At 40.3% G+C, this 282,644-nt stretch overlaps 5 protein-coding genes and 2 pseudogenes across 11 annotated transcripts; 4 read left to right on the plus strand and 3 right to left on the minus strand.

The window, feature by feature from the left end:
• Window positions 1–693: 693 nt before the first annotated feature.
• On the plus strand, window positions 694–123,449 carry BLNK (B cell linker). Of its 4 annotated transcripts, none has more exons than XM_063132853.1 (25): window positions 694–786; window positions 11,817–11,879; window positions 48,303–48,349; window positions 81,234–81,299; window positions 86,737–86,793; window positions 88,392–88,441; window positions 91,045–91,082; window positions 91,655–91,811; window positions 94,306–94,463; window positions 96,650–96,737; window positions 98,130–98,225; window positions 101,575–101,600; window positions 103,283–103,308; window positions 104,472–104,582; window positions 106,427–106,469; window positions 109,461–109,494; window positions 110,581–110,653; window positions 111,792–111,822; window positions 114,626–114,668; window positions 116,034–116,112; window positions 117,853–117,884; window positions 118,535–118,611; window positions 119,639–119,722; window positions 120,785–120,940; window positions 122,493–123,449. In XM_063132853.1, exons 2-25 carry the CDS (start codon window positions 11,823–11,825, stop codon window positions 122,610–122,612), a joined length of 1,749 nt encoding a protein of 582 aa, XP_062988923.1. In that variant the 5' UTR covers window positions 694–786; window positions 11,817–11,822; the 3' UTR covers window positions 122,613–123,449. The 4 variants fall into 4 exon arrangements, with proteins under 4 accessions (XP_062988923.1, XP_062988922.1, XP_062988924.1 ...); XM_063132852.1 differs by lacking the exon at window positions 694–786 and adding an exon at window positions 2,428–2,537; XM_063132854.1 differs by lacking the exons at window positions 694–786; window positions 11,817–11,879; window positions 48,303–48,349 and adding an exon at window positions 68,103–68,318.
• On the minus strand, window positions 80,156–80,210 carry LOC134403204 (U2 spliceosomal RNA; annotated as a pseudogene).
• On the plus strand, window positions 80,224–80,328 carry LOC134403202 (U2 spliceosomal RNA; annotated as a pseudogene).
• Window positions 123,450–127,255: 3,806 nt separating the features above from the next.
• On the minus strand, window positions 127,256–139,777 carry ZNF518A (zinc finger protein 518A). 4 transcript variants are annotated; one of them, XM_063132857.1, is made up of 4 exons: window positions 139,609–139,777; window positions 134,712–134,828; window positions 134,487–134,510; window positions 127,256–132,207 (listed from the first exon to the last, which is right to left on the minus strand). In XM_063132857.1, exon 4 carries the CDS (start codon window positions 132,102–132,104, stop codon window positions 127,626–127,628), a length of 4,479 nt encoding a protein of 1,492 aa, XP_062988927.1. In that variant the 5' UTR covers window positions 132,105–132,207; window positions 134,487–134,510; window positions 134,712–134,828; window positions 139,609–139,777; the 3' UTR covers window positions 127,256–127,625. The 4 variants fall into 4 exon arrangements, with proteins under 4 accessions (XP_062988927.1, XP_062988928.1, XP_062988926.1 ...); XM_063132858.1 differs by lacking the exon at window positions 134,487–134,510 and adding an exon at window positions 138,317–138,432; XM_063132856.1 differs by lacking the exon at window positions 134,487–134,510.
• Window positions 139,778–172,571: 32,794 nt separating this feature from the next.
• On the plus strand, window positions 172,572–183,696 carry CCNJ (cyclin J). Its single transcript, XM_063131607.1, has 6 exons — window positions 172,572–172,618; window positions 173,342–173,469; window positions 177,769–177,979; window positions 179,194–179,493; window positions 179,592–179,751; window positions 181,198–183,696. The coding sequence occupies exons 2-6, from the start codon at window positions 173,401–173,403 to the stop codon at window positions 181,586–181,588; spliced, it is 1,131 nt and encodes a 376-aa protein (XP_062987677.1). The 5' UTR covers window positions 172,572–172,618; window positions 173,342–173,400; the 3' UTR covers window positions 181,589–183,696.
• A 4,699-nt stretch (window positions 183,697–188,395) lies between these two features.
• Window positions 188,396–241,795, minus strand: CC2D2B (coiled-coil and C2 domain containing 2B). Its single transcript, XM_063131608.1, is given in 34 exon segments — window positions 188,396–188,584; window positions 193,483–193,694; window positions 195,002–195,095; window positions 197,217–197,339; window positions 198,401–198,535; window positions 200,346–200,459; window positions 202,464–202,553; window positions 203,492–203,695; window positions 203,820–204,002; window positions 204,120–204,218; window positions 205,327–205,423; window positions 207,244–207,353; window positions 208,469–208,571; window positions 212,638–212,808; window positions 213,092–213,186; window positions 214,075–214,167; window positions 216,729–216,932; window positions 218,238–218,376; window positions 218,828–218,975; window positions 222,037–222,184; window positions 222,773–222,950; window positions 227,205–227,326; window positions 227,683–227,743; window positions 229,333–229,473; window positions 231,225–231,322; window positions 234,310–234,435; window positions 234,546–234,682; window positions 235,919–236,099; window positions 237,160–237,252; window positions 237,963–238,028; window positions 238,281–238,387; window positions 238,958–239,030; window positions 240,051–240,119; window positions 241,748–241,795. Coding segments are annotated over 34 exon segments (4,251 nt in total).
• A 3,237-nt stretch (window positions 241,796–245,032) lies between these two features.
• On the plus strand, window positions 245,033–282,255 carry LOC134402925 (uncharacterized). The gene is made up of 12 exons (XM_063132861.1): window positions 245,033–245,116; window positions 246,114–246,194; window positions 261,098–261,173; window positions 263,560–263,691; window positions 268,389–268,512; window positions 271,429–271,489; window positions 271,581–271,627; window positions 275,734–275,809; window positions 276,236–276,337; window positions 276,890–277,729; window positions 279,466–279,561; window positions 281,495–282,255. Exons 2-12 carry the CDS (start codon window positions 246,166–246,168, stop codon window positions 281,802–281,804), a joined length of 1,893 nt encoding a protein of 630 aa, XP_062988931.1. The 5' UTR covers window positions 245,033–245,116; window positions 246,114–246,165; the 3' UTR covers window positions 281,805–282,255.
• The last annotated feature ends 389 nt before the right edge of the window (window positions 282,256–282,644 follow it).

Here is a 282,644-nt window from a genome sequence, read left to right on the forward strand (position 1 = left end):
CTCTGAGCTCTAAGCACTGTACATTTTGCGTCTTTTTTATCTTGTACACCGCTCCGAAATTTTCAATGGGGAGCAGTATATATTGTAAATAAATAAGCACTTGGAACAGCTTTATAATGGGACATTCCATTTATCTGTATAAGTTGCCCTTTAAATACTGTGTATGCAAACCTCTACATATTGGTACTGCTATTACAGTGGTTAATAAAATGCCTCTATTGTTTGATAAAGAAAAATAACCTCAGTGCCTTGTCAGTTGCTACTTGTGTGATGTTGATATTGATTTTAAAGGCTGCTGCATATTTCGTATGTTAAATGATAATACCCATTGGACCAAGTTATTCCAATTTAGCAAGTAAGTTAACAGTAAAATTTTCAATTAACTGCTGCTTTAATGGATACAGACTGACATTGCTTTAACGACTTTAATAGTCAATCCATGTAAACAAGAGTTAGGAATTTGCTTCCTGTAAGTGGAGGAAGACTTTAAAATAGTTGGTTTTCAATAACAGACTAGCAGTGTTCACTCTGAATAAAGAAACGACTAAGTAGGAATGAAGAACAGACTTTTAAGTAATTACACTCAACTTTAGTCCTTAAAAAAAATTAGCACAGAAAAAATAAATAAACAGGAAGCAGGATGTGGAATAGAATATCCTCACTCTCCAATCTTTATGGAAACTTTTACATTCATTGTGTCACAGTGACTCAGGACTACCATACAAAACCAGCTGGCTATTGACAAAATGATTGCTAACTTCACTGCTGCAGCTTTATTTCGAAAGGGTAAGGCTCTGTTGGACCCTATTTTTTTATGTGATGTTCTTATTACTGATTGTTCTTCAAGAGGGAGGATTTAGGCAGTTTATGCAACCCCATTGCGGGGTTTGGTATTAGTTCAAAAATAAACTCACTATCCTTGTCTCTTCCTCTGTTGTTTCTAATTACAATTGTAAGCTCTTTAGTAGCAACAACAACTGCAGAACTGTGTGATCAATGCAATCTCAATGCCAGTATGTGCATTTGTCATGGGAGCAGGCATGTGAGTGCCAAGTTATTCTGTTGCCACGCGTGTGAAGGCTTTTTGGATCATGAAAAGTTCTACATAGCGGCTTTGGCTAGTGGGTAGGGTGACCATATGAAAAGGAGGACAGGGCTCATGTATCTTTAACAGTTGTAATGAAAAGAGAATTTCAGCAGGTGTCATTTGTATGCATACAGCACCTGGTGAAATCCACTCCTCATCACAACAGTTAAAGCTGCAGGAGCCCTGCCCTTTTGACCAGATACAAAAGAGGGCAGGGCTCCTGCAGCTTTAACTGCTGTGATGAAGAAGGGATTTCACCAGGTGCTGCATGCATACAAAGGACACCTGCTGAAATTCCCTTTTCTATGCAACTGTTAAAGATACAGTAGCCCTGTCCTCCTTTTCATATGGTCACCCTACTAGTGGGAAGCTAAAAACACATGGTCTAGGAGTCCAGTCTCCTCCTTGCAAGCCTCAAAAGGGTGTGTATGGGTGTGCAAGAAGAAATTGACCTCAAAGGCCACAATTCCTCTAAGGCCAAACCTGCCTCTTTATTCACTTATGACATTTTTTTTTCAGAGCCCCACCACCACCACCCAATTATGAGTGTGCATGTATGTGTGTGCATACAATGAATGTCTTTTAAAATTCAAAATGGTTGTGTGTTTCCTTACAGCATTTTTATACTGCCTTTTAACAAGAATGTTCTCAAGGTAGCTTCCATAACAAAATGGTTTAAAATATTATATATAACAGCAGCAACAGCAGTAAAAACACACATCCAGTTATTCTCCAATTGTCTGGCAGGATAAAAAGAAAAAAGAAATGAAACCAAAGAGAAACATAAATGGGCTTTTCAAGGTAGAGTGTTTCAAAGCTCCAGAGCCACAACTGAAGAGGCCCTGCTCCTAGCAGAAATAGAAGCCAATCTCAGCTCTCTAAAAGATGACACATGGATCAGAGCCGTGAAAGACAGCAAACACTCAGATGAATTTTGTGAACTGCAAAAACAAATGTTTCCCCCCCACACACACTTTTCAGGCGCATATCAGTGCATATTGACAATTATATTTAGGGAACTGTCAGCATTTACTTGCTGCTGATAGTGGACATGTATCTGCTCTTTGATATGAACTAAATGAGAAGATTCCTTTGCCTTCTTGACATGGTAACCTGACAAAAGTAAGGAATGTCTTAACCTATAAACAGAATGACTAGCATTGTATGTCATTCAAATTATGACACTGAAATACTAACACTTCAAAAGGCACTGTAAAAGGATGTGTGTCTTTAAGCAACGATGACCACAGGGGGGGGGGGAGTTGCAAAGGGAACTTCCTCTAATGATTTCCAGAATGCAGTCAGTGATGTTTAGTAAAGCAAACAATTTTAGCATTACCAGAAGCAGGCCAGTGTGTCCTTGTTGAGTCCCAGCATGGCCACAAAACTACCATTTCGAGAAGAATGCGAAAACTGGACCGCCATCCAAGTTGCAGATCTCCTGAGACAGGTACTGCACTGATATAAGATCCTAGTCAATTGACTGTCCAGAGCTCAACAGTAAATTGTTTATTTAACCTTACCCACTTCTGGTTTGATTCCAGGAAGTAATAGGAGACAGGCTGTTGGATACAATTAGATTATCAAACTGCTTTATGAGAACGAAACACCGATGCCATGAGTATTTTACTAATTAAATGTGTTGTAATGATGGATGTTTTCACAGTGTGTGTTGTAGTCAGAGGGCCTGGGACCCTCAGGAATAAGAATCTGGATGCAGAATAGCTTAACAGATGTAGGGTTTGATGTTCACGGTCCTTCCTTTCATAGCCATGAGATATTCTTTCTAGAATCCCCCTTGGCATTCTGTCTATTATACATCCTGGGATGGACTACCCAGGAGTAGGCAACTTTGTACACTCCAGATGTTTTGGACTATAGATCCCATAATCCATGATTATTAGGAATTGGTCAAGTGTGGCTTATGCAAATTGTACTCCAAAACATCTGGAGGGCACTAGGTCACCTTCCCTGGACTAGCCTATGATTACCCAGGAGAATTCTGAGATACTGGTTTGGCTCCTGTAATGGATCTGTCACAAACATCACAGTATACTAATTGGTTCCTGGGAGAAAATGGTTTCCCACAGACCACAGTGGGATTTGTATGGGCAGAATGTATGAAAATTCAACTGACATATTTTAGTCTCCATCTATAAGCATCAAGATGCTGACATTTCTATTAACAGTTCATTTGTCTAGCACTTGTACTTCTCAGTATTTACCTTAATTAAATTCATGCCTAAAACAGCTTGCTACTACAGAAACCCAATGAAATGTACTTTACACAGTGTGCATTTCAATTATTCAAGCCCCTTCTAAGCATTGTTGTTGTTGTTTTGTTTTAAAATATGCATCCCTTTGTAAAATAAACTCAGTGGCTTACTCCCCCCAAAGCAAAAAATATATAACACAAAATAAAACAGTTTACGTTACAATAAAAATAGATCAAATGACTAAAATCAATTCAATATATTAAAACCAAGAGCAGGATAAAACATTTCAGTATAAAAAGAAGGAGTTGGTACTTTAACCCACGCTAAAAATCTGGCAAAATAAAAGAATCTTAGCTGTTTGCTGGAAACTTAAAAGAGACAGAGCCAACCAAACCTCTCTAAGGAGGTCCCTCAACAAATAGAAATCTACTTCCATTTCACAATAATCCTGAATACGTAAACGTATTTTACGTATTGTTTTATTGCTGAACCTTTTTACAAATTTATATGGTCATATTCAGGCTTTGTAATTCTTAGAGAAGACCCTTTGAAATCCATGGGACTTAAGTTAGCCATGACTAACTCAAGTTCCACTGATTTTAATAGATCTACTCTAAGTGTAAGTCTGGATACAATCCATAGTATCTTATTTATTTGTATTGAGTACACATTATTGTGTGTGTTTTTCCTAGATGCTGTCATTTTACCTCCTCTTCTCCTAAATATACTTTTTCACGGATGCTAAACTTCCATCGCTTGCTTTGCTAGGAATATAGTGACTAACATTTTGATTTTAATGTTACATAACTTTATAGCATGTGATGTGCCCTTTGCAACAGACATTTATCTGCACTACTTTCACAATCTGTCCCTTACAAAGCTGCTTTATATAGAAAAGAAAAATATACTTTAAAAAACCCACCTATTTAAGCCTCATTAGTTACCACCACACATGTAGCATTAATAACATGTAGGAAAAATAAGTAGTCTTTCAGGTGTGGGTTGGGTAGTTCACTGGTGCTTTTTGTTTATAACTTATCTGGTTGAATTCACAGACACTCAACAAGAACAACTTTTAAACATTAAAACATAACCTGGATGACATGTTTAAGCACCGTACAGATTTAAGAAGGTAGAGTAAAGAAGTTATGATGCTCATCATGAGGGATGGATGAATCACTCTGCATCCAGTCATGGTCAGTTTTGCATATATTCAAGCATAACTCTGTTCTGATAAATTTCCTCATCAGTCTGTGGTTTTTTTAAAAAAAACGCACATTTTTTTAAAAAATTCCATATGCAGTTTCCCCTAATATACATATTTTATGTAACCTTCCCTGATATTTTTGTACACAGTGTACCCTAATATATGCATTTTTCTATGCATTTGCTCCAAAATATCCATTTTGAACACTTTTCAGCTGATAACAGCATCGCAAAATTTGGCGAAGTGTGCAGTGCAAAGGATAACTATATTCCAATCCACATATTAGTCCAGAGAGTGCAAATTAGGTTGGTTCACTTAAAAATGTGGAACAAATCTAATTCTCCCCCATCTCTCATCAGCACTAATTAGATTTCAGACTATATACAATAGCTTCCCATGATACTCAGCTGTACATCCCTGCCATTTGAATCATAGTTAATGTACCAGAATGCCAGAGCTGGGAGTAGACAATTTTGTATTGCTCCAGGTACAAAACAAAGGTCTCTCCCTATTTGTCCTCCCCATCACACAACTAAGTTCATCTGCTATCTGTCCTTTTTGTTTCCTTCCCCTGCAGTCTGTAATAGCTTTTCAGGTGCTGCTGCCGGTGTCTGGAACAGAGATCCCATGTTTAACACTTTCCGGTCATGAGGGTGACATCAGTTGTCTGCAAGGACCTCACATATGTACACACACACACACACACACACACACACACACACACATATTGTAATCCCCCCCCTCGCCACTGGATGTGATGGCCTCACCAAAGGAGTCTTCCTCAAAAGAAGAGCTAGAGGCCCCAGAAGCCCAATGCATCCCAGAGCAAGGAGCCTGAGCCCTTGAAGGAGATGGTTTCAGGGCCATCCCTGTCAGTAGAAAGGGACTCTGTCTCTGAGGCAGAGGCTGAGCAACCCCCTGACCCCCTTTAAGAGACAATCTAGTAAGTCTCCTGTGCAAAGGAGTGCTTGCTTCCAGAAAAGGTCTCTTCAGGAAAAAGTGGCTCAGGAGACAGGCTGTGGAAGGGAGCTTTGATTACTGCAACTGGGCAATTGCAGTCCGGATGGCTTTGGGTTTAAAAGACTTCATTGAAAACCCAGCCAACACTGAAACATTGTCCATCTAACCCTCTGTACCTTGCCTCCTGAACCATGTGCTATGGGTGAGGCTCTCTTTCCTGACCTTTTGCAATATCTAGTGACTCTGGACCATCAGGTATCCTGGCTCTTCAGTCTTCTCCCTCCTCTAATCTGCTCTCTTGCTGAGGAATCCTGACATCCTAAATTCTGTTACCTAGTTCTTTTTCAAGGGGGGGGGGGAGAGAACAGGATGAAGGAACATTCTAGGAAGAGGTTCTATGGTTCTTGCCATGTAAGCCCTGTTCCTAATAACTTCCTGGGAAACAGGCAAGAACCTTTGAGCACTGCTTCCTAGGATGCTCTAGGAATGTTTTAGGAACAAGGTGTCTATGGTAGGAACCACAGAGCCCATTCCTTGAGCCCATTCCTCATTTATCTGTTGTTGGTGTTTTTTACCCTTTTGAATGGCTGCCAGACAGCATTTCTGAGGGTTACTTTCAGATTACATATTTTATAGGGCTGTGCAGTGCCTTGGACAAATGTCCAAATCTGAGGCAAAGTAGACTGATTCAGCCCACCTTGCCTTGGTTGCAAGGCAGTTCTGGTTCAGCCTGAGGCACCCCAAAGCTGAAGCTTATTGGCTCCAAAGCTTTGGAGCACCTTGGGCTGCTTCGGAGCAGCACTGGGCCACTTACCTGCTGCCATTGCTGCTGCCAATGCCTTGCTCCTGCCAGCTGCCATTGCCACCACCACCTCCTCCTCGTTCCTGCCACCATCGATGACGCCGACGAGAAGAACCAGGCCACGATTTTAAGTTCAGTACCTCTATGGCCACCATATTTATTTATTTATTTATTTATTTTATTACATTTATATACCGCCCCCCCAGCCGAAGTTCTCTGGGCGGTTTACAACAATTAAAAATAGTAGACATTAAAAGTATACAAAAAAATTTAAAAAACATAAAAACAATATAAAAACAACAACAGTATTCATTTAAAACAACAATTCTGGGGTCCATTAAAACAAACTTAACGTTATTAAATGCTGTTAAAATGCTGTTAAAATGCCTGGGAGAAGAGAAAGGTCTTGACCTGGCGCCGGAAAGATAACAACGTTGGCGCCAGGCAAGCCTTATCGGGAAGATCATTCCACAGTCAGGGGGCAACCACTGAGAAGGCCCTCTCCCTTGTTGCCATCCTCCGAGCTTCCCTCGGAGTAGGCACTCGGAGGAGGACTTTAGATATTGAGCGCAGTGTACGGGTAGGTTCATTTCGGGAGAGGCGTTCTATCAGGTATTGTGGTCCCAAGCCATAGTTTGTGGCCAAAGAGGTACAGAACTTAAAATCGTGGCCTGGTTCTTCTCGTCGGCATCATCGATGGCGGCAAGTGTGAGGAGGTGATGGCAATGGCAGTAGGTAAGCAGGGAGAGCGGGGAAAGGGAGGCTTTTCTGGGTGCTGGGTGCATAGCCGCCCTGGATACCGGCTACGCAGCCAGCAACCAGAAAAGGCTGAGTTGACTTGGAAGGCCCGAATCTCACCTCCGCTTCAGCAACTAGGTGAGGCAGGCAATCTCCGAAGCACCCCGAGGCGAGTCGGGGCTGTTTCGGGGGCTCCGAATCGGCCTCCAAGCTGAATCGGGGGTCCCTGCACAGTCCTAATATTTTACACCCTGCTATATGAGGAGCAGTCAGGAAATAACACTGCAATGTAACACAAAGTCCAGGGACAGGGGAAAAATGAAATGACAGGCATTTTACATTGCCCAGCGTGGTTTGGCCTTTGACACTTGAAATGGGAAGTCAGAATGATGTGCACACAGACACCCATACAAATGCAGCAGAAAAGATGGCCCTGGGCTCATTTTTAATGGTCCACAGAGATGGAGGCATGCACATAGGATCACCTCTGACATCTACCTGAAGCAACTTGCTTCGTGATGCTTCCTGATAATGCTAGCCCAATTCCAGGTGAATCTAAATGCCCAGTGGCTTCATAGGCAAAAAAAGTCTTGCCAACAGTGAGATTCCTTCCAATAATACAACTTCTACAGGGTCTTGCGTCAGCACTATTTCTCCATACGCTTATATTTTTAATGAACCGTTGATCTGTGATCAAAAGTTCCAAGCGATTTGAAAGCTTTATTCCTCATTCAAATTAGGCTGCAAGCTCCCTATAAGCAAAGAAGCAAAATATATCTACAACAAAAAGCTATCTAGCTAAACAATGATAAAATAGAGGAGTGGCAATCTGCATAGCTATAAGTCACAATAAATAATGAACTGAGCAATTCCTGAATATTTTAAATGTTATTTGTCGCCATCCATCATTACAAGATGACATGGAAAATGGTATATTGTGTATTCGTCATTTTCTGTAGTGGCCTTGCATCATACAATATTAGAGTTCTGCAATCCTATGAACTTTCACCATTTTTTCTGTTTTAGAATGTGTGTGGGGGTTTTTTAACTTGTGGAAAAAGTATCTCTTCTCAATTCAACTTGTGGGAACTCCTCACTTCAAAAGTACAAAGTTCCTAGCAGATGTTGTTTCTAAAACTCATGTTCCTTCTAAAACTCTTCCTTCTACATTCTTGTCTCTAAACTAAGTTGGGGTGGGTATTAATATTACACAGAATGAAAATTTTTAACTCAACGGTTAATTTGATTGCTTTTACTGTTAAGATACCCAATAATCTCAGATTGTTCACAAATGTTTTCAATTGCCATCTGCAGATCTTCAGATGTTTCACATTACTTTATTAATTATTTCACATTGTAACTGCAGTCCACTGATCCCAGCCACAAGACAACTTCTTCTCACTTCTTTGGGCACAAGCTGGTTCATTCAAGAGGATTGATGGATTTCAAGGGACATTGGAATAACTGGAGGCTGTACATCAAGTGTGCTTACTATAGTGTATTCAGTGAGCCGGTTCGCATGGTCATGGTGGCTTGTTTTAAGCCATGGCAAATGCCAGTACACGCTGGACACCATTTGCCTAATTACATGCTCAGGCGTGGCTTGTCATGTTGCCCAAACCTGGGCAGCATGGTTCGTTTGTAGGTGGAACAATCCTCAGATAACCCATGTGCTGTTGTTGGGTTATTGTTTAAGTTGCAGCAATCATGTGAACCAGAACGGTGTCTTGTTTCCTTTCTTCATTACTCTTAAAATGGATACTGTGCCACATACAACTTTCCAGAAAACACATGTTGGGCTGAAATTCTATATCATCATTGACATCCTATTTTGCTCAAAACACATACACTATCTTACAGAGCAGTCCTAATGGAAACAAAAATATCTATGCCAGCTCAAGGCTGGCATAGGTTTTGGGCCAGATCCAGGGGTTTGCCAGTGGAACAAAGAGGCTTTGGATCCAACACACCCACAGCTATCCCCAGAATGCTCCATTTCCATTTGTGGTAATGCTATGCCTCCAGAGGTTTTGTGCCGGGGGGGCCTTCAGGGTGGACATGCTGCCCTCCTGGCAGAGGGGCACAATCATCTCATCCTACTCTCCCTTCCCGTCAGCCTCCAGCAGGGGGCTAAGATTGCTCTTCCCATAATCCCTACGACAACTTTGAACAGTTAGTCAGTAATATACACATATTGGAGGGAGAGCGGCCAAGGCAGAGAGAAAATGTCTTGCCTAAAGCAAACCATCCGATATTTCACAGGTGGAAATACAGCTTCAGATGTATATGTGCTTACAGCCCACAGCCCAGATTAGGGATGTGAGAATCAGCGAAACACAAGGTTGCCAACGTTCTCTACATCTCAGAGCTCATTCCTACTTGAATCTGTATCAGATTGCAAGCCCTGTTTTTCACATGAAAACCCCTGCATATTTTCCCAAATGTACACATCTTTGAAATATATGCATTATTCTCCCATTAATTCAAGAGTATTCGTTTGCATTTTTCCAAAGGATGCATTTTTCCAAAGGATTTATTTATTTATTACATTTTTATACCGTCCAATAGCCGAAGCTCTCTGGGCAGTTCACAAAAATTAAAAACATAATAAAACAACCAACATGTTAAAAGCACAATTACAAAATACAGTATAAAAAGCACAACCAGGATAAAACCACACAGCAAAATTGATATAAGATTAAAATACAGAGTTAGAACAGTAAAATTTAAATTTAAGTTAAAATTAAGTGTTAAAAGGATGCATTTTTATATGCATTTTTCCAATGTATGCATGCTGTCAAACACATTTTTGGGGGTCCATGAATCACATTGCAAGCTCAGAAGCGTACAGACTTACATTGCATTCGAGTCCTGTTTTCAGTCTGGAAGGTGTGGAATGAGTAATCCTAATCAAAAGTGAACTGAAAGGAATTTCTCATACACCCTTAACTCTGAACAAGGATCACTAACTGTGTACCTCTTCCTTACTCCTTTTGCATGGATGAAGATGGTTCTTTCTTTCTGCTCTATGCTGCATTCTTGTTCTCTGCAGTAGATTGTACTGCACTGGCTTCTGAAGCAAGGGTGTTCGTATTATTAGAAAATTGACCACAACTGTGTCAGATTCATGCTTTTAAGAATATGTAATCTTTGCAATAGATCTGGTTGCGCTTATTATAGAATAGCAGCAACTCCAAGACATTTAGCAATATTAACTATCTACATAAGTGGTTATTTATTTATTTATTTATTTATTTATTATTTAAGCATTTTTATCCTGCCATTCAGTCAAAAAAGGCTCTCACGGCGGCTTACAAAAATATTTCTTGACAGTCCCTGCCTACAGGCTTACAATCTAAAAAAAATGACACAAAAGGAAAGGGGATTGGGAGGGAGGAGAGGGAGGGGGGAAAGAAAAGCAAATTCAGGCATTACGTTCTTAGTTACAAAGTTCAGCAGTGACAGCAGGAGGGAGGGGGCTCTCAGCTGGAGCTGGTCCCAGGCATGATGGAGAGGTGTCTGGCTGCTGCTTCCTCCCTCACGGGTGGCCTCTGCAGAGATAGTTGGTAGCAGGAGGAAGGGGGCTCTCAGTTGGAGCTGGTCCCAGGCGTGATGGAGAGGTGTCTGGCTGCTGCTTCTTCCCTCATGGGTGGCCTCTGCAGAGACAGTTGGTAGCAGGAGGAAGGGGGCTCTCAGTTGGAGCTGGACCCAGGCACGATGGAGAGGTGCCTGGCTGCTGCTTCTTCCCTCATGGGTGGCCTCTGCAGAGGAATAGAATGTGAAGGTTATGGAATAGGGTGAGGGGTGGAAGGAAAGTGAGAATGCTCTTGTGCAATTGAACATACACAAATACATTTTTTCAAAAGGCATCTCCAAAATTGAGACATTTATTTTACTGAACTTTCTACAAGCAATCCTTGTTCTTTTCCCCTCCTTTATAATTCACTGTATCAATAACAAAAAAGTCAACATGTGAACTGCCCAGAGAGCTCCGGCTATTGGGCGGTATAGAAATGTAATAAATAAATAAATATAAATAAATAAATAAATAAATAAATAAACATTTATGATACTGTTACATTTATCTCTGAACTTGCTTTTCTCTAGTTTTCTGAATGTCTACATCTCCGACATTTCCATTATTGTTAACTTCCTCTTTAAATCATGCAAAATACCTTATCTATACATGTCATGCTAGGAAGGAAAAACAAGAAAATGCAACACTTGCAGAAATATTTGTATGAGAAATAGACCTGAAGCAAACTCCAAATCTCCCTATACCCATTTGAAGGATGGGACTCTGGAGAACTTTCTATTGCAAATTCTAGTGCAAATATATCCTTCCTTAATCCTCTATGGCTAGGTTTACAAAAAGGGTCACACACAACCCTGACCTATAGGCAGTAATCCTTCACACAATCTGCCTGTCCTTTATTTATGGGATATTCCCTATGTATGTAGGCATTATGCATGTAGTCCCAAATTAAAATAGTAGATTCTACATATGGTGGTGGAAGACATGCCCTGCCTTTTATATAATCTATATGCCAGGGCTCTATGTGAACTGCCTTGTAGGGCCTTCTCAGTGGTGGACCCCAAATTATGGAACTCTTTCACTTTCAGCTTCCCATCAGTTCTGCAGACCTAAGACTTACTTCCTAGTAGATATGTATAGGACTGTAACTGTATAGAGATTCTTAAAATGATCAATGATCAAGACAGGATATTAGCCTAAGAAAGCCTTTCATGTTTCATCTAAATATTAGCAAACCTAATATCATGTTTCCCCTTTTTCTCACTTTTCAGTCTGGGATGCATGACTGTGGCAGGATAGTGGAAAAATTAAACATAGATGGAGATCGGTTTTTGGTAAGTAATTTGAATAAATTCATCTTAGAAAATGTAACAAAAGGATTGTCTCCTTTTTGTTGAAAGTATATGATGTGTATACATACAGCACAACACTGGTGGAATATAGCACTAGCATCCAGTCTAAAATGATAAAGGCACCAGCATGACAAAAGCATGATATTGATGTGAAATGAATATAAGTAGAAATGTCTATTGCTACTGTGGTTTCCAAATATGTGATCTTTTATCTATCTGTCTTCTTGTGTTTGCCTTACCTTAAATTTATTAACTGAGTAATATGACTTTGGTTTCATTTCTGATTGTATTGCAAAGAGCACAGTGAGAGACAAAATGTATATGATGACAGATATCATGGTCTCTTAGATTTTTCATCACAATTTAATACATTCGATACCGCTGACAAGATGACATGGAGGGAGACTCATGCTGAGTCCAACTGAATGTAAATTAGAGTGCCCATTATCAAGCCTATTCTGTGGCGTGGATGGTGGTAAAGAAAGATTTCTTTCCACCACCATCAGTTCTTCTAGGTGATTCGAGGCATCTGGAGACCTGGTCAGGGGAGAGATGTAATGGGACCCTCAGTAACACGCTGTGTCTTGTCTTCAAGACATATTGAAGATAAAGTCACTTGCATCCAGCACGACTTGGTGTCCACAGTAAGAGCTTCTCTACATTTTTTTTATAAAAATGTAATAAATAAATAAATAAATAAATAAATAAATAAATTCCCTACATTTTTTAAAAAAATCCTGCTGCCTTACCTGGGCTTTCTGCTTCTACTTTCTTTCTGGGAATATGATCAGTGCAATTACATGGGTTGAAATTGCATACTTCCTCTCTGTGTACTTCATTCACTTCCATTCACTTTAATGAGACAGCGCTATCTACTGGCATAATTATAGCGCAACGCTGGGTTTACACACTGGGAGAGCCCGCTATTTCCTGGCTATTACAACATTATCTCTGGGGTTTTCCAGGGAATAGTGTGGGAGACGTCCTGGCTGTTGACAACATTGTATAATGGAGTCACAAACTTCCATGGGTGGCCAATCATGAGTGTGCAATAAATCGCTCATTTGGAGATCTCTCTTAATGCATTACTGGAGGTGTCCAGCAGTTGTTCAGGTCAGAGAATGTGTGCAAGGTGCTTAGCCAAGTTTGGCCAATCATATGTATTGCTCAATCTCTGCCTTTCTTGCTCATTACATCTAATGGGGAAAGGCTGTCTGACTAGTTTCAAGAGGTTGTAAATTCCTCCTTGAGAGATGGAGTGGTACCACCCTTGTTAGAAGTGACTGTAATTCAACAGCTCCTGAAAAAAACTTTATCTTGATCTGGAAGATGTAAACACCAAAGGCCAACATGTAAACAACTGTAGGCAAATTTCAGGGGCCCTGCTGCCTTTCCTTCTGATGGTTCTTTATCTTTCAATGGGTCTTGAGCAGGACAGCCCTTTAGCATTAGACAGGGATTGGACTGGAGGCCTAAAAGTCTACAGGGGTTGTTTGGTCAACATACAAGTTACAATATGGGAGGCATGAACATATAACACAAGACATTCAACATAGGACACACAGGTGTCTATTGAATGGACTTTACGTGTACAGTACAGTGAGAGCCTATATAGGAAAGAAAAGGAACCTCTCGTGCAAGCACTTGAGTCATTGCTGACTCCTAGAGGGATGTCTGCTTTCACCGACGTTTTCTTGGCAGACTTTGTAGCGGGGTGATTTGCCGTTGCCTTCCCCAGTCGCAATTACCTTTCCCCCAGCTAGTTGGATACTCATTTTCCTGACCTCGGAAGGATGGAAGGCTGAGTCAACCTGAGCCGGCCGCCTGAGAACCAGCTTCCGCTGGGATCGAACTCAGGCCGTGGGGAGAGTTTCGGCTGCAGTAACTGCCACTTACCACTCTGCGCCACACGAGGCTCTACCTATATAGGCACATGTAAAATGAAGGAGGAATATGTTTGAAATAGTGAGTAATCTGTGAACCTATAATTCGGGCAGGAAAACACAACATTACAGAATGACACGAAAAACAGAGATAAGGATCAAACAGGACCCAATCAAATGAACAGGTGTGAACACAAAACTTGATGGGGAAGAATGAGGCAAATATAAGGGATTGCAAAAACCACCAAGAGTCTTGTGGCACCTTAAAGACTAATACATTTATTATGGTAGGGATTTTAAAAAAACCTGCAAAGGATTCAGATGAGTTCAGATTTCTATAAATCCACCCTGTGGGTTCCATAGTTGAACCAGCCTTTTCTGAGCCACACAGATTCTGCAGACTTGCAGATTGGTGCTTGTTTTCTGTTGTTATTGTTGTTGATGATGTTTTGTGCTAATTTGCATTAGCACTAATGTGTATTAGCATAACAATGCATTGGTGCTAATATGCACTTAACTAATGCCCGTTTATGCAAGTGCACATTAGCACAAGTAGAACGAAATTCTGGTAAGAAAAAAAAACCCACTTCTGTCAATAAGTGGAGAACAGAATAAACAATGTCTGACAATCTGCAAAACACAGATAGGATAGATTTAACAAAATTTATACATCCCTAATAAATTGGGGGGGGGGAATTATATAATCTTTTTATTCCTGTTTTATTCCTATGTTCACAACACCGGAATCTATTTTAGATATGGAATGGTATATAAATATTACAAATAAATAAATAAATTATGGCATAAGCTTTTGTGAACACAAAAAGCTTAGGCCATAATAAATTTTGTTAGTATTTACGGTACGAAGTAGAACAAGTGTTTTATCACATGCTCACTATTGCCCACTCACGTTTTTTCGCACATCCTTTAGATGACATATGCCTCCCACACACCTTCCACTCCTACTTGCCTTTTTTCTATCACAAAATGGACCCCTTTTAATCCGACTTTTTGTTTTGGAAACAGGAATGTGCCGCCATTTCCTCCTGTGTGCAGTAAAAGCAGTGCAATAAAAACAGCCCCTGAATGGGCCACATGGTCTTTGTTACTTCCTCTTGCTTCTCCAGTAAGAAAGAGGAAGTAATGTGGGACAGGAACGGGAGAGAAGCAACAGTAGGGAACCATGATTTTCCACCTGTCTGATGACGCTCTTAGTTATTTTTGCTGCAACTGACTAACTTTTGCTGAAGTCCTCTGGAAATTGTTACTAAGGGTTTGCATTGCACCCACTGGAGGAAGAAAAGTTGGGAGGACACCACTGCTGTGCACTACAGTCTTATTTACTAAGTTCTTTCCTTTCCTTCCCCTTTAAAATAGTTTCGGTTGGCTCTTCACCTATTACAATTCTCTGATGGTACAATTATAATTAAATAGTGCAAACAACATTAACATCTTAGCATCTATTTCTTGTTTCATGCATGCTTCATAGTACTTATTGCTGGCACTTGGTAACAATTTTAGACCTATTAGCTTGCTCCACCCTACCGTGCAAATGATAATTATAAATAGGATGCCTTTATACTTCTATTTTCTCATGTGACCTGTTGTTTATATGTGCCAAACCAGTTACTGAAGCTTCATTGGCCTGTACTGAAACAAAATTGGAACAACTTCAGTTGCAAATGGATCTGAATCAGATCTAAGCCAAAAGCGTTTATCAGTTTGGCACCCTGGTCAGTATCCAGTACCGCCGCAGCACTCCATGGCACTCCCACATCTGCCCAACAGAATCTAGTGCTTCCTGCAGTAATTCCAGAATTGAGTTCCTTCAGAACAGGTCAGCAGAGTTCCCTTCTGAAAGCTCGGCTGACCTGCCCTGTTCTGCAAATGACCATTTCACTCATTTCCGAACACTGCAGGTTCTGTTAGATTCCAATTGCACCTGCAGCGGGCCCCGCTAACAGACAGACAGCATTGGTTACTCCTCATAGTCCCTAACCTCTACTCAGAAAGAATGGAGAGTTAAACACAAGTGGTCAACGCCATTTCAAGTCCTGATAACTGTGGTACAGCCCAGTTTATTTATTACTTTCTCCCCTGGGGACTGGTCCACATATGCCTAAGTCCAATATCAGTTTGCTTTCCTTGAAACAGCAGAAAATAGCTTGGTTCAAAGCTTCCAATTAAACAATATTCCTCATACTGATGGCGTTCTCGCAAATAATGGATGGACTCTATCACTGAACTATGGTTGTACCCCTGAATTAAAGATTTATTTTCTGCATATCTCCATGACCCATTTCTACATCACTCGGGTTCTACTAATTTTCCTCATCTATACCTTCCTTCCTCCTTTGCTCTGTGCTGTCCCTTTTCTTCCATAAATATTCAATAGGCTGCAAAATCCAAACTACTGCAATCAAATCAATTATGCAAAGTAAATGTTTGCACATGTGTGTATTTTGCTTTAATTACAGTCATGAGTGCAGAATATCTGCCAGTTTTTGTTTTTTAAATAATAATCTAGATTTAGAGTCAGTCCTGATTTGGAAGGCATTTTCCAAATTGGGAGATAGATGAACCATTCAAATGCCAAGTCAGGAAGGTACAAATGATTATTTTTCTCAGAGCACATACGTCTTTGAAATGCTGTGCTAAACATTCATTACTGAGGATAGAGCGCTTGGTAACAACACAAACATATAAACTATTGCTAAGGGGTGGTTTTGTTTCAGATCATATGTCAAACATTGCATGTTAATTGAAAATGAGTCGCTGCTTTTCAACAGTATGGAGTACTAAAACCAGGCAATAAAAGCCATGCAATCATCCAATGTGCCATAAAGCAGATCAAAGCATCTTCAGTTAATCGGGCCAGGATTCAAAAACCACAAAAATTAGTAATAAACCTGGCACTCACATTCATCTAGACGGTTTCCTTGAATATTTCTCAGCCTTTTTGGTCTTACAAAATCATTGCCCCGCTCGTGCTCTTCGCTCCTCTGATGCCATGTTTCTCACCTGCCCAAGGGTCTCTACTTCCCTTGCTCGGCTTCGTCCATTTTCTTCCACTGCCCCTTACGCCTGGAATGCTCTTCCAGAACATTTGAGAACTGCAAGTTCAATCGCAGCTTTTAAAGCTCAGCTAAAAACTTTTCTTTTTCCTAAAGCTTTTAAAGCTTGATTTTGTTCTGACTTTTATACTGCCTGCTTGGTGCATTCTCTTCCCCTCCTTATTGTTTTATTATGATTTTATTAGAATGTAAGCCTATGCGGCAGGGTCTTGCTATTTATTGTTTTACTCTGTACAGCACCATGTACATTGATGGTGCTATATAAATAAATAATTAATAATAATAATAATAATAATAATAATAATAATAATAGCAGCAGAACTGCTTTTGTAGCACTTCTGTATCCCATTGACAAACTAGTGGCATTGGACTGCTTACTGGTTGGTAGCCAAAAGGATAAAATTCATGTTGTAATGGCTGTCGCTGACACAATTCTATGAATCCATATTAAGGCAATCCAAAATCCATATTAGGGCAATACTTTTATTAGGCAAACTCAAAGATCACAAAAACTATGCAAACTTTCAGGATCTCCAGATCTCTTCATCAGACAAGATGATTCAAAAGAGGAGAGGGAAATAGGACTATCTCTGTAAATCATTTCCTAGTCTGATTTGACAAAGGAGTGATAAAGACCCAAGCTATCCAGGTGACGTGTCTCCATGGGAACTAATTGTAAGACATTTTTCTTAAGCCCTTTTGAATGGAACAAAAGCAGGAATACAAAGACAGACAGAGAGATGATGTGTTCTAGTTGTTTCCGGGTGAAAAGGAACAATAGAAATTAGAAATGACAACTTGAATATGGGAGTGGGACAAAGGAAGAGATCCATAGAGAAATTTGAGTTTTAACTCTGTAAGCTAACAGCATTTAGGGTGTTTGCTGCCTCTGTTTGAAGATCTGATGCGGTAGCAAAGGATTTTGCCTATTGAGTGTTTAAGGTGTCTTCCATATTCACTCAGCCTGTATCTAAAAATAACCCAAAAAACTGAAATAGTACAAAACTCCATAAATCTCATTTTTAATGTCTGAATTTTGGTTGTTTTAATGCTCTGCCTTCTCTTATTGGTGTGCCAAGATCAGTGTGGTGGACCTGGACTATTATAATCAAGAAAGGTTCAAAAGGAAGTAAGGGCACTGTTCAAGTGTTATGTACAAATAGGGTACAGGAACATGCATAATGGTAGAAGGGCCTGATGCGCTGACCCTGCCCAACTTCCCCTTGATAAGCTGACAGGTCTGCAGGGGGCTTCTGCTTGTATTGACTTGAATACTTGTATTGACTTCCTCCAGGATACTCCATTCCATCCTCCACCAACAGATGACTGAGCGTGATCAATTGGCATGGAATATTTATTTATTTATTTATTACATTTTTATATCGCCCAATAGCCGAAGTTCTCTGGGCGGTTCACAAAAATTAAAACCATAATAAAACAACCAACAGTCTAAAAACACAAATACAAAATACGGTATAAAAAGCTTCAAATCTTCTTGGTAGATGAGCAGCCTTATTCAGTGCCAAACAAACTTCAGAGCCCAGTCTTGAATAATGATAAGCTGTCCAGTGGGGGATGGAATGGAGTTTCCTGGAGGAATTAATGACTGGTTGGACCTCCAACCTCTCATTTTGAACCCAAACTAGAGGATGCTCGAGGTCAGACTTTCCCAACCTAGTGTCCCACAGATGTTTTGGATTTCTAATCCCATCAACCTCAGCCAGTATGTTCAGTGGTCAGGAATCTGGGAATTGTAATCCAAAACATTTGGAGGGTCGAGGAAGGCTGCTCTAAGTTAAATTGAAATGAATCCCCCATTCGTCTTGAGGGCAAATAGAATCAAGGTGGCAAAATGGAAAGATCAAGAAACAGCTTTATTTCATAGCCAGCTTTTTCAACATTCTACCTTATACTGGCTTTCGTGCGTAAAACATAAATTGAGTGAAGGTGGGTGGAGTTTTCTCTTCTAGTTTAAAAAGAGGAAATGCAACACAGAATAATATCTGCCTTGCAGTCCAGTAAGAGTCTAAAGCCTTTTTTTATAGCTGAGCTGTCAAGATGTTGCTTCAGCGTTTCTTTTTTAAAGGTATTCAGCATTGATAATTCTTTCAGCAGAGAAGAAAGTTACATTATTAATGCCTACTAGATGTTACCAATGACAACTGTGGCCTCGTTAATGTACACTAAGCATGGCAACTACTGCAGAAAAAGAAGGGGAATTCTGCCTTTTAAGATACAACAATTTACACTCCTTGGAGATCTGACCAAAGCAGTTTCAATATATACTTAGAGACAGCTGAGGATAGCGAGTGCTCATCTTAGCATTATTCTTTATTTTAAAGCTTTCCACATGACCTCAAAACTTTACAATCCTTTACAGAATGTATTTTTTCAAGGCTGTTTAGCCAAACATCACTGGTAACATGTGACACTCTCATGAGCAATTTTTTAGAGAGAGGAATAGATGAGTATAACAAAGCAACAAACGGTGACTCAGCATTTACAGCAAACAGATGTATTTTAAAGCCCATGTTAAAGGAAATTATTTTACAGTTCAGTATATTTGCATTCCTCAGCAATAGCCAGTTAAACAAATCAAACTATAAAAGAGTGAAAACCAAACAAATATTTTATCTGTCTTTGTTACTCATTGCAATGTATTATCTAGGGTTGTGCTAAGCCTTAACTATGATTAAACTGTCATCAAATTGTAGTGAACCAAGTAATAGTGGTCAGTCCCTAGAATATGGCAGGTTTCTCTACAAATCCAAAAATTATACAATTGGAGAGATAACTATGAATGTTTCCCTAAAGCATGAGTTCTGAAAGTGTTGGGGATGAAGACTCCATTCCAGTTTCTAATGTAGAGTATCAGGATGAGGAGGAGGAGGAGGAGGAGGATGTAGTACATGGAGCTTTATAGAGAAACATAAGCAGGAAAGGCAGTTCTCCTTCCTGAACAGGAGTGTTGCTAGGCATTTAACAGATTTGGGGCCAGGGCCACAAGGCAGTAATCTGCATAAAATGTAAATATGCCAATTTATACCTATGTATGCAAATTTAGAGAGAATTACTAGTATTTATTTAAATGTCACAGAAGGTAAAACTAGCTCATTAATTTCCCACTCAAATCACACCAAATAAAACATTATTTAATTATTATGCCTCCCACCCCCAGATCATCCTAAATCAATGTTTCCTCTTCAATTTGCAATGGCTGTGAACTAGTATGAGAAACTGTACACACACACACAGACACACACACAAAAGAGGCTAGTTTTTTTTTTCATAAGACCTTGCACACCCACCAACATGCAATTAAGCTTAGGAAAAAATCTTCTATTGGCACCAATGGAAGAGGGGTTTTTTCCCTATGCTTAATTGCCATGTTCAGGAGTAGATTTTCGGGGAGTGTGACAGCACATGTGGAAGGGAGGGTGAACCGTTCTCTCCACAGCTGCAAACCTTCTTGAAAATTACCCCCTGCATGGCAATTAAGCTGACTGGGGATAAACATCCATTGGCTAGATAGGCCTTTGGTCTGAAGCAAAGAAGTCTTCTTAACATCTATTACCAGGAGTATTTCTAGGTCTGGGCCCATATGGCCCTGGCCCTGAATCAATTTATCAGGGCCCTGTTACCACAGTGGACAACCAAAGGCCTCTGAGAAGTTCACAAGGAAGCCATGAGTACAATAGTCTTCTCCAGCTGTTGTTTCCCAGCAACTGGTATTCAGAGTACCTCTGACCCTGAAAGTAGGATATAGCCATCATGAAGAGTAGCCATTGATAGCCTTTCTTGATAAATTAGTCTAATCCCCTTTGAAGTGAACTAAGTTGGTAGCCATCATGACATCTTGTGCTTATTATTATTATTATTATTATTATTATTATTATTATTATTATTATTATTTCTTACCTGACTCTCCATTTTGATTGAGGCAGGGAACAACAGTAAATATAAAATACATAAAACTGAATTAAGAACATAATATACATTGTTAATACATTATTAAATTCCATCAACTATACTATACTATACTAATGCACTGCCACTGTGTGAAGAAGTACTTCCTCTTGTCTGTTCCTGAATGCCCCACCACTCATCTTTGTTGGATGACCTTTGATTCTAGTATTATAAAAGAGGAAGAACCTCTACAATACTATCTTTGAAATGCGGTAACCAGAACTGCACACAGTATTCCAAGTGTGGCTGTTTCATAGATGTTGTATAAAGCCATTATAATAATGGCAATTTTATTTTCCATCCCTTTCCTAATGACCCCTTGCATGGGATTCACCTTTTACACTGCTATTTCACATTAAGATATCCACCACAACCTCAAGATTTCATTCCTGGTTATTCACCACCACCTCAGATCCCATCTGTGTATATTTGAAGTTAAGATGTTTTCCCCCTATGGGTATCACTTTACACTTACTTACATCAACCCACATTTGCCATTCTGATGCACACATGTTTAGAGAGATTGTTTTGGAGTTCTTCACAATTCTTTTTGTTTTGTTTTGTTTATCACCCAGAAACATTTGGTGTTGTTAGCAGAGGAGGACACCTCACTACTCACTCCTAGCTCTAGGTCATTTATGAACAAGTCAAAAAGCACTGATCCCAATACAGATCCTTGGGAGACTCCACTTCTTCCATCTCTCCATTGTGACAATTGTCTATTCATTCCTACAGTCTGCTTCCTGTTCTTTAACTATTTACCAATATATAAGAGGACCTGTCATCTTTTCCCATGATTGCTACATTTTCTCAGGAGCCTTTCATGTGTCAAAAGCTTTTTGAAAGTCAAAGTAAAAAAATGTCTACCAGATCACCCCCATCACATACTTATATTGACACTCTCAAAGAACTAAAAAAGATTAGTAAGACAGAACTTAATAGGAAGAAGAAAAGAAAGGAAGGATACCAGGAAAGAAAGTTCACAACTGCATATGGGGTGGGGATAGAAACTTAAGAAGCTGCCTTATACTGAGTTAGGCCATTTGGTCCATTTAGCCCAGTACTGTTGGCACTGACTGGCAGTGGCTGTCCAGGGTTTCAGGCAAGATTCTTTACTTGCCATCCTGGACAAGCCAGGTGTCGAACCTGGGACCTTCTGCATGCAAAGTAGGTGCTCTACCACTGAGCTACAGCCCTTGAGCTATGAATATTTTATACTTGTACGGGAAAGTGTTTTGCAAATGGAGCCCCAGGCCCTAAGTCAACCCTTGAAAAAGTCACTCAAGCCCAATTCCTGCCTTCCTCTTTCCTCTTGCATGGTGCCACTTAAACAAGGTTGCTTCACTCCAATGCATGGCAGGACCACCTTGCCAATTTGACTCCCATGGGTTTCACTAAAACAATTTCTCTCCTGGAATCATAGTTTGTTGGTGAGAATTTCATTTAGAGATCCCAAGATCCCCTCATAGAACTCCAGTTCCCAGGCTTTGTCGAACATAAGCATGACCGAACGAGGGATGTTCAAGATCGCCACAATTTTCCGAACATTGTCTTGCCACTTATCTCATGCCCAGTTCTTGTTCACATTCGTGATCACTGCTCGCTCTGCGCAAATGGGAAAGTTGTGCAAATCACACACACACACACACACACACACACACACAGGTTTAGCACATACTTGCAACCCCACAAAGCTTGTCTGAACCTTTTGATGACATTTAAAAATGATTCTCAGCTAGCATAGCTATATAAGACAAAAAGGAATTTACTCAGTATGCCTCACAGAGAAATACTAACTAAAACACTCAAGATTTTCCATCACTAAAAAAAAAACATTCTGTCTTTTCCTAAATTGCACCATCTGCTATGAATAAGAATGAAGCCAAACAAACAGACACATGCATACACAGAAGCCAGAAATGTGTAAAAAAAAAAAAAATCTGCAGAAAGCCTAATCACCAATTAGTGTCAACCTGTAATTGTCCTTAACTTAAAAGGGGAAATCATCAGACCCTTTAAAGTTACTATCTACAACCTGGCGGAAAAGGGACAGCTATTGCTTTAAGAGATTAATTTGAGAGCTATTCAGGGTCTTGGTCTAGCTGTTTTCTCTCGGGAGCGTTCTTAAAGGAACAGCAGTCCCCTCCTGGGTCGGAACTGGCAACTCAAGAACTCCAGCAATCTGTCCATTGTCAGCATCGCTGCTGAGGACTGGAAGCTAGCAGGCGTTCCTCTGAATGAATCAGAGAAGGTTATTAAAATATTTATCAGCCTTTCCATATTTTAAAACCCTTGGAATTTGCCCCCATTACAAACACATTCAAACGAAACAGAAGAAAGGATGTGATGCTTTCCCACCTACCCACCCACCCAATAGCCTTGTTTGGTCACTCAGAATTTAATGCAACTCCATATAATCATGTGCCAAATTTGATTGCATTTGCTAAAAAATATACAGAATATCTCAACCAGCATGGATAGAGGTAGGCTGGAAAATACATAATTCCAAAAGTTCTTCCAGTCAGTGCCTGAGGGGGAAAGATCTAATTAATCCATTTGTTTCCTTTGGATCATCTGATCCTTTACACACTAACCTGGGAGGAAGTTCCACTGAGCTCAACTGGGCTTATTTGTTTATTTATTTATTTAAAACATTTATATCCCGCCCTATATCACTAAGATCTCAGAGCGGCGTACAGATAAAAGCATACAGTATAAAACAATAAATATGCACAGTTAAAAACAAATTAACCATGAACCAAGTTAAAACAACATATAATTTAAAAGCAGTAAAGGCAGTTAAAACAATGTGCCATCTTAGTGTATTTACTTCTGAGTAGGCACATAAAGGATTGCACTATAAAGCTGTAAAATAGGGTGACCATATGAAAAGGAGGACAGGGCTCCTGTATCTTTAACAGTTGTATAGATAAGGGAATTTCAGCAGGTGTCATTTGTATATATGGAGAACCTGGTGAAATTCCCTCTTCATCACAACAGTTAAAGCTTCAGGAGCTATACTAGAGTGACCAGATTTTAAAAGGGGCACGGCACCTGCAGCTTTAACTGTTGTGAAAAAGAGGAAATTTCACCAGGTTCTCCATATATACAAATGACACCTGCTGAAATTCCTTTTTCAATGCAACTGTTAAAGATACAGGAGTCCTGTCCTCCTTTTCATATGGTCACCCTACTGTAAAACATTTTTCTGCCTGAGATGGAACAGCAAATGCCACCCACCTTCCTAAAGTCCAGGTGTGTATTACCCAAGATAGGGCAAGTCATTTTGGCACCTATCTCTCCCTAGGAGTAAAATTCAATAAAAAATAAACTAAAAAGCAAGCAATTTGCTGCCCTTTCATGACAGCCAAAATCACCCTCACTCTACCGAATGGTAGGGCCGAACCTGGGTAGGAGCAAAGGGAAGATAGGCAAAAAGCTAAGGTCCCATCTAGGCTTTTCAGTGTTTAAGAGCAGGCCTAAGTTTTAATTTGCTTGTGCTAACCTCTACAACAAACTATTCCCAACTCAGTGGAACATGGTATAAAGAAAGTGTTGAATATGACCCAAGACATGTTTACAAGCTGCCCAATACTCATAACATTGATAGTTTTATCTGTGGGCCCTATATGAGCAGAGTTCTCAACACAGCCAAAATTGTTAGAATATACATAAGAATATTTTGATTTTGTATTATTGTTTTACATATGTAACCATCTTCTGCAGACTCCTGAAGTCCCTTGGATGCAGAGACATTACTAAGTACTTAAAAGATCTGGGGCGCATGCCCATGACATGAATGTGCATATGTGTGTGCGTCTGCAAATTTAGAATTACTAGAATTTATTTATTTTCATACATGTTAACAAAAATAATAGTGAAATAAGAAGTGCCTCTGGGCATATGCAGATGCTTTTCTCTCTCCACTGAGAAATTACAGCCTTTGCCTCACCACACGCTTAACAGTGATGGAACATATCTGACTCAGATTAAAGCCTCAGCGCTCCATTTTTAGACATTAAACACTGATCACATATGTTGAATGAAAACTACAACCGGATCATATACATTCTATTCTCCACACTATAATTTTATTTTTTTTGTCCTCCAGCAACTCTTCATAAAACAGATGTTTTGGGTTTTGCAACTCTCCTCTACCTCTTCCTTGCTATGTGCAAGCTCTTGTTGTCTCCTACTCTTCATAACTTTATTTGTTGCAAGACTTCACCAATATGCAGGGCTCATCAACACCAAGCAGGATATTCCACTATGAAAATGGTATATAAAAGGCAGGAGCCACACTACTGCTTTATAGCGGTATTGAAGTGCACTGCAGGATCTACACTACGGCTTTATAGTGGTACTGAAGTGCACTGACAACTGTTGGGGCCCATGACACATCTACACCAAGCAGGATATAGCACTGTGAAAGTGGTACTAAAGCAGTATATGGTATGTGTCAATGGGCACAACAGTTGTCAGTGCACTTCAGAACCACTATAAAGCTGTAGTGTGGTTCCTGCCAATACTGCTTTCATAGTGGAATATCCTGCATGGTGTAGATGAGCCCTCAGACAGAGAAAAGATTTGGGACGTATGCCCTAGTGGGCCTGCTTATAACAACGCCCATGCTTAAAGGTACATGGGCGGGGAGGAGAAGTCCTCAATGAGAAAAATTAGTAGTGACGGACAAGCTTCTTTGGGCCTGTTCAAACAACACCCTAAGCCATAGTTAGGCTGCTAACCTTCTTGCAGCAAATGGTTAGTGAGTGTGTTTAAGCTGTGGTTATGAAGCCACGTTGTTACGAATGGTTCACACAACATGCTAAGTCGTGGTTGACATGCCACACTAAGCCATAATGTTTAGCTCAAAATGCTTAACCACCGTGGCTTAGTGTGTTGTCTGAACAGGGTCTTTGAAAGACAGCTTGCCAACTCCTAAAACATTTCCCTTCAATATTCTGCCATAGAGGCGTGTTGGGTGCATTCTCGGGCTCACTCTCAGTTCACACTTCCCTGTGCCTGTTTGCATTCTCCTTCCCTCTTTATTGTTTACTACAACTTTATTAGATTGTAAGCCTATGCGGCAGGGTCTTGCTATTTACTGTGTTATCTGTACAGCACCATGTACATTGATGGTGCTATATAAATAAATAATAATAAATAATCATTCAGGAGACTGGGTGACATCAACCCGGCCTGGCTAGGGCACTGTGATTTTGTTTCTCCTTTTGCAGAAAAGAAAGAATGAGAAATGCTCAGTTCTGCAAATGGGCATTTTAAGTTCATTGTTAAAAGTGGCTTAATTTTAATTGTGCTTAATTGTCTTCCGGCACTTCCAGAAGGTATTGTTCCCCTTGTTAACTCTGTAAATGCTCCAGGAAAGCCAGATGGCATCCTAGCATGAAGACAGAGCCAGACGGCAGACAGTGAAATGGTCCCTATTTGGACCACGCAGCTGCCATCTGCATGGGTGAGTGAAGAGTTTGGCAGGGGGTCCTCCTATGCCACACTGTTCCAGTTCCAATCAGGAATAGAGTCCCATCTCATGCTTCTTCCTGGGAATTAAACAGTAGCTGCAGAAGGGGGTGGAAATGCATCCCTAGTGTAGTGCTTTGCAAACTGGCTACATGACATATTAAGGCAACGCAAATAAACTGTGGAGTGCCAGCCTGACAAGTCATTAAATCCTAACTATGTCATCAGGTAGAGGGACGAGATCAGTTTGTAAACTTAATAGGGCCCCAATCCTCAAACGATTTGCTCCTTTGTAATATCATAGCAGTCAATGCCACAACGTAAGAGCCACTCCTTGGAAACAGAGGCCATAGCTAGACCTAAGGTTTATCCCTGGATCATCCAGGGGTCAAACCTGTTCATCTAGGTGATACACAGGGGATCCAGTGCTCAAGCAGGGGCAAACCCTGGATGATCCCAGGATAAACCTTAGGTCTAGCTGTGGCCAGAAAGTATTATTCCATTAATTTTTCAGCAAAGTCCTTTGGATAGATTTTTGATTTCCCAAATCAGCATTTATGTGAACAAGAATTGTGCTGCTTTTTCCCCCTTTAGAAAACCAGTAAAAAATATCCCAGTAAATCTGCATTAACGTAACTTCCCTATAACTGCCCTCTGTGCTCATTTGCAACTCATTTAAGAAATTGCTTTTTCTACTTCCCGATTTGAGAAGTTGTGCCAGTACAGAAAGTATGGTTTTTATTGCTCTTCTGAGAGTTAGCAATTTAATTGCACAAGAAAAGCTGACATTTGTAGTTAAGCTCTAAGGAAATGGAACCCTATATCTGAAAGGATGAGATCACTGCTGATGGCAAGAAGCCACTAATGAAAAACAAAAGCTTATTCTGCCAAGTAGTGCTTAGTAATATTTAGTAAGCCATTAAGTAGTTTGGTAACAAAATTGCTTTAATTAAAATTGATTGAAATCCCCCAGTTAACACTATGTTTTGATTCTTGTTGCTTAAAGAAGATTGGATCCCCACTGACAAATTTCCTAATAAAACTGTTACTTAAGCTTCTTTAACACAGCCACTGAAATGGAATAGCCACAATCTATCTTGAAAATTCATGCTCCGCTTTCATCCTGTGCATAAGCAATTGTAAAATCTCAATATCGTCCACTGCTTTCAAGGGAACGAGAAAACAAGGGAATGCAGGCAAAGGAGAACACACACATTCTCCAGCAGCCTGAAATCAGCAAAAGCACAATGTACTTGGTGGCTACACGTCTTCTTTGGTAACTAATGGGTTCTTATTTGCAGGGCCAGCCCAAGACATTTTGCTGCCTGGGGCAGAGCAGCAAATGGCACCCACCCACCCTCACTTACCCGAGTCAAGGTGTATAGCACTCAAAGCCAACCATGTTATTTTGGCACCTGAGGCAGAAAATCCCATGAACACCTCTCCCCACACCTGGCAGTAAAAATACAATAACAGCAAATTAAATAACTAATGATTTTCTGCCCTTTCTTGACACCCTAAATTTGCTGCCCGAGGCAACTACTTTATTCAAGTTAATGGTAGCACCGGCCCTGGTTGTTTGGTAACTAACACAAACTGCCATTGCACTGCATTCCCAGCTTCTGCTTCTGCAAAACAAGTTGGACAAAGCCATCTACATCCTAAATCCCCCTCACTAAAAGATTTCATTAGCCTATAGCTGTATCAGTACAAAAGGGAGAAGACTACTCACATGCTCTTTTAGATTTCTTTTCCCAAATATTCACTAAACCAGTTTCCCCCAACCTGGCACCCTCTGGGGGTGGGTGGGGATGACTATATGGCACCACTTTTGCTACTGATTCCACCCAAAACAGCAACGATAGGGTTACATGGCAGAAGTGAGTGTGAGCTATCCAGCCAGGAAAATTCGCAACGCCATTGTCACATGGCGGTAAAGCGCAGCAAATACTGAGTGACTGAAAACTCCAAAAGCATTTTGTATTTTGCAAATCTGTGCGACATTTCCTTTTGAAAGCCTGCAGCTGCGCAGCTGCGCTGCTACAGTTCATTAAATTTATGCAGCATACATAATAACTGTCCTTACTTTTGTTCCAGAATGAGATTTTAATGTTGCCATAGTGGCCATTACTAAACACTCACCTGTGCTGTATTCTCGTGCCTATCCTGCACTAAGATCTGCTCCGTCACTACTACTCCTCTCTTATTCCGAACTGACACGTGCCGCACAAACCACCATGGTGACATCAGAGCAAAGTAAATACTCGCAATAGAACAAGACATCAAAAATGTGCAGCTTCGTGGTGAATAATATGATATCCCTGTGAATTGGCAGCTGCGTTATATAACAATGGAGCACAACTGCACAGCTGCGACGGAGTATAGGATATAGACAAGTCCCAGATGGGTTGGGCTATAACTTCCATGGCCATGCTGGCTGGGGATGGTGGGAGTTGTAGTCCAACTCACCTGGAGGTCACCAGTTTGGGGGAAGCTGCCATAAACCATTGCATCTCCTTCCCTCTTTACCATTCTCCCCACTTTATTGCAACATGCAGAGTGCTTATGTGGCTGCTGCTACCCTTGCACAAGAAGGAGAGGCCAGTTTACAACTGTAGAGCAAGGGGATAAGGAGTCCCCTTATGCTGGAATTAGAAGCTAGTGCCTGATCTTATGCTCTGCAACCCCTTCAGGCCTCTTGTTGAATGAATAAGGTGAGGCAGGCGTGTGCAGCATGAGGTGCTGTTGCCGCTCTCAGAATGGAGCTACTTTGTTGGGGAGGACCCTCGTTGTGCTGCTGTCTGGTACTACCTCTTCATCTTACAAGGAGACACTCCCACCACACCGGTTAAACACAAGGGCATCCCCTGCTCCCATGTTTAATTGACGGATCGCCTTGTGGCTGGAAACTGAAAGTAGAGATAGGTGGGGCAGACACAACATGAGCAGCCACTGTTGCTGCTCTCAGAATGTCATCGCTGGAATCCCAGGATGGGGGGAGCAGTTGTCCCACCTTGCCCTATGAGCGGACGCCCATGATGCTAACCACAACGTACAACCAAGCTACCACAGTTCACCTGGCTCAGGCAGAATATTCATATTGCAATACCGATAAGTGTAGTCAAGCTTATCAAGTGATAAGCCCATCATTTGTTAGCTACCACTACAAATTAGTGTATGAACTGGTGCTTTGTCATGCATTTCCCTGTAAGCTCAATATTTGCGGATTAAACTCATTTCACTTCTAAATGATATGCAATGATATCATTAGCATCAGACATTTATCTTCGTAGCATCAGAGATTGTACTTCTTTAATGAGCCATGTATTATTATGGTAAAGAAGCCATTTCAGTACAATAGTGTTGTTATTTATTTTATTTTAAAATGCAGTTAAAAACCTAAATATCAAGTTCTATTTCAGACTAAAGTACATTTGGTATATAATAAAGGCTCTTGCAGTACCTTAAATTTTATTCTGGCATAAGCCTTTGTGGCAAAGACTTTTTGTTGGTTTCGCTGCAATAGGCTAGCATGGCTACTCTCTGGAAATTAGTATATACCCACAGGATCCATATTTCAATCAAGACATTCCCCTTCTGACATTCCCTGTTTGAAGGGTAGATGGTGTGTGAGATTGTAAAACTGATGTTCATTGATAGACTTTGACCTCTTGATTGAGCTACTCTACATTAAGCAAAAAAAACCCAACGCATCCTTACCAGGGTTTTCTGCCTTCAGTTTCTTTGTGGGATTATGATGGGCTCCTTTACACATGGTTTGAATCAAGGGAAGTCCTTGCTCAGCAATTCTATATGTTTCTCTGTGTTTCAATTTACAGCCACTAGATAGCGCTGTCATTATAGTGCATTTTAGCACTTTGCCGGCATTTTACACAGCCCATAGATCGGAATAAAGTTGCTTTTCACGTAATTCCAAACCTTTCTGAAAGTGGGATAAAAGGGAGAAGTGTGGGAGACATCCTGGAGGTTGATGACAATGTGTACCGCTAACTTCCATGAGCGGCCAATTACACGCGTGCAATAAATCACTTGTGCACAAAAGCCTATGGTCTCACATGTGGTGTCATGCAAATTGATCAGTAATCAGCTAGAGTTGGTATGCCCGGATCCAGGGGTTTGTCAACACTTTGTGACTGAAATTGTTAACTTCAGTAGATTGACATATATAGCATCTCCCCCTTCAGTATGGGTTCATTCATTTTTGAATTTCATTTTATAAACCAGTTTTTCCTCTCCCCAAACCCCTGGCCCTTGTAAATATGTTTGCATACGTGTAGGCAGGACTAGGGCTGAAAGACCAAGGGAAAGTGTTGCTGCATGGAGGCTAAGGTGCAAAGACTCAGGAATACACCACACACACAAAACAAGTGCATCAAGCAAACACATTGTCACATACAAACCTGCTAAGCCACAGGCGCACAGGTACGTCAACACATCCCACACACAAATATACACAATAACACATTACAGGTAAATATGGCCAGCAAGATGCAATGGGCAAAAGCATGGAATACATAACAGCATCACACACACACACACACACAGAGAGAGAGAGAGAGAGAGAGAGAGAGAGAGAGAGAGAGAGAGAGCATAAAAACACCTAGCAACATGTCTATTTAAAATTTGCAGGAGCATGCCACCTGCCAAGACACAGGAACCTGAAGCAATACTTCTCACTCAAACACATGAGCAACACATCACATAGAAACACACACATCATGCCACATGCATACATGCAACCAGATGCCACATTCCAACACATGATACTGCAGTATGTAGCAGCACACCACATGCAAATACATGCAGCAGCATTATTAACCCTGATGTTATACAGGCCCTGTTCAGAAGACACCTTAAACCACGGCTTTAACCACGGTGAATAAGGCAAAAGCGTTATTCACTGTGGTTAAAGCCATGGTTTAAGATGTCTTCTGAACGGGGCCACACACACACTCACACACACACACACACAGAAAGCTCCCTTTCCCACTCTACAAATAGACATTGCTTCAGCATGCTCACTCCAGTGATAACCATTTTTCTTTGGGGAATCATATTCCACCAGGGAAGTTTCAATCTGCCAATCTGAGATGAGTTGCAATACTTGCTGTCAGTTAAAATGAGAACTTTGAAATCCTGTAGGTTTTGGAATACAACACATAGTAGACTCTCACTAAACCAGCTAAAAGGACAGCCTTGCAATATCCTTGCATTTTATTTTATTTTTCTTAATTTCAACTGGTAAAAGGAAGTATTTAAATTATCTGTTGAACTCATTAAGATATATTTCCGATTAAATATGCCTAGCATTGCACTACATATCATGTTATGCCAGCCTGTTGGCCTCTCTCTCTCTCTCTCTCTTAATAGTCACATATCTTCTACAAATAAATTTGTGTGACTGACTGTATCATGGCCCAGGACACACTCCCTATACAGTTTTCAAACTGTTTTCAAAATGCTATATCCTGCTTGGTGTAGATCTGGATATGTTAGGATCAAAGCTTACTTGAATCATGAGCCCAACACTGTTTTAATCTTTTTCGGATATACCCATCCATCACCTTTAGTGTCCACTCATTTGTCATTTAGGTGCCATGGGGCTTTAAATAAAGAAATTATGGTACAACAAACAGTTTCCAGAATATGTGATCTCAGCTTCTTGCCATGAAAGCGACTACATCCAAGTGGCCCCAAAGAAAACAATCACTTTATAGAAGCAAAAGTTACTATAAAAATAGAACAGTCCCATTATTCCAGACCCTTCTTCTGGAGAAGACATGTTTAAAGCTCAGTAACTGCATTAAGTGTATTCTACTGTATTTTGTATTTGTGTTTTTAACCTGTTGGTTGTTTTATTATGGTTTTAATTTTTGTGAACCGCCCGGAGAGCTTCGGCTATTGGGCGGTATAAAAATGTAATAAATAAAATAAATAAAATAATAAATAAATAAGTTCTTTGTGGAATTGAAACTACAATAGTCCACCAAGCAAATTTGGTTTGTAAAAGTTTCTTTTTGTTCAACACACTTCCCCTACATAGTCAGATACTGTGTTTGGTAGAGGAAGCAATTTTCGCTTTCATTTAGGCAGCTTCCTTTCTTGCCCCTCCATGTAGTTATTTCCCACACTGTCTTTCTTAATATTTTCATCCAGATGCAGAACAGTAAAGAAAAACAGCTGGTTTGGCAGGCTATGTCAGCAGGGAGTGCTCCTCCACAGTTCCCAGGCCCTTCGCCAGCAAGGGGCTCATTAGAATACAGAAGTGTGCTGACTCTTTCTGCCCCGCAAAGAGTGTCAGCCCTGTCCCTCCAAATGTTTGCTAATGGTCTCTGCCTGAAGAAAGATCATCCCAAGATGACAGTCCTTAAAAATGTAAACAAGGGGTGCCTCGGCTTCAGCTACCCCTGGACTGGAAAGTTAAACTTTGTTCTCACATCAGCGTTCACTTCAGTTTAGTTCTATTGCAATTAGTGATTAGGTCATGGCAAAAAGCAAAATTAGCGTAATAAAACCAAAGTCACTGCAATTCACATTTGCAAACATGTGTTGTAATTTAACAGCAAGCCATCTGTATAAGGGCCAAACTGCATGTGATATTAAATATATGTAAACATTTAACATGCAGTTAGTTTAAATAGCAGCCAGAGAGAGAATAAGGATGAAGTTTATGGGTTTATCTTTTACCCGTGTGCCACAGTCTTGCTAAAACCCTTCTCCCATCACCAAATGGGGCAATTTGCCCTGGGTAGGAAGCTTCCATTGGTGCCACTACCCATCACTTCCTGTCCTATTCTGTGATTACTCGAGGCTTAAAGGGGAAGCCAGTAACATCTTATGACAGTCAGATCAAGGCAGGTAAAGTCCCATCCAATAAGCAGTCAGAATACAATATGCAAGGTCAGGTTAAGCAAAGTACACCATTCAAAACACAATGGGAAATGTCAAGGGAGAAGAACTTTCTGACTGTTAGAGCAGTACGACAATGGAACCAATTACCTAGGGAGGTGGTGGGCTCTCCCATACTAGAAGCATTCAAGAGGCAGCTGGACAGCCATTTCTCAGGAATGCTTTGAGGTGAATTCCTGCATTAAGCGGGGGGGGGGTGTTGGACTCATTGGCCTTTTAGGGCCCTTCCAACTCTATTATAGATGATTCTATGACAGCATGACCTTGGAAAGCTCCAAGTACGGCCTGCTGGCTAGAAGGTGCTTTTCTACTAGGAGCTTTTCTTAATCCAGTGTTAAGTTGCTGTATGTATTTCGTCACAAAATTGAGATCCGAGCACTACATGAACAGTGTTTCCTTTCCTGCTTTACCACCACATAACCTCTAAGTGGCACTGTGGCACAACAGAATAGTACAAATGCGCAATTAAATACCGCACTTTCCCTGCTCTAAAAGAACCTTGTTGAAAGTATTCTATAGACACACAAAAACCTGCTTGCCTTTGAAATAGCCATCTAAAGAACCTGTAAACATTTATACATAACCAGAGCAGAAAAAGGGCTCCATCACACCAGAGTTTTATCACACTCTTGTCATGCCTGGTTTGCGGTTTTGCAGCATGGAACTGAGATGATGTTGCACCTATCTTACAGACACCCCTAAAGAGGGGAAATGGAATTAAAGTGCCCTTCAGTCCACATGCAGTGCTGTCCTGTCACTATTTTCTTTGTTGGGTGGGTGTGCTTTGAAGGGAGAGCTGGCTGATGAAAGTGGAGAACAGGGTGGTTCTCCTCCTCCAGCACCGTGTCAAACCAACAGTCTTGTGTTGAGTCAGTTAAATGGACTTTTACTGCTCCATCCCCACTCTCATTGCCTTATTATTATTATTATTATTATTATTATTATTATTATTATTATTATTATTTATTTATTTATATAGCACCATCAATGTACATGGAGCCCAGCCGATGAAACGGTAATTCGGTAAATCGCTAGACAACAAAGCCAGAGCGAGGGGTGGGGGAAGGAGCCCATGCCCATCACAATGAACTGGAGGTGGAAGGAGAAGGGCAGGGTGGAGCGGAGGAGCAAACAAGCGATACCACAAACCCACGTGAAAGGGGCCATTAGCTTGACATGCTAGTGAAACAGAGCTTGAAATTGCGGAGGCAAACCGGGGGGGGGGGAAGTAGGTAAGATGGAGCCCAAAGTTTTAAACCAGGAGTAGGCATTGTGCCCACAGGCACTAATGTGCCCCACACACACACACCTTCCTTGGTGCCCACTGAAACACTGAACTCCCAAAGTGGGAGCCTCTAGCTGCTGCCATCTTTATTTCCCATGAATGCCTCTGGGAATATTTCTTGTCCTTTGTGACTATCCATGCCCACCCATGGCAGCCATTTTAAGGTTGAGGCCCAGTTTCTCAAATTTCCAAATGCTCACTTCTTCCTGGTTTAAACAAATGTCTGCAGCCATCATATGTATGCTGCCCCTCAGTCTCCCATCAGTAAAACTGGAATGACCGTAATGTATTCAACAAGGCTATTGCAAAGGCAAACAAGTACCCTACATCACTGATCACGCTGTAAGAGGCTGTGAACAAGAGTTACTTTTTCTGTAGTTCTTCCATTCACTGTTGCTATTCACTCATTTCCTGTCTGAAATACCACAAATGCATTACATGTTCCTTATTTTAGGCTTAATTTAGTATAGCCCTACTTCCAGCATGCAGTCTGGTAAGTGCATGCAAATATAAAGGTTAGTGCGTAAATGTTTCTCTTTTAGACTCCTCCAGGGTCATTTTAGTACTTATTGGAAAGTGCAAATTTAAGGTTCTTCTCCCTATTGGTTTTACTCTGCACAGAATATGTCCCATTAAACCTCTGCCGTAGTTTTCAAGATTTTTTGTTTTGTAGCTTTTGACCCAGTTTGCAACAAGTCAGCTGTGCGTGTTTTTTTTTCATAGAACAAAATGTTGAAAATTCTTAATGCTTGGTTTTTTTAAAAGCAAATCATCTTGCCCAAAGAACACACAAAATCCAGGAATATCAAAGAGCGTTTCCAATGCTAAAGCTATTGCATAAGGAGATTGTGGCCGAACTATTTTTCACAAGAAGTAAAAAAAAAATATGGTGAGATAAATAACCAAACAACTTTGGCCTTGGACAAGAAGCAACTTCCTGACACTTAACCACTGACATATCAGCAGGATGCATTAGCAGTTCTTAACCGAAATGCAATACATTGTTTCCCACTGGGAAAAAGAAAAAAGTATGCTTTGGTTCAACAGAAAGATATGCCCATTCATAACACTAAATATGTATAATTCTGCAAATACTGCTACATTTTGCAGCGCTACTGACAATTTATTGGAGAACATTGCAATAATGGCACACAGCAATTCACTTTAATTTCACTAGTACTTTCTGTTTGAAAATTGGTAGTGGCTAAAGCATCTACATGTATTAATTGTCAGAATTCTTGTCTCTTTGGACATTTCTTGCAAGCTGTAACCTTCTCCTGTTCCTACAGAAATGTGGGTCTTGTTTTAAATCATAAGAATTTAATTCAGGTTACAGGCATTCTGAGCAGAAATTAGATCATTTCTAATGTTCCCTATTAGAGCTACAAAACATTAATGCTAAATAAATGATAATTTGGAGTTTAAACATGGGCGTGCGTATAGAGTTGTTTACAATTAAATAACGTTAATATAATAATCACCTACTTTTTATCCAATAAAGTAATTGATTACATTTAAATAAATCATATTGCCAAGAACCTCAATGTAGTTGCTGTTTGTGATATTGAAGGAAGTGTGAAATTATAACCTAATAAATAAAAATAATCTAATAAACCTTTTAATCTAATAAATAAAAGCCACTGCTGATTGTTAGAAGGAAAAGTTAGCAATAGTGGCTTGCATCCAACATTAGTCTAACTTAAGTCTCATTCATTTCAATGTGCCTACTCTAAGTAGGACTAAGATTGGATACAACCCAGGGGTGTCTTCACGACGCTGCTTTGGCTGCCCATTCCTTCAAAACCCCATGGCATCACAGCTTGGGGTGGGACCTATTTGCCTCCAGAATACCTCCAGCCTCAAGCCAAAGTGAGGTCCCCATCGAGAGATGGAGGAAAGATGGTGTTGACCTCAGAGTTAAGCAAAAAGTCAGGGTAAGTCCCTGACTATTTAAATGTGCAGCTTTGGGAAAAAGCCCCATGGTGGCTGTGAGTGGGTGGCTGCAGCATATAACCAGTGCAGCGTCACTGTGCAGCCACCACAGGGTATACAGGGTGTATAAACAGCTCCCCAGTATGCTTTCTAGTTATATTGGATTAAACAAACAGGTATGCTCTGATGAAAGTCATGGCACTAGTACAATAACATAAGATCTTTGGTGGATCAGACCGAAGGTCCATCTAGTCCAGTGTCCTAGTGGTCAGGAAACCCACATCGTAGCTCTCCTCTCCTGTTTGCCCCCTTTTAACTGATATTCAGAGGGATACTGCCACTGAACTGGTATACATCCTTCCCAAACTGACTTTCACACAGAGACATCATGGCCCAGAGAATGGCACAAAGATCCAAGTTACAGCTGTACTGCTAAAACTAAGCAGAGCAAGTCCTAAAAACTGCTTGGATAGGAGAGTACAGATCTAACGAGTCAAATGTTTTGATATTGGCAGAGATTTCAGTCAGGCCTGCCTCCAAGTTAAGTATGTTTTGGAGCACAGATTTGTCACAAACACAGGACATTAAAGCACACCATAAATTATTTTTTTTTAAAAAGGCTGCTGTATATAATGGTAATTAAGCCATTTTTCCATTTCTTTTTTTCACACTAACTTCACTTTTATTTTAAAATATCTCTGCTCGAGCTAATGCAAACAGCTAAAGCACACAAACTGCTAAAGCAAACAGTTTGTTTGACATACAGTAAATATAAAACTCAAACTGCTTCGGGAACAAGTTTTTAAATGCATTCACTATTCAGGCCACTAGGTGTCAGGCTTTTCTATACTTGACTTGCATTCAGATCAAATTATCTCCCCGCTTCAATCCATGTTTATTTTTATTTTTTGCCAGTCACATACTGTCCTCTCTGTATCAGAACTATGGACCTCTAGCAGATATTCCTCACATCCCATGTTGTGATGTGCCCAGTTGGTCATACAGTCTGAGCATTGGTCTTAAAGACTAATTCAATCAATCAAATTTATTATGGTCATAGACCAGCAGATTAAAAATAGCTAGAAATACAGTAATTATAAAAGCAAGATACAGTAATTATAAAAGCAAGCCAAATTAAGAACAGGGAGACAAGAGTCGCTAACCGACAGCTTAAAATTACTGCAATTACAACTATTACGAAAGCAATCCAGTTAAAAACAGGGGAACAAGAGTCATGTAACTGAAACACAAGATGTCATAAGCGTAATAGTAATGGTACCCCTATAAACGCTTACTATCCTCGATTTATCCTAATTTTTCTGCAGGTCATAGCAGATGCACAGAATCGTGCTACATTGTGTGTAATCAGGGGGTTCCGATCACTCACTTCAGCCACCTTAGCCAAAAGTTCTTCCTCCCACTGACATCCAAGTATTATTTTGCCTTTCATATATGACCGTCATCAAGGATAGGCATGATTGAGCATTTGCTGAGGGCCAATGCCCTAGCAGGGGCCCACTGACAACAGACCCCTGGAGTTTCTGCTAGGGGTGTGCACGGACCCCCCCCACTCCGCTTCACTTGCAGATCCACGATTTTTGGAGCGGGCCGCTTCACCCCGCCCCCGCTCCACCCACTTCCACTCCGCTCCGCTCGGAGCTCCGGATCCGGATCGGAGCTCCGTTTTTTTCCCCATAGGCTTTCATTGAAAGCTAAAAAATTATACAACTTTTTTTCTGTTCAAGTTAGAAACCTCACATTTGGCACCATGACACCTCATGGGGGTATACACATGCACGCCAAGTTTCAAAGCAATCCCATCATCCCCTGATTTTTGGGGAATTTTTGAAAATCGGGCACCCCATTCACACCCCTTTCCATAGCTCCATCAATTTGCAAGTTAGAAACCTCAAACTCGCAACCATGATAGCTTATCCATGTGTCCCCATGGACGCCAAGTTTCAAGGCAATCCCATCATCCCCTGATTTTGGGGGAATTTTTGAAAATCGGGCACCCCATTCACACCCCTTTCCATAGCTCCGTCAATTTGCACGTTAGAAACCTCAAACTCACCACCATGAAAGCTTATCCAGGGATACATACGCATGCCGAGACTCAAGCAAATCCCATCATCCCCTGATTTTTGGGGAATTTATGAAAATCCAACACCCCTTTCCATAGCTCCATCAATTTTGCACATTAAAAAAAACCCTCAAACTCACCACCATGACAGCTTATCCAGGGATACATACGCACGCTGAGACTCAAGGCAGTCCCATCATCCCCTGTTTTTTGGCGGGGCTTAAACCTGCAAAATTTGGAACTTCCAAAACTCCAAGTGAGCGCAGGAAGGACTTCTCCCCTGAGTCAAAGCCACACACACACAACATCCCTGCGAGGTGGGCAGGGGAGGAGGGAGGGAAGGCAGGCAGGCATGCAGCTGGCATTTCTGGGGGCATAAGGAAGTGAGCCAAGGATAAGCCAGTAATGCATATAAAATGGAATAAATAAATAAATAAACAAAGGAGGGGTGGAATTAAAAGCAGCAATGTTGCTGAATAAACAGCAAGAAGAACTTTTTTAAAAAGGCTATATCTGTCTTTTACCAGCAATAGGGGGACGTGCCCGGGGGAGGGGAAGCAGCTGCCAGTTCAGCTCAAGAAAGCCATTGCTTCACCAACAGCTCTGAGCTTGAGAAGTAAACGCTCACTTCAACTCATAACAGGCATCGCTCCACCACTAAGAAGTAAACACTCACTTCGACTCATGATAGGCATTGCTCCACCGTTTTACTCTCTTTGGAAGGCTCTAATGGCCTTCCAGTGCAGGAGAGAGTGGGGGCACGTCCACGATGAGATGCCCTAGGGGAGCTCATCCCCTTGCACCACATCTTTTCAGTTGTTCCCCAAAGTTACGGTGGGTAGCAGTGCTGTGTTTCTATCTCTTATTCTTGGCTTAGTATATGATTTCAGGTTGTGTTTGTGCATTTGGTGGGGCTACTGTGTTAAAAAACACTGGGAAAAGTCCGTTCAGATGAAGAAAGAGAAGTTTCCCAGAATCCCAACTTACCCGTTTTGCCTATGCCCTCCTCTAACTTTGGGATCATGTGATCATGACTGGGAGCTGACTCTGCCCTCAGCCCTTTGAAAAAGGTATTTTTCCCGCCAATTTTTCCAAAAATTCTAGCGCACGACCCGCACCACGCAGAGAGGTGAGAGTAGTCTCAAAATGACCCCCATCCACGACTCTCTGTGCACAAGAATTTTCAGAACGATAGCTTAAAAATCAACCCAGTTATCCCCGATTGTTTTCCGCAATGCAATCCTATGGGCGAAAACCTCCGTTTGACCCGCGCTGTCCCTGTTTGTAATGTTTGTTTACCCGATTTTTAAAAAAATATAGCACGCGACCCACATGACACAGAGAGGTGAGAGTAGTCTCAAAATGGCCCCCATCCACGACTCTCTGTGCACAAGAATTTCCAGAACGATAGCTTAAAAATCAACCCAGTTATCCCCAATTGTTTTCCGCAATGCAATCCTATGGGCGAAATGTTTCAAGATGGCGATCGGAGCGCTCCGCCTGAACTAGGAGCTCCGAAAAATGGCCGCTTCTCTTCGCCTTGCTTCTAGGGGTCTGCGGTCCGCTTCTACTCTGCCTCTGGGTAAGGCGGAGCAGGCCAATCCGCTACTGCTTCTCCGCTCCTAATCGGAGCGGAGCACATGCCTAGTTTCTGCTTCTCTTCACCATTATATCTGGCTTGTTCACTGCCTCTGGCCCAGACAATGGTGGTGGTGAGAAGGATGCGCTTGAACTGCCACCGCCTACTTGCTCACTGGTAGCAATGATCGGAAATAGGATGAGAAGCAATACCAGCTGGTGACAACGGTGGTGAGAAGGTAGACTTACTGAGGGCCCACCAGGGGAGTCTCAAGGGCCCTCAAAAATCTGGAGCTGGCACTGCTTCTAGAGTACATTTCAAAAAATAGAGTGTGACTCAGGGCTCTCTCATTCCCTTCTAGGACCAGGGGAACTTCAGCACACATAATAATGGGGAATAGTAAGGCAGTGCAGGGGTGCTTCCAGACAAGACTTTTATTGTACGAACTCCCAGCCTCATTCACAGAATTTTACAGGGTCCAGACAACATCATCTTCCATCTATATTTTTCCTCCACCACTACTTCCATCTTTTTTTTTCTTCCCAGAAAACAATCCACTAAGGAGGGAAAGACAGAATAGCTTGGTGGGGCTATTTTGATTGGTAGTGCTAGGCACTGTCCGTCTAGAACAGTCAAGGACAGGAACAAGCCATGCACCAGTGGGATGTCCTAGTTCCTTTAGAAGTTGCCAAAATCAGAACAAATATATACTTTATAATATGGAACTTTTCATTGCTTTCAACATCTTGGATCTTATTTTAGGAAAAGTGGGGCATTTGTTTTTTTTAATGAGGCAAGCATCATGATAGCTGTATATTTTGCCTCATAATGTATAATGCTTGTCCCTCTCAAGGACTATATTAATAAACATGATTACAGAATGTTCATATTTTAATACTGGACTATATCACTTTGAACTCAGGCCCAAAATTCGAAATTAGCTTACTCAGTTCTGAGCAGTTCAGAAACAAACATATTTCTGTATTAATTAGACCTATATTTCTCTGTTTAGTCTCTCTACTAGAGGGAATGCTGGGGAACAGCCCCATTCCCTCGTAGAAAAGCTTTGGAAAGCAGGTGATAGAAAAAGGACAGAAAAGGGAATTATCTAGGTATTAATTTACTGTCTTGGCTGACTGAGCTAATTAGGGATTACAGAAGTATCCATTGGCTTCTGAATGCTTACATGTTCACAGAGGGTGTTAACAAATACTTCCAGAGAGGATTTCAGGACTAAAGAGCGTTTTCGGACAGGGGCAGGGGAGGAATCGTGTTTCCTTACCGTTGCTTTGCTTCCTGCTTCTCTTTCACAATAGGAAAAGGCAGAATCACATGGGGAAGAAACAGAAAACAAGAAGCAACCACATGGCCCATTCAGTGGGCATATTTATAGCACAACCTCTCCTGCACATGTCAAGAAATAGTGCTAGTCATTATAGCAGAGAAGAATCGGATTTTCCGGGTTTTATTTTGTAATAAAAACAACAGAAGGAATAGAAGACGTGCAGGTGGATCGCTGCATCACAAAATGACCCACGAAGATCCAAGAGTGGCCAGTCACAAGTGTGCTATAAAATGCTTATCTAAAGAATCTCTAAGTTAAGATATTTTAGCACATAGGACTGGTCACATCACAGTAATGTGTTGCGTGGTAAAATAAAAGTCTTGGGGTTGTTTGGTTTAAAACTGCACATCTGCAAACTCTGCACTATTCTGAGTCTTTCTAAGGCTATATGGCACACTAAAAGCAGATCAAAAGCTCAGTACAAATGTACATATAGCTTAGAGTGCTCTTTTCCTAGAGGGTGGGGGCGGAGGATGGGTATTGTTCATTTCTATGTGTGAAGTTGTTAACATAGCCCACTAACTGAGCAAGGGCCTTTGTATATTTGCTGAGCTATTTTGCTTTAGGAAGTGGTTCTTCAACAGATGATAAAAGGAGGTTGTTTTTGTTTAAAAAAATGATGCACAGCCTACTTCCTTAAAGGCAAAAAAAGATAATTTGTTTATCATTTAAATTTAGTATGATCAGTCTTAAGTCCAGCAGACATGGTTGTCTGCACAACCGAATGGTGGGGAAAAGCTAGCCTAGTAAAGGATATACATTTATATCAGGAGTACACAACATTTTCAGCCTGAGGGCAGCATTTGGTGTCAGCTGGGGAACTGGCTGACACCAGATGCCTGTGTGCAGGCATTAACATGTGCATACACACACAAACACACATGACCACAAACACACATCACACACACACACACACAAATACACCATTGTTCTGAGCAAGCATTATACTCATGCAAGGAGGTGACAGGGAACTTAAAGCGCATAACTATAGTAACTCCTTTCTTTTCTAATTAAAAAATCAAGTTCCAGTAATATATCCAATAGATAGAACTATGTATTTTCATAGAATCATATCATAGAATCATAGAATAGCAGAGTTGGAAGGGGCCTATAAGGCCATTGAGTCCAACCCCTTGCTCAATGCAGGAATCCACCTTAAAGCATCCCTGACAGATGGTTGTCCAGCTGCCTCTTGAATGCCTCTATGTGGGAGAGCCCATGACCTCCCAAGGTAATTGGTTCCATTGTTGTACTGCTCTAACAGTCAGGAAGTTTTTCCTGATGTCCAACCAGAATCTGGCTTCCTTTAACTTGAGCCCGTTATTCCGTGTCCTGCACTCTGGGAGGATCGAAAAGAGATCCTGGCCCTCCTCTGTGTGACAACCTTTTAAGTATTTGAAGAGTGCTATCATATCTCCCCTCAATCTTCTCTTCTTATTTATTTATTTATTTATTTAATTACATTTATATACCGCCCCACAGCCGAAGCTCTCTGGGTGGTTTACAACAATTAAAAATAGTAAACATTAAAAGTATACAAAAAATTTAAAAAACATAAAAACAGTATAAAAACAACAGTATCCATTTAAAAACAACAATTCTGGGGTCCATTAAAAACAAACTTAACATTGTTAAATGCTGTTAAAATGCCTGGGAGAAGAGAAAAGTCTTGACCTGGCGCCGAAAAGATAACAACGTTGGTGCCAGGCGAGCCTCATCGGGAAGATCATTCCACAGTCAGGGAGCAACCACTGAGAAGGCCCTCTCCCTTGTTGCCATCCTCCGAGCTTCCCTCGGAGTAGGCACTCGGAGGAGGACCTTAGATGTTGAGCACAGTGTATGGGTAGGTTCATGTCGGGAGAGACGTTCCATCAGGTATTGTGGTCCCAAGCCATGTAGGGCTTCATAGGTTAAGACCAGCACCTTGAATTATTTATTTATTTATTTATTTTATTACATTTATATACCGCCCCCCAGCCGAAGCTCTCTGGGCAGTTTACAACAATTAAAAATAGGAAACATTAAAAGTACACACAAAAAATTAAAAAACATAAAAACAGTATAAAAACAACAACAGTATCCATTTAAAACAACAATTCTGGGGTCCATTAAAAACAAACTTAACGTTATTAAATGCTGCTTAAAATGCCTGGGAGAAGAGAATTGGGCTCGGAAACATATAGGCAGCCAATGCAAGCGGGCCAGAATCGGTGTTATATGCTCAAACCTCCCTGTTCCAGCTATCAATCTGGCCGCCGCATTTTGCACAAGCTGCAGCTTCCGGACTGTCTTCAAAGGCTGCCCCATGTAGAGGGCATTGCAGTAATCTAATTTGGAAGTTACCAAAGTATGGACAACTGAAGCTAGGTTATCCCTGTCCAGATAGGGGCGTAAGTGGGCCACCAACCGAAGTTGGTAGAAAGCACTCTGTGCCACCGAGGCCACCTGAGCCTCAAATGACAAAGATGGTTCTAGGAGAACCCCCAAGCTATGGACCTGCTCCTTCAGGGGGAGTGCAACCCCATCCAGAACCGGTTGAACACCCCCCATCCGATCAGATGAACCACCCAACAGCAGCATCTCAGTCTTGTCTGGATTGAGCTTCAGTTTATTAGCCCTCATCCAGTCCATTGTCGCAGCCAAGCACCGGTTCAGCACATCCACAGCCACACCTGATGAGGATGAAAGGGAGAAGTAGAGCTGCATGTCGTCAGCGTACTGATAACAGCGCACTCCAAAACTCTGGATGACCGCACCCAATGGTTTCATGTACATGTTAAACAGTATGGAGGACAAGATCGACCCCTGCGGAACCCCATACTGGAGAGTCCACGGGGCCGAGCAATGTCCCCCAAGTACCACCTTCTGGAGCCGTCCTGCTAAGTAGGAGCGGAACCACTGCAATGCAGTGCCCCCCACTCCCAACTCAGCCAGACGTTCCAGAAGGATACCATGGTCGATGGTATCGAAAGCTGCTGAGAGATCAAGGAGAATCAACAGAGTCACACTCCCCCTGTCTTTCTCCCGACATAGGTCATCATACAGGGCAACCAAGGCTGTTTCCGTGCCAAAGCCAGGCCTGAAACCCGACTGAAGTGGACCCAGATAATCAGTCTCATCCAAGAGTGTCTGGAGCTGGCCCGCCACCACCCGCTCAAGGACCTTGCCCAGGAATGGAACATTTGCTACCGGCCTGTAGTTACTAAGGTTTTCCGGGTCCAAGGAAGTTTTCTTCAGGAGTGGTCTCACAACCGCCTCTTTCAGATGGTCTGGGACCACTCCCTCTCGTAGAGAGGCATTAATCACTTCCTTGGCCCAGCCGGCTGTTCCATCCCTACTAGCTTTTATTAGCCAAGAGGGGCAAGGATCCAGAGCGGAGGTGGTTGCGCGGACCTGTCCAAGCACCTTGTCCACATCCTCGAGCTGTACCAACTGAAACTCATCCAAGATTACAGGACAAGACTGTACTCTGGACACCTCACTAGATTCACCTGCTATAACACTGGAGTCTAAGTCCTGGCGGATGCAAAAGATTTTATTCTGGAAGTGCCGGGCAAATTCATTACAGGCTAAACATGCCCAGGCTAAACATGCCCAGTTGTTTCAGTCTCTCTTCATAGGGCTTTGTTTCCAGACCCCTGAACATCCTTTTTGCCCTATTTTAATAGTTAATTGGGCAGAAGAGTCTTTAATAACTCACTAGAACAGGGGTGGGAAACATCCAAAGGTCCGGGGGGGGGGCATTTTCTCTCCCAGATGCTCTCCATGGGCCACATTTCATGGGATGCCATGCAGTCTGTGCTGCAAATGCAAAGAGAAAAACCTGTAATTCAGTGGCAAACTGCTCCGTTGCACTACTGAGTGTTGCAGTAGCTGAATTTAGCTTCAGAATCTCCTGAAATTTAATATTTTAAATGAGATTACATCATTTTTAAAAATCATTTTGAGAGGGAGTAAAGGAATACCTTGTCTTCAACATTTTATTCATAATTCTAAAATAAAATATTTCATAAACTGTTTTTCCAATTTTTTAAAAAAAAACAACTTGGAAAATATATAGTAATTTCTTCCTAGAATGGGTTGCTTACTTTTTTTCTGACTCCTGTGCTTTAAGAACAGCAGAACAAGCTGATACCTTTTTCTTGGCATGTAGGAGGGGGGAAAATCATGTGTGGAATTTCTCCTTCATTTCAATCTGCTAGTTTAAAAGCTGGCTGCTCCTTTCCTATCCATTTTCTAAGTAAGTTCATTTAAAATAGAAGGAAAAATATAAATATTTGGTGCTAGATACATTGTTATTCGTCACAGTGAAGGCCCAGCATACAAAAAGTGACATCAATAATAAGAAGACTGGGTTGCTTGTTTTAGATTTATATTTTCATGTTCCATAAGAATTTGCTGATTTCCAGAACTGGTGAGGCATCCCCTAATTATGGTACACAGTGTGTGAAACTAGGTTTCTGTTTTGTGTTACATTATAATTATAGGATTAGTATTAAATATAGATGGTTTTCAAATGTCTGAAACGCCTTATTTTCCTAATTCAGATAAGAATCTTAATGAGAAGCAGAGATACAGTTGAATTGGAAAATAGTCTGTAGAGGTTCAGTTTTGCTGAAATACTACATGTCTCCCACTTATTATATTTACTTTAGGGATAGTCAGATCCACTTAGTTCCACTTTGATTTTTTTTTGTTTTTGTCTTTGTTTTTGTTTTGTTTTTGCTAGGCAAGCAATAGTCCAGACTAGATTGCAGCTTCTTGGATAGATTCCGCAATGTACTCCACACATATGCTTCTAGACTAGACAGCATGACTTCCATCTCTTGAAATCTAGTGTTCTAATACCTGGGTGGAATCTAGGTGAGAGATGGATTTGTGGTGATGGCAAGAACACAGTAGTCTTGGGGTGGATCAGTGGATGGGGTCCAGCAGTTTCCAGTAGGCCTGAATGGGGAGCTTGGTACAAAAGCTGACTCTTCAGCCAAGGTGTATTGCTAAATCACTTTCTCCTTGCTTTCCTAACAACTGCCCTAAAAGGGGTAGGGGGTGGGGGAAGCAAAACAAAGGGCATGGCTAGACGAGGGGGTTGAAGGCGATGATCTCACAATTTTATGATTGCCACATTGCCCCTCTCATTTTACATGTGTGCGTGACGGTCCCAGGAGAAAGATTGCCCCCCTCAGTCTACGTCACGCCCACCATTTTGTTTTGTTTTTTTAATCAAAAATGAGCGCATGAGCACTTGTGCGCAAAAGGTAAGTTGTTTTCTTTTTTAAAAAAAGTCCCGCTCACCCCACCCCACCCCCGATGGGCTTGGAACTCCTGAAGAGCTCCATGCCCGGGTCCTCACAGTTACTCACGAGGAGCCGGGATGAAAACAGGAGGCCCGGCCACATGTCCCACAGTCTCGGGACTGCAGGAAAAAGCAGGAAAATGTGTAGGGTGATGTCCCAGGGAAAGGGGGGGATCATCCCTCCCTGCTCCCGGGATCCCCTGTGCATCATGTGGATGCACAGAGATGATCTCGGGGCAATCCCCGGGATATCACCAGGTCTAGACATGCCCCAAAACTCTAGCCAGGATATAAAACAGCAGCATTCAGAAACCAGTAGGAGAATATTTCAGTCTACCAGGAATAATGCTCTGCTGCTGAACTGGAACACAACCTATCTACAACAACAACATGCAGGGCTGACTTGACTTAAGCAAAACCCCAGGCAGGATCTACACTAATGATTTATAACGGTTTATAGCAGTTTTGACAACTGTTCAGGCCTAGGACACATTGCATATACCACTTTCACACAGTTTTCAAAGTATTATATCCTGCTTGGTGTAGATGTAGCCCCACACTCTTACTGGGCTTTCTTCTTCTGGAGTCTTTCCAGGTTTACAATGGGATCCTTTAGATGGTGAACAGGTAATTTGGAATGGAAAACATCCCTTCTCAGCAATGCACTATATGTTCAATGAAACAGTGCCATCTAGTGGATGAATTATAGCCAAATGCCAGCTTTACACACTCCCGATATGGCACCATGAACTTGAAAGCGGAATAAAGGGAGGAAATGTGGAAGACATACTGGAGGTTGACGATGTCATGTAAAGGACCCACAAACTTCTGTGTGTGGCCAATCATGAGTGTGCAATAAAAGCCTCATGTAGAAATGCTCTAAAACAACACTGCAGTCATCAAAAGATGGACATGCATGTGTGAACAGAACCTGAGGGTTATTGTTGTTGTTGTTTTCCCAGTCACAGTGCTAAATGAGATAGGCTGCTGGGAGGATCCATTCTATATGCCATCTAAGGTGCTAATTTGCTTAAAACCAGACCTGACCAGGATTCTAAACCACAGATGTTCAAGAGTAAAAGAAAGCCATTGGCTGAAGCAAACTGGTTGAATGGTTTTATTTCTGAGTTAGCAATGTTTCCTGCCCTCTTTCCTTTACCCCAGATTCTCCGGGATTACAAAATGCCCTTAGAAAGATAATCAATGGAAGCTCCCAAAAGGAGACTTGCTAAAAGAATCTTCTGTTTGTTATTTTCATAATTATTCATTAACCAGTGTTTCTCACAGAATGCATTTCTGGGAAGATTTTGCACCGTACAACGTGTGCTACTTGCCCTCCACAATAATCACCAAGTGTTAGTAATAACGCGTTAATAAGTAACTTGGACTTAATCATTCTGTGCTATGTTCTAAACTAAAAGTAATGTTAAAAGAATATGACTAACTCTACATAGTATGCAATCTGTGTGCCAGCCAAAGTGAAACTCAATTTCAATTTACTCTTCATTTGATTTATCTGTTTTCTTCAGAAATATTTTTCTCTCTCTCTTTCAGAACTTATCAGAATATGAAATGAACAGATTCTGTATAATGGACCAGCCGTAAGTTTTTCCTTTTTTCCCCTCCTCACCTCCTTCATGAAAGGAACAATTCCTGTGATACAGATGTTTCCTTTCATATTTAACTTTTTACATAGAATGGAATCAGAACAAAAACCCTGGCCCAAACACACACACACCATTTCTAGACTGGCTTGTGTTTCAACAACAAATCCAAATTTCCTTTCTAAGTAAACGCTACCTCCCACAGGCTGTTAAGACTATTTGAGCTACTTCACATATCAAATATTTTTAAACATGTTATATGTTCACATGCTGGAATACCACGCCTGACCATTTTGTAACATGTGTGCACACAGCAAAAGAGGAGCATGTGCGTTCTTATCATGTGTGTGATCATATTATTTATAAGATGTGCGTGATCATAAGATTCTGTGTCCAATAAAATTGTTGAACAATGAGCAATGGAAAGGAAGAAAAGGAATCAAAATACAGAACTGGTATATTATGTTTGGTCTCCGTGCAATTGACGATACAAGGAAGTATACCTACAGTAGAGTTTGATGCAGTGGTTTCTGTTTACAATCACAATCCTATACATTTCTTCTCAGAAGTAATCCAAACTGATTTCAATGGGACTGACTTCCAGGTAAGTGTGTATAGGATTGCAGCCTTCATATAGTTCTGAATACTGGATATGATGTCAAATAACTAATCAATTGTTCAGAATGCTCTGAACTTGGAGGCTTCCAAGATTCCTATGCCCTGCTCAGCTGAAGCTGGCAGGGCAGGAAGAGCAATGGAGACCCATCCTCCCCTTCCGGTGATTTCACTAGACTGGTTTTTCAGTCCATCTAGTGAGGGTACCTTGGGGGGTGGGGGAGGAAGTTGGAGGAGGGTTGGGATATCTCGTATCCTGGCTTCTTTAGTCTCCCTGCCTCCCCACCCAGCAGAACGCCCCTTTCCTCCTACTTCAAGGTTGCTTTTCGGACCTTAGAAGGGTTTTTCTGAGCAATCCTATGGCCTTGGGATGCTAGGGAACATAGAACTGCTCTCTCCATTAACAAATTACCACATGGGTAATAGAAAACCTTTAGCTCTTATTTTCATCTAAAGCTCCAGATGGTGTATGAGATCTATTGCCATGATGCCTACAGAGAGAGAGAGAATGTTTCTCTACACAGAGGCTTTTTATCCCACAACTTTACTGGGACTTCTGCTTCCGGATTCTTTGCAGGATTAAGATTGTCCCTTTACACGCTCTTCCACTTTTTTCCTGGGGAGTTTCTTTATCCACAAGTTCTACATATATCATTATACAGCTGCTACATGGCGCTGTGGTATAGCCACTGTTATAGCATAACTTCCTGAAAAAATTAACTTCCTGAAAAAATTCAACTTGCAATATTTAAATAGCTCATTATCCTCAATCTTTAAAAAAATGGGATAAAGGTCAGAAAACATGGGAGTGGCCCTGGAGCTGTAATGTAAAAGGACACAGAAACATCTGTGAGTAACCAATCTCAATTGCAGGATAAAAACCTCATGTAGAGAGGCTGAGATTAAGAACTTGATCAGACTAGGCTTTTACTATGTTATCGCTTTGCCCTGCTTGAGCAATTTTGCAAGCTATCCACATGAGGTCATGATGGTCCTGCAGCCGCCCCATGATTTCCCCCCACTTTGCCTGTATTTTTTCACAATCAGGAAAAATCTATTATTATTTTTTTCTGGAGCACCATGGTACTGCAAAGAAACAGTAATGTGTTCCCTGTATTCACACCTTGTGCCATTTCTATGGGGGTTTGATTGTGATGTTTCTGAATGGGTGTATCTGCATAGCACAGTTTTGCTCCCCTTTCTGTTAGTTGGTGTTGTAGAAACATGGCTGTTTTTCCCTTACTTTTTATTTTGATAGCATGTTTCTAAGTTTGATCCTTCTGGAGTTACCTCCTTTCGTTAACAACAGTTAAAGCTGCAAGAGCTATACTAGAATAACCAAATTTAAAAGAGGGCAGGGCACCTGCAACTTTAACTGTGGTGATGAAGAGGGAATTTCACCAGGTTCCCCATATATACAAATGACACCTGCTGAAATTTCCTTTCCTATGCAACTGTTAAAGATACAGGAGCCCTGTCCTCCTTTCCATATGGTCACCGTAGACAGAGGGAAATTGTGGTGGAGGGGTGGGAACAAGGTGGCAAGAGTAGGGACAAGTGGAAGGTACGCAGACAGGAAATCATGTTACATGACAAAAATGTTCACAGTGTAGTAGATACCATGAAATTCTGCATTGAAAGAAAAAAATGGAACACGAGCAAGAATGTTACCAGGTGATCAGACTGAGAGAGAAGGAAGGAAGGAAGGAAGGAAGGAAGGAAGGAAGGAAGGAAGGAAATGCTGTTCTTTTCTCTCTAAAGCAAATAAACAGGTTAATGGGCAACAGAAAGCAAAATGTCAGTGTAGCAAATATGATTATGTAAATCTCTCTATTTGAAATTGTTACTGATTTCCATTTCCCAATCACCAAGTGTCTTGTTTGCACTATGCACTGTTGCATTTAGTCTGATAAGGCTGTTTCAATAATAGAGTTGTAATTATTAACTTACTATTAACTTAAAACTTGCTATTTTATTGTTTTACTCTGTACAGCACCATGTACACTGATAATAATAATAATACTAAATGTGAAAATGTCAGGAGGGCCTTCTGGCAGACATGAAATCTAATAAGATGACATTCCAACTGAACACATTCTCAAGGGCAGCTCTTACTGATCCAACCCTTCACTACTGGCTCCCAGTTTCAAGATCATGTTGAGAGACGGAAGCTGTCCTTCTAGGCTGGCCTGGTTGATGTTCCTATCATCAATCCACATGTCTGCCATTTCCCTCGGAACCACGAATTCCTATCGTCATCTTCGCAGCATGTAAGGTTTTAGTCAACCGTAGCAGTAAAGATGGGGGTCATGGCATGAGGTGGCAAAAGTGGGTCAAAGGCCTGGAAGGAGCTGTGACTGGAGGACATAAAGCAAATGAGATGAGAGATCAGAACAAAAGAAGATGCAGGACAGGGAGGATGGATTCAGGCTTAGGCTGCAATCTTACACATGTTTAGACAGAAAAAAAGTGCTATAATTCCCAGCATCCCCCAGCCAGCCGGGAGTTATAGGACTTTTTTGCTGTCTAAACATGCGTAGCATTGCACCTTTAATCATTAATCATTAAGATATGTTGGACTGCAACTCCCATCAACCACAACCAGCATGGCTGTGTTGGCTGGGGTTGATGGGAGTTGTAGTCCAACACATCTGGAGGGCACTGGGTTGAGGGAGGCTGGATTAAAGCATGGTTAGTGTTCCATTGGCCTTTAGTAGCAAGCAATGCAACCGAGGTAGGCAGACTATGGTTAGAGAGTTATCTGGGTGTGTTTAGCAAGGAGAAGCAGCAACAATGTATACTGCAGTACCAATTCTCCTGTTACTCACCAATTGCTCTCTATGGGGGGTGGGACAGTCTATTTCACACATAGGTGTATAAAATAAACACACACACACACACACACACACACACACACACACACACACACTTTCTCTATTGAAATCTGTGAAATCTGTGCAATTCACAGGGAAGCTGCTTATATTTATATTACATTGATATTCCTAGAGCCACATTTTAGTATCTACCAAGAAACAGAATCCATGGTGGGGTTATGTAGGTTTTGTGGTGGGGCTATGCAAATAGGCGCAGGCAGAGTTGTCAGTTGTGTTCCAACTGACGACCAAAACAGACATTAGCTTAAAGGGCTGTCTTCACAGCGCCGGGTTGGTGTCGCCTCCCTCTCAAACATGTAGTATCCCTCAGGCATAGGGACCATATGGGTGAGCTTACCTGCTCAGCCTGCCACTTGCCCCTAGACTACCAGGCAATAACTTCAGAGTCTTTTCCTTGCTGGATTCCTTTATTACTAAAACCTCCTAGAACAGTGACACTCCAAAACCCTGTAGCAAGGCCCACACCACCAAGTGGCTGAAACAGAGGCCCCGCCCATGCTGTCCCTCTCCCATGGTGGTTCCAGGTAATCCCGATGCCGAGGAGGGAGCGTGGGATTTCTGGGCAGCCATTCAGGTTCCAGAGCAGCCTCCGCCCTCTTCCTGGTGGAAGGTTACCAATCACCAGTTGCCTTCCACCAGGCATTGGCCCTGGAGCAATATCAAAAGGTGGTAGCGCCATATTGACATTGCTTTGATTGAAAAATTTGGGGTAAATCCCTGGCATTTTCAAACCGCAGCATTGCGGGAAAACACAGTAGTGGCTGCAAAGCTGCACCTGCATCGTCTAACCAATGCAGCCCAGATCCTCAGCCACCGTGGGGCTTTCCCCACATATAGACAGCCCCTAAATGTGCCATTGGGGCAGGTTGTACCACAGTTGTGTTCCATTAGTTTCCAGCTGTACGTGAGTGGCTACCATTCTCATATACCAGGCAAAATAAACTGTTGCATTGGAAGACCTTGTTGCAGTGAGTGTAAAAGTTGCCCCTCATGCTTGGCAATGGGTTGTCCAGTTTCCATCAACACAGGGGTCACATAATAGGACACATGTACTTAGAACTCCTTGTCTTGCCCCGCCCCGCAGCCTCCTGTTTATCATAATGAGACAGCCATTTTGCTACTATATTATGTAAGTAAAAACAGAAGTGTGAGGATCAAATTACAAGGTACATGAAACCTCTCCCTATTTATTTATTTATTTATTTATTTATTTATGTATTTACCAAACTCAAGTCACTCCTCCTTAAAGCAGCATTTCCCAACTTAAATCCTTCTTGCCACCTGGAGCTGCTATTAGTCACAGAGGGTAACACTTCCAAAAAAAAACAATGTTTGTGCCTATAAGTTTTCCTCTGTGAGGCTAATAGCAGGTTTGGGCAGGGTTTGGATTGGGGCCACACCGTGGGGTAAAAGGTTAGACCCACGCCATACTGCCATTGCCCCAATCCAATTCCCTAAGCTGCTTTTGATGATGATGATGATGATAGTAATAATAATAATAATGATAATGATAATAATGGGGAGTTGCAATAACACAGTAGTGGGGAACCTATATCCCTCCAGCTATTCTTAAATTCTAACTCCCATCAACCCCAGCCAGCATGATCTATTGTCAGGGTTGAAGGGAGTTGGAGTCCAACAATATGGCCATGATTTCCCCAACCCTACAATAACAGAACTTCCCATGTGACATTGTTTTGGCCCTGACTGTACGGTTTTGATACACTGCTTTTGCTGCACTCAGCAAGTGAAGCAAGATCTTCTGGGGGGGGGGGTTCACTCCTTGTGAGAACACACCAACAATCAAGAGAAAATGGCCTCTTACGATCCCTACTTTGACTCTTTCCAGAGGACTAGTAGAATCCTCAGAGCAGCCTTCATGTCAGTACATCACACATGCATTTGACAAATCTGTGGCCATAGCATTATTCGGTGCTCTAGTGCTCTAGCTGACCAGAGTCCAGAAATAGACCCGTATATCGGAATGATCACAGCTGTGACTTCATATTTATTGCACCAGTGGCTTGCCCATATACTTGAATAGGTTGAGAAAATGTACACTATCAGTGAACCCCGGCACGTCTGCACTTCTGGCTCTCCTACCTCCGTCAAGCACACTGACAGTTCATATCGCCTGAAGCATGTTGTCATCAGCTTGTAGTGCTGCCTCTCTGCTGTATTGAAATATAATTGTTTGTATAAAATACCAACAATGTTTCTGTTACAAGGAAGGGCTTGCCTTGAATGTCTACAGTAAAGTAACCATATGAAAAGGAGGACAGGGCTCCTGTATCTTTAACAGTTGTATTGAAAAGGGAGTTGCAGTGGGTGTCATTTGTATGCCTGCAGCACCTGGTGAAATCCCCTCTTCATCACAACAGTTAAAGCCTCAGAAGCCCTGTCCTCTTTTGTATCTGATTACGCTAGGAAGAATTCCTGCAACTTTAACTGTTGTGATGAAGAGGGAATTTCACCAGGTGAAATTTGCATGCATACAAATGACACCTGCTGAAATTCCTTTTTCAATACAACTGTTAAAGATAAAGGAGGCCTGTCCCCCTTTTATAATCATAATCATCATAATAAATTTATTTCTCACCCGCCTCTCCCTCTGGATCGAGGCAGGGTGCAACACCAAATACAAAACATCATAAAATACATATAACTGATTAAAAACATACAAAACTAAAAGGTATCTTAAAATTCAACTTGGTAGGCCTGCCAGAAGAGATCTGTCTTTATGGCTTTCTTAAATTCCGGAAGACTAAGTTGACAAATCTCTTCCAACCGGTCATTCCACAGTCGGGAGTGGCAGAATAAAAGGTCCTCTGGGTAATAGTTGTCAGCCTAGTTTTTGACGACTGGAGTAAATTCTTCCCAGAGGACCTGAATGTGTGGGGCGGATTGTATGGGAGAAGGTGATCCCACAGGTAACTTAGACCCAAACCATGTAGGGCTTTAAAGGTAATAATCAAAACACTTTATACTTTGCCCAGATACTAATTGGCAGCCAGTGAAGTGATTTTTAAACTGGTGTAATAGGGTCACCCCGGTGACCAACTTGGCTGCCATATTGTGAACTAATTGAAGAATCCAGACTAGGCACAAAGGTAGCCCTATGTACAGCACATTGCAGAAGTTGAGCCTATGGTCACCCTAGTAGTGGGGAATGTAAAATGTTTACCTCCATTTTTAAAAGTCCCTGATAAGGAAATATTGGCAATTTGAAAGGGGGTGGGCCAAAATACAAAATAGTTCTATATCAAGCATAGAGATTGCTATATTAAACCCACCAGCAGGATATGAGGGAAAGTTTTCCCTCTTTGTTGTTCCCCAGTAAAGCTTCTAAACTTGGAAGTAACATATAGGCATTATGACTAGTAACCTTTAATAACTTGGTGGCCAGGAATTTTCCTTTTCTCAGAATGGACCTTCTTCATTTCCAAGTGCCTAGGAACATTAGTCATGAGTAAGAACACTGGAAAAATAGCATTGCTTTGTAAACATCTGATTCACAAGCCCAGAACTGTCTATATCTTCAACACAGTGACGGCATCATAATTATATCTCCTTCTTGAGATGTATTTCCAAATTACAGGCAAAACCAGTCAATTATCTACAAGATTCATGCCAGGTCTTTGCAGCTTTCACAGAACTAAACTCTGGTCTCCCTTGCAGTGCTCATTAAGTAGCAGCAGGAGAGTTATGTCTGGAAAGATCAGGATGAACGTTGATGCTTCATATCTTGTAGGCATTTTTTAAAAAATGCTGCACATACTGAGCATCAATTACAATGTAAAACTTCATAATGTTTCTTGATATGTTTTTCTATTAGCCTTCCCATCAGGCAGGTTTGACCAGCTTTAACCCCGAATTTCAACTCTATGTTTTTCCTGTTCAGGCTCTTTCCTAGAACGTTGCCATTTGGTCAACTATGTTGGTATATGTGAATTTTAAGGATTTCTCCATACTCCCTAGTTATATAGTATATTGGTTGCCAACCATTGTATCAGTAAGCAAGGGTATACCAAGTTTTGATTTAGCAATTATGATTTCACCAGAATTTAATGCAAATGTTTTGTGAATTGATGGTAGTACTTATTTATTGATCCTGAATGTTGTTTGGCTTTGGGTTGTTTTTGTAAATTGTTTTTACAATTGTACATTGTTTTTTGTAAATATATATTATACAGGACCATTGGAACAATTCAGTAGGGACTGGATTTCTATCATTTTTTAAAAAAAAAAATTGATCCAACATTTTAATGAGGATTCAAAAGCCAGGATAGAGTAAAATCATTGTATAATATGTGAGGAATTAGAATTTTCATCAGGAAAGTTGAGCTATTTTCCCTTTAGGAGCTCCAATGACTCTGGTATTAATAGAGCAGGTTGGTCTGTATTTGCCCTTAATTTTAAATTTCATTTGTATACCTGTAATGGGAATGATAGAGATGCAGAAGAGATGCCTTAAAATTTTTGCCTCCACTTGCAAAGAGAATATTTAAAAAAATCTTGACGTAATAAAGGATGAATAACTATGCCAGCTATAGATGGAAGTAGGTTGGAAAGAGATTCCACTACGTTCTGGATCCTGGGGCCGTCTTGACAAGGGGTTTGCTCCGGGGTGGATCCACAGTGGTGGCAGTTGCCATTATGGAGCCCTCCCAAGGCATTCCACCAAAGCCCTGCTTTAAAAAGGTTGAGCACTTACTCCGACTTTTTCAAGCTAGCGAGGGGCAGACCCGAATCTTGCATCTATCCCCCTCCTCCGGCTTTGTGCCAGAGGCGTGTCCCCAGACACTGGTGAACCCTGATTGGGTCACCATCAGCAGCGACAGTGGGAGGGGGTGGAGCAGCAAGTCCAATGGCTGCTGGGCCAACTACATGCCTCCGTGGAGCAGCGCAGTCAGAGAAAAAAAACTTGAGTGAAGCACGGTGGGTCCGGACAGGTGGGAGGAGATGGCCAAGCAAGTTGACTGGCCGCTGGGCTGCCTCTGCACAAGACCATAAAAAAAAGCAACGCACAGAGTGCTGGTGCCCTGGGACAGGGGGGAGGCAGTTTCCCCTCCCCTCCTGTCACAACTCCCTCACTCTCTCCTTTGGCTGCTGGGCCACCTCCCTGCCTCCTCCATCAAGATGGAGCGCCTGGTTGCAAAAGAGGTTTTATTTTGTTATTTATTAAAATAAAGTATATCCTACCTTTCCAGATACCAGAGTAGTTACCAGAGTAGTGTGCAAGGTGGCTAGCTACATTCCAATAACAAGATTTAAAGAAAGCAGTCAACAATTAAACAATTAAAACAAACAAATCCGGAAGCATCATGGCAGATAATTAAAACATCAGAGTCAGCATAAAATAAAATAAATAAAAAGAGGTTGCAAATTGTGCTGTTGATGATCAAATGTCCTCAGCCAACTGCTGGCCCATTTTTCCTTCCCTTATTAGAAACTCCCTAGGTGTGGTTGGTTTGGGTCCACTCCTAACATCACTCTCTGACACATAACATTAACCCATGTTTTGTTGCCCCACCGTGGGTTTCAGATGATCAAAGTATTTTTACCACTCTTGCCCACCACCTCTGCATCCTGATGAAACAACCCATGAATGATCCACAGTTCTGGGTTCACAACAATCCAGAGTTCACAATCTATCAACAAACCATGGATTCTCTTTCTGGGTTGTTCATGGTTAACAAACCATGGTTTGTTAGGACAGCTAACAACACAACAACCCAGAATTCAACAACTGGTTAGCATTATGTGTGAACTCAATCTGTCTGTCTTTGCATCTTGTCCTGACTGGAACCCTGTAGCTCCAAATGAATATAAAAGTCTCATTAATTCTCTGCCTTCTAGAAAAGCTCCTTGGGAGGATATGGTTCCAGGGGAACTGCTTAGAGCTAATCCTGCCTGGTGATATCCAGTTTAGGCTAGGTTATTCACCTATATCAAATCAACATGGGGAAATGCCAAAAGCTTGGGGTAGAAATATAATAATGCCTATTCATAAGAAAGGCTCCAAAGTTGACCCTAATAACTGTAGATCAATTTGTCTTCTCGGTCTTGTTTCCAAAATATTCTCAAAGTATTTATTATTTAGACTGGGAAAATGGGCTGTTAAAAGCACAGTTGTAGCTGAAGAACAGGCAGGGTTGATGAAGGGAAAAATCTGTTAGACCTGTGTTTTGCATCTAATACAAAAATAAAAAAAAATACTCCCACAGGGACAGAAATAAGTTATTTTCTTCTTTTGTGGATTTTAGTTCCACTTTTGATCTTACTGATAAACTTTGTGTTGGATCCAGACTTAGCAAGCATGTCTGTTGCATTTTTCTGCTGGCTGGTATATTAAACAGCAGAATGGATCCAGATTTCATCATACATAAAGCAGAGCCATCAAAATCAATGGGACTTAACTTAGTCATGACTAACATAAAGTCCCATTGAATTCAATGGCTCTATTGAAGTCTGGATCCAACTCGCCTGTTAAATATACCAGCCAGCAGAAAAATGCAATAGAGATTTTATTGTTGATGATTGCTAACCCCATTTTTAACTTCTGTCATAGCAATATTGTTGAAGAACTGAGTGATCCTGAGTGTTTTCCTGTTTCAGTTGTTGACCATAAAATGATAACAATGGAGCAATCTTAACCACATTAATTGGATTATGAGGTTACTGGATGAATTGGATACATTTTGTAAGGCCATGGCTAGTAGGGTGACCATATTTGGGAAACCAAAAAGGAGGACACCTAGTGTGTGTGTGGTGAAGCAGCTTTCTGAGTCCTGCAGAAAGTACGTTATTCCCCCACCACCTTAAAGAACCCGATTGGAGTGGAGGAGGGGAAAGGATTTCATTCTGTACCACCACCATCCACTCCAATTGGGGCCTTTTCTATAATGTCCACGAATGACCCACTTTCCCATTTAAGACCTCAATTGGAGCTCAGGGTGGGGGAATGATGTGCCTCAAGAAAGCATGTCATTCACTCCTGCCATTCTAATGGCAGCCTTAAAGGGGAAGGTGTGTCATTCCAGGACATTATTGAAAATGATAGAAAATCCCCCCTGACACCATGGAAAGAACAAAAACCAGGACAAATCCGGGGAAATCCTGACAGTTGGTCACCCTAATGGCTAGACCAGGCCTAAATCCCGGGATCATCCCTGTACCTCCAAATGACACTGGAGATACCGGGAGCAGACAGGGACGACCCCTCCATTTGCCTGGGATAATCCTTAGGTCTAGCTAAGGCCTAAGGGAGAACATTTCATTGTCAGTTATTCTAAGATCAAGTCGCTAGATGTGGGGAGGAAAAGGAAGACTCATATATAGAACAACACCAGCATAATTTCTGATACAAAATCTGGGGATTTTGTTTAGTGCCCAACTTTAATGGAAACCATAACCGGTGCAGTAAAGTTGAAAGTTGCCCAGTCAATACATTTCCTGCTGAGGTTTTCTGTATTTTAAGCAGGGAGACTAGTGGCTCCTGAAACTGAGATATTGTCAAACAAAGTTATCTCCGGACTGGTGTATGGTGTCATGTTTGGTGTGGGTGGGACTGATATGTCCATTTTGGAAATAGTGCAGAATTATATTTCTGAGATCGCCATTAGCTATCCCAGGTAGGCTTGCTGCTCTTCTATGTGCAAAAAACAAACTTCTGTCAGCAAGGTGTTAACTTTTTACCGATTGAAGCATCGTCATCAGCATGGGTCTATCTAAAAAACATTTTGAAAAAAACATTTTGAAAAAAACAGCTACCATCTCTTTCATAGTAATCTTGGGAGTACTCCATGAGGGTTAATTTTCACACTGTAAAAGGACCTATCCTCTCTTCCTCCTGGTAGAGTGAAACTGCTGCTAAAGAAGGGGGGAACAGATTCATTCTAGGCAATCCAGTGTGTGTCGTGTTGCAAATATACCTTATTCTCGGTGATATTCATTTCATAAGACATTATTGGAAATGGGGGAAAAATAGGTTATAGCCCTCACTATTATTCCTTTAAGGAAATGCTTTCCTGTCATGTGCCTATAGTGTATGACCACTGCAAACTTGGAAAGGAGGGGTGCTTCCAGATGCAGGGGCCCTAGAAGTATTGTACAAAAGGCATGGTGCTCCTATTCCATCTTATCCTTGACAGATTTTCTGTGGTAAGAAAAAAAGATGCAAGAAGTGGCGGGAAAACACAAGAAGGCTACAAATGGGATGAGGAAGTTGTTTGGGCCCCCAATAAAATTCTGTGACTGAGGCAGGGTGATAGCACAATAAAAGCCTCATTTGGGAGCACCAAAGGTCACTGATAAACCAATTGTTCAAAGGCTTTTAATCTTTTGGTTCCAGAGAAGTGGGTGGTGTTCCCTATTATGTTGTCTCTGTCTTGCACATTCAAGCTGGGATTAAATTTCTTGCGAGTTCCTCACGCACAGGTCTGGAGCATATGGTTCTTGTAGGTAATGATTTGTTGAGTACATAGAGTGTTGCAAAATCTGCTCTGGCACCAAAGAAAATGCAAGCCCAATATATGAAAAATAATGGAATGTACTCTGGTTTTGGACAACTTATTTGATGCATAATATTTTAGCGATATCAAGTCTTTTACAGATCTTTTGTTGTATCTCATACATAGACTGAAGAGAGCTGTATTACTTATTTATTTTTAATCTTTGTGGGATGGTTAACATATTTGTCAGCTCTCCTGTTTCCCTTTACCATGGTAGGTGGTGTCCTGTGTTGCAATGAGATTAAAATGCCAGTCTAGTTGGCCCCTGTATATGAAAGGGGGTGGGCACCATCTTGGCATTTATCTCAGGAAGCATTCTTTTTTATACTGTTCATTTGTGTGCATTCTCCATGGTTCCCGGCGAATTTATGCAAGATAAATACCAAAGAGAGGCTTCTGTAGCCCTTACACATTTAGTACTAGGGATCCATGGATTTTGTTAAATCCATTCCATTTGTGTTTCTCAAATTATCAAGCATAGTTTGTTCCATCATCCACTGATTGACAGAATCAGATTTTGTTTTTGTTTTTTTAGGGATGTATGAGAATTTAATTCCTGTTTGCAGATGTGCATTCGAACTAAAGCACATTTGCGCAAATTGCCGCCAAAAGTAAAAATCAGTCTGCAAGTCCACAGAATCCATACAAACCGGAAAAGGCCAGTCTGCTGCAGAACCCGCAGGTTGGATTCATAGAAATCCAAGCTCATTTGAATCTGTTGCAAATTTCTCTGACATCCCTATTTAATAACGCAGAATGTGGCAAGTCGGTCCTCCCTTTTTTACCATCTGCTTTGTAAACTAGAAAGTGCTGCACCTGGATCTCAAAATGAGAAGAAACTCGAATCTCACTCAGGCATGAAGAACTGTACATTTATATTGTCAAGCTCTTATAAATGTGGCTGTTCAGACACTTTAACAGGAAACTGTGAACAGATGCCTTAACTAATCTCAAGCCGTGTCCCTTTCACATTCACAACTGAAGTGATTTCTGCATATTATGTTATTACCATACACCAGGCCAATGTTCCTATCCCAGGACCAGAATACCAAAAAAAAAAAAATTCCGATGTTTGCCCCACATCACTAAAATCGTGTCACATGATCCACAGCACTTTTATACAGGAAGTGAAGTGAGAAGCAACCAAGCTGAATATGAGCCAACAGTGTGATGTGGCTGCAAAAAAAGCAAATGCTATTTTGGGCTGCATTAATTGAAGTATAGCTTCCAAATTATGTGAGGTACTGGTTCCCCTCTATTCGGCACTGGTTAGGCCTCATGTTGAGTATTGCGCCAGTTCTGGGCACCACACTTCAAGAAGGATGCAGACAAGCTGGAGGGGGCAACGAGAATGATCAGGGGTCTGAAAACAAAGCCCTAGGAGGAGAGACTGAAAGAACTGGGCATGTTTAGCCTGGAGAAGAGAAGGCTGGCTGAGGGAAGACATGATAGCACTCTTCAAGTACTTCAAAGGTTGTCACAAAGAGGAAGGCCAGGATCTCTTCTCGATCATTTCAGAGTGCAGGACACAGAATAATGGGCTCAAGTTAAAGGGTGCCAGATTTTGGCTGAACATCAGGAAAACTTCCTGATTGTTAGGGCAGTACGACAGTGAAAGCAATTACCTAGATAGATTGTGGGCTCTCCCACACTAGACGCATTCAAGAGACAGCCGGACAACCATCAGATATGCTTTAAGGTGGATTACTGCATTGAGCAGGGGATTGGATTTGATGGCCTTTTAGGCCCCTTCCAACTCTACTATTCTATAATTCTATGATTCTATGTATTTTAGTGACAAAGAAAGAGGGGCAAGAAAACATGCATGGTTAGACAATCATGGATGATTAATTTCTTGATTCAGAAGAGTTCTGGACCTTCTGCAATTTCTTTCAGTGTCAAATGATTTTGACCCAAATATTCAGCATACTAGCAGTATTTTAAAGTGGATTTAAAACCAGATGTCACATTATAATCTAAAATTATATTGGTGTTGTTTCTTCTTAAGCAAAGAGGAAAATATGCTTATATTATTATTATTATTATTATTATTATTATTATTATTATTACACTTGGCACATTTCCCCCATCTGTTTTTTCCCATTCTCTATTTAATTCCATTTTGTAAGAAATGCTCTTATTTAATTGCAACAATTATTAATGAATTAGCACACTAATAGAAAAGCCCTGTGAATATTTACTTATAACTAAAGCTGCAATCCTAGACTCACTTACCTGGGAGTAAACTCCATTGAATTCAATTGGTATTACTTCTGATTAGACTTGGTAGATACACCATATGTCTCATTGTATTCAATGAGGCTTACTGGTAAGACCTTAGAAAATAAGATGCCATTTGATGCCATTCATATATTTCTCCTTGGCAGTTGACTTCTAGAATCTAGAAAAGGCATATTTGAAACTCTGTAGCCCCATACAACCTGTATTCCCATCACCTTAAAAAAAAAAACCTGACACATCAAGTATATGTAGAAATAGAAAAGCAAAATGTTGATGTATTATGTAACAAAGTAAACCCGATTCCTTTCACAGTATCCTAATAATGAAAATTTGAAAACATTCATATTCCATGTTCTCAGAATTCCACCAATAATGAGGGGAAATTCTGTTCATCAAGCATTTTCTAAAGCCACATTTCTACTTAGTATTACTTTCCTAAGACATAAATTTGGAAGCATTTGTATCAGAGCAATCCTACAATGACTTACCTGGGTATATGCTGAATTGAACTCAGTGGGACTTATTTCTGAGTACACATATATAGAATTGCATTGTATATTTCCTTATCCATACTGCTTGATGAAAAGCATTTTAAATACTTTGTAAAGAACTCTTACTTGACTGCATAATAGCTGAATAAGCAAAATGTTAGATGTTAAAGGGCTGAGATGGAGGAACACATTGTCTGATTTTGACCTGGACCACTAAGTTCAATAAGAACAATTCCATATTGAGGTCCCAAATCTCAAGAACCACTTGTAGCCCCTCCTGTGGCCGAGCTTTTGATCTGGAGACATCTGGCAAGCTGCAGTTGGGTCTGCATGGCACCATCTAATGAACCTCCAAGTTAAGTGACAAAGTAACCACAAAACCCGTCCTTGATATGAAGAATCAAAACTTCCATGTTGACTGCGAAGAACAGATAATACGTAATAATATGGAAAAAAATTAAAATGTTAAAAGCAGAAGTGTTAACTGTACCTTCGTACAGGGCTTTGGTTCTCAAGGGAAATTAACTGTTGCTTGAACAGTTGCTAAGTGAATCATGAAGACAGATCCGGCATGAGAATGTGCCGCTTTCATCCTTGACTTTCCCTTTCTCATAACAGTAGTAAAACTGTATGTCCTAAAGCTAGTGCTGGCTCCAGGTTTTGGGCAAGAAGTCCTCAATGGACCCCCACCCTCAATGAGTGTACCTTCTCATCACCATTGTCACCAGCGGCTATGGCTCTTTCTCCTCTTTCTCATCATAGCTACCATTTGGCACACAGTGGACTAGTGGCCAAGTAGGCTGTGGCATTTACTGCCCCTCCTTCTCACCACCACCTGGAACGGAGTGAAGGGCAGGTGAACAACCTGGATGCAATGGTGAAGAGGAGGAGCAAGTCTCGTGGGCTCTTGTCAGTGGGCCCCTGCTGGGCTGTGGACCCTGGGCAGGTGGCCAACCATTTCTACCCTTGATACCAGCTTTGCCTAAAGTAAAAGGCATCTTGGCTCTGCATCAGTGTTGTTGATGCATTCCTAGTATCATGCTGGAGAGTAGGAATGCATCCTGCAAAACCATCTCAATAATAATACCATGCCTGGGTGCATGGCTTGAGGGTTGTAGAGTTTACATTCTCAGCGGAAGCCCAAATTACTCTAGAACTACTCATGGAGTTAGCAGTTGCAGGATTGCAGCTTAAAAGAAATCTCCCAGCTATCTCTAATTCTTCTCTCTCCATTGAGCAGAAATTCAGATGGCTGAAACAGTATACTAAGGGGACTTTATATGACTTTGCCTTCTTTCTCCAACATTACTCCTGTTATTAATTCCAAAAGCCAGATGACTGAGAAAGAAAAAGACATACATACAAACCACGCATATGAAGATCACAAAACACAGAATTTAATAAATTCCCGGAAGATTTGGGAATCCTGGTGGTGGACTTGATGGCCTTATAGGCCCCTTGCAACTCTACTATTCTATGATTCTATGATCACTACATGGATTTATTATCAATGATTATCTAAAATAACTTTTCTAGCTCTAACAGTGTCTCTAAGGCTGTGATCCTATACCTGATTACCTTGGAGCAAGCCCTGTTGAACTCAGTGGGGCTTACCTCTGAGTAGACATGCATAGGGTTGCACTGTAAGGCTTTCATGAAGAGAATGGAGTTCATTCTGGAATTAGGTTTCGAGTTCCCATGGTTTAAAATACACTGAGATTATTTGTAAAACCTCAGTGGACATGAAGTAATAAGAAGAGGTGTTGCAGCCATAGTTGGGGGGGGGCGTGCATGCATGAGCACATGTGCTCACGCTGTGGGCAGAATAGCTGCTATGAGGTGGATGCAGGGTCTGTTAATGACAGACATTCAACCATGGTGGGTCCACTTCCTTCCTCGGTGCATTTTTCATCTGGTGTTAGCATTGGTGTTTTGGCACGGTTGAGGGTAGGCAGGACAGTGGAAGGAGAACTGCCACATTCAGGTAGGCCTCAAGGATTTTTTAAGGAACAAGGAGCTGAATCTTATGTAAAAAAAGGATGATGGTAACATAAATGTCAAGGGAAAACACTCTTACAGATTAAAATGTTAAACACAGTGTCCAGGTTCAAAGCATCATTCAACAAAAGCCTCACTGAACTTTGCAACCTCTCAGTGTGTGTTGTCTATCTGTAACATGCTAGAGACCTGAACTTAAGGAAGTGGAGCAGACCTGTTCTTTGCTGTGCTTATGCTTGAACACTTAAGCATAAGGCTGAACATAGATGAAATGCTGATGTCTCAGACTTACTGTGCTAACAGCACTGTCTAGGTATACGGATATCACCAGTATAGCTGTTCAACCCCTTTAAAACAATGTAGGTTTCACGGATAATTGCCCATGGTTAACAACAGAGGGCCGGATCCAGCTTAGTCATACCTGGAGTAAACCCACTGAAATCAATGGGATTTAGGTTAGTCACAACTAACTTAAACCATGTTGATTCCAATGGGTCTACTCTAAGTATGACTGTGAGCTTCTCTATATTAAGCAAAAGTCCTGCAGCCCTTACTGGTATTTCGTCTTCTGGCATATATATATATATATATATATATATATATATATACTGGGCTCCTTCAGACAGTGAATACATGTTTTGGAATGGAAAACTTCCCTCCATGGCAATGCTCTGTATGTTCAATGAAACAGCACCATCTAGCGGCTAAATTAAAGTGCAGTGCTTGGCATTTCACACTGCTGATATGGCACCATTAATTGTTATTGCAGCTTATCTCTATCATTTTGAAAGCAGATACATGATGCAATTCATGCATCAGCCCACTGATGGGAGAGGTTTTGGCATTCACACACACAAGCCGCAGTTCACTTGATCCATTGTTCCTCGTGTGTAACACATGCAGCCCCCTCACTGTTCTAGTTCCTCTGCAAAATCTATTCTTGGTCATTAAAGATGAACAAAGCATTACATTTCAAAATCTAGTTGTGAATCTTGCTATACATACCATCTTCATGTTTAATTTATATTGTGGTTTGAATTTTTATGCTCACTGCCCTGGAATCATCATCATCATTTATGAACTATAGGTATTTTATTTATTTTACTTTCAAATTGCCCAATAATGTAGACTCACTTGCTGGGGTACAATACATTAAAACCTAACATGTAAACAATAAAACAATGAATAAAAGCAACATATCATAAAACCAAAATAAAATCAGCAGCAAAGAGTAAAAACACTAAAACACATAAAACGAAAGTAAAACCAATAAAAGTGCTAAGCATTTATTTATTTTTAGAATGGATAAATAAATTAATAGCCCCACTCTGTTCAGATCCAGGCATACTTGCTGAAACATGCTGCTAACACCCTTTTTCATTCCAGTTTTTCTTGTAAACAGGAAGGCGGTATCAGCATACAGTATCCCCATTTACCCTTCCAAAAACTGTTCAACAGTGTCTTTGGACAAAAGCATCATTCTCTTCAGGACCAATGACTGAGTGGCACAATTTTACTTAAGCAAAACACATCGGTGCTTTTTTTTTTTAAAAAAAAATAACATTGTTATTGTGAATTTAAAAAAACAAAACTGAAAACAAATTGTGTCAAGAAAAATGGGGGGGGGTGAGAAATCATATGCATAGAAATATCAATATTCCATCAAGTACAACATTCTTTTTTTAAAAAAAAATGAATTAAAAAGGTCTACTGGAAAGCATTAACACAGGGGAAAGTAACAAAGGAATGGATGATGCAAGAATTATAGTCAGTGGTGTAGCAAAGCTGGTGCTTGTTCTACTGGCACTTTTTCACTAGCAGGGATGCTGACATTATTTGCCACACCTGACCCACCTCACCCCACCCCATTCAAATTACCCTCCTCAGTCACAGTACCTGGGAAGGGGGGGGAGTTCTCTGTTGTAATGGAAAGTATTTTGGAGTGGCTCGATTGTCAATGGATAATTAAACTTTACAAAAGACCAGCTCCTGATGGAGAGCAAAACTGCTAGAACTTTTTTGTTGATATGGATCCGCACTGCTGCCTGCATTTTTGGACTCCCCTTGTGGGGACTGTCATGATGAGCACCTGCACTTCAAAACTGACCACAACACCACTGAGTATACCGTGGATGATGAAGGCCAGTGAGGAAATTACCTGAAACAAAAATCGAACTGAGATCAACCTGGAGAGGTGCGTGATGCACACATATATTTTCTCACCCACAATGAAACCAGTGTGCCATTCTTTCTGGCTTGAAACTAGCCCACTATTTGGAAGGAACATAAAAAGAGCCCTGTTGACACAGATCCCAAAGGCTTTCATCTAGATGCCCCTGGCCAGGTTCGTTTCTCCAACATCTGGTGCTTACCACCTCCAAACATGGAGGGCTTTCAAAGGAGAAAGCAACTTTTCCATATCCCATTGTATTTATTTATTTATTTTATTTCTATCCCACCTTTTCGTTCAAGAATGCGTACATGATCCTCTTTTCCATTTTATCCTGACCACAAGAGACTGAGAGTCAGTCACTGGCCAAAAGCCACCCAGTGAGCTTTATGGCCAAGTGGGGACTAGAACCCGGGTCTCCCCACAATCCCAGTCCAACACTCCAACCAGCACTGCCTCTCCAACTGCATCCGATCAGACCCTTCCCTATCCACAGAATACAAGCAACCTCTCCCAGACAAAAAGGTGTAGCTCAGCCTTCAGCTGCCGAGAAGGAGACAGGAAGTTGTCCCAGTCCTCATTCCATTCGGATGAAATGCCCGAGGCGTGTGAAGACACAAAAGAGGAAGACGTGATGAAGCCCCAGACGGGGGTTACTTATACGCCCAAGAGGTGTGGATCGTCTTCAAGTTTGTACAAACACCCTATTACCAGCCAAGCTGGCTGGATCACATGACAAACTCGAAACATGAAACCCGACCAGGCGCTCAGGCAAGTTTTGCTTCTCCTCGAGCGCACGCGAACTCGCCTCCCTCGCCGCGCACCGAGCCTGATCGGAAGCGGGGCGGGCTGCAAACCCTTGATCCTGAGGGAAATCCTTCCTCTCGGTCTCCCAGATCAGCCGCTCTCCTTCGCGACATCTCCCCGGGGGCCCTAGGGAGCCGCAGATGCCCCTTTGACTCGGATGCCACTTGATCCGAGGCCATCGGCGGGGAGAATGGACAAATTCAATAAAATCACGGTGCCAGCAGGACAGAAGCTCAGGTACGACCCCACCCCACACGCACACGCCGCTTTCCTTTCCTTTCTCCCACCCCCCTTTTACGCAGAGAGTAGGACTCGGGGGTTGTTTCTTTCCTGCTGTGCTGCCAGATGGAAAGCTGCTCGACAGGAGCAGAGAGGAGACACTCCCTTGAAGAAGAGAATCGAGCACTCGGGAGAGGATTCCAAATAGGTGCTTAGGGTAACAAGCTTTCGAGTTGCACAGGAGTCTACTCAAATCGGAAATGAACGTGTTCCGTCGGCTGGAAATCAGGCTGACATCCTTTTTTCTTTTCTTTTTCCGGGAAGGGTTCCTGTGCCTCGATATGGCAGGCAAACATTTCGCCCGGTGATTCCCCCCCCCCAAACCACTGGGAAACGCTTCATCTGTTGAATGTCAGCCTATCATGAAGGCACACTAGTCCATTCTAACTAGACGTTTTCACCTCTACATGCGGGGACATATTCAGAACCGATTTGGATCGTTTGTATCTTTAACTGGGATGTTCCCGTAAATTCCTGGTTCCCATTTTGTTTTAAGAAAGGGAAACTTTGCTGTGTAACACAAGGTAATGTGCAGTGCTACCTGTTTTGACCTGCTGTTCCTCTGCTCCGCCTTGGAGACTACCAGGGCATCAGTCAGGGCAGAGGAGGCTGGCGGCTCCGATTTCGTTGGGGCTGTGAATCTATTCTGGGTTTCAGTCAGAATCAGCTGGAACTCTAAAGGAGCTAGGGCCCAGTAGCTTGGATAGCATCTTTAGAGTTCTGGGTGGTCTGATTGAAACCCAAAATGGGTTCACAGCCCCACCGAAATCGGAGCTACCAGCCTCCACTGAATCAGACTATGCACAGGTGCTGCACAGCTTGCAGGAATAGGATTCGCAGAATGTGTATATTAAACTCTTCAACGTTTTTTGTAGCAGTTTCCAGATGCAAAAACAAAAGTGAAGCTTCTGGTTGCTTGGTTGGTAGCCCAAAAGACGAAATGCACAGCAAAGAGATTTAGGACAGCTGCACTGCATATCCACTGCTATTCCACTGGTGTTTCCTGCAGCAAACACATCAAGCGTTGATGTTTTTACATACCTATTCATGCATACACATCTGGAGACCTTATATCAAAAATTGGCTCTGGGAGAGAGCATTTCTGAAAGTGCTTTTCTGAAAAGGATCACACTGACAAGTGTGATCAATCCAGCAGAGTGCTACCATGGATCATAACCAAAGTGGAGCATGGGGGCAGGGAAGAAAAACAGATTAAACTAAATGTAAAAACTAAGAAAACATATTGAGAGTTGTAGGAGATCATTCAAGCAACTGCTGGGCACAATCCCGAAGAACATTCCCCTACTCAGGCCCTGTTGAAATGAATGAAAGTTGTGCTGAGGTGTGCAACTCCTGGGCAGCTCCTTTTCATTCCAATGGGACATGAACAAGAAAAGTTCCTTTTGGGATCATGCTCTCTGTGTTACTGCTTGGCCGTTTTTCCATACATTTCTGTTGATTGTTTTTATGACTTGAGGTTTTGCTTTGAAAAAAAATTCTTCCTTTGGTTATCCAAGAATTGTTTCAATAATAATAATAATAATAATAATAATAATAATAATAATAATAATAGTTTCTTACCTGCCGCTCTCTCTGGATCGAGATGGGGAACAACATTGAATACCAAAATATAAAATACATAAAACTGATTAAAAACATAAAACCACTACGTTATTAAGGTCCTAAAATCTTTTAAGACATGTTAAAATTTGACTGGGTAGGCCTGCCGGAAGTGATCCGTCTTTATAAAGACTATTAAGCTGGCAAATCTCTCCTGGCAGGCCATTCCACAGTTTGGGAGCGGCAGAAGAGAAGGTCCTCTGGGTAATGGTTGTCAGCCTAGTTTTGGCTGACTGAAGTGAATTCTTCCCAGAGGACCTGAATGTGTGGGGCGGATTGTACAGGAGAAGGCGATCCCACAGGTAACCTGGACCCAAATCATGTAGGGCTTTAAAAGTAATAACCAACACTATGCCCGGAAACTAATTGGCAGCCAGTGAAGTGATTTTAAAGTTGGTGTAATATGGTCACCCCTAGGTGTACCAGTGACTAACCTGGCTGCCAGATGTCCTACCAATAATATGTGTATCTCAGCATCCCCAATTCTGTGCTAAGTTGGAATCAGGTAAGAAGGCTTTTGCAGTTGGCAAGAAAGAGGCAGACACTATTCTTGGAGTTTAAAATTTTGCCACAGCTTCCTTGATTATTTACAGTTAGTTAATGATTCATTGATCAGCGTCTATGGAGCAGGGAGGGGGGATGACTTCTCTCTATTCAGTTTTTCCTGATAAAGGCCCAGCTATCCAGACAGCAGCCACAAATGTGCTTCAGGTACCATGCTCAATCCTAGGTTAAGAATATAAGAAGAGCTATGTTGGATCAGACCAAGGATCCATCTAGTCCAGCACTCTGTACACAGTGTCCAACCAGCTGTCGACCAGGGAACCACAAACAGAACATGGTGCAACAGCACCCTCCCACCCATGTTCCCCAGCAACTGGTGCACATAAGCTTACTGCCTCTGCTATTGGAGGTAGCACGTAGCTATCAGGAATAGAGAATTCCATAGATTAACTATGCACTGTTTCACACAGTTCTGCGTGAAGAATGTTTTCTGACTATGGCAAAGCGTTATGCCTAGCCTATGGTTAGGCTAAAAGCTGCTGGTGCCCACTTGTGAATTGCCAAAAAAGAGGACACTAATTTGTGTAAAATTTGTATATGCTAATGTATGCATATAGATGCAAATTTAGAAAGAATTATTATAATTAAAATTGAAACACAGTGCATCTCACCACAGTGTGGAAGGCTGTGATCAGGAGGCCTGTGTGCTTTGATCAGTCTGCTGTCCAGGTGCTGTTCATGGGCCACTTCAAGGCTCAGCTCTTCCTTCTGATGGTTCTTCATCTTTAAACTGGGTTTGGACTGGGCAGCTCTTCAAATAGAGGATGGCTTCAAAACAGAGGAAAGTCCTCTGGCAGCCCTTCAAATGGAGGCATGTCCTATGTAAAAGAGGACACATGGCCACTCTAGTGCCAGTTCTCCATATTGCATGGGCATGGATTACAGCCCTGGGGAGGTCCCCATATCCCTGTTCTAAGAGCATTAGGATAAGTTTGTAACTCCCAGAACTTTCAGTCCCACCTGGCAAATTGTGATGGATGTGGCCATCATTATTTATTTATTTATTTACAATATTGATATACCGCTCCCCATTCAAAATTTCAGAATGGTGAACAGATAGAATAAAACAGAATAAAAGCACATTAAAAATAGATTTTTAAAAGAAACAAAGTGCAAAATAAGCTGTGGCTGGTCATTAAGGGAAGGCTTCCTGGAACAACAACATTTTCAGGAGGTGCCGGAAGGAATACATTACAGTACTTTCACAACTTCTAGAAGAGTCACACCAAGGAATACCAAAAAACTCATTCCTGCCTCCAGCCAATCAGGATGGCATGAAAACACACACCTTCCAAGCTCCAAAAGACGAGCCTGCAAAAGCCGGAGAGGTGACCCTATCTCATTGAAGGTGGGTGGGTGCTTGCTATCTATAACTCAGGCCAGACTAGCTTGACAAAGGCCATATCTCAAGTCTCCCCCAGCCAAAATCTCACAATAGCCAAGAATTTGCAGCCCTAATGTTATATCCTTCCTCCAAACCCTGGAACTCCTCATCTCTGAGGGAGCTGGACTTTTTGTGGCCTGCCTCGGCAGGCATTCTCCACAAGCCAGAACAAGGTTGTTGTTGTTTTTCATGGCTGCAGCTAAACTTTGAAATTCCATTACCAAAGGAGGCTCATCTCATTCCCTCTTTAATGGCCTATTTTAGGGAAGTGGCTGGGTTTTCAGTGGTTCTTTTATTAAGCTGCGTTTGTCTCTAAATTGTGGGCGATTTTAATCTATACTGCATTGTATTTATTTCCTTCTGCTTTTTTAGCATGTTGGCATTTTTGTGTTTAGTTGTGACTGTTCCTCTAAATTATTTTTATGGTTGTTATTCCTGTTGTTAGACACCTTAGGCTCTTCTGAGGAAAGGTGGAATATAGATACTTTAAATGAATAAAATATTTTTGTATTAAGAACATCTTGCAAAGAATGCAGTGTGCAGAAGCTGCTGAAAATTCAGTTTGATGTTGGATTAGCAATGTAGTGAATAGGCAAGAATGGGCAGGTATGCAGTATTGGCAAAACATTTGTCCGACATTCATCATGAAGCTTAAAACATAGCTATACCATGGTGGCAGCTCCAATAAAACATGTTAATAAACTTCCCTCACTACGTATTATATAAAACAGCTTTTGCAAGCAAATAGGTTGCCATTATGAGATAATTGCTCATCTGTGACTGAATAGCATGGCCTAGGCAATGTGTTCAGAGAAGGACAATGAGGATGATGAGGGGTCTGGAAACAAAGCCCTTTGAAGAGAGACTGAAAGAACTGGGCATGTTTAGCCTGGAGAAGAGAAGATTGAGGGGAGACATGATAGCACTCTTCAAATACTTGAAAGGTTGTCAAACAGAGGAGGGCCAGAATCTCTTCTTGATCATCCCAGAGTGCAGGACACAGAATAATGGGCTGAAGTTACAGGAAGCCAGATTCCAGCTGAACATCAGGAAAAACTTCCTGACTGTTAGAGCAGTATGACAATGGAACCAGTTACCTAGGGAAGTTGTGGGTTCTCCCACACTAGAGACATTCAAGAGGCAGCTGGACAACCATCTGTCAGGTATGCTTTAAGGTAGATTCCTGCATTGAGCAGGGGATTGGACTTGATGGCCTTATAGGCCCCTTCCAATTCTAATATTCTATGATTCTATGTATTTCTCTTAATTTCTGAGGATATTCTCTTCCTGGAGTGTATGCTAGTTTAGTATTGTAAGACTTCTGGAGACTTGTGATAAGGCAGCATATAAAAATTTTAATAAATATATAACAAGAAGTTAAAGGCGGTTATATGATTTCAACACTGTTGGTCAGGCCTCCTCCATATAATATTGAAGGAAGGGAATTGGATTAACTATTGCACTTGTTTCCAGTACTTTTACATGTTGCAACATGTAGTAAATGCTAGGTGCACTACAAAACACCAAGAACACAATCTTATCCATGTCTACTCAGAACTAAGTCCCATTGAGTTCAGTGGGTCTTTTTTCCTAAGTTCATCGGATTGCAGCAAAGAGACTCAGACTACTGTCCTGTGGACGTTTACTTGGGAATACGTCAGGCTGAAGTAAATGGGACAGGAAGTGTGGGGAAATGGAGGCTCAAATGACTACATGCACATCATTTTTTTTTGTCATTCCTGAGTAACATGTAAATGGATCACTTTTGCATCTCCCCCCAATAGTACACGGATAAGTCTCTCATGGTATCCACTTTTCGGACACTTGGTGTGTCATTTAAAGCTGCCCCCAAACACACACACACTTGGCCATTGAACATTTTTTTCTGACAGGAACCCATACCTTTAATAGCTGCAGGGCTGGCAGAAATGCAACAATTGAAGCTTTCTTTCGTCAGTGCAACTTCATGTTTCTCTAGCCCAACCCCATCACTCACAGAATTGATGCCCTGGCATGAAAAATATAACAACCATAAGAGATGAGCAAAACTGTTTCTCAATATATAAAGTGTCTATGTTCCTGTGTCATTTTCTTTGTCCTCAATAGCCCTATTTGCCTTTTAGCCCTTCACATGGCTAATGCGTGAATCAGAGTAGGGGCACAATTCCTGCCCCCAATATGCCTCTCATCCCAATGCCTGCCCAGCTCAGCTCCTGACTGCCGTGCATTTGGTGAAGGACTGAAGAGGGACCCAGCTGTACTCATGTACATTCCTCCACACAATGGCACAGGACTTCCAGACGCATGGAGGAGCCCACACAAATACAGCAGGCTCCCCATTAAGGACATGTGGTAGTCACAGTGAGCGCATGCAACTCCAGGGGCAAGGCCAGCAGCACTGCCCTGCCAGCCTTTCATATAATAGCCTTTTATATGTATAGGGCTAAAAACGAGAAGAGCCCTGCCAGATCAGGCCAAAGTCCAGCATTTTATTCCCCCAGAGGCCAACTAGTTGCCTATGGTATGTCTAAAACAAGGACATGAGTGCAACAGCACCCTCCTGCTCATGTTCCCTAGCAACTGTCACTAAGAGGCCTACTTGGGAACACTTCTACACCCACGTGCTATTGTCCAGAAGCCATAACTGCACCAAATAACTCTATGGGAGCTATGAACCCAGCAAAGGACTGGAGAAGACTGAGAGCTTATATGCTGGCTGACTCTGATTCACCAGTTACACCCTTGCTCATGGCAGCTATGCAGGCACTCCGATGACAGCTCTGACTGTCCCATCTGGTGCGTTGTTGTCAGTGCTCTGGTGAAAGTCTGGAATTATGCCTGGGCTCAGGACAGGTTTGAAGGGCTTCTTGGAGACCACAGGACCCTTAAGGTATTGTGAGGAATCACACTCCTTCTCTGAAGATGTCTCCCCTGAGCTTCTGTCGACTGGGAGCCCTGATAGCTACCACTGTTACTACTGTCTAGTACTTCCTGAAGTACGTGTTGGAAATCTGACTATGTTCCCTGGTGCAGCATGAAATAATGACAGTCCTTGTTGAGAACACAACTCCTAAGTATGTTCACATTTCAGCTAAAAGAAACAAACCCAACCAAATCTCATGGATGCAATAGATATTGGGCTGTTTTCCCCTTCATCTTTGTGAGCAAGTCTAATGATAACCTACACATGTTCATTATTATAAGAAAAATCAGTAGTACAGGCCACAGTCTTCTGCCTTCTTTCTAGCTAGTTCATTATATAAACAAGCACTTGTCTACCTTAATAACAAGCTTTGCTGCTTTTACTTTAATAGAACTACTCATGCTGAAAAGAAATTATTTTGGTGACCTTTCAAGTTATGGCTTAAAGCCTAGTTATGTAGAAGGACGTCCAAATGAAATCAATGGGACTTACTTGCCAGTAAACATTATTAGGACTCAGCTGCTGGGCAACTATGTATTTTAAGCTTGGTTTCCCATTTGTGTATAACCGGTAGAAGATGAAATGGGGGAGGGGCTGCCCAGGTTAGGTGGCATGCATGCCACATGCAGGGATGATGGCAATATAGCAAGAGTTAGAGGCATGAAGGTTGGGTGCAGAAAGGTTGGGAGAGGAGAGAAACTGACAGCATGGCTAGACTGGGCGACCTCCCAGGGATTGGCTCTGTGCATCCACATGATGCACAGGGGATCCTGGGAGCAGGGAGGGATGATCCCTCCCTTTCCCCGGGATATCGCCCTACCATTCTATCCCGACTTTTCCCCGCAGTCTCGGGATGAGACCACGGGATGTGTGGCCAGCTGTACCAGTTTCATCCCGGCTCCTCATGAGTAACCATGAGGAGCCGGGAACCAGGCATGGGCCATGGAGCTCCTCAGGAGCTCCATGCCCATCAGGGGTGCGGTGGGGGGAGCGGGATGCTTTTTAAAATAATAATAATAATAATAATTAATAATAATAAATACTTTTGTGCAGGAGCGCTCTTGCACTCTTCTTTGATTTAAACCCCACCCCCAAATGGCGGGCGTGACATCCTCTTTCTCCCAGGACGTCGCATGCCACATGTAGACTGAGGTGGGGAATCTTGCGATCATCATAACACAAGATCATCCCCCTCCACCCCCCTTGTCTAGCCATGCCCCATATGACCACTTTTCCAAGTCTTTCTTTCCTCCAGTGGGAAAAAATGGAAATGGGTGTATGTGTAGAAAAAATCATAGCAACTCATTTCTCTTTCAGAATAAGAAATACAGTGTGTGTGTGTGTGTGTGTGTGTGTGTGTGTGTGTGTGTGTGATTAAACGGCTTTAAAATATTGTTTTAGACTGCAACCCTACGTACACATACCTGAGTATAAGCGCCATTGAATTCAATGGGACTTACCTCTGTAAGGACATGCATCGAATTGTGCTGCCCACCGCACTTTGCTTCCTCAAAATGCTTTCGAATAGCAGTATAATAACTATGTAAGATGATCTACACAGTTTTGTGCTCCTGCTGACATGTATAACTCAGTTGCTATTATCTTAGTCTAGAAACAGACATTACTTCTTTTTCAGAAAGTTGGAAACAGTGTGTGCTTGGTGCGTTCAGTCATCCAGCTGTTGCATCATGGTGTTAAATGGGGGTGTCTTGTTTTTTTTCTTTTCTTTTTTTCTGTTTCGAAAAAAATGTGGAGACTGTTTCTAACACCAAATAATACTAAACAAACAAAAAACACCCTTCCTTTAATTTTCTACAATGTTAATGTTTTTTGTTGGACAGAGCAATCCTAAGTAGGATGGAGGGCACTGAGGTGGATTTCCTATCTCATCCACAGCCATGGTAGCACATTCTGGCCAGGGCAGAAAGAGGGCCTTCCTTTTCCCCTAGCAGACCAGAGTTTATTCATTTAGGGTGCAGTCCTATGCATGATTAGACATTTAAAAAAAGTCCTACTACTCCCAGCATGCCCCAGGCAATAAAAACCTTTGAGGAGTGTGAGGTTTATTAAAGGGAAAGAAGGGGGCAGCACTTGTTGTATACAGCCAAATATAATCACAGAAAGAAAGAGGGAATAACAATCTGTAAAAATGTGACCGGCAGCTTCCTATGTACTAAAAATCGGATATCAAGTTTATAGAAGTTAATATATTTTATAGAAGTTAATATGTTTTAAAATAACCCTTTATTCATAGAATCAAAGAATAGTAGAGTTAGAAGGGGCCTATAAGGCCATCGAGTCCACCCCCCTGCTCAAAACAATCCTATAATCCCTGGGAGAGCATCCCAGGGGACCAGGGGTTTGGTCAGATGCCCCCTCCCGAATGCATAGACACTCCTTTTTTATTTTTTATTTTTTTATTTTAATACATAAAATACAAACCGACATAACAATTAACATACTAATACCTAACAAATTGCTTGAATATATAATTGTTAACATATAATGCTTTGTCATAACATAATCCAACATAATTCAACATAATAACAAGTGCTCCCCCTTCCCTTCAGGATCATTCCTGTTTCCAAAATCTTAACATCTCTTCTGCATATACACTCCTGGACGCTATGGGAGGGGGACTCTAACACCTCCCCTGCCCACCATCGCAGCCACTGCAGAAAGAAGCATGATGGCTGTTTCCTGAGGTTGGAAAAGTGACCTCGGATGGCCTTATAGAAGTAAAAAAGGGAAAATTCAGGTGGGTGGGGAAGAGAGGAGAAAAGAGAGGCCAGAATCCTCTATCCTGCAGCTCCTCTGGTCTCAGCCCTGTCCCTGGCAGCACAACCTCTCTAGATGGGGTCAGAGACTGGTCTGGCAGGGAGGAACTGGAGAGGCAAAAATCGCCCCTGTTGCTCCCTGTCTTGCTGGCAGCAGCCCAGGAGGGCATTGGATATTCGGAAGTCTCCGAGAATGAGTGTTCCATCTAGCAGGCGGAATTCCCATAGGACTGCGCACTTGATGTAAAATAAGCACATTATTTGATTTCGGAGAATATGCCATTTTCTTGGACAAAACGGACCAAGTTCCTAATTTATAGTTCTTGAGAGAAAAGCAATAAATCCTGGGCTTGATCCAGAGACCAGTGCAAATGGCATTTGCCAGCATACGCTACTCTTTGCCTGCCTACTCCACGGATCATCCGGTCAGTGCTGTCAGTTTGGACCCTCATGATGATCTGTGAAGAGAGAAAGGGGAGCTGGACTCCGTGCCATCTCTTCCAAACCATAAGTGACACTGACAAAGGTAGCAATGCTGACCAGCTGAGCAGCATTGCTTTTGAATGCTGGATTGGGAATGACTGTGTTGATTAGATAATTTAGAAATCAAGAAAATAATTAACAATGAATCATTGGTTTCAGAGGTTGGACAAAATGTGGAGAAATCTGCTCGAATGAACAGATTCTGGTTCAGGGTTGCTAGTTATCTTATTTCTGTCCTTGAAATAAAGGGTGATGACACAGGGAAAGGTTGTTTAGACATTTCTAATGCCCATAGTGTTTGTAGAATTCCTTTGGAACTTGCAAGCTTCATCCATTGTTGAGAATGTAATCCTTTTTCTAAAAAAATAAAACCCTCAGTGTTTCACCTGTTTATACCAAACCAAAAGACATGCTAACCAAAATAAATACCAGCTGTGTGGTAATTACTCTGTCATTTAATGGAACAGCCCAGCTGCATTAAAATATTGAATCATAGAATCATAGAATAGCAGAGTTGGAAGGGGCCTACAAGGCCATCGAGTCCAACCCCCTGCTCAATGCAGGAATCCACCCTAAAGCATCCCTGACAGATGGTTGTCCATCTGTCCATCAGATGTCCATCAGATGGTTGAGTTAGAAAGAAACAATTCTTCTCTTTTCCACAACAATGGGGGTAGAGGTGGAAATTGAGTAAAGATCTGTCCAGACCACCACCCAGTATAACCTAGGCAGGATCTACACTATTGCTTTCTAACAGTACTGAAGTGCAGTGACAACTGTTGGGGCCTGTGACACATTCCATATACAGTTTTCAACCCGCTTTCAAAGCGTTATATCCTGCTTAGTGTAGATCTGGCCCTAGAGTGGGTTAACCTTTATTTATTTATTTATTTATTTATTTATTTATTTATTACATTTTTATACCGAAGCTCTCTGGGCGGTGCACACCTTTGCCTTCCAAGACCTTAGGCGATAGTTAGGAACCAGGATTGCTAACTGCATGGGTCTTGTGCCTTTAACACCAACTTGAACTGCAGCAGTTAAGTTCTTCATGGCATGGAAACAAGCTGCATCACTTGTAATTATCTATAGATTAATATCTAGCTAAATGGCCTCGTTCAAAAATTATAGCAACACTTCTAGGAACCATACTCTTTCAGCTAAATAACCTCATCAATTCTTTTTAGTGTCAAAGATAGATCCTTCTTTTCTCTTCTCTTCTGTTCTTTCCTTCTTATCTCTGATGTTTCATAAAAGAAGAGCCAAATGTGTGAAGCTTCTGTAGGGTACAGATACATCACACCTCAAATGATCCATCTCACCCCCAATTATCACCTCTCATGGTGAGGGACCATAGAATGGGCTTGGATTGTCATTAGGGTTGGATGTTTGCCATCTGCTTACAATTCTGGAGGAAAAGAAACTGGATATTTTGGTAGAGGTGAAATTTTCAACCAAATGTCCTTGTCAGGGTGAGAATGTAATGGAGCCATAGAATGAGATACAATGTCCAGCGTTGATTTACTCAGAAGTAAGCTTGATGAGATTTACTCCCTAGTACTGGTTCTTAAGATTACGGTGTAGAAGACTCCACAACCACAAAGAGCTTCATAGCAGGCAGGGCACCCATAAAAAGTGAGGGGGGGGGAAATAACACTGGTGAAGTTTTGCCCCCAGTGATATTAAAACTTGTTTCAACCAAATATAAGAGATTTAAGACTGTTCCTAAATTGGTGAGATACACAATTCCATGGATTTTCCCCATTAATTGCATCACAGTCACATAACATACCACGGCTGTAGAGTATACAGGTGAAGGAGTGCCTGTGTATTAAAATTAAAATGTAGATTCATATGCTTCAATCCAGAGAAGCATGTTCACAACCCTGCTCAGTTGTTTGTCATAGAACACAAAAAGGTACGAGTGCAAATAATTCTATTTCCAATAATAGGAATAATGGCTGCAGTTGCAGGCCTCAGTTACCTCTCTGTGGCCATAGCCTGTTTCAGCCTTCCCTGATCTGGCACCCTGTGTTGGACTACAGTCCCCAAATAGAATACATATCAGATTTTAAACTGATAAGAACAGATACTACACTAAATCTTATCCAAAAGGCTTCTTGGCCTTTTGGCTATGATCAAGTCTGTTCTTTCAGTTTAATATCTGATACGTACTCTATTTGGGGACTATTTATTAAATGGACTATAACACCCACCATCCCCAGCCAGCATGATGGGAGCTGTAGTCCAACACATCTGGAGGGCGCAAGGTTGGAGAAGGCTGGCCTAATTCATAGGTCTGCTGGCAAAGGTGCCCAAGATTATGCTTAATTAAATGGAAGGAGCTCGTTATTATTGCATTTTCTTTTGCACGATAAATTAGGATCTGAAAAAGGTATCTGTTTCAAGCAAAGAACTTTTAGCTGAAAATCTTCCTTTTAACTAATTAATTTAAATATATTTGCATCTTCCCAAAACCTCAATATGAATGTCCTTTTGAGATATTGAACGAAACTTATTGAACTAACTTAAAATTTAATAAATAATATCTACCACCCATTGTTAGAAAGAAAAGCCATCTTTTAGTATATCCATTTATTGTGCAATAATAACATGACCAAAACAACCTCATGGGAACAAGTGTGCCTTTAAATCATGGCCCTGCAAATTAAAATGGTCAGCCACTAATCAACATACTTTAGTTGACTTATTAACATATCAGTTCAATTGTTTGTAGCTTGCATTAAATTAATTCATGTGTAAACTAGAAATTACCAAAGATTCCCATAAAAGGGAACTGCAAATTCACTTTCTAAGAAGTTTCTGTATAAATAGATTGAATCATTGTCTTCTGACCAATGACAGCTTTTGCACTGTTGCAATTTTAAATGGAACAACTAAAGAAAACGTTGGTAATGCTGGGTTCACAAGGGCATCTAAGAAGAATAACTACATCTGCAAAGAGAGAGTGAAAGCAAGATTATGTTGTTTGAGAAAAGGAACACACAATGGCAAACATAAGACTTCTGATGCATCTAGTTATGTGTGTTATAGAGTACACTGTAATTTGATTAATGATGCAGTCCATCTGATTATAGATTGTAATGTGTTCTTTCCTACAGGCAACTTCAAAAGATAGTACACGATATCAAGAAAAATGACAGTGGAATAATGAGCAAATTCAAAAAGTAAGTTATACACGTCAGCGAATTACATGACTGAACATTTTAGCCTTTTTTCCCCTTCTTTGATTCTGATGCATACTTTTGATACATGTTCAGCATAAGCCTGTACACATTTATTCAGAAGTAAGTCCCAACATGTTCAATGCACCTTACTCCTAGGTAGGTAGGCGCCGTAATGGTATATAATAGGGCCCTCAGATGCCAGAGGCCCTGTTTTTAGAGCATGTTAATCTCAGTCCAAGCAAGTGTTTTGAAAGTATTTTGTTAATAATAGTCAATAAGTATATAAGCCAGTTCCCAACATTCTGACTTATTTACTGTGAACAGAAAACAAGACCTGGGTTAGGGTTCTTCAGATGAATGGAAGCAGCTGTGCAAATAGAAGCAGACTGTATTCTCAGAGGCTGCAGTCACCAGGTGCAGGGAGCAGATCTAACTTCTACACCATGTCTCTAGGAGAACCTTCTAATTCATATAAGTGAATGCCTGCCTTTCATTCGCATGGGGGAAGTAAAGCTCTGTGCTTAAGGACGTTGCTAGATTGAGAGATGAACCTACCCCAAACCCTTGACATTGGGCAGGGCCAGCCCTACCATTAGGCATGGTGAGGCAACTGCCTCAGGCAGCAAATGTTGGGGACAGCAGCAGGAGTACTCTAGCTGTTCCTCCTACACCCTCTGGCCATACCCCACTGTTAGAAGACAGAGTTTTGTGTGCCACACAGCCTTCGCTGTGCCCCTAAACTCGTCTGCTACCTTTAGGCCCAGTAGAAGACACTGTTTCATTGCCCGTATTGAGGAAAGATTCACCTGCTAGTCCAGCTGGCTTCTGTACTTGGAAGGGGAAGGTGCCATCTTGTCCTTCACCTCAAGCAGCAAAATTACTTGGGCTAGTTTACCATCCACCAACATACAAGCCTTCTTTCCGTACGTACATCATGGTTATCATCGTAAGGAGCACTTGGCTACCGCTGATTATAGGGTGCAGAGTCAGGCTAGCTTCTCCCCTTTGGGAGTCGGTATGGTGAATGGTGTAGGGGGAAGGGGATGATAGGAGATGGGGAAGGGACAGGAATTCCTCATCCAACCCCAACCCCCTCAAAAGTCAAATGTGCTTGGCCTCTAGCTACTAAAAATATGCGGAATTCTTTATGTCACACTCAGGGTTTCAAACTAAAAACAAATGGAACCTAGTCCTAGGTGATCAACATAGATCATGGGTGGGGAATCTGCTGCCCTCCAGATGTTGAACTACAACTCCCATCTTCCCTGACCATTGACCATGCTGGCTGGATGAGAGTTGCGAGGTTCCCTGGTTGACGCAGTTCTCAGTGGTTCCCAGTGAGATCTATGGCACAAAGTAAGTGGTCTGCAAACTAAGACCCAGCTAAGAGGGGGAAACCCTGATCACCATCTCAGGCACTGAGTTAGAAGAACCAGCGCCTACAGCAATATTATCCCTGTATATTTATTCCGTGTCATATATGTGGCATATATGAGCAACTACTATTCATTCCCATGGAAAAAACTAAAGGATACATTTGTTGCAGGGTGGCTCAACTTACCCACAACTCCTTACAGTGAGTAGACGGTCCTCCACTGACAGGGACACCATGTAATCCAATACACCATGTGCCCTCCTGGTGTATTGGATTACAAATCCCATCATCCCCAGATTGGGGAAGGCCGAATGGCAATCATCCACCCCTCTTGCAAAGTTCTCCTCTGAAATTTCTGCCCCAATTGTTGCATATTGTCCTCTTAACAGACAACCATTTGCATTTAAGCTATCTTCCTATTACAATGGTGTGATAACAACTCGCCTCTCCGAACATTGCAACAGATATGATAAAACAAAACAAACATGGTTGTCCTTCCTTCTTCAGAGAGCGTGCAACAATAAAAACAAAGTTTTTCCCCCTACCACAACTGCTATGTGTGTATTTAACTCTGTATTTATCCTTGAAACAGTTGACTAAATATAGATGACTTGTAGAGAGGCACCCTGGAAACAGAAGGCTTTGATATAAGCTCATACATCACGCCTGCGATTGTTACCTTCCTTGTGAAGCCTAAACCTGCCTCTCTTCCTGTAAATGCTTTGCCTCTCCTTGGCTCTAATGCGGAGATGGGAATCTTCAAGTTTGCGATCTCGATGTAGCCCACTGCGCCTCCCCATCCACACACACAGACCTTGGTCCTGACCCTATGCAGCAATTAGACTTTTAGAAAAACTTCCAACGCTGCCAATGGAAGTTTTTTAAAAAAACACCTTATTGCCATGGGAGTGTGGAGGGGCTCAGCTTGGGAGGGAGGGTTAGTCCTCTCCGTATGTTGTAACCCCCTCCAAAAATCACCCCCATGCAATAATCAAGCACCAATGGAAGGGTTAAGCCTCGTGTGTATGTGATAGAAAGAGAAGCATGGCCCAAGGCCCACTGGCCCAGTCTGGCTTACTTTGAGGCCCAGTCTTGCCACCCACTGACCTGCACCCCCTAACAAATTTCCCCTGAAGTAATGTGGCTGTTGAGGTGGGGGGATGGTTCCCCAACCCTCCTCTAATGGCATTGATAAATAGAGGCAGGGCCGGGGGTTGGGGGGGGGGAGAAAGAGCTTTAAATAAGAACTGCCCTGCTGAGCCAGACCAAAGATCCATCTCATCCCACACCTGGATCTACACTACTGCTTTAAAGCACTTTAAAGCGCTTTATAACAGCTTTGACAACTGTTGGGGCCCAGGACACACTCCATACAGTTGACAAAACTGTTATAAAGCGCTTTAAAGCAGTAGTGTAGATCCGTACGTAAAAGCATACTGACGCCCTTTTCACAGGGAGGCTCCATTTAAGTTGCATGGGCATTACTAGACCTTTGTGCCATAAACTTGTAGTGGCCTTGATGCCCAAGGTATAAGTAGATTATTGGCTAAGCCACAGATAACTTAGAAGCAGCAAAGGACAGCATGTATTTGCTCAAACCAAGAAAATAATGGTCAGTAGTGCCAATAAGGACTTTTTTTTTTTACTATTCTTAATTGCTGCGAGCAATTAAGGAATGGGGTGGGTGGGTCATGTGCACTGTAGTCCCAGATCCCCCTTCACTTAATTTTGAGTTGAAACAAAACCATATAGATAATGCTATGGATTTAAGTAACATGTAGTCATGTTGATGAATGCGTTGAGAAGGTTTACTCAGTTTTTAAAATGGCACAAAAAGGATAATGTTAAGAGACAAAGCTTCTTCCATCAAAATGCTATACAAGTGAAGTTTCACTTGGTGTAAGTTTCCTTTCTGAGCAAAACTTAGAGCACAATGCTCTGCGTGTTCAGACAGAAAGAAAAAGTCCTGTATATCCCAGTATTCTCCGTGGGTAGCTAGGGAATGCTGGCAATTGTAGGACTTTTTTTTTTTTTTTTTTTTTTGCCTAAACCCTTTCCTGTCTAAAATTTGCCTTTAACAGTCCTACTAACAGGGCTGCCATTTCTCAAGATCTGGAACTGGCAACTTTTAGTGGGAACCGGGCATAATAGGCAGTATAATAGGCACTTACTAAAGGCTGCTTGTGTAGCCTTGGGTGGGTTGACTGAAGTTGTTTAGCAGTTGCTTAAGCAATCTGCAGACTTGGGCGGCAAAGTGAGCAGGAGATGAACCGGATCAAGCATGGCGAAACATGCAAGCATTAGCCAAATACAGGACTTTCTTTTTTAAAAAAAGAAAAAAGGAGAGGCTGTTTTCCTGCAGCAACAATGATACTGTTGAGTCCCAGAATAAGGTCACCATTTCTTGACCGCATGCACTGCTAGAAAGATCCCAGTGACACTTTGCATGCTGACAGTGCAATGATTTGGCAAACTGAGCAAGTCAAGGAAATTAAATGAAGCATATAAAGAAAAAGGAACTGACATTGAAAGGGGGTGGGTGGGTAATAAATTGTAACAGAACCAAAACCAGTCAAGCTCCTGTTAAGGCACAAGAGCAGGCTGGAGCAGTCCCCGCCCCCTGCAATTGGCCAACAACAGTATTCTTTATGACCATGCTCATAAAATGTTCTAGGGCTGTGATGCTCAAACTAGTTAAGCAAGAGTGCATGACCTGTCAAGGGCCTCATCCCATTGAAGTGCAATCTAGAAGCATGTCTGTTCAAGAAATCCACCCACACAGCGGTTTTGCCCTCACCTGCTCTGACCAAGCCTTGTGTTAGATTTTAAAAGGCAGCTGGGTGATTCTCTTAGCATAGGGTGACCAACTGTCAGGATTTCCCCGGATTTGTCCTGGTTTTTGTTCTTTCCATGGTGTCAGGGGGGATTTTCTATAATTTTCAATAATGTCCTGGAATGACACACCTTCCCCTTTAAGGCTGCCATTAGCATGACAGGAGGGAATGACATGCTTTCTTGAGGCACATCATTCCCCCACCCTGAGCTCCAATTGAGGTCTTAAAGGGGAAAGTGGGTCATTCGTGGACATTATAGAAAAGGCCCCAATTGGAGTGGATGGTGGTGGTGCAGAATGAAATCCTTTCCCTTCCTCCACTCCAATCGGGTTCTTTAAGGTGGCGGGGGAATAACGTACTTTCTGCAGGACTCAGAAAGCTGCTTCCCCACACACACACTACCCTATCTTAGCACAAGGGTATAAAACTAGGGTAACCATATGGAGAAGAGGACAGGGCTCCGGTATCTTTAGCAGTTAAATTTCAGGGAATTCAAGGGGATTTCAGCAGGTGTCATTTGTATGCATGCAGCACCTGGTGAAAGTCCCTCTTCATCACAGGAGCTATACTAGAGTGACCTGATACAAAAAAGGACAGGGCTCCTGCAGCTTTAACTGTTGTGTTGAAGAGGGAATTTCACCAGGTGCTGCATGCACACAAATGACACTTGCTGAAATTCCCTTTTCTATACAACTGTTAAGATACAGGAGCCCAGTCCTCCTTTCCATATGGTCACCCTAATAAAACCTCAGGCCAGGGGGCCAGTCTGGTTATCGGGGGTTCCCCCAAATGGCCCCACCACTTTTCCTGGCCCCACCCCTTTTTACAACCACCAATCATTTGGTAGCTTCTCAGATTTTGTGCCGTCTTTCCCCATTCTACAAGGTTAAAATGCCTCTCCTCTTTTTTAAGATAAAACTGGGTGGTATTTTGGCCCTGCCCACCACTAAAATTTGCAAAGAGGGTATCTCCAAATGGAATGCAGCCCTCTGGGTGCAGGGCACCCCTGCTTTCACAGCTCCCAGGGCAGAGCAACTAAAGACCTCCTCCAGGTGCACATGGGCTCCTTGAGCATACGCATGCGAAAATCATGCTCTCACATGCTCACTAGATGTTACCACACAAGTATTGGTGGTGTGCGTTTGTGTTTTAATTCCGTTTTGCCTGAAAGATGGTTATAGGCAACTTGAGGAACCTCTTTTTTTCCTTCTCTCCTATTAATATTTAGGTTCCATACTGAACCCGTGGCCTTTATTTGCAAAACTGGAAAAAATACATGGGATCGGTATGACAATTTAGAATTTCACAAGTTCTGGCTGTTCAGCATGGACTCCTGTTGCCTGCTTTCAATGTGATGGTGTTTGCATTTTCTGCAAGTGTTCCAGCCAGGATTTACAGAGCACCTTTTAAAAGCGAGGCCTTCTCTCTCTTGCCTTTTCCATCCAGTCCCTTCATAGGGCCTAGTCTAGCCTTCCCCAACCTGGTGCCTTCCAGGTGTGTTTGACTAAAACTCCCATCATCCCTGGGCAGGGTAGCTATGCATGCATCAACTCAAGGATGCATTAGGCCCGTTACTCAAGTACACAGAAAATGTCTTGCCTCCTTTTGCAAGACAAAATTCGAAGTACTGCTGGAATGATAAACAGAGCAGTGTATGGGCACCCCTAGACAAGCAGAAAAATATGTATAGTTTTAAATCCTAGAATAAAATAGTGCAGCTCAGAAGAGAGTGAATGGTGGCTATTCATTTTTCTATATGTCTGTCAATGATCATTTGAGCCATAGCAAGACTGAGTCATTTGCCAAGAGTCCGTAAAATTTTAAGGACCTACCATGCCGAACCCTAAATATGATACAGTTGCTCATCCACCCTTCCTACTTTTCTTCTGGCACTCAGAAGCCGAAGGGTTTGGGTTGAAGATATAAATGTACCAATTCCCAAAAGAGAAAGCAGCTTTTGGACACAGCATTCTACCACACCCAAGCAATGGGTACAACCCACAGTGACAGTCCAGCATGATCCTTTTCATATTCTTTACCTTGCTGCAATCTCAGTAATCTGAAGACCAGCAGAAAAATGGGTTTAAGAATTGTGGACGTGAGCATAGAAACAGTTCTTGTTGGCAGAACACAGCTCTCTTTCCTGTGTCATTGCCTCTGTGTGTGTGTGCGCGCGCGCACGTGCGCGCCCCAAAGAAAACCACCAAAGCATTCAGCTCAGATCCCAATGCCCGATGACTTATTCAGAACTGCCCTTAGACAAATCCCATCTACCTAGGGAGAATTATTCCAGCTGAAATAGTTTAAGAATCATGATCTGAGAATCCAGCTCTGAGGAACTTTGCATAAATCTGTTCCTTCTATGCTGATCAGATTTGGAGGTGGTCCTTAGTCCCCCTGAAGAGCGACAGAAAGAAGACAGCAGCTTCTTTTCAAGCAACGCTGTTAGAAAATCAATATTGAGAGAAGGGATCTGATTCTGTCTCAGAACAGGCAAGAAATTTTGGATGCATTCAAATCTAAAACATCAGACTAGAATTGTAAGAATGGCATGCTATTTCAAAGTCTAAATATTATGTTCTATAGCTTTCTAACTAACTCGCAAACTGCACTTCTTATATCTCTAATTGTCTATTGTTGCCTTCACCTGCAGAAATATTTGTGTGCGTGTATACCTAGTCCCTCCATAACTATCCGACAAATCGGTTTGCATTTTTATGTTCTTGTTGCTAAGTGGCTCTGAACTTCTTGTTAACACCAAGAATCTTTTGTCATGTGCTTTTTGTTTGTTTTGGGTTTTGCTAGCTGTTTGTTGCTACGCAACTATTGTTGAATGGTTCAGAAATATATGTAATTCCTGTGTTATATTTATATTGTTCACAGGCTAACAAGTAAACCACCACCAAGTGTGCCACCAGTAGATTATGTTCCAGGTATGGACATTAAACCTTTTAAAACTGTTTAGTCCCAGAGGTGATGCAGATATCCATCCACATGGCTGGCTTATTTAAAGGCTAGCTCAGCTACATGGCAGCCACTCAAAGCAAAGTGGTTCCCATATGGCTAGGGTAACATTTAAACAGCCAGCCCGTGAATGTGGAAAGTACGGTAGGAGTGCCTTCATTGCATGTTTGATCGTAAATGTCATATTGATCGTGTCTCTTCATTAGAAATGAAAAGGCAAGGCACAGAAATCTCCCTGTGCTGGAAGATCAAACCATAACCAGCACATGATTACAAGTAACCCTTGCTAGCTGACTCTTGGAAGTAAAGTTCAAAGTGGTGTTTATGAAGCCTCAGCAGAAAGGTAATACTATACCTGGGCACTGGAGGCCTGGATTGAAGATTATGTCACTTTGAATGCCTTCTATACTCAGACTTGGCCTCAGTTTTCCTAGGTAAAATTATGCAAGTTGCTGGCTCTCTGTCTGAGTCCCCATTTGTCATTTGAGACATTCGTTTTCTGCAAAAACCTGGATCCCACCCAAGACAGAGATTCCACCTGTGACTCATGCTTGTGAGAATGCTGTTTTGGCTTCCTAGTCAAAGGGGGTTTCTTGGGCAGCCAAGAGACAGGGAATCAGTGGGCATGTCTAGACCTGACAATATCCCAGGGATCGCCCCGGAATCATCCCTGTATGTCCACATGATCCCTCCCTTTCCCCTGAATATTGGCACACCCTTTAATAGTGTTTTTTCCCGTGGTCTTGGGCTCATCCTGAGACTGCAGGACGTGTGGCCAGCCGTCACGGTTTTGTCCCGGCTCCTTGTGAGTAACCACGAGTTGCTGGGAACTGGCCACGGTGCACAGAGCTCCGTGCCCATCAGGGGTGAAGTAGAGGGAACGGGAATATTTTTTTATTTTAAAAAAAGTACTTTTGTGCAGGAGCGCTTGTGTGCTTTTTTGCGATTAAAAAAATGGGGGGCACAACGCCCTCTTCCTCCCGGGATGTCGCGTGCGATGATCCCGGAAGTAGGTAAGTCTGGGATCACCCCTTTCTGGCCCTCTACACCCGTAGGTGTATTTTATTTATTTTTTTATTTATTACATTTTTATACCACCCAATAGCCGACACTCTCTGGGCAGTTCACAAAAATTAAAATCATGAAGAGCATAAAAACAACCAACAATCTAAAAACACAAATACAAAGTACAATATAAAAAGTACAACCAAGATAAAACCACACAGCAAAAATTGATATAGGTTAAAATATGGAATTAAAACAGCAAAGTTTACATTTAAGTTAATAGGTATTAAAATACTGAGAAAATAAAAAGGTCTTCAGCTGGCGATGGAAGGAATACAGTGTAGGCACCAGCCGAACCTCTCCGGGGAGCTCATTCCACAACCAGGGTGCCACAGCGGAGAAAGCCCTCTTCCTAGACATGCCCAGTGCTTCAGCCTGGGCAGCAAAAACCCATTATGATCAGGGCCAGCCCAAGACATTTTCCTGCCAGAAGTGAAAGAGAAGGTGGCGCCACCTCCCATTCCACATAGAGAAGCCAACAGGACTGGCAGCTGACTCTCACTTCAGCGCTGACAACAGGACAATTTTCTCCACTGCACCAGAGGGCAGCAAGCTGGCTTCGGAGGCTTAGGGCAGCAGACACAGCTCTGTCCTCCAACACAGGGGAATGCAGGGTGACCATATGGAAAGGAGGACTGGGCTCCTGTTGTACAGTTAGATAGAAAAGGGAATTTCAGCAGGTGTCATTGGTATGCATGCAGCACTGGGTGAAATTCCCTCTTCATCACAACAGTTCAAGCTGCAGAAGCTCTGCCCTCTTTTGTATCTGGTCACCCTAGGGGAATGGCTGCCCACCCCCAAGAGCCCATCATCTGCCACATGAGACAGCCACCTTACTCTGCCTATTAGTAGTAGTGATGGCTGGGCAGGCAGGCTGCCACTGGGAAGAAATACTCATAGTTTCTAAAGAATATTTCTAAACAGAAATACTTATCATTTCTAAAGTTGTTACAGTGGTTTTAATTGTATGCGCATTTTGCATACAATTAATTTTGTATGGGATTTAATTTTTTTGATGTTGCTCAAAAAATGAACGTCACCCAGAAGGGGACACAAATGAAATTGAATTCAGTAGAATTTACTTCCTCAAGTATGCTTCAAGAGCACAGCCCTAAGCATTCAGCTATGTACTTTAGCTCCACTGACTTTGGTGGGTTGGATCCAGACTTCGTAATACTTCAAGAAATCAATGAGATGTTAATTAGTCATAACTAACTGAATTCCCATTAATTTCAGTGGGTGTACTCTCTGGATCCAACCCATTGGATTTAGGCATATCTAGCATTCACTAGACTGCTCTTAGTTTTTGCTGGAATGGCAAAAACTAACCAGTATTTTGGTTAGTATTATACTAACCAAGGTATAACATTAGCCAACTGTATGGAAATTTCAAATGGGAGCATTTTGTAGATGGGGTTTCAAAAGGAAAGGATTCTTTGGTATCTTGCTACCATTCATTCTTCTTTAAAGTTTTTAGCTAACGAAGTAATTCTAATGTTTGCTTTAGAACATACTGAGGATGAGGATCATTGGACAGATGAGTTTGTAAGTATATTAATCACACATCTGAGTTATTACTCACACATCTGAGTTAATGTATTGTAACTATGTTAATCACATATCTAAGTTATTTATCAGGGACAGTATCCTATACTGTTGCTACGCTCCTGCTGTTTCTGTTGCGCTAGCAGGACCCACTGCTAGTGCTACAGAAACTAGCACTTCCTAAAGCAACCCTGGAAACAAGTGAAAATTGTTCAGCTCATTTCTGTCTGCTTAAAGATCTGCTAACTTCCCATTGTGCTAGTAATGTGTCCTACTAGCATGTGGGCAGTGCTGGATACTGCCTATAGCCATATGACATTTCTGTGAGTTATCTGCGATGATGCCCATTAACATTGGTATGTATCATTGCACATCAGGGTTAATGTGTGATAGATGTGCATATGTGAACTCAGAATTATGGGACTGCACGGTAACTGCTCGTACATCCCAGTGTTACTAAAAGTAAGGGGAACTGGCAGGTCATATCGAATCGCTGAGTCCCAAGTGTGTCCTATTTTTATTAAAGTTGCAAGTCACAGCCTCAAGAAAAATGAGCAATGTCCTGTTCCTAGGATAGTGATTATGAAAATCCTGATGACCACTCTGATTCTGAGATGTATGTGGTTCCCACTGAAGAGAACTGCGATGACAGCTATGAGCCCCCTCCAAGTGAGCATGAAGAAAAGAAGATTCCAGCAGCCTTCTCATATTCAGGAGAAGACTATGCGGGTAATCATTATGTCTCATTCTGTGCACCTGTTTCTCTGTAGAAGATGATAATTAATGTCACAGAATTCTGAGGAAGAAAAAGGGATTTTAACGGTGGATACACACAGTGTATTATTTATTTTATTATTTATTATTGCATTGCATGTATGGGAGAGGCGGGTAAGAAATAAATATATTATTATTTATTATTTTTCCACCAAGGAACCTAAGGTGATGTACATAATCCTCCTCCTCTCCATTTTATCATCACAACAACAACCCTGTGAGGTAGAGATTGGGCTGAGGGTCTGTGACTGGCCCAAAGTCACCCAGTGGGTTTCCATGGCCAAGTGGGGACTAGAACCTGGATCTCCTGACTCCCAGTCCAACACTTTAGCCACTACACCACACTGGCTCTTGGTCTTGTGGCAATGAATCACACATATTAATTATGCACCATGGGAAGATGAACTTTCACTTCTCTGTTCTGAATCTACAGTCAGTTGATTGCATCCCAAAGACCTTTTCCCAGTTAATCACTGTACATCTGGTGAAGATCATTTGACTCAGTGCCCCTTTGTTGCCCATTCACCACATTTGAAGAGATCCTTTGGGGTTCTTCTCAGTCCATTAGAGTTTTTACCTTCTGATGTCATCTGCAAACTTAGCCACTTCACTTCTCATCGCAACTCCAGCTCATGTACTAACAAGTGAAATAGCATCAGTTCACCTTCTTACTTCCCTTCATTGTAACAACTGTCCATTTATTCATATGCTTGATTTCATGTTGTTAACCAGGTATCAAATCATATCATATCATATCCTATGACTGCCAAGTTTATTCAGGATCCTTTGGTTAGAGACTTTGTCCAAAGTATTTTGCAAATCCCAACTATATGACGTCTACCAGCTTGCCCCTATCCACATACTTGTTGACACGCTCAACTCCTAGTTTACTCCATGACTGAAAAGATACTAGAATGATACTAGTGACAATTGGTACAAGATAGATTTTTGTGATGGATGGTAAACCAACAAGTCTATCTCAAGATGAGGCTGAATTCTGTTGGTGGCTCATTCGATCTCTGGCAGTGATTTCCAAATGAGGCATGAGTAGCCACCAAGTGATTTGTGAGATCCATGTGACTAGATTGACAGGCTACTCGCAGAAAGTTTTAACGCAAGAGAATAGAGGGTTTCTCTTCTCGGTTGGAGCTTTATACAAACCAACAGGAGGTTCTGAACCAAGATATGGTTGACTTTGTGGATCCTTTTACTAAAAACGTAATCATGATTTATGTAATTTTTTCTTAAGTGCTCAAGACAGCTTTGGATGTAACACTATGAGGAATAAACACCTTTGGTACTTTTAATGAAACAGCTTTAGTTGACATTCCTAAACACTACGATGGATGAGTGATTATTAACGACATCCAAACTCCAACATTAAAATTCTGAATTTTGGGTTATAGTTGGCTTGAGTGGCTAGTTGGCTGGGGAAATATCTGGCACAACATGAGCCAAACAGGAATGCCTTTGGCCCCTTTTCTGTTCAAGTTTTATTTGAGAAATATAATAGAATATGTGCAGAGCTCATATTTTTCAGTCTCAGTTTCTAGTTTCAAATTGTCAGTGTGGCTAAATGATGATGATGATATGGTGCCTTTTTAATGATGTGGCACAAATTGGACTACGATGGTTATGAACTGGATTTTTGGTGAAAAATTGAATTAAGTTCTAACAAAACTCAGACTGTAGTTTTGAGGAAGTGACCAAAGGTTGGGTAAGGTTTCTACTGCAAGAATAGTGACAGAGCAAAGCAAAATTAACTTTTTTAAAAAAAATCAACTACATAAACAGATTGTGAAATAGATTCAGTGATGTTTTGTTAAAACTGATTTATCTCCAAGAATCAGATTTTTATGACTTCACAGTTCATTGCTTGAAAAAGGCCTTTATAGCTCCCAGTTTTCAAATAATGCCAACAGTCTATATAGTAGTATGTGACAATTCCTGTAGATTAACACCTGCGCACCTGTTGCACAATATATATTATACTTTACACTTTATGTAGTTTTATGGGGTAGGGGGGATTTTGGCTAGAATTTCAAGGAGGGTTTCAAATGGAAGTGACTTAGATAGAATAATGTGTTACCCATTATAGAATCAAGATAAATATGTCATACTCAAAGTAGCTTTGCATGTGGCAATTGCCAAGAAGAATTACTCCTAGTCTCATTCATCTTAAATCAGATGCGAAGGAACAGGAAGCACAATATTCTGACACTTGCTGCTCCCACTACATCAGTGTCACGTTTGAAACTGATCTCACTCTGTAAAATTAAAATGCCACGCCTATACTTACTTACCTGGGAGCAAGCCCCAGTGAATTCAGTGAGACTTACTTTAAAGTAAACATGTGCAGGATTGCACACTAAGTAAATATGGCTGTATAAATATGACAGGCAATCTTTCAAAAATTAGATCATACTTGGATTTCCTCTGTCATTTTTAGACAACAAACGACTTAGCCAACAGAAGCCTTGGCCCAGTGCAAAGCCGCCGCCTACTCTGCCAAGCCAATATTCATCTAAACAAAGGAAAATGGCTACTTTGCTACCACCGTCTGCTGCTCTGAAGCCAAAACTCCCACCGAAACCAACAGATGACGAGGTAACACTTGCAAATACATCAACCTAGTCATTAGATAGAAAGCTAGACCTACCAAGCTTAGGAATGAATTCGCTGGCCCACATCCTTAGAATAATATTTCAAATGATGGTAGGTTTCTCTAATTTCCTTAGGGCCATTTACCTATTTTATAAACTCATTTTATAAACTCTTTCTCTCCGCACACAAGAATCAGAAATGGAAGAGAGAGTTGCAGAAAGCTGCTTGCCTGTTCCTGAGAATATTACATTTCGCTAACAATGTGCTTTCCATTCAGCTTATTTGTACTGCCGAGAGTAGAAAGCAAGATAATAAAACTGTAGTAAATGGATTTAAAACCAGTAGCAGAGGATGAATATAGAAACTCTCCCATTATTGTTGTTGTTGTTGTTGTTGTTGTTGTTGTTGTTGTTCTGGGATCAATTTCAGAGTGGTTGTACAAAATTAGGCATAAACCCTTGCATTTGCAAAGCTGGTGTGTATGTCTGGTCAAATTTAACAGAATAGCAGTATTTTACTTTATTGTTAGAAGTATTAATTGCAATACTTTGCCATTGCTCACAGCAGAGCACAGCACTTCACAGATCGTTAGCTTTCAGTTAGGTTCTACAAAAGCACCTAGATGCAGAAGCCATGGACCAGATTATCAACCCATACCATTCACTCCAATCCCCATATAGGAGCAGGGCTGGCTACAGGTTTTTGTGAGCTCTTGGGCAATGGTGATTCACTGGGCCCCACTTTGGCACTAGCCCTTACACATCCCTTTCTAATTTGGCCTCATCCTTTCCAATTCTCACCACCCTTCCATCCTTCAAATCAAACACCTCGGACCTATCACCTCAAATGTAACATCTTTCTATTGAGTCCATTCACACAATCATCCGGTGTAAAGTAATTAAATGTAGAGAATCCATGTGATGGACATGTATTTGTGAAATTCTGCCAAACAGCTATTTCTGCCTTTCATTAAAGTCAATGATGAATTTACATTCTCAGTCCTGCGTGGTGAATATTTATGATGAATGAAGCCCTTGGTGATGAGAGGGAACTATGTCAGGAAACTTGTTGTTCTCAAGCCTTTTTGCTTGTCATGTTACATATCAGCTCTTCCCAAGAAGGGATGCCCGTTCTAAGAAATGTTCCTTTACCCCATCAAAACAAAACGTGGGAATTGGACCACAGTTTACACATACTACATATACTACCTACCCAGTGCACTTGCAAACATGAACAGAATATATGGGCACAGTCCTGCCAAAATTAAGCGGAAACAAATCCCACTGATTTCAATGGAGGGAAAGTTAATTTCTTGTATTTTTCCATTAAATATTTTATCTTCTCCATTAAATATTTTATCATTCCAGATGAAAATGATCTAACAAAAGTTAAGAGGCTTGTTAGTTCAAGCAAAAATATTCCAGGGACCAGCTAGAGGAATTTCGCTAACACTCAGGGCTAATTTCACTAGACTTCCACCCCAAAAGTGAAAACTTTGCACGGAAATCAGTGACAGAAATCCAGGATTTTTCAGTAGCTGTGACTGGGCATCTGGTGTCTTCCTCTCACATAGTAGTAAAGACAAAAGCTTATGTCTTTTCTGATTCAGGTCTTATTTTATGTTGGGATTATTTATTTTTTAAAACCTTTGGAAGTGCAATGTGTCTGCATGTAGGTCAATGAAGCTTAAGGCTTCTGAAGGGGCAACTAAGGGGTTGGAAGGCTTTCTGAAGGGGCAAATATGCCTGCAATCCTATACACACTTACCTGGGAGAAAGCCAACTCCATGCAGTTTATTTCCAAATTGATTTTTGCTATAACCTGAGAGATTGAAGGGGAGGGAGGTTGCATTAGGGGATGTTTTTTTTAATGGAAATCCAAATCAGTTTCAGCCTCACTTCGCATGTAACAACAACCCAGAGTATGTGTTGAATATGAGTTGAATCCTGCACTATTATTGTGTTGTTGTTTCGTGTGAATCCTGCACTATTATTTAACCATGGGTTGTTAATCGTGAACAAGCCAGGGATTACAACCCAATAACAAATGGCTTCTCATTTCAAGGGAGAAATGGAAGCACGTGCTTAAAGCTCTACACTTTAGTTGAGGTGCAAAGTGCTTAATTTTGGCTGGATGATGCCCCGTATTATACAAGCGCTATATGTATTCATCTCTGCATTTTCTCTCAGGCAGATTATGTTGTACCTGTTGATGATGATGAAGAAGATGATAATTATATTAAACCCACAGGAGAAAGCACTCCACAACTTCTAAAACGTAAGTATTTGTATTATGTTACACCCAACTTCATGGAGCAAAGTGGGCAAAGCATCAATTCTGAAATATGTAGGACTGGATTACTATCCTACAGGAGAAAAAAAATAAAAATCTGTTATTTTATTTATTTATTTATTTATTTATTACATTTTATACCGCCCAATAGCCGAAGCTCTCTGGACGGTTTACAAAAATTAAAACCATGAAAAGCATTCAAAATATAAAACAAACAGTATAAAGCATAGTATAAAATAAAATATGCAAACACAACCAGGATAAAACCGAGCAGCAATGCAAAAATTAAGACAGATTTAAAATACAAATTTAAAACAGCCAAGTTAAAATAAAGTTGATAGACTGTTAAAATGCTGAGAAAATAAAAAGGTCTTCACCTGGCATCTAAAAGAGTATAGTGTTATCAGACTTATATATGCAAATTAAGTTCATATATCCATTCCTTTTGATGAGATCCAGACTTCCTACCCCTCCAAAAAGGAAAAGGAAAACATCTAGGATGGTGAAGGTGAAAAGTAAATGGGAGCAAGTAAAGCCCACTTTGGACTTTGTAAGAGACGGGGCTAAGCTACATGTTCTACTAATCCTACCAGTGTATGAGGCTGTTATTTTTCTATACTTCCTCCTCATTTTCAAACGTTCCACAAAACTAAGAGGAGCAGATTGCAAGTGGTGTAGCTAGCATGGAATAAAGACAAAAACACCAGAGGTTGGGATAAACTAGGGCCTCTTCATTTAAATAAGGGAACTTCACTTCTCCCTGGATCTGCATGAGGAAGTGTGGGGATCTATGAGATCCTTTCTTCAGGCACCTAGTCTGCCATTATGGGCGAGCCACTCTCCAAAGCCAGGAGTTGGGTAAACCTGGCCCCTCTCTTATCAGACACTTTAAAAGTGTGGGGAGACCACCCTGCGTCACCTTTGCCCAGTGCTGTACAACTCTGAATAGGTGAGGCAGGAAAGGCAAACCGTATCCTGGCACGAGAGCTGCACAGCCCCTGAGGAGCAGGTCCTCCAGCTATGCCAATCACCAAAAGGTGCTGGAGTGCTCACCATCCCTATTCTAAAAGAGGCCACGCTTCAGCGGGGCTGGCCTTTATAGGCTCTGCCATGCCCACGCCTCACACTGCCCACGTGCACCTTGCACATGCAGCCTCTTTATTCCCTTCCTTTCCAACTGTTCTGGGTGGGCAGGAAGCAGGCTTCTTGGTTTCCTCACTGCAATTCCAAGAGCAACCTTGACTTTTTAACAGCATGAGCAAGAACAATAGTGAGGGAAATTAGGTTTTGGTCTTTGAGGTTACAACTCCTTTTCTGTTGTCACACAGTACTTGTGTCTTGAGCATGACGTGCCTATGTTTCTTTTGTCATTTTAAGCCCCAGCGGTCATCAGAACTAACAAGCCGCCATCGAAACTTGATCCTCCCAGCTCATCTGCATTGCCTCCTGTTCCAATGTCACCTTCCTCATTAGGTATGAAGAATTCGCATTATCACAAATATATTGTGGAAACACACCACATTGACCAATGGCTTGAGACACTAATTTGAATTCAGTTCAAAAAATGTGGAATTAAATCAACATCTTGGCTTTAAAAGAAAGGGGAATAGGAAGGAAAATGGGGTGTGCATTTGAGGCACAATCTTTTGCGGGTTTAGACAGAAAAGAGTCCTACAACTCCCAGCAGTCCCCAGCCAACCATGCTGGCTAGGGAATGCTGGGAATTATATGACTCCATTCTGTCTAAACCTGCATAGAATTGTACCTTTAGAGCACTTTGACACAAATGCTCTGGATAGTCATTTTATGTATATAAATATTATTCTGTACTTCGTTCATCTTTAAACAGCCACCATAAAAATATTTAGCTTGACAGTTATTTCTGAGATCTAGGTCTGTACGAAAAAGGAGGAGTGCTATTAAATCATACACATATGCCTTGTTCAGATGCTGTTTTCTTCACCCTCACTGCCTTTCTTGAAATACATGAGGAGCAGGCCCTGGTCTCTGGAGATTTTAGCACCTTGTCAAAAAGAAAAAGAAAAAAAGCACAATTGCTTCAAAATCTACCACATTTTTGATCCCTTCCGAGAGATAACCTCCTTGCATGTGGATCCTACAGCCCGGCGATCGCCATGGCCATTGTGCAATGTTTATTTTAATTTTAAATGTGGCCTCCTGATTCACAAGGCCCAAAGACAGCCTTCATTGCACTGCAGATCCAATACATCTTGCAGGTGGCCGGGCAGCAAAGTAATTCCCTGATCAGCCAGGTCAATTTTCAGCGCATGATTTGTCAAATTGCTTACTGAAAAATGATCAGGCTGCTTGGTGGAGCATTCACATAACCGCTTTGCTTCCTGTCAGGCTGTAACGTGTCACTGAATACCCAGAGCTGGTTTGGGATCATACATTTGCCCTGAATCTACCCTCTTGCCAACTAGAGGAAATAGGCCACTGTTTTATCTGATACGATCAACAGGCTTCATTAAAGCTCTGCAGTGTAAAAACGAGTAACATCAAGGAGTTACGTTGCAGTGCACTTCCATGAACCCATTCTGATTTCTTGGAAGTCAGTATTAATCGTTTGGTTTCCCAATATTGCTTTCAAATTAAACAGTGCCCCCTAGTGGTATGAATAATTCTGTGCCCATCCATAACTTTAAAAGCAACGGATTATCACTATATGTGGTGGGAGTGAATTCCATGAACTAATCATGCATTGTGCATATAAGTTTATTTCCTTTAATTTAGGGGTGGTCAACCTATAACCCTCCAGATGTTGTTGGATTCCCAACTCCCATCAGCCACAGCCATCGTTACCAAATGGCCTGGGATGATCCGAGCTGTAGTGTTAACAACTTCTGAAAAGCCCCAAGCTTGGCTTGCCTTGCTTTAATCCATCATGAACCTACTTTGCAAGCAACCACTTCAGGGTGGCCAAGTTTCTGAACTTGGACTATATTTTGTGGAAAGAATGAAAAAACAAGGATTCCTATTCCAAAGTATTCTGTATGATTTGGGGAGAATGGCCAAGTGGCTAAGTAAGTCACATAAACGACAATATTATAATGTAGAGGTGTTTACTATATTCATTAACATTTAACAACACACATACAATAAATATCAATAAAACCCAATACCTGTTAAGGACTTTTCAATCATATTATGCCAGTGCTCCAGGCTCAATTCTGAGTGCTCACTTTAACCTTTAATGCCCTAAATAGCTTAGGGGTGAAGTACCTGAAGGCGCACCACTAATCATCAGGATTCTTCACGCGAGCAAAATAAGGCATGCTCATGACTGGCCACTGCCAGATGTTTGTGGGTTCTTTTGACAATGTCGACAAACATCTACACATCTCCCGTGTCTTCCCCAGTAATTCCAGTTTTTTAAAAAACAACCTGTGATACCCGCTTCTGCTGAAATATCTCAGGATTTCCTACCATATACAGAAGAACTGCGCTGCAAAGCACCCCTAAAGGGTACTGTCACGTTCAGGGCTATAAGTAGCAAGAGGAGGGAAAGTATTCCATTATAGACTACGTGGTCGGCCATGTAATGCAGTTCCCTTATGACTGCACAAGTGAAGCAGGAAGCAAAGTCCCAGTAAGGATCCACGATTTCCTCTAAATCTAAAGAAACCCAATGTTGAAGGCCCTTCTGCAAGTGGCCTCTCCTAGTGAGATTTGGAGGGAGGCTACTAGGGAGAGGGCCTTCTTGCTCGTAGCACCCCTGTTGTGTATGCCTTCTCTAGGGGCTTTTTTAGGATTTCAAACATTTATGAAGGCTTCTAGTTTTGAAGCTCCTGGAATTTGGAACATTTTAATATCTGCTTGCGTTAAGAGAGTTTTTGATTGTTTTTCCAGATTTTACCTCGTCTGTCATTTGCCTTTATAATGCATTTGTGTTTTTATTGTGTTTGGATTCTGTCTGTGGTTACAGAGCAGTATAGAAATACCATAGTTGTTTTTTCCCAGAGGGGTTAACTAAATAAAACACTCAAAAATAATTTCTCCTGTCACAAAGTTTACATGAATTACTCACCAACTCTAACATAACTTTCCCACTTTTTTATTTTATAAAATAATAAATACCCATATAAAGCTATAAAATGTGGCTACTGAAGACAAGCCATTGAAATTTAGAAACTGGATGATGAAATAAAAATATTTGCAATATTTGTAAGAATTATTGGCTTGGCTTCTAAGATAAAGTTCACAAAAGGAAAGTTGCCCATCCCCTCCTTCCCCCCCCCCCACATCCCCTTCCACACGTCCCCAAAGACCTCTCCAGAAGGTCGGGGGGCTCAATGCAAGGTGACATATGGGGCACTTCTGGAGGTCAGCAAGTGCACCCAGTTTGGGGTCATTTTCCCCCTTCTCCATCAGCCCCTCTGTTCCCATACCACATTATTTAGGGCAGCCCTACCCTCTGGAGACACTTTTTGGGGGTGGAGGCAGTTGCGGGGGCAGAAGACAGTGGGAAACTTTTATTCTGTGAACTTCCTTCCATTCACTTATCTTCGAATCCAGACCCTTCACTTTCTTGCTTTTTATCATGGCCTACAAGTGCCAAATGTTCTATCAAGCAGTCTCTTACACAACAGTCTTACACCCATTTACTCATGAATGAGCTCCATTGAACTCAATGGTACTTACTCTTGAACATACATGTATCGGTTACAAGAGCAATAGCAACAACCCAAATTTTATTTTGGTCGATCTTCTTTGTATCATTCCTGTACCTATTTTTGCTTGTGGGTATTTTAATTTTGTTTCTGTTTTTAACTGCATAATATCCTCTCTCTCTTTTTATCAGATGTCTATGAAATTCCTGAGGAAGAGGTAAGCTTGTGTGTGTATATATATTTTAAAAATCCTGAAGTGCAAAGACACAAAGGGCTCATCTACACCTAAAGCTGTAGAGGAAGGGGGGAGAATCGCAGACTTACCTGCTTTCGCAATCCTTCCCCAGCGTCAAAAACACCCAAGCCTTTGAACTGTTCCACCCACCCACCCCCGATGGGCACGGACTGCCCCCACGCAGCTCCATGCCCATTTTAAAAGCCCCTCTACTTGTGGGGAGGTAGGGAAAAGCCAGGAGCGGGTGCCCCACCACCCACAGTCCTTGGTATGGTCCCAGGACTGCGGGCAAAATCAGGATAACCAAGGTCTCAGTTATCTCGGGAAAATGGAGGGGTCATCCCTGCTTGCCCCGGAGATCCCCTGGACGTACAGGGGTGATCTAGGGATGACCCCGGGATAAAAGTATGGTGTAGATATGTCCAAACTCTCACCTGTGCAAGAGCATCCTATGTCCATTGATGAAAAGAAATGCTCTGCGCACACAAAAAGGGAGAAACCCATGTACATTCAGAATTGCCCTTCACATGTTTACAGACTCAAGTGGAATAAATTTGGACCATACGTGAGATTTGATTCCTGAGCTCTACCAGCAGTCTTCCCAGTTTATCTCTGGAAGTACTTCTTCACACAGCGCATAGTTCAAGTATGGAATTCACTGCCACAAGCTGTAGTTATGGACACCAATTTGGAAGGATTTAAAAGAGGGATTAGACAAATTTATGGAGGATGGGTCTATCAATGGCTACTAGTCATGATGGCTATATATTATCTCCCTCAACTATCAGAGGCAGTATGCCTCTCAATGCCAGTTGCTAGTGAGCACAAGCAGGAGGGTGCTATTGAGTTCATGTCCAAGCAGCTGGTTGGCCAGTATAGGAACAGAATGCTAGATTAGATAGGCTTTCGGTCTGATCCAACATGGTTCTTCTGATGTTCTTCTGCTGTCAGGCATTCTGGCTCAGAGCCAGTTAGTGGACATTGTTTTCCTGCCCCTTCTAAGACTAAATCCACCAAGGACACCATATTCCTTAACTTTGTCCTCCTGTCCTGCATGTGATTTTTGTTCTCATTTGTGAACGTTATTTGTTGGGTCTTGTGGTTTCTTTGCACTGCCAACCTGTGGTGGTTTGCCTTGGAGTGCTGGTGGATTTTCAAGGGTCAGTCTCCTTTTGAGTAATGATGATGCAGCAGGTGCTACTTCAAAAAGATGGCCCCATCATAGCTCTGGACTTCAGACTGGTTTGTTTACAATCATTGTTAATAACAGTTAAAAGTCCATTGCTTAGAAAGTGCTAGAAACAGTAAATTTATTAGCTTCCTGGAAGAAAACATTTCAATAAATGCTTAGACTGCCTACAAAATACTGAGGTACTTGACAGTGTTTTGTGTGGTGAAATCATAGAAAGGTTTTAGAAAGGTATTTCAGCAGTGCTTTTGAAATGGAGGGGGAAAGCAATTTCACTTTCCTGTCTCTTGTAGGTATGAAGTCTGACAGGAGAGGGGATGTTCTAATTCACTGATAATTCATGTCTGGCTGTCCCATCATGTCCTGTGTAACAGGAAGTAGCATTGCTGGATGCAGTTTGAAAACATTCCATAAGAAAGACAGTACCTAACACACAATTTGTGAGTACTAATCAACATTTAATTTTCTCCAACAGGAAAAGTCACCGCCTCCGTTAAACAGGTAATTAATCATTGTGAAATTCTTGGCTGTGCTTGCTGGGGGTGATGGGAGTTGTAGTCTAACACACTGGGAAGTTACCAGGTTGGGGAAGGCTGCACTAGTGTATCTCACCTACACTCTAAAACCATCTGGCCAAATTCTTTTAAATAGAAGCTGCCATTCTGGAAGCAATACCGTTTTATGAAGAAGGCCAACACATTTTAATGGTTATTTTAATTGATGAGAAAGAAAGCCAGAGGAATCACAGAAATATGCCCTGTAAACCTCTTTCGGCATCACCTGTTTTTAAGAAATATATCCTGCAGACCTCTCCCTTTGATGGCTTCCAGTTATGAGAGTATCTGAATAAAATGTCTATCCAGTAACCCAGAGTCACAAAATTTTGGCAAAGCTTGCAGGACTAGTTCACATCTTTGTAAATGGTGAGAAATATTACTCCTCTAACTGCAGTAGAGGTGCAGGCACATGAATGTAGTCCCTCCCCACACATCCAACATAGTTGAAATGAAACCCCTTTAGGATACAATCCAAGTCACCATTCTTTAAATATATGACATATGAGTGTAATCATTTACATTCCACTGATTTCAATGGTTCTTCCACAGTGCAAGTCGATATGCATCTTCTCAGAAGTATATCCCATTGAATTCAATGCAGCTTACTCCCAAAACCCTGGAATAGGATTTCAGCCTCAGTAGTCTGGATTTACTTCTGTTGCCATTATTATTATTATTATTATTATTATTATTATTATTATTATTATTATTTCTTACACACCTCTCCCTTTGGATCAAAAGTTTTATACATTGAATTAATTTCTTTTCCAACATGTTTATCTACAAATCTATCACACTGCCAACAATTACTAATATAATTTGTATCATTCTTTTAGCAAGAGGAACAGCCATCTTTGTTTAGCACATTTGTACACAATGTTTTGCAAACATACCTGGGATACAAACAGCTCCATGCATTAATAAAAGGGGAGAGATTTGGGCTTCTCATTGTAGCCCTTCACACTTCCAGAGCATCCTCCAACCTTTCAAGTAGTTTTTGGAGGAATACCAGCATCAGGAGTCGGGAAGTCCTGGGGTGTGAGCAGAACACAACATGCTGCTATTTCGATTCTGCCCAGAAACCATTTTTATGTTTTTCTCCATAAGCATTCCCAAGCCGCCGCCTCCAGTGCCTGTCCAGAGACCATCTGGAGGACATTTTCAGGAACGCAACTCGGCTAAAGAATCCTTTAAACCCGACGTGTTTAAAACAGACAGGTTAGTTATTAATAAAAAAAAAATATCTGGAACTAGCTAACACAGGGGGGAAATGTTGCATGTTGAGCTTCGAGTGTGGAATTGTGGGAAGTGAGTATTCAGTTTGGAATGAGGACACCCACATTCAAATCCACACTGCGAGCCCCATTATACGTTATGCAAATCCCGAAATGTGTAGCTTAAGGTTATCTTTTATTTACTCTAGTGTAAGCATGCACACGGAACCCCGAATCAGAGTGGGACCACCACACTCCTGATGAGGAAGATTAACTCTCTGCCCCCACCACTACCACCATCACCACTTGTTTCCAAAAGTTCCTTCCTCTCAGGGGGGTTAACAAAAGAAAAATGGTTTCCATTGACACCAAAGGAGACTCTTCTTTTGTTAACTGTCCCCCATGGGGGTATTTTGGGAAGTAAATGGTGTGGGGGTGGAGTTATTTATTTATTTGTTTATTTATTTTATTAAATGTATATACTGCTCCATAGCCGAAGCTCTCTGGGCAGTTTACAAAAGTTAAAAACAGTAAACATTAAAAAGTATACAAAATTTAAAACCAACAAAAATATAAAAACAACAGTATAAAAAAACAGTATCCATTTAATCAACAACAGTGAGTTAATCCTCCTCACTCAGAGTGCAGTAGTCCCAATCTGAATAACGTACTTTACACTAAAGTAAATAAAAAGATAATCCTGAGCCTACAGGTTACATGATTTCTGGAACATGTCGTTCGAATCTAAGCCATGGATATTGCCAGATGACCTTGGCCAAGGTGCTTGTGCTCCTGCTTGCTCGCTCCCTCACTCGCTCTCTTTCTCTCTCCCCCTCCCCCTCTCTCTGCCTAACCAACTTCACCAGGGAGGATGATATAAAGGGCAGTGGGGCCATGTATACTACCTTAACTCATTCAAGGAGGAGTGAGATATACAGTAAATGTAATAAATATAGTTGAACTATTACTAAGTCACATGAGAGCATTGAAAACAGACGGTGCATGTGCATTAAGGGAAAACTGCACCATTGCCAGGCTTTCTTCTTCTGGAGTCTTTCCAGGTTTATCCTTTAGATGGCGAACATGTGATTTGGAATTGAAAACTTCCCCTTTCAGCAATGCTCTATATGTTCAATGAAACAATGTCATCTAGTGACTGTATTATAGCACAACATCAACTTTACACTCTGCAGATATCCCACGATAATTTTAATTACTGCATTATCTTTGACATTTTTAAAAGCAAGCTTACAGGGGGAAAGTGTGGGAGACATCCTGGAGATTGACAAGGTAAAGGACCCACAAACCTCCATGAGTGGCCAATCAGGAGTGTGCAGTAGATCGCTCATGTAGAGAAGCTCAAAGTGGCTGACAATAAGAATCTGACTGTTCATCCCAGACAGTAACTTTCCATTTTCCCAAGTGGGTGATGTACACAGATGAACACAGGAAATACCAAGGGGATAGACAAGGCGTTTTTACCTTTAAATAAAGGTAATGCATTGACTTCATTACCTTGCACTGCTCCTCATCAGCCAGGTGGGCCAACATGAAGTGAACCACATTGCGTCTCTTCTGTGTCGGTGTTGGCTGTGCTGAAAGCACATTGCTGATCCACAGAAATGAGCCTGAACTGGTTGCGCTCCAACATGCAATACAAGAAGTTAGAGTTCCCTGCTTTATAGGTAGACCAACACCAGCTAGACTGTCTCCTTGTCATTGCATAGTTCATCCCAATAAGGGTACTGACAAGAACAAACGTTTCTGGAAATACTGAAATGACAACAAAATGGATAGCTGCAGTTTTAATTAGAGAGAAAAGTCTGAAACTGTTTTTGTGCTTTCCAGAAAAATTTTGCCTCTTCCGAGACACCGTCCTCTGCCAAAAATTGTAAGTAGTTCACCACAGCTTGGTTTGAAAGTCATTATTTCTGTTGCCTTAGGGACAGAAACTGAAGGGGCAACAGCTACCTCTAAGTTGTTAGGAAGAAGTCTTTAATAAAAACAATCCAGTGTGCTTTGAGCTAGCAGGATTCTTTGTTGGGGATTTGAAATTACTGCTGCAGGTGGAGAGGCCTTTCTTTTTTTCTGGTTTCCCTAAGGGCACAATCCTATGCATATTTAGACAGAAAATAGTCCTACAACTCCCAGCATGCCCCAGCCAACATAGCTGGGGGTTGTAGGGCTTTTTTTCTGTCTAAACATGCATGGGATTGCTCCCTAAATAACTTAGGAGAGCACATTTCCCTGGAGAGGGATTCAGAATACTCTGATGAAGAGCCTGATCAGCTCAGCATGCTTTTATTAGACCCTTTGGGATTGTCCCATCAGCTTTGTTTTACTTAGACTTCCAAAAGGCTTTTGATAAAGTCCCTCACCAAAGACTCCTGAACAAACTTAGCAGTCATGGAATAAGAGGAGAGGGCCTCTTATGGATCAATAACTGGTTAGAGAACAGAAAGCAGAGAGTAGGAATAAATGGTCAATTCTCCCGATGGAGGGAAGTAAATAGTGGGGTCCCACAAGGATCAGTATTGAGACCAATTCTTTTCAACTTGTTCATAAATGATCTGGAATTAAGAGTGAGCAGTGAAGTGGCCAAGTTTGCTGACAACACCGAATTATTTAAGGATGTTAAAACACAAAGGGATTGTGAAGAACTCCAAAGGGATCTCTCCAAGCTGGGAGATTGGGCATCCAAATGGCAGATGCAGTTCAGTGTAAGCAAGTGTAAGGTGATGCATGTTGGGACAAAAAACGCAAACTTCAAGTATAACCTAATGGGATCTGAGCTGGTGGTGACCAACAAGAAAGAGATCTTGGGATTGTGGTGGACAGCTTAAAGAAAATGTCCACCCAGTGTGCGGCCGCTGTAAAGAAGGCAAACTCCATGTTAGGCATTATAAGAAAAGGAATTGAGAATCAAATTGCTGTATCATACTGCCTTTATACAAATCTATGGTGTGACCACACTTAGAATACTGTGTACAGTTCTGGTCACCACACCTAAAAAAAGGGTACCATAGAGCTGGAAAAAGTGCAGAAAAGGGCAACTAAAATGATTAAGGGGCTGGAGTATCTCCCCTATGAGGGAAAGTTACAACAACTGGGATGATTTAGCTTGGAAAAAAGGAGGCTAAGGGGAAACATGATAGAAGTGTACAGACTTATTTATTTATTTATTTATTTATTTATTTATTTATTTATTACATTTCTATACTTATGCATGATATGGAGAATGTGGATAGGGAGACATTTTTCTTCCTCTCTCAAATACTAGAACCCTGATTGGGGTTCAGGACAAATAAAAGGAAGTACTTCTTCACACAGCACATAGTTAAATTATGGAACTCATTACCACAAGATGTAGTGATGGCCACCAATCTGGATGGCTTTAAAAAGGGGGTTGGATAAATTCCTGGAGGCAAGGGCTATCAATGCCTACTAACCCTGATGGTTGTGTGCTGTCTCCAGGTATTTGAGGCAGTAAGCCAGTGTGCACCAGTTGCTGGGGAACATGAGTGGGAGGGATGCTGTTGCACCATGTCCTGCTTTGTTGCTCCCTGGCCGACGGCTGGTTGGCCACTGTGTGAACAGAGTACTGGACTTGATGGACCCTTGGTCTGATCCAGCACGGCACTTCTGTAGCTTAATGGTCTGGCTCTCCTTAACATGCCACTCAAGACATACCAGATTCAAAAAGGAGTACAGATTCCTTCTCTTTAAGTGTAAGAGTGTGTGTGTGTGTGTGTGTGTTGTATTTATATGTTGGTCTATAACATAAAGTTATCAGGGTGCCTCACACAATAAAATAGGTTAGAAACAGATGCCATAATAAACATCTAAAATGTCTATAACACCTAAAGCACCACAACTGAGATGAGCTTCTCTTTTGAAGTTACCCACCTCGGCCTAGGAATCCTTCAAAGGGTCTCTAAAGATGGCCTAAGGGTCTGGACAGGTACAGTACATATAGTAGGAATAATGTGTGGCCCTCCTCTCAGCCCTAGCCAGCATAGTCAGTGGTGAGGCATGATGGGAGTTGCAGCCCTATCTTGGTCGATCCTGAGCCATTAAGAACTTTAAAGGTTAAAATCAATCCTTTGAATTGGTCCTGGAAATTGACTGGAAACCAGTGCAGCTGGCAAAGCAACTGGGACTGATGATCATGTGGTGTCACATGGTTATCAGTCCCAGTTAGTAGCCTAAGTGTTCTGTTTTGGACTAACTGAGCTTTCTGAGTCATTTCCAAACATAGCTTCACATACAATGCTTTGCAGTAATCCAAGGCTTTTAGACAGGATACATATGAGAAGGAAATATAGGGAAGGTGTGAGGAAAAGAGCAGGTGAATCAGCTGAAATCACTGCTACAGGAGCTTAATTTTATTTCAATTGAACTATTTGGGCTCCTCTTTATTGTTTTTATGGTTTTAACTTTTGTTAACTGCACTGGGGGAGGGGGCATTGTTAATTGGGCAGCATCCAAAAGATATAAATAAACAAATACATGTCCTACACTTGTTTCTTGTTCTGTTATCTTAGAATTCAGCCATGATTGGGGAACTGGCTTTGTGTTGTAAGGAGCAATCCTATACATGTTTAGACAGAAAAAAAATACTACAAATCCCAGCATGCCCCAGCCAGTATGGCTGGCTAGGGCATGCTAGAAGTTGTAGGACTTTTTTCTGTCTAAACATGCATAGGATTGTGCCCTTAGTAGGCATTTGTCTGCCAAGCTGATGAGGATCGATGAGGGTGATATGATGGCTTGTTGACTCATTGAAGTTAAGTTTATTTCACATATGTGCATAAGAATGTTAGCATGAAGTACTACTTATCCAAATAGGTAATATGATTTGACAGAAGAATTTTGGTTTCAGGAACCCGATGGCCTCAGAATACAAGATGATGAACGTAAGTACATTCTGCATTTAAGCCACAGTGGAGAAGCCTTTGCATGGTGACTGGAGGACACCAAGAGCCACTTCAGGATGGCCGCAATTCACACCAAATTCTATCCTGTCCATCATTCCATTTAGGCTGCATACAATCCTTTGCATACTTACCATGGTGAGTAAGCCCCATTGAACAGAATGGGGTTTACACCTGCAGAAACCTGCGTAGGATTGCACTGTTAATATTCTCTGTGACATATATGTATCCATTTCTGTGACATATATATTTCCATTTTTCCAGTGGCTAGCATGTGTGTATTTAGTATTTCTTACCCTGTACCTTTCAGAGAACTGGTTTGACAAAGTGGCTAAAAGATGGACAATGCAATCCTGTACATGTCTACTTGGGAGTAAGTGCCATTGACTAAAAATGGAGCTTAGTCCCAGGTAAGTAGGCATAGGATTGAACCCCGAGCTATGAGTCGGCACATTTCTACTTTGAATGTCACCTCTTTCACGAATACACTTAGGAGCTTTAGGCAAACCTCTCTCTCTCTCTCTCTCTCTCTCTCTTAAGCCGCTACTACCACCCATCTTCAATATGGCCCATTGTACAGAGTCATTCTAAGAATTATAAAATGATTAATGTGAATCGCTTCAAGTACATGAAAGCACAAAGCCCAGCATGAGGGACCACTAATGGAATACTAATAGGGTTAATTTGCTCTACAAAATTCCTTGAAAAACCTGTTGCACAAACTAATACTATTGGCATTGCACTACAGCTCCCTTATGGTAGTGTATCATAATTTGTGTGAACACAATCACATGATAGGATTATGCCTTATACAAATAAGCATTATTACCTTACTGCCCATGGTTTTAATTGTCTATGGATAATACACAAAAGGTTCCTGTAAGTTAAAGATTTGCAAAACACCTTTATCGTTTGGGAAAGTTAAGTTAGAACTAAAAATGGTTTGGTCCTTTTCAATTTATTCCTTATTTTCTTAGGTTTATAAAGCATATGTTGGAAACGTAACATTGCTTTCTGAACCAGCAGGCCATTGGTCCGTTGCACTAAGCATTGCATTTTAATTTTTAGATCACCACAGCAATTGTATTCCAGATTTCAAGTTTCCTTCTGTTACAGTTCCATCTCCATTTCCAAGGATTACGTAAGTGAAAAAAACTGAATAAATACCGTTACATCTCCTGACTTTAGAACTGCTCAATATAATATGATCTTGAAACTCAGTGTTTACCGGAGGAGACCGTATGCATTAAAAGCATTTTATAAATGGTCACACAGTCTTATTAAACAAAGTGCTCACTGTTATGAACAGGGAACACGTAGAAGGAAATTTCATATATTGTGGGGATTCCTGGGAGTGCAGCACGCACGTTGGGTGCCTCCCCTATGGGCCATCAAGTGTCAGAGATGGTGGGCATGTTTTGACCATCCTGTAATTTTGTATCTGGATGCAGCCATTCAGTTACATGGAAATCAATAAGGGAAGAAACGCTGTGATGGCTGTCTCCTGAACCTGGTGGATCCCAGCGTCTAGAACAGGCTTCACCACAAGCGCCCCAACTGTGTCCACCATTACACCCAGCCCATACAATTCACCCCAGGCAATTTTCCTCCATCTCACAGCTTTTGAAATGCCAAACCCACCCCAAAAGGATGGCAGTATGTTTTTAGTTCTGTACTTCTACTCTGACAGGTTTGGGGTGAAAAAATTGTGTGAAACCACCAACACTTTGACATTCAATTCCACCACATTATCTGAGAAAGAGACATTTGTTCACCCATTCCATGTTGGTTGTAAAGGTGGCATCCAAATTACTACTTTAGAGCATGGACATGCCTAGCAGTATTTGGCTTTATTTGTTTTTCTTTGAAAATGTATCTCAAATGTAAGTTGCTGTGTGGCATGGGGATGGACATTGAAAAAACATAAACCCTATATTTTCTTGGGTACACTTGGGTACACTTTGGCTTCTGACCCTAGCATTTCCTTACGAACTATGCCTGTGCTATAAAATTATTTATCACTTTATTTTACAAGGCTCATAATTCCTGCATACACTGGTTCAAGATCTCCATGACGCCTTACACAAGATGCATTTGCCATGCACTGCATCAGCCCTAAGTGAGGCAGTGTTGAATCCAAAATTCATGTCTCCTCCATTTATGCTGCAGATGACGAAACATGTGCATGAATAAATATATGCTTTAAAGGTTCCTTAGGGACTTCTACTCACTTTTTCATGCAAGCCTCTGTATGTAATGTAGTAATGTTTTTTCTCCAGGAAAAAACTACCAAGTCCAGCTATACCATCAGTAAGTTGATTTTGCTTTTATAAAATTGTATGTTGATTATTAACTCCAAAGGTAGCCTCAAATTGCTCATGAATTGTATCACCATCTTTCTTTTTCTTCTTCTCTCTGCTTAGAACAACCTTCTCCAACCTGGTGCGCTCCAGATGTGAGGACTGCAATTTCCATAACCCCCTAGCCGGCATAGCATGGGAGTTGTCATCCACACATCTGTAAAACACTAGGTTTGGGAAAGCTGGCTTAGAAAGACATGCTTGATATTTTATTTATATTGATAGTTTACAGTATTTCATTGGACTGGATTGGCCATATCGTACCATTTCAATCCTGTTGGTATAGTTGGAAGGAATCACTGGTATCAAGCATTACAAAATCATTTGGAAGCTTTCAACAGCAGCTGAAATGCTGTTAACCATTGGAAAAGTTGCAACACTTCATTGCTGAAACACTGGTTAATTAAAACATAGAAAATAGCAGAAATGACAAACATGATTGAATATATCCAGTTGAGGATCAAGAGAAAACACACAGAGACCTTTCAAGATATTTGTTTTCCCTTCATAAACACTATGTATTTGACTGTTAGCAATTATTTAACTTAAAGTAATTTAAGTGATGTTGTGTTTGTATAATTCTGACAAGGATCTGTATGGGTCTTTTAAAAAAAACTTTAATGTTTTGTTTGTTTTTGACATATTTGATATTTTAGATATGCTTCATTCTATTTCAGTATAATCCTATACATGTCTCTTCAGAAGTAAGTCCCATTGAGTTCAATGGGGCTTACTGTGTAATCTGTACAGCACCATGTACATTGATGGTGCTATATAAATAAATAATAATAATAATATTCCTAGGCAAGTGGGTATAGGATTGCAGTTTAAGCAAGCAAATAGAATTATGCACTAAGAATACCCTTTATAGTTTTATATCTCCTCTTTGAAAGGAATGTCTAATTACAGAAACCATACAGGTTTCTTTAAAATGAGCACTCCTTTTTCGCTAAGTTTCAGTTACAAGATCAGATGTTACCATAAGATTTGACTATAGTTCTCTTTTTAGTACTTTAAAAAGTACTTTTAAATACTGTTAATATTTTAAGTATTTAATATTTGTTAACATTGTAATACTTTTTAAAGTTTATTTATTTACTTATTTAAAATATTTCTCTGTCACCTTTCAGGATAGAAGCCCCCCCCCAAGCAGTTTGCAGCAATAAAATATAGAGAGAGACTTTTGTTTAGTAAACAAATGGGGTTCTTTTCCCCCACTCTCATCAAAAGGCCATTAACCAAGAACAAGAAAACAATCCAGCATGCATGGATACACAAAGAAAAGCAATTGTGTAACAAGTGGTGCCAAGGAAACAATTTAGCTAGGGGAGGTCACTTGCCTATTCTGTGGATGCAATTTGACTTTCTTAATGGAAGGTAATCACACAAGGAATTTAGCTGCAAAAGCCTGTGACTCCATGAAGAAAAAAAGTTTCATAGACTATCTTATATTAAATTATTGATCAGCTTTCACCAACCAGCTAGGAAAAGACTGCTCCTGACAAGAAGGGAGAAAGTCCTTTTCCCTTGCTGATGAAATCAGAAGCTAGAGGATCCTGCATTGAGCAGGGGGTTGGACTAGATGGCCTTATAGACCCCTTCCAACCCTACTATTCTATGATTCTATAACTCTATGATCCTTGTGCTTGGAACACACTTCCCCCTCCCCGCCATTCCAGGTTTGCCATATATTAGGGTTGTTGTTTTTAAGATTTTTCATACCACATTTCCCAGCATAACTCCTAAAATGGCTTAAGAGAATTCATTTAACAGATCTTGCAAAACATTCTACGGAAAAATATAAACTGTGAGTTCAGCAGCAGTGGGGCTCAGTCCCAATATAGATTCTTTTGATCCCATAGGGCTTTCTCAAAGGTGAATACAAATGGCAAGTTCCATAGTATTAAGTAAAGTTCAAAGTTCATCATCAAAGCTAGAGATCCTAATAAATAAGCAAAAAACAATATTTGAAACTTTCAGGGTTGTATCATTCTATAATACAACATTATTTAAAACAGTCAATATTCTATATCACCTTTCCCCAACCTGGTGCCCTCCACATGTGTTGAATTACAACTTCCATCATCCCCCAAACAGCATGGCCATTGGGGTAATGAGATTTGTATTTTTTATTTATTTATTTATTGCATTTCTATACCGCCCAATAGCTGGAGCTCTCTGGGCTGTTCACAAAAATTAAAAACATTCAAAGTATAAAACAACAGTATAAAACAACAGTATAAAACCATAATATAAAATACAATATAAAAGCTCAACACGTAGTTCAACACATGCAGTGGGCGCTAGGTTGGGGATGGTCAACCTAAATCATCAGTATGACAACCTTCCACATATTCATTCCAATTTCACTCTGGTAAATGCAAATGAGAATGCTTGTAGAAGTAGCTCCACTTCTGCTAAGGAGAAAGTACCCAGGAAGGTAATGCTAGCTAATTGCCAGGCCAGAAATTTGATTCTTCTAGATGTTTTGGATTTCAACTCCCACCAGCATGACTAGTGTCCAAGGATGAGGGAAGTGGTAATCCAAAATGTCTGGAGGGCACCAGTTGGGGAAAGTTTGGTCCACCAAAATCACAGAATTAAGTAAGGATGTCATCATTTCTAATGTCTGGTCACTGGTCAAAGGACATCTTACCACAGGTTCTTTCACAGAGGTCTAGGAACAGCAAGAGATTGGTGACTTAACAAAAGTTGTCTCAGAACTTATTTGCTTGCTCTCTGTATCCTTGTAGAAACCAAGCCTCCCTGACAAAGACCTCCTAAACGTTACTGAAGGTAAACTGCTTCTTCCATTCAAATATTTGTCTGTGAACTTCTTTTGGCTTAGGATGGTGCTGTAATGGCACCTCCCTTATCGAAATTAGGGATGTTAGAAGAATCCAGAGCTTTCGTCGGCTTGGCCCCTCAGACTCTGTTCCATTTCCCACCAGCTGGCACAACTCGAGTCAGGCCAGCTGGTACAATTTCCATAATTGTGTATGTAAAAATATGTGCACAAATTACATCAAAATTTGCACAAATCTACAGCTGGAATTTGCACAAATAAAAGAAATTATTGCTACAATTTGCACAAATGGCTCCCGCAGGTGCCATGATGGGGATCCTGGGTAAGGGCATTTTTAAGGGGGGAACCAATTAAGTCCCCAGATTTAGGGAACAACCCTCTGCCTCTGGGGAGATCCGATGAGCCCCCAAAAGGGCCAGATTTCCCCAAGATGGCCATCCCGAGTTGAAACTTATGATCCACTGTCATGTGGAGTTGATTTGTCTATATTTTCTGTGAAATCCAGGTGGGGAGGAACCAGAACTAGTGGTAGAGCCCATGCTTTGTATCCTTGGCATCTCCAGTTAAAAAAAGGATCAGGAAGCAGTTAATGAGAAAGATTTTCTGCTGCTACCCCTGGAGATCATTGTCTTAATTCCAAACTCAAGAACAAGGAAGGGTTTTTCAACCAAGTCAGATTGCTAGAATTGTCAACTAGTTTGTCCCGTGCCCTTGAAAAAGCTGGAATGTATTGTCTGGATTTGTTTAGTTCGATTTAGGATGCAATCCTTTGCATGTTTATACAGAATATGCTGGGAGGATGCTGGGAGTTGTAGGATTGCTCTCTTACTAGTCTTTGAGCCATGGATTGGGATAGGTAGAGGATTGGCCAATTTCAGGTGAACTGCCTAGTACTCCCAGTTGCTCAGATTCTTGCAAGAGTGAACCTTCTTAAGGAAGGTTACAGACTCAGGATCATTGAGCACAGATTATGTAACTGTTAGAGAGAACCTGGAAATTCATTCTTGCTGTGTCAATATAGCATACATCAATGGTCTATGGGGATTATAGAAGAGCAAGCAGAGGGGATTTCAGACTATGCAAAACTAAAGAATCTTTCTGGGCTATAATCAACATATGATTGGATTGATAGAGGATCCTGCTTCAGTGTGAAGTGTAAATTGAGTGACATCCCATTTCTACTCTACCTGTACATAGTGTCACTTGGGCTAGGGAATTGGGGACTAAAACCCTAGTACCCCAGTTTTGCTAGCCTTAGAAAGTCCAGTCTGAATGTAGTCCTTGCTGTCATGCAAATTGGACAAGACAGACTCATGTGTACCTTTTATCTAACCAGGCATCTCTACTTTTTCTAGTTAAGCCTATACCAGCTGAACGCCGACGGGGTTCCAGCCATGATATCCCTCTTCCTCCCATCCCACCTGGTATCCAAAAGTAAATACTTTTCATTTGCTTTTAAAATAACCTTACTGCTACATGCCCCAAACTGGGTGCCTTCCAGATGACTTGGACTACAACTCCCAGCATTCCTGACCATTGGCCATCTTGCTTGAGTCTGACGGGAGGTTGTCCCAAAATATCTGGGCAGGCACCAGGTTGGGGAAGACTATTTCAGCCCACGATCTGCTGGTTTCAAAGATGAAAAGAAAAAGAAACTCTAAAGGATAGAAATGTTTATTGGAAAAGAAGTGAGATTAGAGACGCTGTTGTCTTCACACCAATAAGACTTCTATATTGCTACCCAGCAAGAATAAGGTATAAGACTTGATATTACACTAAACATGTGGCTGCTACCAAAAATGCCAACAACACATCTAGCCCTTTCGCAGCATCACCTGGTTGAATTTACCTTACATTGCAATGTCACGACATTTTGTCTTGCTCCAATACAGCTCCACAAGATCAGTTGCGACCAGAAGGAAAATGCAATCATTAGCCACTACTCTGCATATATGGACATTGTAACAACAAATGGAGGAATACAGCACATTTATAATTTTTCTTTTCATATATATGATTTTTTTTTCTTTTTTGATTTTCTTTTCCTTCTTGTCTTCTTTTTTCTTATTATTCTTTTCTTCTACTTTAATTAAGCTTCTTTGCCCTAGAAGTTGTATCAATCAAGTTTTTTTCTTTCTTTTTTTTTCTGTATCATACATATTTACATAAATGTTGGTTTGATATCAATTGTTAGGGGATTGTTTGTACTCATTTTTTTGTAACACTTTAATAATAATAACAACAACAACAGCCACTACTAAAGAGGAGGGGCAGATAAGAGCTAAAAGCACAGCTGTTGTCTTGGGCAGCTCCTATGGGTTGAATCCAGACTTAATCCTACCTATCATAGACCCACTGAAACCAATGGGACTGAATTTAGTCATGACTAAGTCTGAATTCAACCCATAGTTGTTGCCAGAGACAACAGCCATGCACTTAGCTCCTATCTACACTGCCTCTTTAGTAAAGTAACTTAAATCCTGTTGATTTCAATGGGTCTAATCTGACTATATCTGGATCTACTATATGGGTAGTGTCTAACTATGCCCCAGTGCTGGTGCTATTGATGTTGCACTAGTATAAACCAATGGTGGTGCAAACAAGCTAGTTATGTTGTCCAAGCACTGGTCTCGTCTAGCGCAACAGCATTAGCCCTGAGGCACAGTTGGGTTCAACCCTATGTGTTTAATATAACACCTTGCTTTACCCTAAGACTCTTCATGCTGTGTTTGGGATGTTATGTCAGGGAGGCAGCTATAAGGGGAAGCTACATGAGTGAACACACCTTCTGCTTGTATTAGAGTCCCTTTGGATCCTACCCTCACGTCTTCCTAACAATCAGCAGAAAAGTAGATTTTTAAAGATTGTTAAAATTAGATTGTTGAAGAAAATCAAGAATAAACCAAAAGGGAACTTTTCCTTCCCCTAATAGTAAAGGTACAACAGTTTCCCTGAGAAAAAGTGTAAGCGCCTTACAATAAATATCACTGCACTTTTTTGTACCCCTGAATTTTTCTACTTTTTTCCTGATCTTGTTGGCTACTAACCTTCTTTAAGGTTAAAGAAAGAAAGAAAAAGAAGTGGCAGCACAAATAATGGGCAAAATGCACTGACTCAAAGTTATGAAGTTTAATAGCATCTGGCATTTATTTACCCTCCTACCATTTATTTCAGGCCACTGCCTCAGAAGCCGCCCACCTTGCCAAGTAAGTACTCTCTCATTTGACTCATGTTACGATTTGTTTCAAAACCAATCTGGGTAGACAACACATTCTGGCAGCTACAGTGAGGACAGTGGTGCAATAGTCAATGTTAAAGTGCAGGCACTCATCATGACATTCTTCACAACCATGCCCCCAAGGAGAGGCCAAAAATGTGGGCAGCTAAGTTGATCTATATTAACAAACCAGTTCTAGCAGTTTTCATCTCCATCAGGAGATCTTTTGTAAATCTAGTGAGTCTTAATTGTCCATTCACAATATATTGGTGCTGGGAAAATTCATTTTCCCTCAGCTACTGTGAGAATTGCATTTAAGTTCAGAGGGAACAGGGAATTCTGAGGAGGGTGGTAGATGACACCAGTGTCCCACTAAGAAAAAAGTGCCAGCTCTTCATCCCTGTCAGCAATGACTTCACTACATCACTGACTCAGGATAAAGATTCTTCTCATGATGTCTTTTCCACTGATGGGGCAAGCAAATGACGAGTCCTGAGCAAAACCGCCCACAACAAACACAATAGGCCGAAGGAACAGGGCTGTGATTTTGCATCACACAAATAGCCCACTCACGTTTTTATAAGATCAAATAACAGCCATATGGATGGAAGCTTACATGTTACATTGTATCTTCTTCAGGATCACCAGAACCTGCGAAGCGCACCTTAGGTACACCACGCAATAGCATCCAAGTTGGTTTTACAACAGCAGAACAGGTATAACTCTATTTAAGTTCTTATTTTTTAAGAGATGGGGGAGTGCTTTTGTTCCAAATCTAATGGGTTCTAAGTATTATAAAATGCCAGTTAAGTGCTTGGGCTACTCATGTTAGAATTCCATTCATCGTAGCCAAAAAACATATATTTTAAAATATATGTTTTTAATCCTGTTGACGTCTTCTACAGTTTCTTGTCGCAACAGCAGTCCTTCTAGGAAACCTGTCCAATTACTAACCACCACATTAGCTGCTTCATATGTTACTTTGATGCTCTGGAACAGTTTGCCGACCGCAAAAAAATATACACATGTATACAGTACATGTCACACACACGTATACACTACAGATTTCCCAGCCAAATCCATACAAATGCAAGTCCACCATTTATAATATGCACATCCTTCATAGCTGTTCATGTCACCGCCCTGAGATATCTGTACGCCACCCTGAGATCTTATTGATAATAGGGCGGCATATAAATGTTTTAAATAAAATGTCTTTAGAAATATCTTTCCAGACAGTAAGGTCATCAGCTGAGGCCCTTCTACAGCTACCCCAAACCATTTGAGGTGAGGTGGGTGGTTACAAGAGAAAGGGCCTTTTCAGTGGTGGTGCCATGACTGCAAAATGCTGTCCCCAGAGAGGCTTGTCTGGTACCTACATTATCTTTTTTTTTCAGCACCAGGTGAAGATCTTTTTATTTTCCAGGCATTTTAGGAACTTTTTTTTAGTACTTTTAGATCTTTGCACTATTTTATCCCTGCTGTTGCTTTTACTTCTGGTGTTAGTATGTGCTGCTGTTAATGTTACCTTATTTTTATCTGATGTGTTTTATTATTCTTTTTACTGCCACTTTATTTTGTTTTTAATTTGTACACCACCTGGAACTACCTGTACACTAACTTCGGTTATTGGATGGTTAAAAACATGATAAACGAATAAATAAAATTGATAGGTTTGCTAAGACAATGTAGGAAATCAGTGCTTTTTAAACATGCAGATAGAAATGACCCTCTTTTTCACAGGATGCAGACGTTCATGGCAAAGCATGGTATATGGCTTCTAGTGAACGGAAAACAGCGGAGGATGCATTATACAAATCAAACAAGGTATTTCTTTAATACAGTCATAGCCATAAATAACTCTTTAGAAGTATAGAGGGGGACAGAGCTTGAATGTTATAAATAAATGAAACTTTAAGGGCACAGTCATATCAGATTTATACAGCAGGAGGTGTGACAGAGGTTCACTTCTACTACAATAGATATTGATGGAATAGAAGCATCATCTTAGGGATCATGAAATGTGGGGTCCATCCAACGAAAAGACTTTGGAATTGAACATCTCTTTAAGAGACAACAGTCCTTTGACATAGGCTGTCCGTTATCACTTTAATCATCATAACACTGGGAACCAGTGTGGTGTAGTGGCTAGAGTGTTGGACTGGGAGTCAGGAGATATGCGTTCTAGTCCCCACTTGGCCATGGAAGCCCACTGGGTGATTTTGGGCCATTCACAGACTCCCAACCCAACCTAACAACTATCTGGGTTGTTGTTGTTGTAAGGATGAAATGGAAAGGAGGATTATGTACGACACCTTGAGTTCTTTAAGGAGTTTAAAAAGGCAGGATATAAATGAAATAAAAAATAAAAATATTGTACAAAAAAAAATTACTATGAAATTCTGCTTTGATATAAACCCTAAAATGGAGGATTGGTTTCTTTCTCAGACCAGAAATCACCTTCCTAACAATTGAATCCAAGGACCAATGCAATATCCTATTTTTAACCAACTCTATCATAGACATACCAACACACTCACAGTAGTACCTTGCCACATTTTATATAAAAAGGCCAACATCACATTCCTCAAAACATGCCACTAGTGTAAATTCCTGATATATTAAGCATCTTGCACCAGATAATTGATTTTATGATGAAAATTTGTGTTAGTTATGAAGGCAAAACAGATTTCATCAAAGGGGTAGGCACCAAAAGGGGATTGTAAAAGGGATGACCCCAACCCAGTACTTGAGAGTTATGCATTTCACATTACTCAGAATCCCTCATCCTGTTAAGGTATCAGGAAGGGGGGGGGAGGATTAAGAAAAAAGTAACCTGCAATATAATTGACCTTAATTATTCCTTGTGTTTTCTTTATTTATTTTTAGGATGGATCATTCCTAGTAAGGAAGAGTTCCGGGCAAGACTCAAAGCAACCATATACACTAGTTGTGCTTTATAACAGAAGAGTATATAACATTCCAATCCGGTTTATTGAAGCAACAAGACAATATGCTCTCGGTAGAGAAAAAAGTGGTGAGGAGGTGAGTGATTTCTTCTTTGTTTTATACCTTCATACTTAAATTGGAATTTTACTTACACAACTTATGGGCATGATGATTTATAAAGACATCTCATTAAAAAAAACAGATTTAAGCATTACATTTCTTACATGCGGAACAAAACAGAAAATAAGATTTCTTAATCCAAGTGAGACCTAATTAAAATGTGAATGCAATATACAATCCTTTTTAACAATCAAGCCCTCCATCCACTCTTCATTAAAGAGCTCCCACTGGGAGCTCTTAACTGTAGCTATCCTTATAGACAGCTGAAATATAATCTATACCAAACTACATAATTTATCCAAAAGTAAGGATGTTGTGCAAATCTAAGGGGGAAAGCCTTTTGAGAGAGGGGGATGGGGTTGAGATCACAACTTAATTGAATACAAGATAGAAACCTCCAATTCCCACTTATAGGCATGTTTCCTGCATCCCTTCAATTTTTCAAAACAAAATAAATAGCCAAGCGGTTGGATCTAACAGGGGCTAATGCTTGCAGAAGCTCTAACATTAGCAGAAAAACTGCTATACAAGTCACCTTTAATAACTATCACCCAATTTGTATGTGATGGCAATAATTCCTGGGTTCTTTAAACCAAGAATTGCCAGGGGTGAGTAGAACATGCGAGCCTTTTCGGCTTCTGTTTTGTGGTGTGTTAAACCATCCAGAGTTAACCCAACAACAAACCATAAGTTAACTCTCGATTTTTTAACTGATAAACAACCCATAGTTTCTGGATTCACACACCATGAAACAAAAGAGAATATGTGAACCGGGGCAGTATCCAAGTATGTCATTCTGTTAGTGCAAATGATGTTATGCTAGTTACAACTAGGTTCTGAACAATGAGCAAGAGATCCAGCTAAAGTTACATTTGCACAAGCATGGTTGTGCAACTGGTTGCACATTATGCTTGCCCGTCCAGTTGCATATCAGGCTTGCACAACCACTTGCACAAGTGTAATACACAACATGCACAACAGAAAGATTCAACAGAACTCCTCTAGCCCTAGTTAAGTTTGCAGAATGACACCGCTGGATACTGCCAGCACTAATGATTACTTTCATTCTGCTCAATGATTGCTTGAATCCTATTCACAGTAATTGGCTTCATAAAACTGGCTGTAAGAGGGGGCAGGCTGGTGGGGTTAAACAAAAACAGTCAGTATATGGCATATCATATACTGCAGTCTGAAGTTATAATTGTCCATTTCAGGTATTAGAAGAGTTTTATCCAAAAACATAATGGGGCCAACCTTAAGAGATCAATGCTTTTATTTAGTGCATGCATCAATGACAGCCTTACTTTTCAAGGAAAATAATCTCATGCAAGTTTATATACAACATTGCTAGAAAATCTTCACAGAAGAATGTATAAATGTAGAATATTTCTAACACTGAAATACTTGGTTTGGACTATTCTAATGAAAAAAGTTTAAATTTTCTGATATGGTTAATGAATGAATCAGCATGATTTGTGTCTGCAACTATGTTGAGTAAGCTATCGTGGACTCTGTTTTCTCAATCCAGCGCTTCAACAGTGTGGCAGAAATAATAGAGAATCATCAACGGACTTCTCTCGTCCTCATTGACAGTCAAAACAACACAAAAGACTCAACCAAACTTAAATATATTACTAGCGTTTCATAACTGCATTGAAGATGCACCATGAAAGACCTTCCAGCCCTTATCATCCAGGAGTTTGAAACTGAGCATATGAATAAGCATGCAAACCTATTATTAGAAGGATGTTCTCCAAAAGCTGTGTCAGCAAGCACCACACTTTAAGTCCACACAATTTGTAAGAGAACAGATTTAATTTGATAGTTATACAGTGTTAGAGTAAACAGCCGGTGAGTTCAATTTATTATGAAGTGGTCATTCTGAAGTCTATCCAGTGCCTAAGTTGTCATGTACTTGAGGTATATGTTCTTTGAAAGACATTCTACACTCATGAGAAGCAAAAGGCCTCAATGACATGGAATTTATTAAAAGAACTGTACCTGCTAGTTTATTCTTACTAACCTTCCTGGTAAAATTCATGTTTGTCAAACCTAGAATGTTTATGTCAAAACAAGAAATTATACAAGCTAAACTCAGGATTTTGATTCTGGGAATAGAAATATTTTTAAAAATCAGGGTTTTGGTGTAATGTAAGATTTGTACCGGTTTTGGCTGTATTTCTTGGAACCATTGCTTTTTTAAAAAATTAATTGTACATATAAGAATATAAAAAGAATTACTATGCACAGAGTGTACGAATATATAATTGTGATCTGGAGTACCTTATTGTAGCTCTTTCACATTTAAATTACATCTTATCTACCTCTCAAATGTTAAGAATGGAACTTAATTGAATGCCTCTGAATTTTTAGATAAGTCAACAGACAAATTCCTTGTTTACAATTGTGAGCACCCCACAATGATCAGATCAAAGAGTTTTCAGCTTGAATTTGGGGGGGTTAGGCTACACACTTTTTAAGCCACGTGTATCATTAACTTTTTTGGAAATATTTTTACTTCGCGTTGTGGCTTGGTTCCAGCAAGGCAATCAAAAGTGCTAATGGAGTTTTGTTATAAACAGCAACGGGAGCTCCATGCATTCCTTGGCTTCTGTGTAAGCTTCAGAGTTGATATGGAAGTACCAGTGATCTGATTTTACCTTAACTTTCCAAAGATAAAGACACCACACTTCTCTTTCACAATAGTCTTAATTCTTGGTTCTGTTCCTCCATTCTCCCTTTTCTATCACTTGGATTTTACTAGTCCCTGATTATTATTTTTAAAATAAAGTTCTTCACTCAATTGTTTGATTTATAATGATTAAGTCTGGATTTTTTGGACACATAGCTTGACTTCCCATTACTTTAAATTCTGAAGATATTTCTTATAATCCAAATTCAATCATGTTGAGTTTCTAGATGGGAGCTCAAAAAATATTTAAATCAGGGACTTAGAAGTCACAAGCAGGGTGTTGTCAAAGTTCTGACTACGCATCTCCAGATGGGAGCAAACGTATTTCTATTCAAAATCACATACATATATATGACAATTGTCTGTATATTCAAATGATTTTCATCGCTTTCAACTCAAGCTGGTTAAAGGTAATTAAACTGTGGACAGTCCTATCCAAATTAAACTCAGGTTCAATAACTCAGGAAAATATTTTTTTCCCATGTAAACAGCATGGAAATAAGTTCCATGTATAAGCATCCAACTTATTTCAAACGAACATTTTAGTATCAAATTTCAATAGTACGGCTGGGTCTACACAATGTTGTGGTTATGAATTTAGATTTTCTTCCCAAATCAACCATTGCGTTTGTAGTCTCAGAGCAAAATAAATATTCCACAACTTAATTTGCCATATAGCAAATTCAGAGGCTTGGATTCATATTAGCTGTGAGTGGAAGTCTGCTCAGAGGACAAAAGGGTTTTAAGCTATCCCTCACAAAATGCTGCTCAAGAGGTTCAAAGGACCTCCCAAAAAAAGGGTGGAGGTGGTGATGCAGGCAGAATAGAAAAACAGTGAAAACCAGCTCCACTCTCACATCTTCCTCCAGCAGGGAGTCTCCACTGCATCTCAGCCCCTTCTGAAAACAGAAGACGCCCCTCCGTCCGTGAAAGTCCAAGTCTAGAACCAACCCAGTAAATTTTAAATGGGTTTCCAAAGAAGTGAACAAATGTGTTTTTTTCTTATAAAGAATATAATTACATTAAGTAAATTTACATTTAGTAATTTCAGATTTACTAAATGCAGAGTAAGATGATTAGTTGTGTAATGTAGTGGGGGATGGAGGAGTCTTAATTATGCCAAAGGTCAGCCTCTAATTATGTCGTTATACCCCAACAGCGCAATATTGTGCCCCTTTACTCAGAAGTAAGTTTCAGTGATTTCAATACAAGCTTTTTTCAAGTAAGTACTAGGATTGTAGTCCATGAATCAAATTTAATATTAGCCTTGATACTTACATTCAGATGAACAAATCATATTAATCCAGCATTCATTCCTATCACTAGGCGTAAAGAATTAGCCAACCATCAACACCACCGATCTGCTAGTGTTCCAGAGCTATGGAATGTATTTTTAGTCTCTAGATGCAAGAACACCTTGGGGGGCATTTTTCGAGTTGTGTACACATCATCCTAGAAGGGAAGGCAATTTAACTGAATTCACATATTTAGGATTTGTGCAGAACCTATCTTTTTTACTCAGAATCTTCAGAAAATACATATAAAAATATGAATCTGTTCGAACTTGTGAACTGTGACAAAAGATTAAAATTTAATAGCAATATTACAAAAAATTAGTGGCAAAAAAATTTACAGTCACCTTACATACACCCACTCGAGCAGCGCTAGGCGTAGCTGTGTCGTAACAGCAAACAGAAGCCACGCTATAAATATACTGCCTGGCTGCTCTACAGCTCAAGCCACATGGTGTAACCTTTGTGGAAGGCATATTCATTTTTAAAAGCCTGACGACAGTCTTACAATATTTTGTTTCTGCTTTGCACGCAACTCTTAATCAACTTCAAGGTGAGCCGTGTATACTAACGAAATATTTTCTTTTTATAAATACAAAATATAATATAAAAATTGGAATGTCCACACATGGAAATAGATGCATCCTTCTAAATCGCTTGGTAAACTTATATGGTTGCCATTTAAAAGAATAATTAACCTGTTATGTATCTGAAGAAGTCTGTTCAAGTAACTAAGACCAAGATTTAATATCAGCAAGCTAATTATTTAAACATACAATAAAGACCTGTGCTTTAGTCATGGTTTAAAAGTATTCAACACAATTATAGAGCAATATATCTATATAAGAAATTTATTAACACATGTGCAGGGGAATTATTAGAGGTAATTCTGAATTGCATTTTTTTAAAAGCACATCATTTTCCTGAGATACTTTGCTTTTGTAAGAACTGTTTAAACACTGAAAATGTTAGATTACAAATCTGAAACTGTTACTACTTGATTTTCCCCTTACTCACTGAAAATTGGTTCCCATCATCAGATAAGCCTTTTTTTTTCCTACAGAGGACCAATGTGCAACTTAAGTACTGAAACACTGCTATCAAATTGCTCACTTTCTTTACAGCACAGAAATTCATTTTGTTTGTATATAATTTCTATAAATACACGGGTTAACAACACACAGCACCTGTTTAGACCGGACTTTCCAGGAATAAACTTCATTTCGTTAAAGACCTTAGAACATGTGTATCTGCAAGGATATAATACCAGCTCCAGGCTATGCTGTACTTATTTGAATGCTGTATGTGTCTTAATATCACAGCTAAACCCCCTATTTTTTAAAGATCTAAAAAATGCAACTTTCTGCCATACAGAAAGGATTGTTTACTATTCTCCTATGGGGAGAGGGGAGAAGCAAGTACTGTTACATATTTGAGATTTCTGTCCAACAAGTAACGTCTGAACAGGCCCGTTAGATTTAAAGATACTATCTCATAGACCACGGGGGTGGTGGGGAATTAAGAAATTTGACCAAGAGAATAATAGCTTGTGTACTAGATTGAGAATCAACACAAATGAAAGCCTGAGAAGTTTGAACAAAAACCTGATATGATTTCTATAGTATAGCCAGTGCTGTACTATTATTATAGAGAAATTTAGTTTCACCATCTACTTTTTGTCAGAATCAGAAAGACATCCAAACTGGGGAGATTTTGCTGTGGGGTACCAATACTCCATCAGTTTTGTGAGGCAAGAAAAAAGGAAATTATTTTGTCTAGCCCCTCAAAACAACCCACCTCACTTTAACAGAGAAAGTCAGAATTTGATTTCTAGTGCCATCACAACCATAGGCTGCCCTTTATATTCATCTGGTAGCAATCAGATTCTTAACACAAATTATACTGATTTAGTAGAGATGACAAGCACCCATTCGGGATGTTCTTCACTGTACTGTACAAACTGAATATATTATATTTTCAACTAATTTCATTATCAGACTTAAACACAATAACATGTTTATTTATGTATATGAAAAAATATTTCACTAAGAAAGTAGACAAACTGCACAGAAATAGTACAAGTGTCATGTGCATAGCAATATAGCTTAAAGCATTCACATATGGCTTTGTTTAAAAGAAACTGTTAGGAAACCTGGCCCCATGTGGACCTATGGTTATACAGTTGACACAAAGTAAACTGCTTCACATCTTTTAGGCACTTGCTAACAACAGTGTTGAATCCCTGGAAAAGAAAGGGGTGGTGGTTGTTTTTTGTTTTGAAAGAGCAAGGAAAAATACGGCAATAGCTGTGTGTAGCTGAAAAACATTTTTAGTAGTGCATGCACAGAGCTGGAAAAATACAATTCCTGTGCAAGGTTTTATACCAAATAACTGAAGTACAAAAATATGTACATACTTTGATTTTTAAATATATACAGAACAAAAAAACCCTGAAGTTCATTCTCTAAATACAAATATATGACATGATCGTAGTAACAAAATGCAGTTTAAACTGCAATTGCAACTATTTAATTTAAATTCATACAGTTTCATTTTAGGTGCTACCACAAAACCTTTTCCTTTTTTTATAAAAAAAACACATGATTTTAATGCTGTCATCCAAAATAATCTGCAATTAGATGAATTTTGTTTTGCCTTCTTCACTAATCATAATAAATTATCCTAACGAATTCCAGTCTCGAGTGGCTTCCATTAGATGACGCTGTCCATGCCCTACCCAGTTGTCCTGATTGTCAAATATCCTCCCACAAAACCAGCAGCTAAATGTAGTTTTCAGCGTATTATCAGAGGTAGTTTTCACAATCTGATAATTGTTCTTGCTAGTCTTCTTCAGTGTTAATTTTAAAACAAACCTTTCTTTTACAGGACTTACAGGTTTTAGCATTTTGCGTTTTCTTCGAGACAGATCATTAGTAACTATGTACAAACTGTTACTATAATATGCTGGCTCCAAAAGAGCATCAATAGTTCTCTTTGACAAGGAGACCTTTAACACATGTCCATTAAATTTCGCAATAGTCTTCATAACATTTACAACTTCTGGAACATCTGCATCAGGATGGTTTAGTACTACAACTGGCTGATTTCTTCGGGGGCATTTGACAAGTTGTTTGGAATTAAAAGGAAGTAACTTTAGAATCCTTACAGTGTCTTTTGACATTCTCGGTCTACAAGGGGCCTGAAGCAAGGATTCAAATTCATTCACATCCATTTGATTTTTCTCTTTACACTTTCGATGCAACGTTTTCTTTCTAGGGGGTTCCTTAAAGTCATCCTTAGCTTTCCGTTTCAAATTCCTGTTCTTCTGTGAAACTGTACCATCAGAAACTTTAGCACCAGTTTGTTTTGAATGACGTTTAGCTTTTGAAAGTTTGCTCGTCATAGTCCCTGCTGAGATTTGACTTCCAAAACTGCTCCCTTTGTTTGCAATTACAGTTTGTGCTGAATCAGATGGGATCTTTTGGGAACATGTCTTCACATGCCTAGAGGAATGTTCAGATTCTACAGAAATGCAAGGATCCTTTGATTTATCACTTGCCAAACAGGCATTTGTAGGCATCAATCTACCTGGGAGGAGTAAGGCATCACTAGAAGAAAGAGCTGTCTTTTGGGGATTAAGGGAATGCATACTATTGAACTGTAAAGATGACACAATGTTGCTAACTGGTTGGCAGTTGTCAGCAGCAGGAAAAGTCTTAATTTTCAAAAAAAGCTTTTGTTGCATTGTTCCAGGTTTCTTTGGTTCAGAATTTTGACTACTAGTAGTACAGTTCTGTATAAGAGACTTGTTTGGTGACATACATTTAAGAAAAACTGCTTGTCTGCCATCAGGCAAAAGTGCATAAACGGGTTGTTCTTGTCCAATCTCCGTCTGTTTTCTTGATTCGAAGGAGGCAACTTTACTGCCTTGATATCCAGCAAGTATTTTCACAGAAGAAACATTTGTAATGTTAAGTTGCTCCATTTGCGGAATGCCAATGGACGAAGCACTTACTGACCCACTGCATACCTCAGCACCAGCAGAATTTCTTATGCTTTTAGAACTGTCTGTTTTCAACTCCATCTCCGATGCAAATACTGTCTCTTTACCACAGTCCTTAGATGCAAATTTCTCTAAAACCTGAGAGTTATTTTCAGTGGCATTTGCAATTGTTCCAAGTGACCCACTACCAAACGTCAAAATCATCCCAGGACCTTTGTTTAAAAGTAAAGATGTAGTTCCACCTCTTGCTGCCTGAGCATCTGATGAACTCATTTTTGGAGAAGGCTTTCCTGAAATAACTTGTAATCCTTGCTGGTGGGCAAGGCGCAAAGGTACAAAAAACCTTGGTGAAGATGGCTGAAGCAACACAGATCTCTTCTGTTCTGGAGGAGATGGATAGACAATGTTGGGACCATGGATATTGTAGTGCATCTTGTCTTTTGCCAACTGATGTGTTATGATTGAATCTGCCTGAGTCTTAAGTAATGTACCAATGCCTGTTGCCCTTGAAGCTGAATTTATTTCGTCTGTTCTAAGAGATGGGATTTCTCCTTCGTTCCTAAAATATACACCTTCATTTGTTGTGCTGCAGTTCTCATTCAGCTCTCTCTTGAATTTAGTAGAATGGGTTACGTTGCACAAAACTGTGGAATCTTTGAAGTGTGCAAATGTTTTACAACCTGCTTGATTATTTTGAGATGACTGATCATAACCAGTTTTTATGTAGTTGCACGACTGAGTAGCAGGTTCTCCTTTTAACACATCTTGTAATGACTGGTTTAGTTCAGGTGACAAATAGCTAGATGCCTGATTACTTTGAAGTGAAAAAACTGATGTTATTTTAGGCATAACTGATGAATTCACACAGTTAGACAAATTTTCTTGTTTAGATTTTTCAGTTACATGTTCCAACGCTTGATTTACCTTAGTATTCAAATATCGTTGGCCATCATAATGATTTCCTATATAACGCTGTCTGTCAATGGCATAACTGGGTTGGTTTGTTGAGAATACTGGAGCATTACTTGTATTTACAAAGCCATAAAGAGGCAGCAAAGAAGACCTTTTTTCTAAATTCAATCCTGTTGGTGATTGCGAAAAACAAGCTGTGGTTGCACTGACAGGCCTGCTTTGGAGAGGAAAGGTTCTGCTGGACATAAGATCTTTAGATTTATCTAAAATGCCTGTTTTCGAGTAATTATGGAAAGGCAACGGTGCTTGATTAGAAACATCAGCTGATGAACAGTAGAGATTATTGTGTTTACTGCTGTTGTTCAATTCACCATTCAGTACTTTGACTTCTGGAGGAAATGTTTTTTTCATGGGGTCGTAGTGAAGCATGTGTGTACCAGCAGAGGATAAAACCTCAGGACGTTCTTGACGTATACAGTTCCTCCACGAAAGAGTACCTCTACTTCCAGCCTTTGCCACCAAATCACAAGGAAGTGAAGAAGAATCTGGTTTCACTGGCAGACGAGTTGCACATTTTCCTACCACTACAATAGGAGGTGCAACAGTTCGAGATGTATTCCAACTTAAAGAACTCTTACTTTCTTGCTTTATTCTTCCTGAATATTGACTAGAAAATGACAATGGAGATGTTAACGAATGAACAGAATTATTCCTAGACATCTGTTGATTAATTTCATGAGGTCCAGCACCTGAAGGTAAATTGAAGTTGTCAGCTGTCTGTTGTAGACATTCAGTTGAACCATCTTTACCCCCATCAATTTTATTCCCTGCTGGCAAATTCTGTTTATCTGTAGGGAGCAGTTTTATCACTATATGTTGTTTTCCATCCACCACTTTGAATCCCATAAATTTAGCACTGTAGTTTGCAGGAACAGATATTTTATTGTTTTTAACCATCAATACCGTAGGGCCATGAACAGCATTTTTCAACAATCCCAGTCCAGAACCTTGTCCATCTTCTGCTTTATTGTAATGTATTGCTTGAGCGGATTTTGTGCCAGTGTAGACAGGTTTTTCATTTGGAAGAATCTGTTCTTCATTGAAGTGTAGTTCTTTTGCAGATGGGCTAAGGTCTTCAGATTTTGGCTGAATCTCCTTCACATTTTTGAGAACTTGTCGATCATCTTCTCCGATTCTACAACTGCCACTGGTAATTCTTTTGCGTCTCCATAGTGCCTTCCTTGATGCCCCTGTTTTGTACCTTTTCAGGATAAGTTTTAGTCCCGTTGAAGTCTTCACCTTCTTTTCATTGTTATTTGAGTCCATTTTATCTTTTGCATAGAGGTGGTCTCTGTGTAAAGTAATAATATGCCTTATAAGATAGCTTTTCCGTGGCGCCATGTAGTTACAATACTGACAAATGAAGGGAAATGTGCCAGTGTGAGAAACAATATGCTTTTGAAACTCTTCTTTTGAAAAACATGTGTAGTGACATTTATCACATTTGTATTGCATTTCATTGTGCCTATGAATATGCTGAACAAATGTGCCTACATCATGGGTAGAAAACCTACATCTTTCACACTGAAAATGGCCGTTTACACAATGCTTGGATGTAAAATGTTTTGTCAAGTCCAACAAAGTATATCTATGATCATCATTACAGATTTCACATTTTACTAAAGTGCTACGATGCGTTCGACGATGTTGGTTAAAGGACTGGAAATCATTAGCTGAAAAATTACACATTTCACAGGGGTAAGATGGCAACTCTCCATGATGTAACAGCTGAAAATGTTTCTGTAAATCATTTGGGCTGTATCTAATGTTGTTTTGGCATTTTGGACAGCTAAAATTCAGTATTTTTGCTGATGTTTTCAATCCTTCCTCGGAATGCAGTCCTGATTTACTATGTGGAGTATAAATCTCAGAACAGTTTAAACTGCTTCCATTCACATCCACTTGCATGAAAGATGTTCCTGCAGGTTTCTCTTTACATTGAAATAATTTCACATATCTGTCAATTTCATGTTTAAATATCACTTCATTTGGAATATTTACCCTGGGCAACTCTATTTTCACATTTTTGAGTTTATAGGAGAAAATGTCTGAAACTGCAGGTTGAGATGTAGACTTTCCAACAGCAATATCCGATGTAGAAACACACATTATATCTGACACATTCTCTTGTAATAAGCTTGTCTTTTGGATGCAAAAAGATGTTTCTTGTTCGGATGGCATTTTTCTTAGTACTCTAATATACAGTTAGCGTATTCTTTGTTCTTTAAGAGATTCCTGTGCTGAAATATTATCAGAGTTCCAGGATTTTCTCAACATAATATATCTGAAATAAAAATTACAAAGAGAATTTAAAAAGAATAAACGGTATAATACACCCATACACATTCACATTTTAAAACCACATACTAACTACTTGTGCTCTGACATAGTTATTAAAAATAAAAAGATGCATCAAGCCATTAAAGCTGTTGATCAAACTCCTTTTTTCATAACAGACTTATGTCAGACTTTACCATTCAGTTCAGAGTTCTCTGGGTTTAGCTTGTAGAGCTAAAATCTGCAAGGTGACACTCAAATAACCTTTAGGTACTGTTTCCCTTCCTAGATACCCAGAATGTTTTTCTCCTCCTTCATATGACTGCTGTTCATCCATATCAGCTATTCCCATTGATTGTCTCCTTCATGAGTGATGATAAATCCTGAAGCAATGTTATTGTCCTAGCCACTAACCATAGCTCTTTTATCCAATGTGTTCTGAAGGCTAGCTGTAGACTCTTCCTTGCTTTTTTCCGGTCTAATCTGATTAGTAAATCCATCTCCACCTAGTTTCCCATAACTATAATGTGACTCCTCAAAACAGAAACTGCCACCATTTTATAAAAAAATAATGTTTCTACGAAAATGAAGGTCCTTTCAAATGTACAAGAAGATTCAATAACCAATGTGCAGAGATTGCACTATAAAAACATAGATTAAAATAGCTGTTGACATAAGGTAAATGCAACAAACAAAAAATCCTAATGATTGTTATGAAAAGCAGAATTCTTGCAGGAATACATAATGCAGCAAGTACAAGCAGGGAATAAAAGATAGGAAGTTTGAACAGATATGATTGAGAGGAATTGGGAGCTAAAAATCTTCTCTTAAATACAGAGTTTTTTCCCCTAAGTGCAGATATTTCACTGCAGGAAATCCTTTTTCACCTGGGAGATATCAGGCATTTATTTTCCTGAATATCACTGTTAGCTATAATGCTATTCATTGAACTAAAGTGATAAAGTTAGAGGGGATCAGTGGTTACATGGTTACAACATGCAACGTCCATTGATGTCTTCCCCTTCAAACCCAACAGCATAGCTGCAACCCTTTAGTTCCCAAATAAGACAGCATGGGCAATTTGTGCTTGGTTCAAAAAACATAGAATGCCCTTGCAATCATATCTTGCCCAATGTATACAACTGCTAAATAATAAGACAAGCCTTTGTTTTCTCCTTGACTCTTCTCTCTGCTTCACCCCCTCCCAGCACTCCAAGCATGTAACTTTTCCCCTTACAGGAGGGAGGCAGAACGTTTTTTAGCCCAAAAGCCAAATTCCATTTCAGAGATGCATTCCAGGGGTGAATGGGGCCAAAGGAAAAAGGGACTGGGCCAAAATATCAAAAATCCCAGCGTATTTTAACTTGAAGCTCTTACAGCCAGTAACTAAGCCTTAGGAGAAAGCATCTCAACTTTTTAATGTGAGGTGGGTACTGTACAAAAGCTGGGAAAGTATGTGATCGGGGGAAAGGGGGAAGAGGACATGGCACTCTGGTGAATTGCCGAGGGCCAGGTTTGGCCCACAGGAGGCAAAGCACTCCATTTCCACCCCCTTCCTCTGTTGGTTCCATGTTTTTTGAGCCAAACACAAAATTGGCCATGCTATCTTATTTGAGAACTAAAGGGTTGCAGCTGTGCTGTGGGTTTGAAGGAGGGGACATCAAACCAGCCTTGGTTCTAGACCCTTGCTTAACAGCATTACAAAAACCATTCCTCTCTGTCCCCTCAACAAAAATACACTCTGGTCCATGCCCTGGTCATCTCTCACCTTGACTACAATCTTCTCCCTCCTGGACTTCTGTTGTCTCATCATCTACTCATGTCCACCCAGCACTCTGCTACAGGTATTATTCACTTGTTTCTTGCCCTTACCTTCAAAACCCTCTCTTGCCTTGTCTGCCCCTCACTTCCATCTGTCTGTTTTTATATCACAACACTTCCCTATGAACTCCATGTGCACCTTACTTTATGAAAATCCCTCCTCAAAACCCATCTTTTTTTAAAAAAGGAAAAAAAGACAACTTTTGGTATAATCCCATGGTCACCTGTTGTAACTAAGCTGATGTCCATGTAACTAAATCAATGCATATTCCTCCCCAGTTTACCCATCTTCATTTCCCTCCCTTTTTGTTGTTTCCCTGTGTCTGTTCTTAGATCATAAGCCCCTTGTGGTAGGAACCTGCTAAACCTGTTCTTTGTAAAGCATGATGTACATAGAGGGTACTATTAGCTTTGCAGATAAGCCCATAAAAATTAGTAAGCCAACAACAAAAAATGCTCACCTACCTGCTCTCATTAGTCATTTTTGACCTAAATGCAAGATGAGGGGAATGTTATGATGTAGCTTTACTGCCTGGTCACCAGAATGAAATTTTTAGTCATCACAATCAGGCAAGTTGTGATTTATAAGACTAAACTCATGCATAAACATTGAAGTGAATACAGGAAGTTTTAAACAAAAGTCTTCCACAACATTTTTAAGGTTAGCCAACAATAAGTCATAACACTTACTCTTTAATAAAGACTAAAATTCCATTCTTCAGTAGCTGTTCAATACTTTTCTTTCCCCAGAGATGACAGGCATAAAATCAAGGCTGAAAAGAGGCTGCATTCAATGTACAGAAAATCCTGAAATACAGAAAATATTTTTAAACCCAATGTATGAAAAAGTTGGACTTTCTAGAGTCACAAACATCTGAGATCTAATCATGTCAGATCTTGATGTAACTAGAACAAAGTCTACAGCTGAGGTGGCCATCTTATGATATGGCTGGAAAATATCACAAGAATAGGACCCTGAAGATTTTGTGCCTAAATCTCTTTTCCCCCCAAGTTTTTGTAGTTCTGCACATGGTTGGCACTGAAACTTTTAATACTCTCTTTAAAAACTGGTGCTGGAGCCTAAGAATTTGTGTTTTTTCCCCAGTCCTGGTTTATTGCAAATAAATGTCCTGACTATGACAGGAATTCTAAACAACTGGACTAAACAGCTAGGGCAGTCTCACTAGTTTGCAAATCTACTTAGAAGCAAGTATCATTGTATTTAATGGGACTTAAAGTAAATGTGCAATTAACTGAAGACTTACTTAATACCTCATATTTTCATTTATTATTTGTGTATTATCAAACTGACATTTAACTCCAAAAACCGGCCGATCCAATTATTCCCCAAAACATTATTAAAACAGTTTTCAGAACTAAAGATGACATGACTAAATTTGTTCACATGGTATAAAACTAAATCTGCAATCGTAAGGTATGACCCATTAAAATAAGTGGTAACTACTTCTGAGAAACCATGATAGCACTTTCTGTGTGTATTATGTTGAAGATTGGTCATAAAAAATCACTAGTTAATCTGACCTCCCCTTTCCCCAAATTGTTAGCAAAATTAACTTTTTGTTTAAATCCAGGGTATTCTAAATAGCAGCTACTTGTACTTCCTGTTCAGTTCTAGAGCTCACAACTAAAAGCATGGAGCTCTTACAAGAAAGGTTTGCTCTTTTTTATTTATTACATTTTTATACCGCCCAATAGCCGAAGCTCTCTGGGCGCTTATAGGGACCAGTAAGGGACTTTTTCAGAGCAGGCTGAAAAAGGATCAAAAGCACAGAATGAAAAAACCCAGAAAAACAAGTCCTCAAAATTAGAACAATCTTGGCATAGTTTTATACAGGGTGATATCTAGAATCTAGTTACCAGAACATACGTTATTTTAATGGCGCTAAAACAAATCCAAGGCATCAATTTTATGAACAGTCAGGGTCTTGATTTAGGCTTTATAACCTACCTGCAATGTGGTCACCTAAGTATTTTTCAAAAAGAGATGTTTCAAATTTCAAGTAGACTAGTCAACTTCCAACACAAAATATCCCATATTTTGCAAGTGTTCAGGAAATAGCAAGGCCTTACCAAGCCTTACCAAGTTTGAAACATAGCAGACTATGTCACTAATACTTTCTTTCACATTTAGTACACAAAGTATCTATTTGTAGTGTTGCAATCTCTAGTGGCATCTATCTTATTTTAGAGCCAACCATGTGCATAAGTTTACCTCACAGGAGTCAAGCACATGTGAGCAAACTTGAACTGATGAATTTAGCGCTTTTGGGACTGAACTTGTACTACAGGTAACCTATCATGTCCCCCTGTTATTAATTATTCACAACGGGAACCCAACATCAATATAATTTAATAAAATAGCCAATGAGAATAAAAATAATTAGCACTTTTTAGAAAAAGCATTATATTAATGAATTTTCATGAACAATGGCTTTGTTTTTTTTTAATGGCCTCTTTCAAGTTTCACTGCACATCCTATTCAATCCTGTTGTAGAAGCAGCAGTAGTAGTAATAACTATAATGATGTCTGCATTCAGGAGGAAGAGGGTTTTGAGCAAGAAATCATGGCAGGACTTCTTGGTGAAAAGCTAAACTCAAGCAGGACAAGACAGCAGTCAAGAGCAAAGTGCTTTCCAGCCTTTTCATGTTAGTCCTCATAACAATTCCATAAAGCAATGCTCATCAGCTCCACTTTAGAATGGAGAGCCCCAGTTGGGAAGAGTGAAGTCCATGACCCGGTTGAGATTTGAAACCAAGTAGGCTGTCCCACCTTGCTATATCAAAGCATTTAACATATTACAGATCTATATAATGGCGAAATTAAATATCATAGCACATCAACCAGCTTGGACAAAGCATTTTGATTTTCATAGGTGACTCCAGAACTCGGCTGTTGTGTGAAATTCTGCAAGGTTTATTTATTAAAATAAATATTGTTGTGTGAAATTCTGCAAGGTTAATTTATTAAAAGCTTTCAATAGGTGGCATGAACCTGCTGTTTTTGTCCACAACAGACCAAATGAGCTTGTGCTGGAGAGAACAGGGGCCATTTGCCTAACACCCCCCCATCATAACCAACCTTAGATATAGGAATTTGCCAGCAGTGAAAAGATACCTAACAAATAACAAACAAATAATATGGAGGGAGGGACACTGCCAAATAGCCATTTTTTCCTGTGGAAGGCAGATGGTTAGAAGAGTGTGAGCGGCTATGCAGCCAACTGCACTTCTTCTTTGAACAAGTGTATTGTCAAGCCATGTGGTGGCCTGTGCATTTTGGGGGAGGGGAGCAAAGCCATCAACTGCTGGCATGCAGAGCTTACTGAGTGGCCAAAGGCTTCCAACCTTTTTGTAACCTGTGTGCTTCCCTCAGGTCTCCTCCATTTTTCTCCCCCAAATGCCTTTCTCCCTCATTGCTCCAATCACTGCCTGAGAGCAGTTGCCTGCGGAGGTTCCCCTTCAGCATGCTCATCTCCCATCTCTTGCTTGCTTGCACTTCCACGAGCCAATGGCAAAGGAAATAGTGGTGGAAGAGCAGCTTTCAGAGTCTTTTCTTGGCTCTCCTGTCTTTTTCTCCCTCTGCACACTTTTCTCATTCCTCAGTCCATTCAGGGGCACCTCCAAGTCCTCAGGCCACTCCAGCCAGCCATCAAGCGAGTCTCTGTTTCAACTGGCCAGCCAAATGGCTTCTCAGTGGATGTGCCAGAGAAGGAAGAAAAGAAGCACAGCAAACTTAAGTTTTGCTGCATGAGCACATACTTTTGTTTCCCCTCCACTGGCTCCCAGAGGTAAATATTATTGAGGTGGGACAAGCAACCATATTTTGTGATTTCTTCAAACATAGCATTGTTTTATTATGACACAAAATAAATACATATATTTCATATGGTCCATGCTAACAATAAAAATAGCTGCTTCCAGAAAAAGAAAGGTAGAGTGGAAGTTAAGGTGAGATTTAGCTAGCAATCTTTCCAAACTGTGTGCAATTACCTTGTCTGTGTATTCCTTCTCTGGGGTGGGGGGTGAACCAGGATTATACTACAAACATTTTAAAGTATTTCCTCTGAAATATCTAGTACTGGCCATTACATAGAATTGAGGACTAAGTCATCTGCTAGAACCTCCAAGATTTCAATCTATTCTGTTCCTCTGTATTTGGATCTCATGCTGAAATTATGTCTATAATAATAATGGATTTAGCTATTTCAAATATAACAACGTTAAGACATAATTCTACATTAGGTACACAAGGCAGCAATCCTATACAGTATTACCTGGGATTAAGCCCAATTGAAAACAATGGGATTTACTCTTGAGCAGACATATATGGGATTGCAATGGTCTATATATTTCTTTTCCACTGAATTGCTTTGCTTCCTTTAACAGCAGCCTAAAAGTGAAGGAAAGAAATAGGGGTGGGGAGATTTAATAGAAAAGTTTATTTTACTTGATGCAGAAGATGGTAGTATCTGGGGCAAATGACAAGTAGCTGTGAGGATTTAGCTCCCTCTCCAAGGTCTCTAGAATTTATTTCTCCAAGTGGGGCAATGGATACATCTCACCACTAGTTCACACATAGGCTGAGTTTGAATGACACGCTCATCAACAGTTGACTTCCATTTTGTTTCTATTACCCACCCACCCCATTGATTAGCCTGCCGTCCGAACTCAGCCATAGTTGTGCACATGAACACTAAGGCACCATGCAGTGCACAACCAGCCACCTCACATACTGGGGAGCATCATTTTGAACTGATAAAATATTGTGGGACAATTGCAATTTTCAAATCTATATCTATATTTTTAGCAATCAACACACCACCCTACTATACTTTGAATCAATGTGGGTAAACAAATAGAGCGGGTGGAATAAAGGAGCCTTCAGCACATAGGGTGTGCACACAGGAAGACTGATGGAAGGCACATCCTATCCTGAGTACCTACAAAGATGTCTGGATGTGAAGAAAAAGGAGGGCTTTTCAAGGAGTTTTCCCACTCATACAGAGGCAGGTGAACCTATATTAATTGCCACCCAGCTAAGGTTCCATCTGGGACATGTCCTAATCTTGGATTCACATTCACTCCAAGCAGCCTGTGTTAGGGAAGTCATGAACTCACACAAACACACATACACACACACACAAAGTTCATTTGTTGTTGTGTAGTCTTAGTAGGGGCATGGCTCCAGAGACTGTCACCATGAGCGCCTGCACTTCTAAAGTGGCCACCACACCACTGCCTGTGAAGAGCTCCCAATCCTTCTCCCGTCTCCCCGGAGCAAAAGCGGGGGTCGGAGAGGGGAGCGCGACACGAACTTTGCAAAACGCGACCGCGGGAGGGAAGAAGACGGGACTATTTGATGCCTTCGCCCAACAAGAGGGCGGGTTCCTGCCCAACTGCTGGGATTCGCCCGTCCTGCTGGAAGAAGCCCCCGTAACTCTGCCGGGGGGCCGGCTTCAGGAGAGCCCCTCACCCCTCTACCCAGCCGGGCCCCCAAGGGCTCGTGCCGCCTCCCCGCCTCCCTACTTCCCCACTCGCCAGGCACAGCGCCGTGCGCCTAAATTACCTCGCCCGTCTCCATAGTCCGACGACTCACTATTGGCGGCCATTACAGTTTCCATCCGGGGACTGCGGGAATTGACGAGCTCAGCAATGGAAGGAGGGGTGGGGTGACTGTGGCGGAGGGATATGCGCCGCACATGGGACGGAAGGACGGAGGCCCAGGGAAGTTTCGGGGTGCGGTTCGCAGCCCCACTGGTCGGCGCCCCCTCTTTGCCCCCCAACTCACAGTTGCCGAGACGCTATAAGCCGCCGCCTCCCTGCCTTTCCCGCACCAGGAAAGCGCGTTGGCAGCGGCGGCGGCGGCTGTGCGGAGAGTTCCTGTTAAAGTAATGAAGGCAGTAGCGTTCATTGCCTTACCCACCACCGAGTCCCTCCTCTTCCTCCTCCCCTTGTGTGCATGTAAAAGAAAGGGAGAGAGAGAGAGAGACTATGGGGGTGGCTCAGTAACACAATACAACACTAGATCCTGCAGAAAGGCACCTAAAGCCCTTGCCCACATCCCTCTCACGGGTTGCCAATGAAACGGCCTTGTGCATTCTCCCCATGTAGGTAGGCACACAAACACACACAACCAGAGCCTATGAGGAAGCAAACAGGCAATCATCATGTCCTCCCTCAATCAACGAAGAATAATGACATCACCATCTTCCCCTTTGCTCATCTATCAGCCCCACGTCGCCATTGTCTGCAAAGCACTACCTGAAATTAGCAGTGTATTTGTCTTCCAGGGCTCATGTGTCGCTGCAGATAATAGTCTTGTCGCTTGCAACAGAAAATAGGGCCTATTTCCCTCTCTTGCTCACTCATAATACATCCTTCCTTGCATTAAGATTCATTTGACAATGGCGTTCTAATCCTGCCTACACAAGCACAGGGAGTAAAATGGCCAAGCCGGGCCTCAAACAGCTTGTGATCCAGTGTAGCTTCAAAACAAAGCAGCTCTCTTTCGCACAATCCAGAAGGGGGGAAGGTACAACAGCGATTTTTAGTGGCACAATAGAAACACCAGCAGTAGATTAAATTTCATTTGTTTAAAAGTTGGGTGCATACTAGTAAGTTGGAGATCAAAATCTGAAGTAGTCATTGTTAAAGCTCTCTCTGTGATAAATATAATACTGGTGCCTGCATTTGGCTGTACTGAAGGGAGATAACACTAAGGAAATGAATCATCCATTTGTTTCTTCACCAGTCCTGTAGCACCAACTGAGACAACCCAGGTAATCTTTACAAGGCAAAAGATGGTGTCTGGGCTTCAGTGTTTTACAGTCTTGCTAAAATAAATTCCATACGCCATTCGACATCTGAGAAGCAATGGATAATTTTAAAAATATAATTTCAAAGAAGGGAGGAAGCCAATATAAGTAATAAAGTGTATGAAACAGGAAATAGATTGGCTTCCTGTGTCTCACGCAAGACCTTGACATCAGAACCAAAACAATTTTTAAGATTTCAAATCATCCTTATATTCTCCTGAAGTCAGTTCAACAAACAGGTTTTCAAATTCAGTTATTCGCAGTTGGGTTTTCCCATCAAAACTCATCTTTTATTTCCTTTCTCAACCCTGTTTTGTATTTTAATTTCCAAACCCAAATGCTATTTCAACTAGGGTGACCATATGAAAAGGAGGACAGGGCTCCTGTATCTTTAACAGTTGTATAGAAAAGGGAATTTCAGCAGGTGTCATTTATATGCATGCAACACCTGGTGAAATTCCCTCTTCATCACAAAGCTGCAGGAGCCCTGCCCTCTTTTGTATCTGGTCATTCTAGCATACAAATGACACCTGCTGAAATTCCCTTTTCTATACAACTGTTAAAGATACAGGAGCCCTGTCCTCCTTTCCATATGGTCACCCTAATTTCAACAGGCAGCAAAAAAGTCCCACTTTTCAATGAATTCTCTACCAAATTTTCAGCCATCTGCTAAAGATTCAATAAACCATACCAGTATTTTCCAAACAATGTCCACTAATCTAAGAGCCTCTTTAAAATGGCTGATGTAGACAGCAGAGTTATTTTTAAAGTAAGGTTTACACTATCTTTAGTAGGGACTATGTAATGCCTTCATGATATAACATCTTGTTTTGCTTTCAGAGATTAGTTTACATCATTTTTGTAGGAATTATCCTAGGCAGAACATTTTTTAAATGTATTTTCATTGGTTTTATCATTGGTTATATTGTATGCTTTTATTATGTATGTTGCCTTAGGGAACTTTGACTATAGGGAAACTCATAAATTGAATAAATAAATAAAATGAATAAATGATTAAACTCAAAGCGGATCCCAAAGTGAATGCAAATGCTAATAATGTCTCATTTAGATAAAGACTGTTTAGGGTTTTCTGTTATTATTTAGTATATGGGTGACATCATTTTCAGACATTATTTAGAATATGGCCAAAAATCAAGTATTATATCATGGACTCCGGAACACTTTAGTTTCACCAATAAAGTACATGTTATTCAGTGTGGGCAGGATCTATACTACTGTTTTAAAACAGTTTATAACAGTAGTTACAACTGTTGGGGCTGGATTACAGAGCTCTATCACACCAGCATTTTATCACACTCTGGTCATGCCTGGTTTGTGGTTTTCCAACACAGTAATCACATGACGTCACTGTCCTGCATTCATCTCGCCTCTTCCCCTCCCTTTTCTGTCTTATTTTGGAGCGGGGGAAGTCTAGTCTATTTCCTCCATGCGGAATTAAAGTGCCCTTCCAACCCTGTGTATTGCCATCCTCACATTTTTTTCTTTCGTTTGGGGTGTGTGCTTTGAACTTGTGCTTGCTGACAAAAGAGGAGGGTAAGGCAGTTCTCCTCCAGCACACCATGTCCAATAATATGAGTTGATCGAATGAGCTTTTGCTGTTCCAGCCCCACCCTCCTTGTCTGCAGAAACAGTGCCCAGCCGATTAAACGTTGAATCAGTAAAATGCTAGACAAAGCCAGAGCAGGGGGAGAGGCTCCTACCTCCATCACCCAACAAGAACCAAGAAGTGGAAGGAGAAGATGTGGGATGGGGCAGGGCGGGTACAATAACAGGAGAGCAAACAAGTGAAAACAGCCCCGTCCCCCCGGTATAGCTACGATCGTGAAATGGACCAGCACTTGCCGCGCTAAGAAACAGAGGTAAAAATCGCAGGTGCATACCAGGAAAAAAAAGTAAGTGTGATGGAGCTCACAGTTTTCAAACTGTTTCCGAAGTGTCATATCCTGCTTGGTGTAGATCTGGCCTGATCACATGTAAATGACCAAATACTGTTTTAGAAAAACTCTAAAAGAGCACAGGAGGGGCAAACAAAATAAACTTAACTTTGCACGCATTTTTTTTTATTTCATCAAACTTGCAAAGCCAAAGCTTCTCCTCACAGCTGCTTAATTTTATTTATGTCTTGCCTTTCTGTTTAGCTTACTATTAATTCAAGATTGCTAACACAAAATATATTATAAAATACTTTATTTTCATTCTATAGATTTAGAAGTCAATGAGAAGCCAGTAAATAAAATGAAACATTGGTAATATTTCAACACTTTATGCTGGCAGTAGCCAGCAAGGATTGCCCACCATCAGCAGCATGTTTGCTTGGTATTGCCCTCATGGTGGTTTCAAATGTGAGGGATTTCCTAAACATAATAGCACTTCTGTGTGAAATTTGCACATGTTTCTATTTAGTTGTGTTAACCCATAGAAAAATTGATACATTTGATCATTCTTTTTTGTACATGGAAGTCTATCCATGTAAGAAATCATATCAAAGGCAGCTCTGAATTTAGCCTACCAGCCTTTCTCTCTATTATTTCAGAGTTGCCAACAAAAAAAGGTCAGAAGAAAAATGTTCTTGATCCCCAAATTTCTATTCTTCCCATGATTATTTTACTCTATGTTCACCTGTTTTTATCCTTTGTCACTATTTCATGGCCCCGGATCCAAAGAGCTACCTGAGGCAAACTCAAAGGCTTGTGGTCAAACACAACTGTTTATTTTTCCCCCTTTGTATAACAAACACCCATGCTGTATATCACAATCTGATTTTGCACCTCCCCCAGTTCCAAAGGTTTTCTGCCATGCTGCATGGGAGGAGGGAGCACTGCTCAAGAAATACAAATACAAAATGTATTTGGCAAATACCAAATAGACCTTGTTGAACACCTCTTTGGGCCTACCAGGTTTTTTAAATCTCTTTTTTGTTTATTGAGTTTTATGCATTCCCTCAAAAAGCACTTTTCTGCCACATCTGCAGGATCCTTTTAATTAATTAATCCAGAACACCTACCATTTATGCTTTTTGAACCTATGATCACTAACAGTTTACTAACAGGGACTAGCCAGCGAGATCACATTACGCCAGTCCTTTTACAACTTCATTGGCTGCCAGTCCAGGTCCAGGCCCAATTCAAAGTGTTGGTATTGACATTTAAAGCCCTAAACAGTTTGGGGCCAGGTTATTTGAAGGAACGCCTCTTCCCATATGTACCTGCCCGGACCTTAAGATCAACTACAGGGGTCCTTCTCCATGAGCCCCTGCCAAAGGAAGTGAGGCAGGTGGCTACTAGGAGGAGGGCTTTCTCCGCTGTGGCACCCCGGTTGTGGAATGAGCTCCCCAGAGAGGTCCGCCTGGTGCCTACTCCTTTCGTCGCCAGCTGAAGACCTTTTTATTTTCTCAGCATTTTAACACTTAATTTTAACTTAAATTTAAATTTTACTGTTCTAACTCTGTATTTTAATCTTATATCAATTTTGCTGCGTGGTTTTATCCTGGTTGTGCTTTTTATACTGTATTTTGTATTTGTGCTTTTAACATGTTGGTTGTTTTATTATGGTTTTAATTTTTGTGAACTGCCCAGAGAGCTTCGGCTATTGGGCGGTATAAAAATGTAATAAATAAATAAATAAACAAACAAACAGTATCAGTGATTAAAACCTCTGCTTCAATCGTAATTGACATTCAATAGGTGGGAGAATCCCTTCTACCATCTCCTTTATCCATATTCACTGGAGAGAGGAAAGTAAAAGCTGTCTTCTGGATATTCTAACATTAAGCTATCTTCTGGATGTTCTAACTGAATAGTTAAGGGTGTCTATTATATATTATATTCTTATCGTATTGAACTATGTTGCTTATTACTGCACGTCCCTTTCTAAAACAACCCCAAATCATATTTAGAAAAGAACCAAATGAGAGCAGAGTCTAAAACAACATTCACAAGAGACAGTGCAGATGGAGTGGTATTTTTAATTAGATCAACTTTCTGTTGTGTGTGGTTGGAAGAAAATAATGTTTCAGACAAAGTCCTGTGAAGCTGAATTACTTATATTCACTTTCACTAAGGAATGATGGTATGATACAATATATCAATCTACCTGTTTAGCTTCTAGTCCTAAAATAACACGAGTAATTGTTTGCATGCAATCCTTTGCAACTAACAATGGATGGAAGCAGAAAATGGACTGATAATACCATGCTATAACTTATTCATGGAATATGCATGGGTAAACCGATCTAAGACAGGAGAACAGTTTCAAAACAGCCATGCATTCCATTATAAAGTTAATAGAAGTATGAAGATCTGAAATGGATTAGACCAATGCCAGGTAGAAAGCAGATTGGGACCTACCAACAGATGACCAGGTGATTTGGCAAGGATTTCCAACTCTCAATGGTTTAATAATAGCAAAAACAAAAGACCTTTCCCCCCTCCTAAATTAGCCTGCAAAATCAAAGAAGCAAGAGAAAACATGAAAAGATTTTGTGAAATTAACATTGGCCATATAATATAAGGTAATTATCACTGTCTTTACTTTCTACATTTCATTTCCCTCTGACCTTGCTATTTAATCCCCACACAAAACTGGTCTAACTTAAGTCCCATTGATTTCAATGGTTACTCTAAATATGTCTAAATCTCAATCCACCTCAGTAGCTAAATTAAACCAATGGGGTGTAAGCCCTTATTCTAGGTCCATTGATTTCAGCTGACAGTACCTACAGTACATTGAAGGCAGGAAGCTCTACTGAATTTCCCCCTTCAATAGACATTCCCTAGAAATTCTCCAGAAAATTCAGGCAATGTGATCTTCAGTATGTAAATATGAAAACATGAGGTTGCACAAATGTCTGAAAGCCATTTCTCCCCCCCCCCCCCCGAGAGAAGGTTTTTACTCTGCAATAAATAAGCAATAAGCTACACAATATTGGCAAATGTTGATTTTTATTCATTCAAAATTTATCCTGAACACTCCTTTTATTTAGTTTTTCTTCCCTCCATCATACATAGCAACACACCAGAAGATCCCAGACCAGGTAGCTATTTTTAAACTTATCGGCTGAATTACGAAATGACTGGGAAGTGCAACATTGAAACATGATGGCATTGCCTAGTTATATAACAATATCACCATAGTAATCTTCTACTGTAGCAACATACATTCATATGTTTCTATTGACATTTTCATATTATCTGTATTTTGGTGTTAACTTCAGGATTTAAGACAGCTTTTTCTCTTGAGACAAATAATTAAATTCCTCTATACTTCATTTTAATCCAAGGAATTTTATAAACTGTTTGTAGTTTGTTTGTTTTTAACTGCTAAATTCTTGAGAATTATTGTTACACTGCTAGCTCACTGTTTTGCTTATGATTGCTGTGGTTTTGATTAGTTTGATTGTATTTACAGTGCAATCCTATGCATTTTCAACCCAGGAATAAACTCCATTGAGTTTGTATAGTCAGTATATAGCTTTACTGACTAGAATTATCATGGTGGGGAAGGGGTTAGCAGCACATACTTATACAGGTAGTCAAGAGTTATGTAAAGTGATTGGATAGATATGTAGCTTATAAACTTTGTGCTTTTGTGTTAATATTTTATTTTTAAAGCAATTCTACATCTCATATTGACATGTTATATTGAGGTTACTGTTTAATTAGTTATGTTACATAATGCTAATTATTATTTTATTTTGTATCTCTCTTTTCTGTTGTCATGTGCTATCAGATGGCACTGTTATCACATAGACTGCAATTCGTGATATTGACAGTGCCCCTGAGTGTTTTGTCCAGACATGTTGGGACCTATGTTCCGTTTAATTAGATAGGGAATCTGTAGCCCCTCCATATGTTGACCCAACTCCCAGCATGATCAATAATCAGGGATGCAGAAAGTTGCAGTCCAAAACATCTGGGTAACCAGAAGTTTCCAACCACTGAATTAGACTATTTCCTTTCCCTACTGAAATGCATCTTTTTATACCATTTAAATGTCATTTGTCTCTCAAGAGAGAATAAAACATCTTCACTATAAACATGCTCATTTTACTACAATCTTAACATTATGGTTTCTCCTCAGAAACCTGGGAACTGAATTTTTTAGCTACCTCAAAACTACAGTTCTCAGAAGCCTCCAGAGAAAGTCAAGATAATTAAACCAATTTACATGTGTGGTATACAGCTGCCTGAAGAATGTTCTGTGATTATATGCCCATGTGCATACAAGTCTCAGAACCATTCTAGCTGATGGATCATATATCCATTAACCTATGAGTAAGCCTGACTGAAAACAGCTAGACTTACTTCTGAGTAGACACCTATAGGATTGCACTCTTTATCACAAGCAGTTTTACTCCCTGGAACTGCTTTTTGACCACTGGGGAAAACCTATAGGTAAATTTATGACGATTAAGATTATTTTTATCAGGAAAATAGCACTAAGAAAAAGGATTAACTGCCACTTCTCCAGTACCAGAGCACCAGTCCAAACTGGGTTTTAACAACCATTTACGCAGATGGGCAATCCAGTCACAGATTTCTATTGTCTCATCTAGTTTGGTCCTAACATTCAATGTCCTGGTAGAAAACAGAATGGCTTTAGTACAGATATTAAATGCCATAGGTCACTGTGACCTATGTGTGCAGCCTGAGTGTGCAACAATGTGTGCAGCCTGAGTCTATGCATATTCATTTAAAAGTAACTTGCAATGTATTAATTGGGGCTTACTCTCAAGTAAGTACCCAGGCCTGTGGCCTTTCAGCTCAAACCTGTACATAGTTAGTTGTGCATACACCTACTGATTTCAGTGGGCTTAACACTTCGTAGGACCCAGGTCTTAGAATTACAAATAATCTTACAGTTGCCTTGAATAATTCTGAAAGCTCATGTATTTATTTATTATTTAAAATATTTCTTGGCCATCTGTAAGGGTAGAATCCCACCCAAAGTGATATACAACAGCAGAATACATAAAACCAATACAATATTAAAAGTGATAAAATCACAATAAAACAGTGAGAACACAATAAAAAAAGCAATAAAAACCAGAGTGACCATTTCGAAAGGAGGACAGGGCTGCTGTATCTTTAACAGTTGTATAGAGAAGGCAATTTCAGCAGCTGCTATTTGTATGTATGCAGCACCTAGTGAAATTCCCTCTTCATCTCAACAGTTAAAGGTGCAGGAGCCCTGCTCTCTTTTGTATCTGGTCAAGAGTACAGGGTTCCTGCATTTCAACTGTTGTGATGAAGTGGGAATTTCACCAGGTGCTGCATGTATACAAATGGCAGCTGCAGAAATTTCCTTTTCTATGTAACTATTAAAAGATACAGGAGCCCTGTCCTCCTTTCCATATGGTCACCCTATAAAAACCAAACACAAAACTGTAGCCTAATGCCTAAGGGACAGTAATAGTATGATGTTATTCATATATTTAGTGATCACTTCGGGTTATGTTGTAGAGGAAGGGTGTTTTAACCCCTCATCCCCACCGTGGCCTTGATCCAGATCAGTGTTACTTGCATTGTCACTAATGAGATTTAGTGATTTTGTAACATACATCTCTCTTGGCCTGATAATTTCATACTTGGAATTAAAGCTCTTTTGAGCCCCTCCTGCTGTAGAGGGCATGTGTAAAAAAAACACAAATGACACCTAACTTAGCTTTTAAAATTCATTGTAATGCCACTTTTTTTTTTAACAAGACTGTGAATCACATTTCAATCTTCCTGCATCTGTTGTGAACAAATATTTTCTATCTCAAGTATATGTTTACCCCTCCATCCACCATGTTTTTCCCTTAGGGTTGTACACATTATGGGGTGGCTTTAAAACAACAACAATTTTAACTTTTCCTCACTATCTGGAATGTTTCTGACCCCTATTAAAAGGAGTCATACTTTTCAAGTTAGAAAATTGTGCCTTTCTAACAGTGAATCCTACTACAATGGAAGTGTGTGTGTGCATCATAAGGCAAGTACTGATCTCATTTTCTTCTATGTATCTGGATACCTGTTCATAAGTTTTCTGTTTCCCTCTTCTCCCACCTTCTTCCCCAGTCTCCAAGCCTTTGTGTAACTGTTTGCTTAAAAAGCCATGCATGTGTACCAATACTGAATATATATTTTTAATTAAATGAAACTGCCCAGGCAGTGCAGAGGACACATTCAGATAATGCTCTGCCCCATAGTTTGGAAGATTGACAGCAAACCATTCTGCTGCTGCCAACATTACCAGATAGAAAGCATTGCGCACTATTCTGTCTTTTCTTCTTCAACAGTTTGTGTGTTTGTGTGTGTAAAGATAAAAGATGGAAACGATGGGAAAACACTGTTACAAATGGAAGATGTCATTTGGACCCTCCATAAATTTCTGTAAATAAAGGAGGGTGGTTGCATGATTACAGCCTTGTCTGGACGAATCCCTGCTTTGAGGGCAAATCATGGTTTTAGCTAACTATCCTTTACTCTGTTTGCACACAATGGGGCTGTGATTGTTTTTAACTGTGGGTTATTTGTTGAACCATGGGTTAGCATGTTGTCTGAATGCAGCACACTTTCCACAGCATGGATGCAGCCAAGGTAGCTTGTTAACCACCCTGAACAAACCAACGACAAACCATGGGTTCTCAAGGTGGCATGTTCAAGAAAATTACCCACACTGCATGGTTAACTAGCCACCCTGGCTGCATTCAGACAACACAATAACTCATGGTTCAACAAACAACCCATGGTTCAGAACAACCCACATTCAACCACTGAGAATGGGTTAGCATGTTGTGTGAACAGCCCCAATTACAACCTATGGTTTTATTATAAGAGAAAGTAAGGCATTAAGCTGCACATGTGAGATGATCTCCATAATTTGGAGGATCTACTGAATGCAGTCTGTGCTTCCTTTTATACAAGGTGAAATTGAGAAGAATGCTTCTTGACAGTGTATTAAAAACAATATACATATTCACAGATCAAATGATAGTGCAGTCTGGAGGTTATAAACTTTGGCTCTAGGCAGGTTCTTACATTCAAGAACACATTGCAATTTATAAAACACAATCTCATCTGATTCCACGTGTATAAATCCAAAATGGATTTGCATTGTTTCTGTAACAGTGTGTCACATATTCTTAGCAGGAAAAACACTAATTATGCATGGCTGGAATATTCAGAAATGCTGAGGTTTAAAAGAGTATCCATATCAGTGATAAAAGTTGTAAACTGATGTAAACTTGCAACATCAGAACAAAGACATTTACACCACATAAACAACTTTTCCTGCAGATGCTGTAGAGGTCACAAGCCATTTATCCATAGCAACATCTGTCTCCTTCCAATGTTACTAAGGGTTGGATCTAAAGAAGCTATCCAAGGTGCTGAAACCATTCTGGGTTTCAGCCAGAACTCTAAAGGAGCTATCCAAAGTGCTGAGGCCCATCTGGGTATAGGGTTCAGCCCCTTGGACAGCTCCTTTAGAGTTCTGGCTTGTTCTGACTGAAAACATCAGAATGGATTCACAGCCCCACCTAAATTGGAGCTACCAGCCTCCAGTGGTTGGATCCAGGAGGTTATGTAGTGGAAAAGCAGGAAAGGAAGTGCAGTTGAGGTAGTGCTCAGATCTCAAAATGAAGGTAGAAAGAGTGAAACAGCCTCGTGTAGAGAAGCTCCATAAGAGCATTCCTGCAGGTGTCATGGCATTTGGGGGTAAGGACCATCTAAATAAATGCATAGTCCTAGCTAATCATAGCCCATACACAGATGTGATCTCATACAACCTTGTTCAGATATTAGAATCATAGAATAGTAGAGTTGGAAGGGGCCAATAAGGCCATCAAATCAAATCCCCTGCTCAATGCAGTAATCCACCTTAAAGCATACCTGATGGTTGTCCAGCTGTCTCTTGAATGCCTCTAGTGTGGGAGAGCCCACAACCTCCCCAAGTAATTGGTTCCATCATTGTACTGCTCTAACAGTCAGGAAGTTTTTTCTGATATCCAGGTGGAATCTGGCTTCTGTAAGTTGAGCCCATTATTCCATGTCGTGCACTCTGGAATTATCAAGAAGAGATCCTGGCCCTCCTCTGTGTGACAACCTTTCAAGTACTTGAAGAGTGCTATCATATCTCCCCTCAGCCTTCTCTTCTCAGGGCTAAACTTGCCCAGTTCTTTCAGTCTCTCCTCACAGCGCTTTGATTCCAGACCCCTGATCATCCTCGTTGCCATCCTCAGAACCCCTTCCAGCTTGTCTTCATTCTTCTTGAAGTGTGGTGCCCAGAACTGGATGCAGTACTCAAGATGAGGCCTAACCAGGGCTGAATAGAGGGGAACCAGTACCTCGCGTGTTTTGGAAGCTATACTTCTATTAATGCACCCCCTAAATAGCATTTGCCTTTTTTGCAGCCACGTCACACTATTGGCACATAAGAAGTGCCGTGCTGGATCGGACCAAGGGTCCATCTAGTCCAGCGCTCTGTTCACGCAGAGGCCACCAGTGAGGGAGGAAGCAGCAGCCAGGCGCCTCTCCACCGTGCCTGGGTCCAGCTCCAGCTGAGAGCCCCCTCCCTCCTGCCACCAATTGTCTCTGCAGAGGCCACCAGTGAGGGAGGAAGCAGCAGCCAGGCGCCTCTCCACCGTGCCTGGGTCCAGCTCCAGCTGAGAGCCCCCTCCCTCCTGCTGTCAACTGTAACTGCTGAACTTTGCAACTAAGATTGTAGTGCCTGAATTTGCTTTCCTTTTCCCCCTCCTCCTCCTCCCTCCCAATCCCCTTTCCTTTTGTGTCATGTCTTTTAGATTGTAAGCCTGTGGGCAGGGACTGTCAAGAAATACTTTTGTAAGCTGCCGTGAGAGCCTTTTTTGGCTGAATGGCGGCATAAAAATCCTTAAATAAATAAATAAATAAATAGTGCAGCTTGAGCTCTACAACAATTCCAAGTTCCTTTTCTCTTATAGTATCGCTAAGCCAAGTATCCCCCATCTTGTAACGATGCATTTGGAATCCACAAAGCTTATTCACCTAGAGCTTATACACTTTAGCACTGCAGTTTGCGCAATCACGCCTAAAAAGGAGGACTGCTGTAGTCACATATATCGCAGCAGCTATCCGTAGACTCCATGTAAAAGCACTGTTTCATACAACCGAAATCCTGAATTATCTCTGCTGGGTTGTGAGCTGAGGGTGTAAGGCAAGTTTGTTGTTTTTTATCCTATTTCATCCCCACTACTGAATATAGGGTGGGGTGCAGTTTATATATAAATCATATTAATTCTTGCTTTTAAAAAGTTCCTAAACTTCATGGCTTAGGTGGAAATAAAGAAAGCACGGCCTTAGCATGTGAACTGAATGTTCAGGAACTACCTGAGAAAAGCAGATTCAGTGATGCCCCTAGGGCTGGATGCCAGGGCCAATGTTCAGAGCACCACGTCCTAGTAGGGGCACAAATGATCACCCACAGAGCAGCAGGTATGCAAGAAAACTCCATTTTATTCCTTTAGTCATGATGGTGCTATTGATTTAAATGAGCTGGTAATGCAAAACTGCACATGAGTAGAGTGCTGTTGTTGTTTTATGTCAGAGCTGGCCAAAGGTGTTCTTGATATTCTAACCTAACAGGAATGTAGAAGCTGTTTTAAAGCATGGATTGGCAATGGGAGGGGGTTGGAAGGGAACTGTGACTTCATTTATTTATTACATTTCTATACCGCACAATAGTGGAAGCTCTTTGGGCGGCTCACAACGATTAAAACCACAAAATCCATCATAAAATACAATCTAAAATGTAAAAGTTTAAAACTACAGTATAAAAGCACAAACCAAAATAAAACCTAGCAGCAATGCAGAGATAATTAAAATTAATAAATAAATAAAATTACAATTAACAGATTTAAAACAACAAGAATTAAAAGATTAAAATGTCTGGGGAAATTATTTATTTATCTATTTATTGCGTTTCTATACCGCCCAATAGCTGAAGCTCCCTGGGCAGTTCACAAAAATTAAAACCATTCAAAGTGTAAAACAAACAGTATAAAAACATGATATAAAATACAGTATAAAAGCACAACCAGGATAAAATCAGGAGGTCTTCGTCGGGCACCGGAAAGAGAGAGCACAATATGGGTACCAGGCAAGCAGCTTGTGTGCTTCACAAGGAAAATAATATGCATGACCATTTAAAGGGGGGGGCATAAGAACATTAAGTCCAAGATCTAACGTTAAGTAGCTGCATCACTGCCTCACTGGAGATCCATCCCTTGGTTTCCAGGGAAATTAAATGTGGTTTTGGTAACATTTAGAGGGACAATTCCAAATTCATTAAGTGGATAAGGGTTGTGGAGTGGTACGCTGGCTGTGCACACATGCCAGGCCTTCATGCCTCCTTTCAATCATCAACATATAAGCGACCCTTGCAAATGGGAGCCATGGCTCCAAAGGTGAACCATGAATTTATTTATTTATTTATTTATTACATTTTTATACTGCCCAATAGCCTAAGCTCTCCGGGCAGTTCACAAAAATTAAGATCTTTGTCCTTCCAAAGTTATAATATGGTCGACAGACACGCCAACCCCTCACCCAGGTTGCTCAAACTGAACTAGGATTCTATCAGATCCCATTACTATTCCCTTGACAAAGCTCTGAAGTCCCCCTCCTCTCGATTTCAAAAGATATATTTGAGACGGCAGGTGCCTCTGTGCTTGTTAATTGTGCCCCCAGGCATTGAGATTTTCCGCTTAATGACAGCAGATCAGTTACTTCTGTGTGGCTGTAATTTCAAAACAGGCTAAATAAAGTTATTTTCTGGGGTTTCTTCCAAGCACATTAATCAGTCTGTGAGGGGCTGTTGTTTTAGATCTTTCTCCCTTGAGGCTTTTTAGGTAGTGTTCAAGGCCTTTACATATAGTTGCGCTGTTTGGCATCCAGCAGTATATATTCTTTTTTTTCCCTTTTTTTAAAAGTAATAATCAGGGTCATTAGTTTTGTTGTGGTATTTTTTATGTAATAATTTTGTGAGGGAGAAAAATTATAAATCTTGAAATTCAAACCAGGGGGTAGCTTGGAGTTGCCATGAACTTTACATCACTTTCAGCTACTATAAGAAAATAGTTGGAGGGCAGGAAAATTCCTCCATTTTAACTAGGAACATTTTAAAAGGTGTTGCTCATTCCCCCCTTCCCCCGCAGAGATGAAAAAGTAGTGATGGAAGGGACACCAGCAAAGTCTAACAAACACAGTAAAGACCAAAAAGCATTAATCTTTGATGTATATGAATGAGATTTCTCACATAAAGCAAACTGTCAGATGGCAGCCATCTTGTTAGGTGGTGGCTTCATCTGCTGCTAGCAAATCAGCCAGTTAATGACTTTGATTATCACATTGTTTGTCCCACTGTGGTAGAGATGGGATTGGGTTTATTTTGGGTGGTTTTTCCCTGGGACCCACTTTTGCTGGTCATACAGGCAGTTGAACATGACTCCTGGTCTGCAGTCAATAAGGTTATCCCTCTATGGTTTCACCTACCCCACACATAGCATTCCTGATGGGCTGCACAATTCCCTCCCCCACCTCCATTCAAAAGTTCATATTCTGGAAACTTTATTTGGACACAGTGCTCCACATGGTAAATGTTTGGAATAGCCTAGTCAATGTGTCTTTTCAAAATTAAGGGAGATAAAAGCTTAGGGTTGCTAGCTCTTTCCACCCCTACTCCCACCTCCTGGCAGAGTTCATGTTCCTTAATGGATTTGTCAGAAGTAAAACGTTCAGCAGGTGCTTTTGGTGCTTTTGCCACAATTTCGATTGACAAAATATCTGGAGCTTGCCTTTACGGTGCCTCTTTGGTGCCACTTAACCCCACAGTTTCAATACTGTGGGGTAGTGGCAGATAATCCTCATTGCAGAGGCAGAATGGGCTTTCAGGTGACCATTCAGCCCATCAGGCCTGCCCTCTGTTCGGCTTCCAGCAACCAATCAGTGGTCACTATCTGCCCTGGAATGCCCCTAGGTCAATGCCAGAGTGAGGTCATGCAGCTTCGAAGGGAAAAGTTGGGGTAAGTCCCTGACGTTTTTAATGCGGAGCATCAGGGGAAAGCCCAACAGAGGCTGTGAGCTGAAGGCTGCATCATAAAACCAATGCAGCACTATCACACAGCCACCATGGGGCTAAGATGTGTAGACAGACCCCTGGGCATCTCTCTTCACTGGAAAAAGTTTCACTTGCTAGATTTGTATTTGCCACAGAGTGAAGGGACACTCTTTAGAAAGGGAGGGAACTCTAGTACAACCTCTGCCAAAATCAGACAGCCTGAGCATCAGATACACATATGAGACGTGACCAAGAATCAGCAATTTAAAGCTGCAATTCCACATATTTACCTGGGAATAAGTCCCATTAAACTCAATGGGGTAGACATGTATAGGATTGCTCTGTAAGTAAGCATTCACAGCTCACTTCCAAGACCCATAGGGACCACTAAAGGGTGAGTAGTATACATCTTCTCAGAATGTTCATGTTCTGTCAAATGAGGATCAGTTTGCTAAGCAAGGATGCTGTAGATATCAAATGATACCTGAAGCAATGAATGGTTGAGAAGAAAAAGTATCCACTTAAAGCCATTCTGGAAAGTTTGATGTCATATGCCTAACATGTAATGGAAGGGTCAAACGTGAATGAAAAAAGAAGGAAATAACCAAGCCAGCCTTCCAAGTTATAAGATCAATCACTACATTAGATTTAAAATGAGAAGCAACACTTTTGTGTAACACCTAGACTACTCTACTTGACAGTCTCAAAAATAGAATAGCGATCTTTCCAAAATGAGTGATGCCTGCACAGAAGAAAGATAGTATTGAATAGGGTAATGGATTAGATTCACAGAGAATTTGAGCTGTAATCCCATGAGAACCACTTACCATATAACCTTGGGAAGCCAGTTGACCTTGCTATTGTTATGCAGCAAACTCAGCTGGAATTTGGAAAGAGCCTGGACCTCTGAGAATACCAGAGACATCATCTGAACTAACACTACAATAAAGACATATGAGCACGCACTGTGATACTAGATTGCCTTCTCTCTTTGGCCATTTTTCTTTAGATGCAAATCTGTATTCAACTGAAGACTAAAAGGGAAGATAGTGTAGAGGAAACCCACCAAACTATATAATAACACAAACATAGCAGTAAGTACCAAAGGATGCATGTCATGATGAGAGTAGTGTTTGGAAGGACTGCGGTGAATTTTGAGTGAGAGATTTTCTTCTATGCTTCTCCAATCACATTCTGAGAGCAGCAAAATTGATGTAGTGTTCCCCCTTAAGAGTATCCATAAAGCTCTTTGATTTCAAGGGCGAAAAACCAAGTGTGTCGGCTCTTAGAAAAGCCATGCGATGTATAAAATGCCACCATACAAACCAGTAATCATAGGGCAGCTCCAAAATCAGTACCTGTATTTTCAAATGTCCACTGAATTTCACTTAATGGACATTAAGTGAATTACTCATAACAATCAAGGACTGTGAATTTGTGGTGGCTAGCCAATGGCCGCAACGTTCCACTAGTGCAGTTAATGAAGAGTTTGACATGGAGGCTGGCCAGACAGGCCATGCCCGGGCAGATCTCCTTACTTGTTGTGCTACGTCTCCCACTTAGCTACCAATTTTAGAAGGCTACGGGTGCCCATGATTTGGCTACAATTGCGGGAGTCAGAAGGTGGATCCTGTGGATTTCTTTAAAGCACCACCTATTTTATTACTTATTTATTTGTTAACATTTATATACCAACTTATCTGCTAAAAAGCCATCAAAGCCATACAACAATTTAAAACAATAAAACCCTGCAACAATAAAAACAAGAACATTTCAAACAGTTAAAACAGTAAAAGGCTAAGTTGAAAAGATGTGTCTTTATACTCTCTCTAAAGATCAAGAGAATGGGGGGCAATCATAATTCTTGAGGGAACACATACCATAGACTGGTGGCAACACAGGAGAAAGCCCTTTCTAATATGCCCAACAAAGGGGCCTCTGTGGGTAATGATGCCCTCAAAAGGGCTTCTCCTGCAGATCTTAATACTCAGGCAGGCTCACAGAGAGACAGGCATTTCCTTAGACAGCTAGGAGCTCCATCACACCACTGTTTTATTGCACTTTCATCCTGCCTTGATTACCATTTTGCCCTGCAACTCTCACACGACATCATCCCTGTCCTGCAGTCATCTTACCTCTTCCCATGTTTTTCTAGCATGGGGAAAGTGCAGTATTTTTTTCTCCATGCAGGATAAAACTGCCTTTCCGTTCCCGTGTATTGCCATCCACATGCTATGTCACAGAGCCTCCCTTCTTGGGGGCATGTGCGTTGAAGGGTGGTCTTGCTGACAAAAGGGGTGGGTGAGGGTGGTTCTCCTCCAGCGTGCCAAGTCAGTCAAATGCACTTTCGCTGCTCCAACCCCATTATCATTGCTTTATCATCCATCCATTTCAACTTCCCTCTCTTTTTTCTTTTTCTTTCTTTTTTTTTTCTTCCTTTTTTTTTGCCTGCTGTACGAGGTGCCCGGCTGATGAAACGCTAAATTGCTAAACTTTAACAACAAAACCAGAGGGGTTTCTGATGGACCACATCCAGCAGAATGTCCATCAACCGCAAGAACCAATGAACTGGAGGGGGAAGGAGAAGGGGCAGGGTGGGGCAATGATACCAGGAAGTGTGAGCCAGTGCAGGTGACAAGGTAAATAAGGCGAAATACCACAATAATGTACACACGTAAAAGTGACCAGTGCTTGACGCACTAATGAAACAGAGGTGGAAGTAGCAGATGCATACCAAGAAAAAAAAAGTAGGTGTGATGGAGCTCTAGATCCAAAGCTATTTAGTGTTTTTAAAGATTAAGACCAACACCTTGAATCCAGAAACTTCAATTAGTTCAAAATATGGCAGCCAGGTTGCTGGTGCACCTAGCGGGGACCACATTACACCAGTTTTAAAATCTCTTCACTGGCTGTCAATTAGTTTCCAGGTGATGTATAAAGTGTTGGTTATCACCTTTAAAGCCCTACATGGTTTGGGTCAAGGCTACCTGTGGGATCGCCTTCTCCTGTACAATCTGTCCCGCACACTCAGGTCCTCTGGGAAGAATTTACTCCAGCCGACAAAAACAAGGCTGACAACTATTACACAGAGGACCTTTTCTTCTGCCGCTCCCAGATTATGGAATGACCTGCCAGGAGAGATTCGTCAACTTAACAGTCTTCTGGAATTTAAGAAAGCCATAAAGACTGATCTATTCTGGCAGGCCTATCCAGTGGACTTTTAGGATGTTTTTAGGATGTTTTAATAATGTATACTATGTTTTTAATTCAGTTTTATGTATTTTATACTTATTGTTGTTCCCTGCCTCGATCCAAACAGAGAGGTGGGTAAGAAATTATTATTAATTATTATTGTTATTATTATTGAATCGAACCCTGTAAGCAATTAGCAACCAGTGCAGGTTTTTCAGGACAGGGGTAATATGATCCGGATAGTAGCCGAGCTGCTGGATTTTCACCAATTTATGCTTCTGGACACTCTTCAGGGGTAGCCGCACACAGCACACATTGCAATAGTCTAAACCCCTACCTTTTACCCCACAATTCGGACATCGAGTGAATGTGCCTAACAGAAAGGAGCAGGACTGCTCTTTAACCTTTGATCACCTTTCACAAGAGGGAAGAGGCAATATACTCGGGGTGCAAGGCAACTCAGCAAGATTGGTTGCCAAGTTTATTTATTTATTTAATTGCATTTATCTCCCGCCTTTTTTCCTACAAGCAACCCAGGGTGGCATACATAATCCTCCTCCTTTTATTCTCACAACAACAACCTTGTGAGGTAGGTTGGGCTGAGAGTCTGTGTCTGACCCAAAGTCACCCAGTGAGCTTCCATGGCCGAGTTGGGACAAGAACCCAGATATACTTACTCCCAGTCCAACACTCTAACCATTACACCACACTGGCTCTCAGCTCCAAAAATGAACCTTTGCTTAAATTCAAGCTGCAGCTTCTCACCTTGCTGTCACACACCTTGTGATCGTACAGGTTCAGTAGAACATAAATCTTTTTCTGAGATATGTTGGCTCTCTACTGGTGCTTGGCAGATTTAAGAAAATGTTATTGTACAAAAATCAGATGAGGTAGAAATGTAATACAACATCGATAGCAATGAAGTATGAGGAGAAATTATTCCTGCATTGCTATAACAACACAATATATAATTTTGCTTAGCCCTGAAGACTCTTACATGAACCATCCTTCACTGACATAAGTGAAGACATTCAGGAACACATGCCACATGAGCCGCTGTGCTGTGCTACAGGGAGTTTAATAGAAAGAGCAGAGCATTTTTAAGCATTTGCAAGCAGAGTTAAAGCATATATCTTGTATATTATTATGTAATAAAAATACACAGGTCATACATCCCAATATGAAAATACAGTTTTGATAAATTGTCCAAAATGAGCGTCTTCTAATGCCAAAATGGTTCATGTTATCAAGAGTGGGGGGATCAATAAAAGTTGGAGTGCCTAATTTGTTCCAATGTTGAGAAAATGCACCTTTCCCCTAACAACAATGAGCAACAGTCTACTTATTTATTTTTTAAAGGATACTGGTCAGGATCTAGAGGAGGACAGCACCTCTGCATTTCTTTGCCTCCTTGTGGGTAATGGATATTTTAGATTATGGGTGTATTATATTGAGCTATGATTTATTACCTGATTCATGGAAATTTATGTTTTAATTGTTTCTTTCTATGCACCCCCAGGCTCTATTTATCCCAATGTAAACTGCCTGCAAAATGATGTATTTCATCAACTGCAATAGCATAACCATTGGTGCATACATAGGTGCTGCTGTGGCAAATATGCATGTGTGGGGTGGGTGTGTGCATGCTTACATGCCATGCATTTGCATGTGCATAAAGACAATTTCATGTATCTTCCAACACTCCATCACGCAACCTCACTATGCCAATCTTAGCTAGTGGCCTGGTGTAGTAATAATTTAAGATTCATCTTACAAATTAAATTTGCTATAGGCAAGTTTTAAAACTGGTTTGAACTGGTGTTTATGTGGAAGAGAGGATTTGTGCTTTGCTACGTGCTTTTTTTGGATGAAACTCCTTGCGTGCTTTTTAATCTCCTAGATACTATTGTATGCACACTTACTGTTTGGAATCCCATGTTTTATTAAGAGAGAGGTTACTGTAGTTTGACATTATATATAATGGCAGCTACTGTAGTTAATTTCTATAGACTGTAATTAGCTGGTTCTTCTTAGAATCCCGCAGTTTATTAGACAAGCATCAATTATGTTATCTTTAGAGAAGGCGTACAGTCTTAGTCTACTGAAATCAAATGGGGAAATTACTGAATCATAAAAATACAACTACCAACACACCACAAATTGAAGAGTAATAAACCTTAACCTTCTGGTTTAAGTATATTTCTTCTTGAAAGCTTAAGTTTCATCCCAGCAGCTTCAAGGTAATACATTCTCTTTGAGGAGTTTCAAGAAGCAGGATAAGACAATCACATTTAGCACTGAGTAGCCTAGCCAGTGCCCTTAGCAATGACACCCACAGCAAGCACAAAATGAGGGATTCTGAGAATCTCAGCTTTCAATATGAGAAATCAGAAGAAACTAGCAGGGGTGCCATTAGGGCAGGGCTTGGGGGCAGACGTCCATGGTCCCACTATCCATGAAGAATCTTCTGAAATGAATTGGACTTATGCACTCATTATTTTAAGGATGTAATGGCACCTTGATCTGCAACACTGAAACTGCCCAGAGAAATGTAATGAATAAATGAAAAATGAATGAATAAGACAGAGAAAGTTATGGGCATTTAAACTGCCATGAAATAGGTATGACATGCAGCCTGACGGTGTACTTGTTTACTTGGAAGCAAGTCTGATTGAGTTTAGTAGAAGTTAGTCCCCTGTGAGTGTGAATCTGTTTGCAACCTTAAACACATCACTGTCCAGTGTGTCAATTCCAGTGATTTCAAGTAAGCCATAGCAAGTAATTACAGCATGTCCCGATCTGGTCTGTTAGATGGAAATTCCATTGATTTCCGCAGAGCTTACGCTTATGTTTTTTTGTGAAGGAGGGGGCGGGAATCCACATCTAACTAGGAATATAGAGAAACTATTTCATCATTACTTTAAGTACAAAGAATGTGATCAGGCTGAAGGCACAACTTCATATTAGCCTTCAGATAAGAAGGGGAAAGATTGTGCAGGCCTAGACATATCTTCAAATTGCACATAAAAACAAGGAACATATAACCAAGGGAACTAAATCTTCCCATGCAGAACTGTAAAAACCAAAAGTGCCTCAGTGTAATTCTGCAGATGTCACTGTTCATAAAAGAGTCCTACTGATAAAGGTCCCAGCAAGCCCAAAGGCCCGCTTCATCTCCACTAATTTCCCTAAAATTAGCAAAATTCCTACCAGGAGGAAGGTAGTATATTTACATACCTGTCAACATTTGAGAGAGGGAAATCTATATGCCCTGCATTCCCCGTGATGGCTGTGCAGTGGCGCTGCATAGTTTATACAATGCAACCACCAACTCACACCCACCACAGGCTTTCCCCCCAAAACTGCACACTCAAAAAGTCACTGACTTACTGCAACTTTTTCATTTTCTCCCAGGTCATCACTTTCTTTGCTCGTCTGTCACTGGTGGCCTCACTTCACATTGAGGCTGGGGGTATTCTGGGGGCAGATCGAGGCCCATGGTAGGTCGAGGGGAAGGCTGGGCAAGGGGGCAGGCTCAATGAGCTGAATGGCTGCTGTCACTGGCCCACAAAGCCTGCACCCCCTCCTGCCATGGGGATTTGCCGCTCCCACCCCGCAGAGACGATGCCATAATCAACACACACCATTGATGTGTGTGTCCCGTCCCCCCCGCCTCTCTCTCACACACACATCAAGCAAAGGAGATTGTTAGGGGTCATGAAAAAAAGTTGTTCAACCTGAACTGGACAGCTCGAATCTGAGGTATCAAGCAGACTTTGCAAGACCTTACAGCTGAACTAACTTAACTCATTTACAAATGAACTGCAAAGGTTGCAGTGGAAAGCTTATTTGAAGGTGCTGCGGTCTAATCTACAAACCTGTTGAGCTCTTAGGCAACTTATCTTAATTAACAATATAGTCATTTAGGAAGCCAAATTATATGGGTAATTAATCTAGTCAAACTGGGCAACTTGGCAGGTCTTATACTGTATGTTCCTTAGCAAAAACAGAAGAGGGCAAGAGTTGGCTAGACTTCTGTCAGGGAACAAGTAATTAATAAAACAAACGTTTTATTATGATGAATTAATTCGAAACTACCGCATGCTCTTTTTATCTTTACAATCATTAGTGTTGACTGGAATCATTCCACAATGCATGTAATGCATGTAGACCAATGCATGTAAGAAAGAGTGGTATGTATTTTTCTCAAAACTTTGTTTCCCCCCATCTGCAAAGACAGCCAAACTTTTAAAAGGAAAAGAAGGCCCAAAGATTAAAACAATTAACTTTTTTCCACTCTTAGGTCACAATTGGACAGGACACTAAGTCAAACTCCAAAATGGTGCCCTCTAAACTACAACACACACACATCACCCCATGCTGACTGGTGATGGTGGGCTTTGAAGTCCAACATAACTGGAGGGGACCAGATGTAAAGAGGAATTGCCACTGTAACTACACCCACTAGATGTCGCTGTTTAAAGAAACATATAGAACTTGCAGATAAAGGAAAAAAGGAAGGGAGGGAAGTGTATGAAAAGGGCCAACTTTAATCCCATAAAGGATCTGGAAGCAGAAGCCCTGCTAAAAATCATGGGATGACCAGCCTGTGTGTGAAGAAGCCCACTGGCTCATGTTCTGTTCTGGTTCGGGGGGAAATGAAAGCTCGTTCTGGTTTTTGCCTCAGGTTTGGGTTAAGCCCAAATCTTGTTCATGTATCGCTAAAGTTACATCTAAATGCAAGACTGGAATGCTCTAAACAGCCTAATTGATGGGAAGCTACCTTAGATTCCATATGTACCATTTCTGTAGATTTAAAACTGAGGTGTTGCTTTAACAAAAAGTGATGTTTCGTGTGTATTGGACACCACAGAGGCTGGTTAAGAAAAAGCTAGCAAGCTTTGCTAGATGATGGCGATGTACAGTAATGTGGGTAATGTGTCACCACCAATGCATATGATGTGGGCAGGGCCTTTGGTGGCTTCTTTCTGGTTGCCCGCATACATTTTGTTCTTGAAGTCCGTGATAAATGCAGACGCTCATGCACTTTTTTTTATTATGTCCAAGTGCTTCCCTCGTTTCAAAACTTTGACTTTCTCTCAGAATGTGCCAGTCATCTGTGTGACCATGTGCCATGTATCTATTGGTTTATTTAGTTGTATATTCGCTGTTTTATAGATTTGGATGAATTTCTACTATTTTACTATATCAATAAAGGGTTTAAAAATAACATTAAAAGATTTTTTAAAAATTATATTCCTGTGCTATGGGAATTAACAAATGGACAGAAAAAGTGGATTCTGAGAGCCCTAACAGTTGCAAAGGAGCTCCATGCCTGGAAGATAAAACACACCAGTGGACAGAAGATCCTACTGCTCTTGGTACATTTGAACACATATCTTAGTCATCAATTTTGTCTGGATGCTTATTTAGACATCTGGTCTGCTTATATTATACGTATATTTGAAACAGAAGTGTCAGAACATCTTTTGGTTGTTGTTTAACTCAATGGTTTTGCGAACAGTTATTGTGGCGGATATGCTTTTATTCTTCTTTTCCCTACGTCCTTCCTATCATTATTGTTTGCAGGTTTCTTCTCCTTTCGTTTTTATGTAATTGCAAATAGTATTTTTAATGCAAGACATCTATACCAATAGCTTGTTTTAAAAAGTAGTCCGTTAAGATAAGCAGAGGGGTGACCAATCCGTGCTTACTGGCCTTGTGAACTTGCCCTAAAGGAAGTATGAAGTATTTAGAATTAAGCCTAAGCACCATTGAACCTCAAGCTTGTGGATGTTTCATTCGAAGTACAATCTGCTATGTTCAATGTTACATTGGCTACAACCATTAAGCAATCAATATGATTTAAACAAGCCACAATTTTAACGGTAACATTCATCTAAATTCAGTAACTGCTTATAACATTCCATCAACATTCTTAACTTGATTCAGGCAACACATTTAGGCTTATCTGACAAATGGTAAATGACTTCTGGAATTCTTTTGTGAACAGAACCGGCCAGCAATATTTTCATCCAGTGACTTCCTGTATCTCCCTGTACCGCGATAATATAATTCCTGTTTTTATCAGTTAATGAGCTGGCTAAATCTGAGATAGCTAACTAGAAGACCTTGAGTCTGTCGGCAATCCTAATTTTAAACTATTGCCTTTTTTTCTGGTGAACACTGAAGATCCCACACCTGCGAAGAGAACGAAGCAAGGCTCTAATGAAACAGTGTGAATGTCCCCAAGTGAGACACCATGCCTAATCTTTGATCCTGGTGGTCCCTCTAGAGGTGGGAAAATATTTCAGCTTTTTATATGTATTTAGTCATTGACATTCCCTGTTAAAACTAGTGTTGGGGTTGTGTGTTCTCTGGAATTAGTAACAGTTCAGAATGGGATCTCTTACACTCGACTGCTGCAAAGGCCAGCTCACATGATCAATTAAGAAGGTAGTTATCATGGCTGTGTACTTATTCACATCAACAGGAATGACACAAGCCCACCTGCATAGGATTTAGGTAAGCAGTTTCTTTCCATTATAGAAAATCTATTTAGAGAGCAAGCCTATGGCCCCTAGACAGGTGTCGGCGAGGCAGAGGGGGATCCTTTAGTTTACTGGCTCCAAGCTCAGAGACAAGGCTCTGACCTCAGAGCCAGTAAACTTCACTTCCTGCCTCCTCCCCCTTGTAGTCAGCATGAAGAGAACCACACTGGCTCTCTGCACTTATAAACCTGAGTGCAGTGATGGGGACAAGGGGGCAGTCCTGGGGAGGAGACCACAGATACCACCTTATGCAGCTTCCTATACTCGCCCCAGCCTCCTTCCCTCCTGCATTGAAGCCCTGTGGCTAGACAGGTGAAAACGCCTGACTGGAACATGGAAGCAAGGATTTCCTCTGTGTTCCAGCCACCCTGAGTTAGGATTCTCAGCAGCCTCTGACTTCAGAGGGCACTGGCTATTAACATAGGATTGCATCCTTTGTATAAAATGGCTGCAGGGCACCAGTTTGGGGAAGACTGTAAGATGGGATAAATTTTCATGGAACACCGTCCGCACCATCAGATGAAGCGTTAATCTCAATGGCATATATACATATGCTCCAATGTAGAGAATTTTATACACATTTAAGCTTTAATGTGTTATCACTATCATTTTTTGTTTTGCATTTGATTGCCACTTGGCCAGTTTCCTTTTATCTCTCTCTCTCTCTACAGTGAAGATAGAGCAAAAGGAAACAGGGAGGTCATAAGCCAATCAAATGCTAAGAAACAACCCCAAAAAATAAAAATAAAACCAGAGTGACAATACGTTAAGGCATAAATGTATATAAAATAGTGGTGATCCACAAAAGTGTTGTCGATGATAACACAGACAATCTGGCATGGTTAACTTAAATAATACCTGTAGTGAGATCAAAACTCCTTATCTTGAGTCAGGCTACAAGTGGTAGAATTTAACTTCTTGATAACCTGGAATTCAGCAATTCGTTCTGGAGTCTGCCTTTGACATTCCTTTGTTCACGAATGGCCACTTTCAGGTCAGCAACAGGATGTTCCGGAATGCTGGAGTGTTCTCTCGTTTCTGAACATAGCCCTCTCTAATGTTTATTTATTTAAAGTTACTAGGGTAAAACCTTGTGTCTGCTTATTGTTTTGCATAGGAGATCTGTTTTGTCTTAGGTAGAATGAAGAAAGGCATTGCTGGCAGATGGATGGCAGGTATCACATTGGAAGGCGAGCAGGTCAATAACCCTTGATGTTGTGGCTGGTATTGTTAGAAACTGTGATGGTGTTACCTGAGCAGATATGGGGACAGTTTGCATCTGGGTTTCCATGATTATTGGTCCCTGTGTTCCTGCCCCTGTAGGGTGGCCTGTCATTACTGATGAGTAGCTGTTTTAAATTACAGGGCTGTCTGTAAGCAAGGCCACCCAAGGCATTTTAAGTTATCTTGTGAATCATTGGTGATCTGTTGGAGTGGACATCCAGATACTTCCCAAAAAGATGGCAACCATGCTTTACCCAAATATTTCTGCCATCTCACATTACACTTCCAATGCACACATAAAAAAACACAATGCACTGCAGTTAATGGAGTATTGGGGGGGGGGGGGGACAAACAAAATTGGCACAAAGCCACACCATTCATAGGCAGGATATGAGAAAGTGAATACATATATAACCTAACACATTTGTGTGTGGGGGGGGGGGTGTCTTTGAGTTAGCCTTATAAACGTATTACAGCACATAATGGTATTTGGATTTTTTCTTATTGCCAACATGGCTGCCTTTGGGGTTTTTTTTGTAATCTAACAAGCCTCCCATTCTTATTAACAAATAAGGCAAAAAGAGGGAGCTTGGATATATAGTGATGAGGGGGCTCACAGGGACATGGCGCTAGTAGTTTTTTATTAGCAGGGATGCTGACGTCAGATGAAAACGGCTAGTACTGGTTTGTTGATATGGATCAACAAGCCACCTGGATTCTTGGACTCTCCTTGGGGGTGTGGCTATGGGGACTGTCATGAAGAGCATCTACACTTCAAAATTTTACTACATTATTGTGGAAGTAATATATAGTAGTTTAATCAACAGGGGCATTATGTACAGTGTACTGTCATGAGTGGCACTGAAGTGTGGAAAGGCAGAGATAAGGGAATGGTAATGGGCAGTCCAAAGGCAAATCGGTACATTTCAAAATACTATATTCACTACCACATTCCAATAGTGAGTAGTACTGTAAGGAGGATGCCATTTTGGTTCAGTTTCCATGGAATACTGTGTATTGTCAACATGCATTTACAGAGCATAGGTTGAGGTCTTTGTTTTAGATAGACTACTTTCTTGCTCCCATCCATTCAAGAGAGAGCAGTAAGGTTTCGAGAAAATTATAAACCCCCTTCTCCAAAAGCTAAAGGGGGGGTGATGAGAGGAGAAAATATGCAAAAAGGAGAGAGAAAAATTCTGAAAAGTTTCAAACTTAAAAGATAATAAAAGTTCCTTCCCACCGTCTTACATTTCTGTCCCCATTACCTCCATATGTGTGTGTGCGTGTGTGTGCGTGTGTGTACACAAATACATATATAAAAGTAAATACCACACTCACTTTTACTTTCAGTCAGGACCAACACATGAGAAGAAACAGTTGATTTGGCTTATAAGGTAACATTGCTTTATCAGATGCGTGCCAGTTACAAAGAACTTCATGGCTGACATTTTTACTCTATATTTTATGCAATTGTAATGTTTCCTGTGTAAGCTTCTTGAGGATCATTGGCTTTTGCCAACCTTGAATCATGGCACCAACTTAAGAACTTATCCTAAAGACTTCTGACAATGCTTGTTCAAACAACATTTTCCTTTGGAGGGACTATGCCATGTGATATGATGTTCTTATGGCAATGAAGCTAGTTAGCACTGGCTGTTTCACGATTTAAGTGAATTTAAAATGCAAAACTGCACACACAGTGTATGTATTTTTAATCAGGGTTGGCAAACAGGTTTTGTTTTTTGTTTTTTCCTCTATACATATCAGCTGCAAAGCATGAATCGCCCAGAGAGCTTCGACTATTGGGCAGTATAAAAATGTAATAAAATAAATAAATAAATAAAACGGTGGAGTCAGGAGAAATATCAGTGTTGGGCTTCACAATTGAAGTAATACACACAGCTGTCTGAAGCCACCCAGCCCCCACTCCAGTCCCACACCCAAATACAACTATTACATCAAGGGTCCAAAATTACCTGGCTGCAACATCAAACACTGGGATAAAACCATGGGAAGTAATGCATTTCCCAAACCATTAAACCCTCAACTATAGACTTGTTTCCAGCCTATGTGCTATTGGTCTCAGTTCAGCACTCTACTCTGTCCACTATTCCACATACCTGTGCCAGTGTTGCTTCCACTTAGTTCAATAAAGCAAATGGCAGAAGCTTTGTGCATGCTGGCTGGACATCTGAAACTAGATCTCATTTTCTATCAGCTGGCTGGGGCATGCTGGGCGTTGTAGGATTCCCCACCCCACCCCGGTCTAAACATGCACAAAACTGCATTCTTAATGTTCTTATTGGGGCTACTTTCCTCTTCAGACAACAGTCTGGAAATGTGGAGGGGAAAAGTATTTCAAAAAGTGGCAAAGTAGCTGTGCAGTGTTTGGGGGCCTTCCTGCTCATTCTGCCAAAGAGGGCCCTGGACTCCGGCCACAAAGGGCAGCCCTAATGGCACCACTTCCTACAAGTGGTAATCAGTATGACATCACTTGCTCAGTCCCTAAAATCTACTCACTACAGCCTAAGCTAGTCTGCCAACTATCCCATGCATGATACAGGCCAAGGAAAGCAAAAATCTAGGCACTTGCACCTGACTGGCTGTAGATTTCTCCCTTTATCTGGCTCTTGACAAGTTTTGCAGAAGTTAATCCGGCTTGACGTTTTGCAGAAAATTGTGTACCCTATCTAAGCCTGAGGCAAATTTGTTTGTCTGTTAAAAGCTTGCTTCTGACCTCAGAGAAAATATCCAGAGAAAGACTGATTGACTGTTTCAATTCAAAATGGCAACCACATACAGTGGGTTAGTTTGCCAACTTAAAGTAAGCAAACCCCTATTAGGGCTGGAGTATTCAGATTTGCAATACAGTTGAACAACCCATTCTAGCAATAGGAAAGAGCTTTCTGTTCCAAATTCAGATAGCATACCCTTTCCAAATTTACTTTGCCTACAGAAGCTTTTACAATTGCCAGTTTCCCCAGAATGTACATGGTCCTGAGCCAAACAGAGTTTCTTTGACATCACTTATAGGGCTACATGAAAAATTCTTAGTATACTCATGTTTCAAAATGGTTGGTTCAAATTGTCATGGAAGTTATTACCCAGAAATAATTCACAGGAAAGTAAAGACCATCTAAAAACTCTATTTTAACTGCCTACCTTTAAAATGTACTAACCTGCAGATTGTGGAGAGAGAGAAAAAGCAAGGATATTCCAAACCCTAGCACCCAACACAAAGTTGCATTGCAATTCTATACTCAGAAGTAAGCCTCATTGAATTCAATAAGACTTACCCCCAAGTAAGTAAATAATAGGACTGCAGCCTCAATGTGGACAGAATGCCCTTCTTTCACATCTGGGCTAAGATCTAAGCTTAATGAAACCAGCTCCTCATTACCTTGCCAAGCATACTAATGTGCATATTGTGTATGAAGCAAGAGGTTGCAAGCATGGTGCAGGTAGAAAATCTATGCACAGCAGACAAAGTATACATTAAATAGAATAAAGGTATTAGTCTTCCCAGCATAGCAGTGTACTTTAACTATGTCTGAAAAGCAGGCTCAAAGAAGCAAGTGTAAGGAGTCCCAGGCTGTACCACTTTCACTTCTCCTTTTCGAATTCTCTCATGGCTTCAACTTGCTTTTGGGCTAGCCCTAACTGTATCTTGGCTGGCAAGTTAGTCATCTAACTGAGTTAGTCATCTAACTCAGGTCCTCTGGGAAGAATCTACTTCAGCTAGCAAAAACTAGATTAACAACTGTTACCCAGAGGACCTTCTCTTCTGCTGCTCCCAGACTGTGGAATGGCCTGTTGGAGGAGATTCGTCAACTTGACACTTTTAGAATTAAAAAAAGCAATAAAGACTGATCTATTCCGGCAGGCCTGTCCAGTGAAATTTTAGGATGTTTTAAAGATGTTTTAATCATGTATGGTATGTTTTTAATCAGTTTTTAATGTGCATTTTATATCATGTTTTTATACTGTTTGTTTTATACTTTGAATGGTTTTAGTTTTTGTGAACCGCCCAGGGAGTGTCGGCTATTGGGCGGTATAAAAATGCAATAAATAAATAAATAAATAAAAATCTCTTCCAGCTATACAATGTTTTTAATCTACTAGTACAGCCCTCAGAAATCCTACCCTCTTCCTGCAAGCAATAACTTTTCAGAGGCATCCTCACCATAAAAGATCGTTTGCTCTGACCCTAGACACTCTGTTGACAATAGTTTTTCTAAACAGGTCAGATAATGAAATGATACACAGAAGAGTACTGTAATGTATACTGAGGAAGTATCTAAAAGGGATGAGCAAGAATCATATTGTGACCTCTTACCTGTTTGCTAGCCTAATTTTCCTCTAAGGAGTTTATTAGCCATTTCTCCTTAGAAGTACACACTAGTGATTGAAAGACCATAACATATACATCGTCTGACAATATTTCCCCCCTTTAAGACAGATTAAAAGACTTCAACTAGCTTTATTGTGAGGAGCACAGCAAATCATCATAATCTTTTCTTGAGCAGTGAGTTTTGTTGCTGCATTAAGTTTTAAAAAGAAAACAAAACATAGCCAAAATAAAACCAATTGCATGGCTGTTTTGAGCAGCCCTATCCAAATTATTGACTTGCAATAAAACTGAGAGAGGAATTTGATCATTTACATCAATATAGTTGCTAATAGAAGCTTCTCCCTCAGAGCTAATAGCAGCCACAGAGGCAGTAGGGATTTTCACTGGGACCACAGCAGGAGAGAAAAAAATTACACCCACCGACCCACCCCCATACACCATTATCCCAATGAAAATAATCCCCAGTCACCCCACAAAGCTATTAACTATTAAAAAAACAAAAAGCAAAGAAGCAAGTGTGTTAACTGTCACATCTAGTTTAACTCTTAACTCTTTACAATCAGGATTATTATTTATGGAGCACCATCAGTGGAAAACAGCATGATACCAAGGGTGCTGGGGCTCACTTACTTCTTCAGTAGCATAGGACAGCCCCCTGTGGAAGCAAATTGTCTTGGGTTGATCGTGTGTATGGATGTACATTGAATTCAATGGAATTTAATGTGTATGAAAACATATGTACAAAGCATTCTGGGTTGCAAAAGTCACAGAACAGGTCAATCTACACACAAAGCTCTATTCACTTGAATAGAGTGGATGCTTTGTGTGGAGAGCCTACAACTATTAAACTGCTATACAAATCTCAAGCTTTTCTCCCAGAACTCCATAAAGAACGCAGGGAAGATCCATCTGACTGCATCACTTCAACAAGGCAACAATATGTGCAATCAAATCATTTCCTGACCAGCTCAGAAATCCCACTTTATTCAGTGGTGCATGCTTCCAACCAAGTCTGCGTAAAACCAGCATTACAGCTGTAATGGCTTGCTCAAAATACACATTTTTGTTATATATGCATCCTGATCGTGCAATCTGTTTACTCAGAAGTCACACTGTATTCAACTGTGCATACTTGCATAGGACAAAGACCCATTAAACACAGAAGACATACATTCAAGTAAATACACACAGGACCCGGCTGCATGTATCTCACAGTGCTCCATAGTATTTACTCCAACATTTATTTATTTATTTATTTATTACATTTTTATACCGCCCAATAGCCGAAGCTCTCTGGGCGGTTCACAAAACATCAGCCCAAGTATTCTTATTGCTCTTATTGCTCTCCATCTGAAATCATATTTATACACCATTCTGCAACACACCAGTTTTAGGTCTCAATTCGATATCATACATTAATTGTGTTTTGCATTGAGTAGCGTTTTGTTGATGAGTTCTAGACATTACTTATCACTGGATAATTAGGCGAATACTAGATGTTAAACAAATAATACTTATTTAGCAATAACGAGCCGCCATGAAATGTTTCGGGGCGGGGGGAGAGGTTTCTATCAGCTAATCCCGCACTGCTAGGGTTCAAAGAGTAAGGGCGTTCGGCAAGCCTTGATCAACACCACCTCCCCATTACTCCTATCAGTATTCCCAATTATATAATCTTGCTTTTTTTGCCTTCGCTCTACTACTTTTCCTAAACTGATGCACGCCTGGGAATAAGCATATACTGCACATAACTTGTTTAAAACAACCATACCCATTCAGATAATGCACTACTGCAGAAAAGGGCAATGCCCGCCTCATTTAAAAATCCCTCCTTAAAAATTAAAAAAAAAGGAAAAGGAAAGCCACCTTTCGCTGAGCACACCTAAAACCACTTGCATGAAAGCCGACCACGTGACTCCCCCTTCCTCCGCTGTTTTTTTGGTGGTTTTTTTTTTTTTTTAAGTCTGAGCTGCTACGGCAATTCAATTGGCCCAAAACTTCCTCACATATGGTAGCAGCAGAGTGAATGAAGTGGGTGCCCTTCTGGATGCAGTGCACTGATTGGAGAGCACGGCTTGCGCGGAGTTGTAAGGCGAGAGTAGATTGGCAGAGGCGCGGCCGCATGTGTCTGGCTCCCTGTCTTTGTATACAGAGTCGCTCGCCGAGCCCTTTAACAATGGACGAAGGGAGCTGCTGTTGAGCCCGACGGGGATGGCAGAGTTGAGCTCCTCCCGCGCGGTGCCGATACTGCTGTCCTGCCTTTGACGAAGAGATGCCCGGGGCGATGCCCACGTTGGATCTCCTGGCCCAGGGGCTGTAAATTAGAAGTGGGGCTGCAAACTCCGGGTAAGTGAGGAGGAGGCGGCGTTGGGGGTGGAGAAGCGATCGTCCAGAGGCAACCCCCAGGCGGAGGAAGCATGACAAGCCCCTTTGTTGGGTTTTCATCGGGCGCCCAAGCTGCGTTCTGGCTCTCTTTCTGTGCCCGCTGCCGCTAGGAGAAGTTGGCCGTTGTTGCGGGACGGGCTGGGAGGAGGCGACCGCCGCTCACCCCCTCTTCTGTAGATCTCTGTTGGTCCCCTTTCGTGGGTCGATCTCGGAGCCCTTGTCAAGAGGCCCTCCCCCACTTTCTGATCCCTGGGTGACGGACGGGAGGGAGGGAGGGGCTCCATTCATTAGATCTCAAGCTTCTTTGGTCCCACCGGGGGAATCACCGACGTGAAATCGATACTGCATTCTCAGCCCCTCCCCCCCCCAACGCTGTCTCCCTCCCTGCCTCCCTCCGTCTTAACATGCAGTGAGTGGTATCAGCTGCGTGGCCCCGAAGAACAGCTCCATCGGCCTCCGTCCCTGGCGAGGAGGCATCTCGGAGTTCTGTTGCTACTTGCAGGGCTACGAGGGGAGGGGAGAACTACTGATTACTTTTAATTGAGTGCAAACGGCGTCGGCGGAGAGCGAGAAAGCGAAAACGGCTGCGTCCCGTCGTGGTTGCCGCCGGCGGAGAGGCTTAAACCGGGCGGGCGGGCGATGAGCTGTTCTGAGCGAGTGCCGCTTCCGTTCTTTCCTGTGCAGGCTTCGGTGCTGCCGCTGCCGCCGCCCCCTGCTGATTCCCTGCTGCCTTACCCCGTCCCATGGAGCTAGAAGGGCAGTGGTGGAAAGGACAGCTGGCTGCCGATATCCACCAAGCGCTTCGCTACAAGGTAACTCGCTACCTTTCCCTCTTGAACTCCTGCCTCCAAATCAGCAGGCATCTGCTGTCGGTGAAGGCAGATCGGCTTGAGTGACAGTTTGAGCTTCTGGCCTTTTGGTGGGTGGAAGGGAGGAAACAGCTGCCTGAACTCTTTCTCTCCTCGTCTCCCACCCCCGCCCCACGTTGGGCACATCAAAGGACAAGGCGGACCACAGCTCTTTTTGTCCCAAGCTTTTATAGTTTGCAGGAAGACCTTGACCTGTGCTAGATTTCTTATTTATTTATTTTAGCGCTCTTAGTTTCCAGACTGATTTTTATAGACTTTGCTTGTGTTCACTCTGGTAACTACCCTATGAGTTAAATCACTGTGAAAATTCAGTGTGAAAACTATGGCAGAGGCTGCTGTATTGAGCACACTTTACTAGAAGGTAAGTCTCATTGAATTTGATGGGGCTCACTCCTAGTTATCCTATGCATGTTAAGACAGAAAGGTCCAACAACTCCTAGTATGCCCAAGCCAGCCATGGCAGCTGGAGCATGCTGGTAGTTATAGGACCTTTTCTGTATAAACATACATAAGATTGCGCCTTTACTTAATGAAAGTTAGTCAGGCCACTGAAACTTCATGGAGCTTATGTTAATTGTGATAACTAATTATGTTAGCTGCCTCACTGGTTTTGGTCAGATGAGTTAAAGGTGAGACTAACTGCAGTCCTATGCACAATTACCTGACAGTAAGTCCCACTAAACTGAGTGGGTCTTCTCAATAGACATACATAGGATTTGACCATATGCCTGCAATCTTATAATTAGGTTAAACATATCCCATTGGTTTCAATGGCTTGGATCCTAAATTGCTGTACTCATATAAGAGAGAGGCACAATTCTGCCAACCCCCTCCCCTCTGTCTGCCTCTCCTCACACCATTCCTAAGGGTCACCCAACTCCCAGGAGCAGATCTGCAGGAGGGGGGAGCCCTTGAGTGCAAACTCTCACAGAAGAAAAGTTTGGATCCAGGTTATTGCTTGCTTAACATCAGCTTGCACCATTTTCCTCTGGATTGGGGCCGAAGTAAATATCCCAGGCTTCACAAGTGACTTGCCCAAGGCTACCTGACTTGTCTATAGCAGAGATGGAATTTGAATGAGATTTCATAAATGTGAATTTAGGTGTCTTATCTTCTGAGGCATGGTGACTGCTTGACATATGTACATTTGGGAGCATTTAAACCTGGAATTGTTGCTTTTATAAAAAGAATCTGAAATGTTACTTCTGAGGACTGGAGGGTGGTTGAAACAACTATTTCATGTAAAGTGTTTTCCAGCAACGATAGAAGTAAGAGAAGGTGAATATGTCATGTTCAAAGAGTTCATTTAAAACTTCTTCCACTTGATCAGCCTTATCTTCTTAATCTCAGGGCACATCTAGATGAAACTACTACTCAAAGAATAACTTTTTAAAATAACCTTTTTTGTTTATCTCTAGCCAGTCTACCCCTCCCCAAAACAGCACATTCCCATTTCAAACTATTTGGTATTTAAGGGGATTCCAATGTGAAAGATCTTCTTTACTTGAAATATTACATCAGGGCAACTTCTAATGATCTGCCCTGAAGCTTGCTGACCTGAATGGAAGCCTCATACCTTATTAGCCACCCTGGATTGTGGCACCATGGGTGCCAAGTTCCAAATCCCCTGCCACTGTAGCTTCTCTTTATCTATGAACCAGACAATGGTGGGTTATTGGGGTGGTTGACAAGCCACCTAGAACCTATGAACTGTTTTAGGATTGCAGCAACAACTGTGAGATGCTGGGTCATAGTTGTTAAAGGGACATTAAAGCAGCTGGCTAATGCTATAGATCCTAGTCGAACATTGCTGTCCCCATTTAGGTTTCTTTGTCTCTTCCTCTGGAAGCAGACTATGATGAACATGCAACCCTCTTATTCAAAAGATCAGCATGAAAACAATTAACATTTGTTGTTTAGCAAAAGTCCACAGAGGTGGCCAAATTCAGCCAGTATTTATGGGAATTAGAAGTGATTGGTGTTTTTTAAAAAAATTATTGTTTTTGCTTACGAGATATACACTTGTTTCCACCCACCCCCCTTTATAAATATTTGAAGTCCTGATTCTGGCAGGACTTCTTTGCTTTTCAAAAGTATTCAATGGATAGATATTCACTAGTTGCCGCTTTTACTATGGTGCAGTGATTAGAAAGGCTGCCTTAGTTTTCTGCAGTTGTTAGCATAAACCTGGCCAGAAGAATGATAGCAACTCTACTGGAATTACCAGTTAATATGTCAATACTGTTAATTGTTTAAACATTTGTCACCTATTTCTTAACCTTGTGATATGTAGTTGTCTCTGGTTGTACAAATGCTCTCTCAGCAGTTACCACGGCTATAAATATCTGGTGATGTTTAATAATGGCAGCATTCTCGTCTTGTAAACATCTGAATGTATATGAATACATTTGAGACTTTGAGAAAGAGAAAATATGCAACTTTTAGAATTACCCAAAGCATGTTTACTCAGAAGCAAGTCCTACTGAATTCAGCAGAACTTGTTAGCATGCTTAATACAGCAGTCTGTAAAGGTTGCATCTTCTAAAATACTTTAGAATCCTTCTAAGTATTTGTTGAAAGAAAACCCACTCAATTTGCACTTACCCCATTTGAAATGTCAATCTTACTGAAACTAAACTTTCATAAAAAGCTGTTTTAAGCAGAAGTGGTCTGTGAACTTTGAGTAGTTACAATGCCTGCTCTCCCACCAGCTTTAAGGGCCTTATTGATCTCAACATAAACTAAGAAAGATACCTTAGACAAGCCATGTAAATATTCCAACAGCAACCCTGAAATGCTAGTTTTATTCTACTGTAAAATATTCTTCGTTAAATCCATGCAATTGTTTGGGGGTATTATTGATTGGTTATAGACTGGCCTTTTCTTCTTGCTTGGAAATGATGTGTGTATTTTAATCCATGAAAATGAGATGTCTTGTTGACTGTTCTGAGGGCTAAACTACATGCAATTTTAAATACATAGCGTACACTTGTTCCTCACTATTTTGTTTATTTTAGTGGAAGCATACAAGGGCCCAATCCAGATTGGGATTACCATGTTTGTCCCATCTACCTACTCCCTTCCCCCACCCAAACTCCCACAATCACCACAGAAACTTTAAAAATAGTGGGGAGAATAACATCAGCAAAATGCAGATGTTTTATTTTAGTCCCTGTGGTGGTGGGAGGGCCAATGGGCTGGGTGGAAAGGTTTAAACCTCCCCTACCTGTGCGTGCTGTCCCTGATTTGGATCAGGCCCCATGTTATTACAGTTTAACACACAGCTATAATATTGAATAATAAATTCCGAGTCTTGTATATCCAAAAAATTTAGGGACAACCTTTTTTTGATCTTGTGCAACTTCCATGCGTGATATTGGCAAAGCATTGGCATGATTCCTCTTAGTAACAGACTATTATGCTATTTGAAGTAAAATCAAGAGTGGAATTATCTTCTGCTTCCTAATTTTACCCTTTTCGGTAGATATTTCTTCAAATCATGACAGCCACATTTTATGTACTTGACAGTGTTAATAGTTTTTTTTGGATCTGACAGAATTTTTAATGGTTCACCATGGGGTAGTTCCAGTCAGAGGCTACTAGTGCTTCCAGTCAAAAGGAATTGTGCAACAATTCTGTCTTTTTTCTCCTTAATGGATTTTCTGCGGTAAAGAAAAAGATGGAAGAAGTGGTGGGAAAACATGGGAAGGTTATGACTGGAAGAATGTGGAGGGCACTGGTATTATAAAAACGCCATCTGGAAGCACTCATGGTATGGTTGGCTTTTCTGTGAAGTTGGGTCCCATGCCACAAAGGTAAGATTTGAAATGGGAAGTACAAGTGAGATCAGCAGAAGTGTGGTTACTTGCCTCTTCAGTATGCCCATCCCCCAGGAAAGTATGGAACTGATATTGGCAGTAGCCATGTCATTTGCCTACCTCACATGGTTTCCTGTTTCAATTATCTTCAGTGGAGTGTAATATCTGATCATGGAGAAGCAGCAACAGTGCTCAAAGATTAGCATCAGCATGCATATCCCTTCAACTGTTGTATATTCTTAATGTTTGTGCAGAGGTTATCTGTTCTTATCTGTAAAAACTATGGAATAAACTGTTAAGTATAGGATCTTCGAACCCTAAATGTCTTAAATTCCCTTAACCCTAGTCAATTGCAACGCAAGTGCATATATAGTGGTAGATGCCATCTTAAAAACAAAACAAAACCCTATTATTCTCCACTTAGGAGCTGAAGCTTCCCTCCTATAAAGGCCAGTCTCCCCAGTTAAATCTGAGAAGATACTTTGCCGACTTGATTGCCATTGTGAGCAATCGCTTCAGACTCTGTCCTGCTGCCCGTCACCTCGCTGTTTATCTACTGGACCTCTTTATGGACCGTTACGACATATCCATTCAACAGCTACATGTGGTTGCTCTTTCCTGCTTGCTTTTAGCGAGTAAGTATAAAGCAACATGTTTAACAGACTGAAGTTGCTGAGTCTTGCATTGTAAGGTCTAATACTGATCCGCCACGTCCAAGATTTTTATCCACTAGACCACGATGGTCTCCAACGGTCTATATCTTTATTGGGAAGCATTTTCACAGTCCAGCCCTCAGAAAACCTAACTTGTATCAGGAATGTTTTCTAAGTGTCATTTGATGCTATCTGAATGCTCTTCTGCTTGAGCTTTCCCTGGAGGTATCCTCTCCCTCCTTTCTCTATTTAATGGCAGCCTTTTCATTTAGCATTTACAAGTATTACCATGTCCTCCATTTCTCAGCTAAATATGCTTATTCTGCAAGGTATTATATGGCCTACAGCCACACAAAATGCTGCAGGGTATTGAAGGATTGCAAAGGAGGTACAGGGGCTAGGTGGTGTCTTGGTAAGTGCTATTCCATGAATTGCATTCTTACTCACATGCCCTATGCCAATAGTTACATAACTATGGGCAGAATTACTGCCAAAGTTGTGGCTACCTCAAAAGGTTTTGCCTATTTAATTTCCAAGTATGCCTTATGGTATTTGCAGAGGGTGGAATTTCAATGATTGCATCATACAGCTGCCCATATCTGAATCCCTTCTTGAATTGTGCTTGGAAAATATGGAGACCAAAACCTGGTTATTGTAGATATCATTGCATCCAGCACAGCATGTTATGCAGCCCAAGTAAAAAGTGATTACTTGACACCTAGCAAGCATTTTGGAAATAACCAAACCAAAACTTGTTAAAACTTAAACAAAAAACAATGCTGCCAATCCTTGAATGAGAAACTTAATTTTAATGTATCCTGTATCATTGTATCATTGTTAAGAGTATACCATTAACATTTTTAATTGTAAACTGCCTAGAGAGCTTCGGCTATTGGGCAAGTATAGAAATGTAATAAATAAATGGCATGAAATGAAACCAGCTGCGCTTCTGCAATCCCTGAGTTATGCTCTGTGCCACCTCTGTAGCTTTTCCCTCTGAGGTGCTCAGAGAGTACACCAGTGGTAACTTTTTGCAGAAGGCGGAGGCAATCCACTAATCCTTTATAGCAAATGTTTTTAAAAGCATTGAGCCTTGTCTGTTAAAAGTATGACCCACCCTGTATGAGAACATACATAATTTGTGTTATCATGTACTTAACGTTGTAATGGTATTTCACCTTCTCATTTCCCTCAAGGTAAATTTGAAGAGAAGGAAGACAGTGTGCCTAAACTTGAACAGCTAAACAGCTTGGGTTGTATGACTAACATGAACCTGGTACTAACTAAACAGAACTTGTTGCACATGGAGCTGCTGTTGCTAGAAACTTTTCAGTGGAACCTCTGCCTTCCAACTGCTGCTCACTTTATTGACTATTATCTCTCCATTGCTGTTCATGAATCTGATCTCCATGATGGATGGCCAATGGTTTGCTTGGAAAAAACAAAGTTGTATATGGCAAAATATGCTGACTACTTTTTGGAAGTATCTCTGCAAGGTGCGTTTTAATGGCTTTATTCTAAAGACCCCATAGTTTCTTACTTACACAGCTAATACTGTGTTTGACTTAACCGTGATCCTCCGATGTCTCTCCAGATCATGCATTTTTAAATTATGCCCCTTCGCTAGTGGCTGCTGCGTGTGTGGCTTCCTCAAGGATTATCTTGCGTCTTTCTCCAACATGGCCAGCACGATTCCATCGTCTTACTGCATACTCCTGGGACTTCCTAGTGCCATGCATTGAACGGCTACTGGTGTAAGTTTTTAATAATGGTTTCTAACAATAAACCACACGAGGGATGTGATGGGGAAGGAGAAATGTTAAACACCATGCAGGTTGTATTTTCCCCTGTGATCACTGGGCTAGCTGCTTTGAAGAAGCAGACAGTCATAGTGGTGTTATTCTTGATTTGGATCATTTTTACCCTTGAATACTTCCACTGTAATTTCTCTAATTTTCTCTGATTTCCCACTCTTCTGCTCCAAATTTATCCAAGTTATGAAAAATTTCAACATTATAGCTTTATTAGTCAAACGTATACATACTAGCCATTCCTAACTACTTTATTATAAGGGGACTTTCATTATAATTGGGATCCTTATTTCTGCTTCTGACCAGAATGTGAATTTTCCTTTTATGCTGCCTTGACCTGTATCCATTCTTTTCTATCTGCAATCCACTGCTTGAAATTAACTGGTCAGTGGTTCACACAACCATTTTGTATACAGACTTTTCACCATAGATTTTTGATAGGCATTAAAACTGCAGGGGAAATTTGGCTCAAAGTGGCTTTAACATCATGGAAATTGATGCATGAATGGTGCCTTGTCTGAAAGGAATCAGTTAGCTGCCTTTCTACTTAAGTACACATAATAATAAGAAATACTACTACTAAAATACATATGATAAAACAGAAGAGCAGCATAAACATTAAGCAGCAATAAAGCCTAAAATAATAAGACCATAAAATGGCAGCAAATACATAAGAACTAAGGATTTCAAATCCTACGCATTGTTCATAGCCATTAAGAGATGGGGAAATAAATTAAAATTTTAGTAATATGATTAAGTTGACAGCTGATTAGAACACGTCTTGATTCATTAGCATACAGTATATACAATTAACATCCTAATCCTAAACCTGTTTGCTTGCATGCCTGTCCTACTGATTTCAATGGTTTATGATTAGAAACGAAAGTGCACAGAATTGCAGCATTAAGGTGCAATCCAGAGAAAATTAAAGTGTTTTCACACCACTGATGTTTTAAGAGAGTGCTTCATTTTTTGACACTCGTTTTAAAATAGCATGTCCAATTGTTTTATGAGCATGTAAATTGCTTGTTAAATGTGTCTTTAAGGTGAGGTAATGTCAGTGAAACAGAATACTGGCACTATTATATTATTGCTATGGAAGCTGGGGCCAGAATCTAAGGCACCACAGATGGTGGCCTACTTGCGCATGGGTGTGGTGTGTGTTTGTATTTCCTTAGCTCCTCTTTCCAGCAGAAGTGCATGTATACAATCAAGTAGATGTCCAGATTGCTGCTGCATGAGGCACAAAGGGCTCTACCAGAAGAAATACTTGCCTATCCCTTCAAACATGCATGAAATAGTTTTCTGCTTGCACATGGGTGGGCAGATCGTGTTTTCCGGCCTCTATGTAAAACAGAGAATAAAATTAAGTTAAATTTTCTATTCTAGTGCCCACGATAATGATGTCAAAGAAGCCAACAAGCAAAAAGGACAACATAGTTCTCAAGCTGCCCAGCACAGTTTATTTCAAACAACCACTCAGCCTCCACAGCAGCACATACCCCAGTATGTTCAAGCACATCAAACTCCTCTACAGTATCAAACAGCACAACAAAACTGTCAGCAGATTGTGTCATCCAGTCACACGTCCGCTTACCCACTGCAGACTTGCTCAGCTGGTTTACAAGGTAGTATTCAGGCTCGGGGTCATATACAGACTGCTGCTGGAATGGCACTAGCTGTACCCATAGAGGTGAAGCCATGTTTAAGTGTTTCCTACAATAGAAGCTATCAGATTGCTGGACGTTATCCTTGTATTACTCCCTGCTTTGAGAGGTGATCACTGTAGCAGAACCTATATCTTACCAGTGTCAAATAACACAGAGGGCAATAATCATTGATCCTCTTAACAAAAGGGAAATGGCTGAATACCATTTTTTTTCAAAAGGTAGCTCAATTGCATAACTTGCAAACATGAGAACATACCTACTAACAGGGTGTTATGATTTCAGAATGATGGGGGTGGGAATACTTCTGGCACATGGAAGTTCTACGTGTTCAACTTAAACTTACCCTTAAAACTCATGAGAGCTAGCTGCACTGACTTCAAGTTTGTCTTCCCATGAAGAGGAAGAGACCACTGCTTCTACACACCTCCATGCAGTATTGATTAAGACACTAAAGCATTAAAGTCCACCAAGTGCCGTGGTTTCCTAAAAGATGGCAAGCCATTTGGGAGAGAAGAGAGAGCGTCTTCATTTAATCAGCAGCTCAATTCTCCAACCGTGGCTACAGATGAGGTTTTGTGTTATAATGTTGTTGGTTTAACATTTTTATATGTCTTTTACTTTAAAGTACTTTTGTCTTTACTGAAACCCTTTAGAGGTAAATTGTTGTACTAACTCAGGGAATCAAAAACTACTGTGATATTCATGTAAATCGTTTCAGGAGTTATCTTGGGTTCTCTTGCTCAGGGTAACTGCAGTAGCAAATACCAAAGGGAGTTCAGATACTCATCCAGACTACTCCCTTAATCCAAAAATGATCTTTCTAATGAAACTGGAAAGAATAAGAATGCTATCTTTAAATGAAGCACATTTCTATCTTGGCTGATGAAGTATTATTTGTGATTTACCACAGGTGCAACCAACTATGTCCAAAATGTTCTAACGTTTTCATTGTATAAATTCCCACTTCTAGCATTGGGCGTGGGGTAATATTTAATGCTTACAAGAATACAGCCTTGTACATGATATCTGCCAAATGCATGGGAAATGCAAGTTATCAGGTGCTACCTGGGCAGCTATATTTCCTATTTCTACTATTGTATTAGTAGTGACTCAGATACCTTTCTGGTGTGACCTAGGCATGCATGCTAAGGCTGCTAATTACACAACTATCAGAAATGTGATTGTCCCTAGCTGTTTGAAATTCCTATGTTCGGCTCCTATCAGAAGCAGAATTACTTGACTGGAGAAGATAAATCGGTGGTGATGAACTCCTATGAGAATCTTCTCTAGCTTACAAAATTAAGGAGTTAATTTCCTATCTGATGTAGATATGAAAAGAAACCCATGGGGGTTGGAAGTATAGGGTAGTGCCTGCATCCTGAGGTCTGGGAATGGGAAATGGTGGAAAACATGAATATAGAAGTTAATGACACTGACTTAACCCAGGGAAGAAGGGATCATCCTAAAACACTTAACATTTTGAGAAAAATAGCATTGATTTAAATGGCTCTTCAAGAGCTGAACATGCTGCAAGAAAATATTCTTTAATTTAGGGGAGAAGCAATCCTCTGTAGTGATAATTATTTTATACCGTAATATATTTTCAGAGTATTTCTTTAACGGAAATGGCAATTCGAGAGAAGTAAAACATTTTGGAGACATCTTTTATATCCTAGGTAATGTCCTTGCCACTTCTTTCATAAACCCATTTTAGTGTTACCTTGTTTTCCCTTACATGTCTTCCTTGACAGGAAAAAAAAGATAGGAGTAAGGCAGTCTTGCTATATGGTGTAATTTCTGATGGCTTCATTTTATGGGGGGGGATGAAGGATTGCAGAATACATTTGAAAGGGAAGTATACTCATCTCAGTTTGCAATATTATATGTAAAAAAAACCTCTCCAGTGTTTGACTACCTCAATAATACTTTGAATGTACAGTCTTGTGGTGATCCATGACTTGAAATAACAGCAGGTTGCTTCTAAAATTCTTATGTTGACTTCAGTTTCATCCTCCATGTGTGAGACAGCAGCACAGAATTACTAATACATCAAAGGTGTCTACCTTAAAGGCCTTTACACTCAAACACTAGCTAATAATTAACACTGGAATTGTGGGGGGAAAGGGTAAATTGTCTAGGTAAAACAGCAAACCTTACATCTTATTTGTATTTAAGTCCTGAAACTTAATTCTTAAAAAGGTCTGCTACATGCTATTGGTTTCTGGGTTTCTTCTTTGTTTTTATATTTATTATTTAGCCTTTTGCGTTTGTCATTATAGTATTATTTTGACAATAGAATATGCACTGCCAACCATTTCCTGTTGTTGTTTTTAAAAAATGGGATTGGTCAGCTTCACTGAATCGTCACACTACATGAGGTTCCTACATCAGGAATTAAAATGTGTGTGTGTGTCATGGTCATGAGAAAGAAATATCCACAACAAAAGTCCAGATGAGTGCCATGCACTCTTTATGAAAATAAAACTAGTTTTGAGTAATGTGTGTGTATGTGTATTTGAATGCCACAGCATACATCCCAGCAGACTTTTTAAAGTCTAATTCTAACAAAACAGGGAGGAAATGAAGCAGGAAGTGTACTTTTAAAAAGAATCTAACAAAAAAAGTCAGTATTCTTACACCATCACTGAGACATCATCCTCTTCTGTGAAGGAGAGGAAGAGAGACAGGAAATGTTTCTGCACAAGGTTATGAACAATTGAATCTACAGACCTTACGGTGGAATACTGTGAAATCACGATGGCTTATACAGGCAAACGGTAATGCTGAGTTCTAACTATTTGGGGATTCAGCAATGTACTCCAAATAGAGTTATAGGAAACTTCTCCTCCCCCCTTTTTTAACAAAGTCCATATACAATTGTACACAGGGAGGATAGTGAAAACCAATTTCCGGGTTGATGCATACAGTTTGCGATATGCCATCTCAGCCATTATTCTAACCCCAACCCACATTACTGCTTCCCTGATGCAATGACACCTATGCCTTATTGCAGTGGTGGGAGGGGTGGTGTGTGTGATTATCAGTGTATGTTTGGGTTCTGGGCCACCATGCTGGGGCTGTCTGCCAGCAGTGGAGTGACCCACCCATTGCTGGCATGTAATCCCCAAAGTGATTGTCTAGAGCCAATTCAGTTCTTGGACCAAAAAGGGTCCCTACCCCTGTCCTAAGTTAACTTTAATATAAGTAGGTACATGTAGAATGGGCAAAGAATGCATATGCTGTTAGAAAGGAATAGTATTGGGTAACCTTGGCTTAATGCCTTTTGTTTTAGAAACTCTGGATGCGTTATGTGGAAATAGATTCAGAAGATATGTCCTTTAAAATTTATATACCTACGATCCAATCTATGTTCTTAGTAGCACTTGCTGAGTGCCTCCTAGCAGTAAGTTTAGCAGCTTAAATGTTCAGAACTCAAGATTCTTTACTGAATCACATTTGGAATATAGTATAAAGCAGACAAGAGTGATAAGAAATCTCTTATTTATCTATGTAACTATAGTCAGTGTTGAAGACAACGTATTTTTATAAATGAAAACTCCTTGACATTAAATGTAAGTATACACACATTTCTGTGTATTACGAAGATCACTAGTAATATAGAAGTCAACACTGAAGTGTAGTAAATGTACCGAATTACCTGGTTTCGATGTAATGCCAAATAATGGTTGCCTGAAACTTGGGCTTATCTCCCCACTACGCAGCATTGCCACGAGGAGGAGATCAGAAGCTTTTGCTTCTATTTTCAATTAATCATGTATTATGATGATGATGTCTGAACCTGTAACTTTAGTTAATCTTAACTATGGTTTAGAACAGCCATCTCTAAACTCTACCTTCCAGATGTGTTGAGACTACAACTCCCATCAGCACCAGCCAGCATAGCTAATATTCAAGGATTTATAAAACATTTTTTATAAATTACTTGGATAAGGGTATAGAGGGGATTTGCAGATTACATGAAGCTAGGATGGACAACTGAAACCATAGAAGACAGTACCAAGATTTAAAGGATCTAGACATGTGGAAATACTGGGCTGAATCTAACAAGATGACATTCAACAGAGATAAATGTAAAGTCTTGCATTTAGGTACAAAAATAATAATCAAAAACACAAATATAAGATTGGGGAGACCTGGTCTGTGTCTTAATGGATCACAAGCTGAATATGAGCCAGCAGTGGAATGCAATCTTGGGCTAAGAATGCTAATATAATCTTGGGCTGCATTAAGAGGAGTCCAGATCACAAGACGAAATAGTTCTATTAAGGGAAGACATGATAGCAGTCTTCAAATAACTGAAAGGCTGTCATGCAGAAGATGGAGCAGACATAATTGTAGCCGTCATCATCATATTTATATCCCACCTTTTCCCCAATACTGGGACTCAAGGCAGCTTTACAAATTAAAACATACACAGTTAAAACAAATAGACATATATAAAAATTAAAACATTAAACATACAATATTGCCTCAGGAAGTGGAGAGTTCTCCTTCCCTACAGGCATTTAAGCAGAGGATGGATAGTCACCTGTCAAGAATGCTGTAGCTTCAGCTTGCATTGCAAGCTTCTATTAAGCAGGGGGTTGGACTAGGTGATCTCCAAGGTACCTTCCCACTCTATGAGTTTCTGATGGGAGTTGTAGTCTAAAACCATTGGGGGTGGTCTTCAGGAGATTTGGGGCAAGATGTCACTAGTATGCTGATGACACCCAGCTCTATTTCTCTGTGACATCTGAATTGGGAGAGGCCGTGTATGCTCTGAACTGGTGCTTGGATGCAGCCAATAAACTGAAGCTGAACCCCAATAAGACAAGCAGTCTCCATGTCCAGGAATTGGGCTGTTTGCCTGTTCTGGATGGTGTTGCACTCCCTGTAAAGGAGCAGCTCCATAGTTTTGGGGTGCTCCTGGATCAATCTTTGTCACTGGAGGCCCAGGTGATCTCCATGGCCCAGAGCACCATTTACTAACTTCAGCTGGTACACCAACTATGCTCATTCCTGGATAGGAATAGCACATTTAGATTACTACACTGCACTCTATGTGAGGCTGTCCTTGTGTGTGATTCAGAAGCTGCAGCAGCTAGGTTGCTCACTGGGACACTCAGCTATGCTCATATAACATCTGTGTTAAAAGAACTTTATTGGCTACCTATTAGCTACCAAACCACATACAAGTTTATGTTATTGTCACAGAAAGCCGAAAACAACATGGGACCAGGATAGCTAGCAGACAGCGTTCCCATATACATACCCAGTTGAGCTTTAAGATCATCAGAGGAGTCTTTGCTGGTCACTCGAAAACTAATAGAATGTTGCCATGCAATCCCCCCATGGTGGGCCTTCTCAGTAGCGCCACACATCCTTTGGAAACTCCTCCCACATGCAGTACAGGAGGCAGAAAGTGTGGTATCTTTCAATCACCTCCTGAAAACACACTTGTTCACCCAGGCTTTCACTGGGCTGTAATTAAATTAACCATGCTACTCCATCTTACTGCTCCTTGTACTGCTTTTATTGTAATTGGAATTGTTTTTAATGTTGTGCTTTTAATATTGTATTTTAAATGTCATTTTAATATTTATATGTGAACCGATTAGGGAAAGGCTGTTTTTTGGGAAATAAGCCAGTATAGTAAATCAGAGTTTGAAGAGCTGCACGCTGTGCATCCCTGCCCTAAACCATTGTTTAAACTAACCATGGTTTGTCCAGGTTCTGACAAGTTATTTTAAAGCAGAAGCAAAGGCTTTCAATCTCCTTGCAGCAGAAGGAGGATTCAAGAGCTCATAGCTTTTTATATAATGCTAAACCACAGGATTATGTAAAACAAGGCCATGGATAAGTAAAATTATCTTAGTGCAAGAGAAAAACCTGGGGAAGAAGAAAAAAGGGAATGAAATATAGTTGGATTAAAGCTATATTTCCCAAACACACACAACTTGCTCTCTGAACTCCATAAATTATTTTTGACTAGCAGTAACAATCAATCTTTTATATACTCTTAGACATGCTAATTGACTCTAAACACATAATACCACCTTATATACAATGAGTATATGAACCTTCACGCAACAAAGTATATGAACTTTCCCCCATCAAAATTAAACAAAAAGCAATGCAGAAGGAGGCTTTATTAACTTAAAGTAATGAAGTCTGCTTCTTCTCACTAACAAGGGTAACAGAAAACCGAGGGTACTCAGAGCCTAGATTTTAGAATCCATACTAACCCAAAGATTTGGGTACTCTGAGGTGTGTGTTAACTAGGACTAAATGTTGGCTAGACATAATGCTGAAGTAGAAGGGGTGGGGTGGGGAAGAAGTTGGGAAATTTACAAACCAAGGGTATGAGAAAAGAGAAACAATCATGCAGTCTACTCCTTATCCCAAATCTGCATTAATGATCCTCGTAAATAACATTTTAAAAAGTTAGCTTTTGCTTCGATTCAAACTACCCAAATTCACTAAGATATAGAAAAAAAGCCTTTTATCTATTATCTGGCTTTTCTTGTTTTGTCTTTATGTAATGGAAAATCAACAAATAGATTTAGGATTTTAAACAACTGTGTTTTAATGAATAACTATTATGAATCAACCAGTAATATAAAACTGGTTGAATTTGGCTAAATTCAATAATCTTGCAATATAAAAGATGTATATGAGCAAAGCATTTATTTTCTAATAATTCTTAAAATCTATTAGGAACTAAAAATAAAATGAAATTATTGAAAAGTGATGTAAATTCACAAGAAAGCAATATCTCAGGAATGTTTGAAAGATAATTTCTTCAAAAACAATATGAATCACAAGATAACAGTGAAAATTTAGACATCACAACCATCAAGCATCTAATGGTTTCACAGAATACCTGATTCCTGAAGAGGTTTGTGGGTCATTACTACTTACTGATGGCGGACCAAAGACACTATATAGATCCAGACAGATAACATGTTATTTGGATAAGGATGAATATACACTGCAAGAGCAAATTCTGTGTTGGGAACTTCTGAGGAATGAATTCCTGTCTGATAAACAGCTTCAGTTATTGACTGTATATCTAGATATGGCATCTGTATAGGAAATCCTGTAACCTACAAAAATAGAATTCTAAATCAGTTTTGAAACAACCACCGTAACCAAACCAAATACTACACATTTGCTTACAGTAATATTGCAATGTCTAAAATAGAGGTACAAACTTTGTAACAAATCTCCCAGTAACTTAACTCATCAGAAATGTGTGTTCATGTTTGAACTGCTGTTTCAATACAAACAGGGCACTGGCTGAGAGTCTGCATTAAGAAATGCTCAGAAAAAAGGACATTATTACTTGATTAATACATGTTCTCATAGATTGGAAGTCATTCAACACTTGGTAAGATCCTATTTCCTGCGACCAGAAGACAGGGCTAAAACCTTTTCTTGGTATGTGGAGCCTCTCCTTAATCTCTAGATTTGCAAAGACCACAAATTAGCTAAAATAGCCTTGTTCCCTAAAATACTTTGCTAAGAGACTAGCTGCCTTTGGCTCCCCTAAACTGTCCCCTACAGCAGCCATTCCCCCAGCTCATTTTGGCTGGTCCTCTCCCTGTGTGTTGTTTTTCCTTTTTATGCAATGCCTGCTCCTAAGGGTGTTGGAATGTGAGCTGTGGAAAGTAGAATGGACACAGAATGGAGAGAAAGAGAGTTGGATTTAATTTTTAAAAGAAACAGTTGGAAATGAGTAAAGAGAGGAGCTAGGAGAAGGGAAAAGATGGTTGGAGAAGAAGCAGAGAAGCCAAGGAGGGAAGTTCAGCTGAGAAGAAAGCCAATAGAGCAAAGTGAAGTAGAGTGACTGAGGAGAAAGATGAATTAAAGCAGTGGAACAATGAAGGCAAATAGGAAGAGCCCAAAAAAGGAGCCCTCAGCCAGTGAGGAATAGTGAAACTCAGCAGCAGAGGCAAGCAAATGTAGTCTAAGAAACCTAGAGGTTATATAGTGGAAAAGCAGGAAAGAAAATGTTCCTTGTATAGTGCTTGGATCTCAATTCTGTGGCAGAATCAAAAAAGATACAGTGGATTAAGCCTCATGTAGAAAAGCTCTGGAAGTGTGGAGTCGGAACTAGACTGACTAGTGTAAGGTATAGTGGAACAATGACTTCCCATAATTTTGAAACTACTTCTATTGATGTAACTTAAAACTGGATTGCCTATTTTTCAGCCACATTACACTGCTGACTAATAATTAGCTTGTGATCGACAACAAGCTTTGGCTATTGGGCGGTATAAAAATGCAATAAATAAATAATAAATATTACTAAGCCAGGTATGCTTCATTTATAACCTGTGTTTTTGATTTCTTTTTCCTAAATAAAGAACTTTGCACTTGTGTCTGTCAAATTTCACTTTGTTATTTTCTACAGTTTTCTAACATATCAAGGATAGTCTTCCTGATACTATCTCTGCAATTCCAGGCTATCTGCCTGTATACTACCTTAATGATTTGTCCCTTCTTCCATGTGTGTCCTTTTGATTTTCAGATCATTTTTGTTGTATAGCCACATTGTCTACTTATGTGATTTCCCCATTTCCCCCCCTCACTGGGATAATTTCTGATTGTGCCTTTAATATTTCCCTTTTTTTTAGGTATGGCCAACCCTCCTGAATTCCCTTCCTGTTAGTTTTCCTGCCATTAAATCCTAGTTATCATTGCTCTGCATTTATTAAAATCAGTTTTCCTTAAAATCAAGAACTTGAGAATTACATGGTCACTTTCCCCCAAAGTTTCTGCTACTTTCACCATTTCAATTAACTCTTCCCTATTGCTCAGAATCAAGTCAAGGGTGGCTTCCTGCAATCTCTGAAGGAGAAAGTTGTCAGCAAGGCAGTTCAGGAATTTCCTAGAGAGACCATGCTTGAGAGTTTGTCTCCCAACAGATATCAGAGTAATTGAAGTCCCCCATTACCACTACAGGTGTCTAAGAAATGCCACCCCCCACTCCTCAGCAATAAACATATATGGACAGAAGGGTAGTAGAACAACTCCCATGCTTTATAGAAATTTAAATTATTTCTTATTTAAACTATTGTTGTTGTTTCAAATATTTCTAAGTTGCCTTTCAAGGCCACAGTCTTCCCAAGCCTGTTTACAATAATAAAACAAATATACAATTTCAAATATAACATTTTTTTAAAATGCCAAATTGACCTACAATTTTAAAAAAAAAACAGTGTAAAAAATAAGCCAGTTCATTAAAGTACAATTTAAAACATAGCCAAGTCCAAGAAACTGAAATAAAACCAACATGAGAAGCAGCATATACAATAAAATCATTCTATTAAATAGAACCCATAAAGAAACCCCTCTTAAAAGCCACAACTGATCAGGATAGCCATATCTCTCTCCATTATGTCACTATGGGATGGAATGTACAGGTCTGATCAAAATGCACAGATTTTGCTTCATTGAGAGCACTGTGGGCTGAGAACACTCTCTGGGTGGGTGTTGTTACAGCCATTAGGAAAAGAGACTTAAGCAAGAGAAACTTCCAGGACACAGTGTCCAGGGGCTCAAAGGGAGGGTTGAAGTAATACTCACAAAATGATGGTAAGGCTGCATGATGAGATACAACAAAAAGCAATGGTGAACTCTGAAAAGTCCCACTTGTCAGAATTGGCTTTAACCCTACCTTTAAGTAGGAGATGGGACCTGACCCAAAGTTGAATGACTTTTATCTATGAGGAAGCAACAACAGTAATCTAACAAATTAAGAAACATATTTAATAATTTGGAAAAAGAAATTAAAAGTAAAGGTGCTTCCAGATAGAGTACTCCTAGTGTTAATCAATTTTTTTTAAAAAAAACTTTTTTAATAGGAAAGAAAAAGACAGAAGCAGCAGTGGGAAAATACAAGTTGTTTAGAAGTGGAACATTACAATGTCTAGACCCCCTGTAAAATTCTGTGATAGAGGCAGGGCAATTACATGATAAAAGCTTTTTCTGGAAGCACCCAAATTATATGAACCTCAGCATGTTTGATGGGTAAAAGCCTGATGTAACTGAAAACAGCTTTTCTGTAGTGAGAGATACTGACTCAGAAGTTACATTTGCAAGTCTCACTGAGTGACTTGCCCAATTTACATTTAGAGTTTCCCGATTATTGCTCATCTCCCATCTCATCCCCCAACAGCCACTGGGAATGTGGAAAAGATGTGTGGAGATGAATAATTCACACAGCTGCCCCCCTGAATCACAAGGGCTAGAGATCTCCCGGGGTAGTGACTAAGGCTGTATTAGAATTCCATTTGGGGGGTGAAAACTTGACAGATTTTTCCGCTTCAGCCCTGGCACATTTTGTTCCATTTCCCTGTGCTGGCATAGACTTGACCCGTAGCAAGTTGAGCCAATATGTGAACTTATTTCTTTTTTCCTCTTTTTCTTTAATGGTGGCAATTTGCGCAAATTGGATTTGGTGGAGAGGAATCTTCAAATTTGCATAAATAGGGTCATAATTATTTAGGTTTTTTTAAGTGGGAATCTTGCGCAAGTGCGAATGATCACAAGGCTGCCTATCCACTGTATAGTCCCCAGAGACATATTCTCCTCCTGTAAATTATCTTTTCATTTTCACCTTCCCCATACACTACTTTGTTTAGCCCAGTAGAGTCATATTCTGTACATGTCAACTTGTCAATTTCATCCTCCTCTTCAGTGTTTAATGAGTGGTGGAGGCAGGAAGAGAAATTGACCATTTTGTGGGCAAGTACAGAATATTTATTTATTAAATTTATATACCGCCCCATAGCTGAAGCTCTCTGGACGGTTTACAAAAGTTAAAACAGTGAACATTAAAAATATATACAAATTTAAAACCAACAAAAATATAAACAACAGTGTAAAACAGTATCCATTTTAAACAACAACAGTTCTGGGGTCCATTAAAAAACAAACTATTGTTTTGTTTTTAGAATATGGCTCTATTAGTGTGTAGAGGATGAAACTGACAAGGATATTTAAAAGAGGGGAATATGCCTCTGTGGGGCAATGTAGCAGACAAGCAGACTTGTAATCATCTGCACTTGTGCAAAATTGCCAATAAAAAAATAAAACCCCATTTGTGCAAATTTGAAGATCCAAACAAATCCAAAATGCACAAATTATCATTTACACAAATGGTGGGAGACAGAAAATCTGTGCAAAAAATATTTCTGGAATTGCTGCTGGTCCTGGTTCCTGAGCACTGGAGTGGCTCTACCACATAGCCTGGCCCACAGGAAGGGCTATAAATGGGACTTTGCCTGATCAATTATATTCTTTCCTGCTTTGAGCTCAGTGATCTTGACTATTTTTCAAGCAGGAGACACTTTGGCTCCAGGCACAACCACTGAGGCCATGTGGGACTTTCCCAAGCTGTGGATAGGTCTTCCCACTACCTCTCAACAAGCCCAGTGTAGGAGAAGGGAGTACTGTCAGTGCTACAAATGGCAACCACAGCTCTACATATATGTAGTGAGCAACTAGAATTGAAGGCTGGGGCATCTCCCAGGGTGGTGAAAGGCTCACAGGTACTGGAATGGCTGTGCCTACTTAGTCTGTCCATTGGCTCTTCTCACCAGGAAAGGCTATAAAGACTTCTTGCTTAAGTTGGGACTTTGCCCTGGCAATTATAGCCTTTCCTGGTTCTTGCTTATTCTCATTCTTGGCTTTTCCTCCAGGTTTGACTTTCTGGCTCTGACCCCTGGCTCTCCTCTCCTCCTTATCTTTAACTCCTGGGCTTAATCCTCCCTTTCTGGCCTTTTGTGTCTACCCCCTACTTGATGCTTGTCTATGGCTCAGACCTGACAACCAGGATCCAAATCCTGGTCCCTGTGTGTGAGAGAAAGATGCTTCCATATGCACATGGAAAGGGTTATATTCTTTTAAGTGGCAGCCCCTCATGCCTCATGGAGTGCTATTTGAGAGTGTCCCCAAGAACGAAGGATTTCAATAATATAGCAGCATAAACACCAACCCAATAATGTTCCTGAAATGCCTCCAAACAGTTTTCTTCTTTTTCTTTAGCTATGTTTCCATTTCTAAATTCTAGCTTTGGAAGAATTTGTCGTAAGACACTGGTACATTGTCGATGCCACCGAGTTGGGTGTTGCGACCGCCATTCCATCATTTTCGTTTTTAAAGTCTTTTCAATCCTGTTTTTTTTTAAAACAACAACAACAACGTAATCTATACATATTTTTGTTAAAGGACTTTATAATGACAAAACTTCTAAACTATTCTGGTGTCATGGAAGGAACTACTGAAGGAATGAAATTCTGAACACCCAAAGCCCTAGGTACAGGAGAAGCTATAACAATAAGGAAGGGAAGCAGGCTGAATGGAAAGATGTCCAAGGCAGTGAGTTAGCTAATAGGCCTTGTCTTTTGAGCAGCACAGCTTGCCTCCGCAATGGAAGAAGATAAGTGAGTGGGGAGCTGGACTTATGGAGAGATCCCCTTATGGTTAGCAGGCAGGAAAGGATTAAAAGGCCAGGCCAACCCAGTTTTAGGACACGTTTGTGCAGAGAAAACTTTGGAACTCACCAGTAGATTATTTTCAAGAGAAACATGCCTCACAAGGGAAATGGCAAACTGGCTCCAGAAAGGATAAAGAGCTCCCAAAACCATAATGGGGGGCGGGGGAAGGGAAGGAAGAAACAAGTAACACATAAGATGACAAGAATACCCTAAGTAACCTGATCTCTGGGGGAAATCATGAATGTATATACAGTTCCTTCTCACTCCAGATGATAATATAGAAGGAAAAACGTGGATGCAACTGCCTGCTATCTTACCTGATGGACAGAAGGGTAGAAAGAGAAATGGTGGAGGGAGAAACTGTGTGTGTGCGGAGTACCTGGCTTGAAGTATGTGTGTGTAGGGCCTAGTGGGGCTGCCATGCCACTCGATCATGGCAGCCCCACTATATATTCCTTTACAGACAGGTGGTCCCAAATGGATGGGAATTATTAGTCCCTTGATATGATCCCTGAAGGTCCAGAACGCTAACTTGGTTTCCTTCAATGCCAATTAGTTGTTGCTTTTTTCTCTTTTTGCTAAGCCAGGCACTCTAAGGAATCCATTCCTAAATATAGGATTCTGAGCACATACATACAAACACACAAAGGTTGATTTCAAGTCTAACACACTTATTGGTGTTTCCGAGCTAAGTCTAGTCGGGAACATACATCAGTATAGCAATCTGCAAACATCTCCCAAACATCCTCCATGACCTAACTCTGTAAGCATGTTTGCTCTGGACCCTCAAGATGGAAGGCAGAAGAAACCTCTGCAAACAGCACTTTCAGGGACAAATAGTTCTGTGTGTGTGTATGTAATTTTTGGTGGAAAAACTGGTGCAGGGCATTAATGCAGATTGAAAATGTATCATCAGATCAGCGGCCCTTCCCTGATGACAAAATAAAAGTGGCAGAATTAAATACATTTTTAAAAAAAGATTAACATAATGTATAGTTTGGTCCTAAGCCTCCAAACTTAGAAAAATCTTAATTGTTTTTCAAAATAGTTACCGATTCTGTAGCTCTTCTACCAAACTTTCATCAGTCGGGACATAAAATATTCCTTCTGGCTGAAAAAGAGTAAAAAAAAATGTACAACACTGTAACATATAAGCAGGATCTGGGTGGATATTCACAATTTTCCAATACAGAAAACTTATTTTGATACTACAAAAATATAGTTCTGCACTGATTTTCATTAAGTTGAGTGTGGAGTAGATTCCTTAATATCATTGGCACCTATTAGCTTTTAGGTATTGCTTGTGGTATAAATGGTGATGAACAAGGAGAGACTGTGCAGAGAAGTGCTAATACTGATAGAGAAATTAGTGCAATCACAGGTAACACTGGCAATGGACTTCTCCTCTAACTGTACCTCTCATCTGTTTTCCCACTGTGAGGAATTATTAAATTAGCTATGGTCCCAGTCTCCAAGAGACAACAGAAGCTGTATATTTCTTTCCTCCTGAACTGAAGAACATATTTAACCAGGTACATTTATAGAGAGAGACTATCTAGATCAGGGGTGAGCAACTTGTGGCCTTCCAGATAATTTTGCGCTACAACTCCCACCATTCCTCACTATTGGCTATGCTGGCTAGGGTTGATGGAAGCTGTAGGCCAAAACATCTGGAGGGCCTCATGTTGTCCACCCCTGACATAAATACATATACTAGTAAATTCAGCTCCCTTTCTGTAAGCATAAATTCATGTTTCTGGCTACCAGTCCCAACGCTATTTTTTTGATACAGGAACAGAACCCCACTTCCCATCCTATGATCTCTATTAAGGGACCATCATTTCCATTGACCTGAAAATTGCTTGAAGGGTGTTGAAGGCTACATTTCTTGGCTGCTACTGCTAAACTTTCCTGTCCATCAGAGGCTTTCTGAATCAGTCTGTGTGCTGTTGTCTTGGCAATTAACCATTTGGTTAATTGTTCATTTGAAGGATGATCTATTTTGGATTCTTCTACTAATTAGACATATTGTGTTTACCCAATTTCATGGTTTTAAAAATAGTTTTATTAATTTTATAAATATAAATACAGAAAAAAGAATAAATGTATCATAAAACAAAGAACAATTTCCACCAACAAATTTCATAGAGGATTAGATGTCATAGAATCAGGTTTCTATAGCACATGAAACTAGTACTGTCCTAGCCATTTTTATATTCCTGTAAGTCCGTCAGTCATATGCATCTCTCCCAACCCTCCCTATACACACACACACACACACACACACACACACACACACACACACACACACACCATGATATCCCCAATGCTCCTGCCATCCTCCCCAACTACTATGAATATTAGGCATTGTTACATTGGGACTTGAGTACAGCAAATAATTAAAGTTTGAACACACTTTGATTATATTGAGAACCACTGTGGTTTAGTGGTTAGAGTGTTGGATTGGAAGTTGGAAGATCTGGGTTCTAGTCCCCACTCGGACATGGAAACCCACTGGGTGACATTGGCCCAGTCACTGACTCTCAGCCCAACCTGCCTCACAGGGTTAGTTGTGAGGATAAAATGGAGAGGAGGAGGATTTACACCGCTTTGGGTTCCTTGGAGGGGAAAAGGTGGGATATAAATGCAATTATATTACCCTCCATGAACCAGCTAAATTTTAACAAAATTTTAATCCTGTGTCTCTTTCTTTGCACTCCATTTATAGTACCAGAATCTGTCTTTTGAGATTCAGCTTCCACTTAAATTAGAGCAGCTGTCAATTACATAGCATAGTTGAAAACATGTCCTAAAAACAATAGAACTTACTGCTATCTAGATTTGAATAGGACAAGGGTGTTTTATATAACCTATCCCCAATTATTTATTTATTTAAAACGTTTTAACCTGTTTCTCCATTTAACAATGATGTAAACATTGTGTCAGTGGAATAAAAAACAGCAGCAGTTTATCAGAACAGCAGCAAATAATATCATCCACATCAGATACCACATAATTCCAAAAGCATGCCGGAACAACACAGCTTTGACCAGCTGCCTAAAAGTCCACAGGAAGGAAATGATGTTCACATTTCTAGAGAGGAATTTCCACAGTGTTCATTCCATAACTTAAAAGGCTAATTTAGGGCTTTAAAGATCCTCAACAACACTTTGAATTCATTCCTTCATACTATAATTTATAACATGTATGTACTTTTTGAAATGTCTGTTACCTGTACAGTCTGTGATTTTAAATCCAGAACATTGTATGGAAGCAATTGTTTCCAAAAGCCTTCCTTTGAAATGTCAAAACTCACACACATTGGAGAACTGTTTTGCTGTATGTTGAACCAGACCTATCGAAACATTAGTACAAAATATGCAATCTATCTGAAAAAGTCATTAATAGAACAACAACAAATAACATTCTATTATCATCTGAAAAAAATCAGAGAAGTACATTTTTATTATGATACAAAATTTAACAAAATTAAAAGAAAGGAAATGGCAAGAAAGTTAAAGTTTGCAATTATAAATATCTTTAACAAGTGGAGATCTTTAAAAAACACAGCATGGATTTTTTATTGTTCACAATACCTTAATCTGTACTTTACCCATTTTCTCCAATCCTCTCCCTTTCACTCCATATAGACTACTAAGGGTCACTTCTCGCATGACATTTTGTACTTGAAAAGAAATACACGTGTCTTGTATCATTTCTGAATGATCTATTTAAATTGTGGTCTCAGCAAAATATATGGAAAATTATTAAGAAAGAACAGAGTTCCAGCTTGCATGCATTTTGCTGAGAAAGCAGTAACACAACACTGCTCAGAGCTCACACAAGGTACATGTATTTTAGGAAATGGTCCTCACACATGCCTTTCATACATATTAGTCACTCATCCCATTTATATACTCAGTTACAGCCAATCACTATGATAATGTTGTCCTTTTGCTTTTCTGCTCCTGGTTCCCACAAATAATACACACAACTCCTCTCTGGCCATTTTACACTGAAAGTTTTGATCAAACTACATGTAATGTAAAGCACATATGTTGAAATATGTGTTTGCAACTGTAAACTCTCTCTCACCCCCACATCCAGATTGCTATTGTAGAAGGGAGGAAAGGCTAACCCTTTCCTTCCCACATTATTCCCCCACAGAAAATTGCTTCCTGAAAAGCAAATATTGGCTTTTGAAACAAAGGGCAGCTTTAGGGAGTGGGGGTGGAACACTGTGGCAGGGGGAAGGGTTAAATTCCACCCCACCTCCAATGCCACAGAACGTAAATTACACTGGAGCCACACAGCCATGGACAATGCCTAATAGCATTGCCCATGGGAACTTCCCTCCACTTGGGGAAGAGTAAGGAGAATCATTAAGTAAGATTCTATTTAATCATAAATACTTACATTTTCCCAACTAATTAAGCAATCAATACTCTGTAGGGGACAAAATGCATCAAACTGCTTATAGCACTGGCCACTTAGTGGATTCCACAGAAAATATTCTCCATTTTCTTGTGTTGTTACATAAGCCACTTTGCCCTAGAATAGCAAAAGTAAGTGCCACCATTTATCATTAATTTCTATATTCAAAAGAAACTATGTCTATATTTACTCTTTATATTCTCTAACATTTTTAATTATTTTTTATTTTATTTTCAAATATCCTACACACCATATTCAGATCAATACTTTATGTGTATAAGAAAATATTGAAAAGGTAGAGCCCCATTAGCTTCAGACAATAGCATAGTGATGTACAGTATAACTATTTCTCAGTTACAAATATACTTTTAATTAAAATAACAACAATTGGAATGTATTGTCATCAGTACTATTAAATCTAATCATATAGTGGCTTGGTTTGGATGACACGATAAGCAACGGGGGGCAGGGGAGTAAAAAGTCAGCCATCAGTTGAGTTGCTTATTGTGTTGTCTGTTTGGCAACACACAATGGACACACAACTGATGGTTGACTATTTTGCCAAAATAGTCAATGGAGAAAAACAATGGGCTGCTCCATTGACTTTCCTGGCAACCATTGCTTATTGTATTGTCTGGGAGGCTCTGTTGATTATTCCCCCCTGTCTACAGAGTTGCGAGAAAAGAGCAGCAGCAACCTGGCCGCAATAGCCCTGCGGGGCTCTATGGGCAAGGGAAAATAATCCTGTGCCACCAGGCACTTCAGGAGCCTCGATCATCCTGTCCCTTGATGGAGTGGGGCGATCGGGGCTCCTGAAGCATTCCCAAGCATGATAACATGCCGTCCCTGGGTGGGGCATCGGCGATCGCGATGCCCCATGTGTTGCCAGGGGCATGCATGTCCCATCCCACCCCCAGGGTTCCAAACTTGTTGGGCATAGAAGAGGCAACACTGGGAAGAAGGATATCCTCACAACAGAGATTCCCCCTGTGGCGATGGCTCCTACACAGTGATCTCCATAAGAACAGGGCAAGGAGCGGGTGCAAGACACCACCCCTTGCCCTGTTCCTATTGACCCCCACTGAGAAAGACACCTCAGCACCAAGCCACGTCGTCCCTCGGATGACGTGGCTCAGTGCTGAGGCATCCTTAGGCACAGCCAGAATCGCGGCCTCTGACACGCAAGGAGGATGGTCCCAAGCCTCCTCCTTCTGCAGCAGGGAGGCTTGGGATTAACCTCCTCATGTGTCAGGGACTGCAACCCCGAACACCTCACCTGCTTTGACAGGGGAGATGCAGCGTCCTGGTTGCTTGGCGATGCCGACAGAGTAATTCCATCTCCTCTCAACAGGCAACCAGGCTCCATCAGAACTTCTTCTAGCAGCCCTGTCTCCTATTGACAGGAGATGGAATTACTCTGCCACCAGGAGCCTCGTCTCTCCACCACTCTCCATTCCTCCCTCTGTAATGGTGGCGCTGGTAAGCACATTCGGTGGGGAGGGAGTACAGGTGGGGGGGAGAGACGACAACTTGACAGAGAGGAGACAGTCCTATCTATGGAGCGGCACACGGATTTACCCTCCGCCAAGTGGACTGTTTCCTCTCCATTGACAAAAGAGTCATCCAAACTCACTCATTAAGTATCATACATTATTATCTAACTTGAAAGATTCAAGTACTCTCCAATCAACAAGGATCTGAAGCAACCTATCCTAAAACAAAAAAAATCCTTGATCTCTATAATAGAGCTTCTTGTATCTGGAACTTAAAAAGCAGCCACGCAATGCTTGAGCCCCTTAATACTAGCATATGGGCTAACACTTTTCTTGATATGACATCCCTATTTTATACAGTTCCATTCATTATGAACTTTATATTTGTATGAGGAATTATACAAACAAGGAATTAAATATTTTGCTAGACTTACTTCTAATACGGATGTTCCCAACAGTACCCATGCCTTTTTCCCAACATACAGAAGGTAATTACATAGAAGCACTGCATGCTCTTCTTTATTAGCAACACCCAATTTGAGGCAATGCTATGAGAAATGTAAGATCATAGATTTAAAACAACAACAACCAGTTGATGTATTCTTCATCTTCCCACAAAATGATACCACAGTGATATTAACTTCATATTGCAAAAAAATTGCAATGCTTTTCTACTGCTATTTATCTGGTATCAGTAGCAGACATTAACAACTTTACCCTAAGAACTTTAGGTGAGGGATTTCCCCCCCCCCCCAAATGTAATGGTATAGAATATGTCAAGGAAGTCTTTGTAATGGTATAGAATGTGGCAAGTTACAAGATGGCCCCACCTGATTTCTGCCAACGCTCCCCCCGCCACATCCCACACCATTTCAGGAGGTTCCTTAACTTTTTCAAGCTGCTTTTGGGGAAGACAAAGGTCTGAAGTGATGAAAAACCCTTTATGCAAGCAGAGTTCCCCTTGCACAACTTTTGATAAAAGCCAATATTTAACAAATCATTGCTGATACACTCAAACAACTCTAAAAGATTGACAAGTCAAGACTTCCTGTTGGAGAAGCTGTTAACAATTCCTTCTCAAAAACACTTCTTCTACCTATATTAACATTTTTTGCTTTATTAATGTTTTGTCTGCAATTCCCTATTCATTTATTTATTATAAATGATGTAATATTGATAAATGCAAATTCTCTTGTAGGGGAAACTGAATTTAATTACTTGGGTCACAATCCTAGGCATATTTAGACAGAAAAAAGGCCTACAACTCCCAGTATGCTTGCACTTTTTATATATTTAATTCATAGTCAACGAATTCTAGATTTCAATATTTGTGTGAAAGCTATCCAGGTATGGTGAGTTATTACTTTTGTCAATTATAAAACAGTCCTTCAGATTCACAACTAGGGCAGGAGGAATTCCGGTGTTAAGTACTAATTACATTGTTTGTCTTGCCTTATTGTAAATTTTATTTGATTTTCTGGAATTATCTTCATTTGTGCAAGGCTTTACCTTTCTGAAGGAAACTTTACTGTATTTTATAGCCTCCTTGACTCTGCCAATCAACTACAATGGTTGATTCTTCAGGATTTCTTTGTGTCTTTTCGAGTCAATAGTGTAGATTTTATATGAGGTGGTGATTGTTTTTAAACTATCTCCATTTCTTACAGAGAGACTGAAGACTCTTTTTAAAAAAATTTCACTTATTTATCCTACTTTTCTACTTGCAATAATGCCTACTTGCAATAATGGCTAATAGCCATAAAAATGACTTCAAAATGTCACCATAAAAACAATCAAATCAAGCACAACAATGACCAGGTTCATTTGTATATCCAACCACCAATCAAGGGTGGTTGTATCCTGCAAAGCCAGTGAGTGGAGGTTATGCAAGGGTTAAACAACAGGCAATGTTTAACCTTCATATAACCCATGCTTGTGGGGTTCAAACCACACAACAAACCCCAGGCTGGGGTTGCATATTCCCTGGACATGCCACAGCCCCACTCACAACCACAGCCCCAATCTCAGGAATGGAGGAAATGAGTGTGTGGGAATGGGCTGGTGGGAGGGAAGAGGCCATGGATCTCATCCTCCATTCCCAACCCCCAGCAGAATGAGAGCTTTGGCTGTTGGGTGGTATGGAAATGCAGTAAATAAATAAGCAAGTTAGATGAGCTCAGAGGCCCACCTAATGAAAATGCTGTATTGGAGAATGGAGAGGCAAAAAAAGCTTCTACTGCTTTTCCCATCATAGAATTGTGCTCTATATTGCTCCAACTAAAGGCTAAATAAATATTTTCAATAGCTAGAGGTTTTCAAAATATAAGCAACAAAATAGCATTTTTATAAATGTAATATACTATACATCTTTTACTTGGTTTTAAAGGTTTGTAAATTCTGTTTTATTATACTGTTACATCTTATAGTTTTAAGTTTTGCAAACGACTTAGAGAGCATTTACAGGATGGTTAACTAATGTAATTATATTAAAAGAAATAAAAATAAAAACCAATTAAAAAACAGAGTAGTAAAACTTTAAAACATAGTATTACCTCTGATGTCATCCAAATATCAACATCATCATTTTCATCCACAGTGTCTGATATACAAGGAATTAAAGATACAAATCGTGATATAAGGTCCTACAAAATAAGCAGATATAAGTCTATCACAAGAATGCATATTAGAAAATCCAAGTGACATGATTATATTTGGAGTTATGAAAAGCATCAAACAATAGTTTCGGTATAACAATTGTTTTACATTATCTATGACATAAATATTTCTAATTGGCAGACCAAGGCTAGTTTCAGATGAAAGGCTCCTATAGCAATCAAAAAGCATTGTGTGAAGTAATATTTTGTCTTTTCCTTCTTAATGTATTTTTTTCTGGCAAAAAAAAGGGGGGGGGGAAGAAAAGAAAGAAGACAACAGAAGCGATGGAAAAGCACAGAGGGGTTACAAACTGAGGATGACAATGTCTGGAGCCCCCTGTAAAATTCAGTGAATGAGACAATGCAATTGCACAATTAAAGCCTCATTGAGAGGCTGTCTTCACGGCACTGGGTTGGTGCCCCTCCGCCACCAAACATCGCGTTCTTGATGGTGTGCAGCAGCGGCAACTTGTCCTAATGAGGGGAGGCAACATGGGCTTTCCAGCAGCCATTAGTCTCACCAAGCCCTCCCTTCCCCTCCCACAACTTCCAGTGATCAATAGGAGGTCACCTTCCACTTGGGAAAGCACCCGGAGTGGCTCCAAGTGAGCACAGATCGGCAGAAGAGGCAGGCTGATCTCGCTCTGGCTGGAAAAGTTGGATTAAGTCCCTAGATTTTCAACTGCGCATCTTTGCCTCTTTGCTTCAGGATGGCTTCAAATCTGCGGCTGCATCATTTAACTGATGCAGTGAGGATTTGGAGTCACCCCGGGGCAAAGATGACATCAAGACAACCCCCAGGAAATATCATAGAAGACCTAACAGGAAAATTATTTGAAGCATGTTAAAGAAAATGTTCATTAAATCTCAATTATCTTGTTCTGTGATAAATTATAAATCTCAGTTATTTTATTCTGGATACTTACAGAGGTTGAGTTAGGATCATCAGGATACATATCTAGTAATAACTGTGGTGGATTCAGAGAGGTAATATACTTTGTTACTAAAATATTTCTTCCTTGATTGTTAAAAACTGATGTAACTATTCTTCTCTTTGGAAACACTGCCTTGCATGTTTGCTTAAAACTGTATGCCCTTTGCAATAGTGTTTCCGTTTCATGATCTGCAAACTAAAAACACACTTAGAAGTGAGATTATATGTTTATGATTCAAATCAAGCTATTTTTTTCACCTGAATATAGATGGGAATATTGTTTTAGAATCTTATTAAATGGGAGAAGAACAAACGCTAACCTTGTCTGATTCTAAATTATTTTCAGCCGAAGATAGCTGAGGTTCAATGGTGGCAAAGATTGTTAAAAAGGTATATTCTTTCAAGTTCTGCCCATAACAGTCTTCTTTAGGGGGCACATATGTCTTACTCCAGGTATATCCAAGCAAAACTGGAGGCATATTTACTTGAAATGTACCACAGATCTGTGAACACATAATAGACTCATTAAAACACACGCAAGTGATAATGTCAGAGCCCAAATATCTGATGACATGGCTGCATTACAACACTATTTAAAAAGCAACTCATTATTTCTTTACCTTTGATTGTTCCAGGAGAGCAGAGAAAGGAAACATAACTGATCCAAGCCAATTCTTTCTTACATAAGAGTGGCCACTATAGCTTTTTGGACAGGCATCCTAATGAAATATATAACTACAGTTAATCTTTTCTTGTGTGTGTGAGTGTGTATGTGTGTGCATTAGTCATTTAATGTTTCCACAACTATCTTACATGTCTTTTTTCAATTATTGCCATGAATACACAATCTATCTAAAATTTTGCTGTTGTATAGATTCAAGGGGTTTGATAGACCCAAAGAGGTTTTCCAGCTACAACGTATCCAATAGAAAAGCATATATGTACATAACGTTAGTGCATTATCTATACTTTCAGACACTAAAATATTTCCAAGTAATATTCAGTCTTCATGTAAAAGTGACTAGGGGAGGGTGGGCAAAGGAAAGTCTGTTTTCCTGGTCCCAAGATCAGAGACAGGGCACTGACTTTGGAGCCAGGAAACCGTGCTCCCTGCCCCCTCCCCTTGGCATGAACAGAACTGTACCAGCTACCTCTCCACACTTGGAAAATGGAGAATGGAAATGGGAAAAGGGGGGCATTCAGTGGGGAGGGGAGGAGACCAGGGTGGCTGCAATTTGGCATATCCTGCGACCACCCCAGCCTCCTTCCATTCTGCTGTTAGGTCCCTCTCATCTAGCAGAAATGCAGGGAGGCTGGAGCGTTAAGGCAAAGATCGCCTCTACTGTCCCTCCCACCCTGCATAGGATACTCAGCAGTCGCCGAGTTCGGAGGCTGCCAGCAATCCACATAGGACTGCACCCTAACTTTATTTCTACTGTGAAATAAACCACAGTTCTAGAAGAAATGCAGATGATATTCAAAACAAAAGAAAGAGGCAACATTTAACAGACGTGAAGATGCCAAAAGATTTAGAAGACTCCATTCTATATCAGACAACTCCCTAAAAATATACTCTTATCTACTTTAACATAAATTAACTGAAAGATAGTATTTAGTGCACAAAAATAATAGTCCCTTCTTTCCTTAAAACATATTATTAAAAGTTAGAGTGCAACAGTGGTATGCTGGACTCACTAATACACCTTCAATTGTTTGTTCAAAAATAGAAATAAAACCACGTATGTAACTTCTTGCAGCTAGGAACATTATTACTATTTCTGATTCCTTGTACATATTTAGAAACAATCTTTTATATTTACAATTTACCTCATGCTTTTCAATCACAAATTCATCAAAAATGTTAATATTTATGTTGTCATTTATTTTAGATAGCCCTGAAAAAGTATAATCATGCCCTGGAGAGCTGAAACAAAGAAATAAATATTTTAAATTAAATGAAAACAACAACTATGCTCTCTTGAAATTTTATAGTACTCAGTCTGAAAACAGAAAGCAAAAACCATTTTGAAAATAAGATTACTTGAACTACATATTGTGGCTTAGATTTAAATATCTGAAAGTAATTCTGCTTGTGCATGGGGGTACCAATCACCAGCAGCACACACACTGACTGGACTATCCTGTACCATCTCTCAAGCCACTCCTGAGTGTTCTTGCCTGGAGCAGTTGGCAGGAATAGGGGGAAGGTGATAAGGCCTGCAGTCAGAAGAGACTCTGAGCTAAACCACACCACGGATTTAATGCAGAGGGAGAGCACATTGGGGTTATTCATGACAGATGACACTGTCGGCAAACTGCAGCAACCCTGCAGCTCTCCTCTGGAAAAGGTGCATTTTTGGAAAGTCGTTTGTGTGTGTGGTTTTGTGGCTCCCATGTGGTTCTGCTGCAGTGTGCTGTGTCCCCCTGCATTAAACCCCAGGCGTGCCCATTTCTGTGACCTGGCTGTAATCTGGCAGTGACCTGGGTCAAGGAGTGGGGCTGCCTCCCCCACCCCCTTCTCCCTCTTTTTCCCATTTGCAGTAGGACTGCTTTCACAATAAGAGCTCCATCTGGCAAGCGTTTTATCGCACGCTCGTTACTGGGCACTCGCAGAGTTTGCCCATGTCCCTCACATGACGTCTGCCTCCCGCACGCCTCCCGCCCCTTCTGGCCTTCCTTGCACCACAAACCACCCCCTCATTAAGTCCAATGCTTTTTTAAACTGTGTGCAGAAGCAGCGCCATTAGAACATGGGCCTCGTGCTCATTGTGTACTTCCTCTTTTGAAAGAGGAAGTAACTGAGGAACAAAAACACGGGCAGAGAAGCAAAGGTAGGCAAAGGTAACCCCCAATGTGATGGAGCTTCAAGTAACCTCCTTTTCCAACTCACAATAGCACTGCTTCATTCACAATAGTGGAATAACTGATTTATTGGTACAATAAGGACTACACAGAAGGGAAGGAGAAGGGGCCGTCAGTAACTGGAGCTTGTAGCAGTGGCACTTCACAGTATCTTTACGGCAATAAACTGAAAACTAAGAATTACACAGAGAGGAAGGAGAAGGAGCAGCTAGAAGGAGGAGCATGGACAGGGCAGGGAACAAGCCTCTCTCATCCATTGAGCAGCATCTCTGCAATTTATGACATTCACTTCAACTGGTGGAACTCTGCCCACTCAACCCCAAAGTAAGGCAGTTTAAAGTGCTTTGTGTGACTTGTGAACATGGGTTTTTAGGTGGTATATACTCCACTTTTCTTGCTTCGTGTGCTGCTTATGAGCAAAGCCAATTTCATGATAATCCAGATAAAAGCTGAAAATGCTTCGGCGTGAGTTTCCTGGTAGATTGGGCCCCTGTGTCACTGTCTATATTTCCAAAATCTAAAGCCAAATATTTATAGCACAATCCTATGCATATCTACTCAGAAGTGAGCCCCACTGATTTCAATGGGTCTCCCATGTAAGTTTATATAGGATTGCAGCCTTAATATTCCTTAGCTGGGGCATGGTATCTTGTAAAATTCATGCAAACTGAATAAGATCTATTTTTCTTTTACCGCAGCTAATTTTTAATTTCTTTCTATTTTTAGTGTATGTGACAGATACATAATTTAAATAAAATGCCCAAGAAAATGGAACAGACTGCAATGTAAAAAAATATATGTGGCCATAAAATACTTGGAATTCTCACCGAATGATTTAATACCACATTCATTTTCATTACAAGTGAGATACCGGTAACTTACATAAAATCAACTTGAAGTTCTTCATTCCAACATGGATGAGAGCCATCTGCAGTACTAGTCTGATAAACTGTGTTCTGAAATGTAACTTCTACAAAAGGGTGAACAGCCACCTAAAATAAACATGGGTATATACTTGAATGCAGTTATATTTTTGCCTCATGTTTGAACCTATTTACTATAGGTATTTATTTTATTATAGAAAGCAGGCAGATTTTACCAGACATGAGTATATTACCCATCATTCTTAGAGAAGTGGGCTGGGGGGGAGAGAAATTAAACGAAAATTAAAGTTACACATGTAAAATGTCAATCTCTTTCCCTGCAATATAATGTACCCAAGAGGCATTACAACAGCACATTACAATGCCTTCTCATTCTATCAGTCTTTTCAGTTTCCACCTATACTAAAGGAAACATGAAAAAGTCTCATTTCTATCATTTCTGTCTAGTCCCTACTGGGAATCTTCATAGCAAAGGAATCCAAGTCAGAAGATCTGCAGGTAACTGGCAATACTTTTTTGTACTAGATCATGCAACCCATATATTGCAATGTTTTATTCTATATTATAGGAACATTTTGAATAATATTTGCAGCCACTTTATATAATCAGCAGAATCAAGTGACAAAGATTTTTTTCCCCTACTGCAGGTGGGTTGTATGTATGAATGCTCTCCTGTTTGTAGGATGTGTGTGTGTGTGTGTGTGTGTGTGTGTGTGTGTAATCCCTACACATAGAAAACTAGATTATGATGGAGAACAGGTATAGAGGATACTGTTATGCCATCAATGTTAAAAATAGAAATTTCAGAAGAACCCCATTCTCTACGCAAATGTACTTTTCTGCAACAGCTTAATAATAAATTGTGGGTTTTTTATGGCTGGCAGTACAACTCCCAAACACTTTGCCCTTAAGCTAAGTAACCTCTTGCCAGAAGGGCATGGGTATTGATTCTGACACATACTGCTCCCCTCCCCCACAATGTAAACATCACAATCCATCCACCAAATAACATTCAGATTAACTAAAAATACCCAAGATTCTGCAGTAATGAATATAGTTGATGACAAAATCTGACCTTTTCATTTCATCAAAGTAAATTTTAAACATCATGTGGAACACAGTATAAATGTACTGCTGTTTTGCTCAGGTCTTTAAAAATTTATCTATACAAGTGATTTAGAAATCTAATTTAGAGAGCATAAGAATTGTTATTTCATAACTACCTCACTTAGAAGATCAGCTGCATAGGCTAAATTTCCTGACAATATATGTGTGCCTCGAGACATACGATTCGGTAAATAACATGGTGAATGAGCAACTGCAATCCTTGAGATAATAAACAAGACGGAAAACATATTTCAGCCAGTTTTTCTCATGAAAATGCACCAAAATGTCCTATATATTTATACATGAATAACTGTCTGAGTTTTAATAGAAAGAAAAGCCACTGAAAGCTACAACACAAGTTTGCAGGGAAGGAAGCTCTGAATTTTGAGTCAGGATTTGACATTGCAGTTTATCTTTACAAATTTTACAAGGGAAAAACTGAGTCTAATCAGAAGAGCAACCTCAGCAGATAGGTAGGCAGGCAGCTTTTCAGCCCACTGACAGCCATGTTTATTCAAAGTAACTTCCATTGATAATTTATGTAGGACTTCTTATATATAGGACTTCATGTAGAACTTCAACAGTGTGGGGGCTGAGTTCTATAAGAGGCAGCGAAAGAGGGTCAGAGAAGATAGAAGCAGTTGTGAGGTTAAAGTTAGGTGGCATGATCTGAGGCAGCAATCACAAAAAGGGAATACAAGTGTAGGCAGAGCCCTCAAGCTAGCAAGGCTTGTAGTCAGAATACAGCATAGGACATAAGCATAGGACATAAAGTGCTGGGAGCCCTGGTCCAAGACAGTTCATGGAGCCTTACAGGCAACTTTCCGGATCTAATGCTTACAGCAGGGATGCATAACCTTTTTGGCTCCAAGGGCCACATCAGGGGGCTGTCTATACACACCCAAAGCCCCAGGGTGGCTGTGCAGTAGCACTGCATTGATTATACAGTGCTTTCCTGTGAAGCAAAAACTTAAGGACTTCCCCCACTTCTTTCTCTGGAGTGAGGCGAGTATGGTGCATCTACTGTCTATCCTTGCTCCGGTATTGCAACGGAGGCATGGCTGGGCGACCTTGATTGGTTGCTGTCCACCCAGGCAGAGGACAGGCCCAGCCACCAGAAACCCCGTGCTTTTACTGCTGCATCTGGATTAGCCATCACCATTCCAATGCAGCAAAAACACAGGGTTTTGCTCATTGCGGCGGCAACCCATTGCCACATAAGCAGCCCCAAAGTGTCTTCTTTGGGTGCCAAGGGCCACACACTCATGCATCCATGCTCTCTTTACCACCATTAGCAGTGGTAAAGCAGCAATCTGGACTGCTCTGAGGTCACTAGGGGAGAGAGGAGCCTACATCCCCTGCCCCCATACCAGTGACCCCAATCTGGTTGCTGCTTTACTGCTATTAGCTGGGTTGACACCATTAACAAAGCTTGAAAATAGAGAGACAAGCTTTTTTGTGGAGAAGTTGGTCTGATAATGCAATTTATACATTAAATCAGCTAATAGTCTGGATAATCAATTGTTATCATTTTCAGTAACACAGATTAGTAATTTACCATCTACTGTTAGTTGGCAGTACATTCAGCTTCAGCAGGAGTCTACATACGGGCCAATAGCGAAGAATGCTTCAGCACTTCCTACACTGTTGGAGGTATGAATTCATTCCTTACAGAAAGCTATGCCTACAATGGCTGTTTATAAAAGCAGTAAAGTAGATTTTCAACGATGTGGGGGAGGGAATAGGCAGCATCCTTCCCACCCCCAATCCAGTGTCATTGAAACTATTCATGCTGCAATTTCTTCAGCACTGGTGGCAATTTTCATGGTGATAACTGGGTCTTGGGCAGCCACACACTAGGGCCTTACATGTAGCCCACGGGTTGTGCACCCCTGCATTAGAAGAATGGAATTATGGTGAACAATTTGGACCTCTCAATGTGGGTAGAGTGGACTATGGTCTAGCATTGCTGGTGAGCACAGTGGAGCATTATCAGGAATTTCCACCAGTTGCCACAAACCCTGTGGGATCGGAGAGTTGCATAGGGCTATTGCTATTGCCCTTCTCCGTGAGCCCCTGCCAAAGGAAGTGAGGCAGGTGGCTACTAGGAAGAGGGCTTTCTCCGCTGTGGCACCCCGGCTGTGGAATGAGCTCCAGAGGGGTCCGCCTGGCGCCTACACTGTACTCCTTTTGTCGCCAACTGAAGACCTTTTTATTCTCTCAGTATTTTAACACTTAATTTTAACTTAAATTTAAATTTTACTGTTCTAATTCTGTATTTTAATCTTATATCAATTTCTGCTGCGTGGTTTTATCCTGGTTGTGCTTTTTATACTGTATTTTGTATCTGTGTTTTTAGATTGTTGGTTGTTTTATTATGGTTTAAATTTTTGTGAGCCGCCCAGAGAGCTTCGGCTATTGGGTGGTATAAAAATGCAATAAATAAATAAATAAATAAAATAAAATATTATTAGCCCTTAGTACTGCAAGCTTGGAGATTTTCAGGAATTTAGATACTGAGTTCCTGGAGGTTTGGCTGGTCCCAACATAGCACCTAAGACTACAAGCCAATTTTCTTCAAAGCTCATCACCAGCTCAAGAAAAGTGGGGAAGGAAGCCAACATTTGCCACTGGCAGCTTGGTTTATTTCAAAGGCTCAATGGCTTGAGAGTGAGGATTCCAACAAGAATCTCCTTGGCACTACGAAAGAGGCTGGCAATGAGAAGCAAGGATCAATCGTAAGTATGAACTGAAGGCACCGAGTCAGGATGGAGTTGGCCAAAGGATACTGTGAGGAGGTATACCCTGTTGCTCTCGCCACTAAGGGCTTTTCTACATGAGCGATTTATTGCATACTCGTAATTGATCACTCACAGAAATTAGTGGGTCCTTTACACGATGTCATCAACCTCCAGGACCTCTCCCAGGCTTTTCCACCTTTATCCCACCTTCAAAAAGATCATGGATAATGCAAAAAGGGACATTATTCAGATCTATCAGCTGTGTGAAATGCTGGCGTAGCACTATAATGACAGTGCTATAATGACAGTGCCATCTAGTGGCTGTAAACTGAAGCACACAGAAACATATAGATCTTGTCAAGGCAGGACTTTTTTCGATTCAAATCACATGCCCGCCATGTATAGAAGCCTATTGTAATCCCACAAAGAAACCAAATGCAGAAAGCTCCGGTAAGGATGCGGGGATTTTGCTTAATGTAGAGAAGCTCGAAGTGGTAGGAAATCACATTACATGGGATGTGCGTAAAATTAGGTTAGTTTGCCTGTTGCAGATCATATTCAATGTTCATATTCAATGATTTACTAAAGTTGTGGCTATTTAATCCACATCTTGTTTCTTATGTCTCCATTCCGTGTGTGGGAAAGCAATGTTAGTTAATAGTTTTCTTTGTGCTTGACTGCTTGGGCAAAATGATGAATAATGCATCTATTCAGGAAGTCTTAATGAAATGGTATACACTGCTTACACTATTCAGTACACTGCTTACACTTTGAAGTCAATGGGATTACACCATTGTGAAGATTTTGTGATTTCTCTCTGTCAATGATTGTTGTTAAATACATTTAGATTCTCTGAAAGGAAACTCTGTTTGCATGCAAGCTGCAATATGGTGTTTAATAAATCAAATTATTTGCATAATAATGTTTGAAAGAAGGCCATGCAATCCTAGGAGCACATTACCTCAAGAATATTTTTTTCTTTGTTTCAGCATACATTAGAGCTTTAATTTGGTAAAGAATTTGATTAGATTTTATGACTATTATGCTAAATGTGCTCTTTCACAACACCCTCCTGTGTATCTGTGCACCAGAAAAGTCCTTCACAGCACAGTAGAAATTCAGAGAAAAATAGAACAAAATGCTAATGTGTTAATGATAAGAGGTTACGGTAAAGCATGAACTGTTTTAAGAGATAACTTGTGTACTCTGTAGTTCTACTGCAATGATAAATCTTTTTCACTTTTCTTGTAAATATACTTCTTTCTAACCTAATCAACATTTCTGTCTCACTTTGTCTTTAATTCAGTGACCTTTAAACTACCTTTCATAGCTGCAAATATTTGCTGAAATATTTGTAGCAGTTATTCTTAATAGTTACACTATATTTTTGATTCTAGAAGTAATGCATTTAACTGAAAACTTCATACTGAAAAACATATAGATCTAGACTACGAAATCTCTTTACAATTTCTTGTGTATTACACATACAGCGACTGTAGACAGCCTTACTCAAGACTTTTACAACCTATGAATTCTATACCTACTTGCTTCCTGGTGCCTTTCTTGCAGGAATATTATATGCTCTCAATATTCTGACAAGAAGTTTAACATCTCCATCAGAGACTGCCTGTGCTGGAACCTTCCGCCTTTCTTTCCTTTGTGGTTTCAAATGTCTTTTGCGTTCAACTAGCTTGAAAATTGCATAACTCAATTGGCTAAGTAAAAAAAAAAGGAAGTAATTTAGATCAGATTAATATATACTCATATAAAAAAGTGTAAACCTTAATTATGTGTTTTGTAAGTTTATTTTTATAGAGTTATGGAAATTTAGTTCTGAGCAAAAATAATACCCTTCAATATTTTTCTACCTTCAAGTTCCTTGTAATAAAGAGAAATAACATTTAATATTGTAGACTGTTAACTAATCATTTCCTAAAGATTGTCCAGCCCAGCCCAATTTAAAGAAAAACTCTTTGAATTTATATTGTAAGTATCTACCTCATAGATATGATTTCTTCATAATCACTCACAATATCTGATAAATTAAATTTGTGTCTAATGGTCACAATTCGTTTTGTAACTTGTTTCCTCATCTGAAAAAAAAAAAGGAAAAAGTATTTTAAAAATGCAATTTGAAACTAAATAATCATGAATTTGGCTACATAGACAAAACAATAATAATAATGAGATTGTTTCTTAATACATTGAAAACCACCATAGAGCAGTCAAGAACACTGTGTAGTAAACTACTCGGCAAAGCTTCTACCTCTAGTACAAAAGGTTGCATCAGAGGGTCAAATTACATCTTACATTTAGTACATGGTTGTCTTTGAGTATAAGATTTTTCCTTCACAAATAGTCAGCATAGCGTGGATAGGGCAAGGCAGGGGAATTTAAACATTTGACACCTCCTGCAGTTTGGATTAGACAGCCCATGCCTGCTGTTCACATAGATGAAAAAGCTCATATTCACATCAATGGAAGCATTTCCCTCCATGCAAACAACAGGCACAGAGGGCTCATCTGAGTCAGAACCACAGTAGGGAGATAGGGTTAGAACAGCCTACCTCCCTTGCATGCTAGGATCCCAACCTGCATTTACACACACAGCTGGCTATTTGTGAAAGAAAAATCCTGTACTCAGGGGCCAGCCAAGTGCTTAACCAACAAAATTGCGAGCAAACTTTGGAGTTCTCCAGAACTTTCCATCAGGGTGTATAATAAACAAGGGTTGGGGAAGAGTAAAAAGCTGGGCATGATATTGCTGCCCCAAAGTCTTCAGTTTTAAACAAACTTAATGTGGAAGTACAGGGTCCATTGTTGCTGATGCAGTGATGACGTCAGTGACAAGCATGCAACACTGATATGACACCCCAAGTGACAGCAATCCTTGATACATAGGATACATAGCTATATTTCCAGCACAGCAGGTAGTTTTTCTGACATTTATTTTCTAATATTAAATTTATGAAATGGCATACCATCCTAACAAAGTTCGCAGAACTGTTCCTTTGTGCAGAAATAGGATCCACATCTGTCATCAGCATGCTCTTTTCTAATTGGCTTCCATATTCCTAAAATACGAATTAGGTTATTATCACAAATTAAGCATGATTATTTACTAGACTGTTCAGCAAGAGAGAAAGACAGAATCAAAATTACGACCATTATATTCTACTTTCCCATTAAATATGGAATCGCTTGTAATTTTAAGTACTTTGTCCCTCAGCGTTTAAAATATTTTTTATTCATTCTTTTATATGAGTGAATTGATGAGCTGATTTCCCTTATTTTAGTATTTTCTTGTTTTGCATTTATGTTTTTCAAAGATCTGGTACCCACAAAAATATTCTGATCATTGCTAATCATATAATGGTTATGTTATTTCCATTTTAATGGTTATGTTACTTCCACAAAAATCAAAAGAAAGTTATGTTGGTGCATAAGAAAAAAATCAAAATCCATGGTTGGGCATGCTGTTTCAGACCAAAGGTCCATCTAGTCTAGCACTCTGTTCACACAGTGGCTGACCAGCTGTCAACCAGGAACCAACAAAGCAGAACATGGGGCAACAGCACCCTCCCACCCATGTTCCCCAGCAACTGGTGCACACAGGCTTACTGCCTGGGATACTAGACGTAGCACATAACCTGCTGTCCTTAAGGAGGCAGTAGTGCAACCACTCCTGAAGAAGCCCACCCTGGACCCGATGGTATTAGGCAACTACCGCCCAGTTGCTAACACTCCTTTTTTAGGGAAGGTACTTGAGAGGGTTGTAGTGGAGCAACTGCAGGCACTCTTGGAGGATACTGATTATCTAGACCCATTCCAGTCTGGGTTCCGATCTGGTTACGGGACTGAATCAGCCTTGGTCGCCCTGATGGATGACCTTTATCGAGAGAGGGACAGGGGGAATGCAACCCTGTTAATCCTGCTCGATCTCTTGTCGGCTTTTGATACCATCGACCATGGTATCCTCCTGGATCCACTCCGTGGGATAGGCATCAGAGGCACTGTGTTACAGTGGTTCCGGTCCTACCTATGAGGTCATTTTCAGAGAGTAGCATTGGGTGACCAGTCCTCAGCCTCTTGGCAATTGATCTATGAAGTGCCGCAGGGCACCATCTTGTCCCCAATGTTATTTAACATCTATATGAAGCTGTTGGGAGAGGTCATTAGGGGATTTGGAGCTAAATGCCATCAATACGCTGATGACACGCAGCTCTATCTCCCTGTGACAACTGAATCAGGTGAGGCTGTGCAGGTCCTGGACCAGTGCCTAGACTCAGTAATGGGCTGGATGAAGGCCAATAAACTGAGACTGAATCCTGGCAAGACGGAAGCCCTGTGGGTGAGCGGTTCCCGAGTCCGGGAGACAGGCTCACTGCCTGTTGAGGGTGGGGTTGCACTGCCTCTGAAATAACAGGTTCATAGTTTGGGGGTACTCTTAGACCCATTTCTGTCATTGGAGGCTCAAGTAGCCACCACAGCTCAGAGTGCCTTTTACCCTCTTCGGTTGGTTCGCCAACTACGGCCTCTCCTGGACAGGGATAGCTTGGCCACGGTGATACAGGCATTGGTAACCTCAGGATTGGATTACTGCAACGTGCTCTATGTGGGGCTGCCCTTGAAGCGGCTCCGGAAGCTGGAGCTAGTGCAGAATGCTGCAGCTCGGCTATTGTCTGGAGCTGCCCCTTTCCAGCATGTAACTCCTCTGCTGAGGGAACTGCACTGGCTGCCTATTCGCTACCGGGCCAGGTTTAAGGTTCTTGTACTTGTGTACAAAGCCCTAAATAACGTGGGACCAGGATACCTGAGAGAGCGCCTTCTCCCTTACCAGCCTGCCCGGTCACTGAGGTCATCCGAGGGCCTGCTCCTGGTGGTTCCACATAGATCCATCCTCCGATTGGAATCCACCAGGGGAAGAGCCTTCAGCGTGGTGGCGCCCCTCCTGTGGAATTCTCTGCCTCTGGAGGTCAGACAGGCGCCAACCTTGTACTCCTTTCGGCGCCTCCTGAAAACATCTTTATTCCAAGAAGCCTTTCCTTAATATGCAGCCTTGGATCTCTGTTTTTGTTTCTTTTAAATTTTGTTTTAACTGTTTTATTCTGTTTTTATTTTCATTTTATCTTGTACACCGCTCCAAAAATTTTCAATGGGGAGTGGTATATAAATATTCTAAATAAATAAATAATAAATAACCATCACACACTCACTACTGCCCACTTATGGATGTGCCGCATCCTTTAGACAACTATGTCCACCTCACGTGTACCTCCCACTCATTTTTCCATTGCAAAATAGAACCCCTTTAATCTGACTTTTTTTAAAAAAAAACCAAAGGCATGTGCTGCCATCTCCTGGTGTGTGCAGGAAAAGCAGCAGGATAAACACAGCCTCTTAATTGGCCACTTCGTCTCTGTTTGAGGAAGTGCAGAAAAGCGATGGTAAGAAAACACGATTTTCCTCCGTATGATGACACTCTGAATGCTAGAAAGTTGTATTTTCATATATACATTTTATATGTATTCATTGATATGGACATATAAAAAATTATGTATGTACATAATTTTAACTCTGTCTTTTCATTTTTGTTTTTGAAATTTCATAATAAAAATGAATTTTAAAAAATTACCTTGAAGACTACATCTGGTATCTCTCTGTCATATAGGGGAATTTGCTGAAAATAGTAGAAGCCTAACTGTCCTAAGCTTCTCAGCTGCAACAGCTGGAAACGTTTACAATTTGTAATCTCTTCTGCAGTAACAAAGTTAAATTCTTCTTGCAGCTGTTCAAGACGAAAGTATTTTGAATCACTTTGCTCCTGGGATTTTGCATACTATTAGAGAATAAAAAATATAAGATGGAATATTTAGCAGGTTATTTAACTACAGCGAATAAACACTGGGGGGGGGAGGCTAAAAACATTACCGCTTTGAACACTGTTTCTAAAGTTACATTCCTGTATTTGTGTGATAAAGAGGAAAAAGAACTATTTGAGGAAGAGTTGAACACACAAAGCATTTGCACATCAGTAAGGTCAGATGCATGGATCTAGCAGACCTGTTTCAGGAGCGCTATAAAACCTATGTCAGAAGTACTCTTGGGCTTGAGAGCAAGATAAAAATGTTTTGAATGAATAAAATGGTGGGACTGATGATACATTTATGAAATCAGGGCGGGCAGTCAGAAAGGGGAGGGGGGAAGAGAAGACTTCTTAGGTGAGTAGAATACAATTTCTCCCTAGTAATTTTAAATAATAATTTTTGCTTTCTCTGTAATATGTGTTACTAACATAAGAACACAAGAATTGCATTGATGGATCACACCAAGGTCCATATAGTGCAACAAGCTCAATCAGTTTGCAACAGCAGCTGATCAGGTACCACTGTGCATTTACAAGAGGCCATGACGGTGATAACTTTCCTCATGGTTTATCCCAAATGTATGATATTCAGAAGTATATTGCCTTTTTATCTGGAGGTTTCAAATAACTATCATAGCTTATTAGCCATCTATCCTTCATCTATACACTTATCTTCCATGAAGTTGTGTAATTTAAAAAAGACATATAATCTAATAACCATCCAATACTCAGGTTGCAACTTTCATAACTTAATTGCACATTATATAATGAAATACTTCCTGAACCTACTGCCAAGCCGGTCACCTCCATTGGGTTACCACAATTCCTAGTATTATGAGAGCCAAAAAAACTTGCTTTATTTGCTTCAGCTATCTTGTTTTTTGTTAATTTATCGTACTACAGATACCTCCTTGATCTGTCCTTATTAGAGGAATCAAAGCTACAAGCTCAGAATAAGAAAAAAGGAAAAAAGGAAAAAGGGTAAAGTCAGGAATAATCATGGTTCTGACTCAGTATGTGAAATACATATGGGATCATGAAGAATTAAAGTGGGGGATAAATTTTTCCCAAACTCCCTTGCCAATATATATTCCATGGGCTTTTCAGTCACTATCTAAAATTATTCTGGAATCAGTATCAAGATTATGCTTTTTGATCTATATTTATATCTGAAGCCCTGCAATCAGTATCTCAAGCAGAGATACAATTCCTTAATTTTTGATACAGTTTTCCCCTAAAACCAAGCTTAATTGCTAGCTACTGAAACTTCATTATTACCATAATTAACTCGAACAAATCTGAATAGTCTGGGTCATTCGGATCAATATTGGCATCTTTTGCCCAGTCAATAAGTAACTGTATGTCAGAATGCCACCAGATTCCGGTTCCTTTTCCTGAACTGCTATTCCTTGGCACACTAAAACAAACAAACAATTAACTTGATATTAAAGGCTAATGAGTCTCATTACGATGCCCAACCTCTATCTGGGCTTTGTCTCTTTTTACCTAGAGGCTTTCTACATGAGGATTTTATTGTGTGCTCGTGATTGTTCACCCATGGTAATTTGTGGATCCTTTACATGACAAAAATGTGGTATCTTTTTCTGAATGGCCTCTATACCATCATAGAACTCTCTGAAATTGCACAATTCAGTAGGGCTGTGCACACACACCCCTCCCCCGATTCGACTCAGAGGTCGATTGGGTGGTTTCGGACATCTTCTCCCCTCATGAGGGTGGTGGCAGACATCCTCTCCCCTTAGCTTCTTCCCACATCTAAATGCAAACCATACCAGCTAAAGCAAGAACTACAGTCACTCCCATCTTTTCCCACTTAAGATTGCAGCGAAACATATAAATCTTACTACCTGTTGCAGGCAACATGGGCAGGTTGAAATGTGGGTGCTAAAGGAATTCCCCTGTCATCAACTCTCCAAGTTAAAGAATACATTAATTTTCCTGATGTCAGAATACATAGTTCTTCTGTTTCGTTTTCATCAAGAACAAAAAGAACATCTGTAAAATAAAGATAATTGAAATAACCCTTTTAGACTGGACTAGAATTACATTTAAAATGACACTTAGTTTATTAATTACTCTAACCAACATTTATGCCACACTGGAAAAGCTTTCAAATGCACAAAGAAACAAAAAGGAAATTTAATCAAAACTACAGTTAACATTCTCAAACATCCCTACTTCTGCTTTGTTTGGATAATGAAAGAGGATTTAGTATAACTACCTGTAATGGAAGAATATATGGAGGAATGATGGAAGACAGAGGGCAGAATGGAATTATGAGTGGAGTTAATGTCAATTGGGAAAGTCTTAGTGAGCAAGTAGGGGAAACAACACAGGTCAGTTGTTTCCCCCACCTTTGTGTGTGCTGGTCATGCAACTGGGATTATCCTCATTACCTGCTCTGTAGGTAGCACTGCACAGTGTAGTGCATTTTCAACCATCCTACTAACCATGGCTTGCAGTATAGGTTGTAGGATGAAAATGTGCTATGCCCGCACTGCAAGCTGGATTCAGTCAACATGGCAATCCACGGCATGGGTAATTAGGGTAATCCTGGTCATGGGACTGGCACAAACAGGGCGGGGAAAACAACCAATGCTATGGTGTTCCCATCAGTGATCATCTGAACAACCCCATGAAGTAGAAATGTTGTGGTAGTTTGTTAAAAACCATTATTTATTGCTATTTATCAGGTGACTACTTGTTCTGGATGTTATGTTCCATATGTGTGATGCACATGTGTGATGCACGATGAAGAAGTTATGTTCCAAAAATAAATTTGTTTAACAGGGGAAGTTGGTGTTTCCGATTTCTATCCAAGGTGCTGAAACCTATCCCCAAAATGGGTCCAGCACCTTGGATAGCTCCTTTAGAGTTCTGGCTGGTTCTAACAAAAATCCAGAATGGAATCACCACCCCTGGAATTTAATATTTTAACTTCCTGTATTCTGGTCTGGATGGATTCTAAGGTGACATATCTTACCCCACATGCTGGCTTTGAAATACAGAGGACAGTCCTATTTCTCTCTGCAAATCAATAGGTGGTATATTGGTTATTTTGGAGAGTATTAGGGGAAGTCTGTATACAGTAAAGTCTAGGCGTCTGCAAGTGATAAGTCCCCGTCCCCCCACTTGCCACCCACAGTTTATCTCCTTGCAGTCTGTTCCCTCAGGCACATTTGAAGTGTGCTTGGCTGGGAGCAAAGCAAGTGATAAGATGCTTCAAGGAAGTAAACTGCAGGGAGTGATGAGTTGCCACCTTCTCACTCCTTTTACTGTTAAAATTAGACCACCACCATCATTCTAAATGATTGGTGCAGATCTATACTTAAACACACAGATCTGCCACCACTGCATCTAGTTCAGTCTTCGTTGATCATAGTTCTGAAGGTAGTCAGATATCCTCAATGCTTTCAGGCTCACTCTATGTGAAAAGCCATAATTCTGTCATATTGGAGCACTCTCAAAACTGGCAATCAAAACAACACAATCACTAATCTACTAAAATGTCACCCTAAGCCCCAAATCATGTTAACGATATTACTTCATACAATGGGAGAAAAAACATTTCAAAAAAACTATTGAGAGAGGCACTTTAAAAGTTTCAAATATCTTAGGGTAAAAAGTAAAACTTGCTGGTTTGACTTAACTTTGAAAAAGCATTAGAAGCTTGTTTTTTTTAAGTTGAACCAAAAAGTCTCATATGAAAACTTTCAATTATGGAGCAGAGGGGAAATGCTGAACCCTCTTGCACATTTCAGCAGGGATAAATCTTGATTTACTGTCACTGCAAACAGTAGTGGGACTCCCATTATCAGCCATCTCCTGGCAACCACCATCTTTTCTCCCACAATACTTGAAATGACAGTACATCATGATGTAGGATGCTTCTAGGCAAGACTTTCATTGTGCCATCACCCTGATTCATATAATTTTACAGGAGGTCCAGACCTAGTTGTCTTCTACTCATAACCCTCCTGCATTTTCCTTCAGAAAGGATCATGCAGAACCCCACAAGCTAAAAACCATGGGGATGAGCAGCAGTCCTCCAGCATCACCTCTTGGTACCAACCCTCTAGAAATAAAAGAAACCACCATAAAATAGCACTTAATTTATTTGATTTGCATCCTGCCTTTCTACTAAGAAAATGGCACTCAAGGTGGCACTTCCACAACACATTCAAAAGCTACTGAGAGGTCCAGCAGCAATAGGGACACACTTCTTATAACAATTTCCCAGTGTTGGTCATCTACCAAGGTGATTGTGACATTACATGTCTGGCCATACTGAGTTTATGTTTATATAACTGTGTATTCTTGTTATAGATCTATGGTTAGGTAAGTATCTCTAAGGGTGAGAATTATGGTTTTGTATTTGTGAGCTGAATGGCTGGGAGGAGGAGGAGGTGGTGAAGGGTGAAAGTGCTATATAAACTGTGTGCTGTGCCTGTGGGAGGCAGACAGGGATTTGATGCAAGATGGTTTAGATTGAGATAGGATGGAGAGAGAGAGAGACAGGGATGAAATTGGATTTAGATTAGAGATAGGATTTTAGGTATGAGAACAGAGAGAAAGTGAGTTAAGGATTCAGTGAAGGTCTGCAGTAATTGTTCAGGGATTGTTTGAGACTGATTTTGGAGTATTATGTATGGGGAAGCCTATATTGATAGAGCCATTTAAGAGTTACCTGTTTATTATTCAACAACTTATTGTTGTAATTAATAAAGCTTTGTTTATAAAATCCTACACCTCCTGCTCATGGCTGTGTAAGAAGGAGGCAATAAAGGGAGAATATAAGGTTAAAGCATAAAGTCTGTGTGTCCTCAGGGAGAGAGGACTGAGTATGGGTTGGGCTGATCCTTAAAGGTCCTGGTGGCAGAGTGTGTGAGAGAAGGTAGTTCTTGCTTGGGGGTGGGAAAGCCTTAGAGAAGGAATTTTTCACTGGTAAGAGGCGGGAGCGTCACAGTGACTATACAACATATTGTTCTCAATAACCTTGAAGACAGCAATCACTACTTTGCTTATGCAGTTAAATATATATATATGATAAACTTACTGCTTCCCACTGCCCCATTTGAAGGTTTAACTTGCTGTTCACAGCTAAACTCAACCTCATCCAAAATATCTTTGCTTTTCAGTATAGAGTTATTGGGAAGAGGCAAATATACTTTTGCCAAAATTGATTTTTTACTGGACTCAAAAACCTAAAATTAAATAAATCATACACCATTTTAAAAAAGGAAGATTAAGCTGTATCACAGCAAACTGTTTCAGACCAGTTAAACAAAGCAAGAATAGAAATATGCAAAGAAACCAGATTATATATAAAAATACCTAAAGTTATGATAAAATGATTTTTTATAAACAAGTACCTATTAGTACAGCACAATGGCTTCTTAAGGGGACTACTGATATAATTTTATAAATATTTTTATAACACACATTTGTCTGTCACATTGCAGAATCAGTGTGTACATTTCTTTTTTACTGCTTGTCCATGTACATTCAGCATGGAAGCTATACCTAGCCCTAGCTCCTCATCGTGTGTAGAGATGGCATATACAGCATGAAAAAGAAATGTCACCCTCTCACACATTACATTGTATGTTCACACAATGTACGTGTTGCCTACATATTCATTTCAAAATATAGGAAGTGACCACAAGCATAAAAACAAACTGTTCATAAAAAATAGTATTGCAGCACATAGCAATTTTCATCAAAGTTTACACTGCATAACGAGAATAGGATTCCCAATTATGGTACCATTCACATCATCTAAACAATCATACCTCTAATCGGAGAGATTCAGGCCAATTTAATACTTGAATTCTAAAAATTTGCTGAAATATTACTTTAAAATCCTGGTGAAGAAAAGCTTCTGGAGTAGAGCAGACTAATTTATTGTTATAATATATTTTAATAAAGTACTTCTCCAGTTTAATGTTTTCTCTTCTCTTTTGTTCATCTCTAAAAAAAAACGGAATACAGACAAAACAGATTAAAGAAAATATTTGATTAATCTTTAAATATACAAGCATACAACAAATCTTTCTGCAAAGAACAAAGCATGTTTCCACATTTGCTAGATTTTGTCTCAAATTTAACACTTAAAATAATGTTTAAACTGGAATAAACTAAATATTTTGAATGTTTATGATACATTCCATGTCAAATTGACAAACACAGAAAGCATGATAGCAATCGATCCTGTTTAAATTTTGCAGAATCTCATGTTAAAACTAATCTACAGTAAACATATTTTTCTCTTACTGGAGAACAGGAACACACCCCTCCCCCAAAAAAAACACATTGAAAGACACATTACCCATAAATCTGTGCTTCTTTCTATTATAGAATGAGATGTAGTCCACTTTCAACAGTCATTAAGGGCTTTAAATAAATGATAACTATAGAAAGATTTAGCTCTGTGCAAGCTGCTTGGAAATTTTTCTGAAGTTTGGTGGCAACCAATATGTGACCTTCACATTTGGATTGATAAGGACAAAGAAAACTTGGTAATGTTAAAAACATGCTAAAGAAGCAATACCCTACCCTGTGCCTGTTTGGTGCATTCTCTTCCCCTCATTGTTTTATTATGATTTTATTAGAATGTAAGCCTATGCGGCAGGGTCTTGCTATTTACTGTTTTACTCTGTACAGCACCATGTACATTGATGGTGCTATATAAATAAATAAATAAATAAATAAATAAATAAATAATAACAACAACAACAAACGTCACTGCAGATGATTAAATATTCGAGATGCATTGGAAGATGTTGATGTGGGATCTGCTTACAAAGCAATGGAAAGAGACCCAGTTTGCACAATCAAAACAGCTCACTGTGGCTTAAGCCATGATAGGCTGCAGTATGTACTGGCACATGTCAAGTGGGATTTGAATAATCAATCCCCAGCCATGGCATGTCATGTGAATACAGGTACCAGGGCTTGTACATTGGGTTATGTGAGAGCTGTTTAATTTCACACAGCCCTGCTGCATGGGTTTGCATGACATGACAAGCTGTGGCTGGGTATTGAATATACAAAATGGCCACCACCCAAGCTGTTGGGCTCCATCACACCTATTTTTTTTTCCTGGTATGCACCTGCAATTTTGACCTCCTTTTCATTAGCGCAGCAAGTGCAGGTCCCTTACACGATTGCCACTGTTGTTTGCTCATCTGCTATTGTGCCCGCCCCACCCCACCCCTTCTCTTTCCCCCTCCAGTTCATTAGTTCTTGTCAGGTGAGGGACATGGTTGCCTTCCCCCACCCCACCCCCACTCTGGTTTTGTTGTCTAGGGTTTTACTGATTCCGTGTTTAATCGTCTGGGTGCCATTTCTGCAGGCATCGAGCATGGGGTTGGAGCAGCAAAAGTCTGTTCCAACAGCTCAGCACAAGTCCATTCATTTGATTGACAGACTCAGCAAGCTGGAGAACCACCTTGCCCTCTTCTTTTGTCAGCAGGACCGCCTCCAACAAAAGCAACATAGCGGGCAGACAGCAATACACGGAACAGAAGGGCTCTTTTATTTCTCATGGAGAAAATATATCGGACTTTCTGGGTGCTTTTTTGTGGTGCAAGGAAGGCCAGAAGGGGTGGAAGGCACACAGGAAGCAAACGATATTGTGAGAGGGACCGGCAAAAATCCGTTAGTGCCTATGCAATAAAACGCTTGTCTTATGGAGCTCACAGCCCCACAATGAAAGAAGCACTGACAACTTCTCTCCTAGAATTATTGGCTCTTTGAAGTGAAATAACTACATGTCCACCCACATGGACATGTGCTTGATTCTAAAATTCATGTAAATCTTGAAATATATGATCCCATCTCTAATCAATAAAAAAGGGCTCCAAGAAAACTTTTATGGTTGGGGAGGAGGCTACACACTTCACCATGTTCCACTTCTCTGTATTGTTTTATCTCTCCATTTCCCACTCTCTTTTCTAACACCCTTGGTTTCCTTCTTTCCAGCTCTAATGAATATGAGAGGATCCGTGGATCCGTGACCCACTGCATTGGATTGGTAGACATGAATTTTGCCTATTATTTTAGAACAGAGTACAATTGCCAGGAAACCTTCAAGCTGGAAAAGGATTTAGGTCTAGGATAACCATTCAAATAGCTTTATCTCTTTCTTAGACTATTTATATGGTTTTATTGATTTCTTTCTTCCATTCTATGCCATTCTCTGATCATTTATCATATTTTCCAAATATTAATGTTATCATAGATACAAGATCATAAAATTATCTTCTATAAGAATAAACCATTACTTTTAGGCAAAGTGTATTGATAAACTGATTGGTTTGTTTCAGTTAAAATCTTGTATCTGTGGTCCCCCACCCCCAAGTAGTAATACCTTACTCTTTGAACCACTGGGCTGCAAAGGTGCACATTCAAATTCAGATAAGATCATCAAATGAACAGGATGTGCTTTACTTCCTTACATTTACATCAAAGAAATCTGAATATGTAAAATACTGTGAATTAAATAATATGAATCAAATAATTCTGTAAGCGCAATCCTATGGTTTGCACCTTAGGCAGTCATAAGTCCCTGAATTTGGGGATTTACGAGTATCCAATGATGATGGACTGGAGATGGAGTTGTTGCTAGGCGCTCAATTTTCACTGTCTATCGGAGAGCTTCGGAGTGGGAGGTTGCATGTCGCATAGGAAGCTGTCTGAAGCAGTTTCCATGGTCTCCTCCCCTCCCCACCCCTGGGAATGGCCCCTTTTCATCCTCTCTGCACTCAGTTTTATGAGCATAGAGAGGGAGCTGCGCTGGCTCTGTGGGGGAGGGGGGGATGTGGTTTCCTGGCTCTGAGCTTGGAGTGCTGTCTCCGAGCTCAGAGCCAGAAAGCTGAATAATCCTATTTCCCCCAGACACTGTCTAGGGAACATAGGATTGCTCCCTAATTCACGCAAATAATTAATTGTATATTATAGAAATAGGAGTACACATTTCTGTCATTTCAGGGGAGCAGATCTTTAAATTATAGGATGCACAGCCTTCTTGTGTCAAAAATAATAAAAATATTTTTTCTCTACTATTAATTTTTTTTTGGCCTAGATCAACCTCCCCCAAACTAGTGCCCTCCAGATGTTTTGAACTGCATCTTCCCTAATCCCTGACCATTGACTATGTTGGCTTGGGGTGATAGGAGTTGTAGTCTAAACTTCTAGGTACATCAGAAGATAGGAAAAGCTATGCTGGATCAGACCAAAGCCCTTCTAGTAAAGCATTCTGTTCACGTAGTGGCAAAACAGCCTTGTGGAGGAAGTCCACAAGCAGGACATGACTGTGATAGCACTCTACTGCTCATGTTCCCCAGCAACTGGTGTACATAAATATACCGCCTCTTATACTGGAGGTAGCATACAGTTATCAAGAATAGTAGCTATTAATAGCCTTATCCTCCATGAATTTGTCCAATCCCCTTTTAAAGCCATCCAAATTGGTGGCCATCACTACATCTTGTGATAATGAGTTCCATAGTTTAACTATGCATTGTGTAAAGTACTTCCTTTTATCTGTCCTGAATCTCCCACCAATCAGTTTCATGGGATGACCCCAGGTTCTAGTGTATTGAAAGAGGGGAAAATGTCTCCCTATCCACTTTTTCCACACTATCCATATTTTCCTACACTTCTATCATGTCTCCCCTTATTCACCTTTTTTTTAAAGTCCCAGTTGATGTAACCTTTCTTGATAAGAAAGTTGCTCCATCCCCATGATCATTCTAGTTGCCCTGTTCTGCACTTTTCGCAATTCCACATTATGCCTTTTTAGGCATGGCGAACAGATCTATAAACAGTATTCCAAGTGTGGTCATATAATAGAGTGGTTGAAGGCAATGTAATATTAGCAGTTTTATTTTCAATGCCTTTCCTAATTATGACTAACATAGAATTTGACTTTTTCACTGCAGCTGCACACTGGGTAAACATTTTCATTGAACTGTCCATCACAACCCCAAGACCTCTTTTTTGTTCAGTCACTGCTAGCTCAGATCCCATCAGTGTATACATGAACTTGGGATTTTTTTGCCCTCATGTTCTGTAGGGCATCGGGTTGGGGAAGGCTGGCCTAGACATATTTTTAAAATGTTACCCTGTTAACATTTTTAATATAATCCTGGTTACTCAAGAAATGCATTATAAAAACAGAAGCTTTGCATGCAATATCAAAAAAGAAAACTTGACACTCACAATGGGCATAGGTTTGCTGCAGTTATTTCCGTTCTGAAGGTAAGATGTGGTATGAAACAATTTTCATTTTTCTCTCCAAGATCTGTGGAGGTCTGATAGACGTGAGTTGAATCCAAAGAACCCTAGAAATCAATATATTAGTATTTCACTGCACGCAATATCCTTTCAAACAAACCATGTCTGCATTCATATTAGTTATTTTTAAAACACTATTTTTAAGCTTAGAAAGGCATGTAAGAAGATTAAGCACTCTGTCATTCTAAATTTACACTGGATCTACAATATTCATCAAGTCATATAGATTTCTAGAAGTACCTATCAAACAGTAATTGTATACAAATAAAAACAAAGCAGTCAAATAAAAACAAAGCATTCATTTTACTATGGTACAACCATTTACTAATATGAAACTTTTTCAATGTACGAATCTTCTGTCTCTTCCTGCTGCTGAAACTTTTGCTTCCCATTTTTGTCTTACCACTTTTTCATCATCTGATATTTTGGCTTCATACTCATCCAGTTCAGATTTATTTGTCAGCCTTGTTGAAAGATGGAAAGAAAACAACTTGAGCTGAAACTCCACATGACTTTCCACTGTATACTTCCCCCAAAACACTTTATTTTAATGCAAAGTGGATGTAATCCACTTTGCATTAAAGTGGCAAGAGTGACAATGGAGAGGCAGAGGAGCTCCTTAACACTTTCACTGCTCCTCCCACTGTTCTTTCTGCAATCAATTGCAGACCTCAGTGCTTATTTTGCATCTAAAAATCCCAACTATTGAGCCTTCCCGTTGACTGAGGGGAAGAGGCACATAAGGATGTAGTAGTATGAGCCTGAGAAACAGTCTAATGCAACTGTACAATATTTTTTTTAAAAAAAAACAAACTGTATCACGTCATAAAGACAGCATAACTGTAAGGACACTTGCCCCAACTTCCACAAACTATGAGAAGATCCAGAGCTGCAATATTTACCCAAGATATATTTCCTTTGGAAGGACGTTATAGGCTTGTGACATTGTAATATTTAAGTTTATTTACATATAAACAGGTTGAATAGCAAAATCCACTGTCTCAAATGAGATATCCAGAGATAGACAAGCCTGCATCCCAATGCTGTTAGCTTACAGAGCCTCAAAATCTCAGTCCTTTGTGGCTTCATTTGCACATCACACTAATCCATAGCTTTGTGGTCGCTGGGACATAAACTCGAATGAGTTGTGCTTCCCCTTCCTCCTACTGTGTGGCTGGGAGGAGGTGTTCAGAAACTTGTGCTTCTCTTTTGCTTAATTGCAATTGCTTATTTCATCCAAACCAATTGGCTGTGATTAAAATTAACTAGGGTTACTGTGAAAGAAGCCAATTTGAATTCAGCTCTTGCAGACTAAACCATAACCACAATTTAATATTCAAAAGCAATATACCTCTAATTACCATATACCAGGATCAAAAACTAAGAGAGCTATTTCTATCTTGCTCTATTTGTGAGCTTCCTAGGCATGCCTCTGTTGGAAAAAGTACTCAGTAAAATGGCTCCTTGGTCTGATGCACAAAGGTAGTTATTATGATCTTCTTTAATAATCCAAATCTCTGTAATCTAAGTTTTTCATTTCTTCCTTTTTAATAATTTTAGCACTGTTTTGTATATTTTAAATCCCAGTAAATCCCACTTTTTCAGTCTATTAGATTTTCTATAACATCTTCAAATGTGTTCAACAGGTGCCACTGAATAACAATTTCTATAAAAAATTAAGGGAGCAATTTCATTCAGTTTCTGGGCTCCGAGGTTAGAAACAGGGCTACAACTTCAGAGCCCAGAAACTATGCTCCTGCTCCTGCAGTTCTGGCTACATTTCTGCACTCAGAAACAGAGCGCAGAAACAGGAAAAGGGGGCTTTCTAGGGTGGGTGGAAAGGGGACAAGACTATGGTGGTTGCCAAACTACATTTCCTATGGCTGCATTTCCTATAGCTATAGTGCCGCTGCTAGATGGGAGAAATCAACCATCTAGCAGAAATGCAGGCCAGCTGGAAAGTATCCAATATAGCCAAGTTTGGGGGCTGCAGACTATCTTCATGGGATTGGACCCTAAAAAAACAATTATGATAATTGACTTATCCACTTACCTTTGAAATTGCAGCATTACAGTGGTACTAATAAATCCTTGCTGTCTACGTACGGACTTTATCTGTTTCCATACTTTTAGCATACTTTGTATTAAAGAATTATCTCTTTGGTATTCTGCATCACATAACATTCTAGTATTTCTTTTTAGAATGTAAAAAGCAAAGAAAATCAGCTGATCACAAAATTAAAATGGCATGTATTATACTTTCAGTCTTCTAACCTGTTTCTACTAAAATTATGACAAAAGCTGAACACTCATATTCCCCTAGAATACACTACAAATAAACCAACAAGATTTTGTGTATGCAAGCTTGTGCAGGAAATGAGGGTAGGGGACAGGGAGTGAACCTGGAGGTGAGGAAGCATAAGCCATGTTTTGATTGAATGTGACTATGTGTGCAGGGAAAACAAGGAGACAAGTGGGAGGGAGAGGTAGAAGACGGAGGGCTAAAACAGGAGGAAAAGAGAGATGTGGGGCGAAGAGAGGTGAGAGAGGAAAGGGGACACAGATGAGACAAAGGTAGAGGAGGAGGGGAAGAAAGTAGTAGATTAAAGAACAAAGCAAAGAGAAGAGAAGAAAGGAAGGGAATCTGAAGCAAGAAATGGAGTGACAGGACTGGGAAGAGAAGTGAGGCACAGGGAAGTGACCAGATGTTTGGGGCACACTGGAGACATAACGTCTTTAGCACTTCTTCACTTTTTCTTGCCTGCTTGGCAGTCACTCACAGCCTAAGTGGATAGATTTAAGTCCCTATTCTTGCAGGTTCCCTGTACTCTCATACCAAGGTGGTGATTCCTCTGGAATGCACTCTAACCTCCCTGGAATAACTAGTGGGATCATGAAATAGATGTTGGAACAGAAGTAGGGGTCTCCTTTTTCTTTTTACCTTCCAGAGCACATCCAAGCACCTTGGACTACTCCCTTCTTCACTCCCTCAAGAACTTTATTTTTTAGCAATAAAGGCGAAGGTTTCTTTAGAACAGCAAACAGAAAAAGTTATCTCCATATATTACACTGGAAGGAGGTGGTTTTTTTAAAAAGCATTCAATGTATACCCATACAAACACAGACACCCAATACTAGAAGCTTTCTGGAGCTCAAGCAAGCCAATTTCCACCCTTCCTTTCTAACACCCTCAATATTACATGGGTCCTGGAAGTTCACTGAGCACAGGATGGTCATCAAACTGTTTGAAGTTGTGTGCCTTTTGAAAAATGTTGTTCATTTAATTTACAAAATAATATACTTCTGCACAGCTGTAGCATTATTCGAATATTCAGAAACCAGTTGTATGTTTGGATGGTTTGCTCCTGAATTAATAGGCATGGGATCATCCAAATTCAGTCATCAGATGGGAGCAGGGGGGAAATTGCATTTCCCTACGGGCTCTTTCCGTCCTGCTCCTGTCCCACAATAGGGACAAACTTCCTCTTTCTTCACACAGGGAAGAAAAAGGAAGTGAGGAATGATCACGTGGCCCATTCAGTTGGCATTTTTATCGTGCTGCTTCTCCTGCACACAGCAGGAAATGGCAGCAAGTTTTGTCATAGCCAAAAGAATTGGATTTTCCAGGTCTCATTTTTTGTGATGGAAAAGGGAGCTGAAGGAGCAGTAGGTGCGCAGGAGGCACATGGTCATGAAAAGGACCAGCAAAAATCTGTGAATGGCCAGTAACGAGCATGTGACAAAACGCTTGCCTGATGATGCTCAGTATCAGAGGAAATTATATTACCTGGTATTTTCTAGGAAGACACTTTGCCCTCTCTGACTAAACAGGGTCTCTTACACAGATTTAACAGAAATATGCTATCAAAAATAAACCCAATGTGCATGCAGAAGATTTGATTTGATTCTCTCATCCCCCAAACACAAACCCATTGAAATAGATACCTTATTTGTGATCTGTAATCCTTTAAAGTGTTTCTGCTCAGCTGATTTTTGGTAAAATTACTTTCTGCTAGTTTTGTGGCACTTATTAATGCTTTGAGCTGTAATAGAAACAAATTATTGTGAATGCATTAAGCTTTTATTTACAAATTAGCATTAATAACTGCAGATGGCATTTGGTAAAAAATATTTATATTTTAAAATGAAAAAATGCCACAGCAGCCATCATGTAAAAATGCCCCCAAAAAGCATTATGTGAAGAAACCATATTTTTGAAGACAGTCTTCTTCATACAACATACAATAAAATTTTGCAGTTCACTGCCACAAGATGCGGTGATAGCCACTTCCTAATTAGGTTTTAAAAAATCAGGCTGACAAATATTAACAGTAGAATGTTGTAGGAGATGGACCTTTGGTCTGACGAAGCAGGGCTCCTCTTATGTTATGTTCTGGAAATACTACAATAGTGCTATAACTGAAGCTGAATCCTGGCAAGGCGAAATCCCTGTGGGTGAGTGGTCCCGGAGTCTGGGAAATAGGCTCATTGCCTGTTCTGGATGCGATTGCACTCCCTCTGAAAGATCAGGTTCGTAGTTTAGGGGTATTCCTAGATCCATTATTGTCGCTCGAGGCCCAAGTAGCCATGTCGGAGTGTCTTTCACCAGCTTCGGGTGGCTTGCCAGCTACAGCCTCCTCTGGACAGGAATAGCTTGGCCACCGTGGTACAGGCATTAGTAACCTCAAAATTGGATTACTGCAATGCACTCTATGTGGGGCTGCCCTTAAGACTGCTTCAGAAACTGGAGCTAGTGCAGAACACAGCAGCTCAGCAGTTGTCAGGAGCTGCCTCTTTTCAGTATATAACTGCTTTAGGGTGGATTCCTGCATTGAGCGGGGGCTTGGACTCGATGGCCTTATAGGCTCCTTCCCTATGATTCCTTTGCTGAGGGAATTGCACTGGTTACCTATTGGCTACTGGGCCAGGTTTAAAGTTTTGGTACTAGTGTACAAAGCCCTTAATAACTTGGGACCAGGATACCTGAGAGAGCACCTTTTCCTTTACCAACCTGCCCAATCACTGAGGTCGTCAGCAGGCATGCTCGTGGTGGTTCCACATGGACCTGTGGCCCGATTGGAATCCACCAGGAGAAGAACCTTTAGTGTAGTGGCCCCTTCTCTGTGGAACTCTCTGCCCCTGAAGGTCAGGCAAGTGCCAACACTGGGCTGCTTCCAGCACCTCCTGAAAAGAACTCTGTTTCGAGGAGCCTTCCTCAACTGACTAGCCACTGTTTTTCTGGTTCCTTTGTTTTTAAATTGAACAATTTTAATTTGCTTTTTTAATCTTTCTTTTACTGTTTATACCTATGTTCACCGCTCTGTAATCTGTGTTAGATAATTGAGCTGTATATAAATATTGTAAATAAATAAATAAAAGGAGATAAAATCTGACAGCCAAACAAACGATTACTCTGCTGAATAGTCCAAGAAATGTTAAACAGGACCACAGCAACACGCATGTACTCAATAAATTTCCCTTTGAGAGGTATGTCTATTTTCCAATGGATATGTTGTATGCAATGTTAGCCCTACTTACAGTAGACCCATTGAAATGAATAGGACTTAAGTTAGACTAACATTGCATACAACCCATAATTTGTATCTTTCTTGTTCTCCCTGCCTTGGCCCTTTTCTCTCTATTACACTGTCTTCCCCCTTCCCTCTTTTTCTATCATCTTTCACAACCCTGCAGGTAAACTGTACATATACGCTTCCACTTTCTCCAATTAATATATGTCTGTAATGTTGGTTTTTGGCAGATAGGATAGCAATGCATATAGCCTATCCTGGGCAGTATCCTACAGTGTCATTCCGCTAACACAGATTACATTGCATTAGGGTAAGAGATCTCTAGTGCAATCGACAGCATTAGCTTGTGCAATGGGTCTCCAGGGAATCTTGTTACACAAGCTATAACGCTATTGACGTTCCACTAGAGAGGTTGCAATGTCTGTCAACGCAACTTCTCTAATTGATTGCTTTATCAGTGGAACTGGTTATGCAAGGTAATGATGAAGCAAAAGAAAGTGAAAGGTGGTGTCTATTGAATATTGGCTAATTGTTGGGATACATTAACAATCAGGGTGGTTTTTTTTAATTAAAGCTTTGATTAAATGTGAATAGAGATAAACAAATGACTTTTTGGTAAAAGAGCCAAAATTCTAAATTCAATACCATTTTAAAAGGTACTACTAACTTTACTGCTAAATAATGTAGAAATAGAGTAGTAATTGAGGTAGGACCTGGGATTAGGTATGAGCAGCCCAAACTATGAAATTATTACTAGGACAAATGATGCGAAGGTCAACTGCTCTAGGGTCTAGAAATGTTCTCTGGTCTTCATGCTGTAACATTCGCAAGGAATACAAGCATTATGCCACTGAAACTTTCTGCTTTCTATCTAGAACTTTAATGTAACTTAAAAACATTTTCTTACTTTTTCAGCTAGCAAGTGAGTAACATTTTGCTGTTGTCTCTTCTGAAAGCATTCGTAAAGGCCAAGCAACCTGGCGGCCAACACATGTTCACAATTGAAAAGAGAATGATGACTAAATACAATATTTGATATGTTAAGGTCTAGTTGATAAATTTCACTCTGATCTCCTGACTTAGTTATGATGCAGTTTTCTAGTTCAGGTTGCATTGCCTGTGTTTAAAAAAAGAACAAAGCTTTCCCTTAAAATGAGTAACTTTGAATTGAAGCAACAGGATTTTCCGAGGTTAACATGCTTTGAATTACAAATTGCTGCTTCTGGTATGGATATTTTTGGCCTTATCAAAATGGTACAAAAAAAACTGTTTGACCAGAGGTAATGAGGCAAAAATGTTGTGTGGGGTGGGTATGCACACACAAACACACACGGGAGAGAGAGAGAAGTTACAAAGAGCTGGACTAATGAGTCCATCAAAATATACTATCAACCTCCATGTCCCTATATAGGTTTTATAGGGAAGATATAATAACCATGCCCCAACAAAACATTCCAATCTTGAGAGGAAGAGATTATAAAATGAAAAAACAAACAAACCTTCCTGTATGTTGTCTTTAATTGCATGTCAATTTTAACAGGAAAATACACTTTACAATGACTTGATTGTTTGATTGGAGAAGGTAATGATATTATTTCCCCACTTTCTTCAAACCAATCTTTTCCCTTGATAAAGATAATTCAGAAACATAAACAACGTTGAGCAAATCAACTAAGTTAATAGTTTTTTAAAAAACATTTTTAAAAGTTTTTAAAAACTAAAACCGAATATTTACCCCTTCTTGCTGAAGAAGACGATTTTCCATTTTGTGGTATGCATTCTTAGAAATAAAAGGCTTTTGTGGAATATAAAAACCTTCATCTTCTAAGAGTCGTGGCAACCTATTGTTTGGTAGCTTACAGCTGTGTATAACTGCAAATAATTATTATGGTTTTAGAATTACACATACACAGTTAATAAATTGTGAGTTAGCATTTTTCCTTCTTTTAATGGTCAAATACTGAGACCTGCCCCAAGAAAGTACAAAAGGTCACCCAAATGCATTTCTGATAACCCCAGCCAATCTGCCCCATCCAATACCATTTAATGCAGTGAGTTTTAAAATGAGTTTGCATATTCTCTAACTGTTACTCTTCAGTCTCTCCAATTTTCCCACCCCACCTTTCCACTCCCACAGAACTGTTCAAACTTACCTGTGACCCAAACGAATTTGTAACTTCTGTAAATTCTTTCAATATTAAACTTACACATTTTAACATGGAACTACCATATGTGAGGTGTAAATTTATATTATGATTTTATAATTTTATAAAATTTTATATTGTGGCTAACAGCTAGGATACTTATTAAATCTGTAAACATAAATTTTAGAGTAGGGTGAATGCACCCCGAACAATTATCAGGAACATTGCCACCATCTTTTTAAAAATGTTCTTTTAAAGGGCACCTACTCATATGTGCCCATATGTTATAAACACCTAATTTTGCTGGGCATACTACAAAATTAGAAGTAATATAGGCCATGTAAACACTTGACACATCCAGGAGAATAGGAAAGGAGAAACAGTTGGGGAAAGCCAGGGTAAACAGCTGTCTAAACAGGCCAATGGAAGAATTTCTTTCTTGCCCCATCCCATGCAGAATAATTGCCTGCCACTATAATCTAGGAAGAAAGGGGCCAGAAGGCAGATAGGCTTGACAAGATTATAGAAAAGGACTTGTTCTCTCTCTCCTCTCTCACTCCCCATTGCTGATGCATTCCAGAAAATCTCAGCAATCAGCAGTGGATACTAGAATGATTGGACCCATTATGATGGCATTAAGAAGATTCAAGTATCATTGACATTATATATATACCAAGTGTGTATCATCAGTGAGCAATAGATAGGAGATGCAGATATTAAGCATACTCCTCAAACATGTAGATGATGATATTCTCATGTGAAGGGCAACAGGGAAGCTTGACCATTGAATGTTATTAAGTACAAATTCCCATAGTATTGCTCAATTCCTTCTCTTTACAAATTGAGAGGAGGAAGTCACTTCTATATTTTCACCTGCAAATGAACAGATCAGATTATCCACTAGCTTCTGTGCAAACATTTAATACATATCAATATCACTATCATATTTTGAAACATAAACTACCTGGGGAAGCACTTGGAACAAAAATTTGATCCCATTGTCTTTTCTTGTCCAGGTTACTGCAATCACACTCAGGAGGTTTTACTTCAAGCAATTCTGGCAATAATATTTTTCTCACATGGTCAAGCAATGGAGCTTGTTCATTTAATTCACAGACATTCTGAAGACTGTCATTTATTGATTTCTATTGTTTATTCATCATGAAGAAAATCAATGTGAAATACTGAATTTAGAGAATGATGGAGAAATAGCTAAAAAATGGAATACAATCTAGATAAAAGGGTTAGAAAGCATACAATACACAGAGAAAATGTGTTATACTTTTATGCAGCAATAGCAGGGTAAAACATTTATTAGGAGCAACTAATAAATTCGGAGGCTTACAAGTACTCAGGGAGGATCCAATAGGATTACACCCAAATTCTATGTACATTTACCAGGAAGTAAGCCCTTTCTTAACAATAGGACTTACTTCAAGTAAGCATACATACGGTGTACAGTTTGGTTTCATTTCAGCATGCACTTGTGGCTTCACATATTCCAATGAAATGAATAACAGATTGCACACTATGCAGCCTTATTCACATGATGAAGTAAGGATACTGTATGCACAGCTAATGCTTCTTTTGAAGACTGAGCTTCCTTCAGCCTCTTTCCCTCCCCTTTCAAAGTGCTATCAATAGAAGAGCTGAAAAGCTCATCCAGGGGGCGGGTCAAAGATCAGAGGACAGTGAGGCAAAGATCGTCTCAGCTGCTCCTCCCGCCCTTCTGGGTTCAGCCTTGCAGGGCATCGAAATCCTTGTGTTTCCAATAAAAAAGCAGCTATTCTGTCTTTCTCTCCTTGATGCATTTTTGTGGTAAGATGGAAGAAGCAGTAGCAAGGGCACAGTGCATACGATCGCACCTTCAGTTGTATGACCAAAAGACAAAAAGTTTATTAAAGTTCCAGTCCTATACACAATTACCCAGGAATAAGTCCCACTGACTGCAATAGGACTTTTCAGTAGACATGCATAGGGATGCACTCTAAAAGATATCTGGTTGTTTTAGATATAAATTCTGAGTCACTGAAAATAACTTTTCAATATCATTTCATAATGTTTCCTTTATAACATAGAAAGTGAATGAAAAGTTGTACATTTAAATACTGGGAGATCTGTCTGAGAGGAGGAGGTCCAAGCAGGTCCAGGAACATAATTCAAAAGGAAATAAGTTGAATTATTAAACGAGAAGGACAGCAATACCTGTTCAGCATTTTGATCAGTATCTTTCATCTTTGAGTGGTCTTCAAAAGTTGATGTAAAAAAATCAAAGCCCTCATCTAAGGGGAGTTCATTCTGAGATTGAAACAGAAATTTAGTAAATTATCAGTCAGCAGTCCTAACCACTTGGCAGCTTTCTTTTTCCCATCTTTTTTGCTTCTTATACTGTCTGTCACCAAGTCAAAACACCTCTTCTTCTACAACTACATTGTGCATCTTCTCAGCTAAAACTCTCAGCAACATTTCTCAAATCTTCACACTATGTTCCTACACCATCTGCACCTAACAACCTCCTTTTCCTTACCATTAAAGTTTCCCATAGCTACTTTGCCTTTCTGCCAAGATTTCTAAATATATCACTGCTGATTACTTTCATTTCTTACATGCTACTATCCATAGTAACAGATATTTCACTCTCATAAAGCCAATTACATTTGTTTGCATTCTTCCCTGGCCTCTCAACTTTTCTCCAATTTTTGTTTTTTATCATTCCCTCCTCACTGCAAAACCCTAAATAGAGAAGAGGAACCTGTCTTGTTCATTACATTTATCTTCCACAAAGGCACAGCAACAGTAAGTTGCCACATAATAATAAATAGGATATATTAGAGGCAATAGTAAATATTTAAACAAAGTTGACTTGATGACACAGGACATTTACTATGTATATGTAATGGCAGTATAAACATTATTAAACATTCTACAAAAATATGCTCATATTAGTTGCCCCAAACAGAATACAAAAAGGAACTATTTTTATAAAAGTTTTATCACTCAGCACTCACTTCAAAGTTGTTTTGGAATCCGGTAGTATGAGAATACTGTTTGTCAGAAAATTCTTCTTGTATAGCCTAAAACAAAAGATATCTTAGTATATTCTTTTAAACATTAAAAACAAAGAGAAAACAAGAACTGAGACTACTTACAGGCTTCTCATATTCAGCAGTTGACTTCTTTTTTCTGAGGTACTCCAATTTGAGTGGTAAAGAAGCTGAGCCTTTTAAATTGGTTGTACATTCCCCCTTTCATAGAAACATAAATATAATATGTTGCATATTTCATTTGAAAGCCAAATTACAAGTTCAATTAAAACTATTTATTACCTTGACTGTTTTCAATTTCCCTCTTACTCTATCCCGTAATGCTTCCGTTAATGTAGTTTGTTTTTCTACATCAGGCACAACTATTAAAAAAATAAAATAAAAGGAGACTTATAGATCATATTTTGCAACAGAATTCTTACACATTCTCTGCAATATATAGCTGCTATATATTAAAAGGCAGCTATTCTGTCTTTTTTATATATTTTCAGCAAAAAGTAAAAAAGACAAAAGAAATGGGAAAACATGGGAGGGTTATGACTGGAAGATGATGATGCCTAGACTCCCCATAAAATTCTGTGAATGAGGCAGACAATGGTGTGATAAAAAGCCTCATCTGGAAGTAGCTTTATCTGAATTACATATTCATATTTCAACTAAAAGTGCAGGGGGGAAAATCTACATGAAACATATAATTAGTTTGATACACAGTGAGGATGCATAACACGCACGGTTCCAAATTAATTTTCCCCTCATAACAATTAACAAAACATTTTTATACGTAAAAGTATAAAGCACATCTGAATATTATAACTTGTAGCAGTGCAAATACTGTTAATGCAGAATGGAATGCATTTTAAAAAATCAAATGTAGGTTTTGCATTTAAATTTTGTGAAAGAAAATGTTCTTAAGTGTCACAGTGATAACATCCAACTTAGTTAGAACTAAAACAATGAACTACCTTTCTGTGAATTTTGGTCTAGGGCTTCTTCTCTTTCTATTCTATCAACAGGTATATTGTCTTCAGTTTGCTACATTAAACAAGGGGAAATTTTCAAATAAATTACAACTATTCTTCCACATTTTAAAATATTATTTCCCTCATTACATCATTCAAAAACCCCAAGCCTTCTAAACAGTTTTACCACTGAATGACCAAAAAATTCAATTCCTGAACCAGAAAAAAGAAATCTGTGCCATTATTTACATATTAACTAAAGGAACATGCAAACAAGATTGAACTCCATATTAAGTAGTAGTAACATGTAAAGTCAGTAACCATTGCAGTTCCAAGTACATTTATTAGACCCTGTTCAGATGTCATGACAGCATATGATGTCAAATTTGTGGGTTAATTAACTCAGAAATTGCAGGGGTGTATACTGTGCCCAAGCTGCGCATGCACTGCTTTCTGTTTGCATTAATTACACTCAAGAGCCACCTTTGGGGTTGTTTCTGTAATGTCCAAACAGGGGCAATGGGGTTGCTTGTGGGCTAAACAACCCCAAGTTTTCTTTCCCCAGTGCTAAAAAACCAACCATTAAAAACAAACAAGCACCATCATGCAGTTCTAAAATAACATTTTTGGTGAGTTATAGCCTGTAGTGATTGTTGTCACCATTTCCTTCTCTGTGGTCCTTCCTTCCTCTCAAGGAATATATCCTATAATATTAACTTTTCTCTTTCCAAAAAGCATTGCCTTCACATCTGTTTCTCCCCCTGCCTCCATCCATGCTGCAGCTGCAAGGGGCTCCCAATTATGATTTGGCTTTGCTCCCACGCTATAGTCCTGAAAAAAATATCATGCTCTCCAAGATCTGCCCATCAGGATACAAAATTTAATTTGGGTTCCTTAATAAGTTCAAAGCAGTTTACATTTAAAAGTTCCCATATATGGCAGCACTTGTTAGGAAATATTCAATTACAAGGTAAAATATATAAAAAGGTGTTTAATAGGTAAGCACTTTAGTAAATAGGCAATTTTTGAAGTCCAAAATTCTCAGTTCAGTAAAAAGTATGCCATATTTTTGAATTAAAATGGTTTAATGTACCTTTTTTCTAGCACTTCTTGTCTGTAAAGATTGTTTTTTCCTTGTGATTCTTTCCTGAACTTTCCCTTTCTGGATAATAACAAAAAACTTTAAATTATCATCTCTAAGATACAAACCTCGAGGAGGAGAAGGAGAAGGAGAAGAAGAGCAATGCATGTTTAGATGGGAAAAAGTCCTACAGCCTGGCTGGCTGGGCAATACTGGGAGTTGTAGGACTTTTTCCATCTAAACATGCATGGGATTGCACCCTCAACAAATGAATACACACACTTTTTATAGACAACATGTAGACAGGCAATTTGAGCACTGAAACTCATTAGCCAAGTTTTGCTATGTAATCTCAATCTTTCAAATAAATTTCATCATCATGACATATTGCCTTTTAAAAAACAGATCAGATGATGGTATTATTAAGGTTAGGCTTCCTATAACATAAATGTTTGCTGTGTTGGATGTAATTTTAAACAGGAAGCACTAATACTGCCACCACTACCCCAAAAAGAACGCATCTGCCTGCCTTGGGTTTTGCTGAACAATCCTTCATGAGGACTGTACCAGCCATGTTAACCACACCACAGGTTTAAAATGTCCAAAGCACTATTATAGTTGGACATAAATAAAGGAGTGTAGCAGGTTGAAAAGGTTAGAAGAAATCAAATATAAATAAAGCTAGAATTGCTAGAGATTGCATCAGAAAGAAAGATTATTTAATTACTACATAGATTCTTTTATTAGTGTAGCAATATAATGGGGTAAACACACCTGGTGAAACTCTTACTTCTACACAGTTCTTCAAGATACAGAAGCCTTCTTGGGGACTGAACATTACAAACCTAACAAATACATTTTACATTTGATTCATAGTAATTATACCACTATTCTCTCACTTTGTTAGTTCCTTATTAGAGCATTCACATTAATAATTTTGATGATAAAGAAGAGAAATTGCTAACCCCTTTCTCTCCTGCTGCCATTCACATGTTTTCACCTTTTGGTGGCCAAGCAGCACAACATGCAGAAATTTAGCATGTGCAGGTATTCCAGTACAGAAATTTGATGACAGGGAAAGCTGCACCTGTTGAATGTCTGCTTTTCAACTAGCTATTAAAGGAGAGAGAGAGAGAGAGAGAGAGAGAGAGGCAAATTCTACATGAATTTTGTAATTCCAAAGCTTTAGCCATCAGCTAAATAATTGTCATGTGAATTATTTGCCACTGGGAGTTACTAGCCATGTCTTGTACATACACAAAGGGCAATGTGACATTACTGCTAAAATAAATTACATTGCACTAGTGTAGTATAAGCAACCTCTACCATGCCAATAATGTTTTCTGGCACAAGAGGTTTTCCAGGGAAACCCATTGCAACCCATTGGTATTGTGCAATAAGTCACTTATGTTACCAAAAAGTAATTTAATTAATGAAGTGTCAAACTGAATACTGCCCATTATATTTATCTTTAAAAGATACAACACTGAGGAAAACAGAAACTCAGCATATCCACATGTTATTATTCAGGGTGATGGTTGTTTTTAACTATCTAGAGTACATTCCTGGGCTTTAGTCATAAACATATGCCCATTACTATGATCATTATCTAATCCTTAATAACAAAACTGGTGAAGATGTTAAATCTAGTAATCAGTACGCTGCAGCTGGAAAATAATCTTAAAACATTTAAAATTGTAAGAACTTACCTTAGTTTTTCTATCCACTGGTAGTTCTAATTCTTTATCAGAATCCATTTCTTTTTTAAAAAAAAAAATATATCAATAAACTGGAAAAGAATACAGAATATTAAAATGGAACATGACAAAAATGTATCTATATCAATATAATTTAATGCAGAGATAACGCGAACATATCTCCACATAGTGCTTTTTTCACATCTCATTAATATGTAGCATAGCTCACCATATTCTTCTGCCACAGTCTACTCCAAAAAGTTGCTGTGCTAATATTGCCTATTTGTGACTTCAGCTTATGCTGGTGTAGAATCACTTTGTACCCTACAGAAGAATAATGTCCCAACTTTCTACGTGTTACAGTAGTTTGTCCAACCTAGAACACCCCATGTCAACCAGTCTACTAACCAACCATGTACAGCAACAAATCCAGACACCATATATATATCCAGGATTGCTGTATGGGGCTACAGAAACTGGGAGTAGGCAGCTGTCAGTCACTTGGCAGCCTACATCACATGGCTAATGAGTTACATTTAATAATGGCTCTGACCGTATGTTACAGCAACAATGAAGTAAAGAAAGTACAGAGACTGTTTCAACTGAGATAAAATATGAAAGGCAAACAAGCCTAAGATGTAAGCACCCAAGCCACCTACACAAACCTATTTTAGAAGTGATCTTATTGCTCCAAAAAACAACTAAGGGTGCGATCCTATTCATGTTTAGATAGAAACAAGTCCTACAACCCCCAGAAATGTCTAAATATGCATAGGACAGCACTCTAAGTTCTGATAATAACGTTTATGTTTTGGTCCATCAGACAACTTGCTTTTAAACCAGAAAAAGCTATCACTTTTTTCCTGGTAGGATTCCTGCGTATGTAACAGCTTATTACAGACTAAAATTCAGTTGCTTCATCTTTTCCTGATAAAGAAGCAATGCTGGGTAAACCTCACCGTTTTAACAATTGTTTATTTAGCTAATAAGGGCACAATACAATTCAGTAAAATGTGGCAACACAGAACTTCTTAAATACTAAAATCCATCCTAGACATATATCACGACCTACAGCGATGCAGGTGATTTGCATAAATCTGACAGATGCCATGCCACTCAGGATGGTGGAGTTCTAGTTCGCCAGTGGAGTCTTAACACAAGTACTGTTGAAAGCAGTTATTATAAAAAGATATATTCTGCAGAAAAATATTTATGAGTAGAATAATCTTTTGAGAGCTGTTTTATTTATTTTTATGTTGATAGAACTACATTACAATCCAGTTTAGATCTGCAACAATAAAGAAATAGGTTCTATAGTTTTGCAATTAGAGTTCTGTAATAAAATTGATATTAAAATGCAGGAGCATGCTATGCATAGTGAGTTGGAAATAAGTTTAACTGAATTCAATGGAACTTGCTACCTGGTAAGTGTGCCAACGACTGCAGACTTAAATATGTTCACTGCTATTTTGTTTCAGGCTAAGGCAGAATGCAATAGGAATTTTGCTTGCAGATAGCCTGACCCTATGAAGTTAAGCATGCCTAACAGACATGAAAAGCAGGAAATAAAATTAAACGTGCATTGGTGATTGACTCAAGAGGGTTTATAAAAAAAAATTAGTTCCCTTTTCCTTTCACCCATAGGCCTGTTTTCCCATGACACACAACAACGTCCTCCCACTCATCTTTTATGAAGTAGAATCTTGTGACAGATAGCAAATAAATACAGAAAAAGTAAAGGGGGTGGGATTCTAGACCACAAATAAGAGAGAGAAGGACAAACTAGAGCAGGAGTATCTTTAGATTAGATCCAAATGGAGAGGCGGGTAAGAAATAAATTGATGATGTTTATTTCATTTCTATACCGCCCCATAGCTGAAAGCCACATTTCAGATAATGGAAAGCATCTTACAGTGCTGAATCTCTTTGCTACATTAGTAAACTATTAAAATTCTCAACACATTTACTTAAGAATATAAGAAGTTTTTGCTGCTTTTTGAAGCCGCCTCTATTCTGCCAGCAGTCAACATACATCATTAGTTGCCTTATACTTTATCTGCTGCTTTGTCCATATTTAGTTTTAGGTTAGTTTAAGGTTTACATTTTTTTCTGAAATTATTTTTCAATTTTATACTAAGACACCTCAGGTATATAGAGGCAGAAATAAACTGACTTAAGAAAACAACGAATAGGTTAACTGAACACAATGGGAAGCTGTTCATAAATAGCATATGTTGTTAAACATAGGAGTTATTGTGTGACTGATTACTTACTAGTAACAAAGGCATTATAAGGACTGACAAAAGAGAAAAAATACTGTAGGCTTTTGCATATCAAGTAGACACAGGGACATGTTTGTAAGGCCTTTAAAAGTGCAATACTACACATACGGTATTTAGAAAGAAAAAGTCCTAATAAAACAACTTGTTGGTTTTAATTTTTGTGAACCGCCCAGAGAGCTTCGGCTATTGGGTGGTATAAAAATGTTATAAATAAATAAATAAATAAAATAAAACTCCCATCTATGCTGGCTGGGACACACTAGGACTTGTAGGACCTTTTCTGTGTAAACATGCATATGATCATGCCCAGGGATAACATGAACTTCCTTATTTCAGAACACCACAATGTCCTTCATGTTTTGCAATTTGATCTTCTAGCCTTAAATATCCCAAATGCTCTGGTAACAGTACATATCCGCCCCCTCAAGTATCTATCAGGATTACTGTGAGCGCTATTCTTTCCCTCTAGACCCGCTTTGCCTTGTATAGCTTTGTAAGACCTCCGAGAAACAGATTGGCTTCGTCAAAACGCGAACTATCCGCTTAAATTGATCATGGCGGACTACAAAAAAACACCACACACCGTTTCCCCCTCAGAAGCCCTTCTGGTGCTTAATTGAACGTGGCACTGTCAGGCAATTTTCACCAGGCCGCAGCCGTTTCCCTCTGAGGGGATTTAAAGGGAGCGAAACGTCTGCTTATCTGAGAGGATTTCTAAACAGATATCTCCATTTCAAAAGAGAAACTGCTCTAAAGCGAGGGCTCTCCCAATGGTGGCCCTACATACGAGCATGCGCACTGACATTTCGCAGTCCGACCATCCTGAGGGAAGCGCCAATCCTTCACCGAACGTAAACCTCCTACAGGACATGCGCAGAAACGACTTGCTCGCTTCTCCAAGTCCACCCCACCACCGCCAAAAAACGAGCAAAACAGTGCCTAGCGCATGCGCGTGAAGAGCTCCGTGTTCCAACAGCAGGTGGGCATGCGCTTGCTGCCCTGACCGGTTGCGGAGCGTGCGCAGTGCAAGGAGCATTCGGGAAGGGTCCTTGTTGCCGGGTCCGTCCGCTTTTCTCTGGAAAGAAATTCCCGACTCAGGGTACGAACTGCCACGTTCCCAACCGCTAGCCCCTTGCGTGCCTTGCCTTGGCGGTACACCGTGCCGCGGCTCGGTAGCTTCCTAGCCGGAGGGGTTCGGGGGCTCTACAGTTACACGCCCCCCGCCCTTGCCTGTTGTGGGCCGGCGCCATCCTGGGCTACGCGGTCCATCACCTCAGTGTCCGCCTCAGGGCAGCTGGGAACCCTGTGAAGGCCATGGCGCCTTTTCTTTTTTCTTGCGCATGAAGCGGAGGACTGTTGGCCCTTCGTGGGAGAGCACAAACCGGCCCCTCAGCGACGGGGTTGGCCGGGTCAGCTCTTCCTCTCAAGCTGCCCGTAGGACAGCTCCATCCTCTTCTTCAGTGTCTCTTGCTTGGAAGTCAGGTGGAAGGAGAGTCGCTTTATCGTGTTGCTGTTTCAAGCGGGAGGCGGCGGGATTGAGTTGCTCTCTGCGCCTTGCAACAACTGGGCTCGCCAGCCGAACACCCACCCGTAATTAACTATCCCCGCCGCCGCCGCTTTCCACTCCTTTGACTGCTTGTACTTAAGGCCAAACGAGACATGATAGTGGAAGACTATCATGAACTGTGGTGATCTATCCTATTGCCCTAATAAGAGTGAGCGTTTGGGGCCTGGTTTTTAGAACAAAAGGGGATGTGGTAGGAGATGCTAAACCCTCCCACTGTTTATCTCTTCTCACAGTTTCCTAGTGTTTCTCTCAAATGATCTCCTATACCAAGAAAGCTTTGCCATGGAGGCAGAGGCTATTAGGTTGGAGGGGGGGGGAGATAAACAAGAGATGTGGAGAGGTTTCAGTTCCCTTCACCCTCTTGTTCCAAAAGCCAGACCCTCTGTTCTTTGCATTATTCATAATCTGGATTTAAACAAACAAGTCTGCCACTATCACAGCTAATTTGGCCCTTAGGGGCAGCCCTGTGAGAATTAGAGAAAGAGATTGGCACCGTGTTAACTGCGCGGTTCTCTCTTATTTGCTGCAGTGCTGCCCATTTTTTCTGCTGCCTCCTGCTCTTGTCTGCTCCTGCTTTCAGCATGGTAAAGAAGAATACTATCCCTGAAGGGTAAGTATCCCATAAATATTATGTGGAGAGAGGGGGGGGGCTCTTACAGCCCCACCTATTCTCTTGCTTCAAGAGCATCTTTGCAATCTACAATAAGGCAAGGTAAGTATTTGCAACAGCATAGAGAAGACACAGTTTATCATCCCCCAGGTGAGTATTTTATCCCACACTATTTATGAATGCTCCGTCCACCTCAGATGGCTCCTGTTCCTCCTTTCTTTATCTTCAAATGTATGTAAAATAGAAGTGGGATAAAACTACATCCTCTCATCATGTCAATGACATGACAGGTTGACACTGAGATTACTTCAGAATAACATGATATCATCCTGGCACAGGGTAGTTTTGGTCAGTTATGTGAACACATTTGCCCCCTAATTGCACCTGGGCTATTTGCATAACTTGGTAGATCTGGGCTTCTGTTTGTAAGTTTGATTGGGTGTTGTTGTTTTTCAATAAAGTTATCAACACCGAGTTGTGCAACTATCCCATGTTTATTGAGCAGCAAATGCTTTTGTTCATCACAAAGTTGATCCATAAAGTTCTCCACTTTTGTGACATGTGAAAATGCCCAACACATTTTCAGTGGAAAAGCACACGTTTTCAATGGAGAAATGAATTTTTTAAATTTGACATTAATTAGAGATTAATTTGATTTTTATCTTGAAACTTAGATTGCTTTATCAAAGTTAGGCAGGAAATGACATTAGAAAAATATACAAATAATATTGCTAAGCAATATTATTTTAAAGAAATTCTGTTAGAGCAATTCCAAAACAAACTTTGTTATTATGTCATAGCAACTTTGGTTTCAATTTTTCTGCTCTTTCCTCTGTTGCCTCTCATTCTTGTCCGCTCTCTTATATCCTGGTATTAAATTACCAATGTTGTATATGCTGCAAGTTTTATTTACCAGAGTTATGGTGCAATCCTATTACAATAATCATAAGCCCCCAAACTCGGAGGCTTATGCCATCCTATGCAGCAGGGAGAGGAGTGGAGACTATATTGGTCTCTCCATCCTCGTGCCTGCATTTCCACTAGATGTGCTTTTTTGCCCATCTAGCAAAAGCGTTTCGGAAGGGGAGGGAAGGAGGCTGGAGTGGCCCCAGGATAGCACATATCCTGGCCTCTTCAATTTCTTGCCCTCCCTGCCCACTGAAACACCTCTTTTTCCCTCTCTCTGAGGCTGTGTTCCCAAACTCACAGAGGCAGCTGGCACAGTTCTTTCTGTGCCAGCGAGGAGGGGGAATGGATCATGGATTCTCCCTTCGAGGGCGGAGCATTTTATTCAGTCTCGCATCTGGGAATCAGAAGTATTCTGTAGCCCCTCAGATGCTATCTAGGGGCCATAGAATTGCTCCCTTACATTATTAACACAGAATTTCAGGAAACCTAAAAAGGTTTAATATTGTGCTTTTTTTTCTAAAAGACTTTATTTATTCACTATTGAGAATATATTTACCGAACAGCTGAAATGGGTATAAATTGTAAGCAATCAGTTACCTTAGTAGCTCAAAGCTTGGCAGAGGAAGCACTGGATTGGAATATAGCATTGAGAGTAATAGCTTAAAATGGAAGGAATTATTGGGAAACGTGGTAACAAATAAAATAGCAAAAATAAATATAACATGTAACTGAAAGATGGGTACGTGTTATGACTTTGCTTACTGCATTTGTCAGCATGTAGCCAACAGGTCTTGGACTGTTCCAGTTGGGTAGCATGCAAGAAGGCTGTGCAACTGTCACCATTGTGCACTAAAATAGAGATGGATATGTTTTCATCATGGAATTGATTATGCATTTATAATCACATGTTAAAGTCTGTCTGCACTGAAATCTGTATTTGCTGGTGTGACATTCATATGAGCCCTATCACTGTTGGCTGGAGTCTTAGTCTAAGAAACATTATTTTAAAATCCATTTTCTTAATGAAGCAGACAATTAGATAATAAATAATCATAGCTGACATGATCTAGTTCAAACTGTTTTAGATCCTTAGTTGTTTTGCTTGATCAGAACAGTGACATATTTCATTTACTTTAACTTTTTAGATTGCAGGATCTTTTTGTGGGAGGATTATTTTGTCAAAAGAAAATATTGCAAGTTAGCTGTCAGTTCTGAGCAATTTGCTTAAATGTCTTTCCATTCGTTATGACTGAAGGAGTTGAAGTATAGCTGTGCTGTTCTTTGCATATTTATGTAGTACAAATTGAAATCTTCGATCAGATTTGAAATTGGTTTCTGTTATTACAACTAGTTCTGAGTTGTCCAACCTTTTTCCCTATTATGGCAAAATAGGTTTTTCTCTCTTGAGTTAATCTATATAATCATTAAAGCTGTACAATCTGAATTGGCAACAAAATTGCTTCCTAACATGAGTGCTGCTGTTCAGGATGCTTGTCAGCAAGCAAGCCAGTTCTGTCATCCTCCAAGACACTCCATTCCACATCCAACACACAGTTTTCTGATTTTCTTTTCTAATTGACACTCAACGTCCCATGGCTGTCGATTGTGATCGGTTGGCATTGGACTCATTTATGTGTTCTTACTGTACTTCTTCACATCTCAGGGTTCCCATGAGCATATGATACCACCTCTTTGTTTCTCAGTGACTCCATTTTGGCTCTGTTTCTGTTACCTGAGTTCACTATTAGAGGTAGTGATCATATGGATAGGCTTAGTTCCAAGGATCCCTCTGCATAGATAGAAGCTTGCTGCGTCCTGCAGTGGCTGCCTACAGAGGGATGGGTGCTGAGAGATGCAGATTCATGGGGGTGGGGGAAGGAATTGATGACACACTGGTTTTCTGCTTGCGCAGCAAGCCACTGAAAACTTGCCAAAACTTCTAAGGATCTGTGTAAATTCACATACATAGATCAGCGCAAGACATATACAGCTACACAAATCCAAATATACCACTTCTAACTTCAACTTTGTAGTCTATTAAGTGTGACTATAGGTAAGTTCTTCCTGTTGCAATGGGCTTTCCTAATCTTTCGCAATAATATTTAAGCCTTCCCAATTGTAGCTATGGATCACTTCTTGTGTTACATTTGTCATACAAAAGCTGCCTGAAGTTGCTTCCAGGTGGCAATTGCCCCACATGGTGAGATGGTTTGCATGCATCATCACTTCTCAATGAGAATCAAACTCCACTGTTTTATCTATTTTCTTGTTAGTAAAATCTGGAATGTTTGGCATTGGTGTTAGGACAAAGGTCTTCCAGTTAGAGGAGTCCTAGTGCTCCCAATCAAAAAGTGTGATGCATATATTCCATCTTTTCCTCCTTAACATATTTTTCTGATAAGAAAAAGACAGAAAAGGGATATGTAAACATGGGAGACTTACAAATGGAAGAAAACATCATCTAGATTCCCTGTAAAATTTCAAAGCTGGGTGGTTACACAATAGGAGCCTTGCATGGAAGTACCCTAAATGTGGGAGGTGACAAGCAAGATGAGGCTCACTGTGAAATGGCTCACTGTGTAAGGCAGATGCTACCTGAGAAGCAGTTGCAGGGAGCAGAAGTGTAAGAAGCTGCCAAAAGAGGGTTGATCTGGAAATCAGGGCATAGCAAGGAGTCCAGTGTTTTAAAATCTTGCTTTATTTCCAAGTTGGGTTCATGAGTGCTGCTTAACTCATTTTCATCCACTAATTTGAACTGATTTTGTAGCTTATTCAACCACTTGAAATGGTTCAGATGCAAATTAATATAAAGTTTTCCATTAGCATTAATATAAATTCTTTTGTTACCATGCACCAGTTAACAGCCTAGCCTTTTAGGATGCTCTTGCACTCATGTCCTGTTCATGTACTTCCCATAGACTGATTGGACATTATGGGAAAAGATACTTGCCTTTGTTCTGATCCAGCACAGCTGCTCTTATGTTCTTATCTTCCATATAATAAGTACAGTGATAAAAATTGAACTTGAATCAAGAGTGAAAAGAAAGTAAAAAAGATGGTTAGTTCATTGACAATGCATAGGGCTGATGGGATGGTGTTGTTAAGGATTGGCATTCTTCTTCATGGCATGATCAAAAATTCTTGAAAGGCTCATATCTTAAATGTTTCCAGAATTAATCTACCCATTTCCAAATTCTGAAACTAGAATTTCTGGACTATTCAGTTGAACTGAGGTTGATCCTGAATGCCTTAGTCCTGCAGAGGAGACCCATACATGTATCAAATGCAGATGATGTGCATCTACTACATAGTGCTCATCCAGCCCCCCCCCCTTGATGTAGTTGGATTCATATTTTAATTCACATGGGGATATGTCTCTCTACATGGCTAACAGTTGCTATGCATGATTAATTGCCTAAAGCTAGATTGGGTCTTCTGTCTTTTGGTGACTTTGTTATCAATAAAAATGTAAGAAGTGCAGTTCTTACAGTGTAAAAACACTATAATCACACAGATCCCTAAACAGATGCTGGCATTTGCCCCCAATAGCTTTTCATGGTACTCTTTGTTGGGAGAAAAAATTAGGCAGGGGGATGCTGGGAGTTATAGAACTTTTTTCCTGTCTAAACATGTATAGGATTGCACTCTTAAGATCATTTTTAATTAGGATGATGTTATTAAAAATTGTCACTGGTAAAAAAAAAAAAGTGGTGGTGGTGGTGACACCAGTGTTAATCCCAATGTTAATGGCCACACGTTGCTATTTGAACTCAAACTTGATCTCTATTTTATATATGTTGATTTTTTTTATAGGACTCTGTATACCAGAAAATAAAACAAAGGGCAGATGTTGCAGGGGATGGGGAGCCTCATAACTCCCAGCATTCCACAGCCAGCATAGTTGTAGGACCATATAAACATGCATAGGATTGCACTGTGAGCTAGCATTCTCCAAAGTAATATTTATTTTTTGGTAAATTTAGACTTAAAATGTATCATCCTTCCTAAGAAATGGGTTAAATGCTCTATAATCAACACATTTTATTTCTAAAACATCTCACAGTGATTTTTAATAGATGCTTTTGTACAGCCACTTTTACAGAAGAACATTTTTAAAGCCAAAAGGGGTCTACAGGCATGTGTCTGCTGCTAATATGTGATAAAATACCATGTCTGACCACTGAATTCTTTTATCCAACATCCCAATTGTCTGTGAGGCTGTCTATTTGAATTTAGTTATCCTTATTGTCATCCCTGAAATTACTTCATTGCATTTCAGAAAAATGTCTAATTTGATTTGAGATACCAGGTGAATAGTTGTTTCTATGTTTTGCAAAGTATTGAACTGTGTTCTATTCTGACAACTTCAGATATTGGTGTGTATGTATTGTGAAGTGGTTTTTTATTTTTGAAAAATAAAGTTATGATAGCATACTGTGTCATCTATTGCTTTTAGTATAGAATAAGTTTCTGAGTCAGTTGATGCAGTGCACATATGGAGTGTTAGATATGCAGGTGCTTTCCTTGATTGTTTGCGAATAGGAAAAAAAATCCCTACATTCACAATGGGAAAGCCCGATCAAACACAGACTGGACTGGTTCACACAATCAAAATAAGTCACAGTGGCTTATTTAAATCATGATGCATGCCAGGTTTGATTTGAATGATCACCACTCAGGCACAAATTGTTGTGTTATCTGAACCCAGTGGCATGGTTAGTTGGAGAGGGAAACCATGGGCTGCTGCAGGGCTATTGAAAATATGTTTCCCCTTCCAACAAACCATGTCTCCCACCCCCCTGATTTTGGACAACATGACAAATTGTGCCCAGGGAGTGATGATTCAAATCACACCTGGCACACACCACGATTTAAATAAGCCACTGTGGCTTATGTTTATCATGTGACTTGAGATACCATATATGAGATGCCCTATTTATTCTTCCTTTTGTAATCCTGTCCATTATATTACAGTAATTATCCAAAATTGTAAACTGCCTCAAATACATTGACAGAAAGGTAGTAATAAGTAAATATATAGTAGTTACTTTCATCCAGTGGAAAGTCGGGCATTGTAGTTAGCCTTTTGATCACACCAGTATGAAAAAATCAAACAAACTGAATTCCAATATCATGCCAATTTATCATGCTAAAGTTAAAGAATTGACAAACCAGAATTGGAAACTATGACTTGAGATGGATTTGATTATTTTGGTTTGCCATGATGTTTTAATTGGGAAATTAGAGTTGCAGCCATCAATCTACCTCCAGGAGCTACTACTTCATAGAAGCAGAAATGACCCTATAAAGCACAATGTGAAAGAAGCAGACATGCAGCTGTAAGCCATTGTTTTACATTGGAAGCTCAAACCATAGGTTGGCATGATCTTTGAACTGAACCATGTTTTTCCCATTGGAACAGCTCACATTCGCAAGAGTTATTTCACCTTTATTGCTATGATGGCTCTAGCCCCAGCTCAACTTTGATAGGTTAATAATTATATGAATATAACTATCCTTTAATCCCAAAGAATTAAAAACTAGGGAAACTAGTTTAAATTCTGTAGCGGGGGGATACATAATCTGTTTAATGAAACGTGTTTGTTTGTTTTAAGAAATAAACTAATATTTAAATTCTGTGGCATTGCTATGTGGGGACAGACAGCCCTTGCCTATTTTTTGTTGTCTTTGAGGGGCCACATGTACAATTATATGCATGCACATTTCTCTGAAGTAAGAATCCACACAATCTTTGAAGAATAAAGCTGCAAGACCTTGCTTAATTTGTAATTCTGACAAGCTGGTCCAATAAAAGATAAAGGTTCTACCACCTCAGTGTCTCTTTATTATTTCACCTATCAGCTATTATTAAACTTGCTTTAAATACTCTTTTAAACTATTCATTTGGGGGTGAAAACTTAAGTTCACATAGCTGAAAATAATGTTTACCTAAATTAAGGGAATATGGACCACTTTATATATTATCTTGTTACATCTGAAAGAAAGCTGAATTCTTTGACTAAAAATTAGCTTTTTTATTTTGTGTAATTTATGCTACTTCTGTTTACTCATGAAGGAGAGGGAAGTGGAGGAATTAATTAGGGTACTGAAACTATGAACCTGACCACTGGAAATCATGCACAATCTTGCCCATCCACTCCTGCTTTTCTGAGATTCATCTTCATGTCAGTAAGGGTTAGGAACATTTTAAATAAGAGTTGGGGGTGGTTAGGATGCTGAAAGCAAACATGTATATTGCATTTGCAGAATACATACAGTTCTGAAGGATGATAGAGCACAGTTATGAATTCTGATTTCTATTTAGGACATGAAATCGAGGGCTCAAACATTTTTCTTTCAGACAGGTCTCTTTCAAAATGTTTTCCTGTTACGTGCTGATTCCCCAATAATAATAATAACAACCTCATTTTCAGATGGCCAGAATGCATCTGAACATAGTGGTTTCTCTATTGGTGTTCCTATGTTTAAAATGTTTCTCATTTCCTGAATTAGTGATCTCCAAAAGTGAAAAATATTTCACAATACTTTCACAACATCTACACTAAAAAGATATGTCTTGACTACAATGCACAGTGAAGCATGTGCACAATTGCACCTCAGAGCTGGAATTATTAGTTTAAGTTTGACAGACATATTCTGTGGCTAGTGACCTGTTCTATAGCCAAGTCACAGGATACTTATAGGAATTAAATTACCTGCAGTGATTCTGAGTATGGTTGGGGTGAGTAAGAAAACCTGGTGCCAAGGATCCCAGCTTGGTCCATGAAATCAGAAACCAATGAATGGTCTGCTCTTGTCAAGAGCCATGACAAGCAGAAAGATAGTGTGGCAATAGAAAGGAGAGCAGTAGAGCTCACTTTGTACATGGTTTTGTCAGTGTCTGAGCATCTTGCATTTGCGGTGCTTGCAGTGCATTTCCAATAATAGTCCAGGGCATTTTGTTGATGCTCCTCTTTTTCCCTTAGCCTTACTGAACATTCATTCTCTGTTTTAACTACATTAAAACATGAGAGTCTAGAGCAGTGGTCTTCAACTGGTGGGTCATGACCCAAAAGTGGGTTGTGAGATCAGTCCAGATGGGTCATGGCAAAGCCATTGCCTCCATGTTGAGCATGGAGAAAATTGTGAATGTGGGTCCTATGTTGCAGGTTGGGAGTCTGAGGTGAGTCTCGCATCTGGACCAGTTGAAGTCCACTGGTTTAGAGGGAGACCAGGACATAGGAAACTGCGGGCATAATACAAGCTTACAGCTAAGAAGGAACTAAATTTTTATGCAGACATTCATTGAGAACATGCACCAACTGTTCTAAAGAGTTAATTGAACGTACAAATAAAAGCAGAGATACAGAAAAAGACTGCCTTTAAAAAGTCAAGCATAGTTCAGTTTCTTGACCAGGGTTGGGGAACTTGTGATTCTTCAGATTATGTTGGACTATAGTTCCCATACTCCTGACTGGGGCTGATGACAGTTGGACATCCAACAACATTTGGAGGGCTACAGGTTTCCCACTTCTGCATGCACAAGTAATAAACCCAAAGCATTGCAGAATCTATTACAGCAGTACTCTTGCACAGAGACAATCTGATTTTCACCAAGGAAATACACAGTACTGTATAAAACTAAGAGATGGTCTTTTATGGTCACATATTTTCATATGTGTTCAACATTTGACAATTGGCATGTCATGTGGAACAAATTCAGTGAAGTTAAAAACTTGAATATTTCATCTACGTGTCATCTTCCTGTTCAACCTTTCCTTCATATCTTGTTAATTGATTGTGTTGCCTGTTTTATTAGTTGGAGAAGAATGTGTAGGTATAATTTAGTATTTTGCAAACACAATCATGTCTTATGTATATAATTCAATGGGAGTTAGTCATCCTTTTTTGACTGCCTTCTTGTTGACCAATTCTCATGAAACATACTTCATTGGAAAACTCTTGACATGCAGATTCCACGAATAACAACAGTTTTCACTATAAGTCGAGAGTTTATGTCCCTAAAACTTTTTTAAAAAAGGCTATCTTCTATAACAATGTTCCATAAATTAAACAAACAATTAATTGCAAATTGGAGCAAAATGAAACTTGAACACAAAAAGTCTCTATACACCTTTATAAACATGGGTGCAGGCCAAACTACAATGATATGCCAGTAACATATGGCCTGTAAACAATCATGAAGGGATTAACAGACACCTACAATTAAAAGTGAGCCAGTCAAAGTTTAGTTTTTATTTATTTATTTATGGCATTTCTATACCACCCACTCACCGAAGCTGTCTGGGCAGTTCACAAAAATTAAAACCATCAAGTACAATTCAGGGTATAAAACAAACCACAGTATAAATGTAGAGATTTATACAGATTTAAAATACAGATTTCAAACAGCAAAGATTAAGGCCATTTCTACACCAGCCCGAAAATCCGGGCTGGCCATGGCCAAGTCCCTGTGTGTCCAAATGACACACAGGGACTCCCGGGGGCAAAGGAAAATGAGTGCAGGTTTTCCCAGGGATAAATAATCCCTGGGAAAACCCAGTTCTTCCCGTGGTCTCAGGATCGTCCCATGACCGTGAGGTGCTGGAGCCCATCCCAGCTTCTTCCCTCCTCCCTGTGTGTAGTGGGGGTTAGCAGAGGGAAGGAGCCAGGTCGGGAGGAGAATGCACATCGGTGGGGAGCGGGGGTTGGGGCTTTTTTCTTTGTACCTTAATGTTTGCTGGAGCCCAAGTGCACTCCAGCTCTTCTTTAAAAATAAAATAAAATTGACAGACGCGACGCCTGGGACATTACACGGCCATGTGAACACGAGGCGACGATCCCGGAAGCAGGTAGGTCTGGGATCGCCCCTCTCCCTCCCTCTACACCCGTAGGTGTAGAAAGGGCCTAAGATGATAAACTGTTAAAATACTGGGGAAATAAAAAGGTCTTCACCTGGCATTGAAAACAGTATAATGTAGGTGCCAGGCGAACCTCTCTAGTGAGCTCATTCTGCAGCCAGGGTGCCATAGCAGAGAAGGCCCTCCTCCTGGTTATTGCTCTGAAAGGTAGTCTCTAGCTTTTAAACTTAGCAAAATAACACTTAAAAGCATCTGTATACCTTCAGTTAAACCTTTCGTTAGGTTTTCTTTTGCTCATAAACTCTGTTCATGGGGAACCAACTTGGAAAATATGTTGGAAAATACAGATTTTTAATAAGCCAAATCCATTTTCTTAAGACAATCCAGGTACATATTAACACCTTCAACAGAAGAGCACTACTGCAAGCATTAGCCAAGTAACTTTGGCTCTCTGTGAACCATAAGGTGGTTAACAACAATGTTAATGTATTCACTCTTGGATATTTTCTTGATATTTTCATTTATCTGATAGTATGGCTGAGAAAAGCAGCTTGGTTAAGCGCTGAAATTTTTTGGCACAGAGTGGAAGTGCAATGATTCTGCAATCCGCTCCAAGCATGCACAAGGGTTTCTGTAGGTAGGCTTCTGAGTGAATGCCTACAGGTTTCCAAAGTGGCAAAGGATTCTGTCTCATGCTGGAGGCTTCTGATTGTTCTCTCAAGTATATTTTTATTATATGTGCTTGAGTAACTCTCATCAATTGCCAAATAACAATCAAAACTTTATCAATGGATCCTCTGGGATTTTATTTTACTCTGTGTTATCTATACACAAGGTAACTGATAATCTTGCTTCAGTTATCTGGCACCAATCACTTTTGATTACTTCAACAAGTTGAAAATGGCCTAAAAATTCAGCTAGTGCAAAATAGGGCTTTAAGATTTTTAACTGGGACAGGATGATTCAGCCATATTACAACAGTGCTTTGTCATCTGTACTGGCTTCCTGTCTGTTTCTGGCTCCAACTGAAAGTTCTGGTTTTTACATTAAAGCCCTTAATCGCACATGACTAGCTTGCTGGAAGAATTACTTCCACCTAGATCTTAAGACCATGGCTACTTTGGTGTGGCCGTCAGTACCCCTTGGGCCTCCCCATCTATTGTGGTGGGGGGGGGGGCTTCCTTCTCTCTTACCATGCGGTATCAGTTGGATGCAGCAGCAGCAGCATGAAAACATAGCTACCAAGCTTTGCTGCTGGCATCCACCATTTTAATTTCCCTATAATGCATTTGGGACTCTGATATGACATCACTCCAGAGTGATACTGCATTGGTACCCCAGAGGCATTGTGGGGAAATTAAAATGGTAATCACTAGCTACAGCCACCCAGCACCATGCAAAGTAGCACTGAGAGGGCTGCCAGACTGTGTTTGCTCTACCTATCATTTGGTGTTGGTAGCAGGATCAGTGGTGGGCCCTCTTGAGAGCTCAGGCCATCAGTATCTACCAAATGGTGCCAAACCCTGATGCTGGTTCTGTTTGAGATCCTCTGTGGACACACTTCTCTGCATGCTCATACCAAGTGAGGGCCTGCTTAGTGTTGGCCCCCCAGTTCTGATATACTTTCTCCACAGAGGCTTGCCAAATGTCTACTTTGTATTTTGTATTTTTTATTTTGGTTCCAGGCCTTTAAGAAATAAATACAACTTTGAAATCTTGAAACATTCCATTTAAAATTGGATTATTATTTTTTTTGTATTGCTTGGTATTGCTATTGATGGATTTCATTCTCTGCTGCTATATATATTGATGATGATGATGATGATGATGATGATAATAATAATAATAGGACTCCCTCTAATATAACTGGCATGTGTAGCTGCATTCCTCCTCCCCCAGTAATATTTATAAGATGTAACTGTAGATCACATTGGTGCTATGGGGCAGTGCTGCCCACATACCAGCAGGACTTACTGCTACTACAATGGGGAGCTAGTGGTTCTCAAATCAAGCGGAAATGCTCATTTCTGGAATGGGTCAGGTCTGCAGAACCCTTAAAAGCGAGCTCTGCTTGACCTGTCCTGATCTGGAAATGAGCATTTTTTCTCCCCTTTGGGGTTGCTTTAGGCAGCACTAACTCCCAGTTGTTCCTGCTCACCCAACAGTATGAGTGGAAACATAGCAAAAGTATTGTTTTCTGCTTATGGTTCTTTCTCATATCAGAAATGGTGGCCTGGGATATCACCATGTCTTTAGCCCTTCCCAACAATTGCTTCAAACACTACCAGAAGTTGCATGTCAGCAGTCACATTACGGCCACATTATTTGCTTCCCCACCCCCTGAGCAAGGGTAAATTCTAACGGTAATATCCTACACTGCCTGCCCACTAGTGCACCAGACCATTAGGGCAACGGGAGCTTGAGGCAGATCATCAGAACTCACAGAAGGGAACACCACTGATTTCTCCCATTCTGAAAATGAGAGTTTTTGCTCATTTCCAGGGTTATTTCAGATACCACTAGTTACTGTTGCATTAAGAACATAAGAAGAGCCATGATAGATCAGTCCAAAGGTCCACCTAGTCCAGCACTTTGTTCATACAGTGACCAAGCAGCTGTTGACCAGGGACTCACAAGCAGGACACAGGTGCAACAGCATCCTAATGCCCATGTTCCCAAGCAACTGGTGTATATAGGCTTATTGCCTCAGATACTGGAGGCAGCACATAGCCATCAGGACTGGTAGCCGTTGATAGCCTTCTCTTTGAGGAATTTATCCAACCCCCTTTTAAAGCTATCCAAATTGGTGGTCATCACATCTTATGGTAGAGAATTCTATAGTTTAACTATGTGCTGTGTGAAGAAGTACTTTTATCTGTCCTGAGTCTCCCACCAATCAGCTTCATGGGATGACCCCACGTTCTAGTATTATGAGAAAGGAGGAAAAACAATAAAGAATAAAAATAATAAGTTATTTAAACAACGTGTTGATACTGATCTCACTTGAAAGTAGAAACCGTTTTAATACCAAACCCCATGCTATATAAACTCCACATTTTAAGGCAGTTAACCAAATCCGATTATGCTTGGTTTCTGTGTTTTCTGAAAGTTGTCAATGAGCTTCATCAGATGGGGTGTGGGGGTAGGACTTTTTCCTACGGTTGCTTTGCCTTCTGCTTCTGTCCCACAATAGAGATGAACAGCTTCCTCTTTCTTCACATGGGGAAGAAAGAAGGAAGTAACAACCACATGGCCAATTCAGTGGGCATTTTTATTGCACTACTTCTTCCATACACAGAAGGAAATGGCATGTTTCATAATAGTAAAAAAATGAAATTGAATTTTCTGGGTCTTATTTTTTGACGGAAAAAAGGACAGAAGGAGCAGGAGATGCGCGGGAGGTGGACGGCAACATCAAATGAAAACCCGAACATTCATGAGTGGCCAGTAATGAGCTATAAAACACTCATCTGATGATGCTCAGTGTCTGATAAAATTCCATAACAGCCTGAAATGGAACCCACATTTAATAAACAGCCTTCCCCAGCCCAAATTCTCTAAGAGAGCAATCCTATGGTCCCTAGTTCAGATTCCCCCCTCTGAGGTTGGAGACAGTGCTCCAACCTCGGACGAGGGAATTAGAGATTCAACGCCCCCTCACCTGCTCACTTGTAACCAGCAGGGAGAGAAATGTGTTGGCTGCTTCTCCAAGGTCAAGCAGTCAAACTTGGAGAGGGGTAAAAAGGGGAATTCCAGTGGGTGGGGAGGAGAGGAGACCAGAGAGCCCAGGATACAATTTATCCTGAGACTCCTCCAGTGTCCTTTACTCCTCCTCTGAAGTGCTTTTGCTAGAGAGGCTGAAAAGCCTGTCCAGCAAAAAAAAATGGAGGATGGAGAGGCAAAGATTTCCTCCTCTGCTCCTCCCACCCTGTTGGCTTCAGCACGGCAGGGCATAGGAATCTCAGGGGCTTCCAAACAGTAAGGGTGCAGTCAATAGAATTGCACTCTAATCCTGTGATTGAGCTGCAACAATTATTTGAATTGGAGGCAAATGACCATTATTTTGGAGTGGGATTATTTTTGCCTGTCCTGTATATAGTTCTTAACCTCCAGTTCCCAATGTCCAGAGAGCCAGTGTGGAGTAGTCATTAGAGTCGTGAGCCCCGGAACTCAGAAGATCTAGGTTCTAGCCCCCACTTGGCCATGAAACTCACTGGGTGACTCTGGGCCAGTCACTGACTCTCAGCCTTACCTACCTCACAGGGTGGTTGTGAGTATAAAATGAAGAGAAGAACGAGGATCATGTAAACCACTTTGGGTTCCTTGTAGGGAAAAAGCCAAGATATAAATGTAATAAATAGGAATAGTAATGCCAGCTGCGCCCCTTCCTAGAGTTGGAAGACCTAAAGACAGTAGGGCTAAGTATTTATTTTATCACCTAATGCTTTCCCCTTCCACAGATGTCAGGCAGCTATGTTATGCAAATAGTCTCTTCCAATGTAACCCTTCCATACACCAGTATTTATTGGCATGATTTCCCAAAATCATAGTATATGCTGCATACAGTCTTATACTGATCTCATGGTTCTCTGAAGCTGTACTGATGTGCTAAGATCTTTTCTTTTTTTTTGTATTTTATTAATAATTATTTGGAAGGAAAAGTCTTGCTTCAACTCCTGCAGCCTGATGCAGTAAGGTTGATTTACCTGTGGGAACAGACTGTTGTGTCCCAACACCTGCTCGATTGTAAACGAAGAACACAAAAGGGCTTGCATGTGTGGCTTCTGAGACTCAGTAGAATTGGACTGAAAACTACATGCGCAGTCTCAAGCAGATGGAAAAGCGCATCAGTTTAGGAACAGTCACTAATGGAAAACTATCAGTTTTGGCAGAGGCAATAATGGTTTTCATCACTAAGAGACCCTCCTTCCATTCAACACAAGATCTTAAGATTCAGACCTCAGGCCAACCTTCCCTGCTCCCCTGGTAATCGGTACAGTAATCTGAAGGCAGACTTCTGCTGTATAAACACAATCCACAACTGGATCAGGGCCCTGTTAAACACTAGTTATGACATTTATTTTTCTAACACAGGCATAATTAAATGCAAACCTATGTTGCTTTTGTTAATAGATGGCGGAATGTATCACCAGTTGGACAACCTATACCAGGAACTCGATTCATTGCTTTCAAAGTACCCTTGAAAGGGGTATGTATAAAATGTTATTTCCACTCATTTATGTTAATCAAAAAGCATAAAAGATACTGGGCACCATCCAATGCCGCTGCTCATTAGTAGTAATTATTGCTAGTGGAATGAGAAGCTAACATTTGCTAAAGCAACTGGAAACAAACTGAAATGCTCATGTGTGAAACAGAACAGGTCAGAAGAGCTAGCAGATGGGAACTTTGCTGCCCTGTCCCTTTCCAGAAATGAGCATTTCAAGTTGTATTGAGGGTAGTTTCAAAGGGTTGTGTTAGCGCTGGATCCTACTGGTGCAACACAAACAGTTGAGACACAGTCACAGCATTGGATACTGCCCACATTGAGGTACATTTTATATAATTAATGTTTTCTATTAACTTGTCCTTTATTGGATAACTCCATTTAACACAGCCTCTAATGCAGTTGCCTGGCTGTTGTCAGGTGCCACTCCATATCAGCATGTAACACCTCTGTTGAAGGCTCTGTGCTTGCTACCCATCTGCTGTCAGACCAGGTTTAAGGTTCTTGTACTAGTCTAAAACCCAGAACAATTTGAACCCAGGATACTTGAGGACATGCCTTCTCCCTTATCATCCAGACTGATCACTGAGTTCTTCTGAAAAAACACTCTTGGTGGTCCCACATGGGTTGGAGATCCATTTGGAAACCACCAGGAAATGGGTCTTTTAGTGCGGCAGTTCTCACCCTACGGAATACCCTTCCAACAGGTATGGCATGCCCCTACACTTTGTTTTTGGTGTTTCTGTCTTTTTTCAGGCGAGCATTTCTTGGCTGATGTGTAAATTCAAACCACTATTCTATTTATTTATTTATTTATTTATTTATTTATCATACTTATACCCCGCTCCTTAGCCAAAAAAGGCTCTCGGAGCGGCTTACACTTAGCAAAAAAGACAGTCCCTGCCCTCAGGCTTACAATCTAATAAAGACATGACACACAAGGAAAAGGAGTCAAGGAGGGAGGGAGGGAGGGAGGAGAGAGAGAGAGAGAGAGAGAGAGAGAGTGAGAGTCCAGCAGGAGCAGGCCCCGATGTTACTTCTGCCTGCTCCTGTCCCCTCGGTCCTTCTTCTTCCCCACAGGGCCAAGATGGCAGTTTGCCCTGTGTGTGGGGGGGGGGGGAGAGTCCAGCAGGAGCAGGCCCCGATGTTACTTCTGCCTGCTCCTGTCCCCTCGGTCCTTCTTCTTCCCCACAGGGCCAAGATGGCAGTTTGCCCTGTGGGGGGGAAGAGTCCAGCAGAATTTGATTTTACCTTTTTGTATTTTGTGTTTTGATTTATTGTACACCACTCCAATATCTCTTGATATGGATTGGTTTATACATTTTATAACAAATAATACCAACAGAATAGTCACTAAAAGAAAGGGGAAGGACTTCCTTTCATCTCCCCTTCCCACAATCTGTCTGTCATCAAGGCTGCCATCACTGCAGGGTAGAGTGTTCCAGGGTCTCAAGAATCAGATCTGTACCTCAGCTGCTTCAAAAAATGCAATTGAGATGAACAGACTGAAGGCAGTTTCTATGCAATGACACAAAAAATAAAATAAAAAAATAGATGTCCTACATCAGGGGTAGGGGACCTGGTGCCCTCTAGATATTCTGGATTACAACTCCTAGTGGGTTACGCAAATTACAAAGTTTGCCTGGCTAGCTTGATCTTTAATGCTGAGAGAAGGGAACCGTCGTCTCATTGTTGTAAACTACCCAGAGAGCTTTGGCTATGGGGCGATACGGAAATGAAATAAATAATGTACAAGTTAAATTTTAGAATAGAATAGGTGAAAAGTGGATATGCTTCTTCCGATTTAAGAAGTACTGTTTCTTAGCTTCTCTGCTCTGGGTGGAGTCACTCACAAATTCAAGAATGGGAGGTTCTCGTTGTTGTGTATTATCTGATAAACAATGATGTTGCAAAAGTTGCTGTGAAGGATACTTCAGAAGGTGAAAATGCATAGATAAAAGATGTTTACTCCACAATGATCTACTCCACCTAGATTCTGTTTATCAGCTTCTCTTCCCAGAAACAAGATGGAGCTGTAGTGATTTCACTTAATCAGGCTTGTAACAAACGTCTAGCATTTAGCAAAATTCCTGCTTTGTTAGACTACATTCATGTGTTCAATTTGGGGCAATGCAGGTTGGGATTTGAATTAGCATTATTCCATACCAGCCTGGACTGAAAAACAACCAGCTTGGACTGGAAAAAATGTGCCTTTTCTTTATGTTTAATTAAAGAATTAATGCACTTCAAAATTATCTGCTAGTTTTGAATGTTTGTTTCATTTTCTGATTCTCAGAAGTATGAGTCAGATTTTTCCATTTACATAGAAATATTTTCCCATATGCAATCTCTTTTCTCCCCATCCTAGGCAATCAACCACCGACTGACACCAACTCAAAAGTTTACACCAAAAGATCTGATTGCTGCAGTAAAAGCTCTAAATATGGAGCTTGGCTTAATTATTGATTTAACATATACAACAAGATATTATGATGTTAAGGTAATTTACATTGGTATTTACAGAATTTAAATTTTTCTCTGTGCTTTTTAATGCCAAACTAAAAACAGACAATCTTCTATGTGGTATGCAATCTCTAACAGTGAAGAGTTTGATGAGCTCTTCCGTGATGCGAGTTATTTATTTATAGTGTCATCAATGTGTATGGTGCTTTACAAAATATAGCAGGACATCCCTATCCCAAAGGAGCTTACAGTCTAATATTTGACACAGGAGAAACTGGAGAGCAAGGGAACTGGAAGCAGAGATAAAGAGGGGAAGAATTTGTGTAACAGGCAAATTAGAAACATAAAATTCTGAAGTCAATTTCTTCCAGAAAAAAGGAAATTGGGGTGTGTGGAATGGCATATATGCAAGGCTTATTTCTTATCAAACCTAAACTTAATCACTTTAACAGCATATAATGCATCAATAACAACTTAGCATACAAAATTGTACTGTTCAGCAAATCTATGCATGTTTCTCAGAAGTAAGACCTGGTCTGTTTAGTGGAGCTTCCCTTCCAGTTAAGTGTGAATAGGAGTGCAGCCTCTGAAATATGAAGCCTTAGTTTTATACAAGCAAAATTGCAGATATACCAGAGAAAGCTACAAAAACGCTGTACCATATGCTCCCTAAGCACATATATCTTAGCTTTTGCTAGCTGAGAAGGAGGAAAAAATAGAAGTTGGAAACAGAAACCACAACATTTGTACTAAACAAAGGTCACCAGGAGGCGGCAAGCAGCAATTCACAAGCAAAAAAGGCCATATATAGTTCTCTTATGAAGATGGCAGCACCTTCTAGAAGCAGAAATGTATCTTGGATTTGAGTGTTGTATATACGCAGGAATATACGAATTCTGGTGTGCACACAAATTGTCATTCTGTAATGCTGTAGATAATTTTACATTAAAACCTTCATACTGTTTGTGTGAAACCCTGTGCATTTCACTCATTCTAAAAGAGAAGTTATTTCACAGGATTTTTTTCAGTGGTAAATTAAAATCAATGGGCTGGTTATAAAGTGGCCGATTACATATTGCTAAAAAAGAGAACATACACTACTGAAAGAGAGGACAGAAATTTATATAAAATTTACATGTGTTAATTTCGTGTATATGCAAAATTGGAAATAATCACTAGGATTTAAATTTCATAAAAGACAAACCATTAATTTCCCATCTGAAACACTTGCCAAAATTCTGAAATTAATTTGCATCCAAAACGGTTCTCTTATTCAATTAACTTACCCTCAGATGATCAATATCCAGCTCCAAAATACATTTCTCTTCAATAAATTACCCCCTTTCTGTTCAGTTATCCACATCATTAACCCCTCCTAAATGAAGTTAAATTAAAGATAAATAGGGTCCACACTTCAATTTCCTTCTGCTGGCGCTGCTGGGATTCTTACTATGAGATGAGGATACAAGATGGTTAGGTCCCCTGTGCCTGTTTGGTGCATTTCCTTCCCTTTCTTATTTTCTTATGATTTTATTAGAATGTAAGCCTATGAGGCAGTGTGTTGCTATTTTATTGTTTTACTGTGTACAGCACCATGTACATTGATGGTGCTATATAAAAAAGTAATATCTGGCTGATCTTTTTTTTACATAATAAAGGCAGCCGAAAGCAAGGCACTGCAGCAACTTCAAATGCTACCAGATAAAGAGGGAAATGACATTATTTCCCATTTCTTTCCAGGGAAAATTGTACAGAAAAAGAAATAGCTGCTTCCATAGCACCTTGTCTTTGGCTGCTTAATTATGTTTTAAAAAAAGATGGATAAGGTATCTGGAGAACTGAGGGATACCACTTCTTTGCTCAGTCTTTGTTAGTTAAATCAGCTAGGATGGGACTGTCAATATGGCCAAAGGATATGCTTCATGTCTCCTTGTGGGAGGGGCATGTTACCTTTTGCTTTAAGGAGGCAGCAATAAGATCTCTATCAAAGCAATCTTCATTTAACACTACAGATCTGGGAAGTGGTTTTGCAACTCCAGATGCATTTGAATGGTATTATTTATCTGTATCCATTTCAATTGGGCTTTGGACTTTTCAGTGGCTTTCAATACCGTGAACCTTCTGGACTGCCTAGAAGGGCTGAGCCTTGGAGACACTGTATGCAATGGTTCCAGTCCTTGTCACATCATGTTCAGAATGTGGTGTTGGGGGACTACTGTTAGGTACCATGATTTGTCTGTGGTGTCCCAAGGGTTATGTCCTGTCCCCTATGTTATTTAACGTTTATATGAAACTGCTGGGAGAGGTGGTTCTTCTGGCCGGATGGAGGGTGTTCAACCTGTTCTGGATGGGGTTGCACTCCCCCTGAAGGAGCAGGTTCGTAGCTTGTTGGTTCTCCTAGAACCATCTCTGTCACTTGAGGCCCAGGTGGCCTCGGTGGCACAGAGTGCCTTCTACCAACTCCGTTTGGTGGCCCAGCTACGCCCCTATCTGGACAGGGATAACCTAGCTTCAGTCGTCCATGCTCTGGTAACCTCCAAATTAGATTACTGCAATGCCCTCTACATGGGGCAGCCTTTGAAGATGGTTCGGAAGCTGCAGCTTGTGCAAAATGCAGCAGCCAGATTGATAACTGGAACCAGAAGGTTCGAACATATAACACTGATTCTGGCCCCCTTGCATTGACTGCCTATACGTTTCTGAGCCCAATTCAAGGTGCTGGTTTTAACCTATAAAGCCTTACACGGCTTGGGACCACAATACCTGACGGAACGCCTCTCCCGACGTGAACCTACCCGTACACTGCAGTCAACATCTAAGGTCCTCCTCCGAGTGCCTACTCTGAGGGAAGCTTGGAGGATGGCAACAAGGGAGAGGGCCTTTTCAGTGGTGGCCCCCCAATTATGGAATGATCTCCCCGAAGAGGCTCGCCTGGCACCAACATTGTTATCTTTTCCGCGCCAGGTCAAGAGCTTTCTCTTCTTCCAGGCATTTAACAGCATTTAACAACATATGCTAAGTTTTTTTTTTAATGGACCCTAGAACTGTTGTTTAAAATGGATACTGTTTTATACTGTTGTTTTTATATTTTTTTGATGGTTTAAAATTTTGTATACTTTTTAATGTCCACTGTTTTTAACTTTTGTAAACTGCCCAGAGAGCTTCAGCTATGGGGCGGTATATAAATTTAATAAAATAAATGATAAATAAATAAATATCAGGATATTTGGAGTGAGATGCCATCAACATGCTGATGACACTCAGCTCTGTTTCTCTTTGTTACCTGACTCCAAGGAAGCAATTGCCTTCCTTGGACGTTAAGTTTGATAATGGGCTGAAGAAGGATGAACAAACTGAGACTGCATCCAGAATAAAAAAAAACCAGATGCTGTTCATCAACAGAAAGCCTGGCTCGGAGACTGGGATTCAACTGGTTTTGGATGTGGTTACCCTTCCATTGAAATATCAGGTTTGGAGCTTGGGAGTGCTCCTGGATTGTACACTGTCCCTAGATCTTCAGGTGGCAGCAGTGGTGAGGAATGTGTTTGCACAAGGTTTTAACCTTTAAAGCCCTAAATGCCTTAGGTCCTGCCTATCTGAGGCTCAGCCTAACTGGATATGAACCTGCTTTATTATTAAGATCAGCAGGCTCTTTTGAAGACACCCTCGCTTACAGAAGCCTGTTTGTCAGGCTCACTGGAAAGGACTTTCTCCTGTGTTGCTCCCAAACTCTGGAACACACTCCTTCTGAGTTACTAGTCATCACTCTCTCTGCATTCAGGAACGGGATCAAGATGCAGCTTTTTAAATTTTTACAGGTTTAGTATTTTACTATGTTTGTATTTGTTTATCATTCTTGTTTCTGAATTTTTGTAAGCCAGAAAGGCAATATAAAAATGCAATAAATAAATAAGAACAGGAGTCACCATTAATTTTGTCCAGTTCTGGACATATTGAAACCCTTAAAATACTGGGTGATCCAGTAAAATATAGGGCATTTGGCCACACTATCTGGTAACATTAATGGATAATAGTGTGATTGGGAGACATTCAGTGCAGTGGCTCATTGTGATGGATTGCAAAGATATGATTTCCACAGTTCGATATTGCAATCATACTATTAATTGTTCTTAATGTTCAAAATCAGAAAAAGAGAGACCATTTAAAGAGTACAAACATTTCATTGTGACATGCTAAAACTCACATGATGGAATATCTGATTAAATTCTCAAACTATTGAATACTGAACAAAGCACTGATTATATTCTCAACTGACAGCAGTGTGTGTATCGGTCAATGATCATGATGCCATGACATCCCAACCATTGGAACTAGATACTTAGCCATGCTACTGTGTCATATATAAAACCCTTTGGTTTTGTCCAAAGATTATCTCATGAGAATGATTCCTTGTGCAAGAAAAATTGTAGTGCAGGGAAGAAACTTGACATACAACTGAGCAGCGTCACTGCAATCTCATTCAGTTCCTGATTTTGAGGATCAATTTATACTAACAAAAGTTTTGAGTGAAGCTAGAGCCTTTGGAAGGATTATTCACTTAACACAGAATCATAGAATAGTAGAGTTGGAAGGGGCCTATAAGGCCATCGAGTCCAACATAATTGTGTACTTTTCATTCTTGCAAGATGAATTTTGCTTTGAACCTGTATTTAAAATATTTTGTCAATTGAATTACTAATATTTGCTGCACATTTTACACCTTCTCATTTGTAGGATTTGCCTAAAAGTATGGAGTATAAGAAACTTTTTACTGTTGGACTTGAAGTCCCAGATGATCCTACTATTCTACAATTTAAAAAATGGGTCAGAAAATTCCTATGGGAAAATGCAGAAAATGGTAATTAACAGCATCTTTAATTTTGTTCAAGATGGGCAGAGCCATCTTAAGTGGGTCCAGGAAATTAGAGGGGTGAAGTGGCAGATCATCCAATTCTTCCAAAACCCTGCCAATGTGCGCCAGTCAAAGCAGGTGTGTGGGTGTGGGAGAGGGGTTCACCTTTTTCCTTCTCTGGTGTTCCTTTGTTTTACTTTTCGGGGGCTTTTTAAATTGTGAATTTAACAAAACAGAACTGAAAACAAATAGGGGGCAAGAACGAATATTACATGCATAGGAATGTCTTCTTTTTTCATCAGATACACCATTCATTAAAAGGGGGGAGTTATGCATAGGTTTCAGGAAAAGCAGACCAAATGTCCATATATTTATCCACTCGCAAGTGGTGTCTATATACCACATGTTCAAATGTTGATAGCCTGGTGTTTCTAAAAACAGTTTAATTCTTCCTTCCTGATGGTTTCAACAGGAGGTAAAATACCTATGCCAGGTCCAAGCTGGTATAGGTGAGGAGCCTGACCTGGGGCCTTTCAGATAAATGAAGGGCCCTTGAATCCAGCAGATCCGAGGCCACTTCTGCCCCACTTCTGGAACATCCTATTTCAGGGCCTACTCCCAACAGAACTGCACCCACTGAGCTTTCTGGGGGCTGGTGGGATATATGTGCCCTCCCTGCCAACAGAGCTTCTCTCTGCTGATGGACTGGGTTGTCCAGTCCCTTCCTAACTCCCTCCAGCCAGCGAAAGTGAGTCTTAGAATTGTGCTCAGAAATTTTATTGACAGGTACATTTATGATTTCAGATTTTCTATTGGTATCTTTGAATATGAAATCATAGTTCTCAAATGTTACTAACCAGGAATCATATGTGGGTTTCTTTGCTTTTTCTCACTAGTAACAGTTTCAAGAATCGAATGATATTTGAATTCTGAAATGCTTTCTTTGAGATTAGTTGATTGGAGAGATGTGGGAGGATTGGGACAGGAGATTTTCTTTAGAATGAAAAGGAAAAGAAAACAAACCTGTAACTGTGTGCATGCAGGCTCCTTTGTATAAAGAGACTCATCAGTGGATTGGTTCCTTAGAACCACAAGCAGAGTTCTGGTTGTGTAATGGTGCTTTCCCATTTCCTTCCCACTGCAGCCCCATTCACCTCCCAAACAGCTATTCCTGAGGGTCAGGGGACAGTCAAGAATGGGATTTGCTGTGGTGTTGAGTTCTGCAGCTGCAGAGAAGAATCAGCAGAAATCAGAGAAAGCTCCATGTGCAAGTTGAAGTGGATCCAAGCCATTAGCTAGGATCTAAAGATCTACTGCAGATATGCCCAAAGGATAAGGCATACCCAGTTGGATTTTGACTTTTTCCTTTGAATGGAAGATCCTTATGCCATTTCATACATTGTTTTCAAAGTCTTGTCAGTAGATGAAAGTAGATAGAGACTGAGCTGGATGACACATGTTACTTAACCCATGATGTGCAGTGCCTGTGGGCACCAACCCTTGCCTTGGGGTTGTGTTGTGTGAACCCACCAGTCATGGGTTACGTGAGGGTTAAACAACTCTCGCAAAACCATAAACAGACTAAAGGTTAAACAGACTAGTTTAACCCTCACATAATTAATGTTCACCAGGTTCGCACAACATGACAACCCCTGAGCAGGAGTTGCACATTCAAAATGATGGCCGCACAGATCACACACACATGCTGCAGCTCCACCATGGGTTAAATAACCCATGGTGCACTGTCATGTCAGGCAAACATCCCCAATAAATTAAATGTGTGTATTTAATATGTCTGATTTTTCTTATTTAAATAGTAGCTGAGGAGGAGGGATCATTATCAGGACTGCAACACTCAAGGAGAAGGGTTTAACCATTCCCCCACCAAGCAACAATCCTGAAAATCGCCCCCACCCCACCCCTGGGAGGATGCTATCATTGCTGCCAGAATGAATAGCAACTCAGGAGGCACAATTTTCATTGGGAACATGGCATGGAGGAAAGCGTTAATAACCCCTCCCTGCATCCTGTGGTTCCCATCCTGATTGGGGGCCTCCATGCAGTTGCTATTTAAATAAGAAACGTCAGGCATGTTCAATATATAGACACACTTAATGCATCGTTTGGCGTAGTTCCAAATGGGATTTCCATGCAGCATAGGGTGGCTGCTGTTCAAGAAATCCAAACCTCTTGTCGTCATGAAGAACTATTGATGTGTTTCTTTGGATCTCACGCATTGAATTTTTCCATCCATATTTTTGTCCTAAAAAAGTCAATCCACATGCAGAATCACCTTTCTACATAGCATTGATCAGCTGGGAGGAAAGCCTCTCAGTCAGGCCTGTGCGTGCAAGAGTAATGCATACTGTACTGTATGCAAACCAACTAAGTTGTCCTCTCTGCTGTCTACTCTGACAGCACGAGTCACAATTGAAGCAGAAAAGGAGGAAGCAGCTGGCCGAGGACTTCATTCAGGCAGCCTCCTACATCTCCCATCATCAAACAGGTTGTCAATCCTGCCAGTTTTGGCAGTGCTTGATTCCATCTTAATGGGGCTTTGACAGTGCAGCAAACTGACATTTCAGAGATCTCTCTATTTATTTATTTAAAACATTTTTATCCCACCCTATATCACTAGGATCTCAGGGTGGCGTACAGATAAAATTATACTATATAAAACAATATACACAGCTAAAAACAAATTAAACCATTAACAAAGTTAAAACAATAATTTAAAAGCAGTAAAAACCATTAATGGGATGAACAATGGGACGAATGTGTCTAGAATCAAGGTTTCAGAGATGTATAATTGTAGCAATTTTGTAAAGAGCAACAATGCTTTTAAAATTCACTTATTTTTAAAAAGCACTAACACTATATTTGTATTCACATTATTTAATTCCTTTTTTGCCTTTTAAATAGACAAACTCATTGGAGTACACTGTACTAATGGAATTAACAGAACAGGTTACCTTATATGTAGGTAAGTATCGCAGCAGAGGTTAGAGAATTATTTTCACTACAGTAATATGTTCTGATTGAGTGATTCACATATGTGTATATATTTCCTTTAGATATCTTATTGACGTTGAAGGATGGGATCCTGAAACAGCAATCCAAGGTATCTTTGTGCCACTTGAACAGAATCCAAGGCTCCGCATACACTACATAGCTGTATCAGTTGCCATAGCTGGGATCCAAAAGGCCACCTCCAAAAATACCACACATGCAAGTTACTTTTCTGGTCTCACTTCCACTGCAGTCTCATGCCACCCAAAAAGTTGCTTGTGGAGGTCAGCGGAACAGCAGGATTCTATGCTAAAACTGGAAATGGCTAACCTTTCCACATATGCACAGAAACACTTTCCATTTGTGTATAGTAGAGGGGAAAATGGAACTCGGTCCATGTAATTTGGCTCTTGATAAGCCACTCGTGACACTGCAACACTGTCTGCACCATTTTTGATTTTGTGTAGTTGCCCATTTACATGAATACCTAGCATGTGATATCAGATTCAAGAACTTCCATGGTTTCTGTTGTCAATATATATTGATTGAGGTATTAGAGACCATAGTGTTGTGGATGACCTCTAGAAGGTACCAGTTCATATCAGTTTGCTTATGCAAATGGATAACTCTCATGAATTGGGCCATTGTCTGAGAAGCTATGGTTTGTTATTATTAGAATGTAATTGCATAAACGTTGGGCTCACATGACTCCCCTACCTCACTTATTTGTGCATGTGAGGAGATCAAAAGCTTGCGCTTCCACTTTTGAACTAACCACAGTTCCCTGTTACATTTGAATATGGTTGGTTAAAAACAAACAAGGATATCAAGTGTTTGCTCCTAGTTAAAGTAATGACAGTTAGAGTAAACCATAACTCCCAAGTATAGATGTGACCATGAACTATGGTTAATTCAGGAGTATGAACTTTCAGTCTCCTTTCGTATGGGAAGGAGGAGGCCAGGGCTATTGGGCTTCCCATGGGCATCTGGTTGGCTACTGTGGGAAACGCAATGCTGGACTAGGCTTTTGGACTGAACCAGCAGGACTGCTCTTATGTTTTTATGACAGCATGTGAACTTGAGGTTTCTGCTGGCTCTACTGTGACTTATTAGATTGAACTGGACACTGACAGAACATTTGTGTGTGGAAAGGACTTTTTTCTTTTATGAGATTTAGGCTGCAATTCTATACCTACAAGTAAGCCCCATTGAATGCAATGGGACTTATTTCTGAGTAGACGTCTGGTATTGTGCTGTTAGTATACAGTGGTGAGAAAAGGTTTGTGAATCCTAATGATAATTATGGAAATCCCATAGTTTTACCAAGATAACCTTCTTGACTGAAAACCAGTCCCTTTCTAAAGAATCAGTTGGGTTTATAGTAACCAATTCTGTGTCTTATGAAATAAAACAATATATAAATTAGGCAAACAATGAGTACTTAAGAGTTAAGGTATGTGCAAAAATAAGTGAAACCCTGGTTGCATAAGCTCAAAGGGAAACATTAGAATCAAGTAATTAGGTAGATCTTCAGGGGGCAGTTTGGGAAGCCCCACCATATAAAGGATTAGGAACTTTGTGAGTTTGGTTTTCACTATGGATGTCGTGGGCACCCAACTGGGTCTGTGCGTCCGACAGATTCCCCCAGGGCTGCCTTCCCAGACCCAGCTCACTGGCCCGCAGCACATTTGCAACCCCACTCTTGAAGAGCCCCGCAGCCGGACAAGTGCCCCACAGCCATCCTCCTAGTCCAGAGTCTCCATTGTTGCGCACAGTGGAGGCTCCGGAAATTGTGTATTTCCCACATTGCATAAATGGGGCCTTTACAGCTACCATTTTCACACAGTAGGAGATACGCAATTTCTGGAGCCACACTGTTCCGTTGTGCAGAACAGTGGAGGCTCTGGACAAGGGCAGACAGGCTCTCAGCCTCATGAGGTGCTCCCTGTGCTGTGAAGAAGCTCGCGCAGCACTGTGAGCGGGGGCAGGCAGCAGCAGCTTGGAGAGCGTCCAACAGAGCTGGACACAGGTGAGTCTGTCCATCCTTATGGTTGTGGAAACACTTCATAGCACAATCAAAAGACATCTCCGAAGACCTCAGAAAAGCAGTTGTTGCTGCTCATCAGTCTAGAAAGGGTTATAAAACCATTTCTATGGATTTGAGGCTCCACTAATCCACGGTCAGACCAATAGTCTACAAATGGAAACACTTTTAAGACCACAGTCACTCTACCCAGGAGCGGTCATCCTACAAAATCTCTCCAAGAACAAACTGACAAATCATCCAGAAAGTAAAAAAGAACTGCAGAGTAACATCCTAATCTGCAGGCCTCTTTCATCTTTGCTATTAAGAACATAAGAAGAGCCATGCTGGATCAGACCAAGGGTCCCTCTAGCCGAGCATTCTGTTCACATAGCGGCCAACCAGCTGTCGACCAGGAAACCAAAATCAGATCATGAGTGCTACAGCATCCTTTCACCTATGTTCCCCAGCAACTGGTGTACATAGGCTAATTGCCTCTGATACTGGAGGTAGCACATAGCCATCAGAAAAAAATCTGAACAAGAATGGGGTTCATAGGAGAATAGCCAGGAGGAAACCACTGCTTTCTAAAAAGAACATTGCTGCCCATCTGCAGTTCACTAGACATCGTATAGATGATCCCCAACATTTCTGGAACAATGTTCTCTTGAAGATGAGTCAAAGGTAGAACATTTTGGCCTCAATGAGAAATCCTGTGTTTGGTGAAAAACAAACACTTAGTTCAAACAGAAGAACTTCATCCCAACTGTCAAGCATGGTGGTGGGAATGTGATGGTTTGGGCCTGCTTTGTTGCCTTGACCTGGACAGCTTGCCATCATTGACACAACCGTAAATTCTGCAGATGATTCTAGAGGAGAATGTCAAGCCATCCATCCATCCATGAGCTGAACCTGAACTGAAATTGGGTCATGCAACAAGGCAATGTTATTAAATATGCAAGCAGATCTACAAAAGAATGGCTGCAGAAATTCTGTGTTTTATAATGGCATAACCAAAGTCTGGGCCTATACCCCATTGAAATGTTATGGCAGGACCTGAAGCAAGCTGTTCATGCATGGAAACCCTCAAATGTCACTAAGTTGAAGCAGTTCTATAAGAAGGAATGGGCCAAAATTCCTCAAAAGCGATGTGAGAGACTGACCAACAATTACAAGAAATGCTTACTTGAAGTCATTTGTGCTCAAGCAGATGCCACAAGGTACTGAGTCTAAAGGTTCACATACTTTTTCACACATTTGAATTGCATGTTGAATCAGTTGTAGATAAATTAATCTTGAAAAGCACCATGTTTTCCCCCTGCCATTTGTTTCATCAGCCAAAACTAGGCTGACAACTGTTACCCAGAGGACCTTCTCTTCTGCCTCTCCCAGACTGTGGAATGGTCTGCCGGGAGAGATTAATCAACTTAATAGTCTTTCCGAATTCAAGAAGGCTATAAAGACTGATCTCTTCCAGCAGGTCTACCCAGTTGAATTTTAAGATAGTTGTTATTTTAATATTGTATTAGTTTTATAGGTTTTAATCAGCTTTATGTATTTTATGGTATTTGTATCTAATGTTCCCCGCCTCGATCCAGAGGGAGAGATGGGTATTATTATTATTGGGTTATCTATTGTTCTTTATCTAAGATCATGGGATTAGATTAAGATCTAATAACATTTTAGGCCAGAAATATGTGATAATCCTAAAGATTCATAAACATTTTCTCACCACTGTATTTTCTTTGTAGTAGCAGTTGTAAATAACATCCAGTAGGCCACTGCAGATGTAACACCGGCTCCATTATAATCATGCTGAAGTAATATACAACTACCTTGGGAATACTTCTTCTCTTCTTGGAGCAAATTTCTCCTCTTAACTACAGTTTTGGATCATAGGTAAATAAGGATCCTGGTTAATCATAATATTGGTGTTGATGAACTACTTCATCATGGTTAGACAATAAGAGGAGGGGCAATGAGGAGGCTACCTCTTAAATTGTTAACCACAATTAACAAGAAGCCACTGGTATGTCAGTACTATCCTGCCAATTACTGTGGCTTCTAGGATCAGTATATCAAAAGAAAAAAGCCGAATTCTAGTATGCTGTGCTATATTTGAATCCCCATCAATAGCTCCTGCATTTCTCATAAAACAGCATTCTATATGGCTAACATTCTCATAATCTGTTTAGCTTTTGGGGAGGCTCGTGGTCACCATATGGATGGTAATATATATCTGACAGATCTCAAAACTCAACCAATGAGAAGGTAAGACCTATTTTTGTTCATTGTCAAGTACATACCATTTCTGTTGTTACAGATTTTATATGAGTTCAGTGCTTTCTTTTCATACTTTGGATCTGATGAGTATAACAGATATTTCACTTGCTCTGTTCACTTTCTGAATGTTTATCAATGATACATTTTGCTAAACTGATATGTTGTCAAGAAGTCCTGAAATAGATTTCAGGTATCCAACATCCTGAGCACTCCTATCACTTGTTCACAAAAAACACAATGATTATTGCAGGGACTGGCTATCTAGGAGTATTGTAACACACATTCATGCATAGGGTACAGAACCAACCCATAAATACAGATGGGAACCTTCCCCTTTCTCCATTTGAATTTAGTACTGTCACATTGGTTTGTCAGCAAATAAAATTTCTTATATTCTGTTTTGAAATTTTCTAGCAATCTAGGAATGAACTTGTGGGATGCTGATGGAGATACTGTGCCACCACCAAATGATATGGATGGTCATATTGATAGATTTCCACATGAAGAATTTCCTAGGTAACTTGCAGAAATTAAAAGTGGTAGGGAGAAAAGTATGTTAGAATATTTAAACTTGCATCGTTCCATTTTCAGGGCTAAATCCAACATTATGGGAGCAAACTTCTGCTCGCTCAATGGAAGCTTCCTTTCCCCTCCTCCCCACTGCCCTTCCCCATACACATCCCAAACTTGCTCTTGCGGCCTCCCCAAGCCTCCAGTGCAAGATCTGGAGTGTACATGCACTGCTGTGGGAAGGGAAATTCAGTCTGCCAGCAGTATCAGTTCCGCCGGTGGAAGGATCTCATTAGATATAATACAGCCTCCACTGCTTGCACTTAAGCACCTTACTAAGAATTATGTTTTAGAATTCTGGACATATACTAAAAGCCATATTAATTCTACCTAAGGATTTCTTCTATATTTAGTGGGGCTAAGTAGATGTTTATTAAAGAGAATGTCATCTCTAAAATATTTTTTACCATTTGACTTTTGTTTCTTCATACTTTCTTTTGTCAGACAATTTTGGCCCTTGTTTTTCTTAAAAAGAGAACCTTTTAAATTTCTTAACAGGCCTGGGAAAAGATTAAGAGTTTATGATGATGACCACAGTGACTTACCAGAACAGATCCGATTGAGAGAGTTTGACTTTATTAATAAGGGTCCAGGGCAACGGCGCAAGCCATATCATGATCACGAGTTTCAAGATGATTTGCAGCCACTCGTACAAATGAGGCAAAGACGTTTTCCTGACCATCCATTTTATGATGGCTACCAAGAAGAAATGCAGCTGAAAGATTTAGACTTTGCCACCAGAGGATCAGGACAAAGACTAAGACCTTTCCATGATCGCCAGCTTTGTGATGACTTTCCAGAAAGTGCACCACCAGAAGACATTGTTAATATGGGCCATGGACAGAGACAAAGACATTTTCCTGACATTCCTCCTCACAATGATATGTTAATAGATTCGCAGCCCAACCGGGGCCGTGGACAAAGACGAAGACCATTTTATGACCCACAGTCTAATGATGAATTTCAGCCACATATGCAGCTAAAAGATTTTGCTTTCCTCAACAAGAGACCTGTGCAACGGATGAGACCATTTCAAGACTGTCCCCCTCACGATGATATGCAACCACCTGTGGGAGACTTCGAGTTTGTTAGCAGGGGCCATGGACAAAGAATGATACCTTTGCTTGATCACCAGCATCACAATGATTCACAAAGAGAGATGCCACTAGAAGATTTTGATGAGAGAGATTCTGAATCAAGGTGTAGACCATTCCATGACCATTTCAGTGAGCAGCCAGAATTGAATGATTTTCTAAACAGGGGATCTGAACAAAGGATGAGATCTTTTAATGACCATTCAAGCCATGATAACATGCCATATGAAGGTTATTTAGAAAGGTGAGACAAATTACCTTACCAGCTTTGACCATATGTTTATCATGCTCAGTTTCCTGTCTTCTTTTTTGCAATATTAGTTTCCTGTCTTTGACTGGGTTCACAAGACACAACAGCTCATTGTGGGTTGTTGTTTGACAACAAGCCACAATGGGTTGATGTGTCATCTGAACTATGACCACTTCCCGCAGAGTGGCTTGTTTTTCACCAACAAGCCACTCTGACAAACCATGGCTTTTTCTAGGGGGTGCTTAATGCACGATGGGTTGGCGTATCATCCAAACCCTGCAGAGCCAACCCATTGTGGGCTGCAGTAACCGGGCTGCAAGCCACTTGGGAAAGAACATTAAAAAAACCTTGCCTCTCTTCCCAGGCAATCTCACCCTTGCCAGTGACAGACCCTCCACTGATAACTAAACTGCACTTTGGAGGGGCTGTTGCTGTTACTCATTCTTCAAACCCCTTTTCTTTTCTTTTTTCAGGCACAACATTTATGCAAATATGGCCAGAATATCTCTCTCTCTCTCTCTCTTTGCGCAAGTGTTGGTGCATGGAAAAACAAAAGCCAGGGATCCAAAAAGGGGTCATGATAGTGGGTAGGGGGATGGGTAAGGAAGATAAGTCCCCTCAGAAATCTGGTGGAGCCAGCTGGAGGAAGGAAGGGGAGAACAACCCATGATAAGCCCAATTATCTCTTCGGTTCACTGTGAGTTGTTCCAGGAACAACCTACACTACATGGCTTGTTCACCAGGCAGGGCTGTCATTTCTTGCAAACTCACCCTTTGGCAGTGATTACTGACCTGATTCACATATAACGAGAAGTGAATTTCCCCACAATGCCTGTTGTTGTGGTGCTGGCAGCCATTTTAAATATTTGGGATGGGGGTATTGTAGCTTCTCATTAAATGTGAACCCAATAAGGGTGGAACAATCCACCCTTGACAGGTTCGCACTTAACAAGAAGCTACGGCGCACCCCCAATACTCAAAATAGCGTTGTCTGCCATTACAAGCTGCCCCACAGGGAAATTCACTCATGGCGGCTTCCCGTTATATGCGAATCAGGCCACTGAAGAACAGTATGAAGCAATTGGGGAGTTTTTATTCCATTTCATTTTCTGATGTAGTGCAGGAGCCTGACATGCTGGCTACAGCCTTTTTTTTATAGTCCTGTCTGCCATTAATTTCTGGAAATCTAATTACAATTTTGATAATTTGTGATATTTATAAAGTTGAGAATAATACGAATGATGGAATCACAGTTGGTAATGATTAATAAATTACAAATGCTGTTTTTCTTTGGGTTTAATTAGTTTTGGAAAACTTATTAAAGTTTAGACCACATCATCTTCATACTAAAACCATTTTCTACAGTATGCATATTGTTACATATAATTCTGTGAACTGAATGATTCTGCAGGCTTCTTCTTTTTTTTACATTATGCCTATCATTATATATAATTCTGTGCACTGGATGATCCTGCAGGCGGAAAGGGAGGAGACCATTTTCACCAATTGATTGGAAGATCCTCCAGAACAGTGTATGAACTGGCACTGGAGGCTGCAGCAGGAAATGAGGAATCAACAAAATCCGGCAACAAAATTTCCTTCACTGGATCCCAGTTCCTGCCACTAACAGAAGGAGCTGCAACTCTGGATCCAACCCATTGTTTATACCCTAGTTTTGTTGTTGTTGTTTACTTTACACTATTGTAATATGTCTGTTTTACTCCTTTCAGAGGTCGTCCTTTTCCTTCTCATGAGCACTTCCCAGAATCCTCCTTACTTCACAGAGATTATGGCTCTGATAAAGATGACTATAATAGAAATTGCAGGTAACATTGCAATTGCCGTGGCATACATGCAAAGCATATCACTAATTCATACTTAGATATCTAAATTAAATGACTGATAATTTTTATTAATATATTTGACCAATAAACTACACATTTACCTGCTATGTTACAATAAGACAATCTCCTGTGAACATGATATATCCTTTGCAAAAAAAAAAAAGACTATTCTTTGGGAAGTCAGTTTTGGAAAAAAAAGATCTCTCTTTTGGGGCTGGAGCAGGTATGATATTTAGTACTCTCTTAATTGCAGTGAAGAGATCAGAAGCAGGTTGTAGCACCCATAATTTCTCAACTCCAGAGTAAATCCCATTCTTCCATCTTAACTGAAGTTAAGGGACACACCAGCAAGAAATCTTTTTATATTTCCCTGTTTAACCAGGATTTTTAACAAATACTAAACTGCAATTTCAAATTTTGATTAACTGGAAATCCTGACTTGCATTAGCTGTAGCCAAGGTCAGTTCTGATGTAGTCTTTAAACATTTACTCTCAAGAATGCAGGTTTTGGGAGGAAGATGATCCCTTGACCCAAATGACAATCCATACTTAAATTGCATTGATTTCACTGTGATTTAAGCATGTATAATTGGGCTCAGGATTGTAGCCATGATAAAAGAGAAGTGACTTTTTGTGATGCTCTATCAATTTTGGTAGCTTATTGAGATAACATGACAGTAAAAGAAATACAGTCCTGAAGGTCAAACAGCTTTAAAATATGTTGAGTTTTGACATCAAACAAGATCTTTGCAAAGCAGGCTTGAAGTCAGCCATCTATGATCCACAGGGTAGACAACTGTTACATAGATGCATGCTCGGCTACTGCTCTCCACAAACCTTTTTCTCTGTCATTTTGGCACACATTATGTAACCTGATGACTATTATTTATACACATATTATTTATATACATAGCCAAGAAGTAACACTTTCAGGTTAGCCCAATTCAGTACAAGCTAATGTAATTTATACTGGCACAAAGCAGCAAAATAGTGATATATCTCCAATAGAAGCAGATGTGTGTGAGAATATTTTTGTTGAAATAAGATAGATTATGTTCCTATGAAGATATTTGACCACCTGAAAGACAGAAGGCAAAGCAATAAAAAGATGTACACCTTATATCACAGCTTGAAATCCTACAATTCCCAGCATTTCCCAGCCAGCATAGTTGGTTGGAGGAATGCTGGGAGTTGTAGGACATTTTCTGTCTAAACATGCATAGAATTAAGGCTATACACACACACACTTGCCCCACTGAAGTCAATAAGGCTTACTTCTGAGTAAACATGTATAGGAGTGAGTGGCATCAGTACAATCCTATACATGTCTACTTAGCAGTAAGCCCTACTGAGTTCAATGGTGCTTATTCCCAAAAAAGTGTGTATAGGATTTCTTCCTAACAGTGTATTATATCAACGAAGTCTAAACTCCTGTGGGGGTGGAGATACACAAGGAGTTCAGCATGCACAAGACTTTCTGTTCTTATTGACAAATATACTATATATATTCTATGATTGCCCCCATTGCATTCATGGGGCATTCCCTGTCTTATTTAAGATACTAGAGAAATCCCTTCTGGAGGGGAGGCTGAGCAAGTTGGAATCCTCCTATGCATTGAGATCTATACTGACATTTTTTTCTATAAATGTGTTGAAACTAAAAAGCCACTGGGAGGAAATGACAGAGACTGCAATAAACATAATTTGGAGAAAGGCAACTTTTCCATTTTTACTTTGAAAGTTTCTTTTCAAACAAAGTGAGTTTTAAGGCAAATTATACTTCTGTTTTTCTTATGTTTTACTGAACTACCTATTGCTTAAATGCAACCTTTTAATGCTTGTCTCTCTCACTGTCATTAATTAATCCCTGATAAGTTTAAGAAGTTTTCAACTAATAATTGTTTTCATATTATAGGCCTGATTATCCTGAAGATTACAAGAGAATCCACCCTTCAGATGAAATTAACAGAGGAGGGAAAACTAGATTTGCACCCTATTCCTCACGCCCAATACACCCTTCATCTACGTACCAAGATGTTAATTCAGTTTCAGTGGACCGTGGGAGGGAATCTCAGCATGAAATTACGAGGGAGATGGGTCAAGGGAAAAGATTACCAGTTGTAACAATTGATTACAATTATGGTTTACCTTTAGACTATGCATCTGAGGAGGAAGATAGAACACATTATGATTTACATCCAAGAGAACGCTACATTTGGAAATGAACCAGATTCAGGTGTGCATGCACGTTTCACTCATTTTCCTTTGTGTGCGGACCAAACCTTTTCCCATACTGGAGGTGCATATCTTTTAAAATTACAAAACTAGTATCTGTAATAAGATAACATTCCACAATTGTGTGTGTGTGTGTGTTTTAAAAAAACCATTTAGATAGTGGGTGCATTTGTTAAGTGAACATGGAGACAAACGTCCAACTTATGTGAAAGAAAAATTTGTGGTTACTTTTCGTGAAATTGGAACGCCATTGCAAAGGCACAACAGAAGCTGTGTTCTCTGTTTCCCCATTTTATAATGTATATAACTATATCAACTTACAAAACTTGTAATAAAAATGTAAAGGCTGCTCTCAATCAAGTTTTACTATGAAGTAGAGTAGGCTTTGAAAGTAAGCAAAAAGAATGTGATGTAAATTTGAAAATAAACTATATACAGTAATGTGGTTTATTCATTTGTTGGTAGTAATTTGGATTTCTTAAATATTTCCAGTTTTCAAAGTATGAAGTCAAGTTTATTATTAGGGAATAATGATAAACTTGAGCATTTGTGTTCTATTAATACCCTACGTATATAACTTTAGTAGAGTTTTCCCTTCACTTTTGAAGTTAGATTCCTTATTTTATATGATGGATAGACAATGGGCGGGTTCACATGTCTTGCTAAACCATCCTGCAAATAAGCCATGGGGTTGGTTGTTCACTGAACAACTCACAGTAGTCCTGACAGATGATCGGGCACTTTGTGATGTGCAATGGCTTGTTTTCCCCTCAGTCCTCCTTCCAGCTTCAGCTTTTATCCCAGGAACTTTGTGGCAAAAGTCCTCATTG

The sequence above is a fragment of the Elgaria multicarinata genome, chromosome 8, assembly GCF_023053635.1.
Source record: "Elgaria multicarinata webbii isolate HBS135686 ecotype San Diego chromosome 8, rElgMul1.1.pri, whole genome shotgun sequence".
In the NCBI taxonomy this organism is placed as follows: Eukaryota; Metazoa; Chordata; class Lepidosauria; order Squamata; family Anguidae; genus Elgaria; species Elgaria multicarinata.

Bases quoted from the DNA above. Each gene is read 5' to 3' on its own strand.
- ZNF518A (XM_063132856.1), bottom strand. From the start codon at position 132,104: ATGCCATCCGAACAAGAAACATCTTTTTGCATCCAAAAGACAAGCTTA.
- CCNJ (XM_063131607.1), top strand. From the start codon at position 173,401: ATGGAGCTAGAAGGGCAGTGGTGGAAAGGACAGCTGGCTGCCGATATC. The intron at 173,470-177,768 runs GTAACTCGCTAC...TTCTCCACTTAG, and splicing joins ACCAAGCGCTTCGCTACAAG to GAGCTGAAGCTTCCCTCCTA. The intron at 177,980-179,193 runs GTAAGTATAAAG...ATTTCCCTCAAG, and splicing joins TTCCTGCTTGCTTTTAGCGA to GTAAATTTGAAGAGAAGGAA.
- BLNK (XM_063132852.1), top strand. From the start codon at position 2,463: ATGGCCACAAAACTACCATTTCGAGAAGAATGCGAAAACTGGACCGCC. The intron at 81,300-86,736 runs GTAAGTTATACA...ATTAATATTTAG, and splicing joins ATAATGAGCAAATTCAAAAA to GTTCCATACTGAACCCGTGG. The intron at 96,738-98,129 runs GTAAGTATTTGT...TGTCATTTTAAG, and splicing joins CACTCCACAACTTCTAAAAC to CCCCAGCGGTCATCAGAACT.
- LOC134402925 (XM_063132861.1), top strand. From the start codon at position 246,166: ATGGTAAAGAAGAATACTATCCCTGAAGG. The intron at 271,490-271,580 runs GTAAGTATCGCA...TATTTCCTTTAG, and splicing joins ACAGGTTACCTTATATGTAG to ATATCTTATTGACGTTGAAG. The intron at 277,730-279,465 runs GTGAGACAAATT...TACTCCTTTCAG, and splicing joins TATGAAGGTTATTTAGAAAG to AGGTCGTCCTTTTCCTTCTC.